Source organism: Falco punctatus, assembly GCF_963210335.1.
Source record: "Falco punctatus genome assembly, chromosome: 4".
Classification (NCBI taxonomy): Eukaryota; Metazoa; Chordata; class Aves; order Falconiformes; family Falconidae; genus Falco; species Falco punctatus.
The window spans coordinates 101538390-101782053 of NC_137583.1; the positions used below are offsets into that span (position 1 = coordinate 101538390).

The following is a 243664-nucleotide window of genomic DNA, read 5'->3' on the forward strand; positions in this document are numbered from 1 at the left end:
TAAAGGGTTTATTCCTGAACGTCTAGATATCTGATTAGCAGATTCTTCCATTTAAGCTGGTCTGGTTCTCAAATCCTGAGGTATCAACATTTTTGAGATTACTGATCGAGCTCTCTAGAACTACTGCCTTAGCAACAATCTGGACAACTGGAAGTGCTAATTAAAGTAGACTCACAGGCCCAAGGAGCAGAGCTGACTGGAATTTCCTGAACTGGTTTTCTGTTTTTGAAATACAGCTTCCCTTCTCCCCTCCCAAATCCTAGAATTTTCAAATGTCAAAGTTATTTGGACTTTTTTTTTTAAGTAAAAGAAGTAAACATATAAAAGGAAAGGTGATTGAGATTTTTCACTGGTCATCAGCAAGCTTTCAGTCAACAACAAAAACTTCCTGTTTTTAAACCACCTAGGAATGATCTAAGAAAGTTAAGGGGAAAGAAAGGAATTGTACTTCCTGTGGAACCCAGGTCATACATAAGGAACATGGATTCTTGTCGAATGTCCAGGACAAATATTCTCACCCTTGACATCCCACCGTGCTAACCTGAGGATGAGATATTTTTAGTTAGCATTAAATCAAAAAATGTTTGGAGTATTTCCTAATGGCTTTTTGGAATCAGCAAAGTGTAGGCTTTGAGCTACAAACATATTTAAGTAAATAATTAATAACATATATTACTCTTTGATGGCTTACAACTGTACAGAAAAGCTGATTTATACTAACCCAAACCAGAAATACTTGATTTGTACTTTGGTAGTGACATGAGCTATAGGCATGCCTAATGATCAAGTCAAGGCAAATGACTCTGTATGAACCGGTATTTTGCAAAGTAAAGATGGTTTTCATGATTGAGATACTTAGATCTCCCAATGTTGCTGCAACAAAGAGAAAACAGATGAGATGCCTATACTTTCAAAACTGCTATTCTGCAAATCTGTAGAGGATCTATGTTTGTACGTGGAGTTATTGAACACGAGGCTTGTTTGGTTTTGCAGCTTGGGCACCCCAAAACTAACAAACGTAATATCAATACCAATTGAAACTACAGTCCAAGTAATGACAGTGCATGGGATTTGATCATCAGGTATGTAAAGTACTACCCTAATGCTAGAAAATACAAAATTTAGCTGTTTATGTTCTGTACTCCTTTTCTCACAAGTACTTATTTCTTTACGTGAAGTTTACTTGAATTATATGGACAAAGGCCTGACTGTACACATGCAGACATTTTACCTGCCAAAAAGCTGTCTCAGAACACATGCACTGCCACACAGAGAACTGACTCCATGCTGTGAACAGTAATATACTGACTTTAAGGTTTTTTAAAAACTCCTTTTTCCCAGTTTTGAAACCCATTATCATGACAATAAGGAAACGGTTGCGATTCTGCTAAGAAATGAAATCACAAAGTACGTAAGCCATGTATTTTCCGTGGATTAGCCTTTCACCAGCTGTTTTATCTGCTCTGGGAATCTAAAAATCCTTCCCAGCCCTGAAACGCAACTGTGTCTTCGGTGTTGTGCTGAGGAAAAATTGCTTACTTCCTCCAGAGCCGATTTGTACTTAGAGCACTGTCCCTGCATGCTGTACACATATGCTTAACTTCAGGGCAGAATACACCTACTCAAATTAAGGGAGGAGTTCGTAGTGAGAAGTCTACGTACAAATCTCAGAACGGGGGTTGTGGTTTTCATGCTTTGGGGTCAAGGACCTAAAATCTGTAATGCACCTGCAAGACTATGCCCATATTGTATTTCACAGGCTGCTCCTCAGCTGCCTGTCTTTAGGGCAAGCCTGCAAGCACAGCTCCAAGCACAGCTGGTGGCCATGCCTTCTCACACATGCAAATCACCGGCCACCTGAATAGTCGAGAGTATCCGGTGTCATGCGACCCGAGGAAGGAGTTTATTCTGCCTCTGGGCATGTCCAGACGGGCCGTCCTAGAGGCACACTCATAAATACTTTAATTGGGGTCATCAATCCTCCATAGACCTTTAAATATTACTATGGTACACACACATCCTGGTTATCACAGTGCTTCAGAATACAGTCATTTCCACTGAAGACATGTAGGTTTTTACTCATTAAGGATGGTGCTTGCCTAAGTGTTTATGTAAATCACAGCAGGTAATGTTTATACAGCACTCAAGCCCAGTGCAAAACAGCTGGAGGAAAAGATCACCTTCAAAATTGTCAATGCTGTATTTGTTTTTAGATAGCTAATGAAAGACCGAACAATTTCATTGTGGTTTCATCACAGCATCATCCATGTTTAAGGAGAGAGTTTACAGCTACCTCATAATTTCTGCCATCAGCTTGCTTGCAGGCTTTATTAACAGACAGCTATCATGCTCTGCTGTGGTTGGGAGAAGAACCTGACACATGCCTGAGACCAGAAGTGCACCTTATATTATGATAAAATCTTAGGAAGTGACTTGAGCTTGCTCTGTATATATACACACAAATATACACAGAGAGAAGGCATCCAGTAGCTGGCAGGCAAAAACCTAACCAGATACCACAGCTGGAAGCTGAAGCTGAACCAATTCAGACTGAACATTAAAAAAACCCCACACCATTGCTGTTTGGGTTTTTTTAACTTATGTTTTTAATACAGCCTAATTGGATATTTGAATAATTTATTAAGTAAAGCTGTAGACTCTTCATCATTTTAAATCTATAATTCAAAGCTATGGATTTATTTAAAAGATACGCTTTACCAAGCTTACACTGACCAATTTTGTGGTCTGTATTACATAGAACATGACAAGAGATGACCCAGGTGATTTGAAAAACCATTGAAATGAATTCCAATTAATTCCATAAAGCATAATCTTGCTAATGCTCTGGTCACCCAGCTGTACAATATACATGCAGTACCAATGCCCAGCACATCACCTCCTTGTCCTGAAGCAGTAGCAGAATAAAGGTTTTCATGAATCTCACTGGCTGGGCTGTGCCTGGCCCATGGCAGGGCGATGAAAGTGCTGTACAGGGAGAATGAATCAGTTTTATTCAAGTGGGCTGCAAGGTTTAAGGGTGGAAATATTCATCCAGTGAAAGAAAAAAAGGCCAGGGGGCTGAGTGCAGGATCTGCTGAGAAAGGCCGGAGCTGGCTGGGGCGAGGTACAGGAGTGCGCACGCCCTGCTGTAGGGGGCTGAAGGGCAGGAGAGGGGAGCTGGGAGCCTGGCAGAGCACCGACCTGTGCCTTGGAGAACACAACAGTGGAAGGTATGGAAGCATTAGTACGGGATAAAGACATTCAGCATCTATCCGTTAACAGGAGGAGAGCAAAATGTTAACAGAGGAACACATTATACCATGTAATGGTCTGAAGTCTCCAAGTGACTGAGTGATATGCTATCGCTATTTTCAAATCAGCAATTTATCTTTGTAATTAGACCAGTGCCAAAAGACTTCTGTGAACACGAAAGAACAAAATGACCTCGATATTTTTATTCATAGAACAGTCTTAGTCCTGAAACAAAACAAAACTCCCTAGCACAAAACACACCCAAGTTCAACTCAAAGCAGGACACAGAGATGCAGGCACCAGTGTTTTAGAGTAGACAGAACACTTCTCATGACTATAAATAATTACTGGATGCTTTCGTAGCATTAGTGTTACAGATATGCACAAAACCAGCATGCAAAGCTGCTGATACCTGGTAAATCTTGCATCAGTGCATGAAAAAATAGCTGCAGTGATGCAAAGCACTTAGTGCATTCATCAGTTCCAGGTTCCTGAAAATAACTATTGCAAGAGAAATAGGAGCCTGGAGAAACAGGAAATAAAATAGAAGAGAGAATGATTTTTCTATTGTGGCTGCATGTATTTACAGGGAACAGAGTGTGTCGTCTGTTGCCAGTCTAGAAAAACCTGCTGGGATTTTAAAATGAATCAAAAAGCCAAATTTTATTAAATTGCTCAATTCACTTAGTCTGCCTTAAAAACTGCAGGCTTTGGGCTACATGAGAACAGTGCATGGTATCAAACTATAGAGCGGTCAAGGGGTAGATGATGGGCTGCCTTTTGAAGGGACCAGGATTTTTTCAGAACAAAGGCTTATCCTATTTATGACACATCTTGAGAAAGTTTATCCCATCAAGTCATTTACCACCCTACTAACTAGCTACTGAGCATGGATAATGCTTCTTTGCTATATTGTTGAAGGAAAAGAGAATTGCAGAAGAAAGGAAGATTTTCATTTGGGGATTTCAGGAGATTGGGGAGAAGAGCTGACAGGAGTTAGGCTGTCTAAGCTCTTTGAACCAGGAGAAAAACATACCAAGAAGGATTTTACTAAATGCTCATAGTGCAGCTTAAATACAGCCTTTTCTACTGAGAGCAACCTCATTATATAGGTATTTCAATTATGCGAATTGGCACAGCCCTGTGGTTTGCAGTATTAGATTTGGACTAAGCAGAAGATGCTTTGAGATGGATGCGGCTCTAATTACTAATATTGAGGTGAATGAAGTCCAACATATATTTGTGAATGTCTGGCTTAATGCTAACTATGAGACAATTCTGACATGAGGTTTGTTATAACACAGGTGCCCCCTTAAGACCCACAACTGTAAAGCCTTGTTTCCTATGAACTTTGAGGTTGGCTCACTTTAGTGTTCAAGAAAGTTCAGACTCCATTGGAAGTGCTCACTGCAGTGGGGGTGTTTGTAGGGTCAGTCTACTCCATGTAGCTTTTTTCTACTAAGAGAGTATTCTCAGTTAGCAATTTTCTTGGCATTTGCAAGAATTTGACATCTTTTGGTACTCTTCCACTTTGTCACATTCAGTTGAATTGACCAATAGGTTAAAAGGCGACGAAGGAAGATGAGGACAGGTAGTGTGACAGTTTAACCTTCATCTCCTCAGCACATCAGAAAACTGGTTTTATATATACATAAATATAGATATACACACACACACGAGGATACACAGACATATTTATACAATTAAAAGAATGTCTCCTAGATTCAGACTATTTTTTTTTTTAAAAAAAAGTAGTCACTAAATATATCAAATATATGATCTTACAAAAGCAGTGTGGTTCTCCAAATATGCCAATCAAGTAATTTCTTCCTTGCCTTCCTCACAAGGATTCAATCAGAGGCTCAGGAAACAAGCTGTATCAGTGTGTACAAATGAAGGTCATGCATCAAACTGCTGTGCTTTTTTAAAAAGTGATGTTACAATTACTATTTCAGTGAAGTACTAATCAAGGAGGCTGTATTTTAGTGATTCATTGTTCAAGCAGGCAGTACAAAGGAAGATCATCAAAGTTAGCAAGATATATTCAAACCAGGTGTTACTTCAATGAAATCTGAGATTATTTCTTGCATATAAGCATCCCTCTTGTGCTAGAAGCTTACATTTATGGGCTGTCTGAATTCACTAGTGAAGGATTTCTGGATGTAATTCACAAGTAAGAGAAACACAAGGTAAGGGGATTACTTAAGTTCATCAGTGCTGAAATGCAGGATTTAATAAATTATCTTCATAAACAGCAATGAACAATACTGGGATATTTTAAGGAGTATTTCAAGGTATTTTTCTAATGGGAAGATGAATTACAGGTGACATCTCCCAGCCTGCAAAAGTACTCCCATCTGCAAAGAAACTGTGTGTAAGGCAACCAGCAAGAAAAAAAAAAAAAAATCACACACAGAAAAGGAGAATAAAAACCAGAAGATGCTGGTGAAGGCACCTCTACTACAAAACCAAGTATTCAATCATGTCTTCCTATAAGAGCACAGAAAAGGAGCCCGAGGACACATGACAACTGCCTCTCCTAGGAGAGGGGAACAGAGAGGTTGCAGATCCAGTCTACCTCATCTGAGCATGAGTGATACAATTCAAGTTCACCTCTAAATCTGGGGAAGTGAAGAAAAGGCAGCACTTGGAGGACTACATCCCCTACATACTTGCTCTATATGCGTCCTTGCCTTGAAAAAGAAACCATTATTTTACACTATTTCATTGATGTGATTAAAAATAACTTTTAGCAAGCGTCAGCTGTGAGATGAGTGACAGAGAGGCATACTCTCTGCTAGCACTACACAGTGAACCCTGTGTGTGTGTGGCAGTGAATCCCCTGACATAACTTGTGCCAAAAAAAGCCACCAATGCATTATAATTAGTCAACAATACTGGACTAAAGCAGATTCAGAAAGCTCTGTTTGCTCAAAGGCAGTACAGAAAATAAAAAAAATTGCCAACCCGAATGACCACCAACCCCAAACACTCCAAATCTGTATTAAAATGCATATGAAGATCCGCTGTTTCTTGAGATCTGCCTACTGGATTTCAATATATTTTACTAATCATCTCAAGCCAAATAATGCTTTTGAAAGTGAAATAATCTTTCCAAAACTCTATCTAGCTACACAAAGACTTGTGACTAGGTAAGCCCGAGAAAACTGCATTGAATAGAGATAAATCTTACATTAACACTAATACTTCAGAACTGAAAGCAGACTTGAAAATCAGGCAGCTTTCCTGTTCAAGTGTTGTCTGTGTGCATGCATGCATTTTCTTTACAACACCGGAATTTAACACACAGAGGGGCAAGCAGACAGCAAGCAGTCCTGGGGTATGAAGTCACCAGTTCCTTAGGACATGTTCAGCACAGCCTGCAATCCCACAAACTTCCTTGTAACAGCCCAGTTGAAATGCTTTCATCCAGACTCAAGCAGGCTGCCTTGAATAGTTTAGGATTGCTGCTTACTTACCCTGTAACTTCTGCGACAACAAACCACACTGTCATTTTTAGTGATGCATTCAAGAGGGACTATCTGAGGCCTGATTGTCTGGTGTGGAGTTCCCAGTCATCATAACATAATGAGTTTTAAATCAGTCTAGTCCATCTCAGTAACTATAACAAGGTACCTGGAGCTGTGCTTCTCAAATTTTACAGTACCGGGCTTTCCAATCTGTTTTCTAAAATCCATCTTTCTATCCCGTCTGGGCATAACTACTGTCCCCACATCAGAATAACAGGGATGTTCAAGCCTCCCAATACCTGCTTACCACTCCTTAGATGCTCCTGTGACTCGGCCCACGTGCTGACATGACAGGTTCTATCTAAATGCAATCAGTTCACAGCAGCGCTTCTTGTGCCCCCACCACCATAATATTTGCTAATTTTCAAATCACGTAAACCAAGTCCTCTGTTTTTCATTTCAGGACTGATTACAGCAGCAATGAGAAAACCAGTGATGCTGGCTTTGTGCTAGGGGAGAGCTTGTACACAACACGCACAAGTTCTCAGGTGGAAGGAACCAGCAAGATTTCCTGCCCACTTGTGGGTCAGGACCTATTTTAGATGGATAAAGATGCATCAGCAGTCAGGAGTGTCCCTGGAGCGTTCTTGCTCAATTTCTCTCATTTAACCTCAACCTCTGGTAACATCAGGCCACAGCTGCCGGTAGCATTATAATTAATTGGGTTTTAAGATCACATAAAAACCTTAATAGCCAGGGTTATGGGTACCTTGCTATTACTAGGACTCCCATTTCCAGCTCTGAATCTGCAATTGCAGGAGGGAAGGAAGAACATCTTGAGGAGCTTTGCTTTGAGGGCTTATATCTGACTACTTAGTCAGACCTAATCCTGCTTGGTTTAGCTCTGAGAAAAATCATAAACTGATGAAGAGGTAGTCAACACTTCTGATTATTTCTTATTTGTTAAATGCAGCATGTCCAAGAAAATGGTGGTCTTCACCTCAAGGAGGTTGCAATTATTTCTTTTTCCAGCCTTTGTTACAACGATCAGTGCATTTTTCTGAACTCTCAAGATGCCGCTGCAGAGTAAAGTGCATATTTGCTCTGCATAAGCTGTCTAGAGTGCATAAACAGCATATTTTTCTCATCTCATAGTTCTCCATCTCTTGTTTGGAGAGTAATACATGCAAGAGAAGGGAAACTTCAATAGTAGTTGTTATATCTCAGTGCATTTTGATAATGTGAAATGTCTCTTCCATTTGAGCAATGGCTTAAGTTCTCTGAGAAGTCATTTCCAAAGTTTTGGTTTTGAACAGAACATAGCTGCACCAGGCTGTCACCGTGAAGCCGTGCCTGCTACAGAATGACAGGCCAAAAGGTGCTCAAAAGGAGCTTTGTCCTCACTCCTCCTGTGCATGTTTAATGAATGTGTTTTAGTGCATGTCCTTGCATTTCCAGCTCTTGCACTGGTTAGAGCGAGACTTGGTCACACTCCCTTTTTCCAACAAATGCAATACTTTGAATTCTGTTCCCTCTTTTTTTCCACACATAATATATACAAATTACACTTAAAACAATTTACCTGTAGGGTAGGCAGTCCAACCCCATTCCCCTCATTTCTAAAGTGAATGCTTTCAGAAAGCTAATTTTACCTGCTAGGCAACACCTCTGCTACTCTACAGTGCCCAGCACTGTCAAGCCAACCACATTGTATTTTGGAACAAAATTACTGGGTAGCTGTGCATTCCCCTGCCAAATAGTTACAAGCAGCTGAATTACAAGTTTTAGAATATATCATTGAATAACGTATAGTCACAGATAAGTTGGAGACAAAATTTCCAGGGGGTGCGGGGGTGGTGGTGGAAATATTACTTAAATTAGTATGGTAACTAAGTATTATTAAACATTAAGTTTAGGATACTATGGCTCTAGAATCAAGCAGCTTTTATTACAAAGTGTAAGTACTCTGGCTGGGTGAAGATTGTTCCTAGCTACCAAAATTTTGGTGTGATCACATATTCTAGAGACTTAAAGTAGCCTGAGCAACTGTACCAGGGAATACCACCAAGAAAAAATTTGAGCTTCTGCTGTTTTAAAACAGTGAATATAGGAATAAAGATGCAAGTGGCAGAAGTATATACAGAACAGTATGAAAGTTTGGAAGATCTTATTCCACACTTAACCTCTTTACTGGGCAACAAACATAAGACGAGGCTAAATGCATATAGCAGTATGCTTACCTTTTTTCACTGTGCTGGCTAAAGCTCTGGGAGTAATGAAAGGTATTCTTTCTCTGTAGTAGCCTACAGCCTGAAAAAAAAATGCAGATGAAGAAAACTGGGGGATAAGACTAAACGCAGACAAGGGAACGCTGAACATGACGAAGTGCTACTGCAATTAGCACCTGAGGCTTGAAAAAAAACCACACTATGCTGATGAAGTCTACGTTAAAAAAACAAAACCACCCCCACCCCCAGAACAAAGCATCTCTGTCACCTTCAAAGGCAAGTCTGCATAGTAAGTGGAAGTTCAAAATATCTGTAATCTGGGTTTAAATACACCACTAAAAACTCTTGTACAAAACTTGGGCTTTAATCCAAAACACAAGCATAGCCAAGGCTGGCTTTGCTCAGCTATCACAATACAGAGCAGCTTGCTTTGAGCTCACTTTGCTAAAAATGCATTCAAGTGAGTATTTAAAGCCATCAAAATCATGTATCACGACACATTTTGGTTTATCTCTTGATGCAACAATATAGGAAGAATAGCATATTAAAAAAACTACGAACTGCTTACAGTTACTGAGAAGCTGTGATGCAAGTACTTGTGTTAGAAGTTTGCATTTTAAATACTAGCTAATGCTTTATAAATGTCTCTATATTACTCTTTACATAGCTCAGGAATCCAGCCAGTGCTGGCTAACAGATTTGGCTTGCTTTCCAGTTCTCTCCAGCCTTCAACAAGCAAAAAAGCAAACTAAAAATCCCCAAGGCTCTAATTTCTGAGCCTATCACACACCTGTGCTCAGTAATCATCAAACAAAGATAATCACCGAGTCCTCAAAACACAAACTATTCAGAAAGAATCTATCACACTGAGACCTGAAGTATGTCCTATGACAAGAATGTGATGCAATTTTTTTAAATGAGAGTTCATAATGAACCTGGATTTGGAGAAAGAAAGGGCAAACTAGTTCAATTAATGTCATTATTATTTTCACCTGAACATGTGATATGCACTATTTTTTTTACAAACATGGCATTTCAGAGCTTCAATGACCAGTAGTGTAGATGTGACGCCCCTCCCCTAAAATAGTAGCAATGCCCCCAATTAACCCAAGCTGACTTACTGCCATCCCAGACACCGTAGGATGGTCTGGAAGGGATCTATACACTAGCTTCAGAGCCAAACAGCTTTAAATAAATGCATGGATATAGCTAGTGCAATGTCAGCTGAACATTGGTCCTCTTGGTGGCCTCGCCAGAAGCCTGTGCAAAATTCTCAGCCCCTTACACAGCTTACTTGTGCACACAAATGTTTAATACGAGGTAGGTAGGAGCTTACCTGTATAGATAAGCATATGCATGTGCATGTACGTACATCCACCTTTTGAGATGAAGAATGCTTCTTAAGGCTTGCTACAAAGTAGCACATAAAGGTGTGTCTACATAAAGATGAGAGGGAAGCTGGAAGAGATATGAAAAAAAGCTGTACGGTGAAAGACTCCCATCCAGTTGAGAAAGTGAAACGTGGTGTAGCAACAAGAAGGAGCGCTAACATCACAGAGGTATGGATCATACTGAGCAGACTTTGGCAGTTATCCCCACCTAACCAGTCAAGACTGTTCACAGGTCAGAGGGGTGCTTTATTTATTATTCACTAGTTCCTTAGTGTGAGTTACAAGGATATACATTCAAAACCAGCAATTCGTGCTGTTTCTAGTAACTTACTGAAATAATCAACATATGGTTCCAAATATTCCCTACAATTACCCTTCACAACATCTCTCTAAAACAGATCCTGTAGGTAATAGGTAAATATAACAAACAGGTAAATTCAATTTAGACAAGGGGAACTCCCAACAGATACACCGTTCTGCTGGGCGTCACCCTACTGTTCTCTTAAAATCCAGTTCTGCACTTGCTTTCAGTAAGAGCGAGACTAGACTGATAGATCAAGGGTATCTGAAAGTCCCTACCCAAAGCATATTGGCAGGAATCTGAAATCAAGTTAGACTGATAAGAGAACTAGGTTTCATTTAACCTGAATGCCAAACACCTCTCCTTTGCACATGCTGGGATTGAAGGCAGATACTGTCCTCATCCATTATTCAAAATAGAAGTGTTACCTTATAGTGCTCAGATTTATATCAGCTCAGGGCAAATCACAGAAGGAAATTCTGTGCCACCGAGAGACAGGCAGAAGAATAATAGTTATACATTTTCTAGTAACATGAAGTGCTACATGTTCTGTGACAACAATTCAGGTATCACAGGGACTGGTTACTTTATGTACTTCATTCATACAACTCCAGCCTTACAGTGAAGCTCAGGGTGGGAGCACTATGAAGAAGCGTCAGCACAGGCCACTGGAAACTGACTTCTTGTCTGCCCTTTCCTGTATCTCAGGGCCAGCCTGCGTGTTATTTAGCCTAAGACACCCAGCCTAGCGAGAAAGCACCGCCCCTTCAGAAGACAGTCCATATGAAAGAAACGTATCTGTCCTAATTCTCTTGTGATAGTTTTTACTTTCCTGTTGACTCAGTTACCAGAATTAAAGGCCCATTGGACGGTTATGTTTTAGATACCTACATATTTATTCTAGTAGGTGATTTCATACACTCTAAACAAAATACAATTTTGAGCTAAAAGTACAAGAAATGATCTAATGGCTGAAACTCTGACTTAGAATTAGGAATAACACGCATCCAGTCATGTTTGCTGTGCAACCACCTTTACCTGACTCAGCACCCCTACTTGTAAATAAGGAACTAGGACATCTCTCTCGTTTTATGAAATGCTTTGAGGCTTTCAGGTAGACACTGCATTACGCTATTCACCAAAAAACCCCATACTTTTTTTACAGTATGCTGCCCCACAACCAAGTACTAGACCTTCCTTTTCCTGGTTAAACACTTGTGATACCTCCCACCCTTTTTGCTGATGTAGAACCTGACAAAACTGAACATGATGTGCTCTCATAATTTTCCAGGCTCTTGCAACTTCAAGATGCAAAAGAAACAAGCATTGCTGGATGCATATTACCTAAGTGATGCTGAAAGATCTCACAGACCATATTGTCCAAGAGCTGAGGTAGTGCCTGTTGCCCTGTTCTGGGAGGTCTTCAGACAACAGGCAAGACAGGGCCTTGGGTGTTTTACAGCAAGTTCCTTCTCTCACTTCCAGTGGATCCATAACACATGCTTCTGGTGCTGAACTATAACCATGTCCAAATACAAGGAACACAGTGTAAGACAGCTGCAGTCTAGTGGAACCTAAAGAAATTCAGAAATAAATGGGAAGAAAAGGAACTGCGGAGCAGGTGGAATTGGTCACTTACCCACTAGTGCCCTCCAGTGGCTCACACAGCAACTCAAGGAATTTAAGAACGTATTTCAGAGGTCAAGACACCACAATTGTTTCACTAATGGACAGAAATGAAAATGCTGACATCTGGATGTCAAATAGCTCTTTTTACAATTTAAGTTCTTGCATGCCAACCTCATATCTGCTATCATTACATGCCACATCCATAAAAAACTACGCTCCATCAAGCGAATAAAATATTAATCACAAGCCATGTAAATGAGACAACAGAAACCAAAGAGATTCCCAAGACAAAAATGTTTATTTGTACTAACTCTTGAAGTGGGTAAACATTCACAACCTTTAAACAAAACCAGTACACATCTAGGGCAAGTTGAGTGTATATCATTAGAAGATAATGCCTTCCTTAGTAATTAATGTTCATAACTCAAGAATTAGTTACAGATTTACACCCCCTTACAACACCTTACACAGGGGTTATGTTCTCAGTAAGACCATTCCAGTACGAGGCAAAACAGTGTTTGTAGAACAGGATTCTAATTATTCAGTTCTACTGTCCTATCAGTCTTTTAATGAGCAGTATATATTAGTAGGGGAAAAATACCTAGTGCCAAGCTGAACGTTCGCAAGCACTGAAAAGCAAATACAAATGGTGAAGCAGCTATAGAAATTTAAATAAATTATTTCAGTTACTGAAACCTCATTTTTTGTCTGAAAAGAACAAGAATATGATTACAAACTGGAGGAAAGAATTCCCTAAAAACCTTTTCTCTGGATTTGCCTTAGAATAGGCTTTTGTACAAAACAATTAAGATTTGGGGGTTTCAGTGGTATAATAAAGTGGAATAATAAAGAAATAATTTTAAAATATATATTAATTTACCACATTTAGCTCATATAGCCCTTTATATATTTTACAAAATGCTACTGTTCTACATACTGCATGTAAAAAAAAAGTTTTTTATATATGTATATATACACATACAAAGGCAAAGCCAATCAGCTTGGTATTAAAAAAACAACACAAAGCATAAGCAGACACACTGAAAGTTATGCAGTAATGAGAAGTGTATGCTCCACCTGTGCATTAGTGTAACAGTGCTTCCAATCTTAAAGCATCCTTCTAATTGTCTAAGCAGAGTAGTTACTCTGAGTCAGCAATATCAGTTTATTTCCTCAACTGCCACAAACATTTGATGTTACTTAACTTCTGGCCATCTGTTATATTTAGCACTAAATTAGAAATAAGGCAAAGTAACTTTTCACATCCCTGAATATCTGAAGACATTCACAAGATCTTCCAAAAATTAATACAAAACATTACAGGAGCACAAGAAATGGTGCCCCTGAGCTGAAGCAGCTTCCTGTCTATACAAAGCTGCCCCAATGCTCGCCGATTTCCGAGTAATCCAGGCTACTTAAGGAAGTATGACAATTATTCCCAGGTGTCCCCTTTGTTTTAGCAAGTTTTGAATGACGACTTCAAGCTTCAGGATGGGTTTGTGCTTACAACTTCTGGCCTAAAAACATCACTGAGAGCAATAAACCACAGTTCTGATACTGCTCAGAGGTTTGGAGCAGGTATTCAGAGTGGATGGGCATCCTTGTTGAGCTCCATAAATCTCCATGCTAACCCCTGTCTCCCAGCTTCAAGAATGAGCTCTTTATGTGCCTAGCATATATTTTACAAAAAAATTTAGTTTAGTATACAAGAAAAGCAAAATAGTTTTATCTATCTTCTCTTGCATCAATTTCTTTAAAAAAAAACAAAACCAAAAAACCTAACCAAGCCAGACCCACTCTCAAATTCCATAAAATCACAAATTTTTCAATAAGAAATAAAATTAACCTGTCTGATTAAAGCAAAAGTGCCTTAAAAACCCCTCACTGAGATACCTGGGGAAAAAGAGACAGATGCCTTTGAGAAGCTTTCTAGGTGACTGGTCGTAAAGGACTTGATCCAGCACCCATTCAAGTTTTGTCCAGTGAAACAGTAACTTCAGAATTCAACATTTCTCTGGGGAGGCTGGTTCAGGACTACTGTCCAGCTGTCATGTCAGCAGGCACTGAAATGAATGCAGTCATTGTACTGGCACATAACACTTTTGACAACACAAATATGATCTACCAGGGAATTCCCCAAACATTCCTGGAGTTGTGTGGAGTGCAACACTTTGTAGCTGGATGGGTAAGCTAGAAACACTACACAATAATTCTGAACAGTGGATACTCAAAAGTATCCTTCCTCACCCACCAAACACCACCAGTGAAGAATGAACACAGGTACAACACTAAAATGAATCCCAGGCTCCAGGGTTCAGAAACCTCAGGTCAGTATCCCTCATCTGTTTGAGGAAACAGGTTTCTAGAAGAGTCTAACTCCTGGGAACAGTAAGGGAGAAACAGAGAAATACAAAAATGCCAGGATTAAAAAACAGAAGGGGAGGTAATGATCCCCCTCTAGCACATTCCCTTTAAAACAGTAATTAAAAACTTTAAATTCACTTCGAAATCGGTTTCAAAATAGTCTGACAGTTTAAAGACTTTCAAAAAATCAAAATATTCTTAACCAGAGTTCATTAAAATATCCCTGTAGCCCCCCTAAATAACCGCTACCACTTGTTTTGCATTAACATTGCTTAAACTGGTATAATCATAAGCATGCAAAATGTTAACATTTCACTATGTGCACAGAACAAAACCAAGTTCTAATAGAAAGACTCCTAAAATTTCAAGGTTAGAGGCTTGATTCAGTCTCCATCAAAACCAGTGGGATTCTTCCCACAATGTCCAGTGGATTTTGGACTACATCTTGATAAGAGACAACAAAACATTGTGTTTTATGGTGTAGGAACACACACAAAGTACACTTGTGTATATACACTAGATATTTAGTGCAACTCTTGCATTGTGTGTCTTAAAACAGTTCTATTTTAGCCAGTAGAATGACAATCATGAAGCCAACACTGCATCCTATGTCAAACTAGGCTGTATAACAAAACCCAATACCCATTCAGAGACATTCATGTTACTGTTGCCTAGTGAGCAGCTTTGAACACAGCTTAACGATACATCCACTTGAATCCAGATATAAATTCGAGAGGCAGAAAACTGCATTAGTGCGGCAGCCTGATTGATTTTATATGTGCTCCGGATGACTTTGAAGGCAGGATATCATCTCTTTGACAGGCTTCCCTTCATAGCAGATTTGATACACAGCAGTGAATAGCGGAAACCTGAGAAAACACAGTGGGGAAAGCAAAGGCAGAGTAACTTTATTCTGTAACATTTTCTTAAGTAGAAGAAAAAAAAATGGGGTGAGGAGAGGGAGGGAAAAGAGGCAGGCTGAAAAATCAATTTCTTTTAGCATTTGTCAAGTGCTAATGCTGGGCTGAAAAGCACTGGGCAAATACAGAACCTACATGCATCTCTAAATTGAGTCACTCACAGAAGCCTAGCTAGCTATAATGGAGCCTGCAACATTCATTAAGTATGGCACAACCATTAAGTGATCTAAAAAACTAAAAAATTAAAAACACTCAAATCCTTTCTTGATAATCTTACAGCAGTACTCATCTATGGTTAAAAAGGATGACTGGCACATCAGTCATGTATTATCTCTGAGCAATAATTCAATGATACAATTGCAGAATATGACATAAAGAGACATAAAGAAGAAATTGAAGGTCAAGTTTTTAATAAGAGTCCAAAATTAAACATGGATTTTGAAACGCTAAATTATATCTCTTCTTTTTTAAATTGGCCATGTTTCCAACAACCTCCAAATTATTCAGGCTTCTCTGATAACCTGAAGGCTCGTTACAACCAAGCTGCTTTACAGAAATTTATATTTGCTTTCTGCTCATCCTGGAGCGAGTGAGCCAGACAAGACCAGTTTTCACAGCCTGGTGAATTTCAGGGATTAATTATCTGTTCACCAAAATAAATATGCCGTTTCAGTGTAGCCTTTTATATTGATAAATTCTGACCATACTACATTATTTTGACTGAAATAAAAAATAAGGAGCATTAGAGATGGTGAAGTAGTTAATTTCTCAGTGGTTCAGAACAGATCTGGACTAGGACTTTCTCCTTAGGGAAGTGGTCCCATCAGTCACTCTAAAGCTTTATCCGTAATGCACAGATATGGTATTGAACAGAAACCCCAACCAGTGCTGAGCACCATACATGCTTGTCCATACACTCCGCTATCATGTGTTACACTAAGGTAACTCCTGCATTCTCAGGGGCAGATACAGGATTTGTACTTAGCTGAATGCAGTATTTTGCATTACTTGGGAAGCCGGGGGGTGGGGAAGTGGAGGAGTAGATGTGGTTGTGAATCTAGTCCATCATTTCTATAGCTTCTTTTACAAGTGTTCAATTACAAAAATGAAATTCTACATTTTTACCTGAAACATTTTAATGTCCTGCTATGAAACACATGTCCATTTATCTTCATTTATTTTTGTGGAAAACCAGACAAAAATAGCAGCAATAGCAAAAACTATTTCAGGTCAATCCATGCAGGAAAAAAAAAAAAAAGGTTTTACACAAAGATTTATTATCAAGCTTTAGTTATCACTCTGTGTAATATACTGGACTGACAGAGGGGCTGAACTTGTTTTTACCATAAAAACTGAAATGCAGGCACTACAAAAAAAATTGTTATTCTTATGTGAGAGGTGGCCACAAAACATGTGAACCTTCCGAAGCAAAAGCAAGTTTCACACAGCTTTAAATACAGTACTGGCAGTTACTTCTCAGTGAAGAGGTACCACTACCACAAACCACATCTTGATACATATGTCTTGCTGTTCATCACAGAGGACGTTACCCTGCTGTGCACGGGTCTGCCACACTTCTCATGGGGAAAACAGAACCAAGGCCGACTGCAGGCTCAGGGCCAGCAAACTCCAAATGCCTCTTATAGCTGAGCACATTAAGAGGGCTAGTTCTACAGCTGCTGAAACGAACAAACAGACTGCACTGTAAGTATCAATAGGCATCAACCCTGCTACGAAGGCTCTTCTGCTGAACTTTGACTTTTGCCTATTTTTGTGTAGCCTTGGGACTCTTTGTAGGATTGAGAGTATCAGATTTTACTCTTACTAGACTCTTACCTCTTCACTTTGAAACCATGGCTGTTTTACTGAGTTTTGTATTGTAAAGCAAGTTTTTGAAAAAACACTTTGAAAGTTGCTTGCAAAAATCTTGTTAAAGGGGACCTTTTATGAAAAACTGAGACATATATGTTGATATACAAAACAGAAATTAGCAACTCTTTGTTTTCATATCTTTCATTAAAAACACAACCTAGAGTCTTCTATAATGCACTCTATTTTTTGTAAGATAGAATGGGGAAAAAAAACACCAGCCAACAAAAAAACCAAACCCCAAAACACAGTATCCTCTCACATTTAGGGAATCACAAACAGCAAAGACTGAAGCCAACATTTTAATTGTTTTTTTCTGCAGTTAATTACTGTACACTGCAGAGAAAGACCTAGGTGTCTTACATCCAAAGATAATGTTAAAAAGTAAGTAATTTAATGCAGCTGATCCATGAAAACTAGACTTTAAAAACAGCTTGGGGAAAAAAAAAGTAACAAGGCTTGGCCTTCTGACTGGAAGTAATTTATTTTCTGATTTTACCTTCTCTACAGACAGGAACAGATAGACGCATCCCTTAATCTCACAAAGAGACAACGCTGTGTGGCTTTAGGAATCATACATTCTGACTCAAATACAAATGAATAAGCCAGGACAACCTGCTTAATTTCACACCACAAAAAAACCCTGACCTACACAAGCAGATAGCATGTTTTATCCTACTGCAAACCGGAAGCCACATTAGGAAGGGAACTGCAGTATCTAAGCTAGAATCCACATGGATAAAAGCAGCCACTGTATTCAGATGATCACCTATATACAGATACTCAATAACAAAGCTCCTCTCCTTGGAGTTAAGTAATGAATTTGCTAGTATGACATGAGCTGTAGAGCCTCTTCACAAGTCTCTTCAGGAAGCTCTGCTTCTGTTTTCATGTATTTTTGTTCTTTTCACATGTTAAAACACACTCACTGTGCTCTTCTGTGATAGCAGAAGGCAATAATACATTCGGCAAACAAGGGCATTCACAAATTTAACATCATACTATTTCTACAGCAATATTATTTAAGGTTCTATTCACTTCTGTGATTTTAACTGGGGATTAAGCTACTATTATTACAGTGATTTTCTTTTTGTCTATTACCTTCATGAAGATATCAATACAAAATATGAAGAAAGAATTATGGAGATAAAAAAGGGGTATGCGGAACTTGCTTTATCTGTTCTCACTTACTTTTCCAGCATTCCTTTCTGCTTGAGGATGCGATACACTTCTGCAGAAGTCTGCGGTCCTTGCAGTTTCTGACCATTCAGCATTTCTTGCTCCAATTCTTCAATAGACTAAACAAGAGGGAAACAAAAAAGGGAAGAAAATGAGAGTTATACTAGTTTTCATAAGCCTGATAACATCATCTGGATGGTAAAAAAAAAAGAATGTTACTGAGGGTTTTCCCTTTCTCAAAAGTTACCTTGAGTGAGCATATATAATATTCTCCTTCTTCAGTCTGCACTCTACACTTTTTATCTCTCCTGTGTTTGGGGTTTTTTTTAATCACCCCTCTAACACTTTTATGCTCATTCTAGCCTTGTAACTCACTCAAAAATGTGAGGAAAGAGAAGGCTGGTTAGTACAGCTAGCATGTCTCAGGTAACTGTACCATTATGCCAACAAACCAGGACTGCTAGTACTTGCAACAATGGATTTCTCCCAGTGAATAAAGGTACCTTTCCAGTTTTAACGAATGCTTCTGCTACACGTCGATTCCGACCACCATAACATGTTGTGATGAGGTCAGCAACTCCACAGCTTTCCAGGAAAGTAGCAGTAGACACTTGTCCTTTGCAAAAAAGTCTGGCAAAGGCAATCATCTCCATTAGGCCAAGGCGAATAACAGCAGCTTTGGTATTGTCACCACAGCACAGGCCATCACAGAACCCAGCTCCTACAGCTACTATATTCTAACGAGAAGAAAAAAAAACACAAATGGGAAATGAGTCAATTATTGCTTACAGAATCCTAGAAGACCCCAAAAGACAGAGTGCAGATTCATTAAGAACCGGAGTAAGACTAGTTTGTTGGTTTGGCTTTTTTGTTGGTTTTTTTGCTTTGGAGATTTTGATGTCTATGGGATAACCTTTAAAAAAAAGAAAGAAAGAAAAAAAAAAAAAGATGACAAGTCTTGCATTACTAAGTATTCCCAAGAATAAAAGCCTAGTTAAAGCTTTGGAACAAGCTGCCCCAGAGGCTGTGGAGCTGTTATTATTGACTATCTTTAAGAACAAACAGGTTACCCTATTACTCAAGCAAGGTTTTATCTAGATTGAGCTGTTCTTGTCCTGAAGTAGGAGTAGAGTTAGACTGACATCCCACAGCCCTTTTATCCATATTTTCTTTATGATTAAAGTAATACTGAAGCTAAGAAACAATGACTGACTTCTGTGCTGACATGCTAAGGGACCAAATTCAGCCAAGCTAATAGTATTAAGTATGCAGAGTCCCTATAACAATAATAATTAGTCAAGGATTCCCAGAAGGTTCATGACATGGAAAGACCTGTCCTACGCAAAAAAAGTTCTGGTGTTTTTTGTCCTTAGACCTGGTGACAGCCTTCTACAAAGAATGTGCTGTTTATTCATGAATAATCAGCTATACAGTCCCTTCTTTGGTTTATGAACATTGAAATAAGTTGAGAGGTGTTTCAGTGAAGTGACTATAAAAGCTGTTTTCCAGCCTGGGAGTCAGAGACTAGCCATGGTTAGTTTGCCCCTACCGAAAAAAAACCCCAAACAAAACCTACCAAAACCCAAAACACTCCTAAAAAGGCAGCATTCTGACTTACTAATAAAACAAATTAAGGAAGCAATTTTTGCATGCAACAGCAGCAGCAGTGACCTCAACAGAAACCACAGGAGAACCAACATTATGGCACCTAATGTAGCACCCAATGCAGGGAAAAAACCCAGCAAACGAAACACACCAACTTTAACTGTTGCTGAAGAAACAGCAACTGCTCGATGTTGCTAATGAAAGCAACAAGCTGACTAACAGCTCCGGTTTTGGGGGGTTTCTTGGACTGTAAGAACCAAAACCTGCAGGCAGCCACAGTGCTGTGTGGCCAGCCATAGCTAGGTGACTGAATCAAATAAGGTCGGAGGATGAGCCATTGCTTTTTGAGCAACTAGCCGAGGTCTAAAAGTGACCTTAAAAATTGCAGACATATATCTCAACATCAGATCTGAAGCAGCAAAAGACAATCAAGCTTTTAAAACTGGTAATTCAGATGAAGGTACCTTTTCATCAGATGCCTCTCCCAGAGCAGCCTCCAATATTTGTTCATTTGGTGGCAAAGCAAGAGGAAGTCAAACAGGTACTTAAGAAGTTTTCAGATGGGATAACCCATTTAAACTGAATTTACACATACATTAAGTCTGCAAATGTTTAGCACTCAGCTAAAAACAAAAACATTTTTGAACAACCTCTGGGCTTTTTCCATGTACTTGAGCACTCCAGTACTAAAGCTTCCCCTTCCCTCCAACTTTGCCTGCTTTGACTTTCCTTTCCACTTTGAAGCAGCCTACCTTGTCATAATTTACAGTATGATTTTGCCTGTAGTATTTTATTGTCTACTTCTACACTTTTTCAGTGTTTGTCTTTGGAGCAATAGAAATATTGTTTTAAGCAAGTCATACCAAGGCTAATTACTTCTGAGGAAATGGGGTGGGGAAGAAGGGAAGTTGTGAGTCTTAACTCTAAAACACTAAGCACCTTTTGTACAATGTTCCCAGTGTATGTTCTTATACACAGTTTGCAAATAATGAGGAAAGAATACAACTGATTATTCTCTACAACACATACCCATGCCTAGGAGACTGTTCTACATAATGCTTAAGCCACAACTAAGAATTTACAAGGTCTACAATCTGGTTTCATTGAAAACCTTGAAGAAGCTATGACAACTCTCTTATGTCTAACAAACTGTAGAGAACTGAGTTTTACCACATTGAAAGTTACACCTTACTGAAAAATGAGCCACTCCTAAAAAAACAACCAAACCAAAACAAAAAATCTCACAAAACTTGAGACTGAGTCATCTTTCAGTCCAAAACAAGGTGAAAACAGGCAGCTTGGTACTTGAAATCCCTGGGTGCAGGCACTAAGCCAAGTTTGTTTCAGGAAGATGCATAAGCAAAACACAGATTAACACACAAGACCCTAATGGCATTAGCACTACAGCAGTCTTCTGAGAAGCAGACTGGAGGGGGAGAATCACACATCTATCTGGTGAAGACATCCTTCTGTATCCGATATTGTCGATCCTGAACACTGCCATTGCCAAAGCTTACACCTGAAGTTACAAGAGTTTCTGCAAATGCAATGGGTATACACACCTGCGCAAGAGCAGAAAGCCCACATTTCTGTGAGCTCAAAGATGTTTGCACACACAACATGGGGGTCTGAGAGCCCAGTAAGGAAGGACAGTTTTAGCCTACAGACAAACCTGCGGTTTCAAAGGTTCAAAAATACTGTCACAACAACCCTGAAATGACTGCAACACAATGTTTCTCTTGGCCTGATGGATTCAGAGCTCTCAAAACCACTTCACGGTTGAGCAAACATTTCCCCCATTTCCACATTAGCAGCTTTTTATATTAAAGCATGCGTCCTGTAAGCAAGATGCACAGTGTGTTTTCATATTGCATATGGTCTTAAGCTACTATAATACTCTGCACTAACATGCAAGTCTTTAGCTGGTCTGGTACCCAGAAGCTGGCATTTCCCCCAGTCCTAGTTATTCTAGAACATGAGCAAGGACTGGATTCAGTTATTTTATTACCAGGATAGTGAAGCTATGCTCCAGAAAAGGTATGTTGACACCTGGGAGTGCTCACAGTAAGTGTCAGAACAAATAAGAAAAAGTGCCTTTTACTTGCATGTGACTTGCTGCAAACATGCCAAAGCTCACAAATGCAAGGCCAACAGATGACCCGGAAACCAAGGCTAACCAGTCTGCAGACTTGGCTGACAGATTGTTCTCTTACACAGTCAGTGCTCAGAAATATCCAATTTACAATCCCATTCTGTTTACACTAAGTTCACAGAGTGCTCATGAGGACAACTTCAGCTGCTCTTTCTGAGACAACCATCCCCTCTCCATAATCAAATGGATCATTAGAGAACTAAGCAGAAATGTTAATTCACCTGGGATACCCAGCCTTCCTTGAGGCAGTGTCACAGCTCAGCAGAGCCTGCTTTCCCTCTTGCTTACATGAAGTTGGAGAAGCTCCTTGCTTCATATCATGGGTGAGAGAGGTCAAATGAAGACTTAACAAATCAAAGACAGTATCAGCAGGACTGTCAGAGAGGTTAGGCATAAACTGTTTGCTTGCTCCTGGCAAACTTGGATGTAAATAATGGATTTCATTTCCACTTAATCTCAGGAAAGAGTAATTACCATCATCAGCTTCTACAATACCTAGACTGACTGTCCAACAGTGACTGCCATAAACACACTTTGCAAGAGCACCTCTGTAAGTAACAGTGCTAGGTTACATAACCTGGTAAACAACAGATCATCATTATACTTCCTACTTCTTTGCTTAAGGCTAAGCTGGAGCCATAGGATTTAGAGGTGGGCCTGAAGCAACCTGAAAGGTAAGCACAGCTTGCTCTTTCTTCCTACAGTAACTGTCACATCTGTCTTGGTTCTTCCCTGCTGCCACTTGAGGGCTTTTAACTCTCCAGATCCCAGAACATATACATCAGGCAGCTGGAACACGGCCATTTTGCCATATCCAGAGATCAGATTCTAATTTCTGCATCCCTCACACTAGCCCCAGCACTGCTGCCCTGGGTAAGTGATTCCAGTACAGTTTACACCCAAGAATGCAGCTAGCAATGTACACTGCCTCTCAGGCATGCTGCTCGGTTCACGTACCAGCTCAGTCTTGCTTCACATCTGTGCTGTTCGATTGCCAGATCACACACTGACACAGGCGCTAAGGACACCTCAGAGGTGATAACCTTGGGTCTGTCCCACTCTGCAGTATCACATCCATCAGCATCCAGAAGCACATCTATATGTATGCACAGCTGCACGTACTGCTCTTACAGAGGTGTCATAACCTTTAGGCACTTCCTAGGAAGTGCCCCTTCACCACCTGGCAAATGGCTGCTGGAACTTGTAGGTGGCTTGGGTCAGGCTGGCCGTAAAGCCAACCGGACACCTTGAAACTGAACCATCCAAATTTGAAGTTTGTTGATTTCTGACCTCAACCCTTCGAAAAGATCAACAAATAAATGTGAAATGTGCTTTAGTCCTCAAAATAACAAAATCCTGACAGAGAAGAACATGCCAAGGACTTTTTGTTCCTACAGCCAACAAGTTATTGTAGACAGCTGCTCTTTCTCAGTATCATCAGATTTTGTAAAGTGACTGCCATTGCCTATTCAGCCGGTCTCCAAGCTGACACAAGACAGCAGTTCACTGCACTGATTTCTATATTTCAGTACATCTCCATCAACCCACTGTCACAAAAATAAATACAGTAAATGAAGTGGATATTCAATTTATATATATATATAAATAGCAATCAAGCATGTTCTTTCACGATCACACAGCTGCAATACTTACTATTACAGTCTGAATTCAAATATGCTTCACAAAACAAATTTCAGACCTAAAATTATCAGACCACTCTACGATACCCTTCTGCATTTTTTCCCAGCCTTTAGGCAACTATCCAAATTAAAAACCTTCCCTGCTTAGAAAGGCTTGCAGAAATAAAAAGCAAGGTAAGTACAGCCTTTTAACAAGATCTAGTTTATTATGCTAGTATCCTTTTCCCAAGCTACTATTTATAGAAAAATGCAGAAGCTGTGAGAATATACTATTTCTCATAGCATACTATTTCTCATCCTTTAAATACCAATACAGAAGCTGGCTTTACTAGTTCCACATCCAAAAGTCTGGACTGGCATGTCTGCCTGCTTACTTCTGTCCTCCAAGCTGTAGTTTGCAGTAACACTGCTGACATTTTGAATTGGCACTCCTACAGAAAGTAGTAGAACCTTTCTTTTTATACCTGTCTGTTCACACAACACAGTACTGTCATCTTCTGAAACTGAAATCTCCTCCTTCCAGCAACTTAATGCTCATTTTTACTATTCTTTCATGAAGTAACTTTCCAAGTTCAATAAAGTAACTGTCCGCTGATGGAAGCTACACTTTAGATTTTTCCCTAAAAACAATCACATGAAAAGACGCTTATTTTTTACTTTTTTTTAGTTGCAAAGATTATCAGATTAATCATATAAAGGCACAGTGTTACCCTTGGCAAACAATTCTTCTAATAAGAATGTATGACTTCTAAGAAAAAAGCTCAAATTTCGCTATTTCACCATTCACACCGGAGCTTTGCATAGGCAATAAAAACATACCCATCAGTTTAATTTTAGCTTCTTAATTTTCTTTCAAAGGCATACATGCTCACAATGCATTAATAAAAATTTACAGTGTTTGAGTTAAAAACAGCTCAGGAAATAATTTACATACTGTCAGCACAAGATTTAGAATTAAACTAGAAAGGGTTTTAATTGAAAAATTACTTTTAAAAATACGATTTTAATGAAGTTTTATTTGAGATTAAGGAAGAGTTGCATGTTTCAAAAACATTACCAATACTAGCATGACAGATCTATGCCACTTTATAGCAGTTCGTGCCTTGTAAGCAGTCAAGAAATCCACAGTATTTCTAAACAAATTAATCTTTAATTTGCTTTTTGTTTAGAGCTCATACCATGCATTTCTTTGGAAGTCTCAACCTAGTTAACACAATAGACTGCAATCAAAACCAAATGACCAGAGCACACAGAATGTATACAGAAATGCAACTAGAGACTTCAGTCTGCAGAATGAACAATAAGTAAGGAAGCAGGAGGAAGGAACAAAACAAGGCTACAAAGAAAATACACAAGTTTCACCTCAGTATCTTTCCAGGTCAAGAACAACAATTTATTTACTTTCTTCTACACTTCCAAACAGATACTGGTATCTTGTCTGTCTTGGATCTTTACAGTGGAGTTTGAATACTAGCTGCTCAGTTTGATGGGCGCACTCATCTCTAGTGCCCTTTCATGAGATTTGTCTGGAACAAAAATTACCCTGGATAGAACACCTCTGTCAAGCAAGAATTTAAAGCTAGCCAGAAAACATCAGGCTGAGCAGATTTCAAAGAAAAATAAAACTGTAAAACTTTCTGAGTAATTTCATGGGTCTGTACACAGCAATTTATTTCCTGCTAACCTCTCACATAACCACAACGTTTTAAAGCAATGGCTGTGGAGCTCTGCAATCTTGAGAAATTGCTATAAAAACAGCAATTCCGAAGCATGTTACACCAAAGTGTATTCCATTAGCCCGGTGCACAGACCCATGACCTCCTTCTCAGGGCTTCCAGTATGACAGCTCTCAAAAGAAAATTATCAAGAAAAACAGTATGCCAAAAATTGTATTATAGTTATTAAGTTACTTCCCACTGAGCAGGAATCAGAACTCCTTAGCTTAAAGACATAACTCATTGGCGAGGTAGCTTTGCAAGTGAATGGTGTAGTTTACACATAATTTCAAAAGAGAAAACAAAGCAATACAAAATAATTATCCAGAACATAAAAATAAAAGAGCCAAGTTATCTACTAAACCACTACACCCATCAGAAATGCTTCTATGATAGATATCACATGTCAACTATGGTTCTGTTGGCCAGGGTGCCAAGCAACTAATGCCTTCCTTTCACAAATGGCCTGTAAATTAACTTGAAAAAAATTAGCAATAAGAACACATTTAAGCTAGGCTTTGCTTCCTGTCAGCATCAATTTTGTTACCAAAAAAAATTCCAGGTGAGTAACTGTCCCAAATAACTTTTTTCCTATCCAGGTAATTTCTCTATGTGGTTATCCACATGAACCTTATGCAGTGTATGTCCACAAAAGATGAAACTTAAAGAGTGCTCATGTTGTACAAATCAATGAAAAGGGGAATAGTTTTGTCAACAAACACAATCAACTTCCTTCTCCCTTTCTTTTTTGTGAACACACTGTTGCAAAAAGAAAAAGGGAACTAAAACAGATTTAGAAATATGTTGACCAGTTAAGATGAAATCAACACTTGTTTCATGACTATATGTAAGCCAAGTATAAGACGTAGAAAGAAGCTGGGAGATGGTGAGACAAGGGTCTAAAAGCCAACTCTCAGAACAAGCTGCTCCCTAATTTCCCATCTGTTTTTTCCGGAAACTTTATGTATCAGTTTTATGTATTATATAAAACACAATAAACTTAATTCTTCAAATGCAAATACCCTCTTTTTTCTTCAAGGATCACCATTCCAACTGTGTTCCAACTGCAGCCCCTGTTAATCTTACCTTCAGAGCACCACAAAGCTCAACTGTATCTGCATCGTCTACTACAGTTATTCGGAAGTTTGGAGTCTGCAGGAGTTCTTTGAAGAGAAGGCCATTTTCCAAGATTTTGCTGCCTGTTGAGAGAGAGAAAGAAAGGCTAAAAAAAAATGAATAATTGATGTGGGGTTTATTTAGCCTATCCTGTGCAAGTCAAAATACTTTAAAGCAGAGATAAGGCTGTTCTATCTTCATCCTAAACAGACTCCTGTCCTAAGTTAATAAGGACATGTCTACATCACACTTAAAAGCTCTGCACTGAGTTACTCTGGACTTCTTAATAATTCAGTGTCTGCTCAGCAACACATTCTAAATAACAATTCCATTAAATCTCTCTACTCTCTCTTTCCTTGATCATTCTCTTCAAAAAGAACAGTTAATAATAAAACAAATGTAAATTCAAACTGTAGCAGGTGGAATTCTACCAATTATTTTAAGGCCTGCATTCCAGAAAAATACCTACTAATAAAGGCAGGTCAAGGATGCTTCATTAATTGAGCATGCTGCCACTGATAAATGTTTCTAAGCACCAAAAGTAATTCAACCATTCAAAAAATGCTCAATGAAAAAGCTACCTATGACAGGTTACAAAGCTAAAAACGCACAAACCTGTAAAAATTAACACTGAAAAAAATAACATGAACTCTTGCTATTATGTATGACTATCTGTATATATACACACATATGCATATCTAGACACTGTGAAATCCAAGACTAGACACATCTTTGTGCTGCAAAGGTGTGCAGACATCAACACAGAACTAAAACCACGGCTAGCTTTTGAGGAAACTAATTAATTTAAGAAATTAAAATAAGATATCAGTAACTTATAAAAACCCCAAGCAGCCCTAACATGCATAAATACCATCTGTGACCGTAACATCTGAGCTGGAGTACAGGATATATAATCTTTTATCCATATAAAGCCATGAAGACTCAAGAAAAATCTTAGGCACAGTAATAAAATGAAGCAGTTTGTTATGTGGAGGGTGATAAAAAGCATGCTTAGTATTTCACCTGCTAAGGTCACAAGCCTAGCAAGACTAGGTAAAACCACACTCCTGCCTCTCCTTCTATTCCTGGTATTGTCCTAGTACTTCTGGAAGTGTAAACACTTTGGGAAATTCAACATTAAAAAAAGAAGAACCTAACAGTTTCTGATAACAACCAGCTAATGTTGAAAACAAAATTTGAGGTATTTGGTGTGCAACTGTGCAGACAGAAGCATGTTTTAAACAATGTTATTACTTGGAACAGTACCTATTGTGGTTTCACAGAACTTCTCTGCTGCCACCTCATTGGCAATGTTAGCTCCCATCAGCACACTGATGTCTATTCCCATCTTCTCTCGAATAATGTCAGAGATCAGTTTGAGTCCCTCTGGGCCTTCATCTATTCCCTGCAGCCAACATTAAACAGAATTACTAGAGAGTCGTTTGTTAGACACAGTAGAGAAGAAAGCACATGACAATTAGTCTTGTCCAAAGGTGAGCAGTGCAACAAAGCCTATTCAGATAAAGACTAAAGATGACACTACTGGTGAAACCTTTGCTGTTGTGACCTCTCCAAGCTGTCTTCTTTTCAGAGGAGGCAGCACCTTAAGAATTAGGACTAAAGTCTAGATGATGGAAACAGCTGCTATTCCATGTTCAGTCTAAGACCTGATTGTAAGAAGCGCTGAATATTCACCTTTGTTAGTTCAGAATCTCAGTTGCTTATCATCAGTGTATCCTTACTAAACCCACTGAAGCATCACAAATTCATCACTTGTGAATCAGACCTCCACTTGGATTTGAAGTTGCACCAAAACTCACAAAATGGCACCCTAAAAACTTGTTTTGTGAAGAGGTATCTAACTGAAATATCAGAGACTGATTCCTCTGCATATAACATAGACAACAGTTTACACATAGAAACAGTTTAATAATTTTGAATCCTACTATAAATAGAACAGCCGTTCACAGGTATGCAGAAAGAAAAAATTAACTTCTAAGGATATTTACAATGCATTCTTTACAAAGTGTGAAAGTAGGGGCAGAAACAGGACCTTAGAAATGATCGCCCCAGAGATTAATGCTGCAATGGAGAAGAGAGTCTGGTACCTTGGATTACCTGAACGAAGAACTCCAAATGACACCACCTTCTTCTCACAAAACCCTTTTCTCCTAGCCTGCTAAATGCAGACTACTTTTGAATTTTTCAGAACAGGGGCACGGCGGACAAGCTACTGAATCAGTCTTTCTCTCCCACAGTATACCACCTTTTATATAGTACTATTTGTTAATGTTGGGGATTTGGTACTTTTGTGGATTGCTAATTTTGAATTATGACTTAAAGGCAAAAAGGCAGTGTGCTCCTCTACTACTTCTAGATACACATATACACACTAATGCAGTAATTGGCATTTCCACTGATCAGAGGTGCCCTACCTTGAGCAACGTGGTGCAATCAAGAGACATGCAGAAATGCCTGTATAAAACCAGCAGATTAAACTAGCCCTTGCATTTCTGCATTATTTTTCAATCTGTACCACTTAATGCACAGGTCTGTTTTCTCATCTTTAATGAGCCATACAGAAAGAATCTGAAAGTAATCATGCGTATACACATTGCATTTTTCCCTCACAGCGTCAAAAATGTCCCCACAAAATAACTGGAAGGTCTTTCTCCCTAAGTAGGCAATTAATAAACAGCAAAGCATGCACACATTGGGAACAACTCCAAAAACGTGAATACGTACACAAAAATTATTCATCAAACTGAAAGATCAGAGAGGCTTAGGTGCAAAATTCAGCTCCAATATGAAACAAATGCAGCTTCTGACAAAGTCAAGGAGAGCTGCACCTGTTTCTCATAGAGCTAAATCCAATACTGAATGATAGATGACAAAAGAAAAAACAAACACCCTTCCCTCCCCCTAAAACCAAGACTCCAACATGGGAATTTCCACTGGGAAGCAATGATCCCCAGGCAATGCAAGTCCAATTCTATGTTTTTATCACTTGCATCCTAACGGGCCTGCCAGAGCAATCCCTGGGGCCCATATACAGGTAGATGAAAGTGAGGTTGATGTTGAGGCTGCCTGAAGAGTAATTTGAATGACCTCCACCTACTCTGCTTCGTGTGCTCGCTGCCATACCACAGTATAACCTGTATTATGATTCCTCTCCCCACATCCACACAATGGTTTCTTAGGCTTTCATAGACATCAGTGATCAGAACTTATGTAAAGCAACACAGCTGCAAATATTTCAATGGGAATGCAGATTAACCAGTAGAAAAACATAGACAAATGTCTTTATTTCCTGAAGACTCAGTTTTATTATCAGATTTTAGTTTCTGCTTGAAGATTAGACTATCAAAAAAAAAAAAGATAAAAGAAAAAAACTACAAGATGACACTGCTAACTTGCCAAGCAATTTAGAAAGCACAGAAACAAGACGTCCCACTGATGGTATTTTTCAGAGTAGAACTCCACTTTTAACTGCCAAAGTTAATACAAGCCACTTTAACATCATTACTGTTGAGCATGAGATCACTAAAATTATGGCTTTGATGAAAACAGCATGCATAAAGAAATTGCAAAAGTAGAGGAAAGAATGCATTCCTGCCTCTACTACTTTGTTTCATTGCTGTGTTCAATCTCTGCCCTTTCTTCTTAAATTATACTTTTAATGATGCACAGTTAGACCTTTTCATAAAAGCTAACATCTACTTTGCATTCTCCCATACAAAATTTAAGGGGCCCCACACCATTTCTTTTGAAAGACCACCTACTGATGCAGTGTCACAAGGTGACAGTGGGAAGGTGCCTAGGAATCAACTCTGCTTTGTGCGGCAGGTGCTACTATTTTACTTACACTACACTACATGTGGGCTTTTTGTTTTGTTGGGTTTTTTTGTTTGATTTGGGTTTGGATTATTTATTCTTATTAAGATAAGTATCCCCACCCACCCTTTTTTTTTTTTTTTTTTAAACATAGCCCTTAATCAACACTCCATTAAAGCACCAGTAATCAATACCCAGAGCAGTAATCCCAAGGGAATATCGGCCCATACTCTGACTTCAAATATGCTGAGATACATCCTCGTTTACTTCATCGATTTTGTTAGAGTTATTCCTGTCACTAAAGACATGAGAACATAAACCACATTTAGCAAATTAAAGGAGAATAAAGTTTATCTTGAGCTTACAGAAGTAAGAAGCGTAAATGTGCAACTTCAAAGCAATAAACTTAAGGGCACCTAGGACAGTTGCCTGGCTTTGATGCTATGCATTCGGCTCTTCTACATTGCCTTATTTTACCCTTCTACAATATGAGAATTTTTTTCTAAAAAACGGAGCAAGTGCACTTGGGAAGCATTACCTTTTAATACACATCAGCAATATATCAGGTCAGCACTGACAAAACAATACAGATTTGATGGGTTTAGATAGCCAAACTATACAGACAAGTTTGCAGTAAGTAGTGACAGGGTTTTTTTGTTCTTTCTGAGCACAGATCCATAAATACATCATTTTCCAGAAAGGACAGTAAACAAGTGAAATGCAAGCTGAGAAAATGGCCTACTTGCAACCAAGTACAATGCAACAATAAACCAGAGTGTTTCAGACCTTGCAGGAATAGCTTATTCTTTGCAGCTAAACACACAAACAGGGTGCGGGGGAAGCTCATCCACATTTAAAAATTCTCCTGCCACCAAAACTACAAACACTCGAGTGAAAACAATTCCTGCACCTCTGCGCTCTCTGATTTCCTATGCTCAAACTGTCTTTTTGGGCCATGCTGAACAAGTTCCTTTGTTGAAACATAATATTTGACATGAACAAGAGCACTATCCTCAGTCACATGAAATTCTCTCAGTTCTTAAAATGATCAACTCTGTGTGTGGGGTGTGGATTAACAATCAAAGCATTATGCTTGTGCTCTGTTCTTCATCTAATGATGTGTTTGGAAACAACAAATCAAAGATTGGAAAGCTTGGTGATGCAAAACATATTCACTCCCACATTCTTTTCAAAAGTCTTGTCAACAGCCTCATTCTCCTCTTCCTGCAAGCACTAGCCTAAAAAAAACCACCACATAACAATCCACTAATGACAGAGACAAATTCCAATCTTACATCTAGAAAGGTTTAATGGAACAATCAAGTGAATAATTCGAAGAGATTTTTCATACCAAAATATCAAGCCATCTTGTTCTAGAAGATCCCATGACACATTCTCAGTTATTAATGCACAGTGTTTATTATACCTTTATGAGTGTTATACCAAGAGCTTTCTTGGGTACTCGTCCTGTGATTTCATCGCAGACTTTATGAATGAACTGATGAGGAATGACAAAAACCAGCAAGTCTGCATCCTGTACAGCTTCGTTAAGGTTTGGAACAGCAACCTGTGTAGTTATGGGAGAGAAAGGCCACATAACTTCTTTAAAATAACACTACAAATAAATGGTATTTAATAAGCAAAAGCACATTTTGGTCTTATACTGAATGCTACAAACTACTGTGCTCAATCACTGAAAATAAGCAGTAACATAAACTTCCCAGAAAAGCAAAATAATTTAAGCTTTCAAACAAGTTATGTCTTGAAAGGGGCATCTTTGCAGCCCCCAGCATGGTTAGTGCAACAAAAATTCAAAATGTTCTGTAACATTCAAACAAGTATTTCTACTTGAGTAAGAAAATATGAAGTAAGAAGCTTCCTTCTCTTTGATAAAATAACACCATTATTTGATAAATTATTGCATGCACAAGTTTCTTTCCCTAGTTCCTTATACGTTCAAATTTCTTCTGCAGGCCACTTACACCTGTTCAGTTTACATTCTCTTTTTCTGTACTCACAGATTTTGTGTACCCTTTAAGAAGGTGACCTACTTTGAAGTCACTTGCCAGACTCCACTTTTCCTAACACTTGATGACCACCTTAAAATAACACTCAGACTTAAAATGCAGCAATAAGCTCAACCTATCGATAAAGAGAACAAATTTGAACATGCAGGTAGTGGACAGCAGAAACACTACACTTGCTGAAGGCTAGGGAAATGGGATTTCAGCATTGTCGTTAAAGAGAAAATTGCAATGCACAGCAATTCACATTTTTTCTGCCCAAAATATCTACTGAATTGTCAGCTGCTGTAGCCTCTTCCTATAATGTTTTTGGGGTAAGAGCCAGCACCTGCCCACCCACCATCATGATACACCAACACAAAATAGATGTGGAGTCCCACTGTTCTGCCCTCACAATGCTACATCTAACGTGCTGATCAGACTGCACATAGGTGAAATGCAACTGAGAACAACATAAATTGCACACGGCTTGCAGTCTGCTTGATAAATGCTCAATGTTCTAGTTCTCATCCTGTAATACTTTCTAAGAGTTTCAGAGAACTTGAAATCTCTTCAGTTCTCACTGACCAGCCAGCTCCCTTCCAAAGCTGAAGCCAAACTTTTGTTTAATGGGCAGGGCCAGAGCTGTAAATCTGCTCCTCGTTTTCATATTTTCTCATTGATACAGAACCTTAAGTAACATGAAGACAATGGGGGGGGGGGGGGGGGAGGGGGAAGAGTTAGGAGACTACAGTGTGTTGGACTTACCTACCTGCATAATTGCATAATTTCACTTGTTCAAATCTCTGATCTCATTGGTAAAACAGCATAGTCTGAATTCTTATAAACCCTAAAGATGTTAGGGTTTATAGATTTATAGGTTTCTATAGAAAACAAATTTCTACCTCTGTTCACAGCATGAACAATATATTCCCTTCACTCCATAACTAGAATTTAGATTCTGAGCCTTACCACGTTATCTGGCAGCTTGTATCCAGGGAGATATTTTACATTTTCATGTTCATTATTTATGATATCTGTCAGTTTTCTCCCATTAACGTTCTCCTCGAAGACCCACATCTTCACTGTGGAAGCAAACTTTTGCAATTTTTTTACATTACTGCCTATTATTTTGGCAACTGCAGAACCCCTGCAGGAAAGAAAAAAAAAACATTCTAGAAAAATTATGATTTTGTTCCAGAAGAAAGAGACTGTCTTTAAAAACCCCCAGAAATTCACAGGTTATCGAACCAGTTAGGTGTAGCATTTTTGATCTACTAAAACAAGTGGAAAAATATATCAGTCATTCACACCTGCTGATTTCTCTCAAATGTATCTAGAGTAGGTTTGACTGAAGCATTTACTGAAAATGTCCTTACTTATTTTGTCTGCTTATTGGCTATCCACTTAAGAGTTTGGGTTATTGTGTTTCCAAAATCAAATGGATTAAGAAATGGAATCCTTTCTTAAACAGTGGTAAAAGTGACATACTCAATTTTAAAAAATGGATAATTTTCACCTTTAAGAAATGGGAAGCTTTCTTTGCTAAGATGACTGACCTATCAATTGCTGTACAATACTGATATGCATTTAAAGCCAAGAAACATTTATATCTTGCATAAGTTATAAACTTCATGGTTATGCTGCCAACCTCATAGAACTTAACTGTCGCAACAGCATCCTCTGAGTTTGTAGGCAGACAATTCCATTACTGTTAGACTCATTTTCTCCCCAAGAGCACACAGTGAAACCTGTAGGATGGTGATCAATTTTACTACTAAAATCTCTAAGCAACAATGAAATTAATCAGAATTACTGAAGTTGCATACAAGAAGAGGAACAAATGCAACATTGCCTTCCATTCCTAGCCTGAATGCTACGTGGAAGAAAAAGCTGCAATTTTATAAAACCTGTTAAACCTAACTTTCTTTCCTGAGACAAAGAAATAATTACTGATAACCTATGAAGCAGGCAAAAAAAAAATTTAGAAAGATGCAATAAAAATACAAAGTCACTGGTCTGAAGGCATGTGCGTGTGTGGAAACTGCACACTCTACTAGGAGGTAAGAACACATCTAGTTATGCTTACTCCCCTAAATTTCTTATGGACATTGCTTGTAATAAAACTCATAGCTGGGAACTAAACCAAATAAGATTCATTCTGCTCCAAGAGCTTTTAATATGGCACAACTCATTGTGCTGCATTGAAGATGTGCTGTCACAGGCCTAAGGTCACTTTTCTAAGTAGTAGCAGGAAAAAACTGCAGTATCCTAAGCAGACCTCTTTCAGTTAAACCATGAAACTCTATGTCTTAAAAGACTGGAATTTATTTCTCTAACAGCATTTAACACACTACGAAGTCCCCTGGGTTCAGCAGGTGACACAAAAGCCAAAATTGTCAGCCATCTCTCATCAAGCTCATATTCTAGATCTGCATGCACACAGAGTGATTTTCACTACAATGGTAGACAACTCACCAGCTCAACCCCCAAATTTCTGATCCACACAAACAGTATGAATCACAGTCAACACAACACAGGTATGTGTTCCTCAGAAAGTGCTTTGAATTCCTTGAACAAAAGCACATTTACTACTGCAGATACAAGGTCTGGATCCCAGCAAATCACTGTCTTCAGTTCTGAACTTCACTACATATTCTGTGTACTTAGTGTTGAGAGAAAAAGAATAACTGATTCAGCAACTGTCCATCTGGGATTTTCAAACAGCTTGCCAGCATAAAGTTTGGCAGCATGTACTACTTGAGTGTGACATTAATTCCATTACTATTTAACACTTCAATGCCTTAGCTGTCTTTTTTTTTCAGTCTTTGAATGTAGTATTAAAAAAAAGTAAAGATCTGCCTATTCTTAGCTCCTGAATTCAAGAAGATTCTCTCAGCTGACCTCTCTGGTTCCTCATTCTCTGTCAGATTGCAACAACTGTTGTAGGACTGAATTAAGCAAGGTCAAACTGACACAGTTTAAGATTGCTCCATGCAAGGTGGAATACCAGATCCCACACCTGTTAATCCAACAAGCAAGCCTACATTCTTTTATGTGTCCTAATACAGCTCAGTGTGTACTCTCAAATAATTTAGTGGACTGTCTGGCTCATTTTGTATACTCCTGACACATCACAAGGCAAAGGAATGGGTGTTCTTGCCAATTTATTACCAGCAATAAATGTTCTAGTGTAAGCGAGATAGGTTGCAAGACTTGGTGTCTGCAGCAGCTCAGTTACACAAGAAAAACCACAGTGAAAGATTCCCTCATGAACCTTAACACTGACATGCTCTGAGGGATGGTTAATCCTATTCGAGTCAGACAAGGTAGCTGCATGCCAAGCAGCAGTTCTCTTCCTTGCAATGAGTGTCAAAGGTACGCCCAAATACAATCACACACACTTACTTAACACTTCTGCAGAACTGTACCTGACCCTCACTGAGCAAGAGCACCCACTTTGTCTCCTACCTTTTACTGTTACACTTATCACAGTGGGTCTGCTTTCCGCTCATCACTTGAAAGGTAAAGCACAAAACATAGAAACTCCTGAACTTGCCCTGGTAACAGCATCTGTGGAGGTCACAATATCCAAGGGCAAATAATAGTTAGCACTACCACTTGTCCCTGTAAAATCATCTCAGTTATGCCACAAGTTTTACCTCCTATTTTTCTACAGCAAGTTCCTAGCCTTATGTCCTGGTAACTTCCCATTTCTTTACAAACTCTACAGTTTCTGCCCAAGTTGAGCAATCAGATTAATTAACAACTGGTTCTAGCAAAAGAAACAGGGATAAATTCTGGCTGTGCACACCTTGTTAACCTGCCCTGGAAGCACTGTCAGAAAAGCAGTCTATAGTACATATCCAGGGCAATGTTTGCAGCTTTTAACTGAATCTGGGCACTGTCCTTGCAAGACACGTTCCTAAGGTGTACTCTCTTCACATTCAAGAAAGCTTATTTCATCCCCTATCTTAAAAGATCATAATACTATCACTTATCCCCCAGCTGAGCAACCCTTTAATGGGCAAGGCCAGCGAGCAGTACAGCTCCTGCTCTTTGCTGCCCAGCAATCTGTCCCAGCCCATGATCAGGTGTTGAGTGACCCCTGCCAAGTCAATTTCCATTATTAAGGTGACCTTCCTCATAGTAAACTGACAAAACAAGTCTGACTGGAAGTAGTTTATCATCCAAGGCGATTAGCTCAACCCCTCCAAACGGTCAGTGTCAACCTCCTTTAGTGGTGGTTTTTTTCATCCCAGATATAGGTTAAAGGGCTGTGAGAAGGCAAAGGTGTCTGTACAGTTACTGGCACTTGTGGGACAGAATCATCTCACATAGAACCCCAAAACCCCAGACTCCAAACTCCTAAAAATGCCAAACTCCACTCAATTCAACTACATCTATGCTTACAATTTAGGCGACACCAGTCACAGACTCTGGTAATTCAGGTTTCAAAAATACATAACCCCAATATATCAGTAAGATGTATATAAATGCTTCAATTTCTTTCTATTTACCTGCTTTTGAGCATTAAATGCTTCCACTTTAGGAACACAGGCCCCAGTTCAAAAAGGCACTTACATACACAGAGGCAGACAATCCAGATTAAGTCCTGTTTAGTTCAATGGCTGCATATATTGTTTAATCACAGTGCTCTTTGCAGTCAGGGTCTGATGTCTGTCACCAGACCATCACTGTTCTTGGACTTTGCGGAAGAACTCACCTACCTCTCCAGGAATTACTGTTTTCAGAAACATTCAGGGGGCTGGGGGGAGAAGACGAGAGCCGTTGCACATCAAATCATTCATAATTTAAGATTTTTTATTACTCTGGCTTCTGCTTTCCTGCCACAAAAAACCTGCCACCCTGCTATCACATATGAAATAAGCAATCAGTTATTTGAATGCTTTTACCCCCAAAAGAAAGAATAAAGCTGATGCCCAGTAATAGTATTATCTCTTTCTCTCAGCATCGCAGATATAGGTTATTTTGCCACCCAAATATCCATCGCATTAGGCAGAGGCTTTTCTTGTTATTAAACTGATCCAATGAGGCAAAACCAAAATATATATGCACGTGGTTATTGCTAGTAGGTAATACCTACAAAATCCTTTTGCTTCTGCAAGTACGTTTCACAGTGAACTAAATATAAATGCAGTCAAAACTTTTTGTAAAACTTTTTGCTAGATTTCATGTATGGAATAATAGCAACAATACTCCTAAAAGAGAGGCAGGTCTAACTGCATCATTTCCTTCTGACATATATTGCAATGCACAGTATCTCCCTGTTCATCGTACTAGCAAGCACAAGGAAAGCAAGAGATGCTGCACTGAAACGTCAGCCATTCCCTCAACAGGCCGTCACAAAGAAAAACATAACTTGGCAGTTGCTGATATTTTTAACTATGCAAAACAGCACCAATAGCCAATTGCACAGAGGCGGCAGGGGTTGAGCAACAAGTCCAAGATCATCTTGACAAAAGACTGGTAAGTTTTGTTTAAATAAAATGCAATGCCTTGCCCTACACCAAACTCCCCCGAGTTTAGATTCGATGTCTTAAAATGCATTGTTATCAGAAATAACGTATACTTAGCATTAGTAATTGAAGTGACAAACTGAAGATATATTTACATAACACATTGTAGTTAACTTATTGTAACTAGGGACTGGGGGTAAAAACAGTGATGAGGAACAGCAGAGAAATCAAAGAAGCGAGATGAAGTATTATTAACATGCTACTCCTCTTGGAGAATGATTAGTAAGTCTATTGCTTTCAGTGGACACAACAGTAAGTTTCTTTAAGTCTAACTATAAACTAGCGATAGATGCAGTGGTAAAACCTTGTCTCAAGCCTTCAGTGTGCCTCAGCATAACCAATTTGAAAAAAGAAAAGGTATCACAGATAACCTAGCGTTTTGCGACTCTTTAACTACTTTGGAAAACAGCTACACAAGAAACCCCGAACAACGCTTTTGGAGAGGAGCGGAGTCGTCAAGGAAGCCTACAGGCAGCGCTTAACTAGCAATGACCTGCTGAAAAAAAAATTTAAAAAATGTTCAGCATCTTTAATGTCTATGTCACCTGACATCGGACGAACCACATAACAAATACCAGGTTAAAAATATCTTAAAAACTTCTTCAGAGAACAGACGGATGCCTACAAGCACGCCAAAGCACGGTGCTCTATTCTGCCCCTTCCTCCTCCGTTTCCTTCAGGGCAGCGCCGCCGCCTCCGAGGGAGCCCGAGGGCCGGGGCAGCCCACCCGCACGGCACTGGAACGCCCCCAGGGTCCGCCACAGACCAAGCCCCGCTGGCCGCTGCTGGCGACACTGTGTTTCAACACCCGCACCGGGACCGTGGCCTCCGGGGCGCGGCTGCCCTCACCGCCGCCACCCCTGAGGGGGGAGCGCGGCCACGGCGCCAAACCCTCCGGCTGCGGGCCGGGGGCACGACGGCGCTGCGCGGGCAACCGACAGCAAGGCCCGGCCAGGCACCGCCTCAGGGAATATCAAGCCGGGGCCGCCGCTGAGGTGTTAACCCCCTCAGGGGCTGTCGCCGCACTCACCAGTTCCCCGAGCCCACGATGCAGACCTTGAGGGGCGCCGCGGAGAGCGCCATGGCAGCGCCACCCGCGCCCCGCCAATGGCCGCAGCGATGGGCTCCGTGAGGCTCCCGCCTCACGCTCCCCCGCCTCCGCCGTCAGGGGATCGCCCTCGTCTCCCTCCGCCCCTGCGGCTTGCCGGGAAGTGTAGTTCCGCCCTGAGCCGCTCACCGCTGCCCCTGGGCTGGCTCTGTGGAGGGGCCGAGGGCTCCCGCCACGGAGGGCAAGGCTAACGGCAACGGCCCGTGGGCCGTTGCCGTTAGCCTCGCCCTCCGTGGCGGGAGCCCTCGGCCAAAACTGGCAGTGCCTCAGACACTGGGCCGTGTTGTTAGTTACCGTTTTCTACCTTAACACTGTACATTTCAGTCATAAGTGGCACGACAAAACTGTTGTGCTGTCTCCTAGGGCCAGGGGAGCACCGAAGAGCCTCCCAATAAATCTGTGAAGTGCCCAGATGCGGAGGCACCAATGTATCAAGTAATAAAGCGGCTCAGGCCTCGGTGTGTGTGTGTGGGGGATCTTACTGAGAGAAATACGAGTGTTGTCAAATATTCTTTTCCCTCAGCCTTTAGCCAAAATCATGTTGTTCCCTCATCCCTCATGCTTCTCGAGAGGGGAAAAAAAATGCAGGTGAGCCGTTGGTTTGGTAAGATGGTTTTGAGTCATTTGTGATACACTTTTTTGCCAAAGGTGTATTTCTACTGACAGCTTTAGCTGTATTTAATAACACCCTGGAGGCATTCAAACACAGTGCTCGGGTCTCTGTAGAACAGGGGTGCCCCCGTCTATTAGAATAAGCCGTGTATGAGGACAGTAACACCCTTTGGAGCTTTTCCTTTCAGGGAGCTGTGGCAGACCTTTTCCAAGTGGCCTGGCTGTGTTAGCTGCTCCTGAAATGTTTCTTCAGTGAGAGGCTACATGAGAGGAAAAGTTGGACCAGCGCAGCTGCCTATTCAGTCATCGTCACCGTAGCAGTGTGATGGGTCACTTGGTGTTCTCCTTTCTGTTAAAAGTGGGGTTTTCATTTAGCACACTGGCAGTGTGCTGTCAAATTGAACTAAACCAGAACGGGGAGGGGGAAAAATCCAAAACATGCCCAAATCCAATCTGCTTGCACTAATATCTCAATTTCCACTGGTAGCATTTCCTAATGTGGAGAAAACCCACATCTCATTATTGTTTGAGTCCTGTGAGGGAGTGTTTGGCTCACACGAAGTGCCTTAAGTATCTGAAGACCAGGGCTGATAATATCCAGCCTAGCTTTTGAAGGATTAGTGACAGGGTAGTCCTATAAAATTGAATAACAAGTGAGTGGAGTTTAAATACTTAATGAAATAGAGAATTAAAATGATGCCAAAAGTGCATCCTTAATGTAAGCCTTCAAGATCATTTTGATGATCGGGACAGATAAGATAGAAGTCTATTCAGCAAAATAAGAAATATGAAAAATACAGCCATATTATGATTTCTGTAGATTTTCTCTTAAGTCTGACAGTTCTTCAACAGTCTAGAAGGCTATGGTCCATCAGTCTGCAGCATTTTATGAGGCTGTGTGTGTGTTTTTGTGTTTTACACAGAATTATCACTATCTTATGGGCAGCCTGCAACCTGAACTTTAACATACGTTTTCACCATGAACTAAACTGCTGTCTAGTTAAACAGTTCAAGTTTATACAAACTCTGTTAACAGCCAAAATATAATGTAAACATGTATTCATCTTGAAGAATCCTCAGACGCCTTGCAGAAGAATGTTGCAGAGGCCTACCCATACCATTTCAGAGACTTTAACCTATTAGAACAGAACAGACAATCGCAGTTGGAAGGGACCTGTGATGATCATCTAGTTGAACTGCCTCACCAGTTCAGAACTGACCAAGCTGAAGCATGTTGTTAAGGGCATTGTCCAAATGTTTCTTAAACACTGTCAGGCTTGGGGCATCAACCACCTCTCTAGGAAGCCTGTTCCAGTGTTTGACCACCCTCTCAGTAAAGAAACACTTCCTACTGTCCAGTCTTAAACCTCCCTTGGCACACTTTTGAGTCATTCCCATGTGTCCTATCACTGGGTATGAGGGAGAAGAGATCAACACCTCCCTTTTCACTTCTCTTCCTCAGGAAGCTGTAAAGAGCAATGAGGTTGCCCCTCAGCTTCCTTTTCTCCAAATTAGACGAGCTCAGAGTCCTTATCTGATCCTTATAGTACATTACTTCCAGCCCTTTACACCAGCATTGTTGCCCTCCTCTAGATGCACTCAAGGACCTTCACATCCTTCTTAAACTGCAGGGCCCAGAACTGCACACAGCGCTCCAGGTGAGGCAACACCAACACTGAATACAGTGGGGTAATCACCTCTTTTGACAATCTGGTTACACTGTGTTTAATGCACCCCAGGATGCAGTTTGCCCTTTTGGCTGCCAGGGCAATTAATAAGAGTATTGATTAATTTAAGCCACATCTGACGTAAGAAGTGGCCAATCCTTTAAATAAAAACATTGCAGACAGTGGAGATGAAAGAGCAACAGAGAACCTTTCTACTGTTAAAGTAAGTGCTACCAGATCATTACCATTAGCAAGAACAGAAAAAAATATTCCTCTATGCCTCATCTGCAGACTCAGACAGATGGGTTCAGGCAATCTAGCTGTACTGATTGAAGATACTGTCCTCCCATCCTAGCAGGCTATACCAACCTCAGCTGGAGATTTTAATCTTTTTCTCAAGGTTGGCAGAAGAAATTACTTTTCGTGTCTTAGTGGCTTGGGTTCAGAGTCTGGCATCTTACCTTAAATTTCTTATGATATGGGTTAGGAGCAAAGGGAATCTGAAAGGTAATCTCAGGGAAATCAGAACAGCAGCCTCTCAGAAACCAGCATATCCTCACTGTGAAGCCATGACAGTCCAGGTATAATCAATGAATTGAAGTCACAGATATGAGCGTATTCCATTCTTCTGAACTTTACACTACAATCAGCCAAAGGGAAGCGACAGACAGCTGTGGGTTCTAAAAGATCCAGGCAGACAACTGTTTGCCTGAATTATAGGTCTGAAGACCCTCAGATTCTGGGCTTTATGGAAGCAACCGAGGCAGGAGCACATTCCCTTATGCCAGCAGTATGAGCCCCTCTGACAGGTGAAGCAGGCATCTGGGTTTATTAAACCACCACTAAGACTTAACAGATTTGATCTGTCAACACCTCAAAAGACTAAGTCAATATCAAATTTATCTGCATGTCAGAAAGCAGATAGTTTGGTACCTATAATTCCATTACAGGAAAAAGAAAAAAAAAAAAAGAGGAAGATTAATAAAACAAAAATACATTCTGGGTGGGGGAGAAAGTAATACACAATGAGATCACTGCTCTTGTTTTCCAGTTTTCCTCTGTATTTAAGTGGTTTGTTGATCCAATGTCAATAGAGATAGATCCATTTTTTTCTTCAGTGCTTCATTTGACTTTATACATGCTGATGAAAAAGACACATGGATTAAGCATCCACTAAGAAGAATAAAAACAACTCATATAAGGGCAGTATAAGGCTCTGAGATTCTCTAGTTGCATGTTCTAGACTACTTCTATGCAGAGTCATTGCACTTAACAGCTTAATCTATTGATCTGTTTTAACTGTCCTGGATATTGCTAGGATGCCTGTTCCTCTTTTTCTAGGAAGTTCTCTATTTGTCTGATGTCCAAGCATTTATCAAAACTGGACAAGCTCCTTTCAAAACTCAGAACCCAGAGATAATAAAATATGTCAGTGCTAATCTACAACGCAAAGAGTCCTGTACAAAGCAGAAACATCTGACAACTAGAAAATACAGGACAGCCACAATAGTATAAAATATTTAGCTTTAACTGCAAATTTCTGAAAACAATTCTGACTACCTAGTTAGAAAATTTCCACTTAATATGCTTATTTGAATAGATTATTATAAAAAATAGTTTTCTTAGGATACATTTGAAAGCATTAGACAGCAGTTTCATTTTATTCTTAGTGTTCTGTACAAAAGATAGGAATCTAATTTGTATATAATTAGGTAATTACTGCACTGGAACATATTCAGTTCTTGAAACACATCTTGAGTCATTCTATATTCTGCTGATTTTGTAGGAATTTCTTTTACATACATGCTGTTGTGTGAGTGTGGGACTGGCAAAACCGTGTGACTTACTTTAGTAGTATAAGCTCTTTAGCCTGACTATGGATATGGATTAGTTAGCACAGCTCAGCCTCTCTGAGTAGATGACCTCAAAGGGAAGAAGGCTAAAATATAGTAATTAATATTTTCATAAGACAACTCAGTTTCTAAAGCGTCTTAATTAAAGACAGACATGAGGATGAGGTCCTGCCTAAATTAAACATAGATGTTACTGAATAACAGAATTAAGAAAGCACTCTTCATGTCCCAGAGTCTTTGACTTTTTTGAAGATGTACAGATTGGGAAGGAGTTAGGTTTGGCTTTTAGGTTTTGGGTTTTTATTCCCAGTGACTTGTGGGTAACTTTAAAGTCCCCAGAAAAGAAACACACATGAAGGCCAGGAAACGCTTAGAGGCACAAACATTTTACCTTCCCTCCCACTCAGATTTCCTTCCCTTCAACACCACCACCTATTCCTCCTCACTCTTTCTTCACATAACCTGTTTTCCCATCCCTTCTCTGTGCTTACTTTGTCAGCTCTCCACACTTTCATTCAAACGTTTCTCTTCTAGTCCCTTTCTTACCTCACACGTCCCGGTCCTGCTCTACTTTGGCTGACTGTTCTGCATTTTTGAGGATAAGATGTTAATGAGAAAAGGAAGGTATTTTGAGGGTTAAAAGCCATTTTACTCTTCCTTACATTGAGACTTACTTTATTTTTAGAGAACTACCCACTTCATGCAAGGTCATCAGGCACCTTCAAAATATGTCAGTCTTCCAAATATATCACCTCTCTGTTCTCAAAGAAAGAATGTTTGCAGCTTTGCTTGGAGATCATATTGCATTTTGGCAGGCCTTACAAGATAAATACAATTTTAATCTAACTGGGAACCTAGGTCAAGTACAAATTATAAAGCTTAATAGATAAGGAGAAATCTGAGGAAAAAAAGTCTCATTTTTCTTCATAAAGACTTTCTCTATCTTACAGATTCTGCTGATACTGTTTTTTTCCTCTGCATGCCCACCATGTTGTACTTCTTTCAGCTATTACTGATGGTAATTTGTTACAAATTATTCCATTAAGCTTTTATGTTACATCATTATTACTTAGGGTAATGCCAAACCTTTTGGGTCAGGAAAAAGGCCATACTCCCCTTTCTGCACTTTCTTCCTCCACCTTGTATTGACACACAAGTTGTTTGTGCAGTCTCTGCAGAAAATCAAATACAAGAATTAGCTGTGTTATCTGTTTTTTGTGGCTTAAAGTGTTTGTTGAACAACTGTCTCAGCCCATAGCATAAGAAGTTAAACATCTGACTAAGCAGTTTACTACTGCTAGATTTGTATTCTGGAATAGAGAGTCCAAATATAAAACAGAGACAGAATTATGTGGGCTGAGGGCAATACACAAAACTGATTTGGGGAAATATGTGTCTGTCAGGTAGGTGTTTCTTGCCTACAACCTTTAGGCAGTAGAGAACTATTTTTAGAAGATTTGCTTGTTATTGCTCTCTCCTCCATAAGAATAGTATTAAAAGATGTTCCCTACAGAAAAAAAATAAAAGCAAGCTTTGCTCTACATATGTGGATTTTTTTCCCTTTTTTTGAAGGGCAGGCGGCTTCAGATCATTCTTTTCTTTTCTATCTTCCATTCTTATTGAAACTGAACTCATCTTCATTTCACCTTACCGAATCATTCAGTTGGTATGCAGGGAATGCTTGCTTTCTAACCTTTCCTCTGCAAATCAAACAGTAACAAAGACCTTTGTCTTTGGAAGCTAGGAGAATGGTGGTGGTATAAGAACGTAGGCCTAGTTCCCTGCTGTTTAACAGTCGGCTTTGATAAAACACTCAATTTGTAAAGCATAGGTCAGTATCTCTGATGTGACCCTTACAAGCTGCTGAAGACTAACCAGTGCCTCCATTCTGGTGCTTATTGCAGCTATGTCCGCTCTGGTTGCTGAGTTCTGCTTTGCAGTAACTCTTGCTTGCACAGTTGCTCTGTCTTCCACACAGTGCAGTGACTGGGTCTCTTACAAAATTCTAGAAAGAGCCTCCTTCTGCTGTAAGCCCTAATCCATGGAACTGTCTTCCTACAGCTTACACAGGGCTACTATCAAGCACATATAGGGTATAACTGAGGTTTTGGAGGAGGGAATTGAAATTACTTACTCTTTATCTCTGTTTCAATGAAATTTTACACAAAAATTTGGCAAAAAGCCCACCTTTTCTTTTTTTGCCAAAACCCCTTTTTCCTACAGTCTATTGATTGCAAGGGGATTATTGGGGGTGAGTGTGGGGATGGCAGAAGCACAATGAAATTAAAATCTGTATCTTTATATAAACTGCACTGGCTAGTGTCCATCTGACATAACTGTTCTCAGCTAGGAACAAAAAGAATACCAGGTCTCTCCCTGCATGTACCATTACCCCAGGGAATGCTGTGAGGAGGAAAACTCTGCTTTAAACGGAGTGGAATAGTTTGTGCCTCTTTGTCTATAACTGTGACGCCACAGACAACTGCAGATCTGCTGTACATTCATTGGTATCATTGCCTCTACATATTAATGTAAGCGAGTTTTGAGTGGGCTTGCAAGCTCTTAACAAGCAATAGTCAGGATTTTCTTAGCATTGCTGTTTACTACTACTGGTTTCTTGTATAATTAGTGTCATGTACTAGCATCATGCTGACGCTGGGAAACTCTGGATGGACACCTGGCATCAATACATCATTGCAGTGAAGGATCTGATAGTGAAGAAGTGTCTGGATTTGGTACTATTTCTAGCTGATCAAGATGTGAAATGACTATCTGGTCAGCTGAATTACGGAATCAGAAGTTCATGGAGGTAACCAACAATCACGTGATGGGAAGCACAGCTAAGTAACTACATGGTTTTCTCATCCATAATGGAGTCTGATGCGCTGTCCAATGATCTGGAATCAGGATAGATCACTTACAGTCTCTCTCTACTGTGCCCCAGTGACTTTTACTACATCTAGAATGAATTTTAATCAGCACACAGCTACACATTCAGATTGAAAGTTTCTGGAAAGACAGTCCCAATGCTTTCACCATGCTTTTTTAGTAACACAAGTTATGAAGTTTGGGATTTCCAAAATAAGACTGAGACAGTGAAGGCAGTTGTATTTACATAGCGAATGTTGATCTGGATATGTATGCCTTAATTTCTCTCTGTATATTGGATGTTCAGTCTTATGCAGCCTGAAGAAAACACTCAGATAAAATTATTGTAGAAACATGCATTGACTGATTTTTAGAAATAATTGTGACCAGCAATTCCTGCTAGATTGATGATATGTTTAGCTGATGCTCTCAATAGTTGTGTCTGAAACTCAGCTTGTTACTGTTTGATAGCCTTTACTGACGTAGACCATGTGAAATTGTATGCAGTTCCGTAATTGATTATTTTTTTGTGGCATTCAAATGTCATTGTAATTTTTTGGAACAAATTAATGAACTGCCTTGTCTATCAAGAGAAACAGAGCTGAGAACCATGGAATATGTTTTTTTACAATGTACATGTTGAGAAACAATAAACAATATAAATTAACTGCAAAACAGTCAATGTTAAGTACTAAAATTGGAAAGTAACTATTGGTTAATTTTAAGCAAAATGAGAACCTTGGTGTGTATGGGCTCATGAACATTTGATGTAGTAAAGAGAGTAAGAAATATGAGAAGAGTACTCCATTTTTAAATGGAAATGAATAGCTGAAAAGTTTTTATAAAACATTTTAACTAAGCTACTATCTGGGCCCTCAGTGAGCCCACAGGCTCTAGTTGCCTTGACCCAGCCTGTATCCATCTTTTTCTGTAAGCCCCCTCTGATTTGGAGTAATTTCCCCATCTCCCAGGCTTTGGCTGCCTCTGTTCACAGGCAGCTATGGTGTAGCACAACTGTGTAATTTTGGATCAGACTGCTCTGTGAAGAGCTAGGTCATGAGAAAGCTGTGAGAAACCTCAGATGGGACCAGGATGCACATTTCCACCCATGCACACTCCACCCGTTAGCTCATGAGCTGCATTTCAGCTCAGGCCTTGCTGTCAGTTCCTGCCTGAACTATGTTCCATGTATGTGATGCCTGGCCTCGTACCTTGCCACCTCTGATCTTGCCTTGTCTCCCAGGGTTGACCTTAGACCTGCCAGGTGTCTGCAGAGTTGTCTGGCCATCAGTGGACTTTTGGTTGAACCTGGTTACTGTCACGAGACCTGCTTTGCTCTTCTTGCTCAGGTGTGTGTGGTTCTACACCCTTGTTAGAAAGGGCATTGCTCCCATCTGCTTGCCATCCTGGCCCATCCTTTTGACTCACCTTCCTTTGCAAAGCAGCTCATTCTTGCTGTTTCCTGACAGCTTAAACCTAGAAACATTTTTCTACATTAGCTTTAAAAGCTATAATGACACAGGTTTATATAAGATTAACTTTTAGCACAGCAAATGCATAACTGTTTTCTTAGTTACGTGCATGCACCTGTGCCTATCCTGCATTGCTGACAGCAATAAGACTAACAACAGGACAAAGATCAGCTGCACAGAAAGGTAATTTATTTGTGTTCCTCTCTGACTTCACTCATTTGAGCAGCTGCAGAACCAGTTTATTTGAGTAAAGTTACACAGAATTAGGGACTAGGGCCATAAGAAGTAACAAGGAACACATGACTCAGTCATACAAGGAAGGTATATACAAAGAGCAAATTATTCTAGATTAAGAAACTATTTAAGACTGGAAGTGAAAACATCTTATTCCCTTGGTTTAGATTTGGAGCAAATCACTCTATTATTATGGGAGATCATACTAAAAATAAAAAAATCATGTAGGATAAACAAAATCTATATCTACAACATGTTATATCTTAAAAATACACTCTACATGCCAAGCAAAACTAATATGGTATTTAGTAAAAAGTAGCTTAGTAACTCCTCATGCAAAATACAAAAACTTCAGCAACTATGCCAGCCAATTTTTCATTAATACATAATAGATGCAGAAACGCTGCCTTAACAGATTTTTTGCAGACTTAAGTGAATTACCTTATCCATGCCTCTGCCTGGGCAACCAGGCTGGTTACTTATTTAGATTTCATCCAACATTCTGGCAATGGGTGGTTCTTCATAGCAGGAAGGAAGGTTGGGAGCCTTTGAGCTGAGTACTAAGCCAGGCTGGTTGTTGATGAAAACAAGGTTGTGGGGTGTCAGTTGTGTAAAGCCATACAATCTGCAGGAGTTCTGTATGGGACTCACAGCGTGCCAGTGATGCCAGGGAAAAAAAAAAAAGTATAGCCTACAGGAGCAAGAAAGCTAAATTGTACGTGGTAGTTGCACTGGGATAGACATATAATTTCTTAGCCCACCCCTTCTATGTGCTCTGCAGAGACCCTAATTCTCTGTGTGCTGGCTTTATGCTATTTAGCTTGTGCACTGTACAGAACTCTGCCTCATTGCAACATACAGAGACATACCTTACTGCAGGATCTGCACAGGGCGTGTATGTTGCCCTGTGCTTGTCTGCTTTATAAATGGCCACCACATACGCTGCAAGAGGGGTCGGTTGTACCTCAGCTTCTGACCTTAAGGCAGCAGAGCAGCTGGTTGTTTCCTGTACTCATTCTTTTTCTAGACAGTAGGTCACAATAAGTGATCCTACAAAGGCTTTTAAAAGCACGTTTTTGGAAATCAGATCACTGTCTAAGTTTTAGAGCATTGTAACAGGAGTTTCTAGGGAGACCTTCTCCGTAAACCCCATTTCCTATTCATTTCCACCCCTGCTGTTTACTGTAGGTTCAGGATGGAGTGCGGGTGTGGCATTGCGGGCTAGCCACCTCTGTGTGATGGACAGCTTCCCTGCTGCCTCTGGTCGCCTCTAATGAGATGCAATTTTATTCCTCACCAGCAGTAGGCTGGGTTTTGCCTTTATCACTTACATTCATGCTGTTCCGTTGCTGTGCATCAGAAAACAATGCAAGCTGTACAGCTCTTGTGTGCAATACTTTGTCAAGTGTGACAATCTCAGTGATGTCTGTGTAGAGTATGTACCATCCAATAGTACCAGCTGCCTCCAAACCTTGTTATTGGCATATCAAGCCAGCATGGAATGTCCTCCATGGAACTGATCTGCTGCAGCGAGTTTGTAACTCAAGGGCATAGGACTTGCTTTATCTTACTGGCAGAGGATAAAAACTCCCATGAGGGTGTTCCAGCTTTCTGTTTTGAAATTCCATGGTAGTGTCTATGCATATTAACCTCCCAAGCATCAACACCTGGAAAAATTTAGCATCCAGAGTAACTGTGACTGATTTCAGTGTGTTTGTTTAGTTGGAAATCACACACACCATAAATTGTGAAAGGCCAGGGGGTTCTGAAACAGCTTTCAAAGATGGCATCTAGCCAGCTTTAGTGTCAGTCCGATAGGGTCTGAGTATGTAAACCAAAGCTTTTCAGTGTGCTTAACATCATCTGTTTCAAAGAAAAAACCGTCAATGCCTGGCAGTGTTCTAATTTGCAAGCACAGAAATTCTATTAAATTTTTGTGCCTGTTTATACTTGCATTAGCAGATACAACAAAGCCCAGCAACAGACTTCCAAATGCAACTTTATAACAAGAACACAATACCAATCAGCAAAGAATGACTTTCACTGGAGATTAATCGCACTGTACTGTGAATGAGGATGCTCCTTTGGCACTAGAGGGAGTTGCTGTTTCCCGACAATAAACCCTGTTCCACGCAGCTAAAGTTTAAACATATGGGGACTTTTTTTTGGTTTACAGAGTTTGTATGCAAACTGACTGAACAACAGACCAAGATGGGAGACAAAGAAGGCATTAGACTGAATGTTTCTGAACAAGATGTGACACAAAGCAAAGTTTACAGCCAGTTAACATCAATTTTTATTACAAATCTTAAATATATAGTAAATTATTTGAATTAATCTCCTTCTTTGGACCTCATTTGCTCCTCTACCCTTTAAGTTTAAGAAAGACTGGGATCTTCTTCATAGCAATACTAAAAATCTGTAGTTTATGGATAGCTCCATTGATTTTAGCAGCTAGCTTAAGTCCCTGCTCAACAGAGGCGTTTCCAAAAGAGCTTTGATTTCCAAATTCCTGAGTGATGCCTCAGTTGGTTACTTGGGTGTGGGAGGCAACGTAAAAAAAAATAATCCCTGCAAGTTTTTAGAAAAATAATTACGAACTATGGGGATGCTAACAATTTCATCACTAGTTTTGATTTTCTTTAATTTTGGATAGAAAAACTTCATTGTTTGTAGTGCTTATGTGTATTAATATGGTATTCAGACCTAAAATAATGTTCTAGAGCCTGAAGTACTCATCCCCTTCGTTGCTGTGGATAGAGTTGTGCAGGTATAAATGATGGGAATATAAGATGCAATCATGTTGATTAAGAAATCAGGTGAAGAAGAGTTGAGTTTTGGTCACTACTAACAGGAATTAAACCCAGTAAATGTCAGTAGATACCAATGGATATCACCAGATATCAGTAAATATCAACAGATATCTGTCAGTAGAAGAGTTTTAATTTTGAATGTGCACTAGGGATAAAACCACTTTTATTTACATAAATCCACTCTGAGAGTCAACAGCATGCTACAAACTACTGTCTCGAAAAAACCAGCTCTCTTTTTATGTAGAGAGGCTCTAGAATGTTTAATAGTGTAATTTGTATGCATTTGGTTTAAAGAGGAAAATTCTTTACAATTATTAGTGCAAAGAGAGTATGCTCCCTACGTTTATCCCCATCTCTGCGAACATGTCTCCTCTGCTCTGATGCTCTAGTATATACCTAATATGTAAGAACGGATACCAAGATGGTGTAAAAAACATTTGGATTGAAGAATAAATTAACACAGTAGATAATGAAGCCTCTTCTCATTTGTATTTATTTTCTCAATTGCTATAAAACTTGCTGCATCTTTTAGACGAAATATTATCAGTTGTCTTGGAGATTCAGATCTTCATATTTGCTGCTAGTAGAGATGATGCATTGTCTTTCTGTGCACCCATAAACTCCATTGCATGGCTAATTAATCTGCTGTAATAACAGTGAACTTAGTAATGTAGTTTATGGCTTAGCTTTCAAGTTTGCAATAGTATATATCTGAAAGTTTTTAATTGTTTAGTGTGTTGGCCTCGAAGGCACTAAAATTTGCACAACACATGCATGGTTTGACCATTCAAAATTAATCACAGTAATGCAATTAGAAGTCTTCTGAAGTGTGTGAGCTGTCCAAATTATAATGAAATGGAAATTTGTCTTTGTAGTCATTAATTACCACATTAACTGAGCACTTTCTTGCACCTTTAAACCTTGGAGATTTTATTAGAATATTGGATTAAATAAAAATATTATTTAGTCTTTTCTCAAAGGGAAAAGTGAAATACATAAACTTTTCAGGATAGGCTGTTGCAGATGTATTTGAAAGATTTTGAGAATGCATTCAGTGAAAGAAAAATCCTTGGCATCAGCCATGTTCCCTAAGTATTCCTTCCCTTTGAGGAAATGGAACACGTTCCCTTTTTAAATATTTGCTGACTTCTTTGGAATCCATGCCTGAGCAGAATATTTTTTCCATGATGTTTAAATGCGTTTCCTTTTTTGGTTCTTCTGTTTTCCCTCTGACTCCCAAAATAATGCATTCAGGGGTATGTTAGGCCAAGGGGAATTTTCGTGGAGGCATGAAATGTGAAGTGCTTCAACCACTCCAGCTCATTTCTATACTCTGTGAGAACTTCTGTATTGTCTAGGAAGATGTCTTCATAACAACCTGAATTATTTTGTTTTCCCTTTGCCTCTGAGTATGACCTCCTTAGTAAGACCAAGGATGTTAGTTACTTGTAATTAAAAAGTTGGGATTTTTTTTTCCTTTGACACTGTTATAATTTACCGAAATATAGCCTAATTAATGTATTATGTCTGTAGGAAAAGCTAACCACTGTGAGATCTAGGTCCTATTGCTTATCTTCTATTATTAGTGGTACTTTATCAGAAAGTGCAGTTCTGGCAATGCGTTAGTTTTAAGCTGGACACTGAGGCACAAAGCAATACATTTCCCATTTGCTTTCTAGCTGACAGTCCATTCATCTCCTGGTACAATTCCTGTGAGGAATTAATCAGACTTAATGATGGCCTCATGATGTCCTTTTTGATGTTGTGCACTCTGCTGGTGCACCCTTGAAAAATGACCTAACAGAATTTTTGCTTCTCTTTCCTAAGTATGCTTTGTGACATGTTTTCCTAGATTGTGTTGGCTATCACAGGCTTTTTGTGTTATTTGCTTGACTTTGATTTTGAGCTTTGTAAGCGTATTCCTTATTACCCTGAGGATGTGAGCTTCATACCTGTGTCGTCCTTTTTACTGGCATTTTCAATTTTTAGTCATTCTGATGAATTAGACTGCCATCCATCTGCTAGAAGCCTTGCTTTGGACTGAGTAGATCTTGAGCTAATTCTAAATAATGTGCCTAGATTTAATTCTAAATCTGCCAGTCTTTTCAGTGCTTTCTGAAGCTTTTCAGCTGTGTCCTAGATTTCAATATTCTTTTACTTCATGAGAAAACAAATTTGATTCTTCAGTATTTATTCAGCCACAGATACTTCTAATGTAACCTTGTACGCTAGATAAAACATTTCTGTGTTTCATTTTATGGCACAGCTATTGTACTTCTTACATTACTATGCTGCATTTTCACTGCCTCCTTTGACCTATATTAACAGGAGATGCCTAAACTTGCCATGTATTTCAGCACCAGTCACCATAAAAAGGCGACCTTCTCAACTTTTTTTCTTTTAATGGTGCCTATTGCTTTTGTATACATAGTGTAAGTGTTTGAACTTCCTTGCATTGTCTGCTGTATTTCTGGAGAGTTAGAGCTGTGATTGAGCCTTTAGGGTACGTGTTTTAATTTTATTTCTGATGTTATGTGACATTAAGTAGACTCTAGGGTGCAGGATGTATAGCAGAGATCAACTATATTAAGTGCTTTGATTCCTGTTGGGCTTGAATTTCTTGATCTTCTCTATTATGTAACACAAATTTCTCAGAGGTACAGCTCTTCATAATGGGTGCCACTGACGGTACAGACAATGTAGGGGAAGTTCAGAAGCCAGTGAAACAGGAAGGTATGTGCTTCCTGGTCAGTCCTTCCATGAGTGCATTCCTGGGTAGCTAAAAGCAGCATTAGTGAGAAGAAAATAACTATTCTCCAAGGAAGAAACATCAATTGCATTGTACTACAGATTGTAAATTAAAAATGCACCACCTTGGTTCTGTGCTATAAATGGATATTCATTCCTTTTTTTGTAAAACGATACTGCATATTGCTTGCTGTTTATTTCTACCTCCCCAGCCCAGGTTGAAGCAAACTGCTCTTGGCCAAAGAAAAATAAGTTGGTGACATTAGCTCTCTTGACTTAAATTAAAGTGGAAAATTTTCCTGAGAAAGAGGTTGATGCAAAAGTATTTTTCTACCTTTGCCTCACTTTTGTTTTTTTCCTTTTAGAGAGACATAAGCCTGAGGACCTGTACTGCATTTAAACAGCTTCATAGAATTAACATTTTTGAGAACTGTGCTAATTTTACACTAGGGAAATGTTAAGGAAAAAAAAAAGTGGAAAGAAATTGCTTTGTGTATTTCTTCCCATACTTATCAATTAATAAGGTCATTAGTACCTCTGAATACATAAACACAGTTCCTATTCTCTGTGAAGAAGATTACTTGAGTGCAAGGAATGTGTCAGAAGTGTTATACACAAAATTTTTGTAGATAGAAGTGTTATTTTCCCTCAAAACTTCTAAACTAAAGAAAAATAATCTTAAAACCTATGGCATCAGGGCATCATTTTACTTTCATGCAGAGAAAGCTTTATTGTTTCCCCTTAAATCCTTCTCTTTTCTTGTGCCATGGCTTGGGTTGGCTTGCTTAGATCTATTTTCCTTTGTAATATTTTCCTAAGATTCAAATTACCCTGAAACGCTTTGTTATCTCTGCCTATGGTTGATGACCTCTGACTTATTTCTGGTACACTGCATCATCAAACAACACCAGTTTTCCTTCTGAAGCTTTACGAGAGTAAGAAAATCCTGTGGTTATGTCAGGAGACTTGTCTCCTATTTCTCCCTGGGTTATAAACTTCCTGGCATTTAACTGCCAGGATTTTGACACGGGGTTTATGTGCAGCCTCTGAAGACTGCATCTAACCTAGCCTTTTTTGGCAAACTCCCCATTACGCTCTTAGGCTGACACTGGAGCAGCTCCACCTCCACTCCACTGGGAATTCTAAAGTAGACCAGCCGCCTGTGTTGCTATCAAAGTGTTGTCTAAACTTGGTTAGAACAGATCTCGCTGGCAAAATAAGGTGATAGCAACTGCCAAAGGCCACGCTGGTGCTCCGAATGTGGTGTGACAGTCCTCATTGTTGTTAGCAAAGAAAAACCCTAAAACTCTCTCAAACTGAATGATGCTTGTCTTTGTTTCTGCCTAGAAGTGCCATTTCCCCCCATTAGCAATAGAATTCCATGCCCTTCTCTACTGAAAGCAATATGAATTTGATTTCTGACATGAAAGAATCTGGGATCAGATTAAATTACTGTATGGGCTGTGTTTTCCCTGGATAAGACTCTATTCCAGTTTATGAAGCACATGCTGTATATGAGTTTATTTATAGCTTTTAGATGATGATTTTGTTCAAGCACTCTTCTAAACAAAAAGAAAGGAGGTGCGCAATCTTTTGAAGACCTGTCCTGTTCCATCTGATATTTATCTCAGATCCTTTTTATTTGTTTTGCATGAAGTGTTTTGAAAATTATGTGGAGGACCTATAGAATTTTTATATCTGACATCAGATTAAGTGAAGTCTAATTTGGATGGGGAAAGTTCTTACTGAGACCCTTCAAAGATTGGTTATATTGTTTGTTTAAATCATTCTTTCTGATGGCAGTTTCAAATATTTATGAGATGTTTTTTAGGGATCCAATGCCTGTCTTGTCAGTTAGGGGTTGACCTCTCCTGATCAGGATTTCAAGGTCACCCAAAACTGGTCCCTATTTTCCTCCAATAGGATAGTAAGATCAGACATTCCTTCTTCATTTCACACAAACAGGATGCCAGAAAAATTAGAACAAATTTCTCCATTGTCCTGTGTATCTTATAAAGAAGAAAGAAAATCGTCTGCAAACACATGGATTCTTCCTCTTACTGTCATTGCAGGTTGTTAGTGTCTACGATCTGTTTTAACAACTTTTGTAACTTTAATGCTACCTCATTTTCTGAAACCATAGCCCTATTTTTAGGCTGTAACACAGTATGACCATAGTAGGGGGAAGTTTATGATTGACTGAAGCTGGCAGAGCTCAGAGTTTAGAATGTCTGAATTTGTGAAACTGCAGCTAAGCAGTGCATCTGTGGAAAAGACCAAGGTCAGGAGAAGTTAAACTGAAAAATGACAGCTTCCTGAACTTGTGGTTTGACTATTCTAAAAAATTAGCACTTGCTTCTGCCTTTGGAATCACATCCAATACTCTCATATCAAGCCACGTAGGAATGCACATTCAGTTTTGCAGAACAGGCTCTCAAAAGTCAAAGATCAAAGCTGACAGCTGAGTTTTAGGAACCAGAGAGATGGAATCATAATTCAGCTCTATGCATATTTGAGGTTATCTCCACTGGATACTCCTGTCAAGGCTGACTGTGATATGAGAGAGCAAGCATTACAAGCAAATTCACTGGAGAAGAGGGAGAAAAAAATACGGCTGTCTTTTTCTGTCCAGCAACCAGAAGAGGATTAGATAAATGACCTTGTCAGGCTCTTATAAATCTCAGTTTCTGCTGGTTCTTCAGAATCAGTGAAGATAACAGTCAATTCTGTGCTGTGGGGTCCTGCTGAACATAATGTTGCTTATCTGTTATATCAACATTAAACCTGCAGACCACAAAATAATTAGCCCAGCATTTGCATGAATTAGGCAATATGCAGCGTACTCCTTTTATGGGGTTTATTTTTTTTTTTTGTTTTAACTAATCTTATTTATTGTAATATGTAAGAAATTTTTGGTTCGTGTGTTTTTCACAAGCTATTATAAATTGTCTGTTATCAGCCAAATTAAAATCACTCAGTGGCGAACCCTAGCAAACAAAATGTCATCCCTAGCTTGGGGGGAAAGTTGCACACATCACACATTCTAGAGTTAATCAAAGTATAACCCTCAAGCCTATAAACCCCCAAACTGTAAAAAACCCCAAAGTTTTACTGCCTTTTACTGCTTTTTACATATTTATTGACTGGTTTTATTGGTGAGAGCTAAAATTTAGAACTCAGTGGCAAAATATATTTCAGTAGTTTATTGAATTTACAAGAGATTTATTTTCATAGTAAAAAGCTGTTAGAATATAGGTATCATGATTTGCTGTAAGGTTCTTGCGTTCTGTGTTAACATTACTCATAGAAAGGTAGGAAGTCTCTATAATCTGCCCAGCTTGTAAAAAATTGTCATGAAAAAGGCAGTGAATATTAGGCTTGTTTTAATACAATGTTCCGCAGTTTCAGAAAGTGTTTCAAACATACTGTTTTTTGTCATGTCTAAATATTTCAGTCACACACACTGAAATATCTACGAGTATTTTTATGCAGATCTGTGAAGTAAAAAAGTCAATCATGTTGCATTAGAAAGTTCTATTTGTTTCAAGTATGTTTCTGTAGATGAAACTGCTTGCAGAATGGAGTCTGAAATTAGTAATCTGAAGTACTTTCTGCATAAGTAGTCATTAGAAAGTTTTAACTGAATTTTTGTCCCTTTCTCAGTGCCAAAATGTTAAATGTTTGTGGTTTGTTTGTAATTTCTAGTGCACAGCCCTTTCCTTTTTTTTTTTTTTAAACTGTTATCCTATTGTGTGGTGGATTCAAATGCTACCTAAATAGTATTTTTAAAGATGATGTGAGTTAGATACAGCTCTGCTGTGGATGAATAAGGGGATTAGAGATGGGTCCAATTTGAATGAGAGTGGTTCTTAAGCTGTAAGATACTGCAAGCTATTACCAAACAACTACACAAATTGCTGTTGCTGGCGTATGAGATCAGAGCCCAAGTGGCACAAGCTAGCATTATATTATCAATAAATATACACTCTGCAGTACAAGTGCTCTATAGCAATACTTTTAGGATGTGAAAATGTTTTTTCAAATTAGGCATAAGATTCCAGGTGTATAGATAATTCATCTAGAAAGTGGATGGATACTAAGCTGGGTGTTTTCACAGTGACATACAGCCTCATGTCTTATGAATAATAAATGTTGAAATCTGCCAGATTCCACTGGAACCACTCAGGTCTCCAAAAAGGGGGAACAAAAGAGAGCTTGAGCACTGGTTTGAGATATCACACAGCAGCACTGAATAAACTCAGCCTGATCTTGAATCTGAATTTGACCCTTAGCGAGCTCATGTACTTTTCAAATCTCTAAATGTTTAACTATAGAGCTAGAAAAACAGTGGGTAAAAATGCCTGCATGCCATTAAGATTTGGTATATCGACATTCATCTGAAATTCTACATCAAACCAAAAGGGTTTCTCTTATTCAGCAGGTTATGCTAGATAGTCTCAGTGTTTTCTTCTGGCCTCAGTGTTTGAATGAATCTATTTTAAAGAACTGTATTTGCAACTACCTATAACAACTGTTCATACATTAGCTGGTACAGAATAAGGCTGCTTCCACTATCTAAAATACACAATATATTGTGTCAGTGATATTTAGCTCACTTAGTTTCTTCATGCGCTGGCTTCCTATTTGTCTTCAGCTGCAGTTCAAAGGGTTGATTCTAGCTATGTAGAAAATACCTTCCATCCAGTTGTTGTACACATCACTTCCTCATGCACATTTAATGAAATCTAATGCAAATATATATAACATGCATAATATAAACAAGTATTCTCTCCTGCTAACCATCCCAAAGTTTGTATTCCAGAGGCTCAGACATTTTGATCAAGTTCTGTTTCAACTGGTCTAACCTGCAAATTACAGAGCACTGCAGCATAGCTGAGTAAACAAGCTATGAGAGTCTAGCTGTGCCAGCACAAACCTCAGTCCAAATGAATTTGCAACGCCTTGTGGTAGAGTAAGTTATCCTGCACACAAGGCTCTGTTTCCTGAGCTCAATTGTTTCTGGCAGCAAAGGTGGTTTGGGTACTTCTGCTGCATGCCATGCCTCTCTTGACTGTTTCCCTGCCACCAGCTTTAAGTTAAGAGAGGTTTAGGATGATGGTTATGCTGGTGGATGAGAAACCTGGATAAGAAGCTACTGACAACAGGATGAAGTGTGGGAAAGAAGCATGTTTAGCATACGTTGCAGGCTTAAAGGCACCAGGGAGAGAGGATAAGATGCATACTGATTCAGCAAAGCTAATGCTAAAGTTGGCAGATGGCAAAGTTAATGGCAGATTCTCTATGTTCTCAAAATCCTCAGGTCAGAGGTGTTTTACTCATGGACACCATGCTGGTTAAATCTAAGTGAAACCATTATGTAAGATATAACATGGTATTACAATTCATTGCAATACTGTGTTATGGAAAAGGCCAGTTAGAGGGGTCACTGCTTCTTCTAGACCTTAAAGTCCAGGAATCAATGGAACTGCATCTGAGGAAGGACTGGAGGACATACTGCTGCTGCTGTGCACTGTTCTATCTCTGCCACACTCACTCTCTGGCAGTTGCTGTAGACAACTGGGGAAGCATTAGTGAGAGAAGGCTTGGTGTGACTGTGGCATGAACTGAACTTCAGGGTTTGTGTCTGAGTCATTCCAGTGCTGACATCTATAGACAGTGGTGATAGAGGTGCACAGTGGTATGTTTTTGCTCAAAGTATTGCCTGCAGTTTAGTGGCAGATGGCTTTAGTCTCCGAAGCTCATGTGAAATGAAGCAGTGTCTCCAGCAGACTCTGTAGGGCAAGAAGGAGATGGTAAAACTGAACAAGCCCTGGGGCATTTCCATGGAACAGAGTCAATGCTTGAATGCAGACCGAGTGGGAGTAATTTCTGTACATCATATAGTTAAGTTCCTTCATATGACTATGATGGTAACAGGTTGTATGGAAATCTGGTGGTGGAAGAAGGTGAAAAAAAATAATTGGAAAGTAATTCAAGAAAGCAGTTTGCTAAGGGAGTGTTAAAAAGGTATAGAGACCCAAACCAAGATGACCAGGAAACAGAAACTGGCAAATGGAACATGAGCTGATCTTGTTCTAGAAGCTAAAACTGTGTAGCTTAGCAAAGGATGGAGAATCATCTCTGTTCCTGATAAGGGCAAACAGTATTGAATTTGTTATCTTGATGATGTTTTGCTTTCTAAAAGGTGGGATAAATAATGAGTTATTTTGATACTTTTGGGTACTTAATGAAAGAGGCAAAATTTTCATTTGGTCAGAGAGTGAAAGTAACATTCTAGAGGAGGACTGTAACAAAGCAGCTGTGTTACCTTGGAAACAGGGAGAACCTTCATTAGCCAGGTTGCTATTAATAATAATTTACAGCTAATTAAGAATACTTGTAACAAAGCATACACCATGCAGAATTGCATCAGACTAAGTCAGTGTGTATTGCCCTGAAGTCTAGCTCTACTGGGACAGACAGTTAGCTAGTAAAAAAACTAAATAGAAGCTCAATCATTTTGAAGAACATGAATAACTTAAAATAATTGACGATAGGGGCTCACTGATATCAAGATTGCTATGAAAGGTTGTCCAGCTCTGTTAGATTGCAACAGCATGTACATACTGGGAAGGGGAAAAGGGATGAGAAGAATAACATATTCTTTTGCTTAAATACAATCAAAAAGCTGCATAAAGTGCCAGTGTTTGACTCAAAAGGACCTTTGGTTAATGAAGAGGAAAGAGTCCTAAGTACATGAAAAGCTGCACTATAGGTTAAACCAAAGGTCTGTCTACTCCAGTACTTTATTCCTTCCACTAATGGGTGCTTAGAGAAAGGCTCAAGAACAGGGCAGGGATTATTTAATCAATAAACAGTCTTCAAGGAGTCAGAAGTGTAGGGCCTTTCTGAACTTTGAATATATCCAAAACACTTTGATGAACCTTGTTAAAAGGTTCTTAAAAAATAATTGCTTTTTAAATCTTTTGGCATCCCAAACCATCTTGTAATAATGAGTTTTACAAGTACACATCACGTGAAAAAGTGTTTTCTTGTGCTTGTTTTAAACCACCTGTCCCATAGCTCTTGTTTCATGAGAAACAGTGAAGAATCATTCCTATTCGCCTGAACACCATTTTGTACACTGGTTGTTTTTCCAGCTGAAACCCCTGTTCAGTTAGCTCTGTTCTCATAAAAAAACTGGGGTTTATACCTTTTCTCTTTTGACTCTGTCCTTTTTGAAGGAATATTATAAATGCTGAGTATACAGACACTAGCTGTACTATAGATTTATATACAGCACGCTGTTATTTCTGTTTTCCTAATGAGCTCATCATAGCTGTTTGCTTGATTACCCTTGAACACTGAGATGGGGTTTTCAGATGACTACTTAAAATTATTCCAAGATCTCTTTCCTGAAAGGCTATAGCTAAGTTATAGATCATCATTATGCACGCACAGAAAAAGCTGTTTTCTCCCCACGTGCTTTACTTTGTTTTTTAGCAACATTAAATTTCAGTCACCATTTTATCAGCTATTTAGTCACTACTATGAGATCCTTCTGCTATTTTTTGCACTTGATTCTAGTTTTAACTATAAGTGAATGAAGGGATTTTGATTTAAGAAGATACTGAGTAACATAGATTCCAACTCAGAGTAGTGGTTTCCCTCTATTTGAAAAGTGGCGAAATGTGTTTTTCCTGTTTTGTTTTCCCCTTATTAACTAGTTTATAACCTGTAGGAGGACTTCCTATTGTATCACATCACAGTAATCCTTCTACCAGCAGTGAATAATGGTGTGGGATTTTGTGAAATTCTCCTGGGGCTGTAATATACTTGCAGCCTGTTATCCCTTTCATTTCAGAAACTCCCTGACGAGCACACCATTGTTACTTGAGTTTTACTGTATAGAAAGGTATGGAGAGGCATCTCTATACCTGTGTAAGGCAGCTGCTTTTCCTGGCATAATTATCTTCCAGTAAATTCCATGGAAGGCAGAAAAAATTGCATTCATTATCTATAATGTAGAACATATACAGGTAATGTGTTGCAGCGGCTGACGTGATGATACTGTTATTTCATGAAAGCATTTTGTTCCACTGGTCTGGCCTGTCATTGTAACTGATTAGGAGGAGAAATGAAGGAGTCTCATTCTTATCTCCTGCGAGCAGGGCCCGAGCTTCCTAAAGGAGCATGCCTTGTTCATTCCAATGTCTTTTGAAAACTGGTCATCAGAAGGAGTGGAGCTGAGCCTAAGAATGAAGGTTTTCTGATTGTGGTCATGGAGTTTCTTTCCATAGTAAACGATTGGGGAGTTTTACATGAGCATCTTAAGCAATAGCTCTGTCTTGGAAAAGTAGTTACTCTAAAATATTTGGTTTTAAGAAATAACTGAGTTCATAATCTTTGTCTGGACTGCAAGAGATGTGCATTAAATGTTCCACCAATGAAACACTAAATTCAAATTCAAGTTTCCAGACTGCAGTGCCTCAGTATTTAGCTACAACATGAGAAGTTTAACCACCCATAATTCAGGATCAGGTTGCCCAACACTTCAGCTACCCAACCACAACACATATGGTAGGATTTTCCAGAGAGAAAACTGGGAGAAGCTGAGTTAGCAGCCCTCCCCTCTGTGCCGATTTATACGGGGACTGTAAACCTCTAACTGTATGTGGGTTCAGATGGTTTCAGTATCTTGTGAGGTGCAGAAGACAGGAGCCAGATGATATCCTGTGCACTCAAAAAGTCTCCAGTACACGGGACCGTAGAACTTTCCAGTGGGTTGAAGCACTGGAGCTAAGCTCAGTTCATGTTTTGCCGTAGACTCTCTGCACCCCTCTATGATTCAGGTCTCCAGCTGTAAAATGACAAGAACAATGATGACATCTCTGGTAACTGTGAAGATACGTATTACAGCCATGGCTAACGCAGTAAGGATGGCCACAACAGCGATCTGAGGGCGCCTACCACACAGCTTCGTACCCAGCTGGCTGTACAGGGACCTGCTTAGCTTTTTACGAGGGACCTGCTTAGCTTGTTGCAGTGATCTTGAGGTTACATCCTCTGCCCCCAAGAGATGCGACTTGACCCACAGTATCATTTTTCACAAAGTCCGGATGAACGCCATGGCTGTTCGCACGCTGACACTCGTTACGTGATGCTGCGCGTTGGGCAGGGCGGTTGTGTCCCCGACCGCCGGGCACAGGCCACCCGCCTCTCGATTCCTCCTCACGCGCGGGTGCTGCCGGCGGGCTGGCGCGGACCGGCTCCCCGGCGCCACGCTCCGCAGGGGCCCGGCCCCGCCACCGGCCCCGCCACCGGCCCGCGCGGAGCCCCACGCGTTACAGCCCGGGCACCGCCCGCGCCGGCCTTCGCGCGCGCACCCCGCGTGCGGCCGCGGCTCCCCGTGCCCCGCGCAGGTGCCGTGCCCTCCCCGCCCCCCGCGCTTGCCCCCCTCCGCCGCGTGCCTCCGCGCCAGCGTGCGGGGCACCCGCCCGCGCTCAGGGGCCCCCGCGGCTTCCGCGGCGTGGAGCGGCCCCCGGGCCGGGCCGGGCAGGCGGGGCGGCCCCGGCAGCCGAGCCGCCCCGCTCCCCTCCACAACTCGCGCGGGGGCGGCGCGGCCGTTCCCTCGCCCGGCGCGGCCCGGCCCCTTCTCCTTCGGGCGCCGCCCCTCTCCGCGCCGCCTGTGAGTCAGGGCTTTGCCGGGCACGGGCGGCAGCCGCGGCCGGAGCGGGCTGGCAGCCTCCGCCGCGGGGCTCCATGGAGAAGGCGGCGGCGGCGGCGAACGAGGGCGGCGGCAGCAACAGCAGCAGTCGCAGCAGTAGCCGCCCCACGTCGGCGGGCTCGTCCCCCTCGTCCTCCTCCGCCAGCCGCGGGTTGCCGGGCCGGGCGGCGGCCGCGGGGAGGCTGGATGGAGGCGGGGGAGGCGGCGGCAGCAGCCCCGGCTCGGCGGCGGCCAGCCCGGGGGGCACGCAGGCGCCCGGTGGCGGCGGCAGGCGGCGGGAGCCGGTGCTGGAAGGAACGCTCAGCAAATACACCAACCTCCTGCAGGGCTGGCAGAGCAGGTAAACCGCCGGGCCGGCCCCCGACGGCGCTGCGGGGCCGCGTCCTCCCCCAGCGGGCGCCGCTTCTCGCCCCCGTGCGCCCCCAAGATGGTGCCCGGGCCGCTGGCGCCGCCGCCGCGCCCCGACCCCTCCCCGGCCGCCGCGGGCAGGTAGGCCGGGCTGTGCCGCCGGCCCTGCCCCAGGCCACGCTCCTTGCCCTCCGCGCCCGCTTTCCTTCATTTGGCTTCACTCGTCTGTTTTCCCCACCGGAGGAGCGGCTGGGCGTCGGGGCGGCCCGGTGCGGGGGGCGGGCGGCGCGGCCGGAGCGGCGTCCCCGGGGCTGCCGCCGCAGGTGCGGGCGGGGGCGGGCTGGCGCTGCCCGTGCTGCTCTCCCGGCAGCGTGCCGTCCTTCGGCTGCTTCGCTGTCACGTTTATCTCGGATAACTAAAGAATGAAGACCCGGTGAAAGCCTCCCAAAATAAATGTGAAAAATGCCGGGTTCTATGGTTGTTACTATTAATTTTTTTCGCTGCGGGGTGGGACAGTGGAACCAGTTACCTGTGTGTTTAGTAAGATCTCTTCTTTTGCTGTGTCCTCCCTGTTTGACAGGTCCTAATTTATGTTGATACTGTGACAGGCCCTGGTCCTGCAATTTGCTGGGTGTGCACAGGCTGATGTGCATCTGTGGAAGTCCCAAGGAAAGTCTGGTTTTGCATCTGGTGTTTCAGTGCAAAATTTTTTAGAGTTGAAGCCAGATGGGAATTAACGATGCTGTATTTGGATCTGTTGAAATCTAGAGAGATTTTTGTTAGGGTTTTACTTCTTGTTATTAAACTTTATCCTCTTCGTGAACAGATGAAGATGAGTATCTTATACTTTTTAATGTAAGGTGGCACAGTGATGCTTTTGCAGAGATGCAAATGCTGTAGAGGGAACATTTAGAGGATTAGATGGAAACCTTAAAAAAAACAACACCCCTCCTCCTCACCCTGGACCTACTAAAAGCTGCTGGTGCTTCTATTAAGTGGTCCCAAGCAGGAAGAACGTGGGAATGGCTGTGACGTTGATGCTCTGACGCTAATGGTAAAGCATTTGTAAGTGACGGAGTTAAATATGATGCTATGATTCTGATTCCTGAGGGGCTAAATCAGTGGTAGGAGTGCTGTAGCAGTACTTCCTGAAAAGTTTCAGGAGCTGGTCTAATTCCATACACTGGAGGGCATGCAGAGGTGAGCTGGCTATGAGTGACAAGACCCTTGGGACAATTTGGATGCACACTCGTCGTCATAAAGCTAGACAGTTTCAGCGTAGACGTAGGGAAGGCCCTTTATTGTCATTTGGTTACTGCAGTTCGGTGCTAGATTCACATTAGACTTGTATGTTTGTTGATTTATGCAGTCCTCCTGTAATTTTGTTTAAAAACCAAATAGACACATTTTGATGACTAAAATGCACACTGAAAATGAAAAGCCAACCCTCCACCTTTTTTTTTTTTCCCCTTGACACCTCCATCTCTTTTTGTAGAAACAGTAACTCTTTTTACTGTGAGTTATTTTAAGGTTGCTTTCATGTAATCTGATGAAATTAAAAAATAGAGGTCGTTGCTTACAAATCTTTGTGTCTAGAAGTGCCTGTTTGTTGTATTTGGGAGCAGATTAAATCTTTGCTGACAGCTTGAAATAGCGTGTATAATCAGTGTATGTCCAAGAAACTTTTATCTGAATAACTCATGGAAAAAAGAGTTATGTCACTTAAACAATTCCACAATAGCACTTGGAAATGAATGTCTGTTTATTTTTAGCGGTCTTTTTTTAATGCTGCTTTATCATGCTTTATCAATTGCCAGTTTTCTGTAAATCTGGCTGTTTGAGTAAGTGGTGTATAATGACACAGAGCTCTTAGTCTAAATAGCTTTTTTAGTTCTGTTCACTTATTCCATTCTGTTGATGTATGCATCTGCTGTTTGGGATGGGGAATCTAACACAAGTTCTAAACAGGACTGTTGAAACTTGAGGCTTACAAAAGTTGGTCTTGTTATATAATATGCAATAAATGAGTAGTGATCCATGGATTTTAGGTAATTGCCTGTTTGGCCTTTTGAATGTTTGTTACAGAGTGTGTTTTCTGTGAATTGGTCCTCTATAAAAGCTGTAAGCACTGGTAGGGGACTTCATAGCTAGCACCTGCAAATTAGTTTAGTACGTATGCTACTGAATGATCATACAAGTTAACTTCGAATTTACTTCCACTGAAAAAACACAAGATTGTTTGACTGCATGATCAATACAGCCAGATGGCATGAATATAAATAAAATGGAAAAATAAAGCAAAACCTGACAGAGTTCAGTGATCATGGATTTGGAATATTCTTTAAAGCTCCTTATCCATTAGCCTGAATAATTTAAATGTACTTAATGTTAGCTTATGCCACGTGGTATTGAAGTTGAAAGGCTTTCCTAGGTTATCCAACACTTAATGTGCAGAGTAGCCTCTACAAGTCTAAAGAAATTGTTTTCATTTGAATGATGATAAAATAGTGTCACTTTTTTATCAATTATCCTTTGACATGTGTATATAAGAGAGTCTTATTTTGGATGAGGCAACTAAGCATGAATACTGAAGCGTAACACTGTGTTTATAATCATTAACTGAAGTAATTGAAGGTCTCAAGTTCAGTCAGTCTGGGGAGCTGCATTGCTTTTTATTTTAAGAGTTTCTGAAGGTTTGTTATTTGTTACTAAGAAAACCTATTTGTTCTGCTCTAGCAGGTCAGGAACAACCCAATCTGGAAATGAGTGAGGTTCTTCACCTTTGTGACAAGCAGAGGGAAACACTGTTTTGTTTTTTTTGTTGAGTTGTTCTGAGGCAGGTGTGTGATAAAGGTGTCAAGAGGCCTGGGCATCTAGAGTGTTCCACTGAAGTCTGTAACTTTCTGTGGATTTACACATGTATGAATGCAGAGAGCAGGCCTTAATCTAAAACACAGATACTTCAATGTAGGAACACTCTTTGGTCTGAGACATCAGGACAGCTGATGGTCTTTGCTACAAAATTACAAATAATTATGTTCTCAGAATTGAAGTACTGTTACAAAACATTTCTATTGGGATTTACTTATTCTATGTGTATGGGTGGTAGCTTGTATTCTAAATGGAAGTTTTGTGGGTTTGATGGACAAATATGTCTTTGTAGAATCATATGTCATGTGAAACCTATTTTGCACGAATTCATTTGATATTGATGAAATACTTATTGCCTGTGGCATTATTATCCTGTTTTTTAATAGATCAGTAAAATGGTGTAAAAAGTCTTAAAACTCCATTTACCCAAAGTAGTGTGAAATTCACTTGTGGACTGCCTCCCCCTCCCCACTTTTTCCTTTTAAAATGATTTTAGTACTTGTACTTGTAGGGTTTTGTCCTTTAAGTGTGCATAAGCCCCTGGATCCATCTGCATTTGAGCTGGGGCTTAAATTTGGATTTGTAACAACAACAAATGGAGCCCAAGATGATGGTTATTATTGCTTTTCTGAGCTGAACTGCTCTGTATAAATTGTTTTGTAGCCCAGGTGTTTTCTAAACCTTTAGGTGGTCCTATTCCTGTTTCCTCGCTCAGTTGAGAAACATCGTGTTACTGGCCTGCATGAATCATGCCCCATGTACTACTTGTGCTTGGGCACCACCAGATTATTTTGGGGATTAGCTATATTCCTTGTATGTCAACAAAAAATGTACTGTGGGGCAATTGGGGTATTTTTTTTGTGCTAAGTCTCTTTGCTGGGTTTCACAATGCTGTGGTGCGGTCTCTTTGCTTGCGTAGTTGCAGAGAACAGTTGCAATCAGACTGCTGTCACCAAAGAAAGACCTTTCCTTATTTCCAGTGTCCCAAACAGCAGCGGGGATGCTGCCAGGAGAACCAGCAGACTTTAGTGCTATTTCAGAGGCTGGCTTCTTTGGCTCCCAGAGGTTGTGCTGCTCTGACCATAGCTGTTGTGGGAGGGTTGTTTTCTAAGTATGTCAACACTATGTTGTGCTGTGCAACTACAAAAATCTGCTTGTAGGGTGTTTGGGGTTTTTTGTTTGGGGTTTTTTGTGTGTGTGTGTGTGTGTGTGTTTGTGGAGTTGCTTGTTTGTTTGGTTGGGTTTTTTTAATTTTGTGTATGTTCTAGAGAGAGTTTGTGACCTCTCAGAAGGGGAACTGATGAAGATACTTAATGCGCAGTAATAATCCCCCTCTCCCTCCTTGTGAATTAGCTAGTCCATCTTTTGTGGAATTTTGGGATTGACAAGTCTGCTTGTGGAGCTTTGGGGTAGTTAGCACCTCTAGTAGTTGCTAGTTCTTCAGTGGTACCAGTCAAGTTGTTCTGGCAATGAATTGTGGCCTTTTTCCAGTGTCCAAAGTGAGTAGATGGTTACTGAACAAGCTATATGACTATAGTTTTATAGGTATACTAATATAGCTGCTGGGAGGGAAGTCTGTCCTATAGGAATAAACTGTTTCTTTGATATAGAATAAACCATACTGTCAGGATTCCAACAGTAGACAGTATCTGAGAAGGAGAAAATAACTGTGTGCTTATTTAATGTTTGTGAAGTTTGCTGAAACAGGATTTTTTTGTATTCTTACTAGAATCATATTAACACCAACCCCTCTGTCTTTCTGGCATACCTATACAGGGCTTTGTGTAATATTGTAATACCTTCCAGGATTTTTTGGGAGAGTTTGGGAAGGTGGAGACTTTATTTTAAGGAGCTGGAGTTGCAACCTTCTCTCTTTCTTCTGTTGTTGGAAATCTGCTCCTTAAAATTTGAACCTTGATTATAATTTGTTCGGAATTGTGGAAACTTTAGAATGTCAAGGTATTTTTATAACACTAGGCTAACATTCTATTAAAATTCTTACTTGCAGAATAGATTTTAGTGGAAACTGAGGTGTCCCTTCACATTCTGTTTGTAGTAGGAGGCAATGTGGAAAGGAAAAAAACTACTTAAAGCTGACATATTTTAGTTCTGTTGAACAAATGAACAGGATATTTTCCATGCTGAACACTCAGGAGTTGCATATCTTACTATTGAAATTATGATGCGTGTCATTAGTTTCAAACAAACTTAGAATTTAAAATGTCAAAAGATCATTTGTTAGTAAAATCTGTTTTGGATTAATGTACTAATCTTTTTTTCTTAGTCCTGAAATCTATGGAGCAAAAATAATCACATTCAAATGTATGCTTTCTTTTTTTTCTCTTTTCCTTCCTTTACTTTTTGCTGTTGAAACTTTTTCCCTGTCATTCATGCTAACTTTAAAAAGAGAAAACAAACAAACAAAAGGTAAAAAAATATATATGAATCTCTTTAAATGTATATCCTTTATTTATTTGTAGGAAAATAAGAACTTCCACTTAAGATGCACTTTGTCTTTGTTTAGTCAGTGGTTGATTTAGTTTGAATAGCTTTTGCTGTTGCCTTTAGACCAGCTCTGTTGGAGGAATGGAGAAGGCTGTTCAAACAGTGAGTTCAGAGAGAGTTTTAACAAGGTAAGAGAGAGGCTGAGGAATGCATCATTCTCTGCCCTTCAGTAATGCTTACAAGAAACATTTGGAAGAAGACAACTTTGAACCTCAGGCTGAAATTGAAAAGGATGGTCTTGTGGTTAAGAAATTGGTTTGCACTGTAGGGACGTGGATTCTGGTTGGAGAACTGCCATGGACGTTTCTCTTGTCCCCAGGCAGGTAACCCAAGTTCTTTGTTCCTGAGCTGCTTGTGTCACATGGTGTCAGGGCTGCTGATGCCTATGCAGAGGAGAAATTCACATAATACATAATAATCTAATGCATAAGATGCTTGATGATAATGGAGGAAAAATCTGTTTAAAACAAATGAGACTTGGGCATTTTCACTCGGGCAGTATATTTGGGATTTGCAAGTGCGCTTCAGAGCTGAGCAGCACTCTTGTACCAGAGGGAATGAAGTAACAGGCAAAATAGAGCGTGGTCTTCTTTTTTCTCAGATGTCGCACTTAGCTTTCAGACAGTGAAAAGAAGTGGCAGTTGGCACTAACAGTGGAGCATGCACTTACCCTTATTTGGGTTTTGTTATTACTAGTTCATTTTGCTGCTAGCTTTTTGAATGGTGATTTCTGCTCTTAGCAATGTAATGATAAATGTGGTTAGGGGGAGCATACATGCACTTGCTGACTTGTTTAAAAAAACCCCACCAATTTATGAATATGGGTTTTGTTCATGTAGGAGAAGCGTCAGTAAGTTTTTAAACTAAGTAATGTACCTGGAGTCTTTTTATGAGCATATAAGAAAAGTATTAAAAAGATTTCCCTGATCATTTTATATTTAAAAATAATTGTTTAATAAGAATAATGTATTTGGGCTTTAGCTTCTTCTAATATTCTTTCTTTGTTCTTTGATGTATTTAAAAGACTGAACCTTCAAAGTGAAAAGGTTGCTAAAATTGTCATTAACTATTGGTTTTCAATGTAAAATTATATTTGTTAAATATGTATTATAATGAATGATGAAACAAATATTACTGAATTTGGTTCAACTAAAAATGCTGAGTTTGTTTCTTTGGTCCGAATATACTTCCCCAACTTTGTTTTTGAGTGTCTTGGCATTGTGCTTTAGATCTTGCAGGCTTTTGTGTGTAACTTACAGAGATCTTTGATTCCTTTTAGGAACCTAATCCAGGGAGACAAATTTTGCTTAGTATTTAACTGTTCCATATAAAAATGTTCCAGTAAACGCTATCTAAATGCTACCGTGCTTCTCTTTCCAAAACAGCATTTAATTAGTAGGTAATTTAATGTTGAAGGGCATAGGTCTCTAACTACCCAGTTTTGTAGCAAAAGTCATAAATTTGTCATGGTTTCTAGACTTATGTGGAGAACCTGAGGATTTTTCTTCCAGTGATAGAGGGTTCTTCACCATAGCTATGGGAACAATTTGCCCAGCTTTAATCACTACTTAAAAAATTATCTGGTATTCTTAACACCTCAGCCTTGGACTTCTCATTGAATCTCATTATGCTGGTTGTGTATGAGACTGAAGATACCTCTTATAAAATTTAATTTCTATGTGCAGTCATTTTGGGTGGGCTGGGTTATCTTTTGTCTATATTTGGAGTATCTAGACCAATGGAATTTTCTTAGTGCAGGTCAGATCTCTCAGCAATTTTAGTAATTTATGATAATTTTGATTATTATTTGGTATTTCTATGTTTTTCTTAACATGTGGACACCAGAACTGTGTACAGTTTCAGTTGTGGTTGCACTGGGAATTAAATACAGGGGTAATGCATCCAGTTTCCTCCAACTCAATATTCCGTGCTTAAAAAGTTCAGACTGTTAGCTTTTTAGGTTTCTGTCATTATTTTTTTAAAACTAGGTTGGTCATTTTGCTTTATAAATTTAACTGTTAGTTTAATATACACATGATACTGAGACCTCATGCTCCCTGGTGCTGCCTGAGTTCTCCAGACAGGTATCTTCATACCCACGCTCTTGTTATTTCCTACGTGCTTTACCTAAGCTTGTCAGTGGCATGACACACTGGTGGTTGTTATGCCGTTTTCTCCTTATATCCAGTATACTTCTTGATCCAGTAACATATGGCATAGTACTACCAAAACGAGTGCCAGAAGTGTCAAAATGAAGAGTAGCACTTAACTATCCTTTTTTGGATGGGAAGGTGATGACAAGGAGTGCAGTGGGAGCTGTCTCCCTGCAGTATGCTCTCTCCATGGTTAGCATGTGTTTGCATATCCTCAGTGATACTTCTTGGGCTTTCTCATGGTGTCTGCATGCCCAGTTTTTTGAGGTGGTAAAAATAGTAGGTAATAATTTGTTTACAGAAGATGATAATTTTAAAATATAGTTGAGGAAACTGATTACTAGTAGGAAGAGTTACTTGGTTACTAGTAGGAAGAGTTACTTGGACAAAATAATCAGTAGATTTTCCTTACGCTGAATTTTTATGAATCAATGCTTTTTCAGGTAAATCCTCTATCTTGTGTAATTATGACTCTTTTGTCACTAGATGTATGGTTTTGTTTTGTCAGTATTGGAATGCACGTTGTTTGCTGATGATATCTTATTTTCATGTCATCAGCAATCTTCATGGAAATTTTTCTCCCCATCTAGGTCATTGCTAAACACTCCAAAGCCAAGAACTGATTGCCAAGGAACCCTATTAGAAATACATTGACTCAAAGATCCTAATTTAGTTGTATTTTGAGGCTGGCTTCATCTTTTAAGTGTTTTTCAATGCATTTAATATGTCTTGTTAGTTTTCTAAAATCGTACTTAAAACTCAGTGCCGCATGCATTAGAACATCACTTCAATGCTGTTAATATTATGAACCAAACTTGTGGTATCAGAAACCTAGCAGGCTTTCTGGAGGAAATTTGGTTTTAGGAAATGCATACTGATTGGTGTTAATTACCTTGTTTTAAGTATCTTTTGTTCATTTAAAAATATACTTTATCAGCTGTTGCATTATTTTGTTGAGCATTGAATAGGCTGAGAGGCCTATGCAATTAAGTAGGCTGTTCCATGTTTACTTTTAAAAATATTTCCATAGTGTGGTTTCCATCAGTTTGGGAACTTTCCCGTTGTTTTTGGTGGAAAGGAGCTGGATGCACCAAGTAAAGATGAACCTTTTGCTATACGCTATATTAGTCATTCACTGTATGCTTGGTGAAACCTAAGAATTTTGTTTGTAGTATCTTTCTGACAAAATTGCAGTTTAATATCTGGATTACTGTTGTTCAAAATAAGACAGGGCTACACTGATAAGTAGTGTTAATTGCTGTATGCTTGGTGCTTGTTTCAGGACCCTTCTACAGGCTAAATGTGATGGCTATTGTGTACCTCTTAGTCCAATGCACCTACTGGAGGGTGTTGCACAGCATTTGCCTTAAGGTATTTGATTGAAAAGACTTTAGGCTGTCAGTTGGATGGTTGTAAGCTGAAATCCCTAGATTAATGTTTTTCTGTGGTTTTGAGTAAGTTACTGCTGCAAGTTCGTATGTCAAGTAGATATGTCTCAGTGACCTAGGAAACTGCTTTTCTTCAATTACAGTTTTTTAGAGATTACCTGTTGCAGTATTAAGAGTTGCGTCTTACATAGTGTGCCTTTCATCAGATTCCCAAGATTTTTTTTATACAATAAGTCAGTTGTGATTATTTAATTTGCTTGAGAATGTTAAAAATTGTGATGGGACAACTTGTCTAGGTTGTTCAACAGTGTATTTCCAAGTTGGAGAAAGTGCATACATCACAGCTGGGGCTCTGTGTTGATAAAGCTTCTGTGTTTACCTTATATACAGAATTGTGAACCACACTGTGATTTACAGCTATATTGGTTGTTAGGTCTTTCATTGAGGTAGGATGATGCTTTTATGTAAGGGACACAAATACACTGTGGGAAAACCTATGCACTGGAGTCAGAGTAGTATGTTTAACTTCACCAGGAGAGAGCGGTGTGTGGTTTTTCTAGCTTTGGAATATGGAGAAAAGCTTCCTAGTAAAAGGAGACTAGTTTAAGCTAGTGCATCCTGCTATTATTCTCCTTAAATCTATAAAATTAAAAAAGAAATGGGGGAAGAGAGGAAACTGCCAATTTCTTATCTGTTGCTGTTAATTCCTGAGCTGGGAATTGGAGAATAGTTGTGTCAGGTTTCTCTGTACTGCTTTTATCATGGTGATAGGAGAAAGATAAGAACTTCATGATGAAAAAGATACTGAAGTATAGGCAAGATGGGGAAGCAAAACGTGTTATTCATTGCTGCAAGCATTTGGGCGTTTTGCACTGGCACAAAAACCCCTCATGAAGGTGGTGGTTTTTGTTTTTTTTCCAGGTGCCTTATCACAGTAAGCTTTTTATAGAAGCTCCTGCTCTTGAAAACAGAATAAAGACATTTTGTGCTCCCTCTCTCTGGAAGGTTTGCCTTCTACACCATAAGGTGTGGTGTGGGTTTTCCCTTCTCCTTTTTCTCTAGGCTTTGATTTTGTGGCTGTTGGGTTAATGTGTCAAACTTCTATCTTATTTTTGTTACGCAAATGCAAGGCAGGGGTAGTTTTGTAATAGAACAAGGGAGAAAAGAAGAGACGTAAAATGGTGGAGAGGTTTAGAAAAGGAGTTAAAGCCTCTGACAGGAGGACTGATATAGAAGGAGGTTGATACTGAGCTGAAGACAGCACAAGGATACACCTTTACTACTTTTAATGGCAGTATTAAAATAAAAAAAAAAAAAGGCACACAAGAACTAGAGAGGAAAGTAGTATGTTCTAAATTGCAGAATGCGTAGTGCAGTGAGGATTTTTCTGGGTTTGCTTTCTTCCCTCCACTACCTTCTGTAACAGAGCTCAGTTCAGGCTAGTAGATGACTGATGTGAATAGCAGCCAGAGGAAGCTGCTAAGTGTCTGCCTGGATATATATTAAAGTGTCAGGCTTACCTTTGCCCTTTTAAAAACAATATTGTTTACCTGGGAATTCAAGCATATGTGATGATGAAACTGTTTTCCTTTTAAAGGTTGTAAATACTGGTTCTTTTTTTGGTTTCAACAAGGATCTGGATTTTTGTAGAACAGTATTTTTAGAAATGTACATATGAACAGCAACCTAATGCATAAAGGTCTTCGTAAGTAATTGTTGCTTGCAAATCTAAATATGCCGTCTTCAGAAAGGTCATGGCTAATACACTGCATATCTCACAACATATTGATGAAGCCACCCTCTCCTGGACTCTGTGGACTCCATACATATGTTCCTAAGAAACAGTGTTGACAAGATACTCTGCTGTGAAGATGGCTGCATATCAACTGTCAGAATAAAGACCAAAGATAGAAATTTAAACTACAACTCTGTCAATGAATTGATAGTCCTAAGCGTAAAGGCAAGGCAAACCCTGTTGGACATCAAAGTATTGGTACAGAAAGCTGAGAAGTTCTCGCTATCTTAAGATAATGCAGCATGTGGGAAAGGTCTGGTTTCTGCAAAGCTTTGTTAGAACTATCTGGGGTGGAGAAGAGGTGGAAATGAGCCAGCATGCTGATCTTGCAATCCAGATCCTTACTTTGTATATCGGAATTTCTCCCATGTGATGTGTGAAGAAAATACTGCATGGTCCTGGATATGTTAATTCTTTCCAACCAGGAACTTGTAGACTACGGATTGAATTTTTTTTTTGTTTTTAAGCTAGGAAGGACAAGCAGAAAGGAAAAACATGTAACTGAGAATTAACAAAAATTCCTAAGGCAAGACCTTAGCTTGCCTTTTACATTTTTTTCTTCTATGTAAATACATATTAAAAATATATGCACCTCACAAAAAATGACATTAGTGTAACATAGCTGAGTTCTTTGCCCTTTGTGTATGAGATTGGAATGAAATATTACTTGTTGAACAGGTTCTGTCAGTGAAATAATATTTAAAAAGAAATTTGCAGTTGGGAGAAATGCCAGTGTTCATGTGGTTCAATTTTGAGAACCTGGATGATAAATTATCTGTGTTTTGAAAGTGAAAAATAAGAGCTGCTATGAACACTATTGTAAAAAACAGAACAAATTTAAAACGAGGTGTTTTTTCCATCAACTTGCACAAAAATTACTGTCCAAACAGATGTGTTCAGAAAGCATTTGTCCACTAAACAGTATCTGGTAGTCCTTGTGTTCACTTAGAATATATCATAATAGTTTGTGTTTAGAACAGCTATAGATAATGTACGCTCATATAAGAAATACAGCGTGGAATGAAGGAGGAATAAAGAACTGGTTTGACGACTGCTGTCTCCTGGCATTATGTATGTCTCCTCTACTTGGAAATGATTGTTAAGATTTTTGTGCTGCTTTCACAGGTCAGAATCAGCTTTTATGTCTTTCTTCCGTATAATTTATATGAGTAATGTCCACAAGCCAGAAATAGCTAGATGAACGTGAGGCAGTTATCAGAAAAAATCAGGAAGCCAGATTCTTGAATATAGAAGCTTTGTATTAGCATTACAACTCTGATGACCTAGATTAATGAAGACAAGCACACTTGAGATGAAAAGATGTTTCAAACTGGTTTACTTCTCTGTCTTGTTAGAAATGTTACTAACACTTCAAATACACTATAAGATATTAAAGAAAAAAAGCCATCAGTGAGCTTGCATCCTTGTCGGTGTTGCAATACATTACTTGGTAAAAACAAAATAGTTACTAAAACTAAGTTTTAGCACAACTGTTATCTTTTTAAAAACTTTTACCTCCATATTTTATGGTGATCATGTTTTCTTTAGGAAATAAACAATTTATTTTTTATTTGAGAATACCATAGGTACTTCACAAAATTTGAACAGGCCTCAGGTACACTATGAGGTTAGAGAAAGAGGTGCTTGATCATTTCATCATCAAACCATTGCCAGGTGTAATATATGTTTTTCTTTTCTTGGTGTAAAACTGAGATCTGCAAGTGCCTTTCATTGATTACAAGGTGGTTTTCAACTAAACAGTAATGCTTCAGTTTACAGAAAGGTTATTATAGCTTGAGGTCTCGTACTCCTTGATGGTTTTAGTTGTGGACTAGAAAATAATACTGAAGAGTTGCTGGTTCCTGGTAATGAGTCTTGCTGAGGACAAGGCATTGCAAAGCAAGGATGAGCTATGAAGGTCTGGCAAAGAAGTCAGTGAACTGACAACCTCTAGAAAACTTTGCTGACTCAAGGCAGCTAATTGAAAATTTATGCTATAATAATGGATGTGGTTATGCTTTGAACCTCATTGGATTGCATTATTGTAACACAGTACAGTCAGTATCTTTCTCTGATATGTTTTTGTTTAAAAGTTGGCTTCAACAAAATAGCTTCTGAATATTGGAAAGATGTCAACTTGAAATATAGTTGATCTAAAAATAAACTAGGAGTAGGTTTGGATATACTTGAAACTTTCTGCCGTTTTTATAAGCATATGATAATATGAACTACTTGTACTTGCCAGTACTTAACATACTTAATACATTCTGAGGAAAAGAAGTAATTCATACATAGAATGGTAATCTTTACTAATACAGTTACTTCTTGTTGTAGAAGATCTCTCTGTAAATTTTCCATGGATTTATTTTAAATTGACTGTGCAGTTATGCTGTACTTCCCTTCCACCTCCACCCCTCCATTGCCAGAGCCTCTGTTCTCTTTCGTTTGTTCAAGGATTTTTGGACATCCTAAGGCATTTCTGTAATTCTGTATTGTTTGTAAAAACAACAGCTCTAATTGATCCATGACGTAGCCAGTTAAGTCTATGTATACAGTATGTCTGCAATTGTTCCACGCCCAGTAAGGAATGCAGTTTAGTGTGCCAAGTAAATTTCGTCATCAGGGAGATAGTGTAATGCAAGGGATCTGGAGGTTGCTCATCAAATGTGTGGTTCGTATTTTTCTTTTCCTTCTTTTCTCTTTCTGACTGGGAGGGCACCTTAAACGTACTTTTGAGGCTTATTTCAGAATATCTTCTTTTTGTCACGAGTCCCAAATTACACTAGTTATAGGAAGATGGTAATTTTCCCCAGAAGTGAAAGCTGGGGCACCTGACTAGGGGGTGGATCTGTCTAGCTGGCTCTCTTTGCTCCTGGATGAGAAAAACATGACCAGAGACTGGAATACCAGTAACTCCTAATTCCTTGTTTTCTCCTGTTGTTAAATAATTTGCTAACAGGACTGCTCGTTTTCCCCTCCAGTTGTTGTATTTTGATAGTAAGAACCCTAGTGAAAATGTAATTATGCTGGGAAAATGACTTAACTTGTACTCTTATCCTTTTTTAATTAAGATACTAATTCAGACTTGGGAGTCGTAAGGAGCTATGAGAACATCCAGTATCTTGATGCAGAGCTCTTAGGTATGAGTAGAAACATGAGAATCGGTTGCAGGCAGTAAGCAATTGATAACCTGTCAGTTATGACAGCCTTGTTCAGCTGCTCTGTCCTTCCCAGAGGGTCAGAGGTTCAAATTGCAGGTTTCATTCTGCAGCTTTGCAGTAATTCAGTGCTTTTGCAGCTTTTATGACCTTGCATGCCCTGTGCTGCTTGCAAGGGCATAGGCAGGTGATGCCTGCATTTTGGAACACTCTAGAGCGTTTGTTGTGGTGGTTTCTGACAGCTGGCATTGGCTGCCTGCAGCCCTGCTTTGGTCTGCTCAGTTCTACGGGGCCTGGAGTTCATCTGTGCCTGTGAGCTCAGGCTGGTGGTGTTGAGCTACACTGAATTAATTCCCAGCCCCTGGGCCCAATGGCAAAGGAGAGGCTGTAGGAATGGCATAGCTTACTCCATCCAGTCCAGTGGTTAAAATGTTGTTGGCTGAAAGAAATCCTGTAATATATTCTGTATTTTTGCTATACTGTGGACTAAAGGCAGGCTGATTGTTCAAACCTAGGCAGAGCTCAGGGCTCCCTGTAGCACGCTGTGCTCCTCAGCATGGGAAAAGCACTGGAAGTGTCTCCCTGTGCATGACCTTTTGTAGAGGGGTCGGATGGCTGTGAAAGCTGGGAGGAGGCTTAGGTGGATGCTCCTTGGGCACAGAGGTTCTGGTGGGAGTCCCTGAGTGCAGGGATGAGCTGTGGGAAGTAGCTGGACCTTCTAAGCAGACTGTAGCAGCTTAGAACTGTTAGTCCCATAACTTAGTGTCCTGGTTTCAGCTGGGATAAAGTTAATTTTCTTCTTGGTAGCTGGTGCAGTGATGTGGTTTGGATTTGGTGTGAGAACAACGTTGACAGTACACTGATGGGTTTGCTTGTTGCTGGGTAATGTTTATACTAAGTCAAGGACCTTTCAGTTTCTCGGGCCCTGCCAGTGAGAGGGCTGGAGGGGACACAGCCAGGATGGCTGACCTGAACCGGCCAAGGGGATTTTCCATGCCATATGATGTCATGCTGAGTATATATATAAGCTGGAGGAAGAAGGAGGAGGGGGGGACATTCAGCATTATAGTGTTTGTCTGCCTAAGTAACCGTTATGCATGATGGAGCCCGGCTTTCTTGGATATGGCCGAACACCTGCCTGCCGATGGGAAGTGGTGAATGAATTCCTTGTTTTGCTTTGCTTGCGTGTGCGGCTTTTGCTTTACCTATTAAACTGTCTTTATCTCAACCGACAAGTTTTCTCACTTTTACTCTTCTGATTCTCTCCCCCGTCCTACTGTGGTGGGAGTGAGTGAGCGGCTGTGTGGTGCTTAGTTGCCGGCTGGGGTTAAACCACAACACTTGGGTTCTTATCCTTTCTCTATGCTAGTTTTAAATGGCACAATGAAAGCCTTGAGGAAAATGGCTGAACTGATGCCAGATACAGTCTTGCTCCTTCTTGTGCTGAGCAAACAGGTTGGCGGTTGAACATGAAGCTGTGGGATCAAATAAATGGTATGAATCCACTTGTCCTCCTTCCCATGTTCTAAGGTTATCTCTCCTTTCCCATTTATTTGATCTTGCTTTTGATACTGTGACAGCAAGTGTAGGGGGAGTAGTGCTGTAGTAGATGGATAGAAGAAAAGATAGGAAAGTAAGGGGATCAGGTATGAAGATGTTGCATGGGGTAAAAATTAGAGATGGATGAGCTGGGACCTCAGGTTCCCGAGAGTGGGCTAATGACATGAAGCCTTTTTGGGTTTTCTTCCCCTTGAGCTTGAAAATTGATTTTTCAGAAGTGGCATTAGAACAGATTGAACACAAGAGGCATGGAATAGGTGTCTCAATTGAGGCAGGTGGAAAGCTTAATGGAACTGTCAGTAGTAATAGAGAAGGCAGCTGGTATAGGAAAAAATATAGTGCAGTTTCTCACAGATTGCTTATTTGAGATGGTGTCAGGACATCAGGAACAGATGTCTGAGATATTGAAAATACCTAGTCTACTCATATTGAGTTTTAACTTTCATTAAATAATTCCCTCAAGTGGATTTAAATATTGGAATGCTGAATTACATGCTTTTTTAAAGGAAAACATCAGAATTCTGAAATGGTAACTTGGTTCTCTGCTTTGGGAATTTATTTATTTATTATCTCTACTTGTTCTATGCCTATGCTTTTGGGTGTGGGTTTTTTTTGTTCCACTCCCCCCAGCATTGTCATCTATTAGGTACTTGGACAATTGTGATGGGTCTTTTCTGTTTTAAAGAATATGTTACATTTATGAGTCGGTTTATTCTACTCCCTTTCTGTATGCATTTGCTAACACTGAGTTCAGAGGTTCTGTTAAGTTGTGTTGCGTTTATACTGCTGCAGGAAAAAATGACCACTGTATTTCTTTCCCTTCAGGGGAAAGAAGTTCTGTTTTTTGAAACCCCTGCTACTGAATTTCTTCCTGAAATTATTTTTCTGCATCATTTCTTGCTCTCTTGTTGTTTCAGGGACTGCATAGTAGGCAAGCTGGCTATTGCAGTTCTAACAGCAAGCATGGGGTTTACTAGAGGAGTCTTAAGGAAACACTTGACATTATCACTGGTAGTTTAATCTATTAAGGACTTTGCTCCAAGTGTATTTAGGTTGTGGGTTTTTGACATGGTGTTTGGTTTTTGTTATGGTCCTTTTATCATAGTATCATTCTGAGCAGTGACAAGCAGAAAAGAAAAGCAGAGAGGGTGCCTTGTCAAATGGTGCAGTGCAGGACCAGTGTGAGTACTCACATCTGTGGTGAAGACAGGTAGCAGGGTACCAAAGAGCAGTGCAGAGCAGGAGTGACCTTCAAATGCCAAATCTGTTAGAAAACAGCACTTGTAGTTTGTGCTCCCTGAGGTGGGGGAGTAGTACTTCATTTCAATGTTTTCTTTTGAGCAATAGTTAAGTTTTTAGAAATGACTCTTATAAAAAATAACACATCTCTCTGTAGTTCCAGTTTTCAGTTGGAACTAAATTTCTTTTGGCATTTCCCCCTACCCCATTTTTTTAGCTTGAGCGTTTCTGATTATAATTTGGGTATCTTAGATACAGTGAGTGAGAGGAGTTATTTTGTTGGGGAAGATGGGGAATAATGTTGTACATTCTGAAGCCCTCAGATCCTATGTTGTCTGTTTGAGGTGCCAGATAAGAGAAACCAGCAGCTAAGGAGCAGCATCTATTAAGACTGTTGGCAAACAGTTGATAACATTTGGGAATAAACTAAAAAAACCCCTACAAACAAGTGGTTAAATAGAGAAGTACTTAACACAGAATTGATTTTTACCATAATTAGAGACAAGGAAAAAACCAGAAGGAAGAGCTTTTTGAACGGCACTTGCAGGAAAGACATAAAAATAAATTCTAAGTCATTACTGAAGAGAAGTTAGTGCAGTAGAGTAATTTTGCTTGCTTCTGATTTTTAAAGCTGAAGACTTCTGGTAACTGAAGGAAAACTTCGCCTATAACTGCTAGTTGGGGAAGTGGTTAAGCTGTAGCAACTTGATCTTTACTACTTCCAAATCTCCCTATAGCATTTTATTATTAGGACTATGGAGATTCATGAGGGTGTTTGTAATGTAGACTAAATGTTTAGTCACTGAAAAAATGATTTGGGCTGGTGCTAGAACCATTAAACTTCAAGTTTATTTGAAATCTTGCAACTTGATGTGATTTCCCATCATGTGGAAGAAAGTCTACTGTTTCAATGTAATAGTGTTAATGCTGGTTTTACCAAAAAGAGGAGAGCACAAACCTGACCTGAGACAATCTTAAAAAAATCTGAAATTGAACTAGAAGCAGACTCTAAAGGTTGTTTTATTTATCTCGCTCATTCATTGTTCCATGGTTTGATCTTCTACAGGCAGGTGATTCTGCTTTGTGCAGATGATAAACAGGGATGATGTCATCATGTTTAAAAGAAATTGGTTTTGCTATTATATTGTGATTATTGGTGTTATTTCTTTAATACCCATGTACTAGTTTATTGCAAAAGTGAAGAATTTAAACTTCTCTTCCAAAGCTGTTAGTTCAGATGTTCATAACTCAGATGTTCATAATTTCAGTTATGGCAAAGGAGCTCTTTTTCTTTGTGTGGGAGGATGGATTAGATCAGCAGTTTCTAAATTGCTTTTGTAAGTAACATGATTGTAACTATAGGAATGACAACAGAAATTATGTTAAGCTTTTAAAAGGTTACTAGTGAGTTTGTGCCTTTTTGTAGAGCAGACCGATTGCTTTTGTATTAAGAATGATGTCAAATTTTATTTAAAAGTACGTACTTGCCAGCTGATCAGCCAATATGACTCTTCTCTGTAATTCGCTAAGGTATAATAAGGGATTTGACAGAAATATACGTAATGTAGGAAGCTCCTGAAAAATACAATTTTTCATAATATTAAAATGGAAATTCATGTAGTACTGAGTACAGTTGAAACTAATTTGGCAGGACTGCTGGTGCTGGGTGACATGAATTGTTCTTAATATCTGTTTTCTTTGTCCATCCAAGTTTTGTATTAGTGAAGTAGTTGTTAGTGTGGGAGAGGTTGTGTTTTCAGCCTAGGAGAAAGTTGTTTCACATAGTTGCATAAAAATGTACTTTCTAGGAGTTTGGAGTAGTTGAAAGTTGATAATGGGGCAGCAAATGAATTTCTGTGTGTTGGACAAGATGTGAAGTCAGGACTGCTATGTGAGATGACTAATATGTGTGACCTTGTTGTGGATGACTGGAATGCATCTCACTCAAAAGAGAAAAGCAGCAATATGTTTTACTGAGGTAAAATAATAATTTGACAGAGTTCATTAAATTTGATGAATTTAACAAAGTTTTACAGTGGTTTAGCAAGGTTCAATAACTTTGATGGCAAGGTTCACCTTACACATTACTGAATGGAAGAAACGTACAAGGGAAAATTGGGTTAGATTGAGTTAGAATGATTCACACGGAGACTGGAGATGCAAAGACAAAGCAAGATCCTCCTGTTGAGTCACAAGGTTCAGAGTGGACCCTCTTGCTTTCTAAACTCCTTATGGAGCCCAGGTGTGGCTAGGTCCAATTGTAGTCTCAGGCCTGGACAACGTTTTATGTCTAATGGAGTTGTCTATACAATGTTTATAATAACATTGCATAGCTACATGGATTAGTAATGTTTACTAACTCAGCATACTGTCAATAACTTATTGAGGATCTGTCATGGGTGGGGGATCTCTCTGCCTTGGGTAAGGAAGGATCTCTCCTAATGTCCGGTAAGGAATCTCCGACCCTGAGGGGTGTCCCTGCCCGTGGGGGGGTCACCTGGCATGTTGTCCAGCCGCAGTGCGGGGGGAGCTCCAGCTGGGTCCACCTTGACGGTAGTATTTAGAGTGAAGTAGTTGGCTGCTGCTCAGTAATATAGACAGGATAGATGTCTTAATTTTATTTCTGGTTCTGTACTTTGGTTATCTCACGTTTCTGGATTTTGAAACCACCTTTCAAAATATTTTTTCTGAGTCATCTTTGCTCCCCTGTACGTGAGCCAGGAGCTTTCCAGCTCGCAGGTTCACCACAGGGTGTGAGGCCTGCTGCTCCTTAAACAGCCTGAACCAAAGTGTGGCTAGGGGTCAAGTGTGTCTGTCACAGGCAGCTGGAGATACTGGCCAGTGGTTTCCATGTAATGCTCGTACCTGCAGAGGAAACGGATCTCTTTCCTGCTTGATGGGTGATGCTGCAAAGTTCCTCATCTACCCAAAGACTGAGCTGGCTGCATTGTTCTTCAGCTAACCACAGCTCTTACTGTATAGGCTATTCTGGGATGCAGGGCCGAGTACTGCTACGGGCCAGTGATGCGAACAAAGAAATGAAGATGACAGAGCAGTAGGTCTGACATGACACCAAATAGGGGAAGGCTAGTTCAGCTGAACGAGGTTTTTAACATGTAAATCAGCAATTCTTTCTTAAGGAGGGAGAGTGAGAAATTACAACTGATTTTCACTTGTGTTTTCTAAGGGCAGCTTTTTTCACTTTGCCCAGTTACGTTGATGTAACAATTCATTGAGATTTTTGGGGAACAGTTACTGTTCATTTTGCACCATTGCTGTGGACTGTTGTGTAAACGTGTAAGATATTGTGTTTCTAAAAGTAAGTGATTTAGAGGTTAAAGGACTCTTATCTGATGTTTAAACTTTTTTTTATTTTTTAATTTACTGGATCATAAAGTAATTGTATGTGTTGAGAAGTACCAGAGCTAGTTTATGTATTTTCTTCCATAAAGTAGTTCTGGAATGGAGTTGTTCACACAGATATCCTCTTACAATTGTTTGCATTCTATACTGATTTCCAAATCTTCATCCATGGAAATGCATCAAATGTAGATCAGGTTAAATATAATTTTTGGAAAGGTTTTAATTTCCAGAGTCTCACATCAACAACTTGCACAGAATTAAGTATCTTTGACTTTCTTCCAAATAACAACGTTGGAAAAGCAGATTAGGAGAAGAAAATGTAGAAGTTATTGCATAGTTATGAGGAAAAAATGAGCATCACTTATGTATCTTTGTAGGCTTTTATAATGATTTAGTAGTTACAAATTATTTTGCATATTCCAGTTGTCTGCTGATATAATTAGCATGAATGTATCTTGTGGTTTGGGTCAAGCTGGTAGGTGGTGTCTTTTTTGTTTTTGTGGTAGCTTGTACCAGCTGCTTTCATGAGACTTGAAGATAAGCCACTGTTTCACCACCTTACTGCTGAATGGGGGAAGACCCTCTCCCAGCTGTCTGTTCCTTCTATATTTTTTCCCTTGGTCTAGCAAATTAAGTTAGTTCCCGCTGAGTTTGAGCACAAGTTTGAGTACTAGAGAGGACCCAAGGGATGGGTTGTGAGCGTGCAGCAGGGGAGGAAGGGGGGAAGAAGAGAGCAGTGGTGAACCTTAAGTCTGGATGAGGTTTTACAACCAGCCAAGCTGTAGACATGAGGTAAAGTTAACTGTGGTGTTTTGTGAAGGAAATCCAAGATATCCAAAATAATGTAAATGCAGCTCACACTTGGCAACAAGCCTGGCACACCAGTTTCTGAGGAAGAGGGAAGTGATCATTTGTTTCTGATCACTTCTTTACCACTCATTACCGCTCCTCCTCACTCATTTAACCATTGTAGTAGAGGTTGTGAGTCATTGACATCAGCTGCTGCTGTTCATAATGTGGCATAACTATACGCTATCATCTGCCTTCAGCCCATCAGTTTTAGTTTCACTGACCAGGACTTTGGTAGAGTTGGTTGGTTGCTGCTCTGCAGAGGTGATGGTCTCTAGCAATGGAGGGAAGCAGACAAGAGGAAGACGTAACAGATTCTCCTGCTGCTCCATGCGTTACTGGCGCTTACGATTTGGAGCCTGCAGGTATTCAGTAATAAATGTGACTTCTAATATTTTTAAATGTTACCTGTCAGAAGTTTTTCAAGATACAGGATGCAAAAATGTGTTTTGAGAAAGCACACACAGGAGATGGAATGCCTTTACAGACTCATTTAGATTTCTCTGTACTTTTGAATATTTCAAAATATTCTTGCTTGCTCTATGTGAATTAATTTTATTTATTATCTTGTGGTAGTGTTCTGGCATATACTCTTCCAGGAAGACTAGGGAAAGCTGGAACTAGTATCTTGAGGATAATACAACCAGAGGAGACCTTCCTACGTGTGTCTCATACATCGGGAAGGAACAAAGAGGGTGCTGCTTCTGCCTGCTGGTCACCTTTAAGCATAGCAGGAGTGATATGTTATCTATACACAGCATGCCTGAAGGTGTGTAATGTACAGTATATAGTAGATTTGCATTTTCACTTGTAAGTTTACTTTTTCCATATAAATAGGCTTTTATATTAGCAGGTGGTAAGACAGAAGTCAAGAATATGGTCTAAGAGAAATGAATGAGAAAAAATAGTATTATGGTTATTCCTCTGTAATCGAAAAATAAACCCTAAACCTTAGACCATACACAATCACTTACAATACTTAGTAGCGTTGGAAATAGAAAAGACTAATGAGAGTAACAGAAGCATCAGAATTATTCTCTGCAGTTTTATCCCTGCTGATAAATATAATGAAGCGCTATGTCATTAAAATAACTCTCAGAGGATATGGTTTAATAAGGTTTCTTTAACTAAATTAAGAGCATGTTGTCAACAAGAGAGACAACCTCCTTGCATGCTCCTCATTGCTTCTCACTCCCTCTTACTTTGCCATTACTCTGATGTCCTGTTGATCACATGGTAATGGAATTCAGCTCATTAAAATGGCAGAAAATTAACCTGGCCAAAAAGGATGAAAGAATCTTAAACTAAGTATATATTGGGTGTTGATGTCTTTCTTTTCAAGTAGTCCAGCTTTGAAGTACTCCAGCTACCTCTTTGTTGCTTCCAGTATGTGCTTGCTTAGTCTACTGAAACTATGCAACTAGCAGGAGGAAGTATAATGCTCTGTGTAGCTTAAGAGACGTGATATGAATGTACTGTCAAACTGTGGTCTAATGTTGGGTTTTCTGTTAGTCATCTAATAAACTTTGGAAGAAGTAACCAACTAATTTTTTTCTTTAAGGGTGTGTTCAAGATGTTGATGAACTAGTTTTGAAGTAGGGAAAAAACCAGTTTTCACTAACCTAGTAATTAGCTTATAGTACATAGAGTCCAGTGCAGGACAGTGCTCTGGATGGTGGTTGGAAGTCTAGCTAGGAGTGCGCTTTATTCTCGACTGTAATGTCAAATGATTCTTCAGATTTCTGTTTAGTTTTAGGTAAATTTACTGAAAAGCTTTTGGCACACCCTGTTGCTGAACTGTTTTGCTTGTCTACTCCTTCATCCTTCTATTTCCTCTGAAGATTGCCCCTCACTTGTTGGCAGCAGAGTGGTCATAATAAAACTGAAGTTCTGTCCCCATAAACCAGGACATGTGACTGTTCTAAATAATTTTCAGCAACATCTTTCTATTGAATACTTTTAGCTTGGTGACATTTTTTTATTAAGAAAGTTTATGAATCCTATCTAGCCTTTTATATTTCATGTGTTATAATTAAAAATGAGAGAAGAGCTAATTAACAGTGAAGATAGTTCAGTGATTTAGCTATTTTGTTCAATAATTACTATTTATAAAATAGTGCAGATTTTATAGCATAGAATTTACAATTCAGTTGCATGAATTAAGATACCACCCTTCTGACTTTGGAGTTTTTACAGTCTGTCTTAAAGCAACCTTGTTTTCCAGTAAGCAGTAAAAATGAATTGGAAATAACTCCAAGGGCCAATGTACTTGCATTGACATGTACCACTTTTTATTTATGTGCAGGTCAACTCCCTGAATTTCTCTGACTTAGCACTACATGCTGTTACTACTGTGCATGGGACCATGTCAACCTGTGAGGAACAGACTCATGAGGGTTCACCTATGTAGATAATTTCCCTGGCTTTTAGCTTGGAGACATGCAGCCCAAATACTTTGGGCAGAGATAACAGGCTCCTTTTGGCTGTGTAGCTGGTTCAAGATACCACTTGACTGATACTCCTAATTCCCATTCTCTTGTTGTTAATTGAGTGAAAAGCAGCACTTACAGTAGCTGAACTACTCTACAGCTACTCTAATTGAAGCTAGAGTAGTGTTGCAATTTGAGCTACTTCTATTTGCAGTCTGTTTTGTGGTCAGATTACTTGAACAGTTGGATATTCCCACCTGGAGGTGTTTGGGCCATCTCTTGGTTTGTCATCCAGCAATTGTCTCTTCCTCAGCCTCAGTGTTGTTCAGGGTCACCCTCTGTGCCTTTGTTATTTGTTTCATTAATATTTCAGTCCCTGAAAGTATTTTGTCTCTAGGTGAAATTCTAACTAACATCAGGTCTGGCATAAAAACTCAGGGTCATATTGGTTGTCTCACAGCTGAGTGCTTTTCTGTATACGGTCTGTAATTCTTGACAGCAAAAGAGAGCTCTAAAAATCTGCAGATGTGTGATGTATGAAGGTGCCTCCCCTAGCTGGAACATAATATGCAATAACAGTAGTGCTGGGTTGAGTTAGGGTTAATTCTTACCAATGAGGACTACAAATTGTTGGGGAAGAGGGAGGAAGAGTTGAGAGGCACAAGTCAGAGAAACATAAACCAACTTTACCTCTGCAAATAAGGGTTTGATTCATCATTGGTACACCATAAGAGGGAAGTGATATGAAACTTTAGGATGGGGCCAGTGCAAGATTTTGTGTAGTAGACATGGGTTGTGTGTGTGTAAGGGTTTACTGCTTCCTTCCTGCATTTTCTGTCTGTCTAGTAATAGTATCTGTCTGCCTCAATGTAGTTCAGAGGGCAGGCTCTGGTTGCTGAAGGTAAAGGAGAGGGATGTGGGGGTATTTCAACTGAATAGATGGTTTTTGCTCAGCAGTCTTTTTTGGGCATGTATGTGTTTGGGATTGCCATAACTTAGAAGCTGCAAATTGTAGAGAATTTGGATTATGTATAATAGGATTTTGAGATAAAATTGTGGTTCAGACCTGGCTGACTTGCACAAATTCAGTGGATGTGGTTTTCTTTAAAGTGTGTTGCGTGATAATGCTGATACAAAGCCAGCAATTCCAGGCTCCCTGTTGAGTGTACGTTGTGGGGGCATTCTATTAGGTGACTGAATTTGCTACTCTCTCATTATGTTGCGTGAGAACCAGGTTTCAAATGGGCATATTTTATTAATTTGTGGATGTTGTAATAGCAAGTATCAGAAGGACAAAGCTAAGGTCACATCTCTTTTCGGTCTGTGAAGTCTTCTGCAGGATATGGTAAGTAGTGGACAGAAATCTCTGTTAAATACTGCCTTCGGTCAAATCTCACTTCATTATTGATCTGTCTTCATATGTGACCTTCCTGGAAATGTGTTCTCTGTGTGTGTGTGTGTGTCCCTACGTAAAATCAAGACTGTTGAAAGAATTGATATATAATGGTGTCAGTCACTGTTGGACTCATTAATGCTCTGAGCAGCTGTGTTCACGGTGGCTTCATTCAGCGCTGCCTTCTTTTTGATTACTTTCCTTCAAATAGGTCTGTGAGATGCTTACATTTTCTTAGGGTGTTTAACGTACATGGTATATAGCCTTTGGTTCAGCATTTCAGACTTCCTGAATTTCTCATCCAGCTTGTTGGAGAGTTGTATTTTTGGTAATTTAGGCTATCTTCTAAAATGTTTATTTCATACTGTATTTTGCAAGAACTTTGTGGAAAATGAGTTGATGCTAGACACTAGGCAATTTTTGATGTGAAGCATCCTTGCCAAACCTGTCAAATTTTACAGAACTTGTTGCAGAAAGTGTCAAGCAAAGAAGTGACTTGTTTTTATGGAAGGGAAGGTCAGGTATTTCTGTACCGCTTACAATTCTGGTGTGGTTTTTTGTTACAGAAAAGAATAGGAAATAAGATTCCTGGCATGGCTGACATAGTTTTAGGAGATGTTTAAAACTGTGGTGATGCAGCTGTTTGCTCAGCAGCAGTTTTGACCACTGCTAATGTGACTAGAGAGAATTACAAATATTAATATGGAAAAGCTGATTTCACAAGCTAGACATAATTGAATGTCTCATTTTATTTTCTTTATTTTGGGGAAGAAACTCAAGATTATTTTTTTCCAATTTTTACTTATCCCCCCAGTCTTTAGTTACTTTTTTGTAGGTGATTTATTATGGTAATGAAAGCAAATGTGTCAGGTTTTCTCATTTACTTACTGCTTCTCACTTAGTTTGTTTATAAGTCCTTGTTACAGTTGGATAGACTTAAGGTAGTTTCCAACTACCTCTGGATAGACTTAAGGTAGTTTCCAACTAGACTAAGCAAAATTTATGCATCCTTTGCATCCTCTTGGGAAGACTAAGTGATATCTAAACATCTTAATGTAAACCCCACTTTGGCTAGGTGTTGGAAAAACAGAAGAAAATGAAGAGCTTGATTTCTGATAGCTGCCTTGTTTATTGGTGGGGTTTTTTTGTTTGGTTTTTTATTTTGCTAGTTGGGACAGACAAATACTGCGTGAAGACTTGGAGCACAGAAGCAGTTGTCCATACAGGTTCCGAAGCAGTTTTCTGTAATTTTATTTTCTCTGAGGAGCAACGTCTTGCTCCTGGATAAGGGTGGAAAGGTGTCGGGTGATTGAGAGAGGGTAAGCCAGCTAGCTTCCTTTATTTTGGTGCCCAAATGACTGCAAACGACTACACTGTGGACCTGGCTTCAGTGAGAACCAATTTAGCAGCAGTCTTGTGTCACACAGAGCACTGCCTTCCTCTCAGATGGGGAATGGAGTTGTTGTGTGTAATTAGTTGTCTCTGCTAGGTTTCCTGTATCTTGTTTTAGAATCACAGAAAGTGTGTCTTTCTAAAGCTCAATGTTCTTTCATTACATGCAAATTATTAGAAATTACATGGAATTACTCTGTTCTTGTTTTGGTTTAGATCATGGTTATTTTTTTTACAAAAGAAATTTATTTTCCTATCTGGAAGCTCTGTTTTTAATCTGTGACCTGAATCAAGGTGGATAATAACATTGCCGGAATTAAGATTGCACTGGCCTATTTATTCCCCCCCATTATGTCACTGCTAGCCTTTACTGTCTGATCTGCAATACAAAAAATGGAGTCTGCTTAATTATTAAGCAGTAGTGAATTTAGAGTGAACGAATAGGAAGGGTGGCAAGTACTACTAAATAACACGAAGTAGCATTGGATAGCTGGGTGGCTTGGTGGGCTGTGAGCAGTAAGTGCTCTTTTGGTATCAACCTTAACTGTGTACCTTTCTGTTCATGTGTTTGGCCCTAAATTGCAATAGTTACTCCTCAATGTGGCCATGTTGTGCTAAAGCATAGATTAGTTGGTGGATGTACTTTCCCACAAATCTGTATGAATTTTAAACCTCATGGGTAAAAATGGATAAGTTGTTTTAAAGCCTATTTTCTCTCCCTGGGTTCTCAAAAGTAACACCTAAGCAGCTCAATTTGAAATCAGAAAAGTAATATTAATACTTATCCTTATTGTAGTCTCTTTTTACTTAAATAAAATTTGGGCAGCATGTCTGTGGCTGACTATATGGAATTTCAGGCTGTTGAATGTAACTGACATGGCAAGCAGAAGTTGATAAAATGATGAGCTGGTTGGTAGCAATTGTAGCTTCTGCAGATGCTGAGGAAGAGGTGACATTTTGGTTTGCAAAGCAGGCTTGCTTGTGAACTTAAAAGACTGACTGGGGCTTGACAAAACAGGAAGGGAGATTTTTCAAGATTTTTTTGTGTGAGAGTTCTGTGGATGTTAAAATCATGGAGGGCATGATGATCAGAAACAAGCAGTCTGTCTATTAGCTGTGGATAACACTTCCTCTATTTCTTACCTCTGTTTTAGACGCGGAACACTAAAATGTCCAGCAAATTGTTGTTCAGCTTGACTGATAATGCAGAGAAATTACTGTGTGAAAAATACAGTTTTCATTCAGAGATACTCAAAGCTGGTAGAGCTTTTAATGAATACTGCAGTTCTTACGTTTTCTTATGTTAGAAAATGATAAATTGAGGAACCTCAATGCATAAAGGATGTTAAGCAGTTACTGAAATGTAAGCATGTTCTCCCAACCACCTGTCTTTAAAGATCATCTCTAAGGTTGTCATTTAATGATAAAATCTTTGACTGTCAAGTATGTATGCCATGCTTTCTTTACTGGCACAAATAATTCCATTAATCTTATGGCTCAAGGTAAAAGGGGAAAAAAAAGAATCAAGTAGTTGCATAAATGTCGTCTCCAAGATGGCCTAATAAGATACAGTTTCCTAAAACCGAAAGTTTCTGTGTGACGCTTCATTCCGTTACTGGAACCATAAACTTTGCCTTTCTTTGACACAGTAATTTACTTTCTATCCTATAATTCTTAACTGTTTTTTTAATTAAATAAAAAACCAGATAACTATAGAATAATTTGATTCTTTATTCTTGAAGATGTCCTCTTTCTGAGGATTATGGAATCACTAAAAAACATGTCCTGGCAGTGACTGGAGGAAAATTGGAATGGAGCAAAAGGAAAATGTGTTTGGAAACTCAGAAAATACCAAGGGGAAAAAAGCGATAGAAAGGAGAGGGTAGTGTCATTCTTCTGTTGGTGAGCTGCTTCTTGAGCTAATTTGATCCTGAAGTATGTAGTGGAGCACAGTATTTGTCACATTGTCTGGAATAATAAATTCAGCAGTCTGAGAAGGGGCAATATATGAGTTGTTACTTTTCTGACATGATAGGGAAGGTGATGTTGCCTATCAAGGTGAAGACTGCTGTTTCAAATGAATGTGTTTTTGTCTGAACAGCTTGCATATTTATGGTTAAAGCAAAAGAAAAAGTAGACCATAAAGTACATGTTGTGAGACTGGTTTGGGAGAAAAGGTGTCTGTGGAAGAGCTGAAGTGTTTAGAGAGAAAAGCTCCTCTGTCCGTCGATAAGAAAGTAACTGGGGGAAAAAAACCTCCAAAAAGCTGAAACCAGGGCTAGCCTGCTGTAGAAACCCCGAGTGCCTCTCCATCCAGAAGTAGTTGCTGTATTAGGTCATCAAATAATGAAAATCATTTTACTGTTTGGAGATTATGGAAAATTCTGTCTTCAGTCAAAGGATTTGTCTATGCTGCTGTGCAGTATTTGGGCATCCATACCGATTTTGAAAAGTTGAGCTCTGGGATAGACACAGTCCAACTATGAAGCGTGGATTCCAATGTAGGCTGGTTTCTGAACCCAAGGAAGTAATTAATACAATGCTACTTTCCAAAAGAGGTGAGTTCTTTAGCAGATTGAGTCCATAGTTAAAGATTTGACTGGGACTGTGGTTGCCCACTTGCAAAAGTCTTAATAGAAAAGATCTCTATCATATTATGAATTCAAAGTGGAAGTTATATAAAACCTGGTCCAGAAAACTGACGTAAGGTAGTGGGGAAGGAGGGTGTGGGGAGAGTTCAGATCACTGGGAATACGTTAAACAATGGGAAGATTTGGCAGCCCTACCTTGAAAACTTCCTGGGATTACAGAGTAGTGAAGACTTATTTTCAGATAGTTGGCTTCTGAAATGTGTTCAGAATAAGGGAGGAAAAGGAAGTTATTTTAAGACGTGTTTTTTCTGCTGGGAACATACTTCTGGGTACATTACAGACTTGCCATCTGAGTGACTGCTTTGATGAGCAGTGTGTCATGTTACGGATGTACAGTTGAATGCCAAAATGCCTAGAAAAGTTTTGGTTGGTTTGTTGTTTTTTTTTTTTTTTTTTTTTTTTTTTTTTTAAGTGTGCATTTCCACTGGACAATATGGACCTAATTTGACTGAAAGTGGGAAAATGATAATTCTTAAATCCAGTGAGGTGAGGAAAATACTTGGGAAATGTTTATACTGGGCACTTCTGATATTTTTGGGTGTGTTTTTTAAATTTTTTAGATTTTCCTTTTATTGTCTCAAACTGGAATAGTGTTGGAAATGTCAAATTTTCTCTTGAAAAGCCTGTATAGTTGCTGTTCTCTGTTGACGTGCTCTGATGGTAGACAATTTTCATCTCCTACTATACTACCAGCATTTTATCACTTTTTAAACCATAGTCGTCGTTTTTTCTTAAATTCTTCTTGAATGGAGAACTAATACTAAATTGTTGTAACATCATAAAATACTTTAATGTTATAATTATTGCTATAATAAATGCTCATGTCAGTGAATGCAAAATCCAGTTGAAATAACTTAGTGGTTCAGTGTTTGACTCTCCTCCAAGAATTCAGAATGCAACATAGTTATGCTTCCTAATATGTCATACTTGTTCTGCTTGACCTTTTTTTTTTTTTTTTTTTGTTTTTTTAATGGCTGTTGAGGTGAATGGATAAAGGGAATAGGAATGAAACATGATGAGTGTTTTAATTTAGATAGTTACAGAAATTATAAGACTTAGGGTACTGAGGTTAGCTTCTGAGAGAGTGCTGATTTTGAAATATAGGAAGTAAAATAGACAAACTCCTGAGTAACTTAAAAAAATTCTGGAGATGTCAGACTGTTGTGTTTTGATCTGTTTTTTTCTTTTTAAATTGACAGAACAGCAATAAAATTCTAGTTCACTGAGTGCAGTTGAATATTTAATCTTGTAATTGATACCGGTTGGTAAAGTATCTGCATTTGGTTGGAATGGCAGAGGAGAGTATCCTAGTGAATGTCCCGGGAGCTTGAGGGAAGCTGGACCAGAGGAGCAGGAAGCCTGTAGTCGCCAAACTAATCTGAGTTTAAAGTGAGAAATCATTGACTAAGGCTTTTCTTTTGTGGAATGGCCTGCTTTCTTACCTGTAATTTTAAAGTCCACTTTGAACAGTGCTTAAGCTGTTAAAAACACTTGAAATGTGTTAAAGCAGTAGTTTTCTAGCTTACCATTGATGAAATCTTTTAGTAAATATTAATGTAAAAAACCCCACGAAAACTATGCTTTTGTCCAGTTTTGGAATAATAGAAACATTTAGCTGTCTTTTGGAAGCGTCTGTCACTAAGTTATTTCATCATTTCTGCACAGCACTAACTGTTTTTATGTCTAGTACAACATGACTTGACTCTGCTACCTCCTGACTGTTCTCTAAAGAGTATGTTAGTTTTCATCAGTGTGAATCTGTAAATTAATTACAGAGATATGATATCATGGGTAAATGTGTGTTCTGTGAGCAAGGCCAGTAGAGAAATACAGGAGAAGGTGGCAAATTAATCTGTTCTAGAGAGGTTAGTGCTGTTGATTCCCTGGTGTGCAGAACAAATGGCTTTTGGAACCCGGGTTAAAAGATATCCCTGTCCTTTTGATACAGTTACATGGGGCTTGTAAAACGGGGCATGTGCCATTCTCTTACTTCTCTTCTGCTTTATATATATAATGCTTTTCCACCCTCAGTTAATGAAAGAATCTGGTCTCCATTTTTAATTCATTTTTGTCATGGTTTGAACTGAGTCTTCATCACTTGGTTTGTGATGCAAGAAAATGTTTTTGAAAGCTGCTTGTGTTTCCTCTGTCTCTTTCTGTTCCTCCTTCCCCTCCTTGTTTGTGTGAAGTGCTGCTTGAATTGACATTGAATTCCTTATTCCTTCTCAAGGCTTTTCCTACCCTTTTAACAGTTTTCAAAGTGCATTATCACCCTGCTTTTCTTGTGAGGCTGTAGTTGTCTGTGTCTTTTTCTGTGGCACCACTATGTGAAAGGTGAATGGGGGAGTTGTGCATCGAACCTTAACGCTTGAAAAACAAATACGTGGTTCTGTGTGATATGAGCAGTGTCATGGTCAGGATGCCTGTGAAAAGTTCCTGAACTTTCCAAAGTCGCAGGAAAGCTATTTTGTTGACACAGCTAGTTTTTGTTGGACAGTTGGGACTTAGGTTTCTGTAGGTAGTTCTCCTTTCTCTTGTGGCTTTTGAAGTTGGCAGACATGGAAAAAAACATGGAAATCTGGGACAAGAAAGAAGGCAGGATACTTGGAAGAAGGCAATGCAAAGGCTTGTAAGAACTGGTTACTTCTTTCTTTCTCAAGATTACTGCTTGAGTTGTACTGGAAACGTTGAATGCTTTTACAGGCAATTAAGACATCCTCACAAGTACTGAAAACTGAATACAAGGCCAATGATAATGTTCTGTTTTTCTGAGACTGTACATAATATAGGTTATGTTGGCTAGAAAGTCAAGTTAATGCTACTGCTGTAGTGTGTTAACAAGGATGGAAGGATGCTGTCTGATGAAGTATGTGGATTTGCAGAAGTCACTGTTCTTGGAGGTCACTATGCTGGTGGAGGTGTATTTGGTACTCAAACGGCTGCTTCCTTCCCTGGGGTAGCTTTATGGCAATGCAAAGCCCATCTTTGTGGATCTTAGTCATTCTGGGTGTGCTTTGCTGGCCTAGCATGCAAAGGTTTCTGAGTTGAAGGGCTTGTAGTGTTTATGTAACTCAGTAGATTCTGTTCTAATATATTCAGAGGAACTTTTTTTCCCAAATCGTTTGGTCTTGATAGGAGAAGGAAAGATGATTTTTCTTGCCCCCCCTTTGCCCCCCTGTTGTTCCTCCTTTCATTAATTGCAGAGCTGTACTGCAGTAGCCACAATGATGATTTCCGTGATAGTAACCCATAAAAGATGGCTTGATTGACAAAGGCTACAATAAGTTACTTGTACCTGAACAATAAAAGGACAATGAAGTTATGATGAGGATGGCACAGACTCAGAATTAACATCGCTGCATATAAAGCCTAGATCTGTTTCCTAAACCCAAAGAGGTTGCTGAAAACTTGCACTAGCTGTAGGGTCAAGGTGCCGTATCATTTTCTCAGGAGCATGGCATCACTTCTGTCTAGTGCTCTGCTTTTCCTCCTGTATATGTAACAAATATTCCTAAAATGGACAAGGAAAAGTGAGACTGAGTGAAAGTAAAATTTACTATGAAGTGTGCAAGTCTGACTTTTTTTATTGTATGTTTTCCAGTTTTGCTGTTTTCACCTGCAGTAAAGTGCATCATCTTTCCCTACTAAGGACTTTAAAGGGAAAAATGCTTTGTAAGTGGGAGAGCAGTATTGTAAAATCATTTACTTTCAGACAAAACAGGAGAGTTATTTACTGGTGTAATACAAGTCAATAAGGTAATCTTCTGAAATATTGGCAATTACCATTTGGGTCCTCCTTATTTTTAACTCTACTGTTGAAAACCTTGTGGTTGTTGATACTCAGCTTGCCATTTCTCTAGTCCTTTTCTTTGTAGTGACGAGCAAAATTGGGGTGTACAAAGCTATAGAAGTCTCAATATCACAGCTTCTGAAATATTGTACACAAATTTTTGTGACTTATGCTAATCATATCTAGAAGAACAGTAGCAAGTAGTACGCATTCCCAATGCCGGTGTCAGTGGTGTTAGCCAGATTGTTAGGGCTATATTTTTAGTAGAAACTGAGGGGGAGTAATTGCATTCGTGTGATCTTCACTTCTAGTCTATTGGAAGTCATAGCAAACTGTCCTTCATGTGAGCCAGGAGGTTGCTGTCTGTCCCCTCTTGACAAAGAGTTGAAGTGTTGAAATAGTTTTCTAGTTTAATAGCATAGATAATTTCCACAGGAGATCGGATTTAAAATCTGTGCTGCTGTGAAAGATAGGTTTATTGGGTGAAGGGAATTATGTTTCCTGCTCTTAAGACTGGCACACTAAGTGTGGAACATCTTTGTTTTCATGTAGTGCACTTGGACAATGCAATTAGTTTATTTTTGTTTCTATGATCTGGCAGTCCTAGCAGTTGGTTTATTGTGGAATAGCTTGTGTTCGTCTAAAGTTTTTTTTTAATCTTTGTGGCTACTAGATTTTCACTGACTATTTCCTGATCCTAAATATATGATCACCAGTAAAAATGTTACTTCCTTGCTAGAATTTGTTAGCAAAATTACTAAATAGAATTTAGACTTCACTTCTCTCTTATCCTAATTGTTTTCTTATACATTGGTGTCCATACTTCCTACCTACCTGGGAACAGACTGTTCAATTCCCTTGGCAAGTTTTCAGAATTATACTCAACATCTGTATGTGAAACATTATCACAAAAATGAAAATACCATGGCATCTTTAATTGTGCTCACCCCTCTGCAGAAAACAGTGTCCTCTTTTCAAAGACTAGTTTGGGGAATTACCGTGTCTTTCAGGGTTACAAATGGAGGAAAAAAAAAGGGAAGGGATCAAGACTCCCCAAAAGAAGCAGTCTTGTACTACTACAGCAGAACCTCTTCAATTTAAAACTCCTTTCCATAATTTTTTGTCTTGTATGTGAAACTTACCATTAATCGGAAAGAAACATGAGTAAAAGAATAGTTCAGACATGGCCTTGAAAAACCAAACCTAATGATCAAGAGTACCTTATAAAGTTGTGTTATTACAAAAATGTCTTCAACCTCATTGGTTTATTGTCTTGTTTTAAGATCAGTCTGTACTGCTCTTTAAATAAATGTGTGAAAGCTCTTAACAGAGATACTATACGCTTGCAATTTCTTTGAACAGGTACTTTGTGCTGGACTTTGAGACAGGGATTCTGCAGTATTTCGTGAATGAGCAAAGTAAAAACCAGAAGCCACGAGGAACCTTGTCTTTAGCTGGAGCTGTGATATTGCCTAGTGATGAAGTGCCACACATGTTGGTAGTCTACTCTGCTAATGGAGAAATGTATAAGCTGAGAGGTACAGTGCTTCCTAAAGAGCCAGCTGAGTCATTCTTCTCTCCCATTTCCACTTCTGCATCTCTTCTCCCATATCTCATTTCTCTTTTACTTCCCTATACTATCAGAAAGTAGTGGTTATACAGCTATATTGTTACATACTATATTATAAAACACTGTGGAAGAGTACTCTGGAGTTAAGTAAGTGTGAATTTAAAATATATAGACTTTCAGGGCTTCAAGATACCTCAAGATGCCTTCTGTAAACTGTTATTGTGGCATTTTGGTTGTATAGTATATCTTGTTTGCTTCCAAAGGCAGAAAAAACTGCTTTCATTGCTGTCCATGGCATAGCATTTAATTTCTAATATTGTTCTCCCCTGCCACCATCCTGCAGTAATGAATCTGCTGATGGGTCAGAGAAGGGAAAAATGCCAGTGGGAGGCTGTTCTTGTGGAAGATACTATGTTCTTGTCAGTCTTGGATTAATTGAATTCACCTTTCACATAAAATTTTACCTTCCCTTGCTCCCAAATGTAAGAAAGAATATAAGTTAGAAGGTGGTGAGGGTGCTGCAAAAAAAAGCAATGTTCTGATTCTAAGATATTTTCAATTGGTCAGTATAATTTCATATCAACCTAATTAATAAAACCCCCTGATATTAAGAAAAGGTGACATGTAACACAGTGTAACAAAAGTTTAAATTTATGTTAGTTTTATTCTGACCACAGTTTATCAGTTGTCTAGCAGGACAGAGCATGCAGGACTCCCCTGTGGTACAGTGTGTTGCTGTTTTATACATAGAACTGAAACACAAGAACAATCAGGGAGAGTTTCAGTAAAAATGTTTTGGAATTTGCACAGCTAGAAATCATTACTACTTGTTGTTTCATTATGCTTTTCCAGTTACTTGAGATCATTAAATACAGTATGCTGCTTTTAATTTCATGAGATCTATGAATTTGATTCAAATCAGTAAATACTTTTAATGCTGAGTCAGTAACCATTGAAATACTTAACAGCAGAGGAAGTAAGAGAAAATATTTACTAAAATTATCCACTCTGTATTGGTATTCTTAATTAGGATTACTGTACTGTAGTGGTTTGTTAAAACCAAAACCAAACCTCTCTCTTAAATAGACTTCTAACACTGCACAGGAGCCACCTAATATAGACTGCAGACAACCTTTTCAATAATTTTAAAGCTGTTTTTTAAAGATATATGGGGAAAATTGTGGGTTTTATTCTTGTGTCTTTAAGTTGCATGCCAATGACACAGGTTTAAAGAGAGGTTTAGTTGAACCGCGTTAAAACAGAAGTACTTGGGTATTTGGGGAACTGGTAGCTTGTCTAGTAGCTGATGGACAGCCTGAGTGTAGAGGTTTTACTAATTTAAATGCTATGCTGTGGTCCTTGTCCTCCACAAAGACAGATGAGTAAAACAAAAGTAGATTTAAAATTTAGCAAAAAAAAAATAATAAAAAAGTAATCTTGAGGTAATTCTGCCTTTAATAACTCTTGGCGGAGATAACTTATGAACATAAGCTTATATCTTCCAACTGGCCACAGCATCTTAAGCTGGGGTTTAGATGTGTTGTACTGAAAAACTTACAGATACTTAAATTAAGTGTCATAAATTAGAACTTATAGTGCATCCTAACCAATAAATAATCCCACCCCCCGCAAAAAAAAGAATGTCAATTTGTTTCTGATTCTCTCTATTTTCTTGTTTCTGTTCTAGCTGCTGATGCAAAGGAGAAACAATACTGGATAACTCAGCTTCGATTCTGTGCCATACATCACAGGGAAGGTAATTCTAAGGTAAATAATTAAGCGGGAGAAGTAACTGTTATGCTTTGAGCGGTGTGGGTGAAGAGCAGCATGATCTGGGTGATAGACTGGCTGCTGTAGTTAGTGGGTTGACGTTCAGAAGTTTATGAGTAAAAGCAGCAAGCTGTAACTTGTCACTAACTGGAGCAGGCTTAAGCCAATTGGGCAGTCTGAACAAATAACCCTTGTCCTATTTATGAGAAGTTAATTTTGGATGCTGTCAGTACATGGTTAAGTGAGTGGATGGATCAACAGTTTATTAATAAATATCTGTGTGATGTCCTGATTAGTATTTAAAAGTGTTAACTGATTCTAGTTTTATTTAATTTTATAAGATTTAATGGCTTTTATTAGAGAAGCTTCAGGTAGATAGACATTAGCAGTGGTCACTCTTTAGCTTCTTTACCAAATCTGAAAGAGGTCATAGTATGAAGATTTATATTGCTTATTTCTCTGTGAAAGTGATGTCAGAATTCTTGTCCTCAAGCAGATAATTATTTTGGACAGGTAAAAAAATGTTTGGACTTTTAAAAACAGCAGAACAATGGGTTGAGGGTGTCTCCTGCCTCTAAGTAGAAATGACATGAGTTTCTTTAAATGAGAATGCACTTTGGAAGTGGGAGATATTAAAAGCAAACAAACAAAAAACTCTATTAGGAAAAAATGAGTATTGTGTTTATTTAATGTATGCTTTTGGTGTTAATACTAACTCACTAAAAATAAAGCTCTTAAGTTCTTTAAGCACTTCTAATGATACCTTCACAAGAACGAAAAAAATTCCTTTCCTCATGACTAATTATTTGCTATATTAAAATAAAAAGTGCGTGTAACTGCAAGCAGAAAGGATTCCTCCCCTGCCCCAAGATGTTGAAAATATCAGTCTTATGTTAGCTGCAGTCGAAGTCATGATCCTGACTGTCTTTGAAAAGATGGAAGGTATTTCGAGGAGGCTGATATTCATTGAAGTGTGTGAAGTAAAATAAAACCAGTTTTTTGTTCTTTTTTTTTTTTTTTTTGAATGATGTGGACTTGTCAGGAAGAGAAAATCACACTCCTTTTGAAGGAGAATAAGTAACTTCAGTATTTTGGTACTTCTTCAGTTCTTCTGCATGGCGGTTAATTATGGTTTTTATATAGCTGTGGCCCACTACTATTCAGAAAGGTGCAACTCCACTTGTTCAGGATATGCTTACAGTTGCTGTTGATTTATAGCTCAGGGATTTCCTGCACTAGATAGAGATGGTAACTTTTTATACTCAGTTGCCATCAATGAATTATTCCTCAACAAGTTTTCTAGTCATTTCTTGAACACATGTAAATGTTTAGTACCTGCATAACGTGACAAGGTAGAACTGTTGTTCAGTATGTATAATGTCAGAGACTTGTGCAATGGCATACTGGTTCTTATACTTCTACACTCTACATTTGCTAATATTTCTTAGTAGTGGGTTTGTTTTTTCTCCTTTTGCCTGCTTCTGGTAAATAATTCTGTAGAGATTAATTCTGGAGTGGCAGTAATTGAGTTGAAGCTGATCTTTGTGTAAGTGAAATTTGGATCATTTTTCCTGCTTAGGTAAAAAACTGTTGCATTTAATAATAATTTATGTTCAGAATTTTTCATACTGCCTCTCCATGTTGAGCTCCTGCAGTAGTAGTAGTATCTACATATTTTGATAGGCTCTGAATTAATTAGTATGTCAAGAGAAAAATTGTAGCATTATAACAGTGAAAATGTCTGGCAATTAGTAGTGCTCTAAAAAAAAGCAAATAGAATTTTAGGAATTATTGGGAAAGAAGCAGAGAACAAAGGGGAAAATACCGTGACTGCTCTGTTGTATGCTTGTTTCAAATACTTTTATTAGTCCCCTTCCATTTCTGAAACAGAAACACTGGAGTGGGGGAAAGTACTTTTCATCACTTCTGTTATTCTTCTCTACAGGATGAACAGTGTGACAAAACTTGCCTACAGTGGAGTCTTTTTTTTATTCCTTTTTTTTTTCCTTCTTTTTTTTTCTGATGATGGGATGAGAAGGGGCAAATCAGGGAAGTAGCGTGTTAATGAGTGCTCTGGAGTGGCTGAATAGGAATTATTTGCTAGCTGTTAATATCAATATTAACACCTCAAAGAAAATGAGCAGAGAACAGATTCAAAATAAAAGGTGAGAATGAAAACTAGAGATTATTATGGGATGCTTTAGATGCCAAAAGTGTGTATAGATTTGAAAAGTATTTGAAAGGGAAAATGTCACTAGAAAGCCTTGACTAAGTGAGTGGGAGGCTATTAAATACAAAGACAGCATCTGTCACAGAAAATCTAACACGCAGCTCTTAAAAACAGGAAGGACTTAGAATGGGGAGCATCTCTCCAGACTTGTTCTTGTACCCTTGCATAGTGACCTACCACTTCTGTGCTTTCTTCTGGTTCCTAGACTTATCATGCAAGAAAATAAAAGGTTTTCCTTGACTGAGAGGGGGTGGATGGGCATACATAACTGAGGAACCAATCAACCTTTTGTTTCATGCAGCAGGAGTAGCATTACTGCGTTTTTCTTAGAAGACTGATGAGTTAAAGAAACTTGGCTTAGGAAGCTGGAGTATAGATGCATTTTGGTTGGTACAGCCAGTCGTACATTTTAGTTAGCTTGCATCCACTTAGAAAAATATTTTCATTTTCTTCAGCATTTCTATTTTATACTAAGTTCTATGTTACAAGTCTACATGTAAAATCAGACTAGGTCACTTTTCACTTGATATGTTTGTTAGTGAAGCACTCTTAATTCTCCACTTCTGTAAGCCACAGAGCAAATAGAGAATTTATATCTTCTGTATATTTAAGCTTAACAGTCCAGAAAGTAAAATGCTGGGAATTAATGTTCTTTAGATGAGACCACAGATGAGTCTGCTTCTTACTCCAGAAATGTACTGTACTTGAAGCAATGTCATCCTTACCTGTTCCTAGGGACCTTTCTTTTGACAACCTGTGTCTCTTGTTTTTCAATACACTTTTTTTTCCTTTTTCCCCTTCTGTCTTCTCAGGATTAGAGTATTATCTGAGAGGCAGATTTCCCCTGACTTTAGTGTTGCTTATAGCGCTAACTTGGATTTCATGTACAAGTTTTAAAGCTTCTCTCTGCTTTTCTCTATAAAAGTAGGTGATCAAAAGCTTTAATGCTACAATAATTAGACTTTGGAGATCAGATATTGGTTACAAGGGAGTGGTGTTTCACAGAGATTCCAGAAACTAGAAAAAAATCCATTTCTATAACCTCTTTTTTTCTTCAAAGTTTCTTACTTCAAAACCACTGCCTGGTAGGAGGTAGGAGAAGCAAGAACTGCTGCATTTCTTTTATGATTATTTTTTTTCCTTCTCTTGTAGATGAAGGTGCTTTAATAATTATTCACATGAGAGTGGAAATATTTAATTTAAAATATTTAAAATTTACATGAAATAGCATGCTGTTATCTTAGCAATTTTACTGTTTCTTTTGTGTTGGGGTTAGGGACTGGAATTACATAGAAAGATCTGTAATGACACAGGGAAGGGTACATGTTTGATTTGCTTTTGCATAATTGAGGACTTGAGAGAAATCTGTATTTTTGGCATTTTGTTAAAATAGCCATACTGTTTGTTGGTAGGACTGTCATGGTGTGATTGGTTACTCTACTGGCAGCAGGACTGGATCTCTCTCCTTCCCTTCTCCCCATACTTCAAGGGCTGTAGTAAGTGATAACTTCAAATGTCTGTGTCTCATACTGCTGTCAGGAACAGGCAGATAGATACTTGTGTGTTTTAAGCTTTTGGAGCTTGAAAAGAATCCAAGCTCTGTCTCTGCTGAGAACAGGCATGTTTCTGCATCTGGAAATTTGGAGCCTGAGTACTTGCTTCCAGCTTCTTCTACAGCTTAAACTCACCTTTTTTCATGGGAAGAACAGGAGGCAGAAATTTCTAGCTATTTTTTAGGAGTCATACACTTGACAAGGAGGTGGAATGGGAAGTGTGAAATATGCAGTGAGAGGTATGTTTTATCTTACGCAAGTTGGATACAGGTTAGCAGGGGAAAAATAATGGGATGACCAGGCGAGCAGTGGGAATGTTCCTAAGAATATCAGTGAAGCAACTCTTAGCTACAGGTCTTTCATACTGGGGAGCAAACGTGTTTTTCTCCTTGCACTGGATCCAGATCAGCACTGGCTTCCTTTCTTTTTCAGAGCTACTGCCTGCATCAAAATGTTACTGTATGACTTGCTGTTCTCGCTGTCTTTAAAGCTTCAGCTGGGGACTGGAGTGGTGGAGGAAACTGAGCAAAGCAGTGATTAAAGAAAAAAAAAAAAAAAAAAAAAAAGAAAAAAAGTTGTATATTAGTGACTAAACTTAGTTGCATCCTAATCAATGGTCCAAAGGTGAGCTGTACAGCTAACAAGTGGGTGTAACAGAAGCTGTCTGTCACTTTGTTTTAATTAAATTTTACATCATAATGATGAAGTACTAAAAGGATAATGTTCTCTGGCAAATAATTCCCATGCTGTAAGGTAGTCTTAATGTTCTTGGTATTCCCATGAAGTCTTGTTTTACTTAATTACAGATTGCTCAACCTCCAGAAGGGCCAAATCACACTGTATTGGAAGAAATCTTTTATGTCTGGGTAGGGTTGCTGTTTTTTTAGACCATTCTAAGTGAATATTATCATACAAGTTTTAATTAAAGCATTAGTCAAGTTTGATCTCTGTGGTGTAAAATGCTTCCAATAAGAAGTAGACTTATGCATAATTTTTCTGGTAACTTCCAAGAATAATTTTATATCCATAAATTGTCACAAGCTTGTTAGATCTTCTGTTTCATATCCCTTTTTTCTTGACTGTTTAATGATGGTGGCTGTAAAAGCACTGCTAGAAACAAACACATGGGTTCTTATACTAGCTCTTAATTCCAATGTGTGGATCAGTTGCTGGATTGGCATATAACCCTTTTGTTTCTCAGTGCATGTCAGGAATGTGGCAGGGAACAGAAACCACTACCTTTTGAACTAGCTTCTGTCTTAAATTGTATTCAGATGGTAGCTTTCAGCTTAGATCTGTGCTAGAATAAGGAGGTAGACTCCCCTTGTTCCAGGTTCTGGTTTGGATCTGCACAGTGAGCTGTTCAAAACTGGATGGTGTGGATTCATGTTTCAGCTGAACTCATTTGTGGGTTCCCTGAGCTGGAAATGGCCTTCCTTCTGCTGCCACCCTTTGTGCAGGCTCTGTTGTGTTTCTGGTTCTGTTACCTTGGGCATCAGAAATGGGAAAAAATGGCATCTTGCTGAAAAGGACTTGGCGCTCTGTCCAGCTCACTGAGGTGTCAGGTGAGCACTGAGGTGTCAGGTGAGCACTGATGTAGGGGAATCTGGCCTCTGCTTCCAGCAGCCCCTGGTGGTGTTAAGGCTCAGCTCTTGTCTTACTCCTGGATGGAGGATGACTGAAATGGATCTGCCCAAAACCTAACCTTTCTCTGTTTTAGCCTGAGGCTTTGTATTTAGAACTGAGCCATCCTGATGACTGCATGCCTCTGTGAGGGACTGTCCTGCTCCCTTTCCCCTCAGGCAGTGCTCCTGATGCCTCTTACAACTATCATCCAGCCCTTTAGAAGGAGTCTGGGGAGCTAAACCAGCAGAAAATTCTGTACGTGTGTCTGTCTTTGTTTCTCTTCTGGTTTAACTCCCTGGAGTGGCTTTCCATGAGGTCAAATGGGCCTCAGAGCCAGCATGGAGAGATGGTGGAGAAAAAAGTCCAAACATGTCCCTTTCAGTGGCAGCTGCAGTGGCAGTTTAGCTGCAGTGTGGAGCGGCACCTGTAGTAGTGCCTGAAAGTTCAAGGTCAACACTTCTATCAAATCACTATAAGGCAGATAGCATAATTTTCCCCACAGCTGAAAGAATGGCTGTCACAGATCTTTGGTTTTATCAGATTTCTTCTTGCCTTATTAATGAATGGCTGTGGAGGTACCTTTAAATTTCTAAATGGGTTCTTCACTGGGTATTTTTAACATCTGCATGGTAACTGTTTCCATAAAGCAAATTAGTGAAAGTTTCAAGTCTATGTGAGTGTTGTTTTGGTTATTTTTATGCATGTCAAACCTCTTTTCCTTTTGAGCAAGTTCTCTTCCCTCCTCTGGTATGCTTGTCTGCTTCCCGCTCTCATCACTGGCCTATAAAAGTCTACTAAAAGGATGGTGCTTCTAATTAAAATATGCTTTGCTGAGAAGGAAGCGGTGCTTGGCTGTAGATGTGTGTGTTTGATATCTTTTTTTCCTCCCTTTGGAAGCTACATGAAGATAAGAGCTGCTCACAGCTTTCTGCTTTCAAAATCCTGTGGAAATAGAAAAAAATTCCATTTAGGACTGAACATAAGCTCACTCCATTCTTGATGAAGAAAAGATTTTTATGATGGAATGATTATCGTAGTCTCTTGCTTAAAAGCAGATGATGAAGTACTATAATAGTCTGTCAGAAAAGTTAGTACCGTAGATGGTGCTTTTCACAAACGTGCAAAGCGTATCACAAGCTGGTCCCTTTGCAGTGCTGAAGTTTGGATGTTATGTAGATTCAGTCATTTGCATTTTAATATTTGTGAATTATTAGAATGTAAATTAAACAGATCTCTGTCCATATTTTTCTTCTAGCAGTGTTTACTTAGGGTGCATTGGAAAAGAAGTAGATGGGAATTAAAATACTGAACAGTGATGTCTCAAAATTGTAATTACTTTCTGATAGTGTGTGACTTCTTATTGCTCTAAAGCTGCATGCAGGGGTTGGTTCTGTGCTATATATACGCAGAGGAGTAAAGGAATGTCATTTCAGTATTTATTATTCTGTAGAAAACATCTGTGGCACAGTGCCTGTGAAAAGGATCCTTATCAGCCATAAACAGATATGACAATTCACTTCAGAAATTAGTTTATTGATCTCTGGAAGACATCATTTACTTTCCAAAATAGACAAAACTGTTTGCTTCTGATAAATGGTGAAAAACATTTCAGCTTCTTTGTGAGCAGGTAGGGCAATCCCTAGGCAGAATGAGTCATGAAAACATTAGTATAGTTGGAACTTATTGTTCTACAGTTACATTATATTAATTGTTTGGATTTTTGATATCCAAATGGAAGCATTCATTATAATTTTTTGGTTTGGTTTTTTTTTTTTTTATTATCTAGGAGATGGATAGTCTACTAAAATAAAGAGCTTAACCCAAATCTGTGTTAGCTAAGTATACTTTAGCTAGCTTTAGATCATAAAGCCAAGATGAACGCAAGTTACAAATTAATCTTTTATTAGAGCTGCTTTATTATTCTTTTACTAGTTTCATTTTATTAGCAGGCAAACTGTTGGAGCAATGGTAAAGTGTAGCCTCAGGAAAGAATATTTGTAATCCTTTTGGGATGCTTCAGCCTGTGGATTTCTTGACTCATTATTAGCACCATGTATTACTAATTGTTGAAAAGCTTATGTCTTCCTTTCATCAGACTTTTCACTATCTTTTATTTATTTGCAAACCAGAAAGTAGTAGGACCAAGAAAATGAGATATGATAATAGTTAGAGGGGCAGATAAGTTGTACCAGTAGCGCTAGGGGGAAGAGCAGGGCATTAGGAATGAAGAAAGATCCATCAGTTACTGTCACTGCTTTAATTTCCTGGGAGAGTGACTTTAATGACTGTTGTAGTATGATGTGTAATTAGAGGTTTTTTAGCTGCAGAAAATATCACATAGGTTTCAACATTTTAACAACAATGGAAATTTTTCAATTTTGCGCAGTTATGTGTCAGTGCAAAAGAGATGCTTGTCATTCCCAGTGTTTAAGCTGAAGAAGTTCTGCGAAAGAGGAGTCAAGTATTTGGCTGGGACATAGGTGCTGACAATGTGTTGTAAAATTGAGAAGTGCCTAAGGGGCTGAGTGTGTAGTTCCTGGAGAGGCCTCTCCTGGCTGTGGCAGGAAGAAGCTGTCAGAAGGAATAAGCTGTCGTCCCCGTCTCCTTGGGCGGCCAGGCATACTGCTCTGGTGCTGTTTTCCGTGGCACTGTGGAGCGCAGCCCCACTTCAAAAGGTTTTGAGTGGTTGTAGAAACTGCCCCTGCAGACATTCACCTGCACTTTGTGTGTGACTGCTTTTGCAAGTTGTAGGTTGGGATTTTTTACATTTATCATGGGGCCTTGCCTAGGGGTGGCTTCATGGATAGCCAGAGGTCCTGGTGCTGAGCTCGTTTAGGGTTTTTATGTTACAAACATTCTCTAAAGAATTATCCCAAGTTAGATGCAAAAGGATTTGTGTCATGGACTGGTGTAGTTTTCTGGCACACTGGTTGGAAACATTGGGTCACTAGATGGATAAATTGTATAAAGGGACAGAAAATGAAGACATGAGGAAAAGACATGCTTATAGACCTGTGGGAGCCTTTCAAACCGATGTATTTGGCTCTGATACTTGGCACAGACTGTGGCTGTATGTGCTAGTTCAAGATTGGCAATCTTCCTGACTCAGTGAGCTGCATAGGATTGGTAACTGTCTTGTACTGAGAGGGGAAGGAGAGGACTCTAGGAGAAGCTTACCAGCAGAGGTGAGCTCTTCCTAGAGATCACGTAGCACTACGGTAGGGCAAGGCACGCCGGCACACCAGGCGACACAATATGGTCAGACCTTGCCAGGCTGTGCACTTCCTATGTAGAGCTTTGAGTTTATCTAGTGTCCCTGTAGCAGGACAGCCTTCTTGAGGACCACCCGCTACTGAAACTATAGATGGCCTGTTCTTCTTGATTTTTCTCTCCGGCTCCACTGACTCCCAAACTCAATGCCCTAAATGGCTGTCCACCAACAATTGCTGTGAGCCGCTGTGTGCCTTTGTGAGACTTAATGAAAAGCCACCTTAAATGCACTGTGGTCCTGCAGCCTGTTTATTTTGCTTCGAGTCACAGTTTAGAGGTGTAGCTGGTGTGTCCCGGTGACTTGTGATATGAACTAGCCCAGGGATCCTCAAACTTTTTAACCAGGGGGCTGGCACGTGGCAGGCAGTCATCTGCGGCTGCTTGGTTTCCCCCCCACAACCGGGGGCGGGGGGGGTGGGGGGGTGGGGTGGGGAGGGGAGTTCTATAAATACTGGGGACCGGATTGAGGACAGGACCCTGGGGGGCCGTATCCAGCCCGTGGGATGTAGTTTGAGGACCCCTGAGCTAGAGCAAATCTTGCAGGGGAAAAAAAAAAACCCTGGTCTGGATTAAGAGACTCGTAAAACGATGGGCGTATTTGTTTCTTGGAAACTTGTTCATTAATTATTTGTGATACAGAACCAGTTAAAAAAAAAGTAGCTAGCTAGCAGCTTTTGTACTAATAGTTCACTATTAAATTTATAACTCCCAAGTGTAACTGGGGTTTGGTGAAAGGCGTATCATGTTAGGTGGCAGGATGAGAGAAAATGTGAGGTGTGAGCTGCAGTCAAGGTGTCTGTTGTGATCCATGGGTTGGCTGCAGATGGTTCATTGCAGTTTGAAACACTGTCTTGAAGAGAAACAGCATTAAGTTGCTAAATACTATCAAAGATATAGATATTAACTTAGAATGTACATGCATTTCGATTTATGAACGTATCTCTCAAAAGTGTGTAGGTTGAATGAGATAATTTTGGCAGCAGTTTTTTCTGAAAGCTAACTCTCTCCTAGAATTCCTTCCTGATTCTGTATTTGAAGAGAAACAGTGCATGGATTTTTTCCATATTTGTTTTACGTTACTTTTGTAATTTGCAGATCTGTACTTTCATGGTGCTGTCCTGTCCCATATGCCCCCCCCCCCCCCCCCCCCCAAAAAAAAAGAAAAAAACAAAACAAAAAAAACCCCAAAAACCAAACCCACAAAACCCAACAAACCACAAACACCCAAACCAAACCAAACAAACCCCAAAACAAAACTATAATCAAATTTCATTTATCACAGAATGATGTTTTCTTTCAAGCAAAACTAATGGCTAAACTCACTGTTTTACATGTGTGCTCTTTATCTTTATGATCAGTTCAGCTAGATGAAGGTAGCAGTGGTGTATTTTTAATATCATGATTGCACGATACTAGAATGTCAGTGATTCTCAGAAGATTTTATTCTAAAATCAAAATAACTTTTTTAAACTGGAAGTTGATCTTATGCTGAAAACAAAAGAAATTATCTTGTTCTTTGTCTGTACCCTAAATTTAGTTGATAAGTATTCTGATGTCAGTTTAAAAAAGAAACATCACTAAGTTATTCATCAGTAACATATTCTGTTGTTATATACTAAGGTTGTTTTTTTTCTCTGAAACTTGTATTTAGAAAAGGAAATTCAGTTGCCCCCAGTTTCCCTCATTCCCTTGTTTTTTCCAAAGACCTTTTCCTCTGGCTCTTATTTTAGCTATGTCTAAGCAATGCTCTTTCAAATGGAAGATGAATTAAAAACCTGGCAAAAGTTCTGTACTCTTCTGACAAGTTCCACCCCCAGTGCTTTTTTTTTACCTTAGAGTCAAAGCCAGTTTTAATGCAATTGTGAATTATCAGCCAGGATGGATAGTTTTTGAATGTCTGATTCTACAGATGCTTATTATTATAATTTTATTAGTCATGGTAGTAAAGAATATATTCATTGCAAAACCAGAGCTAGGCCATCGTTCCTGGAAGTGTTTGTAAACATAAATCCAGATCAACGGAATAATGCTTATTTCTATAACAGCTCTTTGCGCACTGGGAATGTGATAACCCATTTTTTTAAACCTTCAAATACCTCAAACAGTCTGAAGTCTAGTTTTGTGGGGGGGTGGCAGAGGGATCACGTAACTTACTTTACTCTTCCTTCTTCGGCAGATGCCAGATAATCTGCCTTGTCATTTACAGTCAGTGCAGCGGTAACCTGATGCCCGATTTAGGCTTTTAATGAAATTACCACAGAATTACAAAGTTTGACCTGTAAAGGATAAGAAGAGAGATTGTACCCAAGTAATATTTTTGTGCACTTGCTGGCAGACCCAACAGTAGTACCTCGTGTTGATGGTAACTCTTGGCAATGTTGAAGGCTGCCATCATTACTTGGGTAAAGGTATTTCACCCATAGGGCTGTATATTTAGTTCACTTTCTTACTGCTACTGTCACTTTCTGAAGTGTTTTGTGTTTCATGTGGTAAGAGTTACTCTGTTTCAGTTTTAACATTACAGATGCAATCAGCAGTTCCAATAGAAGGGAAAAAGCTCTTTTATATTGCACTTTTATTTATGATGTCCCATGGTGCTCTAGTGCACATCTGAGCCTGGTTGAGAATTGCTGCCCTAAAGACCTTCAGGAAAATGCTGGTTTGAGGGCTGCGGGAAACAAACCAAGATGGCAACACTAACAAATGGTTAGATCAGAACAAAGAAAGTTCTTGAATGTTCAGACTGATTTTGTAAGTTATATGTTAAGAATATTCCCACTGCAGATACTGTTGGAGATTTATTTCCGGCCTTTTCTGTATTTAGGGTTTATCCCAAGCTTACTCCAAAACATGTTGACTTTTAAAGCCATGTTTTGTATTAATTGTTAAAGTTTTATTGGTGTGTGAGTTGGCCTTACCAAAATTGCAGCTTCTCTAATGTTGTAAACAGCACTGCACTGTTTCAGAAATTTCATCAGGTGAAAGCATTAAGATTTTTTTTTTTCCTTCCTTGCTGTTCGCACCAGTTTGGTGACTTAGAGGTCAATGGCTTTATTAAAAAAAAAAAGAAATTGTGTTGGTATTGCTATTACTCTGTCTGCAAAATCTTCCTAATCTTCTCTAAAAAGCATGGTTGTAAGAATTTAGCAGCATCTTAATTTGCAAGAGTTTGTGAAGCTTTTTGCAAAGGCCAATTTCAGACAATCCAGGAAACAAAGGCAGTAGCCACAGTGTTTCCAAGAGGATCCCTGCTGAGCAATGCAGATGGTCCAGAAGGAATAAATCAGTCCTGAGTACAGTTACACCTCCAGATTTAGGTTTGTGAGGAAAGTAGAACCGCACAAACCTATAGCCTGAATTGTAAATTATTTCCTTGTGTAAAGGTTGCCAATATCAACATTCCATTGCTTGTTCTAGAGCATTTCATCCTCACGAAGCAGAAGCTCATCTCTGCTGCCGCCTGGGACAGTTAATTCTGCATCTCCTAGTGGCCAGAAACATATGAATCAAAGTGGGCCAACTGTTGTAACCATCACACATCACAAATCACCTGCGGCTGCTCGAAGAGCGAAGAGCCAGCGTTCTGGTCAACTCCATGAAGTCAGAGAGGTAAGAGAGAAAAAAATCTGCTGTTTTGCTATAACTTCTAAATGCTTATTTTGCTTTAGGATAAGCAATTAAGTCTGACAATTTAACAACTCTCTTTGTTTCCTACTTTACGTGTGACTGCTTTGTTTTGATCCCCTCGCTGAGCAAAAGGCAGTCTTGAGTTCTGGTTGAGCTTAAAGTCTGGTGTAACCAGGCCTTTTTATGTCAATGTTAAAGTTAGTGTGTGCACATGCTTAAAAGGGGAAGTATATGGGCCACAGCTCCCAGACTTTGCAGTGGTGCTGCAGTACAGGAGGAACATCTTTCTTAAGCTGCATGCAGCAAAACCTTTCAGATTGGAAAGAGGGCCCTGAAGCACTTAAATATAACTAGAAAAAAATGCCATGTAAGTCTGATGAATTAATGTGAAAGAAGGCACAGCTCCCCACACTCAGCGGTTTGTTTCTATATGGCTATAGTTTTAACTTTGTTGTCAAGTTTCTATTGCTGGACAAAGCATTATTCTACCACGGGGCCATATTAAACACATGAAAAGTATGTTTCTTTCAAAATGCCTTTACCAGGGTTTTGCAAGTATAACTTGTATACTGATTTAAGTCTGTCTTCCAGACAACAAAAATAATACAGAGTTTTAAGCTTAAGTAGTATTGGCGGACTTCCACAGAACTTACTTTTATCTTTCTTTCATCCCTTGGTATTTTTGCTTTGTCTGAATTTCTTGCTGTTCTCTAATATTACCTTTGTAGGTCCCCCTCCCACCCCTTCTACGAAAGAAACTGTTGACAGCCTAGCTGTTTTAAAGCATTTTTTTATTACATGGGTTTAAAATAGCTACCCCAGTCCCTTATGTTGCAATCTGAAGAGTCTGCTTTTAAGTTTATGCTCCCAAAATGCTTTATAAATAGAGACCTTTCATATTAAGAATGGAGTAAATTCTTAGTGTGTGCTCAGAATGAAACCTCAAATTGCACATCCCAGTGAAGAATGCTCGTTTTTATTCTAGTAACATTAAAAGTGAAAACTTCCCTTGTATCCTGTATTGTATTAACAACAATCATTCCTTGCTCTGAAGAGACACTGTCTGAATGTCACCCACGTTTTCTTTACATTATAGAAAACACACATCTGTTTGTTTCTCATGAGAATATGTTGTCTTTGCTTACCAATCATCTCCCCCAAGTTGTTTCTACCTTACTAAATGTGTTTGCTCTTATAGGTTGAATTCAGAGTGCGCATTAAACCCATTAGTAAAACAAACAGTAGGAGCTGTTGCGGCTTTGTTAGATGAAGCTGGGTAGGGCTGAAAGGAATGTAAAAGAGAATTAGTGTATGTGCTGATCGTAGTAAGTTGGGAAGGGAAGAAGTCAACAGATGCAAAGAACTGCACTTGGGAAGGAATAAATACTATCCTATACTATCCTATAGTAAAACAGAGAATAAGTGGCTAGGTATCATACCTGCAGAAAAGGCCTAGGGGTTGCCAGCTCATTTGTTTGCAGTGTATTGCAATGTGATGTCATTCCAAAAAGGTAAATATTATAATACTTTAATCTGCAATGGTGGAAGATAATTATTTTGCTATGTTTGATGTGAGTGATACCTCAGCTGCAGCACCAAATCCTGTGAGAACCACTTAGAGGGCTGTAATAAAAAAATCCTAGATATTGAACATATGGTAGTGATTGAAGGTTAAAAGAAATGAGTGTTTTTCAGGGAGGGAAAATGGTAATAAGATAAACAGTGCATAAAAAAAAATTTATAAGGAGGTGTGTGAACTTTACCTTTTTGTGTATTGAATTTTTTTGTGTGTGTGCGCTGCTGCTTAACAAAGAGCGTATCGATGGAAAAATCAGTCCTCCTGCCCTCCTTCCCAGTCTCATGTAAAAAGTGGCTGCTTCACTGATCTTGTTTCAATCTTATGAAAGGATAAGTCTGTTTTTTCAGGATAAGGAAGCAGGCAGATTTCATTTCAATGGCATGCTCTGTGCATTTTCTTTTCAGAGTGAATGCAGTGGACTTGGGTATACGCTGCCTGTTTTTTTCAGGGAATATTCTTGTTCCCTATGTGAGTCAATGTTGACTGTTAGATCTACCATCCCTTGTTAAACTTATGAATAAAGACTGGTCTAGAGGCCTTCAGAAAAGTGCACTTAAGTCTGTTCTTGTCCTTTTTTTTTAATCTGAAGCAAGGAGAAATAGGAACTAAAAGTGCAGTAAAAGAGAGTTAATCCTCTTCTCAACACTTAAATCTTTGCTTTTTGTTTGGGAGTTGTTTGGTATGATTTGGATGAAGGGAAGAGACTGCAAAAGGATTAAAGATCTGTTAGTGTTTCCTTTATAGAATGAAGTTACTGAAGCTTTGACATGCAAATAAGCTTTTTTTTTTTATCGTACTATAAATAGCGCTAAAATATCTTCTAAAATACAGTAGTAGAATCAATGGAAAGACTTTATATGCTTCTGGAAAATGAGAAGCAGGAAGTATTTTTTTTATTATTTTAAAACAATGTTATGGTAATACTACTCACATGTAATACGAGACCTGTGAAAAAAGGGAATGCTGCAAAAGGGGCATCCTTTGCTTGGGACGTACAGTCTTCACTAGCTTGGACAACATCCTTGGCAAGTGCTGAACTTGAAATGGCTACTTCAACCTGGACCATTTTTCTTGATTTGGCCATGTTATTTGAAAACAGTGAAGTGTATGTGTAACTCCTTGTTGCAAATAGGACAAAATGTAGTCCTATATTTGACATCAAGCAATGGTATTTGGTAATATTTGGTTGTTCTTTTTTCTCTTTTTTTCCTTTCATAGTAAGAATAAACAACACATTGTTTCCTCCTGTTGTTTGCTCTGGCTGGGGTTTTTTGTTGGTTTGTTTTTTGGGTTTTTTTTTGAGACAGCATAGAGAATTTTAGTGTAAAACAGATTATAGCAGAGAGGTTTATTTAGTACCAAGCTGACATGCAGAGTTCTATAAAGGTTGTAGAATCAACTGTGTAGGTCTCCAAAATGATGCATATACTAAGTGTTTGTTGTGAAATTAGAACTTCACATTTTAAAAAATGTGTAGGTTAAAATAGAGCATCAATATGGAGCTTTCGGCTGCTATAAAATCTTTTATATACTCAAGCTACTTGCTAATACTACTCAAGCTAATAGCATGGAATTTAAAAGATGCTCAGGAGCATTACTTCCCATCATAATGTAACATTTTTGTTTAAAATAACAATATTCTCTTAAATAGGGTTTTTGCTTATATTAATTTGATGTTAATAGTCCAGTCCATACTGATTTATGGAACGTTATATCAAAACTAAAATTCACCATACATTAATTTGGGAGAGCTGATCTGCTATGTGTTGCATTTTATGTGGTATTATTTGAGATCCTACATCTTTATTTGGGCTATAACTTACCATTAAAGGGGTGTTTCATCTGATTTTAATGTAACAGTAATTTTAATGTAACAGTAAGAGATTTTATGGTAACCTAAGTGTGTGTGGTCTTGAAATGAAATTCTGTTTTTTAAACTATGCATTTTATTATCATCTTAGCAATTTACGATAAGAATTATGTTTGCAGAATTCTTTACTGCAGGTGGTTAAAATTAACTGAATGTAAAGCCAAGTGGCCACACCATACTTCGTATTAAATTTTAGCTGTCACTGAACAAAATTATAGTGGCACACTTAATCTTAGAATGGTGTTTATTTTGGCTGAGGATGTTTGACTATTGTATGACCTCTACCACTGTTACCATTGTTCTTAAAGAACCAAGAATGGTGGTATGTGAACATTTTGTAGTAACTTACATTAATTATTTACAGAAGTTTAGAGAAATTAAATTGAGTTAATTGAAAGAAGTCTAGAGAAATAATTTTCCCCCACAAATTTAAAAAGTCGACAAGGGAATTTCTGATCCCTTTGAAATATGGTGTTTGGTACAGCTTTTGATACTCTACAGTGGACTAGTCATCAGCATGTGTTTCTGAACATCTGGTACAGTGAGATCCAGATTTCATGTGGCCTTTACCAGTGTGACATCTATATTATGTGCCCATGGGCAGTTCCAGAATTTGGAATGGACTGATTTTTGGTAAGATGACAGTCCTAGTCCTTCTTGCATGTCCTGTGCCATATGTAAACGTGGTTACCGTTTGATTCCTGCACGAATTATACAACTAGCTGATACTCCCTTACAATATAGGAAAATCTAGGACTTGCACCTAGGGCTTCATGGAGTGAGGTTTACCTGCAATTTTGTGGGGCTGCAATTGTCCAGTTTTATGTGGTTACTAGGAAGAATAGAGGATTCTAAAACACTTTGGGGATTTTCAAGTGAGAAGTGAATGTCTTCAGGTCGCTAATATTTGGATAGCAAAATTAGGAACTGTGGCTAGCTACTGTTAGCGAAAAAGGATACTGTTGTCCATGGAGAACTGTTTTTCTGTAACGGAATTGCAGCACTGCACAGGCAGCATTGTAGGTGAAAAAGCAGATACAGTACTTAAATGAGTTGGGGAAGCATTCAGACCTGTAGGACTTTCACATATGTGAACAAAGACATAAACTAAGCTGTGAGTATGTTGATGGTAAAAGTTTAAGCTGACAGTAGGGGAAAACCTGATGATTTTGCTTCAGTGTCAAATATTACTTTTCAGCTTTGAAAAAGTCAAGTTTTGCTTTTAATTTCATTTTTTTTCATTCTCCTTTTGTTTCTTTGGAAGTATGTACATAAAAAGAAAGGTTGGTGGATAAGATAATCTAATGCCAGTACTAGCAAAAAGAATGCTGTAGCACTTCATATTTTTGTATTTTTTGGCATATTATTGTTTGGCATATTATTGAGGTTGTGTGAGGCAGTATGATAAGCACGCATGTAAGAAAATTGATTTGGATCCTTTAACAGGATATATACAGGATCATGCATAAACAGTGTGAAGTATGCACAAAGAACATTGAAAAGAATACCACTAATCAAGTATTTATGTAAGTGTGTATAATTTTGTTTAGTTTGATAAATTTCTAAGTAGGGAGAAATGCTACATACTAGATCTGTCGCTTTCACTTAGAATTCTCATCTTGATTTTGGAGTGTAGGAAGATGAGAGCTAGCTTTGTGACAAAGATGACCTTCAGGACTGTATAGCTAATAAATTAAATATTTGCTTTTAGAAGATGAGGCTGGTCTCATCACGTTCATCTAAATAAAAGGTGTAGATGTAGGATGGGCTGCTAAACTATGCTAACTTCAGTCTTTCTGACCTAGTAAGTGTCAGTGCTTTATCAGGGAGAGGCCTGATAACCATGGACTGTAGCACTGCTGAAGTCTGTGCTGCTGTGCCTTTGCTAGGCAGATTTAAAAGTAGTTACCTAAAATCATGTCTGTTTTTTCCTTCTAGACATGTTTTAATATGAGAGGTAGCTTTGTGGTGTTTTCTTTGTGGCAGTTTGTGGTTGATACTTTTAACTAGAGTTTTCCTGTATTTCAAAACTAATATAGTAAATACACTTTATAAATTTCTCAGTTGGCTGATCAAGGAATTTCATCTTGGTAGTTTATAGATACTGCAGAAAGTGTTCATAGTATTTAACTTCTGAAATCTTAGTGTCCTGTGTTCTGTTCATGTGGAGAAATAATAATGGTGGTACAGTGAGTGGCAATTTTGGAAAAAGAAGGGAAAGAACACAGAGGCGGAACCTTTGCTAGTTACAGATCTCCAGTTTTGTCTGGGCTTGTATTTAAATTACCTCACACATGCCACCCCTCATAATAAATTAAAGGTAAAGGGTCATCCTTTTGATCATCTTTATTGAGGTGCATCGTATCATATACAAAGTAGGTAGTCTGTAACTATAGACTAATGCTGTTCAGAAAATGAGGTAAGTTACTTAATAGGTTACATCTTAATACCACTACATCTATACTATTTTTGTATTGTATGTATTACATTTTCATTTGTCCGCAAACTCATTGTCATAATTTTTTCATTTTAATTAGCAAGGTGTGCAAAACGGGGACTAACATCTCCACTCTAAATCAGATAATGAAAAAGTGCTTGCAGAAAACTCAAACAAAAACCATAGCTGTTTCTCAGAAAGCAACGATTTCTTCTTGGCTAGTGACAGCGAAGAAAAGACAGCAGAAAACCTTTGGGGCAGTTCTGTATCCACTGAAGTCAACAGAAAGTGAAAGACGCCTTAAGCCTTAATTCAGCTGTTGATATTTATTTGGCATAGAACATGTTTGTGGAAGTTATACTACAGCTACTACTATTTAACTGTGCTTAGAAACACTTTTTGAATTGAGAAGTATCATAATAAAAATTTGTGTTGCAGGTATGTCTGCCAGCTTAGTTGCAGCTGAGCTGGCTGATACTGCAAGGGCAGCTCCCAGCTGTGTGTTAACAGGAGCCATTATAATTTGTTTAGGGGCATTACATTACATCAGCCCTAAATGTAAACAGAGAGATTTGGCTGGAACTTGGGGGGAAGAAAGGAGAGTTTACCACCTTGGGAAGAAGGGGCAGGCAACTTCGGAGGACTATAAAGATGTTGCTAGGTTATGCAGGGGGCAGATTAGAGAGGCGAAAGCCCAGCTAGAACTCGGGCTGGCCACTGCTGTAAAAGGTAACAAAAAATACTTTTACAAATACATTGGAAACAAAAGGAGGGTCAAGGATAATCTTGCATCCTTTATTGTATGTGGCGGGAAACATTGCCACAAAGGATGAGGAAAAGGCTGAGGTGCTTAATGCTTTCTTTGCCTTGGTCTTTAACAGCAAGCTCTGGGTACTCAGCCCCCTGAGCCGTAAGACAGGGATGAGGAGGAGCAGAATGAAGTCCCCACAGTCCAGGAGGAAATGGTTAGTGACCTGCTGCTCCACTTAAATGTGCACAGATCTATGGGGCTGATGGGATCTCCCCAAAGGGTACTGAGGGAGCTGCCAGAGGAGCTTGACAAGCTGCTCGCCTTCATTTGTCAACAGTCCTGGCAAACTGGAGAGGTTCCAGAAGACTGCAAGTTAGTGTGACACCCATCTACAAGAGGGGCAGGAAGGAGGATCCAGGCAACTACAGGCCTGTCAGCCTGACCTTGGTGCTTGGGAAGGTTATGGAGCAGATCATCCTGAGTGCCATCAGGCGGCATGTGCAGGACAACCAGGATATCAGGCCCAGCCGGCATGTGTTTATGAAAGGCAGGTCTTGCTTGACAAACCCAGTCTCCTTCTATGACAAGATGACCTGCCTAGTGGATGAGGGAAAGGCTGTGGATGTTGTCTACCTGGACCTTAGTAAAGCCTTTGACACCATCTCCCACAGTGTTGTCCTGGAGAAACTGGCTATTCATGGCTGGGATGGGTCTACTCTATACTGGGTAAAAACTGGCTGGCTGAGCCCAAAGAGTGGTGGTGAGTGGAGTTAATCCAGCTGGCAGCCCGACACAAGTGGTGTTCCCCAGGGCTCAGTACCGAGGCCAGACCTGTTCAGTATCTTTATTGGTGATCTGGATGAGGGGATCGAGTGCACCCTCAGTAAGTTTGCAGACAACACCAAGTTGGGCAGGAGTGTTGATCTGCTGGAGGCCAGGAGGGCTCTGCAGAGGGATCTGGACAGGCTGGACTGATGGGCTGAGGTCAGTTGTATGAGGCTCCACAAGGAGAAGTGCCGGGCCCTGCACTTGGGTCACAACAACCCCAGGCAGTGCTACAGGCTTGGGGAAGGGTGGCTGGAAAGCTGCCCAGTGGAGAAGGACCTGGGGATCCTGGTCACAGCAGGCTGAACATGAGCCAGCAGTGTGCCCAGGTGGCCAAGAAGGCCAGCAGCATCCTGGCTTGTATCAGAAACAATGTGGCCAGCAGGACAGAAGCAGTGACTGTCTCCCTGTACTCGGCACTGGTGAGGCCGCACCTCAAATCCTGTGTGCAGTTTTGGGCCCTTCACTTCAAGAGGGACGTTGAGGTGCTGGAGCATGTCCAGAGATGGGCAACGGAGCTGGTGAAGGGTCTAGAGAACAGATCTTGGGAGAAGTGACTGCTGGAAATGGAGTTGTTTAGTCTGGAAAGGAGGCGGCTGAGGGGAGACCTTATCGCTCTACAACTACGTGACAGGAGGCTGTAGGCAGGTGAGGGTCGGTCTCTTCTCCCAGGTAACAAGCAACAGGACAAGAGGAAACAGCCTCAAGTTACACCAGAGGAGGTTTAGATTGGATGTTAGGAAAAATTTCTTCACAGAAAGGGTGGTCAAGCACTGGAACAGGCTGCCCAGGGAGGTGATGGAATCACCATCCCTGGAGGTCTTTAAAAAACACATAGATGCAGTGCTTAGGGACATGGTTTAGGGGTGGACTTGGCAGTCTTGGGTTCACAGATGGACTTGATGTCGTCAAAGGTTTGTTCCAACCTAAATGATTCTATTATTAAACCTGTAACAGTATAAACCAGTTTCAAACCTGAGGGCTAAAAGGGGCAGCTGCAGATCTTATCATTGCACTTTCTTCTGAATTGGTATTGGCCCCAGTTCTAGAAATATGTGTTCCTTGTACAGTATAAAAATACCAGCGCAAGCATGCAGTAATGTTCTTCTGGCTGTACAGCAATTTTTGGTGTGATTGGCTGCTCTCCATATCCTTATAGGCAAAAAATGAATTGAGAATATAAAGAACAGATGAAATTATTTGGTATTTTCTGTAGCAGTTCCTTTGGAGGTTCTTTGACTTGGCTATAGAAGCCTCATCTCCTACATCTGTTTATTCTGTCTCAAGTTAGTACTGCGAAGATCAGTAAAAACATGTCTCCTCAGGGGATCCTTGAATCTCTGGGAGTGTCAGTCTAATACATTCCGAAGTAGTAAATGTGTGTGTGCTTATAAAAATTACTCAGTAAGTAGCATTAACTGTCTCACTTTGGTGATGAGGAAATGTAAATTATTCTAATACTATAAACCAATAGTTACTAAATCACATAAACATGAGCTGAATACACTTGTGTTCTCTGAATTTTTACCTTGCCTTTGCAATATCTTTAAGGTCGCTAAGAGTGCACCTTGTTCTGTGCATTTGATTTTGTATTTATGCAAACGTTAAGTCATCCTGGATTCCTGATACACAGGCAGGGAGAATTAAGGTTGCTGTGGGAATTGTAGAGCAAATGTTCTACTAAAATTACACTGTCTCTGCAGGTTATGTCAAGAGTGAACTTGGCTCATTATTTCTGATGCCTCCATCTGAAAAATATAAATGATGCAAACATGGTTTCTTTTTATTAAATTGTTTTTCCAGGCTGTAGTTTAATAGTCATTGAGTATTTGCAAAGATGTTAATTTTCAGTCATTTAATAAATGGCAATTTTTAAATTAGGGATAACACAGTGCATATGACAGCTACATTCAGAGACCACTGTGGCATTCATTTTCTTAAGCAATTGCAGAGAAGCTAAGATTAGTCTTTACAGTTACTTAAAATTTAATGAAATATTTTAATAAATGGTAGGTTCCCAAAGGAGTTGGAGTGCAGTTGGATTTAAGGGAATTCACTCTCCAGCTTTTCTATACCTTCAAAACAGCCACTTAATTCTACGTGTAAAACAGAATTCAATTGTTCTATTTTATATGCATATATAAAGTTGTGATCTCTCCTTCCTTTTGCTTCTCTTATTTCTGGTTCTGGGTTGCTGGAAGCAACTTGGGGTGGGGGAGATAACCTTGGCAGCCACTGTCTGCTTTTTCTCTTCTCTGTGGTTTTACCTCAAGATCCCAACACCCCGCTCCCCTTGAGTCATCTTTGTTAGTAAATAGTAAGTCTCAGTAGGTGACTATTAATAGGATATGGTTAATATAGCAGGTAGATTAGCAAATGCTGAAGTAAAGAGCTCACGGTGGGGGGAACTTAGCACTTAGTAGCTGTGTTTTAGTACAGCCTTATACTGGTAGCAAATGTCATGGAACTCTTAACGCAACAGGTGAAAAAGAAAATGTCATGTCTCCTGCAATAGACCCTGATCCCCAGACGTCTCCCTCCAGTAGCAAAATGACCTGTGCTAGATTGGTACTGATCATTTTGCAGAAAGTGTATAGCCCGCTCCCTCTTTGTAGGGAGAAGTAGTGCTTATTGATAGAGTTTGTCTGAACCATGCTTTCATTTGAGTATTTATTATGGCAGCCAGCTCTCACTAAAAAGCTTGTGCAGTATCTCCGTGTAACACTCTTTAAGATAGCTGACACTATCAGAAGAATTTTATTTTCATCTAGTGTTTTAGTACTTTGGTTTGTTTGTATATCACTTCTACAGTGAGAAGAACCTGATGTTTATGTTGGTGTGGAAGGGAGAAGTGTTCTCTTCAGATCTTAAGCAGCAAGAAGGAATTCTCAGAGTAACTAGCGAATTTTTGATGATGACAGGAGAAGTAGTGTGGGGCTTTTTTGTTGTTGTTGAGGGGTTTGTTTGGTTTTGGTGTTTGGTTTTTTTTACAGACATAAAATACAAAACCATTCAAGGAAAGCTGAATATCTTAGAGTATTGATTAAGATTAAAAGCATTCTCTAGTTTAGAAAATGCAAAATTGTCCATCTGCTAGAACACTCTGACAGTATTTGAACTCTTCATCCTACTTCAACTCTGTGGACGCAAGGTCTTTTCTGTAATTTCTCTTAACACTGCTCTGCCCCACTCCTTGTTGCCTTTCTGTCATTCACTAACATTTCTCAGGTGGGGAGGACAGACTGAGTACAGAGAGCATGAATTTAACCTTAATTTAACCTTAAGTCTGGAATTGTGGTCATAAAGAAGTGTCATAAGGAGTCTGCCTGAGGTAGCAAAGAGAAGGATCTGATTTCTTTTGGCCTGAAGTAGGTGAGCTGTTTTGCTGAGTTTCTGGAGATATTCTCAGGGGTCCTGCCAGAACTGCTAGAACCTCACTACTAACATATGTGTTGCAACGACTGTGAACCCCTCTGATGTCTCTCTATTTGCCTGATGTAAGAAGCAGAATTCTGTAGAAACTCACAGTGGACAGTCATGTTGTCCTTGGGAGTGTTTTGCATCCAAATAAAATGTCTGTATAAAGTCCCAGAGAACATGGACAATTACAGATGTCATAGCTCTTCAGTATTTGAAGATAGATCTCTCTTTTGTTATTCTGAACAAAGAGATATTTTTGTAAAACAGGTAGTTAATTCAGCTTCTTTTCTTGCTGAGCTTCTGCGTGTTTTGAAGCACTGAAGGAAAGGAGGAGCTTCCTCCCGTATATTTGAGGTGCAACAGACTGAGAATTTCTTGGGAAGGTAGATTACTTTTCCTCCTTTGGTACTGGAAGGAAAATTTAAGACTTCTAAAACCCATCAACAAAAAAGACCCTTCTTCCCTTTTTCCTCCTTCCCCCAAATCCAACAACCTTATGGGCTAAAGCAATAGTTTGCAGACCTACAAAGTACTAAGTGTGATTATTATAGCTGTGCAACTAACTGCAAGGGAGTTTAGTGGTGAGACTAGTAAGCTACTGGACAGCAGACCAATGAGCAAGTCTGTAGTCCATCAAATGATGAATGAATGTTGTCTTCACAAAACAGAATGATAGTATGTTGTGAGTAATATGCAGCAAGTGTCGAACTTACAGAATTTAAAAATAAAAAATAGGAAATTAATGTGTAAAGAATGGAGCAAAGGATCATATGTATAATAAATTAACTAGCCAATTTAAAAATTGTATGACAGGAGTTGGTAAATAACAGCTTCTCCCTGGCATGTAAATCCTGTGCTGAGGTCCCTGCAGATCTCATAGCCACTGAAGGTGCTGATGGCGACCAATGGAACAGCATCATCATCAATGGAAACAGCAGATCGGAAAGAGTAGCTAAGAGTGGGAAACAATTGAGCTAGACTGCCTCCTCCACACCTGTTTTTCTCCTGGTTGTCTTAGACTTGGTATTTAGAATCAATCCTAATGACATTTGCTCTCTGTTCTGTAACGTTTTCCTCACAAGGAACCACCCTGTGGAGTGCCGATGAGAAGGCTGAGCAAAAAAAGCCAAAGCAAAACCCCGAAGGAAATAATGTTTTGTTAGCTGAGACAATGAAGATAAGGTAGCAACTTGCTTTTCAGTTGTTCCCTTAACAGACATTATGTGGATTCCTGGTTAGAGAAATGAGAACAAAATAGCAGATGGGGGTGGGGGGAGCTTATTCTCATTCTCCTCCGAGGGAAGAAATAGAATTGTGAAAGCAGAGGCAAGGACTGAAAAGAAAAGAAATGGTGATTAGCTGCCATCTTGATTGTCAGAGGTATAGTTCTGTTTGTTCCGTCACCTTTTGTGTTTCTGTCTGCAAATTAGATGCCAAGTGAAAATTAACTTGCTCCTTTGAAGCTTTATTGCTAGGATGTATGTGTCTAAGCCTTAATAACTATTATATAACAAGTAATTCCAATTTTACTGTTCATTGTTTGCTTCTTTAAAATAATTGAGGTCAAGCCAGCTGCTACCCTGAGGTGACAACAATGGAAAATTAAGTGCTTGTTCTCTGTAATGGGAAGGAAGCAGTAATCAAGAAGGGGCAATTGATATGGATGTCATTATCTGGTTCCATCTTTCCAAGATACTTTCAGAGTATCTCACGTGGTATGTTCTAGGATCCTTTCTTAAAATACTTTTTCTCATTAGCATAGTAATGTTCACAGAGGCTACTGTGGGTCTTGATCCAGACCGAAGATTTGTGGGTAGAATTTACTTCTGTTTGCAGCTCAGGGAGGTTCTTTTTTTGTCAAAAGACAAGGTTTTATAGTAAGCGAAGTGTACAGATATGTTTCTTGTGAACTTAAGCATGCTTGTGGTCATCTGGTCTTGTACGTGTTTCTACATTACACGCTTTTAAGGCTGAAATGCAGAATTCTCTTTATAAGAGATTTGTGTTACATATTGCAGTAACCTTGTGTATATCTCTTTCACTTTAGTTATATATTAAGCTGTAATTTTGCCTTCCTAGCTTGCATGCTGTTGATGGAATCCCATTAAAAGATTTATGGATGTGACTTTACTGAAGAAGAGGGAGAAGTCTATAAATCCTTATCAGAAAACTTATTTTGTCAAGTAGTAACATGCACGTAACAGGTGACCTTGAGTAGTTTGAGAAGACTTTTTGGAAGTTAAGCCAAGGCAAAAATTCTCTTGCTCTGCAGTGGTTAGGTATAAATGCTTAACTCAAAATAAAAATGCATTAAATTGGGGGAAAAAAGAAAAGATCACTTTTACTGCAGTTGTAGGATTTACCTTAATTTGTCAGACTTCTCAGTTGGAGAGGTGTACCTTTTGAGCTGGTGATTAACAGTATTTGCAGTAGTCTTTTTGCATGTATGTTTATGCTCTTTCCTTTTTCAGAACAAATAGTTGAAAGCAGCGAAGTTTCATGGTAATGCTACGTGAGAATTGTGAACTTGATCTGAATTGGTAGCTAGTGTGTCAAATTAATGACTAGTATGATTAGTGACAATGGAGTTCCAGGTATCTATATCTCACATTTTGATACATATTTGGTACATGTGTATTTATATATTTTACTTTTACATGTATCGGTTGTCTGGTTTAACTTTTAATTTTTACAATATGACAGTTTGTGGTGGTGTTGATGATATAAAGGTCAAGATTGCAATGGGAGTCCTTGCTCAAGGTCAGAATTGATGACTATATTATATTTAGATGGCAACTCAATGCATTGGGTTTACAATGTCTTCGAAGGTTTATATTTTTTGTGTGTGGACTTTCTTCTCTTCTGTCACTTATCTGCTTTTGCTTTTAAGAAAAGCTGTGTTTTATGTTACAAGAAAAGAACCAAATCCCTGTGGTATATGCTTGTTTAACAATGAGAACCAAGGTCCTGACTCATACCCCTTATGACTTATTCTAAGGTGGTTTGAAAAGCTGGTCTCGTGTCTTTCTCCAATATCCTTTTGTTTTAGTGCTTTTGTCTAAGACTAATAGTTCCAGAAACTGTATATGTGTATGTAATAGAAAGAGAGAGGGAGATACTGTGTTTTCATATAACAATTAATTTTTAAAAAAACACCAACAAACCAACCAACAAAACCCTCCGAAAGTGAAAAAGCAAACTGGCTATTTCCAAGCCTTTGAAGGCAGTAAACTTCTCACAAGGGCAAGCCAACTTAGTAAGAAAGTGATCCATATTGCATTTCTGTTACTATTTAAAAGTCTAAAGCTTTTCCCACACAACTGTTTATTTTTACAGATGCTCTGTTTTTCATATAAGCAGTGTTGTTTATTTTCCCATGTTTTTAATAATTGTGTTCAACTTGCATGCAGTCAGCGATGGAAAGGGTTTAAAAATAAAAATCACTGCATTCAATCTTTCAGAAGAATTGCCTAGAGAGAAGTAGGCAGACAATACGCTGCTAGTGGTGGTGCCCAGAGAATACTGCAGCAGAGAAAAAGTGTTATTAACTGATGGAGCCGAATGTCTCCTTGATGAATGATTTCCAGTATGTCACAGAGGCACTTGACAATACAGAATTTCTGTGGGTTCTCAGTGCTAAAAGAATATTTTTCTTTTCCTTTGGAGTGTTTTGGATTTTTTCATACAAATTGGTAGGCGTATCTTAATACTTAATATAAAAGGGTTTGAATAAGTGTCAAGATCAATACCAAAAAAGAAAAATGCCGTATGTTAAAATTTAAATTGCTCACGTGTGTATCAGGTTGTGGCTGGGGAGGCCTGAAGAATCTTCTACAGGTTTTATATTCCAGAAGAAGAGCAGGAAGGTGTGAAGCCATTGATATCATTATACAGAAAGACAGGATTGGTGACATTACTTGTTTTCTTGGCCAGCTCTACAAGGCCTGTATGACAAACGGAGAGTGTCTGCTTGCCCTTTGAGGTAATATGGCTAAAGTCATTCTTCCTGTGCTTCAGGGAGGTGGAAATCACTGTGTCATGGATGATGCCCCTGAAACAGCTGTGGATCAGGTAGTTCGGTATGTGGCTTAACTGTGTTGGTTCAGTGAAATCCTGTAGGATCAGTAATTCTACAGAGAAAGATGTTTTGATTATCATAATAGCTGTCTGGGCTGGACAGACAGACTTAGGCCTGTTAGTCCTGGAGTCTGGATAACAAGAGCATTTCCAGTGTAAATAAAATAATGTCAAAAGTAGTCATGCCCTTCCATTCAGGTGTGGCTATTCAGTTTTCTTCCTTTGAAGTTTCTATTTACCTTTGAGGACAGCAGGACAAATCTTTAACAGAGGGTTCATTATTATACTTAATGATTGGGAATCTCTCTCCCTCTTTCTCATTTCAGAAATAAATTGAAGCCTTAAATAAAAAATGACATTCAAGTTTTTTAAGATATTTTCTCTGATGGGAAAGGTTAATATATCATCTAGTATTTTAATAAAATATTGAATTACTGTAGTTTTTTTCTTTTAGCTCAGAAATCAGCACTTCAGTTTTTCATTATTATTTCTTAAATTAATTTCTAACAACTAATTTTTGCTTATTTACTGTATGAAAGAGTGTTGTTTCTTCTTAGTATGTCTGAAATACCCTAGGGTTGCAAAGGAATGTATCTCACAGCTTTTTCTGCCTAACTTTCACGTACTGTGGGGGTGAACCCAAGAATAGAGTCATTTCTTACACGCTTGTTTGGGATGCTGTCTCATAACCGTTTGGTACCATACATCATGATTGGCAGTGGGTTCACAACAGGAGGATCCAGAAGGTGCAATTCCAGCTGTGAAGGGGTATTTAGCAGTTGCTGTGGCAAGCAGGGAAAGCAATCATGCGGGATTTTAAGATCAGCCAGGGAGAGGAGGAAGCAGGCAGCCACAGAAGCCTTGAATTGGCTGTTTTGAAGCACATGGTAGGGAGTGGATGACCAGCTGAGGAAAACATCAGAGATTATTCCCGTTGCATTCTGTCTTCTGTGAGGGTGTCGTTGGGTGGCAGGTTTCTTTGAGGGTAGTGTTATTTGGGAGAATTGTATTGGGTTTGCATGGCAAGGTTTTGGTAGTGGGAGGGCTACAGGGGTGGCTTCTATGAGAAGCTGCTAGAAGCTTCCCCTATGTCCCATAGAGCCAATGCCAGCTGGCTCCAAGATGGACCTGCCGCTGGCCAAGGCTGAGCCCGTCAGCAATGGTGGTAGCACCTCTGGAGTTAGGGAGGGGTGGGGGGAAAGTGTTTTAAGGTTTGGTTTTATTTTCTTATTACCCTACTCAGATTTTGATGGGTAATAAAATAAATTAATTTCCCCAAGTCAGGTCTGTTTTGCCCATGATGGTAATTGGTGAGTGATCTCTCCCTGTCCTTGTTTTGATTCATGAGCCTTCCGTTGTATGTTTTCTCCCTCTGCCCAGTTGAGGAGGGGGAATGATAGAGCGGCTTGGTGGGCACCTGGCATCCAGCCAAGGTCATCCCACTACAAGAATATGGACAATACCTGAGAATTTCTGGCAGGTTAAAAGGACTGAATCTCCTTCTGGCTTCAGCAGCAGCTCTTAAATAGGGAACACATAACGTGGTCTGCTTGTTCTCTTGCTGAAGGTGGAGAAAGGAGCAAATCATGCATATGAGCTGGTCTCTTCCCAGCCTGAGGCTTCCTCATACTGAACTTTTTGCAGTTAGTTAAATGCAGGCCTACAAGTGCTAGTTATATGCGTGCATATAATTCCTTTTAATACATGTAGTCCTGATATTTCTTTCAGTTTTTCTATTTTATATCTAGCCCAGAGCCATGTGAAGTTTGAATGCATTTGTGGGTATTTCTTTTCCATATTATAAGGAGCTATTTGTAGGTGGAGAGGGGGTACCAAAGCTGAAACAAGAGTGGAAAGATAAGCAAGTTGAGATATTGTGAGGAAATGGAGACAAATATTCTTCGCTGTTGTAAAACAGACAATACTACTTTGAGCTGTCTGTATTTGCAAATAGGGAGGATGGAGAGCTGTAAGGTATTAAAATAACCGTGTGTAAAAGCAAAGTCATTCAAAATTAAGTAAGTTGTTTCTCTTTGAAAAATGAAAGTTAAATTGTAACTTTCGCAAAATCAAAGCTTTTCATTCTGATTTTGAAATGAGCTTAGAGTGCTGATAAATCAAGCACTCTGCCTCATCTCCCCCTGAGACAGCAAAAAGCAGGGTCGCAAGTAAGCTAGAGGGTGGTGCTGTAGCTGCAAGGCCTAGTGTCTGTCCTGTTAAGGGTTAATGTGTGTAATGAGTTTTGTCTAGCATGGTTTTCTTTTTTTATATTAGCTGCTCTTTGATTTACCTTTTTTGGGAGCAACCACACTTCAAACTCTTTTAAAATATTTTGTCAATTACTTTAAAAAAAATACATTGGCAAGCATGTTAAAAAAAGTTCCGTTATTTCAGTAATATATGTTATTTCCTTCCCCTTTTGCCACAGAGTTGTTCTGTGATGCTTTAGGATAAGGGGAGGTTCTTCCTTTCTGTTCTGTTCATTCAGCACCTTAAACAGAGTGGTGTTGGTCCGTGCTCAAGCAGTAACAAATCAGCAGTTCTAATACTTTGCATCCTACGCAGAAGTTGCTGTTCCTGGTGTCTTCTGCTTTGCCAGGTCTGTAGAATAGCTGCTGGTGTCACAGCTATAACATGAAGGAAGCTAGGTAGCACAGAAAGGATAAGTTTTAAACCAGCTTTTTTTGACTCAAGTCACCTAGAAAATAGCGAGACTCAAAGCAATACCTTATTTTGGATAAAGGAAGAATAAATCATTTATTTTATTTAAATTTCTCCTAATCTCAGAAGGATATAGTTGACGAAAGCCTGTAAAGCTTTGGTCTGGGTGATAGATGCAGGCATTCAGTTAATTTTCCAAATGTTTCTTAAGCTCTCTGGTCAGTTTATCTTAGGCTCCTGTCTTAGCTGCAGAAGAATACAGTTGCCCATTATTAAGGGGGAGGGACAAATGAAAATGTTTGAAGTTTGCAAAGTTTTATTTTGGATTTTATTTCCTATGGAGGCAAACATTTGGAAATGTAAACTGTTACTCAAAAAAAAAAAAAAAAAAAAAAAAAGGAGGGTAGGAAAGCTAGTCACTTAAATGAAAATAGGACATTTCTGTTACTGTGAAGCATGAGAATATCAAGTTTTTTGACTTCACACTCTTATTCAGGATGGGAAAAAGAAAGAAGCAGTTTTCCATGCAATTATAGTGTGCAACCTTCCAGGGAGAAGATGATTTTATTTTTTTTTCTCTTAGCCGTTCCTTCAATTTGCCTTCCTGAGCTCTTTTCCTGGCGGAGGTATATTTGCGTGAGTGTGTGTCTGTGATGCTCTTGTTTTTGTTTTAGCTTCGAAGCAACCCTCTGTCTGTGCTGTGGAGCTCAGTCACATGGTGTGTGACTTCTTAAAGCAGAGCACTGCCTGGGCTTCTAGCATGTCCCTAAAGCTGCGTATTATGGTGGTCTGTGTCACCTTCTGACTGATCTTGTTTTCTGTCAAAGGAAATTAAAATTGTCTGTGGCTTCTGCTGAAGCTTTGGCCTCCGTTTCAAATGTTGACTATGAAAATGTCATTATTGTAACCTTCAGCAAGACATTTAGCTACATTTCCTTATTAACCTTGCAACAACAGGTTTTCACCTAATTCTGCTTTAACTTGTGTGCAAGGATGGTTATTTGCATCTTTGAGTTCAGTTTCCTTTCTTGCTTTTCAGTGAACTCAATGTATACTTTTAAAATCAGTTTATTTACCACAGCATAGGGAGGATACAGGAAGCACACCATACTTTGAAAATAAAATCATGATAATAAAAAAGTCATGAGTTCATAATACATTTTTACAGTATAGTAGCTTGGGCAAATGGAGCTTGAAACTTTGTTGCTTACAAAGTCTTCAGGTATTTTTTCTGAAAGCTTTGAATACCTCAAAAATGAACCTTTAAGGTTTTGCAAGAAGTTTTTTGCAAGGTAAGTGTAAGAAAAGAGGCTTGTCATGTGCATGTATAATTTCCTACAGGTTGTAGAAACAGAGAGAGAAATTTTAAACATGTCCTTTTTCTTTTGGCTTTAGGAAGGATTTTGGAAGCTTGCCAATTTGTGTTAAAGAACAGCCTGCTCAAATAACGTTGTTGTCTGCTATACAAGCACGCATTTCATCTTCATCTGGATGGTCCAAATCTAGAAACAGATTAACTTTCTCCCTGCAGCTGGTATTCATATCTGATAGTAAATAAGTACTCTACGTTGCATCCTGTGCTAATGTTTGTAAACTTAAAAGTTACCTTATTCTGTAAAAGGAGTTCCTTACTGATGCTTGAGAAATGAAAAATGTCCGTTCTCAAACTGTGATATTTCATGTAGGAAAGGAGGAGGAGGGGAAGCGTTGCTTCCTTGGGTGTCTCAGGTCACATACAAAAAGAAAGAAAATCTAAGCCTAAATAAATAATGGAGAATGAAGTAGAATTTTCATACTTTTCTTTATGAAGACTTTGAGAAAGTATGAGTCACACTATTAAACCTACTATGAACCTACTATTTTAAGAGATGTTCTTCTCTAACATAGTCTTGACATTTTTACAGGCCATTGGTAGTCTCAAGCCCTTCGTTTTTGTAGGTAAGTATATGGTATGTTTGGATCAGAACATTAACATCCATTTGTGGTAGTTCTTCACATTTAGTCACTATATCAACCCATAAGAATTTAACAGCTACATAGTGATATTTCCTATGACAGCAGATGTTTTTGGACTTTTACAGATCATGAGCCAAGTTGAGGGACAACAGAAGAATCTTGTACAAGCCATTGAAGCTCTCCCAAGTTCTGGGCCTCTTTCTGCCTTGGATCAGGACTTGCTGCTTTTAAAAGCTACCTCTGCTGCCACCCTGAGCTGCCTTGGAGAATGCCTGACTCTGTTACAGCAAAGCATGCATCAAGTGGGCCAGCACCATAACAGGACAATCTCATCAGGTGAGCACAAGCTCTCTTTGGTATTATTTAATGTGCTTTAGGATTTTTTATGATGATATTGAAGCAGGCAAAATGAACCATCCTCAGAGAGACAAGTTGAAGTGAGGAGTTTTTAGGCTTCTACAGCCTGAAATATCATAATTTTTTTCTTGGTCTAAAAAAAGTTGCGAAATCTGTTGTCCTAGTTTGGCTGGGATAGAGTTAATTCTCTTTTCAGTAGCTGGTGCAGTGCTGTGTTTTGGATTTAGTATGAGAATAGTGTTGATAACACACTGATGTTTTTAGTTGTTCCTAGGTAGTTTGTACCAAGTCAAGGACTTTTCCGTTTCTTGGGTCCTGCCAGCAAGAGGGCTGGAGTGGCACAAGAAATTGGGAGGGGACACATCCAGGACAGCTAACCTGAACTAGCCAAAGGGATATTCCATACTATAGAACATCATGCAGAGTGTAAAAACTAGGGGAGTTGGCCAGGGCCTTGGAATTTGCTGCTCAGTGTCTGCCTGGGCATCAGTCAGTGGGCGGTGAGCAATTATATTCTGCATCACTGGGTGTTTTTTTTCCTTTTGGATTTTATTCCTCTCTCCTTCTCTTTCCTTTTCATTACAGTTGTTATTATTATATTTCTTTTTTTAAAATTATATTAATTAAATTGTCTGAACCCATGAGTTTTGCCTTTTTCCCAATTCTCTTCCCCATCGCACCAAGGGAGGTGGTGGGGAGTGAGTGGCTGTGTGGTGCTTAGTTGCAGGCTGGCATTAAACTGCGACATCTATTAAAATCAGAAGAGAGGAGGAAAAGAGGGGGTGTCCAAAATCTTGTCAGAGAAATCAGGTTTAGAAGACAGCAAGACAAAAAAAAGGGAGGCATGGAGAACAGGTAGATAAGCTTGTATTAATGATAGTGCAGAACTGCTTGGTGGTTTTATTCTGCCCACCCCTCCAAGACTGAAATCACAATACAAATTTGTTTGATAAAAATACATCTAACATTATACAATGCTACAGTGAAAATCGTATTTCTAGTTTTCTACATGGAAGTATGCTGCTGAGGCAGATTTATTCCAGTCTGGTTTTCTTTAAATCTGGAATGAGTTCTTCATGCTGCTATTTAAGAAAGAGAAAAGAAAAAAAAAAATGAAATCTGTGGCAAATTTTTATAAGCCTAAAATGTCAAACAGTGTGATTCTGCACTGAGCTGTGCAGGCATGAACCTCTCGGTCCCCACGTAGCTCAGCTGTTTCAGTTCACCTAGTTCTAGATCTCTGTCTTTATTGTCTGAAGTTGGACCTTTAGCCTTCTGAAAGGGTGGTCAGTTTTTTTCTGTACACAAACTGCACTGCCTAGTCTAGAGCAGGAGCAGGACTTGATACAAAAAGAGCGGCAGCAGCAGAATTCTGGATATGGGGTGGCTTTTTAAGTTTTCTTCAGGTGCTTCAACAGCATCCCCCCCACCTGTCCTTACAGTACGTGTACTCCAGGGCAGGATATGCCCTCAGGGTTGCTGAGACAGCTAGGTAGGAAGCCTTCTGAAGAATTCCCATTGTGGGGAGAATAGAAACATGAAAGGGTCAGCTGAGAAGTAGGTAAATGACAGTAAGAGGGTTCTTGGAAAAAATGAGTGTAAAAACTTTGACACCTATACTATGGTATATCATCATGCCTTTCCTGCTTCCTGATTCTGGTATATTTCTTAAAGGAACAGAAATGATTTTTTTTCTTATGTTCTGTATCCTGTTTTCTTGTAGAAAATAAAAAAAAACCACCAACCAACCAACTTGTGGATATCTGTAATGTATTGCATTTAATACATTGCATTTAATTTATTTCTTTGATATAATTTCATTTCAAAGGAGGGAATGGTTTGGAGGAAGGATGAAAAGCATCCTTTAAAGAAAAGTCACCTTCTAGTTTCAAAGTCCCTGAAGGTTGTTTTTCATGTCCATGTGATCCAAGTGAAGTGCCAGAGATAGATGAGTTGTACATATCCTTGAATCTGTGTCCAAATAATTTTGTTAAATCACTGTCTGTGTTTTGACTTGATAATGATTTCTGAGAATCTGCACAAGAACAGAGAAAAGCGAGCATAACATTAGTAATTGTGGAAAGGGAATCCCATATTTTTTGGAAAAGAGTGGAAAGCCACAACTATAATATTCTTAATAAAATTTAGTAAGTATTTTTGTTTGTTCCTCCTAAGACTTTAAACTTGTACAAGAATCTTTCAAGGAATCAAAATTCTGGTTCACACCAGCATCTTTGGTGTAACTGAGAGAACCTGAATGCAAACAGTTAACTCTTCAGTGTGCTTATTCTTCGGTATGTCATTTAAAAGAAAGAAAAAGAAAAAAGAAGGGAACTAAACGCTGCTAAAATACTTAGTCCCTTCTCCCTGACTGAAAGAGTCTGTGAAACGTTTTCCCCAGGCCTTGTTACACAACACAGTTGCCTGAAAGAACCTGGCCTACAAATCTTGATTACTGATTTTCCTACGCACTTAATCTTACGCAGGCGTACTTTGAAAGACTTAACATTTCTGCTGAGTCGGTAGAGTTTGAGTCATCAAAGCTGCATAAACTCATACCTAATCAGACCAATGCCTTTAAGTAATCCCCTAGAAAACTAATTCTGAGAGATGATAAATCTCATTTCGATTCTGTGTCCTCCAGGTGAATTTGTTTAATTTCATATCCAGAAGGTGCAACCAAAAGATGACCTTAATGAATGCCTGTTGATACTGTCAGGTGAAAATTACTCTTGTTAGCTTAAAAGCTGTATGTTCCTCTGTAGTAGATGTTTTAAACAGACTTACATACCTTTATTGTTTTAAACAGAAACAAAATGTCTCCCTTCCTTTGATGTAATATTTTTATTGCTTTGTTTTCCAGTAATGTGAGTAGGAAGAAAGCAGCGTGGCATTCAGTTTAGTGGAATCTTACCAGGAATCTAGGATTGTGTAGGGTCTTGACTTTAAATATTTTTATGGTACACTTTGTCATGGGAGTAGTTCAAGAATGACAGGATTTATTTTTTTTCATTTTCATGTTTCTCATGAGTTGTCAGTCTTAGACCTCAAGCCTACAAGCAGACATGAAGATTAAATTGAAGTCTTCAATCTTGTCTTGAAGAATAGTCAATACATGTTTTATTTCCACTCTGAAGATTCGAGAAAGGGCTCTTGTGATTTTTTTTTTTTTTTAGTGCTTGATTTTAGAAGCGTGTTAACAAGAACAGTCGGTAACACAAAATCCTGTCTGTGTTTCTACTTTTGAGTCAAAATAACGTCAAATTCATTTCCACCTGTCATTACTAAGGGTATGTGCATTGATCACTGGCTAAATTCTTCATACATTGAAAAATATGCTGGAGAAGGATGATATTAGCTGAAAGTGATGGTTACATACACTGTGAGTTGAGGATGAGGGACTGCATCTATACAGGCTTTCTTGGGTTTGGGAATTTTGCTCGTTTTGTAGGAGGGAGAAAGATGTCAAGGATTTTCTTGTTGGCCAAGAATGTCACCACTTAAGTACATGTAGAGTATTTGATAATCAGAGTTAAGTGCCTTGTGACAAGCTTGAGATCATTTAGCATGCAGACATGAAAAAAGGTGCCTTTTAAAATAAAAATTTGGAGAAGAAACTTTTGTCTTCACTTCAACCTTTTAAAACTTTTAGTGTTATTTTTTCTACCTGTGTAGTCTTTGGCACAAGAGTGTCTCTAGAACCTATTGACTGCTATGGTTAACATCCCTCCCTCTCAAACTGTGAACAGAGCAAACTTGAATGTTTGTTTTAAAGTAGCTTTACCAGCTTATGTTGTTTTAACTCTGTTTTTTTTTATTTTAGTGTTTTGGCAGACAGAATGCTGTCTTGTAGTAGCAGCCTGCACAGATGAATCCATTATTTTAGTCTGTGTTTCATATTAGCTGCTCATTTACTGAATAAAGCACTCCCTGACGGAGTTCTCTCCTATATTTTTCTGTTTCTCACTTGGCTACTTTTCCAAAGTGTAAAATAGAATGTTTCTCTTTTTTTTGATGACTTTTAAAAATAAAAAACCAAACCCCTCCTCACTGTGGATTTTGTGATGATCATTTGAATGTGTAAATGCTTCTCATTTTGTCTCCTGTAACAGCAAGTGGATTGAAGGTGATCTGGAGCTGGGGTGGGGGCGGGGAATGTACTTGAACTTGGTTTTAGAAGATTCTCTGTTTCCTTCTTTTTGGAGAAGATAAATGGACAAGAAAAAAATCTAAATGCTTTCAGTTTGGTGACAAATGGGATTCTCCTGCAGCTGAGATGGCAGGAGAGGAAAATGAGCAGAGGACTCCTCTTTCTTGCTTAGCACTCCTCCCACCCCCCAGTCCTTGTGGGCAGGGAAGGGTGAGGAAAGAAATGAGGAGAACAAATTCTTTGTTACTGGTGTAATTCATGAAATCTGGCATGGTCAGTCGTGTCTTTCTTAAATGCATCATTGCTAGACTTGCTTCTGTCAAGAATGACCAAAACAATTTGCTGTTCTATCTAAATGCTAATACATTATTCCTCGTATGTTCTTCTTTGGAAGGTAGCCTTATTTTCTAGTCCCTGCACAGCATTAGTAAATACAACATTGTCTTTCTAATCTGAAAAGCAGATACGCAGCTGCCGCTTGCTGTTGCTGGTTCAGGCTGCTGTAAGATTCAGCAGAGACACAAAACAGTCACATCCATCCCTGGCAGGGGAAAGAATCCAGGTCTAATCTTCATCTTTCCTCGAGGCCCACCGTTGCATTGAGGGGATATTTGCTAGAGTATAGTTACACTATACTGTAAGAGTTTTATCAATAGATGTTGGCTTATAGCTGTGCCAGGAAAAAGCGCAAGTGGGTTTTTTTTAGATTGCAAACCAAGACCAGAGGACTTAAAAATAGAAAGGTTTTTGTTATAGAATTGAGGTAGGTGTTTAGCATATTTCATGCATCAGTTACGTTTTTACTCTTTAAGGTGCCTTCCAACCCAAACCGTTCTATGATTTTGTGATAGGATTCTGTGATTATCATGCAAAAACATAGTTTGAAGTACATCAGGTACCTAGAAAATGGGAACCAACAAAATAAAATCACCAACACTGCTTAACTGAAGAAATCTCCTGTAAACCTTTTCTTTGGGGAGAATTTCCCTCCCTCCTGCTGTGTGAAAGGGAAACACATTTCTCCTGAGGGTATCTGTGTGGGGTACAGTGTACTGTGCCCTCTGAAATAGATGGGGTTTTGTGCACTAGAGCGTTGCTGTAGGGAAAGGAGAGTAGGTTGTGTCTGGATGCTGTACTTTCATGCAGAAGCATTCTCCTGTGCCTTGGTGTGTTTGTCTGCTGCGTGTTCATCGCAGGGGAAATCGCTGTTGCGAGGAAGCAGGGAAAACAGCTCATTTTTGGGTATTTTCTATAAGAACTCTCTTTTTTTGTGTGTACATGTGCACTGAACTTCAGAGGAATTGGGCTTGGGTTTTCACTCTTGGAACCACAGATCTAACACTGTGCAGGTAGAAGAGATCTGGCTGATTTTACTAGTTGTGTATTTGGTATGACTATTCTAATTTTTGCATAGTTTACTGCAGAAACAGGTGTTTTATTTTAATTAGTATAGTGCTTTGCATAGTATTAAAGCAAATAGTAAAGTAGCTGTGTAGCTGTGAATGCTTTTATATCATTTGTGACTGCCTTTCTGGAGAAATTCTTTAGAATTATGAAATGTATTAAAATAAGAATTGTATACCCTTCTGTCAGCTGCCTATGGCTGTGACTGAGAACAGAGCAAAAATCTGGCTTAAGAAAACAGTGACAGCAGTTTCTTCCTGTTATTATCCAACTCTGAGGATGAACTTTTCTTTTTCATAGTATGTTTAATTTGTACATATTTTTTTCCTTCTTCTTGAAGTCTTTAAAAGAACAGGAATTGAAATAGTGATAGAAAATTGAGTGCCATAAAGTGGCAAAGATGGTGACTCCATTAGAGTGGATCAGGCTATTTACAAATGGCAGCTTAGTCTGCAGAGAGTAAATTCCAATAAAATTATTTGATCTGATACAGGATAGAGAACGACTTCTGTACTATTTTGTGATGAGTAATTTCTTGCTACTGCAGATGAGAATGTTTTGGATGCACAGCTAGTAATGTGAGTGAAGCTCCTAGCTACGTTGTTGTGTCCTTTTACCTTCTATATAGAGATTGTATTCTGATCTTAAGTGATTTTAAGATTTCCTGATGAATTCTCTCTTCATACTTCGCTTTTGCCTGAAAAGTAGGCTGCTATATTAGGTATATGGCAACTCCCTTGGAATGATACGAAAATGCTGACATCTCAGAGTAAGATTTATAGATTAAAGATCATCAGAGGTTCCCTGATGGCACTTTGAAACTAGGCATGGAATTTTTGTAACTTGTTCAGAGAGCTGACTTTTTATTTATTTAGGTTTCTGTAGCGTATGACTAGTGTATGACTAGTGTCTTTTATTGCGTATGTCTCATCTGTAAAGTAGCCAAGTTCCAGGCAGACAGAATTTAACAAAACAATTTTTCTCATATGCAGAGGTGTTGGGGAAATAGATGTGGTTTATCCTTTCGACCTTAACTCTAGGCATCCTGTTGGTGTTGGCTAGGTCATAATGTGTTAAGATCTGTTTGGAAATCGATGAAGCTGACAAGTTTTGTAGTTTTGTGAGAGTAGCATTGCCCTTGGGATGGGTAGAAAAATGTGCTTGCCTAGTTCCAACAGTTTCTATTTCTGTAAGAGAGTCTCTAATATGTGTGGAGAAAGATGAAGTAAATAGTCTTTTTACAGTGTGTTTGTATTGAATGGGAAAACAGAATAGCGTTTTTAAAAATGTGTAAGTGATGGTGAAGTAAATGCTCATGCTTAAAAATTTCTCCTGAAGCGAGGTATTTATTCAGGTAGGAGTTTTTTCTTGTGCTTACTTACAGAACTTAGGTTTTTTAAAAATTAATTTAAAAAAAAGTGTTTACAATGATGGCCAAACAGATTGTGTGTGCAGAGAGAAAATGGATAACCCAAGGAAATGATTGGATGACTTATTTTCAAAGATTGGCATAAAGAGAAGTCAGTTCAAAATTTTACCTTTTTTTTTCAGGACCTATGTAACAGGAAAATAGCAGCAAAAATCCAGTATTCAGCTGTTTTGACAAGGAGATATAGAAAAATGGATTGTTACTACAAAGTAACAAAGAGCAAGAAGCACAGGCATGCTCCATAAAACGCAGTGTGACTATTCAAAAATGAAAACAAGTTCATTTTAACTTCTTGCTTCACACACCACCCCACCACCCCCTCCACCCCCCCAATTAACATCAAAAAGTAAAAAAAAAATAATGTTTTACAGACGTGTGAATTCTGTCAAACTAACATTTTTATTTGAAATTTTACAATTTAATTTTATTGTTCATGCTGATGGCATCCTTCCTTCCTCCCATGCAGCAAGAATCCATTTTGGATCTGCCAAAACAATCTTCAGGTTATCTTCTGAATCAGAGCTTGTTTTGAGGGATCTGGGATTATTCTTTTTTCCTAGCAGCAGATTGCTCAAGACCTGAAGAGCAAGCAAAGACATACTATGACTACAGTCACTGTGCTGTTTATTCCTTGCCATGTATACCAAGATCATGTGTTGATTTAACTCACATCTTTGGAATGGGGGCAGGTGTTAACTTCCTCATGTGTAGGTCTAATATGTAGAGCCCAATCCAAGAAAATGACCTTTGGTTTGATACTTGCATTTACTCTCGTATGATTCACATAACTCTACTGGGACTTGTAACATCTACAGGCATAGTCCTCAGAGTCGTTGAAACCCCAAAAGCTTTGCAATACGTGGTCTGACAGCAGAGCCACAGTGTTGTTCTTCCTTTGGCAATGGGAAATCTGAGGAGTTGTGTGCAGTAGACATTAAAAAAAAAAAAAAGCTGGATTTTTTTCACTGTTTGAAAAATTCAGATATTTGAAAATAATGTTATACTTAGCTACAAAATCACACTAAGCAAGTAGAATGAAGATTTGTCATGTCATCATAACTTCCATTTTATGGAAAAGAAAATGTTTCCATTTTATGGAAAATACAAAAAGTCTCGTTTTAGCTGAATGTTCTATAATTATTTTCTCTTCAGAATTTGGTAAGAGGTCAGCTATAGGATTTGTGGCCCATTTTTAAATATGTGTCAGTATAATAAATAGTACACAGCATGACTTCAGCAGATCAAACTGTTTGCTTTAATTAGGAGGCAACCTCTGGTAACTCCTGGTGGTATGGAGAGGAGAAATTGCATGTTCTTTAATGTACTTTGTGTTGATTTGGGTCATCTTAAAAGTTGTCAGTAATGAGAAAAGGTGATCCTCCCCGTGCCACTAATTGTATTTTCATATATAAATTATGGTAAAGACTGAAGAGCTGCAATTTTCTTATCTGTATCTCTGCATTTTATAGTAATGTGTAATTAATAGTTGAAATTTAAGTGCAATGCTTAGGGCTACTGATTTGATTGTTGATACTGTGATTTGGAGCAGTAAGGGAGGAACAACTGTGTGGTCGCCTTAGCTGATTGTTCTGTCTGTCTTGGCATTCTTAAATACTGGCCCATCCTGGAAATAGGTACCCCAGAAATAAGGTTTGTTCTGATGTCTAGTTCTGTTTGATTCATGTTTAATGTGTATCTTTCTAATGAGACCTCTTCTAAACTGTGGCCCTGGGACCAGTAAAGCATTTTAGCACTTAATCTAGAAAGAGCTTTTAATAGTACAGACAGAAATAAAATACAGCTGCTAAGCTTAAAACTCTGATTTCAGACAGAAGAAATGGAAGGTTTACTTGTATAACTTTGTAATTATGAAAACAGTGGACAGGGAATACTTGCTCAATTACCAAGATGTGCCAGATTATATAGTATTTATGTTTAATTCTGTCTGGTGGTAGGACTAACATTTAAAAAACTTCCTTCATTGACTTTCTTTTTTTAAAAATATTATCACAGATAAATTGACATAGAAGATGCTGAGTATTTTTGTTACTAGAGTAAGGCTGTGCATGGAAGCAGAGAAGAAATAGCAGTTCATTTATATTAGTAGAATGATGAGATGAACAGAAGAAATCTGTAATCTGTTTCTTGTAAGTTGACACCAATTTTCTGCTTCAGAAGGTATCCTGGGATGGCCTGGACCCAAGTCACACTCTGCAGAGCAACTGAAAAATGGTGCCCTCAGCTCCCTATCATCTGCTAGTGCCAACATTACATGGGCAATAGTACCATCTGCAGCCCAGGACGGACAGGCACTACAACCAAATACAGAGGTAAGCGTACTATGTCTCTATAGACCATTTCTGTTGTATCTGAGACTTGACATTGGCTAGATGAAAACCATGTACAGTGGTGGATCCTTTCATCAATTACTTTTTTCTTTATAGTATCCCCTTTGTTTGAAATCAGTTGTGAAAATGCTAAGTTTCATGCAAAAGTGCACGCTAAAAGCTAGAAAAATACATCGATGATATTGTTGTGTGCTTCTGCTTCTGTGAGGTACTTTGGACAGTGGACTACGGCAAGGGTACAGTCTCTTTTCTAGTCATAAGACTGTCAGTACATATTTCTGTCTTCTGGTGACAGAAAATGCTATTTGTTTTTTATACTGGTTTGAGACAGACAGGAGGCACTAGGACCACATTTGCTTGCTGCTTCCTCCGTCCATGTCGCTCTTTGCTCTTTGGGTGTCTCTTGAGTGTAGCTGATTATTCTTTGAGTTGAAAAACCATATTGTTTTCTGACCCCTTTTTCTGTTAAGTGATTATGGGCAGAACTTGTCCACATCTTCCTGCGCCAGCCTGTTGATTTGTGCTTTTGTGGCATTTACTTGGTAAAGGGCAGTTCTGAAGCATCGACTCTTTGAGGAGGCTCACAGCTGCGTGTCAGGCATCTCAGGCACTGAAAGTCTCTCACCATGCCAAACTTCTCCAGATTCTACCGTCTTCTTCGGTTACCTGTGCTGCCCATCAGGAAAACACTTCACTCTGAGACCCCACAGATTGTAGGGCACCGAGAGCACGTGAGACTTGGCGAACTGGGAAGAAGTTTATGAGAGCTGAAGAAACCCTTTTCTACTAGTGAATGCTTTTTGGCAACTGGAATGGCTTAAATTTAATCATACCGCCTTTAACAAAATGTGTAATGGCTGGGGATATCAATAAAGCTGTTTGTTTTTCCAGTTCTTTTGTAGTATCATGAATTGAATATAGTTAAAAAAAACCCAAGGTTAAACCAGATTTTTTTTTTAATATTATGTGTTATTTAGGTCCTCTTCAGATCTGTCCTTAGAAAGGAATTTTATATTCTGTTTTGAACAGTGTTATTGTAAGACACCTAATGTCTATTAATCACAATGTTAAAATTACCAGTAATTACTTTTTATTAGGAAGTTGTGTAATTTCTTTTGCAGATAAGCCAACTGCAGTTCTTAGTGTGTTTTTAAGATGAGGCTGTCTATGAATATTTTTTTGGAAGTTTCTACTTTATTCACTGATACACTGCAGTTTCATTAGTTTTTCTAGATGTTTTTATTCTTGACCACCTGGTAAAGCCAAATAGGATGTGGAAGGATGGGCTTTGAAGCAAAAACATAAAGAGCAGCAGCTGACACAACTCATCTCAGGGTATCATTTTGCAGTCCAGTTTAGCCATTTATGATTTTTTAAAAATGACAGTTATTTTTTTTTAAGTCTGGTCTCCTCCACTGCACTTGCTGAGAGATACAGAGTTGCGCATGTAGCTTCAGGTACTGCTTTGCCTGTGGAACTTAGGATTTATTGAGAAGGGAGTACCCTTATAGAGGTGGATATAAACAAGGGAGCACAGCACTGTTTGTAGTACAGAATCCCCAGTGCTTTGTGGGCAGTCTTGCAATCAGCAGTCTGCGTTTGAAGGCCCTGGGGCACTAGCCCTTAAAAAAGAAGAAAGATGTGTGTGTGGGGAAAAGAAGAAATAAGATTTTTAAGTTATAAAAAGCTCAGCTGAATATAGCATTTTTGGCAGAAACAATAAGTGGGAGTTTGTGGATTGGTGGAGCAACAAGAAGCTGCTGGAGTCATGTGTGTAATTTTTGTTATGGTAGTGCAGTTTATTAAGCAGAAATTTGGTTTTGCCCTGAGAAAGTGGCCTGAATCAGGGTTCATTCCTGGAAGCTCTTTCCAGACCTGTGTCTTCCTTTTCACCGAGTCCTTGTGTGCTTCATGTTGTCCCAGACTGATACTGTTGGTTCTCAGTTTGAAGTGCTCTTTTAGACTTAGCTGATCAGTTTTTCAGTTTTGATCATTTTGGGTGAGATACCAGTGCCCCATTGGAAGGCTGAAGCACAAAACAGGAACTGTGGAAGAGGTGAACATTTGCATGTAACATAAGTTGGAGCTTTGTGTTTTCATATTTACCTTCAGATCAAGCAGGTTGTCATTACCCCGTTAAGAGGCTACACCTCTCATCTGCTGTCGTCAGGCCCTTGTCTGGGAGAGGAGGAGGCAAAGTTTTCCTTGAGTGCTGCAGGTTCTGCCCAGCTGTCAAAGCTGAACGAAGTGTTGAACAGGAAGGTGGAGTTTCTTGCTGTTGTGACTAGAGAAAGGAAGGTGAGAAAACAGGTTTTGAAGAAGAGAAAAATCTTTTGAGTAACATGGCATCCTTAGCAGGGTAACCTGGTAAGGTAATCCGGCCCAGGTAGTCACCCACAAGGTGATGTCTGACACCCCCCTAAGTTATCAAAGGTGTTTGACTTAACACACTTTAACAATTCTGTGTGCAGGATTTAAGCATATTTTAAAATATATTCTGGCCTGTTGTGTGTCTAAGGCAGGAGCCTGCATTTGGCACTGAGTAGTCAGTTCATTTTCAAAGGTATAAAAGCACTGAGTGTGGTCATTACTTAATATGTGTAATTATATATAAAAGCAACTGCAAATCATCACACTCCACTTGTTTTGTAGTCCAGATACATTGTTGTTAATAACTGTGATGGCATCAGCAGAGAAAGAGAAAATGCATCTAGACGTCATTGTTTGATACTTTTTTGACATTGAAGACCCTGATTTATTTTATTTATCTGGTAGTTTCTTTTAGATGTAGAAGAAAGGAGAAATTCGCAAGTGTCATTCAGATGAAGCTTATTTTTCTTAATGATTTTCTTTTAAAAAAAAAACAACCAACAACAAACTAGGCACTGGATGATCCTCATTTCTGAAGAGGTTGGTACTGTATTAATGGGGCTCAGCTTTCAAAATATACCTGCTGGAAGAAGTGACTCTTGTTAGAGAAGTTATGAGAAGAGAGGGCTGGTTCCTCTATCAGGGCTATTAGAACAAATTCTGTTTTCTTCTTTGACTGGGCCTAGATTTTTATTTTAAAAAATATGTATTTTTTATGACCTCTATCTCTTAGAAGCTATTCCCCAATGGACTTGGAGAGAGCTTTCTGGCTAATGCTCAGCGTAATATAGTAGATGTACTGACAGAAGAAATTGTGAATTGACCTGTAGTCTGAAATAGAAAGAGCCATTAAATTACTACCCTTAAGGAACAACCGAGTCAGCTGCTTGTATCACAGAATGTTGTTTATAGGGAAAAGATCATTTTAGGCAGGGGGATCAGTAGTGATTTTACAAGGAAAACAAAGATGTTATATTGGGGGTGTGTGTGTGACTGCTGAGGAATCTTTGCCATATATCAGGCTGCCAGTGGCAGCAGTGCCCTGGCAACATGACCAAGTGGCTGAATGTTCCATGATAGTTGTGTTAATTCTCAGCACAGCATGTAGACACTTAGCAGCAGTGCATTTAGCAATTTCATTAACACACCAATGACTTGCTCTCTGCTGTGTTTTTTTCTGTGTTTACGAAGAAGCCTGGATCTTTATAATTCTCCTTTGGAATAACAAAGTTCATCTGATGCAGTTTTCTTTGAATACTTAAGCATTCTTGAGGGATATAGTAAATTCTGGAATTGAGTTTCAATGCTGCAGATAACTAAAATAAACCCTTTATTTTTGGTTTGTCACACTGTCAGGGTTTCAGAAATACACAGTTTCTCCCCTGGTGAAATAATATAGCAGCAAAAGATTCTTTTCTTTAGATAATGTGTTGGTGTTTATTTTCTTCTGTTATTTAGGGTGTTTCTAACTTCCAAATGCAGGGTTATCATTTGAGATATTTCTTAAACTAGTTCAGAAAATACAAGATTTCCTGGCAGAGATTATTTTCTTGCCTATTCCTTGCCTATTGTCCTTTCTTGATGTTGTTGTTTCATCTTCCCAGATGAGTTTTCTTTAGGGGTTATCATATAGGATAGTGTGATTCACTGAAAGAAGTAATGTCCATCAGTGAAATGCTGATCAAACACTTTTGTGGGGTTGTGGTTGCGTTGTGTTTCTTTTTGTATAAGCCTCCAAGTTTAAGTTAGTTTCCTTTTTTGGATTTTTTTTCTCTGTCCACCTGAAACATCAGGTGGAAGCACGGGTAAGGCCTGAACTGAACAGAACTATTGTCCATCCTGATGTGAGTTGATATAAAATACTTTTGTGCATCCCCTAGTGAACCCCTTTGGACTATGTTATAATTTCAAGGTACTGTTTAGGGTTTTCCCCTTAAAACAGAACAGGATAAATCTGGTATGGAATATGCCAGAGTACACTCTTCAGGGCTGTGATGTCGTGTCCAGTCTGCAGTAAAGGGGACTCTGCTTCCTTTATTTATGGGTTTATAATTTTGAAAGTCTTTTCAAGAAATGGTGGAATTGATCAGTTTTAAAATACTGAGTCTTATAGTAAGTTCAGTTGTAATAAACTTGGTGCCAAAGTGGAATAAAGGTGTGAATCACTTTCCATGTGTGAGATACCGTTTCAGTTCAACTAATTGTCATTTTGGGTGTCAGAATTCCCCTTCTGAGATGATAAAATGTAACTGCAGGCTAAATGCTCTCCCTGACAGCCAAATAGGAATGGGAAACAGGCTGTTCCTATGTGGGACCTGAGAGGGAAGGAATAATTTTCTTTTGATCTGACAGTTTAGGTAAGAATTATTTCAAAAATTATGCTGTAGCTACATCTGTGATTTAGCTCTTTTAATGTGGGTTTTATGCCTTAAAATGCCATGCCAGCTCATTTCCATCCTGTGAATCTGGTATCTATGTAGTCTCTCTGCTTTCCTGTCCCGAACTTTCCCTTGCTTGTGTGTATGAGAAGCTGTACACATGCTCCATTTGAAGTGTCTTTTTAATAGGATTGAAGTTTTAGCTCTGTAGGATTGGGGCTTTAGCTCTGATTATCTAACTGCTAAACCAGGTCTTAATTGTGATAGTGATTGCGAGGGCAGTCAGGTCCGGCTTGTTAAAGATATTTCGATCCCCTAGATGATCTGAACCTTGATGTTTTCAACTGTAAGAAGGAACTGTGCTATTTACAGGAGGTGTTGAATTGTTTAGTTCTTAATTTTAAAACGTTTTGTGGTTTTGTCCAATCTCTTCAGGTGATAGTTGCTTTCAAGCTGAAGTTGTTTTCTATCTGTAAGTTAGTATACATCCTAATATGATGATACTTCATCATTTACAGAGGATGTAATAGATGTTAAAGCTATTACAGAATGTGTTAGAGATGCTAAGAAATAATTTTAAAAGTGCTCCTGCAATTTTAGAATCTAAGGTAGGTAGAAGAAATTCTTTCTAATTCAATATTACCTTTTCCTTATATATCTGTCAGACTTGCCCAGAACTGTGGATTGTTCCCGAGTGTAAATTGTTCGTAGTGTTCCCTAGTTCCTTTTTGGACTTGACATACATCTTGTGTAATTGACGTTGGGAGATCAGCTAAGCCGTGAACAGACTTGTGCTAGCCACAAGTGCAGTAATGAAAAGAGAACAGATCAGGGTGGGAGAGTAACATTTGCAGTATTACAGAGTCACTTTTCACTGTTTAGTACAGACATTACAGGATTTCTGGATGTTCTCTGCTTTTTGCCTTCTGCATGATTAAGTACTTTTTGGGCTGAAGAGCGCAGTAAATAGCCTGTAATGACTTGGATAGATAAATTAATCTGTAGGCAAGGATGGTACCAGTTAATCCATTCACTACCAGGCCATCTAAAAAATGAAATCTGCGATAATCAATTGAAGGTATATTTAAGGATAATCAAGGGAAGGTATATTTAAGGATTAAATGTACAATTACACTAAAAGTAGAATTAAGTGACCCTAAGCCTGCTACAGCAGCACTGACAATGACTATGTTAATCTAGCTAATTTTGGGTGGGTTTTTTTTTCTAGCTTTCTGGAGTAGTTACTGTCAACAAGCAATCACTAGTAAAACTGTTTATGCAAATAATTAATAAAAAATTTAGATCCAGCCAAAGCCATTGCATTTTAAGTCACTCTCACCTACAAAATGCATGTGTTCCAGCTGCTATCTACAGAATGTATTTCAGTAATACTTTACTTCAAATAAAAATATGAAGCTTTTAATACAAAATTTGCATCTAATTTAAATAAACATGAGACTCTGAATCCTGTGGCATTCCAGAATTACTAGTGAAATCCAGTGAAGAATAATTGTTGGAATATAAAGAACTCAAGTTCTCTTGCAATAAGGCTCAAAAATTGAGTTAAAATGGATCTGTTGCTTACTCTGTTCATTATAAAACCTGTGCCCTCTGCAAAGCAAACTCTGAAGCCAATGTTAATTTTATTTCAGGATTGTGTGCTAATTGATCTGTTGCATGCCCGTTGTTTGCTTTTTGCTGTCAGTTCTGTTTCTTAGTGTGCTTATATATGTGGATTTGGCAATACCGCCCATTAGTAAGCTCACCTATCTCATTAAGACTGTAACTTAGCTAGACTTTAAGTTGGGCTGAACTCTTCTACAATTAGTACTTGTCTCAGATTGGAATTACTTTATCTTGCTTAGTGAAGCATCAGCCAAACTGGCTTCGGCTGTTCCATCTAGTCTTGCTAGAAAAAACACTAGCGTTTTTTGCTTGTGGTGATAAATTCTAGTGATTCTTTCTTTGAAAAGCCTTGAGTGTGAAAACAGCTGAAAGTGTTTAATTGTAAAACTTTATGTAAAACATTATGGCATAGAGAGACTGGACAGTCATCTTCACAGTCTGGACCAAGTGGTTCATCAAGCTGAGAAGAAATCGTAAGAGGCTGTTCAAGTAGAGCATGCTACTGGCCTCCAGAAGTTAGCTTTATAAAAGATTACAATCTTCTAGGCTTAATTTGTTTCACATATACCAGGAGAACATTCAATATATGATTTATAATGATTTATTTTTATTTTGAAAGACTTGAGCCTGTCTTCTTTTTTTAATTATTATTTTTATTATTATTTTGAGTGTGTGTGTGTGTGGTAGCAATGAGAATGTGTATAGTGGATGGGACAGGAAATTCCAGGAAGAGTCAAGATGGTTAAATTAAGCATGTTGCCTTGAGGAAAGATTGTTGATACTGCTTGTATTAAGATGCCTTTACCATTTTTCTCCTCTTATAAATATGCTGGCATGTGATACTGCATAGAAGAAATAGTACTGCAAGAACTGGATTTACATATAGAATAGTATTGCAAGACCAGATGATTGTAAGGGTTAAGTTTGTAGTTGTCCATCGTTTTGTACCCTCTTTGTGTATGTGAATGGTACATTATTGACTAACGTGGTAGAATTTTTCTGCCATAAATTTGCTTAGGTAACGTAAAAAGCAACGTAAAGGAGAAAAAAAGAGAGAATTATAGCTGGCTGAACGACTTCATTTCTGTTACTTCCTAACTTTTCAGTTAGTGGGTTTTGCAAGGAGAATCATTACGGAACCACAGAGCACTCTGTTGGAAAGGGACCTCCAGAGGTCTTGCAGCTCAACACTGCTCAAAGCAGAGCTGATCAGGTCAGTTTGCTCAGGGTCGTGTCCAGTCAAGTCTTGAACAACAAGTGGAGGTCCCACAACCTCACTGCATAAACTGTTGCAGTTTCTCTAGGGATTTTAACAAAGGGAGCAAAGGTTCGTTTGAGTGTGATGCCTTCCTTATCAGTGTGCTGTAGTGTCTGGTGGGTGACTAAAATTACCTGCTGGGTCCCTTACCGAAAGTGTTTGTCCCTTCTTTCTGGGAGTGTGAGGCAAGTTGCTTGTAGTTCTTCATGTTTCTCCCAAACGACCTCATTCTAGAGAGGATCCCTTATAATACAGGGGGATGTCTAGAGATTATAGCCTTCTGCCATACCTTCCTCCACGTTAGTTTCCCTCACCAGTCTGCAGCTCAGTGCACTCTTTAGCTCCTCAAAAGTTACAAGCGTGTGACTTTCAGACCCCTCACAATCTCTGAAGTTGTGCCTGGCCAGTGATCAGAAGCTGTCCTGCCAGACTGTGTGGTTTCTAAGCTTGTAAATTCTGAGCAACGTATTTTGTGTAGTGTCAGATGCTGTATTTATAGCCACCTTGTTTCTGAAAATTTTGATTCTCAAAACAGAACTGAGTATCTTTCAGGAAATTGTTCTTCACTGATATCTGTATTGAATTAGGAATAGGTTTTGTTAAAATTGTTTATGATGTGATACTGTATTTCGTGTGAGTTTAGGTTAGCATAAAATATACTGTTGTGATTTATGCTAGCCTTCAAGGTTTTTTGCTTTAATTTAGGACAAGTCCATGGGGCTTTTTTCTGTGTGCATTTTTTTTTTTTTTTGTAGTCTCATGCTGCTGTTCCTTTCTGGTGATACCAGTGATGAAAAATATTTATTCCCAGTTCTCACTGAATTTATGCAATACTACAAAGTCCTCTTGTGTTTTAGGATTCAGATTAAACAGTGCTATACTTCAGTAGCCCTCATTTCATGAAAGATGCTCGCAAGATGTGTGGACTGGTGCTGGTACTTAATCATTTTTTCCTGTGGAGCCTGTGCTTAGGAATTAACTACTTTTCAGCTGACTTTCAGAACTGACTCCCTTAGGTTTATTAAAATCAAAATTTGCAGGAGGAGTTGTCTTATGAAGAAGCGATGAACATGTAGGGGAAATGTTGTCCAACAGATATTATTTGGTGTGTAACAGGATTAAAATGCTTTAGGTAACCCAAATGAGGATCCCATCCATTAAAATGATGTTGTCACTGATTGATTCATTATTTTTAAACATAATCACTTTCATGGTTTGTTTCTAGTAATTTTTTCTGAAGGCTCACACAGGCTGTAATGCAACATAAACACAGATGCCCTTTGTTTCATGTTACGTGCACTTTTCCCAGTTCTTTAAACAACAAAACAACCCTTTTTCTTCTTAAATCTCTTATGTTATGTGGTCCTCATCACTGCTATATTGTGTTTACCCCTAAATAATGGTCACAGGTCAGAATTAAACACATCTGCAGTTTAGGAAAAGGAAGCTTTCTGAGCTTGTTCTTTAAGGATGAAAAGACTTCTGTTCCCAGAGATACTGCTGCAAAACACTAACAAAAAAGCATTAGTGAAGCTCTCAGAATAGTGACTATCTGGATAATGTGCTTGTCTCCAGATGCCTGGCAGATTGGTTTTGTTGGGAAGAAGGTTGCAGACCTATTTGTCACCTATGAGACTGATTTTGTGATTATTTTCTTTGCTTGCATCACCTATATGTCAACCTGTCTATTTTTATGAAGTATTAGTATCAAGATGTGTTTCTACTTTGCTCGCTTGCTTCGCAGTGAAGGAAGGTTCTCCTAAAGAGAGCTAGGTATTACTTGGTTCAGTGAATGACACTATTAAGTGTTGTATCCAATTAATCTTGTGTGATAGACAGATTGCTCACATTGCCACACTTAGATCCTTGCACTTTCCCTAAATAGAGAGATTTTCTGAATGTGTTTAGCATGCTCAGTTAAAAAAATAAACCAAACCACAAAATGCATATAAATTATCCTTACAGGAAAAAAAAAAAGGTGTTTTAATCACTGATAGTGCAATTCAGAAGAATTTTATTTTCTCTGGAGACCTGAATTACCAAACACAAATAACAGATTTGCTAAGAAATTAATTTCTGGGCACTTTGTAAACGTTCTTTCCTGATGCAAGCTTTTTCTACCAAATATTCTGTGGTTTGATCTATCAGTATGGGATGGTATATCCAGGATTACATAAAAGCTTTGAACCCTCCTCTCTCACCCCCCAAACCCAGGTGCAGCAGTTACTTACCTATCCAGACAGATATGCCTGGATTATTTTTCTTGCTATATATAGTTTAAGGTAAGTAGAAAATTTGCCTATTATGCCAATCTTCCTTCATCCACTTGTATGAAGGAAAAACTCTCTTGCCGATTGGATCTGTTTGTAGACAACAGTAGCAAAGTGAGAAGAAAGTGATGTTTTTGCTTGCCATAGAATTGTTGTATCTAAGTTACAACGTGCTCACTTTTTAATTGTAAAATCCTTCTCATTTGGTTGTCATCGTCTGTTACTTGCTTTGATATTTTCAAAGTTACTTTCACTTGTAACAATGATAAACCAAAATTCATCTAAGCTATAATGTCTGAATGCTAGGAAGGGGTGGGGAGTGGGGGGGCATGTGTTGGGGTTTTGGGTTCCCCCTTGAGGTGGTAGACTTTTTACATATTAATACTGTGGTAAATTTTTTCCCAGCAATCAAAGCAAAAGCAACTGACAATGGCAGCAGAGGAGACAGCTCCTATGAAATACTCTGAGTAAATTATGACAGTCAACTGAGCTGAGCCACCTACTTTGCTACCTTTAAGAGACCTTTTTCAGGCTGAATTGAGATGTATGGACTATAATAAGTTTTGCTTTCTAAATTCTCCCATTTAAGCTCTTCTTTGGTTTTGAGCTCATTAAGTCTCTTTAAAAATATATATATATAAAATCAAACCTTGAACACTGGAGAGCCTTAAGTCACTGGAACTTTGGTATCCAGGTGCCCACATTACAATAGGTATATGGGATGTCAATGTGTTTGCAGTTTTATCTTTGATCGACTTTATTGGCAGTGATCAGTCACAGGGCTACCAGGAGCAAAGCATAAATAGGACTACAGTGAGATGGAGGCCAGCGCTCAAGCAATGACCTGAGTTCACTCTACGATTGCTTTTCCAATCCTCTCTTTTCTGTTCCTCTGTTCACATTCTGTGATGGTGTGGTGGTAAATACAGAGAAGAGTATTTTCTATTCTATTTAAACTGTTCTTGAAGAGTAAAGGTTATATAGAGATACAGGAGCTTGTTTGATATTAAAAAGTGTCGCCACCTTATAGTTCAGTTTAAAGTTGCTAATCTGTAAATGACAATGCATTTGGAAGTTAGAGGAGAAGTGCATGGATGATAATGATTTCAGTCTTTGCAGGGACTGTGAAGTAAATGTATTTGAGTTTTTATTTGTTCTGTTTCAAGATTGAAGTTGAAATGAACAGAAATTTGCTATATCCATTTCAGTTTTCCATATGGGAATTACTCCTCCTTTGACAGCTATATTGGGTTTGTGTGGCAAGGTTTTGGTAGCTGAGGGGGCTACAGGGGTGGCTTCTATGAGAAGATGCCAGAAGCTTCCCTTATGCCTAACAGAGCCAATGCCAGCTGGCTCCAAGACAGACCTGCTGCTGGCCAAGGTCAAGCCCATCAGCGATGGTGGTAGCACCTCTGAGATAATGTATTTAAGAGGGGAGAAAAAACACCTACAAAAACAGTAGCTGGAGAGAGGAGTGAGAATATGTGAGAGAGCGCTCTGCAGACACCAAGGGTGGTGCAGGAGGGACAGGAGGCTCCACATGCTGGAACAGATTCCCCTGCAGCCCGTGGTGAAGACCGTGGTGAGGCAGGCTGTCCCCCCTGCAGCCTGTGGAGGTTAATGGTGGAGCAAGTCTCCACCTGCAGCCCATGGAGGACCTCACACTGGAGCAGGTGGATGTGCCTGAAGGAGGCTGGGACTCTGTGGAGAGCCTGTGCTGGAGCAGGCTCCTGGCAGGACCTGTGGTCCCGTGGAGCAGGTTTGCTGGCAGGACTTGTGACCCTGCGGGGGACCCACGCTGGAGCAGTTATGAAGAACCGCAGCAGCCCATGGGAAGGACTCATGTTAGAGAAGTTTGTGGGGAACTGTTTCCTGTGGGAGCGGCAGAGACAGTGTGTGATGAGCTGACCGCAGCCCCCATTCCCCTGAGCCGCTAGAGCGGAGGAGGTAAGAGGTAGAGAAAATCAGGAGTAAAGTTGAGACTGGGAATAAGGAGGGGATGGGGGGACAGTGTTTTTAAGATTTGGTTTTATTTCTCATCCTACTCTGATTTGATTGGTAATAAATTAAACTAATTTTCCCAAGTCAGGTCTGTTTTACCCATGATGGTAATTGGTGAGTGATCTCTCCCTGTCCTTGTCTTGACCCGTGAGCCTTTTTTTTTTCCTTTCCCAGTCCAGCTGAGGAGGGGGAGTGATAGAGTGGCTTTCGTGGGCATTTGTCATCCAGCCAGGGTCAACCCACCACAACAGCATGCTAATATGCTAAACTGTATATAAAATAGCTTGATAAGTACAACTTACTGGACAAGCTATGTTTGAGATTCAAATCACTGTTAATGAGGGATGGGTGCAATAAGCTTGCATGTTTTTCTATCAGGTGTATGCTGGTAGTAAATGCAGTTAAATATTTTGAAGGTGTACATGCTGGAAGAAGAAAAGGCAAGTAACTCATGCAAGTTAGTGCAGTTCTGTTGATTCTGGTACAGTGACAAGCCCTGCAAGAAGCTAACAGCTTGTATATATTACTACTTTGGGGGTTTTCTTACTGTATCTATTTAACAAAGAGAATTCTAACTTTGGTATTGAGACTGGTGACAATCTTATGGGGCCAATTTGTCACATTAGTGTAAATGTGCTAAAGCTCTCTGACCTTACAGAGTTATATTTAATTTTACTCCCACAGAAAACCTGTTTGCAAGCTCTGAAGTTGCATAAGTGCAAGCGTAAATTATGCTTGCAAACCCATATCATTAATGAAGAGAATCTTAAGAGAATCTGAGAATCAAAATGAGAACTTTGACTTACGTGCACTAGTGGAATTAATTGTAATTAGATGACTCTACAATAAATATGGTAATCCTTGCCTAGTCTGAAAATGCTAATTCTGTTTAATGTTGCTTCTGAATGAGCCCTGCAAGTAATTTATTCCATCTTTCAACACAGAGATGTTTCATGCAGTGTTATTTTATTTTTTTTAGTATCTTTTGCCATTTTTTTGAATATGGAAAGACATAAGGACTACTGCCCTTGGAATTCTGTGATTTCTTTTTATCTGGATGTTTTAAATTCCTAAGATTCATCTTCTTGCTCCTGACTACAGTTTTTTCTGTACTGCATAAAAACTTTTTCATGCCTTAATGAAAATTCTTAGAATATTTTGGTGTAATTACATGAAGATTTGCCTTTAGAGTTCTCTGTGTGTCCTTGTCAGGATACATGTGGTCTCTGCTTAGAAGAGGTTGAGTTACATAACTTTAGCCTCAGTCTTTACTGGTGACATCAGCCTTCAGACCTCTGAGATCAGAGGGAAAGTCTGGAGGAAGACTTAACCCTTGGTGGAGCAGGAACAGGTTAGGCAGCACTTAAACTGCACAGACATAATTCCTTGGGGCCTGATGGGGTACACCTATGAGCACAGAGAGAGTTGGACAGTGTCATTGCAAGGCCAACATCTATTGTCTTTAAAGGGTCGTGGTGTTTGGGAGAGGTTCATGAAGACTAAAAGAAAGCAGATGTCACCTCTGTCTTCAAGAAGGGCAAGAAGGAACATCTGGGGACGTTCTGGTAACATCTGGGGAGCTGCAGGTTGGTCAGCCTCTCCTTGATCCGTAGGAAGGTGGTGGAGCAACTAACCCTGGAAAGCATTTCCAAACACATGAAGGACAAGAAGGTGATCAGGAGTAGTGAGCATGGATTTACAAAGGAGAAGTCATGCTTGACCAACGTGAGAGCCCTCTACAATTAAGTGACTAGCTTGGTGCACGTGGAGAGAGCAGGGGATGTTTGCTTTGACCTGGGTAGGGTTTTTGACCCTGGTTTCTGTAACATCCTCGTAGACAAGCTGACAGAGTATGGATTAGATAAGTGTGCGGTGAGGTGAATTAAGAACTGTCTGAATGGCCAGGCCCAGAGCATTGTGATAGGTGGTACGAAGTCCAGTTGGAGGCCAGTCACTAGTGGTGTACCACAGGGGTCAATACTGGAGCTGGTACTGTTCAGCATCTTCATTAATGACATGGGTGATGGGGCAGAGTGCACCCTTCAGCAAGTTTGTAGGTGGTAAAAAGGCTGGGAGGAATAGCTGATGAGCCAGAGGGTTGTGCTGCCATGGAGAGGGACCTTGACAGGCTGGACAGAGAGGAATCTCATCCAGTGCAACAGAGGGAGATGCAAAGTCGTGCATCTAGGGATATCTGAGGGTAAGCCCCTGCACCACTACAGGCTGGGGGCCAACTGGATGGAAGGTAGTTTTGCAGAGAAGACCTTGGGACCTTGGTGGACAACAAGCTGACCATGAGCTGGCAATGCACTCCTGTGGTAAAGAAGGCCAACAGCATCCTGGGCTGCTTTAGGAAGGGTGTTGGCAGCGGTGAGGCCACATCTGCAGTGTTGTGTGCAGTTCTAGGCTCCCCCAATGCAAGAGAGACACAGACTTACTGGAGCAAATCCAGCACAGGTGCACAAAGACGGTGAAGGTTCTGGAGCATCCTTCACAAGTGGAGAGTCTGAGAAAGCTGTGACTGTTCAGCCTGGAGAAGAGAAGGCTCGGAGAAGTCCACAAATGTTTATAGATACCTGAGAGGAGTGAGTGAATAACAGGGAGCTGGGGTCTTCAGTGACAGGGCAAGAGGCAATGGGCACATGAACATCAATCTGGACATCAGAAGAGGCTTTTTTTTGCTGTGAAGGTAGTTGAATGCTGGCACAGGTTGCCTAGAGGGGTTGTGGAGTCCCCATCCTTGGAGATATTCAAAACCTACTTGGACTCGGACCTTGGCAACTAGGTGTCCTTACTTGAGTAGAGTTTGGGACAAGATGATCTCAAGAGGTTCACTCCAACCTAAATGATGCTGTGATTCTGTATATTCCTTTCTCTCCTCTCCAGCAAATTAACAAGATGAGATCCACGTCATGTTTGACAGTACTGTTGCGTGATGTGGTTTGTGAAGTATGTTGGAAAACCAAGCTCTGAGCCTTGTAACTGAACTAATTATCTAGAAATTAATTTCCAGCACAGCAGTTAATTTGAAAAAATAAACTTGTGGAAGAAGCTTTGGAAGCCTTGGAAAAACAGGGGCGGGTTTGCCCTTTGACAGAAATATGGCTTTTAACTCTATGATTCTATCCCAGGCTTGTTAAAATGTCTTTTTCCTGAAGGCATTTTTAAAAATGCAGAATGTTTTCTTCAGAAACAACTTATTTTCTTTACAGGTTTAATCTGTTAAAAAAAGTTGGCATGTTTTCTGATGAAGACTGCTGACTAGAACATCCGTTTTGTATCCCAGCAGATGACCTCTCTAAATTAATCAATCCCCATTCTAATGAAGTGACCTGTTTAAAATAGATCTCTGCCAGGGTGTGTTTTCGGGTCTTGCCCTTTAAAGTGAATCCCTTCATGGGATTTCTAGAAATGACCTGTTGTTTTCTATTCAGATTTCTCTGAAAAATCCTGGTGCTTCATCCCAGAGATGGAACTTACCAACTCATTTTAATTGAAATGATTTTAAATATAAGCCCCTTTTTGGTGCTTGTTTGTCACTGGCTCGGTATTTGATTCTGAGGGCTAGCGCCGAGCCTAGCCACGCTGTTCATTGGCAGGCTGAGCTGTGTACAGCTCAATAGCTTTTATGTTATGCTCCGACCACAGGAATGGAGCAAATCTCTGCTTTCCTAATTCAGCTTTGCAGGTTTTTTTTTTTCTGTTTGTTTTGTTTTGTTTTTTTTTTTTGGGGGGGGAGTATGTCTGTGTCTCATAATTCAGAAAAGCTGTCATTAAAGGATAATCACTCAACATAATATTTTGCATTCTATGGAATGCTTACATGTTGGTTACTACTGAACTGCATGCTATTTCTGTGGAAAGAAAAAGAATTAAAAACAGGATTGGACTTTTATGACTCTCTTTAAAGATACAGTAGCTTTGTATTTTGTGGCTGTATGTCTGCAACAAACCCTGTGTTGTGCTCTTAAAAAGCGATTTGTTAATTATCTAGAACAGCTAATGAAGAGAGAGAGAAATACAGAAAGGGTATTGCTTACTGAAGATGGCTGCTGTTCAGTTCCTGTGATGTAAATTGTATTTAAGTTCCTATTTTCTTGGAAAGCAAGAAAAGATGCAGAGAACTGATGTCGTTCTACATGCACTGAACATCACTAGTATGTTGATAACTCTAGTAGTACAGTTGTGGGATTTTTGGTGCCCTTACACATGTTCTTAAAATAGGCGATAGTTAAGATAATTAGAATTACAGCCCTTCTTGCAGAACGATCATTAAACATCCTTGATCTTAAAGATACATTGTGCTTATCCTCCCTGATGAGCAGAAAGTTTTTCATTTAAAACAGTGCAAATACTACTTTCCTGAGTACCTAAACTTTCTACGGTAACTTGCCCTCACCATGCATGTTTTATAGAGTAGCAATGAGAGGTGGTTGCTATTTTCTTAGTAAAGCTTTCAAAGGCGTGGAAAACCTAATACCTACTTTATCCAGAAAGAAGGAAGGATTTCTGGCGCTGCCTGAATGTGCGATCTTCAGGAGAAAAAGAAAATTCTTAATATATGATTTAGCCTGTGAACTTGTCGATGTGTAATTTGTTTGTTTTCTGATGCTGTTAAGAACTAAAGCCTATGTAGCTGTTATATGTTCACTTGGAAGTATGTTACCTGCTAGCATGTTCTGTCTCTCTCTCCCCCCGGCCCCTTCTCCCTCCCCCGCCCCCCACCTGGAGAACAGGATATCCTTTGGGAAGCAGCAGCACAATTTCCCAGTTGGAGCTGTGTGCAGTTAAGCTCACTGATTTCAGTGCCCTGTGACTAGAAACCCAAGGAGCAGATTGACATCTGGTGCACACTCTCCAACTCGTCTGATAGCCAAAAAAAAAAAAAAAAAAGGAAAAAGGAAAAAAGGAAGAGGGGGTGGGAGTGAGGAGGGGAGGTGCCCTTGCTTTTTTTCTAGTGCTGTTAATTCCTGCTGGAGCTCGTTTGCTACGAGCTTGGCTCATGGCAGTAGCAGACGCGGCAGTGCTTATACGGTAGCTCAGTGCTCTCAATGAGGTCAAGCTGGATCAAAGGGAAACCTCCTGTGGAAGCATCTACTGTAAGTTCTGATACTGCTTTTTCCACACTCCTTCCAGATGAATCGTAGCCTGTACAACTGTGCCAGGCTTTGGTGCTTTATGTCTCCCCGACTGATAATTTTGTATGAGGTTCTCAGGTTTTATGTTAATTAAACTTGTCAGTAAGGTGTCAGTTGGGTAATTATGTTATGCATTTTGGGAGGAACGGGCTTATTGTTATATCCTTTTATTTTCTGAGGGAGTGGGAAGAAGAAAGTGGTTTAGTCCTTTTGAAAAGCTCCAAACTGTTGAGGTTACAGATAATCAGATTCTGTTTTATGTAATCTATATATTCTACTTTCTAAATAAAGTAATTGTAAACTGTTTTTCAGATGTCCTTGGATTTCACCAAATAGTTATTCTTTTGGGAATAGCTACCTAAAAATTTATTTAATTTTTAAAAAAGAAAGAGAGGAAAACAGTGTATTAAAATTTTGGAAACATCTCTAGTAAGTAAATTTCAGAGACACTCTCCTTATACAAGCTGATGTTCACCCGAGGGGTCTCTACTGTCATCATTCAGAAATACTTCTTTGAAACCTAATTCTGAATAGCTGCTGGTTTTAATGAAACTTTTCAGTTGCAAAGACTTTCACAGTGAGATGAAATATTTCTCATTTTATGCAGTGAACTAGCTGTTTCTGCAGAAATGCTATTTAGCGTGAAAGAATGCTAACTCTTGCAGGTAGCGTTCTCTCATTTACAGCATGGAATCCTTGGGCAATAATGAAATGCTGGGCTGTAAATTTTCCAGCTACATAACCCAACTTTTTACTTTCTTTTTTTTTTTCTTCTTTTCAAAAGTACAAAAAGCTTACCTGAATACATATTTGGAAGGCTTGCAGAGTGGTTTCAATGGATTGAACAAAATAGCTACCACCTGTTTGGGTTATTGTTAGTAACATATTGTAAACCCTGTGGAGAAGTAAAATACCACAACCCATTATCCCTTTCAGCTGTGAAGTCCCCCTTGAAGGGGAATGGCAAGGTGCCTCTCTCTTAAGCCTCAGCTTGTATGCTGGATGCTGGGCAGTATTGGCATTGTTGTGCTGTGAAGCAGCGTGTTGTGGCACATGTCATAAAGACTCATGGCACTGCCTTACCACCCCAAAATCTCATGTCTTTGGGTTTTTTCCCCCAAAGGTGTGTACTTTAATTACAGTCTTTTTTAAAAAAAAAAAAAAAATATCTCCTTCAGTTAATAGTCTTGACTTTCTTAGATATCTGATTTGGAAGTTGGATGGAGGAAAGGGAAGAAGAAGGTGTGAAATCAGGTCATGCAACATCTTGGTATGAAGTATGAATATTTGCTGGAGACATTTATGAAACAAACTCTTGCAAGACTCATTTCCAACTGCGTACTTCGATTTAATAAATAGAAGACCTGATACTTTAATATGCTATGATTTTTGTCTGACATCACTGCAATATAAATATGAGAAGACAATCTGTAAATTAGCATCAGGTACTTACCAGTCTTGTTCAGAGGACAGGATCAAAATTCTCTGTGAACCCATCACTGGATTTTATTTATTTTTTTTTTGGATTTGTATCCTTTCTTGGTTTTAACAGAGGCTGTCTTTGGTTCCATTGAGACAGCTCCATTTTTAAACAGATACAGTGGAGAAAAACCAGACACACACATATTTTTGTCCAGATGGTGATGTTTCTTTTCATTTCAGCATTCAGCTTCTGACTTGATCCTAGTTGAAGATGAAATGACAGATACTGAAGATAATGAAGAGGAGGATTTAGGAGTAATGGATGATCAACGTAGTGTAATTCTGCATCTCATCTCTCAGCTCAAACTTGGCATGGACCTTACCAGGGTACGGACACTGTTATCTCTTTTATAATTGTTCATTATTTTTTCTTCTTTTCATCCTTCTCTGTGTGTGTGTGCATGCATCCACATGCATGTGATTCCTGTGAGCACGTTTTGCCCCTGTGTACAGGGAAGTTTGCCTCTTTGTAAAGGTGTGTTTCCAGACAGCTATGGAGTGCTGTCTCCTGCTAGGCAGGCTTTCACACAAAGTTACCACATCAGATGTTCTAGAGATGGGGTGGGGGGAAGGGAAAGAAAAAAGAAGGAAAAGCCCCAAAACTCTTCCTTATTTTTTTGTAGATCTTTCAAAGTGAGATGAAATAGTTCTCATTTTTTGCAGTGTACGTTGTGTACGTATCCCACATGTACGTTTATGTTGTGTACGTGTCCCACATGTATGTTAAGTCAGGGTGCACTGAGTGTTTGTGGAAGAATAATGGCAATTGTATGGATGAAAGAGGTATGTGCTCAAGTTACTGCTTTGTGAATTGGATTCCATTTAATTACTTGGCGGCTTCAAAAAAAACCATGACGGTAAAGAAATCAGTCTTCACTGTTCTTGTCTGTGCTAAGCAGTTCACCATTTTAAACTTCTGTGCAACCTTCTGGTCATGGAACCAGAACTGTTACGAGCTTATCCATACTGAGATGGTCAGAGAAGTTACGGTGTATGAGAAAACAAACCTCTGGAAATGAGGTAGATGTTCTGGAAGGAGGGAATGCCTCTTTTTGGATAGTTCTGCATTCCAGTGAAACCTTCTTATGGAGTTTAATAAAAAAGTGGGGTTTTGTAAAGACATGTAATACCCTTTCCTTCCACAAAGGTTTTCTGCTTTAAAAAAAACCAACCCCCCTATAACTCACTGCCTACAAGTAAGAAGAGTTCATTCTGGCACACCCTCCACAAATAAAAAAAAGTTTGGAATGACCAGATAATTTTCTTTTTGCATGGAGTAGCTTTGCAGGAGATTCTTCTCAGGGGCATTTTGATATTCTGAAGAGTTCATCTGCTTTCCTTTTGATCTTACATATTAGTCAAAATCTATTTTTACTATCACTTTCTCTGCAAAATAAGGCTTCCTCAGTACAGTCTTTTCTGCTTCCTCTGGAACAATTGAGAGTATTTAAAAATACATTTTTGAGACTGAACAATCCCGTGATGTGTTACTAAGTATAGCTGTTGAATAGCTGCACAGAAATTAATGTTTTGTTCTAAATATAACAAAATTTTCGTAATTTCATTTGTGAATAATTTATACCTGTCACTTAGTATGTCTGGGGTTATATACCATTAATTTTTGGTTTTGTTTTTCTTACATTCCTCAATTTTTCATAGTTCTTCCTCTTTTCTATGTTGGTTTGCTAACGCTGGCTGAGTCCATAATGTTTAAACTAGACTAAGATTCTTCATCTGTTGTTCTTGCATCTTCAAAACATTTTGTCTTTGGTATGAACAAGATTTTTCTTCCCTGATTTCCAATGTCATCTTTTTGTCACAGCAGAGGAGGCAAAACCCCAAAGACACATGGTTATGTAAATAAGAGAAATTACTGTAAATAAGTGTAGACACTTACAAGGAAAAGTTGGAAGGTAAATATATATGATAACCTATTTCTTACATACTGTTCTCAGAACACAGTCATTGAGGATAGTGATGCATATTATCAGATCTATAGTATGGCAAGATATTAGCATGCATGAGTGTGTGTGTGTAATACCCACAGACTGAACAGAGGAACAGGCATATGGCAGAGTTAGATCCATCTCTAGTCTGTGTGATGCACGAATACACATATGATGAGTATTAATGAGACGTGCCACATGTGCACATGACTTTTCTGATCATTTTGAGGATTAAAAATAAAAAAAAAATACAAGACAGCTGGCTGCTCTTTTTATTAACTTTGCTTACTGACATGAGGCCCTTAGGGCCACACATGTGCGATGATAAAGCCTGGTTTGTTGGCTGCACGTCTTCTCATTTTTCATGATTCATCTGAAAGTCAGATTTCAGATAGCCTTGATGCTAGTCAGCTTCTGCTGGAAGTGGTTGTGGCACGGTAGTTGCTAACATCAGAGGAGGTTTTATATGTTTCCATTTTCCTGTGCTGCCTTCCTACGGTTGTTTCCTTGGTTCATTTTGTGAGCTATGGATTGTAATGTGACGCACACATGGACAAACAGCTTTTTTGAGCCCTTGGTGACTTTGGGTTCTGGATGCATAGTCATTACCTTCATGTATCACATCAGAGGAAACAGCTTTTTTTCCTTTTCCTGCGGGTTGTGCTTCTGTTAGTCTTGGCCTTGCCTGCGCTGACATCAGTTTCCCACCGTGATGATGACCATGTTCAGTGCGGCAAAGGTGCTTCAATTCTGAAACTTTTGTGCTGCTGTGCCTTTTAATGAGGAGTTGAACAGTAGGAATCTACTGTGAAGGAAAACACCTGCAAGGAAGTATTAAATCTGCACAGGCATTTGCTAGAACAGGCTAGACTTGGTGGTGGCCAAACAGACTTCAATAGCTGCTAGAGAGAGTCAGGTGGGGGAGCAGATCACAGCAGCAGAATGTAGTACAAAACTGATGCCTTGGTCTGGGCCAAGACTTTAAAAATTCATTTAAAATTGGAATTGCTTGGGGGGGGGGAAGTTTTAAAATTGTTTGTTCTTTGGACTTTCAAAAAATGGAAAACAGCACCAAAAACCACTGACAGCCTGACAAATTTGTTGGCAAATGGCATCTAATGGGTTGCAATTAATGCTAACAGTTTGTACAGATGGGTGATCGCTCCCCTGCATTCCCTTATCTTGCCTACGCAGTTAATATGTGCTAAAAATAAAGGGCTGCCAGTAATTCTGCAGACTGTCAACCTGTTGTAAATTAATATTGTTGTATGGTCACAACGTTATAAGTTTTTAATTTGCTTGTCAATATACTTTTACCTCGGAACTTTAAAATATAAGTGGGGTGAAAATAGCTTGTTTTATTCCCGCAGTGACACAGATGACAGCAGAAAGCTTTTGTACCTCTAAGACAGGGGTCCTCAAAAAAAGGGGGTCCTTTTTAACCAGGGGGCCAGCGCACAGATGAAGTGGCAGGCAGTCATCTGTGGCTGCTTGGTTTCCCCCCCCCAGCCCCCGGCGGGGGGGTTCTGTAAATACCGGGGGCTGGATTGAGGACAGGGCCCTGGGGGGCCGTATCCAGCCCACGGGCTGTAGTTTGAGTACCCCTGCTCTAAGAGAAGGACATCTCAGCATGGGGTACCTTGGTCAGATTTCTGAAAAGGGTAGGGAATGATGCTGACACTCATGTTTTGCCTCACAGTAAATAGTAGCAGGGATAAATACCCCTGCTCTTAATTTTCTCAGTTGCATTCAGACCTAATTAAGCATGAGTGTATTCAAACCTGGGAAATTATGATCAAGCTTCAAATCAATATCCTGTCTTTAACCTCAGTGAAAATAGAGGAATGGCTGTTAAGCTGCTTCCTTTTCACCTGAGGTCTGAGAAAGAACAGAGATTATTCTAAAATTTTAGAATGCAACCAAGAGATTTTTAGCTTCAGACTTAAGCAACTTCATATTTATTCTGGAGAGATTCTTTTGTCTGTTTAGTTCTTGTGCCAGCTTTTTCTCCTTGGCAAAAAATCAGGCAGTTTTGAATTTTTATGCGATTATATAAAAAAAAAAATGTAGTCTGTTGCAGCGCCATCAAACTAGTAGACTGCAACCAGGCATTACCATTGGTCTGATTCTACTGTCTGTGCTGTATCTCCTTCCTCCAGAGGTCAGACCACACCACTCCTCCTCCAGCTGACCCCCTCTCCCACCATCCTCAGGGCTATTTAACCACTTAGCAGGAACGAGCTACAGCTGCACATCATCCATGTCCATCAACCCACTGCCTCTGAGGCCAGGCCACAGCTGCATGTTATCAGTGCTAATCAACCCCCTGCCTTTGTTCCTCTACAGTAGTCCAGTCCAAAACCAATATAAAAAACATAGGTCCTGACGTGTATTTTTCTGCACCGTGCATTCTGTTTGGCTGCAGAAGGTTTGAAAACCTCAGTCCTTTGGAAGGTAGCGCAAGTGCATGACAGTCCAACACTGGCAAGAGGGATGCCGTATGCTTCCAATTTTGTTTGTTTCTATTTTGCTTATTTCTGCAGAAACCAAGATAAGGCCAATTTAAAAAAAAACAAAAACAACCAAAACCTGTGGGGTTTTTTAACTATGTTAGTGTGTGGTGGTGTTGCATATTAAAACTTCACGTCTATGAGATTATTTGTTAAAAGGCAATGTTTTCTAGGCATATTTTGTAATACTGGAATTGTGTAAGCTGTAAACCGATGTATTTTTCATACACAGTTCTGCCTCCTTTTGTGCAGACAATTCAATTCTGCGTTTTGCAGTGGGTCCTTTCCTGCTGCAGTTCAGGATGTAGTTTCCATTTTGTTTGGGCTTTTAAAGCAAGATCATTTGAGGTGGGGTTCAAGCTTTATTCAGATTTTAAATTGATGCTTGAAATTTAATAATAAGAGTCCGGTGATTCTTAACATTGCATTAAGTGGCTATGTTGGTGGAGTTACGTGAAGTACATAGCTGCAAAGCACACAGCTAGTTCTTGAGACAGTAGATATGAGGACTATGCGATCAAGTCAACAGGATGAAACCACAGCAATCTTAATATTGTACAATAAAATTTGCATAATCTTAATTATGGTCTGTAATTTTCTTCTCCTCCATTTGTGCTAATAAAGCATGCTCTTTTTAGAGAGAGACGCACACTTGGATATAATGAGATGCAAGTGCTGTTTATTCAGATGAGTTTCTCTGCCCTTTCAGGTCTGTGCAGTGAACTCGTGATAGTTATTACTAGTATTTCTAGGCAGAAGTGATGGTTTATTTTTCTATGTTTTGCTGTCAGTTTCCCCTTTGATAACCTGATCTTTGAGTGTACGCTTTGTATTAAAATGAGATTCTGTATTGAGGGTCAGTAATGCTGAATTGCATTTTTTTAAGATTGTATAAGATAATAATTATTTGGTCAGAATGAGAATGCTGCAAGGAAGACAGAATTGTTTAAAGAGCTAAAAATACCCTAAGAAAATCTCCTGCCTTTCCACTTTGCCTTCCAGAGTTTTAGATTTAACTTTGAAAAAACAATCTCCTCAGCGCCTCACTATCATACCACCATGGGGACCGTTGGCTGTCTTTAGCATGCAGTTGTTTGCCAAGTGTACTGTAAAATTAAGGTCCTGCTGCATCTTTTGGGGCCTCATTAGGTTGGTAATAGAGACCACGCAGAGTCCTCAAGGCTTACGGAGTAGAGTCAGAGGAATATTGCAGATGGAACTCTGCTTGATTTATAGCTAAACTTGTAAAAATTACTAGCCTGTAAAAGGCTGTATGTGTGTAAATAATACACAGGAGAGAGCACATGGGCATGTATGTTAGCAGAGAGCAGTTATCTTTTTTTGCAGTTGTGGTATGTTGACTTACAATGTATCTGTTAAGACTGTGTTTGAACCCTTGTGCCTGGGATTTTTTTCCCCATGTTTACAAGTTTTCTTTGAAAAGAACTAAATGATGAATAAAAGTTTGACAGCTTCTATTTCGTTATCCATGGGATCCAAAAGGACTGAACTGAGCTCTGGTCCCACTTAGAATCGCAAGCTGGGGCTGCAGTGGGGGAAAGCGAGTGTGGTCATGATTGAAGGGTGGCTCCCTGCCTGCTGTAAATAGCCCTTGCTTTTGGGAAAGGGAAAAAGTAAACACAATGAAGAATTAGAGAGGAAAGCAGAATTCTTGCAATAGAGGACAGCTTGTTGGTCTGCATCTGGCATCATTTGAGCCACTTTGATTCTAGCCAGGTTGGTTTGTGCCAGAATTTCCTTGTTGGTTGCTCAGGAGCGACCTCTGAGCTCCCCTGGGATGGTCCTGCACAAGGTATGGAGCGTGGGAGAAGAAGGGTGAGAAATAAATTGGTTTAGTTCCTGTAGCCTTGTCTGTCTTGCGGTGTACTCCAGAGTGTTTCATGGAAAACTTTTAAACAAGTTTTGTTCCTGATTAAGAGGGGTGACTTAAGCGGCATCTGCGTTGCTAGCTGAGCCACACTGGTAACTGCGTCTGGATCAGTCAGGGCTGGCTCCCTCCAGTGCAGGCTGCCTGGTGTACATGCCCTGTGCCTGGGGATGACAGGAGAGCATAGGGGTGGCAGGCGGTTTGACTTGGGAGGTGGGAGGGGACATGACACACAAGATGGCAGTGTAAGGCAGAGGGGGTCAAACGGGGAGCGTTTTCTTGCCAGTAGCCTCTTCAAGAAGGGTCCTTGGCATGGTTTTACCCTTGGAAACACACCTGAGGTTTGGTTTTGGTTGGAGGTGTTTGGATAGCTTGGTTAGAGGCTGGAAGGGACCCAATACATATGCAGTGGGTGGTCAAGGGCCCAGAAGTGAAATCGGGAGCCCAGATGTCTGGCAGAATGGGTCATGTACCCCTTACGCTCTCCACCGCTTGCAGGCTGGTGATGTGTATGTTTATTTGAAATACTCATCTTCTAGCGTCTTGGGAGGGTGTACTACTCCCTTTTTGGAGGGTTATGGTAAGTTGGGTTTGTTGATGTTTGATGTGATTTAGTTTACACCAAAGTATGTTTTCGTGTCCTGTAAAAAGGAGAACAATTGTTGTTTGTTAACTGAGAGGAGAGGAAAAGGCAGATTCCCATATTGCTGTTGAGAATCATAACGAAATAGGAAGCAGCTGGCATGGCTGTCAAGGCCGCTGCTTTTTCCTTTGCTTTTTATTTACACTGCAAAGAAAATGAAATTGCAGTGGCAGGGGAGGAAAAAATACTGTCCTGAAACTTGGCAGGGCCAGAATTGCAGCTGTCTTAACTGTTCTCCACCGCATCCCACCCCCCACCCCCCTTACCCCCTGGTAGTATGATCATGGGGAAATCATATCTGCCTTTGTCTGCTTTGCATACAGGTAGTGCTTCCAACATTTATTTTGGAGAAAAGATCCCTGCTGGAGATGTATGCAAATTTCATGGCCCATCCAGACCTGTTTTTGTCAATTGCAGCTGGAGCCACTCCTGAGGAAAGAATTATCTGCTTTGTGGAGTATTATCTCACAGCTTTTCATGAAGGCCGAAAGGGAGCGGTTGCCAAGAAGCCCTATAACCCTATAATTGGTGAAACGTTTCATTGCTCGTGGGATGTGCCTAAAGATAAAGTGAAAGCGTTCAGAACTAACGGTGCCTCCATGGTTTCTAAGGACCCAGCCAAGGAGTTTGGTCAGGACCAGTCCACGTGCTACAAGCTGAGGTTTGTAGCTGAACAAGTATCTCATCATCCACCGGTATCTTGCTTTTACTGTGAGTGCAAAGAGAAGAAAATGTGTGTGAACGCTCATGTATGGACCAAAAGCAAGTTTATGGGCATGTCAATAGGTGTTTCTATGGTAGGTGAAGGTAAGAACTGTGCTTTTATATTGGGTTTTTTTGTTTGTTTAGCTAATGTTACGGGTGTCAACACAACAGAAATACAGATATTTTCCTGTTGCTTTCCCTCTGACCTTTCATTTGAACCTTGTGGCTATTTGCTTTTGTGAAGTTTGGAATTAAACCTGTAAGGTTCATACAACTTTTTCCTCTCCAGGCAGAATGAGACAGACATTACATGTATAAATATATGCTTATATTTATTTGAGTCTGTTAAAATGTAACTGTGCTTCAGATATGATTTAGTTGCAGTAGCAAAGGACTACTGACAGCATATTCTGTAAGAACGTTTTTATGTCTTGCTCACTTTTAAAATAATATGTGATTCAGTATGGGACAGTTTCACAATTGGAACAAAGCAGTAGGAAAAAACATGTTTTTACTTAAGCCTAACATTCTTTTTTCATAATTTCTGCAAAGAATCGTAGTTTCTGTAGTGTTTAGTCGGCATATTATCTCCAGCTTTATAGAAAGTGATGTAGTTGAGGTACAAATCATGATTTGCTGTATCATATATGTATACACACACACGGTCTGCTTTGTGGTAAGTCATTGCTCAACACGAATTCAGAAATACAGGGAGTCACAACAAGTTCTTAATGGATGATCTGAACTGAAAGACACACCTGTGCCAGTGTCATTACCAACTGCTCACATATTTAGTGTTTGTAAGTCCCTTAGTCAGTCCCTTTTGCCATTTGAGGGTAATTTCCTGTCTATGGTTTTTAGTGTTTTGTCTTAACTAGGTCTTAGACTGCAGTAGAAGGACCAGGACAACTTATAGTAACTGCTTCTTTTTGGCATTATGTTAAATACTGTGATATTAAAGGTAGTAAAAAAGTAGAGGGGGAAATGTAGTAGTTTGGTTTTGCTTATTAAAAACAACAAAAAATATGGTGAAAACTTACACATACATTTTGCTATTTCTACTAGTTGGAACTAAAGAACAAACTCAAATGGTGGAAAGGGCTACAATACCTTTGTCCCAATGGCAATATATTCCTTTTTTTGTAGCAGAGTCATGCAACTTCCTTACTATTGGATTTGATATTGTTGTGATAGTTTATAATAAATAGGCTGTTTCCTTCTTCCTATGACTTAGGTAGTTTGCTTTTAGTATGAAATTAAGGAAGTTGGGAAGGGAGTGTCAAAGGGGATTTGGTCTTTCTGTCTCTGTCCTGACTGTACTATTGCCAGCCTGAGTCACTGGTTTAACTTGTGTTTTTCTGGTACATATTCATTTCTAGTACACTCTTTCTCAGTGAAGGGAGCTATTTAATGGAAATAAACACAAAGTCATTTATGATTATGTAGGAGTAGGGAAATTCCTTTTTCTTGCTGCTAGCACACAGTTTCCTGGGATTGGGGGTGTCTACTGTGGGGATTATTGAAGACTTCAAAGTCCTGATGTGTCCCATTTTTGAGAGAAAAAGGGTCTAGGAATTAACCATTTCTCTGCCCCAAGGATTGTTTAATGTATTTTTGTGAGAATAAGTTCTCCCCTCCCCTCTCCCCTCCTTTTTTTTTTTTTTTTTTTTTTTGTGTGTGTGTGGTTTTTTTACGATATCCCAAGAGTGGGATCATCTCTAAGCATGTGGAGGAAAAGGTTATCAGGAGCAGTCAGTGTGGATTCACCAAGGGGAAATCATGTCTGACCAATCCAACAGCCTTTTATAATGGAATGACTGGCTGGGTAGATGAGGGGAGAGTGGTCAGTGTTGTCTCCTTTGACCCCCATAGGCAAGCTCAGGAGCGTGGGTTACACGAGCGGGCAGTGAGGTGGGCTGAGAGCGGGCTGATGGCGGAGCTCACAGGGCTGTGATCAGCATCACAGAGTCCAGCTGGGGGTGTCCCCCAGGGGTCTGTGCTGGCGCCAGTCTTGGTCAACTTACTCATCAGTGACATGGATGAAGGGCCAGAGTGTACTCTCGGCAGGTTTCCTGATGATACAGAACTGGGAGAACTGGCTGATACACCAGGAGGCTGCGCTGCCATTCAGTGAGACCTGGGCAGGCTGGAGAGCTGGGCGGGGAGGAACCTCATGGAGTTCAACAAAGGCCAGCGCGGGGTCCTGCCCCTGGGGAGGGACAACCCCACACACCAGCACAGGCTGGGGGTGGGCTGCAGGGGGGCAGCTCTGCGGGGAAGGGCCGGGCGGTGCTGGGGGACAGCCGGTTGCCCGCGGGCCAGCGGTGGCCCTGTGGCCGAGAAGGCGGATGGGACCCTGGGGCGCGTTAGGGGCAGCGTGGCCAGCGGGTGCGGGGAGCTGATCCTGCCCCTCTGCTCGGGCTGGTGAGGCCCATCGGGAGTGCTGGGCCCAGCGCTGGGCTCCCCAGTCACGGGAGACGGGGAGCTGCTGGGGAGGGCCCAGCGGGGGCTGCGGAGCTGGTGAGGGGCCTGGAGCACCTCCCTGGTGAGGAGAGGCTGGCAGAGCTGGGGCTGTGGAGCTGGAGAAGGCCGAGGGGGGTCTCACCCGTGCGTACCAACACCTTGAGGGTGGGTGGCAGGAGGACGGGGCCGGGCTCCTTCCAGTGGTGCCCAGCGACAGGACCGGGGGCAACGGGCACAAACTGCAGCAGGGGAAGTTCCAGCTGAATATGAGGAAAAAGCTCTTTACTTGGAGGGTGGCGGAGCCCTGGCACAGGCTGCCCAGGGAGGTGTTGGAGCCTCCTTCTCTGGAGTTATTCAAAATCCACCTGAATGTGACTTGGTGCAACCTGCTGTAGGTGAACCTGCTTCAGCAGGGGGTTGGACTAGATGATCTCCAGAGGTGCCTTCCAGCCCTGACCATTCTGCGAGTCTGTGGAGGCAGGCTTTGAGCAACATCTGCAATGGTGAACTCTGCAATTCGCTGCTGTCTTTAATAATGGGCATTTGGGAAAGAAGTTTGGGTTCACCAATTTATACATTTGCTTTTTTTTTTTTTTTTTTTTTTTTGGTGTAAGGAGTGCAGAAGCATGCAGCTTCATGGTGACAGCATTTCTGGGAAGTGATGGAGAAACTGCAGTGCAGCCAAGCATTTCTGTTGCAGTTGAGGGCTGGCAATAGGCAGCAAGAAGTTCTATCACTGAAACTTTTCTGTCATCTGAAAACAGCCAGCCTAAACCTGGAAGCCTTGGTTTAAAATGTTTACTTTGCAGTGCTGTTTCTTCACTTGAACCTACACTACACTTTCTTCAAATTTTTTTAGTCTTTTTTTTTAGTCCCAGGGAAGTCTTCCTAATTTAAAGTTGGTGTGTAGATTTGCCAAGCTGTGCAAAAATTAGAATGTACTACAGATGTTTTTGTCATGTGCTGCATACGTATAAATTCTGTGTTAGATTGAGGTCAGTGTGAGTACTGGGGAATAGATTGCTGAACCAAACAAAAGTACCCACTGACTTACATGTGGAAAAACTGTGTCTGGATTTACACGTCTGGTAATGCAGAGCCTAATAACTTTTTAGCGTGAAATATAATTTGGAGTACACCCTTTGTATTTAAGGCCATTTTATGCATTGCAGCATTTTAAATGGGATGAGTTGGTCTAGCAAAAAGTAGGTTGTAGAAAGGCATGCTGTTATTCAGAAGGTGTATGAATGTAGCTAAAATAGGTAGAAATTGAAGTTAGCTACTGGGAGAAGCTTTCTGACAACAAGGTTGGCCGGTAAGATTGTAGAATCTTACTTTAAACTGTTAAAACCAGATTAAGTGCATTTCCCAGGAATGGTTGAAGTATGATTTATCCTGCTTTTGATAAGAGGCAAAGTGACATCTCATGCATCATAGAAATCCCTGGGGTTTGTTTGGTTGTTTTTTTTGCTGCTGTGCATTGGATGATTAAGCTAATAATGTGTTACTGTTGGGTTTTTGTCTTGTCCCTTCCTCTTTTTTTCCCTCCCTCTATTATGAGGGAAAAATAAAAGCACTCAGCCCTTTTATTTGTCTGTTGCTGGAATTCACTTACCTGTGGGGGTGCCTTTGACTTTGTTAGATCAGTAAGGATTTTGGGTTCTGCCAGATGCTACTTGAAGTTTCCTGGATATCTCAAATACACCTGTGTCCGTTCGAGACTTCATTTAGATCATTCTGATGTTGGTATAGTAGTTTTGTTATACTGTGCATTCATTGATTACTATTTGATGTATGGGGGGGGGGGTGGGGTGCGGAAATTCCTTTCAAACAGAGCATTAGAGAGCTGCGTTTAATGTTCTGGAAAATTCAGTGGTATCTTGTTCTAGTTCTGTTTATCAGAATGCATTTGTTGGAAATGGCCACGGCACCAAGCCTGTCAGGGTTCAAGGAGCATCTGGAGGATGCTTAGTCGTACACTTTATTTTTAGGTAGTCTGTGATGGGCAGGGAGTTGAACTTGATGATCGTTATGGGTCCCTTCCAACTTGAGATATTCTGTGTGATTTTATGACCTGTAACTTCGTTGTGACCTTAGTGCTGAATACAAACAACTGTGATGTGTTTTGAAACTTTGCTCTCTGCTGAATAGTTTTGTGTATGTCCTTGAAACAATTCAGTGAAGCTTTTTCTCCTGCAGTTGGCTATTTACAGAAATAAAATGGTACTGAAGTTTTGGGCCTATATTGTATAAGGGATATGCTGGTAATGTTTCTGTGGTGTTTTTGAAGCTTATTTTTTAACTTGTCATAATGTCCTTTGATGTATAGAGCATGTTGCTTTTTATGCTTTGTTGTTAGAAACAGCAGTGGATACGCTAAAGTAGGATGTCATGGAAGTACAAAAGCTTCTGTAAGAGTTTAAATAGGGGATCTGAGGACAGTATGGTCCTCTCGTGCAAAGGTTTCAGCTCAGAATCTTAATTCTACAATTTTTAGTGTATGTTGCACCTCAAAGTCACTAAAATTTTAATATTTTTTTTTCCTAGCTGCAATTTTTGTTTCTTGATTTAAAGTAAGCATCAGTTACAGAGATGCAGAACGAGTAGGAAAGTACTGCTGAAAATCCATGTTTTATATGCTGTTTTATATGCTAGCCCTTCATCTGTGGTTATGAGGGGTATAAATCTGGCTTGCTAATGAAATGTCTCAGCTTTTTCTTCACTATACAACAAACCCCCCATTCTTCAGACTAGTCAGCATTGAGTTTCCTCATGAGAAAGCTACGCTGAATAGAAGAAGAGGGTATTTTGCATAAAAGAATTAATGTTAATTATGTACTAATGAGAGAGTGAGGGAGGAGAAGAGGGTGTAATGAATACGACCACATTAAGGTTTAAATTAGCAAGGGATGGGAGAGTCGATGTAAATATTTAATGTTTTTTTTTACGTGGTCCAAAGAATCTTCAAACAGATGGATACTGCTTGTAGAATAAGGATACTTCAGTGGAAAAGGCAGTGGTGAGCACACCTCAGTGTGGGCTGTGCATGTTCCTTTTCTGCTCTTGGGTTTTGCTCCAAAGCAGCAAAATCCAACAAAAAAAGTGTCACCTTTGATTCATGGGTTAATTTTGCAGAAGGCATAAAGTATGTTTAAGTGGATTGCTCTGTATTATCAAGTGGTTGGTTATGTCTTGTGTTTTCACTTCTGTTTTAAAAGTTTTAAAAAGTAGTGAGGTATAGGCTTCCGAAATTATTTTTTAAATATAATAAATATAATTTTTTTAAAATTACTTTTTAATTTGAAATGAACCTTGAAAAGAATTGATGGGTAGGGGAAAGGTTCAGTGCTTTTCTCAGGGTAAATCTAAATGAAAGCAATGAATGTTTTCACTTGTGTTTTTTCTGTTCAAATATGTGTGTATGTGTTTATAGATGTACAGGTCTATAATTTCTATTCCTGAGGCATTAGTGACTTTTTAATTTACTGACCCCAAAGATTGACTGCTCCATGCATCTAGAGCTGCCTAAACATTTCTATTTTTTATATTAATTTTTATATTAATATTTTTTTAGCCCAGTGGTTTCAGAACCGTTTCCATATGGCATGGCACTCATTACTTAATTTAGCAAATGGCTCCAGCCTTTGGAAAATGAGCAGTGCAGCGCAGCTCGCTGGAACGTTTGTGAGACGATGAGAGTCCGGTTTGGCATCTCATGTTTTCCCATGTGAATCTGCACAGCTAGTGGTGCACTACACCCTTGTGGGGTTCATCCTGTACGTAACATACTCCTGTTTGTGCAGTGTTAGAAATGATGCAGACAGAGTGAAGAACCTGTTAAATTAGGAAGTTGCCCTAGGCCGTTTGTGTCCCACGTACCATTTGTTGTTCAGATTGATCTCCATGCAGTCGGTGGGAAGCATTAAATTTACACATGCCTCTTCTGCAGCTTATTGATCCAGAGCCTCCTCTGGGTGTTTTGTCAATATGTGTTACTGGAAAATCAATTCACAAAGCTGCAGCACTAGTGAGGGACACGTAATAGTCAAACAGGGAAAATTATATGCCGTGGGCATCGCTTCCTTTAGCGCAGGCTGAGGAGCTGTGAAAGGAGCATGACTGCGAATACGCTGCCTTAGTCAAAAGCAGGAGTGAATGGTGTTGAGGACGTTTCAAGGGGGAATTTCAGAATTCCACACTTGTTTACAAAATGTTCACCCTTCTCCGAGGGATTTTTTTCTAATACTCTAGATTGCTAAATTCACTGTTCCTCCCAGAGTACTTACCTGATGCATTCTTCTGTGCATAATAGCTGCCTATAAATACTTAAGATCCTTTTCAAAGGAACTTGCAGGTTTTGAAATAATTCATTGATGTGAGAGGAGGAAACATTACTGAAAATGTAGAATCTTCTACAACTTTTCATGTAAATTTATTTAGCCATTTTTAAATGAAAATGAAAAATGAATGATCCCTTATACTGGGGAAGCAAGGCAAGAAAAATAGCATGTGTATTTTCCAGCAGATACTTTTAAAGATCAGTCACAATGGAATGATACTTACAAGCAGATGTTAAAAGTACACGATGCTTTTAAAAATTACTGTTAGGTTTTAGGTTTTCTGCCTTTAATTTCTCAAGATTTAAACTCAGCAAGGTAGGGCATGAATTCAGATTGTGGTAGCAGTGACAAATGTTGACTCTCGGTGTCATTTTGGTTTCCTTTTCGCTGAGAGAGGACAGCTCTCAGTTCAGGCATGGTGGTACAGCTACAGTCTTCATGGTGCTTCAGTTAAACGAGGTTTTTCACGTGGACTCCGCAGATGATGGAATGCAAAGCTAAGAGTCATGTTACCATTACAAGTAGTATCAAGTTGTGGGTATTTGAGATTTTCCCTTAATTCTATTTCAGATCATAATTATTGAGCTGGAGTCATGTTTCAAGTGACATAGCACTTGATTAAAAATGTATTTATTCAGGTGTTTAAGGAATTGAAAAAATGTGCCACCAGGTGCTAAAAATACTACCGTGAGATCTGGGTTCAGTTTTTAATATCTAACCTGCTGTGGTGGTTAAATATTAACACTGAAGGTCACTGCTGTTACTTGCTGTTTGCTTTTCAGTGTGCTTGGCAGTGTTCACTAGAGCCCTGTGTCCCTCCCACTTGAATACGGAGGAACAAAGCTATCGATCCCATCAGAGAGACAAAAGCAAACCTGCAGTAACTCAGGAGGAAATTTGTGTTTATCATAACGGTTTCCTGTCATGTGAGGACATGCAGTGATGGTCAGAGAAGGACGGCTGGGCCTGGGGAAGCAGGAGGCTCTGGAGAAGCTCATGTGAAGGTGTGGTTCATGCATATGGTGAGGTTCTCCCCCAGCAGCGAGCACCACACCTGCTCACTGTACTGCTAGTACACCCTTTATCTTTAAAAACAAAACAAACCCAAAGAAACACAAAAACCTCACAACAACAAAAGCCCCAGAACTGGCCCGTTGGAAGCGGGTGCTGTTAGGGTGCTGTGCTTTCTGACAGCGTGAGGCAGTGTCTGTGCTTAGACCATGAAGACTGGGGAAACGTGACCTCGTGGGTAGCACCGCAGGCTGTGTCCCACAGCTGGTTGCTGCTACATGTCTGTTGCCCACAATTCTAATGAAGAAGGTGGAGAATAAGTGGGAAGAGGAGAAGAAAGGAAAGCTGACAGACTTGAGTGTAAAACCTGTTGTAATTCTCCATGTGGAAAATGCCCAGCTGCAGACTGTCAGGTTTCCTTTCGGCGTTTGATCAGTACCCATTAGCTTTCTTTGATCCTTTCTGAATTACCATCATCTAGTTAAAAGGCTTCTTGATTGTTCTTTATTAATTTAATGTTATTACAGCATCCATTTAATGAGTTTGATAAGTAGAGTTGTCTCTGTGAGTAGAAGTTTCTCCTGGTTGCGTGTCCCGCGTGAGTCTGGTAGTTCAGCCTTCCTGCAGCGTGTTCAGCTCGGTGGTACCTGCAGGTGTGGAGCCAAGGAAGCCTGAGGCAGAACGTGTGTGTGTGTGTGATCCAGCTGTGTCCTGGCTGTGAGGGTTTGGCACGTGACATGAGGAACTTGTGACTTGCCAAGGCAAAATGATTAAAAGTCCTTTCCAGACACTGCTTTTCTGTGTTTGTGCTTTTGTACTCTCCAGCGCATTTGTGTGAAATTTGCTGGAGTAGAAGCACTGGCTGTGTGGTTGCTAGCAGGCTGCAGCTTCAGAAGTCCTGAGAACAACTGCATAAAACTATTCCAGTCTGCAAAAGATGTTTTCCTGTGGAACAGTCTCAAAAGGCAGAAGTGTGGCAAGTTGCAGAGCTTCCTGTACCTGCCTTTAGTTCCATTAATTGAAGCTGATATTTAAGACAATGTTTCTGTTACAGCTCTGCACTTTTAAATTTTGGATCTTTTTTAGGTTTGTGTCTTCATGCAGTGTTAAGGGCATATTTTTATGTTGGCAGTATAGTGCTTTCTTCCTGTTTAGTGCTTTTTCGTCATTATATATCTCAGATAACTTTGCATAAGTAGTGTCGTTATTCCCTTGGACAGGTAGACAAACTAATCAATACCACTACCGATGTGTTCTTCCCCTATCTGCCCCAGGGTAAAGGCAAATGGGCTTAAGCTCATCTTGTTTCTAAACAGATGCTATTACTATGTCAAAATAATTTTCCTGATTTTAAAAAAATATTTCTGGGTTCTAAGTGCTTGCTGTGATGGGTTATTTTCAATCCCTTTTGTGAAAAATTACTTTCAAAGCTTTAATTTTTGCCTTTAGGCAGTTATTAAATGGGACACAGATGAGTGTAAAGCTCTGATGAAAAATATACTCCAGATATTTTGCATGATCTAATTCTGTGTGCAAGGTTTATGGTACTCTTTACCCAGTCTTATGTCCTGTTTGTCGTGAAGACCAAACTACAGCTATGGTGGGTACAAAGCTGTATCCTTAACCCCAGGGGAAGCTAAGACCTGATCAGACATGCAGCTTTCTTCATAGTTCCAAATAACCTTGAAAAACTGCTGCTGCTGCATGTTGTTGTTTTTAGTTACAACCCCGTAATGCTGGGGGGTGGAGGAACCTTCACCAGAATGAAATAGAATTGCCAGCAATTTTCTCTGCCTGGTGGAGACTTTGGTGTTGGGCTAATAGAGCAGTGGCCCCTCTTTGACTATGCAAGACTTTTGCAAAGGCTGTGTGGGAGACCAGGCATTTGGAAATGAAGGAGCAAACTTGTCGGAAATTTCTAGATGGCTTCCTTGAACATGTTTCCTTGTTGCACCCAGGCAGACCTAGAGAGAGCCTTTCGTTCCTACCAACAAATGCATCAATAAGAAATTAGTGGAGAGGACCTGAACATACCTGATTGAAGAGGCCTTTGGCTGTGCTTGTATATTTTTTTCTGGTGAGAGATGATGATATGACACTAAGTGAGCATCTGAGCCATTCAGTATGGCTTTTTGCAAGTAAACATTTTTTTCAGCCTTAACAGTTAATTGTTTGTCAGTAATACAAAATCAGTAATCCAGTCAGATTTTCTGATAGGCCGTTTGGTGCCGTGAAGGACCCCAGGGTACACATTCAAATTGCGTGGTTTTGAAAATGTCTCTTTGAAGAAGTTTGTTCCAAAGGGAAGACTTTTTTTTCTTAGCAGACAGTACCTCCTTCAAGCAAGCTGCATGTTGTGCTCTCTGTATGTTTTGATGACGGTAATTGGTCCGTGACTGTCAGGTCTTATCAGTGAACTTTTATCATTTCACTTTCAACCTTTTTCCTACATAGGTGTTCTTTACTTGATGGAACATGAAGAAGAGTATGTTTTCACCCTGCCTAGTGCCTATGCTCGCTCAATACTTACCATTCCATGGGTGGAGCTTGGAGGGAAAGTCAACATCAATTGTGCCAGAACAGGCTATTCTGCTACGGTCACGTTCCACACCAAGCCATTCTATGGAGGGAAGGTCCACAGGTACGGGAATGACTATCTTGTTCTCGTTTGCCTGCTACTGGATTTCAATGGAAAAACTCTTGGGCATCTGTTTGGTTCTTCTGTTGGAGTATTTTATAGACAGATATCTGAATTTCTTTTCCTATTACTGTCTGAGGTGACTTACAGCTTTAGAGCACAGTTTATTGTAGTTATACATTTTTATATAGTTTAACTGAGCTGGATATATTTCTGTCATTAAACTAAAGTGAATGTATTCTTCCACGCTTTGTTGCTTGTAAAAATCACTGTAAGTGCAGGATCAGGAAAAAGTACAGAGAGAAGGCAGTATTTCTGCTGCACCAGCTGCTGCTTCTGTGCAAGTCTTGTCGATGAACTGGTAGTGGAACTCAAGTAAGGAGGAGAGAAGTGGAGGTTTTGCTGCCCATAGCAGTAGCTCCCTATTGAGGATTCCCATCTCTGCACTGAAATTCCAGATGATAAAGATATTGGTTATGTTATTGTGGTGTAACTCCAGCCAGCAACTGAGCCCCAAGAGTAAATGTGAGAAAACTCATGGGCTGAGATAAAGTCACTTTTGTAGGTGAAGCAAAAGCCGCACACGCAAGCAAAGCAAAACGAGGAATTCATTCACCACTCCCCATGGGCAGGCAGGTGTTCGGCCATAGCCAGGAAGGCAGGGCTCCGTCATGCATAACGGTTACTTGGGAAGACAAGTGCCATCACTCTGAATATCTCCCCCCTCCTTCTCCCCCCAGCTTTATACACCGAGCATGACATCCTGTGGTCTGGAATATCCCTGGGGTCAGTTGGGGTCAGCTGTTGAGCTGCGTTCTCTCCCAACTTCTTGTGCCCCCCCCAGCCTACTCGCTGGTGGGGTGGGGTGAGAGGCAGAAGAGGCCTTGGCTGTGTAAGCACTGCCTAGCAGTCACAGAAACAGCTCTGTATTATCAGCGCTGCTCCCAGCACAAATGCAAAACGTAGCCCATACTAGCTACTGTGAAGAGTGACTCTTATCCCAGCCAAAACCAGGACAGTGTCTTTGGTTCCCCTTCGTTAAGGGTGTGAAGAGGAACTGTGCAAGACAGCTTCCTGCCTTACTTCCATGCTCAAGTTGATGACCCAGTCATTAATGTACACAGACCCCTTTCTTGTTCTGCCGCGGGCTGTCGCGGTGTCCGTGAGAAGGCTGTGCTTTTGCGTGGTTACCTCCGGTTTATTTCAGTTGGTCTAATTGTTCTGTATGTGTATCAACCATTTCCATGTTGTGTTCAGGCAGATATCAACATTAGGCTGTTTTGACAGGGTTTTTTTCTCGAAGGTATATATTGATGATTGGTGCCATCAGGGTGGGTGAAAATTGGGGACGGTTGTGCTGTATTAATTTTATAATTTAAAACCAGTTGAGTTTACAGATTACTTACGTGGCTTGCTGAAGCACGTGTGTGCATGTTCATAGACACACACACAAAACTTCTCTCTGCATTTTGGATTTCCAGTCCTGCCTATCTGTTTTGCTCGCTCTCAGAGCAGTTCTTGGACCACCAAGGTAGCTTTACTCATTACCTCTCAGCAGCTAAGACATAAACTTGCAGAGCTAAAAAAAGAAAATAAAGGTACCTGAAGTCTTTGACATGAGTATCTGACAGCATAACGTTCAGGTGTGAAAATAACACGTGTACTGAAAATGTCACCCGAATGTCAGGAGCTGTTTTTCAGGCTGATGAGGTAAACAGTTCTGGGTTCAAGCTGAGCATCAGAGTTTTAAGTTGAATTAGTGCTGTACTTTGGGAGAATGTCATCCAAAAGGTATTGCTGCATTAGCAGAACTTCCTTGGGTTGAGTCTGTCTTTTTGGAGACAGTGTCACTACTTGGCTTGAAAAATGACTTTGTAGACGTAGGAAGCTCCTTGTAGCTTAGCTGCGGTAGTGCTTTCATTTGCTGATAATAAATGGGGCCAGTTATTTCAGTGGGTTTTTTTTTCTTCCTTCTTGAATTAGGGTTACAGCCGAAGTGAAACACAATCCCACTAACACCATTGTATGCAAGGCGCAGGGAGAATGGAACGGAACGCTGGAATTTACTTACAGCAACGGAGAAACCAAAGTGGTTGACACTAGCAAACTGCCAGTTATCAGGAAAAAGATCCGGCCGATAGCAAAGCAAGGCCCACTGGAATCAAGGTAAGGGCGGAGGTGTGCAGTGTTCTGCTTCTGAACCGCCGATGGGAGCGGAACGGGGAAGCAAACTGCAGTCATGGATGGTGTGGCTCAAAACCGCCTCGCTTCCTACGGCACGTTAATCTGGGCACAAATAGGTGAAGCTGTGTATTGGTTCTTTGGAACATAAATTACATTACAGTGGTGTGTACATCAATTTTGTAGATGGGCAGAATGCTTGCATGTGTTTTAATGAGCATTTGGAAAATTGTAATGCAGTGTTTTCACCTGCTTTTTTGAGTGATTCTAACATGGTAGTCAAATCAGTCAATTTGTTGCAGATAATGTTGCATCTTAGGATTTACACTGGAATTTCTTGTTCTATATATTTTAGAATATATATATATGTATGCAAATGTGTAATATGTGAGATACAATGACACACACTCTTTAGGGCTCTCAGCTCCCACATCACATGCTTAACTGACTGGGTACCTTAGAAAAAAAACTTGTTCTGTTATTCACTGTCAATAATTGTTGACGCTTATCTTCAGAAACATCAATATTTTTATTGAATTTAGGAACATTTTATTAGAGGATTTAAAAACATGAGTTAAGCTTCATTGTATTATATCTAAATATGTTCTTTTTATTGTACAAAGGTGTGTCTTGGGTTATTGTGCAGGGTCAGATGTCATTTTCCTACTTTCTAGACACGCTGGCTTATCACAAACTCATTTTTCCCCTGTAGTTTTGGAACAGAATGGTTGGAGTAAATAAGGAAACCAGTAGCTCTTCAGTGTCTTTATTGTATTTTTTGATACTAGTAAGCGAATTGCAACTATCCAGTGTTTCGGCAGGATATGCAGTTTTATCAGATTGTAAACAGAACTCATTTAAACATCCTAGGGAATATGTGAAAGCTGCAGTCAGCTACTTCTCAGTGTTTTTTCTGAGTAGAGTTTCTGCTAAGCTTATATAGCGTGAGAAGGCATCGTGCCTGAATCCAGTCCGTTGTGTGAAAACCAAATTTGGTTATATTCTGATAATTATTGTTAAGTGGGAATACAAAGCACAGACCTAGAAGAGCTCCCTAGAATCAGTGCATCAATGCCTCTGTTAGTAACCTGGTGGGAAGAGTCAGTGTCCCAGTTTAATGTCCTCTTGGCTTTTGGCTAACATTCCCTTATAATTCAAATATTTAACTGCAAATAAACACATGCCATTTGGGAGTGGATCATCATTAAAGCACGTGATCAGGAAATGATAAAAATAAATCCATTTGCTTTGAGAAAAAAGCTCAGGTTGTAAAGAGTCAGGAACATGAACAAAAGCTGTTCAGGTTAACTTGCACGGCAAAATACTGGGAGTTGAGCAAAGCTGAAAATCTGATCCACAAATGCAATGAATATCCTGGGGGAGCGAGTTCACAAGCTATGTGACTTGCAAAAATGGCATGGAGAACATGGCAGCAGCCTGCTTCTCCTCGTACTGTGGTCCAGCTGCGGCAGAAGCATTCTCACCCTGTCACTTGTGCTCTTTCTCCGTCACGCAGGCACCTCTGGCAACATGTCACCAATTCTCTGAAAGAAGGTAATATTGATGCAGCAACAGAACACAAGCACCGCCTTGAAGAGAGACAGCGGGCAGAGGAGAGGCAACGCGTGGCTCTTACAACGCCGTGGAAACCGAAATATTTTGTCAAAGAGGTACTTTGTCTTATTTTAAAGACCCTATCGCACGTTTCTGCATACAGGCGGATGCTAGTACAAATCTGTCAGTGGTTTTTACCACAGGCTAGTGTTGCTATATACCGATTGTTTTAAATTCTGCTTTTGCCAGAGTCTGGCAGCAATGGATTTTTCCTCATCCATATTGTAAACACGTTCACTTTCCTTGAATTAGGTTTATTTTAGCCTGAATCTTTGGTACCTAGTGCTAGGTACTTAAAGCAATGTTTCTTTTACCTTAAAATCCACAGTTTAATTTGTAAATGCTGTGTACTCGCATCCCCTGCTAATCCTGACCTCAGCGTATTAAAATGAGCGCAATCTAGGGATATTTGTCCAATGTAAGCAAGCACAGACATCTCAAACACATCTGCTTGCGATGAAATAGATCTTACTAAGTTCATCTTTGCCCTTTCTTAGTGGGAAGGGGGAAGCGAGACTCAGGGAATTACGACGTGCCTGTTACGTTAGCCTGTGTGTGCAGCTATTTACACCAGCAGTTCATCTGTTCCATCTTCCCATTGCTTCTCTTCCTCGTGATTTCTTTCCCCTCCTGCCCAGATTCCCTGTAAATTCATTAAGCACAGAGTTTTCAGATGACAGGGATGGTTTCTTGTGTTGATTCGTATTTAGCTTTTATGTGGACATACACAGATGAAGTATGTATAAATCTTGTTTGTAAACTCTCCCTTATTCTCTTGCAGGGTGATGGTTGGCTATACTTGAATCCTCTCTGGAAGACCCATTGACGGGATAGAGCAGTTGCCTCATAACTTTACCTTAAAGGCATTAAAATGATACAGTATATAACTTCAAGATGTCATTGAATAGGTCCCGTTATCAGAAGATACAAACGAGAAGCTATATACTGTGAACGATGCATCTCAAAATAACCACAAGCTCAAGTTTATTCAGGAGCCATTTTGTGTGTATGGATACACAAACACACGCGCACATGTCCCTGTATACACATATATACACACAGTGTGTATGTGCTTGTGTGCGTATTATTTACACTACATGTAAACACGTATAAACACTAACAGTGATTTAAAGACCTTTTCCTCTTAAGTTTTAGGGCATAGAACTCTGGCTGGACTCAGCCGGGGTTCCCCGAGTTGTGTGCTTGCAGGATCAGGCCCTATGCTAGTATTTAAGAAAATACTTTTTTATTAGTACTGGTTAAGGTTTTTCTATTTTTCACTTTTGCCAAAAATGTTTTGCACTTAAAATGTGATGTGTCACTTAATGGTAGTCATTCTGTCTAAACAGTCATGGAGTCACCTTGGCGTGAGAACGATGCACTGACAGTGCGCTTGCTCTGCGAGATGCTGGCTTCAGAGCACGTTGCCTGTCACTTAACGAGCGGGGGGGTTCTGCCGTCTTGTAAGAAGCAGCAATACCTTCTCGAGACCATTGTTCGCGCTAACCCATTGTGTCCTCGCTTTTTTGTCGGTTCATACCGCCAGCTGTTCGATAGGTCTCTGGTCAGCGGTGAGCCAGCTGCTCTGGTAATTGTGATCTTGCTGTGCGACGTTCCCCGACCACTGTCACGCCGATGCTTTTGGGTTACATGTTCCGCCAAGTCCCTTCTGGCAGGTGTAGGTGTGGTGTTCCGGCTACATGCCGCTCTTGCCTCAGCCTTCCAGCCCCATGTAAGAGAGGCAGCACGCCGGCTGAGCTGCGCCCGAGGCCACCCCGTGCCCAGCCTTGCCTTCCACGTGAAACCGCTGCTGCTGTGGGCACGCTGAAATGCCAGGCTGTGCGTTGAGGTGAGCGAGGCTGGGTCGGAGTCCTCTGTCCGGGTGTGCTGCTGTGACGGGCATGAGCCTTCCCCACCAGCCGAGAGGTGGGTTCACTGCGAGGTTAGACAGAGGTCCTCTGGTCAGAGCCCTTCATGCCGTGTTCAGGCTCCAAGCAGACCTGTATTTTAATTTCTTCTGCTTTTGACACAGTCGATTGCTTCTGGATGGAATCTCTGGATGAATAGAGGATATAACTAGCCTTCTCAGATGAATGATCTTCTGATGGAAAAGTAACAATTTAGCGAATTATTACACCGAGACGGTAACTTTATTGATGAAACAAATGAAATGTGATAGAATTTGTTTTGTAAATTAAGAAAAACAATCCTGTAGCTTGATTTTCCTTTGTAAGGTAACCACTGTGCCACTAAAAGTGGATTCTAGGAGTGTGTTAAGACTTTGTTGCTTTTTAGTTTGCATTTGTTCAAAGTGAAGATGTTTTTGAGAGAAGTGGCAACAAAAGGCACACACAAAATGTGCCAACTTCTGCTCAGTGCTTCGTTCTACAGTGCCCCATAACGAAACCACTGTATTTCTAACATACAGTAGCATGGATGCCTACCTGTCTGTAGTACTGATTAATTTTGTGCCTTTTGTCTGCTTTCTTAATACAGTAACTTATGCTTTATAGTTACTACACAAATATATTTAGGTCAAAGCACTGCTCATGTCTGTTCTTGTGCATCCTGCATTTTATAATTATTTTTTTGGTAGACGTTAAAATCTCTTGAGCAACTCAAAAGGCTAAACAGGGTTGGGGGTACACAAGGAAACATGCCATTAGTTGTTCTTTTGGGCATACTTAATAGATCTTTACATTTAAACTTCAGATCCCTATTTAATGAAGGTGTGGCTCCTTTTTCCTCCTAAATGCTACTTTGTCTGCTTTTATGTCCTTTTTTTGCACATTAGAAAGATTCATGGTAAAAATTATTTAAATACTATTTTTAGAAAAATGGACTGTATGGGCTTGGTTTTGTAACTGAAGCTTTTTTTTTAAAGGGAAAAAAAGCAACCTTATTTTTAGAAATAGTTGATGTTTTTCTGTAACAAGACCAAAATGATGCTGTCGTAGTAATCACTGAAGTGCTACCAAGTATCATCAGGAAAACACATACTTTATCACTCGCAAGAACTACCTTTATAATGGATCCACCCTTGTTCTAGAGGTTAGTCTGATAAGTACCTAGCAGCATTCACACAGTTTGTAATATCAACACAAAGAACAATCAAAAGTACTGAATTAAACATGGAACATGCTCCCAGAACTTCAATTTTCATACACCAAAGAACAAGCCACACACCCCCCCAAAAACAGCCATTGCAAACCTCTCTGTCAGGCGTGCAGGCCTGCGCTCTGGAAAGAGTAGACCTCTTTCAGCTTGGATGGTGTGACTGTTGAGGCTACGGAGATGCTGTAGCCGTTCTTTTAAGGAGAAATTTGACGGATTTTATGCTTGTAGTTTATTGAAGATCTTTTCTGTCTGCATGGTTGTCTGTTTCTGCATGCTGAGGACATTCCACTTGTGCTCTGATAAATGTTTTGGTTTGTTCCGATGCTGTGAAGAAGCCCCCTGATGCCATTTACCACTGTTTCTTTTCCAAAGTAACTTGGGAGGGACAAACGTAAAAACAGTCCTTTCTGAAAAGATCCCATCAGTGACAGATTCTAGAACAAGACTCACAAGTGTCATTTTATTTTCTGATAGTTATGTGTTCAGTATATTTTACGGGACTGAAAAGTAAATATTCATAAGCCTTATTCTGTAGGTTGTTCCAATAGCTGTCTTGGACTTGCAAGTAAATATTTTCCTTTTCAAGTAGCCAATGTACGCTCTGCATTGTAATGTAAAAACCTCCATGTACTTTAGGGTTTTTTGTGTGCACACTGGTAGAAAGCCTATGCAACCTTTTTCTTTCTTAAATTAGAAATGTAAAGAAAGGAAATTTATACCTTTATCATTTAAAAGATGCTCTGGCAGTCTCTTCTGATTTGCCATCCTTTCATAATCTGTGACTTTAAAATGACAACGCTCATGAATAAAAGATTTGTTTCATTTAGTAGTGGGATGCCCTTTCTCTTTCCCTGGAAGCATTAGTTAACCGCTGTCAGATACGTGGATGCCAGGAGTGGTGTACAACACTCGGTGTACCTGTGAGCTGTTTGCATGGTTGACAGAAGTGACTGGTCAACTGAACCGTTGTTTGTTGTGGGTTTTTTCTGCCCCGTTCATGCTGCCAGACACTGCATAGGTAAGTTTCTGTTTAAACTGGACAGCGCTCCGCAGGGAAAAGGGGGCTGGGCAACATCACGGCTTTAGGAAAGGCCGGGCAGCTTAGGCCTTATTTTGACTAATAAAAAGTTAACAGGTTGAGGTATTTCCTTGTTTCTGAATATCATATTGCATCTAACTGTTTTTAAGATTAGATACCTCTTAAAATACAACTCTTACATTATTGCAGCATTGGACACTTGCAGGGGGAGCAAAAATACACTTAGAGGCATCGTGGATCCTGGTCGACATTTTTCAAGTGTTAAGATAATGCAGTTCTGGTTTATTTTAAACATTCATCCGCAGTGTTGGAAACAATCGTGCCAGAACACTTTGTTTTTATCCAAAACAGAAAAAACCCTGGCTGTAAATAGGGCAGGAAGCGCGACCTAGTTGTGTTCCTTGTCTTTTGTCACCTTGCTTGAAGGCCATGTCTTGCAGCAGGTTATACCTTTGGTTTAAAGACATTGTTGAATTTGTCATAGCCAATTATTTTCAGGTTTTACTCATAGTGGGACTGATATGTACACAAGGCTGAGTCAAAGCATTTAACTGGCTTTTCAAGACTAAATATATTAAGATATATAACTAATGACTTTCCTGCCCCTCTGTTACGGAATTACTTTTACAGGTGAAAGTATTTCTTCTGGAATTACCAATAGTACTGCCTGCCCTCACTGCTTTAAACCGTAATGATTAAGTGATACAGAACTTACACACTGGACACTTGCAGTTTTAGTTCCTTAGCAATTGAAGACTACAGAGTGGCTTAAGCATTTTTTTTATTTATTTTTTTTTTTTACTTCAGCTTCCATTGTTTGTGGCAGCTATGCTTCAAAATCTACAAAATTTGACCTAGTAGATAACAAAAGGATGGCTAAGCAAATCAGCTAGTACGGAAGGTATGTTTGATAACGATGCAAGATGGTAGTATTCTTTGTTGGTACCAGTGTAGCTCGGTTCTCAGAGGGAAGAGGCAGACGTTAGTTTAGCCAGGTAATGTGAGGGTACGGTTGGAGAACCAGGTAACCTACGTGCTCTGCAGGAACCAAGGAAGGAGTAACTTTGTAACTTCTTTTTTTTTCTAAGTGGCTGCCTTAGTGACTCCAAGTTTTCATTTCATTTTAAACAAAGAACATTGGCAGAAGCCTTGAAGTCAAGACAGAGTTAAGAACGCTCAGGTAAGTGGTAGGCAGCTTTAGCCCCAGGCTGGCTAAGATTCCTGTAGTTAGCTTATTTTGTTCTCCCATACCTTTAAAAATGCTATAAACATTGACAGGATCACTTGGAGAACACCGTCAGCTAGGACAGAAAACAATCTGACAACTGTAAAGCTGCCTCAAGATGGGAGGGCAATCCTTTTTTTTCCTTTCTAAAAACAAGGCTGAGTTACGGCCAAACCCCAGCCTGACCAGCAGCATCTGTTCTGCTGCCTCTCAAATGTTACATTGCTTATTTCTTGCCAACAGTGAGGGGGCAGGATGCAGATTTGCTTCAGAGCAGCAAGGTACTCCGAATCACACATTGCATAATCGCCCCTTCTGCTTCTGGGTAAGCAACTGCCACAGCTGGAGCTCTTCCAGCTGCTGGAAGCATTCACTGCAACATGTGTGTATTTGGGAAAGATGGCCACTACAGCCACCTTAATTTCATTGCAGCAGAGGCCCTACATTTAGCTTAATAAATTTAAGCTGGAAGGACGTTGAGTACCTGCTGTGGATTCTTTACAGCAGCCTTGTGAAGTCAGCAGATTTACATTACTGAGTTCAAATGACTTAATTTGTCCCTGGGACAATAATGTGTTGCTTATAAAGTTAAACACAACAAAACCGACGCAACACCCTTAACACAAAACTTGAATTAACTTTATTTTCCCCTACAGTCAACAACTGGTCTGCATTGAGCTTTAAAGCAACAAAATAAAATGAAATCTCTGAACGACAGGGGCCAGCAATCCAGATTTAATTATCTTTGTGAAAATGTTGCAGCTGTATATTGGTCTGTATAAACCATCGGAGTCAAATATGAGTTCATAAATCAAAAAAATATTCTACACCTTGGGAAAGAAGTCAGCAGTAACATTCTCACAGAACACTGTAAATTTACATTTTCTTCATGAAAGGTACATACTATTCTGCATTTTACATCAAATCATTGATGCAAGTTTTGTTTCTATAAAAAGTTACAACTGTGGCAGGAAAACAAACTGCAAAACCCTTTCATTTTAATTAAAGAAAATTTTCAAGTCTGTATAAAGTCTTCCCATAGCTGGAAAGTGAACATGTTCAGTCTCCATTTATATTTTAGTGCATTTAATCTGATGGTTTTCACCACTTAAAAAAAAACAAACCAAACTGAACAAAATAACCAGTATAAAAGACAGACAAAGCAAATAACGCTATAGCAGGAATTTCTTCAATTGATTTAAGCACTCTAAATAAAAACGCAGAGAAACAATTTCCAGAAAAAACTACCCTCACAAGAAAGGCAGTGAGGGGGGGTGGGGGGAAGAGGTTTGCAAATCCTCTACCTCCGACAGCCACAGAAAAGGGGGTTTGTATACCTGTCAACCTTTTTTTTTTTTCCCCATTAAACAGGCTATACTTACTTTACCAAATGTAAACATTTACCTAAAATAGTTTAATTTCTGTTCTGAAGCACCAGCGGCCATGTGGTGCTCAGCTATGTGTTACTATAGCATTCATTACTGTCGTCTCAGATTTTTCAGGAGGATACAGATTTAGCCCTTGTATCTCTGGTGTGCAAGATTTGCCTTGTCTACCTTAGGAGATGACAGTGGAAGGCAGCAATACTGCAATCCCATGTTAAACCAAAGCAGCTTGTCCAGTCTAAACTAGCATCCAATTGATCTGTCCTGTCATCTCTTGTGACAACTGCAGCTTTGCTTCTCTCCCTCCAGATCAAAACCAGCCTGCAGCAAGAGTAAAGAGGACACTGAAAGAAACCATTGAACAATAATCATGGGAGTATCTTATTTTGCAAGTTTAATTTCAGAGCGCTCTGCTTCCTCTTAATCGTTGAAAACAAGTCATTTTTAGATTTCACCGTTCCCGTTTATGTGCTGCTGCTGTTCAGCTGAACAGCGTTTTCCAAAAAAGATTGACAAGTATGCATGTGCCGAGGACCAAATTACAGGGTTCTTTGGTAAAGTCAGTCCAAATTCTCAACAGATTTGAAGGATAATATGTACCAATAAAAAAAATGCTGCTAGACTTGGATAGCAGCTCTGTCTTGCTTCACATTACAAATCTAAAACAGCTGTTCTCAATAAGCCAATATTTTTAATCAGACATTGCCTGAAAATTTTGTACAATATTCTGGACCAATGATGGTTCTGTACCCTCATGTTGCTGTGAAACATGACTTGAGCTAAAGGCAAAGACTGGTTATCTCAAGGACAACTGCTTCATATTAGCAATCAGAACAGTGTATTTAAACTGTCTTCCTGTTGGGTCTCTTGCCTTTCTTTAAATTTAGTTTATTCTTAATGTAGCCACGCTTCCTTTTGGAGGTCTAAAAAGAAAAACAGAATAAAATGTGTTAGTTAATGATCTAGTCTTGACCGCGGTTTAATGATGTGCATCATTTTTAGAGAGCTTAAATGATAAACCCTCAATTAGGTATTATCCAGCTGTTATTTTTTTAAAGTTGGGATTGTTAATCGATGCCCAACATGTGCTTTTGCACATGATGTACTTTTTGTGAGCCCCATCTACCAGATCTGTAGAACTGTCTAAGCTTGTGCTGAGGCAGAATTAATAATTAACCAACATGATAAAGCTCCAAAATGCCCAAAGAGCAGAAGCGGTGTAGAGCGTTAGTTTTGTTTGGAAATACAATCTTGCATCTTTTGCACTATTTGATTCTTTTAGAAGTTAGCAAGATGACAGAAATATTTGCTCAGAGCAGCATTTTCCAAAGAGAAAAACTGAATAATCACATTTTAGTCTTTAGTCCTCTGCTCTTGGTCTGTAGGCTAGTTAGTTCTTTCTGCTCATGCGTCTTTATCAGCATATTTTAGATCTATTTTTTTAAGGTAGTAATGGGGAGGGGGGGGAAAGCATTAATGTTAATATTACCTAAGACTGACTTCAAAGTTGTATAAATAGAGTTAGTTTGTGGCAGGTAGAACTGTACATTTAACATGCCTGCCACGACAAATCAAGACAGCAGGCAGCTCCCACACTGGCTGCACTTAGAGCCTGCTGGTAAGCACAGCAATCATGTCAATTAAATACAGCTTTTTAATAACAACAACAACAATTTTTTTATTATTATAAAGTGAGACAGACACAAAGTAATGCGTAATACTCGGACGTGACATCTCTGAGCTTGAGCAATGTCATTCCTAACATGAGAGGGCGATAGGAGATGGACTGAATTCCCAGTAAGGAAGCAACTGCTGAAAACCTGTGGCTACTAAGCAGCCCTCAGAATCCATTTCAGAAATCCTAGTTTGGACATTCGCCCCATGCTCGTTCTCCCATTTCTTAACGGCAAGTAGAGCCTGTTCGTTGTACTGCAAGTGTTGGTGATGGATCAGAATTTGCATCAATTTTTAACCTGTCTCAAGACAAAGAACCGACACAGCCACAGCTTAAGTGGGGTCAGCGCACCTGTTATGAATTAGTACAGCCTTACTTGTCATTTAAGATGAGAAGTTACACTGTAACTGTATGATGGGTACAGTAAAGTTTATAAACTTCCTTTCAAGATACATCTAGCTTCAGTGGCAACTCCCAAATACCTTATTTTACGAACTTCCATCAAAACACCAAAAAAAAAGCATCTCTACCCTCTAACATTCTTTACTTGTATTTCCAAGACACAGTGCAAGTTCACTGCCTCTACTGATTTAGTTTGTTACACGTTTGTTTCTGGCAGGCTTCTGGAATTGCTTTTGCAACATATATTTGAATATATAGAAAACAGATGTTGTGAAGGAGATGGCTGCTAAGAGTCTCCCCAGCTCCCCTGGTAACACGCCTTTCTAAATAGGCTGAAGTAGCACACCACAGCTAACGCTTTTAAAACCGTGAAGATGACTTCAAACAGTAAGCAGCCAGACACTACAGTTCCGTCAACAAAAGTTTCATATTTAATTTATTTCATACAAAATTGCCATTTTTTTTAACTTCTAGGCATCACTACTTTCAAACAAAGTCAGAAAGCAACTTCCACATGATTTACTTAGTGAGCCATAGTTACTGAAACATGAATGGATGTACTTTAGATTATACTTCCAGTTACATGAAGACTTGAAGAGTTGTAACAGCCAGTGACACACTATCTCCAGTTAGCATTCTGCCTAAAAAAAATCTAGCCTTGTGTCTTCACATGCTTTTAAGTTAAGCAGACAGTAAATTAACAATTATTACCAGCAGGCAGGTCTGATATTGGACACTAACATGAACAGTATCCGTAACATTCTGGCTAGTGGAAATACATAATTCACCAGCTATGTGATTCACTGTTAAAAATAAACTGCCATCTCATCTCCTGACCCCTTTCAGTTACTTCACTGGGAACCCACCTTCTTTGACAAATACTTCTGTTTCGGTACAATGTTGGTTACTCTAGGTTTATGATCCAATGTCTCTCTGTTGTCTAGTTGTTTCACCTTGTATATTCTAACAAGCCAGTGCTCTGAGGTAAAGGCCTCCTCCAGATGTTTAAATTTAATGTCTTTGTTGCCTATCTCAGCATTGCGTGTACGATCGAATCCTGGGGGTGTCCGAAAATCCAGCTATAAAGATTGAAAGTTGCATGTTAGTTTGAGGCAAAACCCAAAACACTCATCAATGCAAACTGCGGTACTTCGTACCACAAGGCAACGCTTTCAGCTGGTCTAGTCAAAGGACAACACTTCTCTTGCACTGGTTGAAGAAAAACAGAAAAACCTCTCAGTTCCTTTTTACAATTGAGAAAGAGACATTCATTCTTACCCCTACAGATGTCGTAGGAGACGGCACTTAATGTCTCAACAGAAATATCACGTCTACATTCAGAGATTAAACTACTCAAGTGAAAGTCTGAGGTGCGGAGCCTGCGGTGGCTTTTTAGCATAGCTGCTCCCTTGTGCTGTCTCTTCCATGGTGCAATAATTTGCACTTTCTGTGCAAGTCAGAAATAGTTGATGTTTATCAGTTAAATTTGACACCCCCCCACGTTACAAATAAGACTCGCTGGCCTCAATTTTAGCTGAATAAAGGATTCTTGTGCTAATACATCAAGGCTGAAGGGGAGAAAACAGAAAAGAAAAAAGCAAACAAGGCAGACTAGCTACATACGTATGTTTGATGATCCCAAAAGGGGAGTGACAACTCTGAGAATTACACCCTAAGTGCAGCGTTGTTTAAAACACTGATGTGACTTGGACAGAAATCAGGTGGTTTCTGACAGATACTAAGTAGTCAACTAACAAGTCCACTTCTGTGTTGCTATTATAAAGAAACAGATCTAAAGCGCTCTGCCACGTAACAGTTAATGCTTTAGCAAGTGCACTGCATCATGGATTTGAGACACACATCTGAAGCAACATGAAGGACAGCAAAAAGCTTAAGTACAAGCGTAGGTTAGCAGCAGAAATGCTTTTTTTCTAAAGGTTATGTACGCTAGGCTGTGCCTAGATGTGCTTTAATTTGTAAAACTGACTCTTACCTCTGATTCTGCTACTACAAGCAATATTCAATCTACAAGATGGAAAACAGACCAAAATAACACGTTTTCTCACATTTCAATAAGATTCAGTAGATGTAGCACTAACCTGCATCTCTCCAAATCTGTAATAGGACATTTTATACATGAGGCAGTTCAGCAAAGTCGGAGAACCTGCCTTGTCTACCCGGAATTCTCCCTGAGGGGTAAAGTAATCACTTTCCTTTAAAACGAAAGGAAGATACAAAGAGTCAATATAAACTAAACTCCTATTTAGGGTCATTTCTCATTCCCTTCTCCGCAAAAAAGCTTTATGATAAAGAATCTAAACTGACTTTTACAGTTTAAAAGCTCATTTAAGCTAGTCTTAAAACAGAGAATGATGGTGCTCACTAAAGGTAAAATAGTTACAAACTGTTTGTAACCCAGACCCCAGTGGACCAATCTTCTTAAATCTGTATTATTGTGTTGGTACAAGTTTTGTCACTTCACAGTAAGCAGTTACTGGAAAAACTGATCTCAAAACATAAAAGTTAGTTAGGCATCTATCAAAATTATTCTTCAGAAAGGTGAAAAACACTGTATTGTTAATATACGAGGTCTGCAACGTTACCGTAAGCTTCGTATGTGCACGGTGTTTAAACAAAACAAATCTCTTATTTTCATCTCCGGTACAAGATGAAACCATGCACATGGGCTACTCCCTTAAGCCTGTGCTCAATATCTGTAAGTTTTTGTTAGGCTTAAGAAAATATTACTACAGGCTTCTGCAATCTCTGTAATGTTAGAGTAACTTAAACTCCACATAGGTCAATATTAACACTTGAACTTGTCTCCTACTTTTACAGAGTTGGAAGAAATGTGTAATGCCAACTATTTAAACAGTCTGAACACTCCTACTTTTTCCAAGTGTGGTGGTGCAGTGAGACACACACACAAGAATTACAAAAGATATCCTGTACTTTTAGTGTCATGCAAAAAAAATGTGAAAAGCTTTTGAGATTACTGACCTTTCACAACCATAAATATTGATAGAAACTGGGCTACAGGCCTCTGCACTCCTACTGTTCTAGGAAAACAACCCATAACACATTTTTCAAATAAAATTGCAGTAAGTAGTAGAGATTTACCTCCACTGTAATGAACGCTACCAGAAAAGCAACAACATAAATAAAGGTTAAAAAAAGAAAAAAAAAATAGAGATGAACATACAGAAATGCAGTATTCAGCTGCTTCAATTTTCCTGTGTATGGTTCTACTTACCCGAATATCCTTGGGATGTTCCCCCTCTGCTATTCTCACCATCCACAGGAACTTATTAATATCATCGCCAGAGTAGCCAATCACACCACCAAAAATAATCAAAACATAATCCACATCCAGGCTTCTCATGATCTCGTATGCTGCTGACTCATTTGATGACATGGCCTTTCCCACCTGTATCATAGGAAAAATATCTTAAGTATATCTGCATAGCTGCCTATCAAACAGATCCTGAGATCACTAACACCTGACAGACCAAAGCCTGAGAATACATACACGCCAACTGAAGCTGACATTTTCATTCTAGATAAAACCCATTGTGAATTTTTAGAACCTGTTGAAATTACTGGTTTGAGTACAAAACATAGCAATAAGCGTTTTCCTTTTGCAGCACCTACAGATTGTTCGAGTCATGGCTCTACTGCCAAAAACTTAGTGTTGCAGAGAATACCTAATCACAAATTATTTTCAAAGCTTTAGACACAGCCCAAAATGAATAAATTATTCAAATGTTAGTAGTTTCTTGTTGGGTTTTTTTTTTTCCCCTCGAGCTCTGTCCTTCACTAATGAAGCAGCCATGCAGCGTTGTACTCCGTAGCATACAGGCACACTCTGTACTGAATTCAAGGTAAATTATGCAGAGAAAATGTCATAACAGAGATATCCTTGAGTTAAAACCATAATGTAGTTTTGGCCTTGAAAAACTTTTTACAACTGCATCCCCAACCCCTTCCATATACTGGTCACTTCCCACACTTTGGAATTTAGGTCAGTAACTGGCATTCAGTTCATAGTTTGGTTTGCTATTGAAGCTCCTGTACTTAAGGCATCACATCGTATTGCTGTAGTGGAAGGGAGTAACTACAATATAAATAGTATTGCATCAAAACTGGTAACATTCACTTAAGAACATAATTAGAAAACACTAGGCTTAGGCTGCAATCTGTCAAAAAGACTGACACCCTCAGTTTCTTGGCCATTACCCTAATCAATGTGAAGTTATTTGCAGATGTCAATTTCTATGCAGGAGGAAGTCATCTGCACACGACTCCAGGGCACGCCTCGCTTACAGCACAGGTTCAGGTATTGGCCACCACACACATTTATCACTTGCGTTGTCCTTTATGGAGTATTCATTCCCAAATGGAACCTGACAGCGCCAGCAGTCATACTGGAGAGAATTCTTTATTACAAGCCATCATTGCTAATTGCTGTAATGCATACGGTTACTGGGCTTATGCAAAACAGATTACTGCCACGGTCTCACTACTCACGTGATGCACCTTGTTCTGCAGGGATCTGTTGGTTTAGATACACTAGCTGCACTTCTACCTCTTGTAGAAGAGGTGGGGGTACACAGGGCTATCAGAGTTGAATGTCCATCAAAACACACTAACACTGTCAGGTCAACAACCAAAGTAAGAGAAAAATGCCTTAGAGCGCACGGGAAGGCTTGTTCACCCGTATTAGCATCAACAGTGCAATCTCTCCAGCTTGATTTTGGCTGATGTGAGTTCCCTGCCCCTTCAAGAGAATGTACACGTGATCACCCCTGCTCCAATACATTTTTCCAGGACTTCACATGCTCAAAGCACAGCCTGATTAATTTGTTGATTTTGAACACTGTTTGTCTGCAGATCTGGTCCAACTGCTGTACTAGCTACTGACACAAGACAAAAACTATCTTAATAGTTCCTCGAGCCCTTCCCCCATTCTGCCCATGTAGCATGACACGGGTCTTCTGGGAAGAAAAGGCCACTGAGTGATAACTGGTTACCTAGTAAGACTGTGACCCACCTGCAATATAGAGATTTTTTTTGTTTCTGAAAAAAGTTTAAGTTGCCCACGGTGATGCCCCTGTAACCACAGGCAATGCTAACAAAGCACAAAGCTTAAACACACTCCTCAGAAGCAGAAGAAATTACAGATATTTTGCCTGACTGCAAACTTGAGAAGACAGAACTGCATAAATCTGCGAGTTCTGTTACTATTCATAAACCTCTAATTTCCAAGATGCCTGAAAATTTGCTGTTTCATGTGGTCAGCTTTCACGTGCCATTCGAAAATGCAGTCAGCAAAGACTGCTGAACTGAAACAAGCTGTTTGGCCAGGGCCAGTGAAGCAGTGGTACCAGGTAAGCTGTCACAGCACTAATCACATGGGGAATGGCGACATTAGATTTTGTCTATCCTCCCATGAAAAGGAGAAACTGACGTGGAAGCAAAGTTTTGGGAACTCCAAGTAAACAAAACTCCAGAGCAAAAGCAATCCCTTCCAGCCCCAAAACTCTTTATACTTGAGTTCTAATAAATGCAAAAAAAAAATATGTTTCTTCCACCTTTGTGTTTCTCACTCTATGGAATTTTTCACACATACGAATTAATATCATACTATCTATCAACAGACATTTGCAACTTCATACTCAACTGCAACATAAACATTTTGGTGTTTCTACTCCACAGAAAATTGCCACCCTTACCAGGGCTATGTGGCTGTTGTTCCAAGTATTGTTATCCACCAAGGTTGTCCGGTTAGCCATTCCTGCTATCTGATAACCATAATCCCACCATGACATCACTCTGGCATGCTCGTCTGTGTTCTGTCTCAGCCAGTAGTAGGCTTCTCTGAAGTCATCTAGGATATTCCGAGTGCTGGAAAACAAAGAGTTCATTTTATTAACGTTGGTACACATGCTAGCCACAAATTAACTGCACCATGATACATCTGGGCTCTCAAATAAGGGTTTTCTTATGCGTTCAGCTCCCTTTTGGGGATTCAGTCACCAGCAGCCATAAGTCTGGAGCCACTGACAGCTGAACAGCCAGAAGCTTTTGAAGATGTGACTAAATGCATTTCCAGTCCAATATATATTCATAAACAAGCCTTCCCAATTGACTCAAAAGCTTCCTTTTCTTTAACCGTCATCTTTATTGGCTTTGGATAGGATTATTTTTATGTATTTACATTAAATATTTCAGATTTTTTTTTATTCAGGTGACAATTCTGCCTTAATATAAAAAGAAGGTAAAGCAAATTGCTAATGCAAACGAAGTAGAAAGGCCTTTGCCCTTTAATTATTTTCAGACCTGTAGACCTTACTTACCCATCATGGTTATAGGAAGCGAGAACAACGCTGGGGCTGGAGTATGCATTGCTAGTTACCCAGGTACAGTGAACAGCAAACATCATCAACAACATCAGCATCAGCATTGTTACAATGTTTTTGATATTGGGACCCAGTCCTTCTTCTGTTTTTTCCTGTTCAGATACATGTTTTCTCACTTTGCCTGCCTAAACAAACACAAATGTATCTGTTACGGCAACTTTTATCACCCTCGGCAATGTAACCCATGCCTTTTTCTTCACCAAATGCACCCCATAAATGATAAGGGATACTGCAAAGCTAGACCAAGTTGTACTGTAAATTAACAAATTATGCAAAACAATATTTTAACAATCCAGCAACTTGTGGAAATGTGTGAGTCCTTGAAAGTCTCTTTCAGAAGAAAAAAACGCTATTATGTGAAAGTCAATGCATGACTTCTTCCATTTGGCTCAGTATGATTATGCCCTTTTTATGAGGCAGGGTGGAAAAGAGAAAGGCACAGGTATTTACTGTGAGGAAAAGGGGGAAACCCAAAGCTCACACACTGTCGGGGTCAGTATAACAAAGCCTAAGAGATTAACAACATTAGTACCTAATTCACGATGAAGAGAGTATGCAAGTTTATGAATAGAAATACTTTTTCATAAAATATATTATTCTTTAATTTCACCACATCTTAAGAAGGAACACAAGAGGGAAAGATTCAGCGACACAGAACTGCTATAACTGGTTAAGGAGAGCAAGCAACTGCCATCGCTTCAATGGAAAGGTGGGTCACCACTGTACACATCATTCAGGTTGAAGGTTATCACCGATGAAGATAGAAGGAACCACTTCTACACCGACACAGATTATTTATTTTTTAGGACATCAATTACACTTTATTGCAGAACATCAATTCTTGTTCTAAATTTAAATGCTTGTGATTCAGACCTCTAGTGGCATTTAAAATATTCAGTGTGTGTGTGGGGAAACCATAGTAAAAATAAGCTGTTTCCCGTCTTCTAACTTTTGCTCCCTACACTCACCTTATCGTACAGGTTGCCAGGGTTCCTTTTATCATCCTCATCACTGCTGTCCTCTATTGGTGGATTTTCTCTCTTCATATCATCACCCAAATAACGCTCAAAAACATTGGAGAAAGCAATTGCAGACAGCATACAGACCACTGGAGTCAAAGTGAGCATCAGCCGAACCATCACACCAGCAAAGTAAACAGCACTGATTGCATACAGAGCAACTGCAAAGAAACAAATCTACTGATGACATTTAGAAAATAACACGCTCTCTGACTGCACACATAAAAGCTCTCTATAAAACTACTTCTGAAACTGAGCTGAGCATCCGTGTGTATAGACTTGAGTATGTATCTTGCATTGCATTGCTTTTTAATTTACAGAAATACAGTTCAATTAACATTTATCCCTTCTAAACCTCAAACCCTTCCTGAAATTCACCTTGACAGCTCTTAACAATAACACAACCCCATTTTCATATTCATTAATGATGTGTCAAAAGGTGAATTATTAGTGAAATTTAATATCACACCCCAAAAATATTACTGGAATAACAGGGAGCTTAATTTGATTAAGAAGGTCAACAGCCCTAGACCAAACAAGTTACTGGAACTGAAAAAGCAAAAGGAAGTGTTAGAATTTCATGTAAATACCAGATTTTAATTTAAGTTAGAGATATCTGTGGACAAAAATTGGGGGCTTGTCTACATTATAATTCCATACAGACAAATAATACAATATTGTGAACACTATTCTGAAGGAAGTCTTCCTGATATTATCTCCACTCTGCCCGCCCAAAAAAAGCAAACAAGATTTTCAAAGCAGTGAGGAATATTCAGAACAGTTTTCTTAGAGGGGAAAAAACCCCACAAAACCAACCTGTAGACACTGATTAGGAACATCTATTGTGCAAGTGGTTATTCCTAGTCTGCTACAGTTTAACAATACACCCTTGTGCAAGATTTGCCCCAGGAATCATCAAGGGTCACTTATTATCAGATTATATTATATAAATCTTTCCTACTGTACAAAGTAGCATGGGTCTCCATTCACACTCATAGGTCCCTTTTATGATGATTTAAATGTATGATGCAGAAGCAGGAGGCTGAAAGCAAGCTGCCCAGCACCGGTAAGCCACAGAGCACAGAATACCCCTGAGTCACTGGATTTAACACAGTAAATGTTCCCACTGCCCACACACCTCTCAGGTAATCTTACGAGGCAGCTACATTAGTTTGGAGCCTCTTGTCCATGTAAAGCCCAAGACCCGAGTGATCTTTACTCCTCCATATGGGCTACAACTCCAAACCACATGCTTACAAGCCTCATTCACAATCTTAAAAGCTTGCTTTCACAGTACAGCTTTGTACAAATAAACTATTTTTGTCACTGACATAGGGAGACCCCACACCTCCGCTTAGGGCTTGTGCCTTATTTAGCATGTTTTCTGCAGCAAGTGATTCCATTCACTAAAATAGCAGAAAATCTGGAAAGAAAAGGCATTCTGAATCATCATCTGTGATGGGATAAGTGCCAGACGCCCAAGGAAGGGTCAGTTGCCTTGCAGCCTGTACAGGGTAGGGACCTTCCCTTTGCCCTGAGCTGTTCATTTGAGGATGAACGCCTGAACTGTACTGTGAAACTGTACCCTGACACGTGGCTTGCAAGATCGGCATGTGGAAAAGCATGCAACTCCAGCTGCAGAACACAACCATACCGAGAAACGATCTCGATCCCACCTCTTGGGATGACACTCCATCACCATTTCACCAATCTCTGCATTTTCATTAACGGTTCTAAATACTGCTGGGTGCAGGCAACTTTTAATAATCTTTAAACACATCACTTTTAAACCTTTTTTAGAACGAGCCATATACCAGCTTAGAGCAAACAAAACCAAAACAGTATCAAGTTGAAGGCAAGATTTTTCAAAACAATTTTGAAATATTTTCTCTTACCAAAGACTCTTTCATCATTGATGTTTTTGATACAGAACCACAGCCCTGCTGGGAAAGTACACACGAGAATATGCAGATCAAAAAAGAAGGAAACCCATGTTGTAGGCTGATGCTCAGACACAGAGGCAATGATCGGGATGTGAATTTTCGCATACCTTTTTTAAAAAAAATTCAGTTCAAATTATTTTGAAAAGATAAAATTATTAAAACTTGTAAACATTAGGAATTCTGAAATTAATTTCAAAGGAAGCATTTTAATTTAAAATGGCAAGTGGTTTATTCAGCAGAAATCCGATTAAACTTATAACAAAAAAGTCCCCAGTTCTTACTGTATTTAGGAATTATTTGGTGTATGGAATTGTTTAAAACACCAATATAAAGGATTATTTCCATAGTAATTGAAAGAATGAAAATTATGGATGTTTTGTTTTATTATGGTTAAACATGAAGCCAAATGTACCAAAATGAAAACACATAGCTATGTAAGCCCCATCATTACATTTTGAAGAGATAATCATCCATGCCAGTATGTCTCCCTGATTTTCAACACTATTTTGAAAACTCTCCTCTACACAGAATCCCTTCATTTTCTTAGTACAGAAAGTTACAGTATTAAATCCCAGACCAGTTACTGATGCCCCCACATTGTTTAGATGCTGGGGGAAAAAAGAAAAAAAAAAAAATAATCAGGCCTTGTCTACACATGGAAACACATGTCAACTAAACAACGTGCCAAACACTCAGTGCAGACAAGGACAAAACTGTACTCTATATTAAAGACAGCTACATATATATATGGACCTAATCTGCAGTGCTACGTGATTGAATGATACATGAGGTACCAAATATATGTCCTTTTCTTCACTGAGATCTACTTCTCATTCAAAACTGCATTGTGTGTTTTAACACAATAAGATTTTCTAATGTAGACAAGCCCTCAAAAGTTTAAAGCTTTGTATGTGTGCGTGTATATATATATATGTAGACCACTTCATTTATAGGCAAAGAATTACATCTGTATGTTCTTCAAATAAATCTGAGGCTTCTTTACTGAGATGTATTCAACTACATTTATTATAGAGTTGGTACAGAACCCTGTATGAGCTGGACTTTGGAGCCTGAAAAAACCTGAACTGCAGAAGTTTAAAGTTCTCCTATCCTTGCTTTTAATCTTACTAAAAAAAATAAAATATCTACCAACTGAAATTCACCCTAAAATATTTCACTGAGAAAAGTATTTTCAGTTTTATTCCTATTCTCCTTGCTGGCAAAAGAATTTAACATTGGATTTTTAAAGGCTAACTAAAACAAAAGATTAACACCATTGTTTTTTACCCGTGAAAACACACATGAACAAACCAGAATTGTTCAGAGTAGACATCTGTATACACAAAACAGATGTATGAACATCATAAACAGGCAACATGCAGGATCATACGTGCAACATCTTTGTGATGTTGTGTAATGAAAATAGTCTGAAGCTTAAGGCTCCTAGTAATTTTGAAATGTGTCCTCAAGTGTTGCTACAGCTTTTGGTTATTTTATGCTCAGAAACAGTACAATTTCATATAGGAAAACATACAATTACATATTCAAAGACTTCCAAAGAAGCAAGACATTTAACAGACAAATTAGTGAAATGGTTGCAAAGATCATGAAACAGTTACTACAAATGCTCTCTTTAGATAACTGATTAAAGCCCACTATATTCTCCTTGACTGAAATTCTAAATGGATTTGAGGATGAGGAAAGCAAAAGATTATTAGTTTTCAGTAGAACACTATTGATATCCAAATCCTTATATCCTTTATCCTTACTTACCCAGTGTCCCACAATGAATAAAATCTGCCACTCCAAGGAGCGATATAACCTGAAAAAGGGAAGAAAAAACCCCTTTTGCTGCCTAGGTATTTAAATGAAATAATTTTTATACTCCCCCAAATTATAGCACAAAACCAAAGAAATTTCATTGAACTTGTAATGTATGTGAACCAGACCTACTGCATTATTCAGGCTATAAAATCTACCAACCATGAAGCTAGTTTTAGAAGAACATACTTTTACAGGATCACATTGTAGTCACTGAGTATCAAGACACTTACACATCCAAAAGTCAAAGCAATGCAATAACAAATAAAATATTTCTCAAAGAATATGACAGATAGCAACATATACTCTGTAAAGTAGTTTAAGAAAAAGAAAACATAATTGATAAAAAAAGTATTTTTCTGAAATGCCTGAGCAGGAAACTGGGAACTATCTATAGCCAAAACATTAATACTCAATGAAACACCAGTTTCCTATTGTTTCTCTGCTTATGGATCTACATGTGGCATAAAATAGAAAAGCTGCTACTAGACATGCTCATAAGCTTTACATATTCATTTTTTTTTTGAAAAAAGCCTTCAGGTATTTGAATACCATAAGATTAAATGAAACAATATCTTAATCAGATGAAATGCAGAAGTTATTATTGAAAGTTATTAGTAAGACTCTTCTTAAATTTTATTTCCACTTCCCTTACAACTGTTTCAGCTCCCTCTGAAGATAGATACAGAGAAGCTGAAACAAGAGAAAGGTAAATCCTTTTATTTTTTACCCAAGTATTTGTGCCATGACACATGGCCCACTTCCCTCTATCTGATATTTAAAATTAGCACAATCTCACTGAAGGTTTTAGTTTAGTATCTAGTTTGGACATTTAAATACTGTGGTTAATGTTCTACAGCAAGACATATTTTGCCCTTCAGTCTTCAGCTTGCTCCCAAACCACTGCATGCACAATAAGGAGCTACCAGCAGATGGGGGACTACCAGTTATGGTCTTCTCTGGATGTATCCAGACCACCAGATTAGATGGCATTCACCTGAGGGGGCTGAAAGAGTTGGCCAAAATGATAACCACCCATCACCTTCATCAGGGTGATAAGGGAGACTCCTGGTGCCTGGAAAATGGCCAATGCTATAGGAAGGGCAAGAAGGAATGAATATGCAGGAAACTACAGGTGAGTAACCCGAGTCCCTGAAAAGATCCTGGATCGCAAAGTCCTGAAATACATTATTAAATACTTTTTGAACCATATTCCTCATTTGTCATATTTATAAGCTGAAGAAGAATGGGCTGGACAAGCAGACCATTCGGTGGCTTGAAAATGGGCTGTCCTGACAAGCTCAAAGTAGTAGTCAGTGGTCTGGGGTCCAGCTGGTGGCTAATAAAAAGTAAAAATAACCCAGAGGCCAAAATAGTGAACTATGCTAACTGAAGAGTGGCCGACATGCCTTACAGCACAGGCAGGATTTCAATCCAGAACCTCAAACCCCTTTCTTCCAAGTGCTGCACCTGGGATACAGGGTTCAGATGTGGGCACCCTTCTGCAAGAGGATTATTAAGAAAATAGGGAGGGATCAGAGTGGCGTGAGATGGTCAGGAGCTCCGATCACACAGCATAGCAGAAGCTGAGGGATGGAGATTTGTTCCATCCAGTGAAGCGGTGATACTGATCAGTGAATTGCAGAAGCTGAAATCAGCACTTCCTACGAACTGCAACAGAAGACATGTTTTGCTGCACACTAAGTTTAGAAGCTGAATTTTGTTTTGATAGGCCAGTCTGAACATTTTTGCTAAGTATTAGTAGGATTTGCTCATACGTACTGAAAAGCAAGTAATAAACCAGTAAGTTTAAGACTTTCAAACAAATAGAGATGGTAAGTATTATTTTGGAATAATGGTATCATAATTTAAAAAAAAAAAACAAACAAAAACCACAAACAACTGCTATTAAACAGTTCAAAATGTTAAACAACTGATAAAAAAAAATTACGCTAGAAACATTGCTAAAGAGCAAGTACAAGAAAGAAGTCAGTTAAAACAGACAAGTTATGTCTCACAAAAGTGGCTTTTATTCCAAAACAAAACTATGACAAAACAGAACTGTATTTAGGCATAACATTAAGATCATGCAATTTAACCCATGCAGAAGTAAATGTTTTCATGGGCAACTTATATTTAGCTAGGAAAGTAAGATTGCTTTTTCTTCATCAAGGGAACAAAACAAAGTATGGTATTAGAACACCAAGGAAGTATAGCACGGAATCGGAAGATGGCAGTGAGGCATCTGGGGATGGCAACCAAGCAAAAGACAAGCTTGTTCCTAAGACACTGAGTAGAACTGCCTTGAAGGCTGGAGGCTGAACCACTGAAATAAAGTAAAACTTGGAGAGTAATTCCAGTCATGCAGAAATCAGATTCAAGTTATTTCAGAAAGTGAGCAATCTGACCATGACCTATCAACACTATTCAGAATAGATTAGCTATACATATCTTCATAATACGCTTTGGCTATAGTTATGTTCCTCATCTACCCCAACCTCTTATATCATTATCTGGATCATGGATAAACCTGAAAGGATGCTACAAAGTTGGGGGTTTTTTGCAGCCCAGAAAACACAGTGAATTCCAAGACACAGAAATACAGCCTAACATGGGCACTGGTAAGCTGTGGTATTGCCAGCAACTCCTTTAGACTAAACCAAATGCTGATCACCTGGTTTACCTGCCCCAACAGTAAACTAGTTTCACATTTATTTACCTGTGTACGTCAAATAGATGACACTCAGGAATACAATACCAGCAGCTAGTGAGACACCCAAGAAGAACAAAGTCTGAAATTCTTGCTTTGTTAATCTGTCTCTCAGATACTGCAAAAATGCATATGCCTGCAGCAGTGCAAACACACCTAAAGAAAAAGGAAAGCTTTTGTTTAAGTGCTCAAAAGCAGTAACAGCTGTTAAAGTTGGTATTCTTTGGCTACATTTGAATTAGAAAAATAAATGTAAGCTACACCATTACATCTCAAAACTAGTATAAAATCAGTTTCTGACAAATAACCTTTAAAACTTATTAGGGATGATACTGTCTTGCAATGACAGAAACTTGCAATGAGAGAAAATATTCTCCAAAACATTCCTGTCTTATTACATCAAGAGCCTCAATACTCACCACCTCTTTGCTCCCAAATTACATTGGGGTAAGGGAGAGAATAACCTGAAAACTAGATTGCATTGATTATGACAAAATCACAAGTTAATATACCTAGACCTGGTGAAAAGTTAAGACATAGACCCCAGGCAACACACAGACAAGGCTAATTTAGAAATACATGGAAATTAAGCTACTGAACAAAACAGGAGGATTTAATGAAAGAAAAAAACAAAACAAACAAGTTTGCGGTGTTTGTCTGTGATATCAACAACTGAATTACATAAAGCTAGTGTCGAAACACCAGAATTCACACCACACCCTCAAAAAGGCTCTTCAGAGTTTAATGTTAAACCAGAACTCTGACACAATTTTTCTGTTGTTAATCGTTTCAATATATATATAATAAGATCATTCAATCCAATGATTAGTCCATTCTAAACTGAAAATTCACTGGTAGCTGGCAGAAGCAGAAAACAGAACTCAAGTGTATGGTCTTTCTTCAATTTAACAATAAATTTGAGGTGCAGTGTTCAAATTCACTAGTTCTGAACTCCCAGAGAAAGACACAAACTCTATTCACTAAATAAATGTAAAATTCTTCAGACACAAAGTATGGTTTGATAATCTTTACTCTTTTCATTCTATTCAGATCGCTGGGGGGGGGGGGGGGGGAATCTCCATTTAAAAAAAAAAAAAAAAGGTTTTTTTCTGGTAAATTTTAATGATATTCCAATTGCTGTCCCAAATACATTTTGATAAGTGACTACACATCATAAAAAACCTGAGGAATGTAACAAACTAAACTATATCACACAAACAGTGTGCATAGTTAAACATAAACCTATCTGTCTTAGTAGAGTTTATTGCTATCAAAAAATCAGGATGTCTGACTGTTAACAACTATTGAAGAAAATCAACTTACTTTAAAGACATAAAAAGAATCAAACAAGACTGAAATCAGTTACTTAAGAATCAGCCTCCTAATCAGTAATTTAAGTCATTTGTATTTAACCTACTCTGAAAAATTACAGAAGACCATCAACTCCAAAACCAAATGGCTCAGTAAAAACTGCATTTACCAATAAGGAATGTTTCAACATTACAATGCTTGAAGGCAAAATTATATTGCAGAACAGTAGAGTATCAATGTGCAAAATAAGTGCTTGTCAGAACGTGTAACTGATCCAGTGTTACGGAGGCATTTTACCTCCATTAGCTCACACAAAGAAAGATAACGTATCAATTGGAAAGAAAACTTCCCTAGAGACACTAAATTGTACCTCTTTTTCTTTAACCATTTGGTTTGTTAGTATGTGCTGTTTCTAATACAAGGAAACAAAGCTGCAAGCCTGAGGTTTTCTCCTGCTAAGCAGGCTGTTTGGAAGCAGACAATTTTCTTACCTGCAGCTGCCATGTGTTCACTTGTTCTAATTGGCTGAAATCCCACAAAAGGTATTTGCATCGATAATATTAACCCCACAATGTAGAAAGTGCTATATGCTAGGAAAACAAGAGTGAGGAGAGGGGAGAAGAGAAAAGCAGGAAGAAAATTAATATACACATTTCAAAAAGCACTGGTTCCATAGTAGAGCCCATCCTCCCCAAAACTTTAGTAAATATTTCAGTGATCCTAATTACTTTTCCCTCCTTCGACTAGGAGAAACCTGCCTACTGCATCCAATTTTCAAGGAAGTAGCAAATACTGTTGTTCCTAATTGCACTGTTTTTTCTCCTCCTAGGGAAACAAGCCATCTTACTCAAGATGTTCTTTCTTGGAAACAGTTTTCTCTTTCCATCTTATTTTTATGGGTCACGGATGGGGTAAGAGCTCTCAGATAACAAGTGAGAAAATGAGGAGACTGTATTTCTTTCCATATGAGGAGAAATTAAAGGGACCAGACCTCCAAGAAGCAAAACATTTAAGAGTCCACTACTTATGTAGAAAAGGGAAAGAAGTACGCTTGTTCTTTTAACACAAAAGGCATACCAAGAAACTGAAAAGCAATAGAATTAAAAAATAATATTAAGCATATGTATTAATGGATCTATATCAACCATGAGGACTCACAACCCTCCAGAAAGTAGAGGCCAAGAATGTAATTAATATTAGTAACATGCATTATTATGATGTATGCCCTAAGATTGACATACTTTACTTTGACGGGGTTTTGGTCCTCAGCGTTCTAGGGTAAAGAAGAGAGGGGAGGAGAAGACAGAAATGCCAACTCTGAACAGCCATGAGTCTAAATACATTTGAAGTAACCGGCCAACTTAAAGTCCAAATAAAGCTTTGTTCCTTCAGTGGCAAGCAGCAATAATCCACCTCCCAGGTTTTTTAACACTCCTACAAGTCATAAACCACTGTCTTTCTTATGGCCTCAATCTTATGAAGAGATCCCTCAAACAATCCTTTGTTAACCTCCACGGGGATGGGTTTGGGGAGCGCATAATTTACCAGCGGTATTGTTTCCATAGCACCTGTGTGATCTCACTGGGGGGTTATGCTCCCAGGGTACTGTATGCTTTCCAAAATTCACCAAAGTGACTACGATGATACTTCCAACCACTTGCTGTCTTCTCTGGTGTATTCTTTCATGCATCTGTATTGCACTAGTTAGCTTAGCTACTGATCTATGCCCTCCTGTGTCACTGAAATACACGTTGCTATAGGAAGCTCAATTTTTACAGAAGTCACTACAACATAAATCATTCACTGTACCATGAAAGTGTTACAACACTGCCATCCTGTGGAAATGCAATGATTGGCATAAATCACTACCTTTCACATTTGTTAAGAACATTGCAAATCACCAATCTGAAGCCCAGCCCTGCAACTGTTAATACTTCCTATCCCTACTTCCCCCCCCATCCCTTACTCCCACTTCTTTCCAACAGCTATCACATACGTCTGTCTGTTATTGAAAAAAAACTGGCAATTTACACAGCAACACAATTTTTCTAGGAGCTTAGATACATCAAGGTGATGTATCATCACAAACTTTCCATGTTCCTTTACAATCTACCGTTTTCACAGTCTTTGCAAAAACAATAAATTAATTTTGATTCCTGCAAACTTTGACTAAGTCAAGAACAAAAATATTCTGCCCTACTGTGGATAAATAAACAATGTTAGTTGCTGTAAACTGCACAAACACAGGAAGAACCTACTGAAAAACTTCTCCAGAGAGTATGAGCAAATAGTTGACCACATACTTTTAACTAATGGATTACAATCACCAGACATAAACACCCAGCATCTGAATTGCAGAATACTGAAGTACTTGATATAAATATATGCATGCTCACTATTTAATTGACAAAATCCAAGACACAGAACAAGGATTAAGTTTTAAATTCTGGAAGATCCTTAAGTGTCTTGTTATTAACAATTCTGAAAAACACACAGAAATTTAAAAAATTGTACAGGAAAAAAAAATCAAAATGAAGTGCAAATTACCAAGCCTCTTAAGTGTGCAAACATAATTTAAATCTATATTGGTACCTTTCCAAATGTAAACCCATTTATTTTTTAAACATTTTATAAACCATAAGAGAATCTACAAGTACAAAAATAGAAAATATAATCAATTGTTCCTATATCTGAATAAAGAGATTATTTACCTATACAAGTGCTGCTAATACACTGGAATTGTAAGCACTTGCTCTTAATTATTAAGCTAGTCAGATCTGAATGGAAGATACTGATCACTGTCAAGCCTCTCCCCCCCTCCCCAAAAAAAAAGGGGGGGGGGGGGGGAAGAATAAAAGGAAAAAAAAAAAATACAGCTTAAGTTTTCAAATGTTGGTAGAATGATCACCATTGATGCCAAGTGGGTCAGAAGCTATCTGGCTGACCAATTCATCTGCCTGCAAGTCATAAAATATTTAAAAATTGGCAAAAAAGTTCACATTCTGGGAAATTTGTACTCATTAAATTATTCTGAATTACACTGCCAGGCATATCAGATCATGTCCCATTAACCTCTTTGGTGTATGAACACCCATATGAAATATATACCAGGAAATCATCACTATTTTTAAGAACCTGGTGCTGCCAAATATTGTTCTCTATATTTTTGTTATTATGTTAGACTAAACATTCATCTGTTACAACAGTTAGGCTCATGCTAGTTTAAAATAAAATTAAGCAACTGATCTAGAAATTAAACCCCACCAAATTCTCAGTAATAGTAAAACGGATGCAGATTATACTAGCTACTGTCAGCTGACAAAAATTTTAGCTGCACATTGGTAGTTTTTTGAGAATTATGAGACTGCTGCAGACACACTAGCAATTGCGTATCATAGACGCTCCCGAAGTATCTTTATTCTCCCTATTTCAATGAGCTTTTGTAAACTCTTTTCCCTGTCTGAACAGTTTGGACTTGAAGCACACTTGAATTTCCTCTCGGAAGTGCTTGAACATTCTTACCTGTTTCACAAAACCATCCTGTTAAACAAACCTAGAAATCACATACTAATGTGAGACATACAGACTTCTCTGCGTGTAAGGCTTCCCACGAAAGCTTAAATTAAGCCAGCGGTTGCAATGAAACAGCAGAGCAGCAATCACATTTTCATTCTGACAGCTCTGCTGAAGTACATCTCCCTCAGAGCTGAAGGGCAGTAACACCTCAAAACACTGTAGCCATTTGCAAAACAAATGTCTGCCAAAACCTTTAATTCATATGAACCTGCAGTACTATTTTCCCCAGATGAGTTCAAAGACTAGTTCACTGAAAGCTGAAAAAGCAAGAGTACTTTTTATTGTTTCTGGTTACCACATTGCTTCAGGATTTTATAATTAGTAGAATTAATTTTATCTTGCCTAACTCATAGAAATTGAAAAATGAAAATATTCAATAAAAGTTTTAAAAGCAAACCAAGATAAATTACTTTTCCCTTAAATTATGCAGTTACTGAAGAAGTTAAGTAATACTACCATTAAAAATTAAAGATGAGTTGGAGGGTTTTTTTTAAAAAAATATATTTCCATTTCTGATTTACATAACCAGAATAACAAAGAAGCATGGCACCAATATTTATAGTTTTGGTAACAAAAATACAAAACCGAACTTGATTAAAATTGAGCAATTACTGTAGTATATAAAGGTTCAAATATATATGTAAATATAGTAATCTCTCTAGCAAGCACTAAAACAAAAAGCATTAATTAAAACCACAAAGATAAAACAATATTAAAATGGGTAATGAAAATGTATTTACAAATATGAAATATCCTGTGATATTACACTTCAAATCATACCATGTTCTCAAACCACTGTAAAGATTTCACATTAGCTAGAACATTTTTGACTCCCTAATGTATAAACCACTGAATACCCAGACTGCTTACTATGTATTTCATTCACACACCCACACCATGGCCGACTGATTTAACTGGTAAAGTCTCTGTAAGAGTGGTTTACAGGGTATTTATATGTCAGGCAAATCAATTAAAAAGTAAGTCTCCTAAGATCACTATTCACAGATTTCTGAAACTGGAAGGAAGGCTGACCCATTAACCCAATAAAATCTGAAGGATTCACGTGGAGTGGACAGACTCTTACGCTACTTTTTAGTCTAGGTTACGTAAAACATACAAAGCTGCTTAAAATTCCCTATGTCTTTTCTCACATCCATCATGATCTACTATATGCTTGCATAATTTCTGCTGCATAACATTCTCAAGAGCAATTATTTAACATACTAGGAAAAGACAAAAATATGAAACATTACTACAGACACACTATATATATATAAGTATGTTAAAAGGATTCTACAAATATCAAGCCATGTAATTATTTTTTTTCAGGCCACTTGAAAGGATAAAATTAATTAGCAGCTACGTATATGAAATGTTGGAAGCAAGTGTGTTTTAACACCTTTTTTCCATGTTATAGAGAATAACTGACTATAATCAGTAATCAAATTAATAAAATGCAGCCTGATGTGCAATTACATAATTCCCACTTGATACAATACACATTGGTATAATTAATTTCAAATCTCATGATTAAACATTTGAGAATGACTGTTCAATGAACAAAACTTACCAATGTAGACCCTCCTGCTGTATCTCTGCATCAGCAACAGGACAAACACATGCAGTGGAATAAGGTTGATGATGAAAACATAACCACCCCATGCAGAGACCTATGAGAAATGGAATAGGAAAATAGATCTGAAAATATCTGCAAAATCTTAGGAAAGCCAATGCTGGCTTTATACATCCTGATGGTCTAACAAGAAAACACAAACCCCATCTAGACAAGGAGTCAGAACTACCAGTAATACCACCAGGATCTTTCTCAGTATTTATTATTTAAAAAAAAAAAACAAAACCAAACCAAAACCACCCACCCACCCACGTATCAAAGACTTTTGAAATGGGCTGGTGGATTTTCAAGGCTATCCTTCCCGTATCTCCTCCTCCTACTGAACCGGTCTGGTCACATTGGCAAACAAGAATGTGATGCTGAGGGCTCTTCCCCACGGTGAAGGCTGTAGCATGAGTCCCATGTAGGATCCAAAAATTCTCCTTTGACATACAAATTTGGCACCACACTGCACATTTTGCTGGGGACAGGAAACAGTCTCTCTCACCAGAGAGGAGGAAGGGAGTAAGATACACCTCTGGGAGCAGAACTCCTGGAGCAAAGCAGCCAATGCAGGCTGCAGCGTAAGGAAAGAAACAGAGGTAAGGGGTTGGATGCGCAGGGAAGCGGGGCTGAGCACTTGGAATAGCACACAACAATATCATGGATGCTGTGAGCCTGTAGTAACAGCAGCACTTGAGAAGCACTGGTATGATGTACTTAGAATTGAAACGCTACAATGTTATCAATCTATCACTGATTGCTGGTTTAGATAAAGATTTAATGAGCTATCATTACAATGTGTTATCTAAATTTCCAACATATTCAGAAGGACTAATGTTGACCAGACAATCTGTATTTTAACACATGTCCTCCTGTCAAATTAAAGTCTAGACTTCTTCCATACGTACCATGCCTACCCTAGATCTTCATTTTTAGAATGCAGTAGCTAATGTGGTTTTCACTTTAATTGCACTTTAGGGCTTAGATTCACATAGATATTTTTAAGCCCTAGAATCCAAAAAGAAATCCGAATGACTATGTTCTATAGAACAGATTCTAAAATAAGGACAAGGCCAAGTACCACTGTTTTTTGATACTAATGCTAGAAAACCCAGCGTTTCAAAATTTGAGGTAACCAATTCAGACAATGTAAACAAGCAGAACTGAAATGTAAATTTTCTAGACATTCATTTCAGATTATCATGATCCTCTTGCCGAATTACTAGCATGAAGTATCATGGTTTACACAGACAAGTTTATTTAATGGGAGAAAATTATATGAAGGCAGAATAGAGTGAGAACAAATGTGCAATTAAGATACTGTCATATTTAGGGAAAGGTTTGAATGAAGCAGGTATCAGACAGTTTGTATGAACCAGAGACCTGCATGTATAATTACCAAATACTAAACCAAAACTAAGCACTGAAGATTGTACTAAACTGAAGATGCACTTGCAGAAGTTGAAGTCAAATAAATGCTAAAAATACAAATGCAAGGAAAAAACCCTTCTCCTTATGCAATGCAATGAGTCTAATTATCACAGTAAGTTAGGTATATATTTTAAGAGATATGGTTATCAAGAAAGATTTCTGCCAGTCCATGCCATATCCATTCCTCTTTCAAGGAGCTGTTCCTCCAAACTGCCCATGAAAGGGCTGACTCCTACTACCTCAAAATTTATTTAATTTTAAATATTTTGATTATTATTGAAAATTACATGATTTAATTTTCAACTCACACTGAAAAACAACTAATTGCATCAGAGAAGGACAAATGAGTACTATCTAATAAACACTACAATTATACTTTCTCCTAAAAATTTACCTAAACAAAACATCTAGAAGGGCATCTTAACAAAACTCTTTCCTAAAAGGAAATGCAACATATGGAAAACCAACACCAGGGATGAAGTAGGTACACACTCTGCAAGCAATAAAATTCTATCATTTGATCAGTGAGGCTATGCTATGGACAAATCTTAACTTTTCACTACCTAACAGCACTTGAAAGGAAAATAAAAGAAAAAAACCATTGCTTTACATACAAGGACTGACTGTCACGATGATGACATTGATTCTATAGGTTCGGTCACCATGCACACTCTAGATCACATCCCCTCACCCTCATACAATCCCACAGACCAAGACACTAATCAGACTAAGATGGGAAGAACTTATTGGGTGATTTTTCAGCAGTAAAATTCTAAGTATTGTATTTGTTATCTACACATTTATGAAAAGCACTTTTAGAGGATCTTGCCAATAAATTAGCACAATATAAAAAAAGACCGTGCTATATAAATACAACAATTCGAAAACTTACTTGCCTAATTTTGTACTGCACATAAGTCTACCAAACCTACAGGGTCTCTTCACTGTAATGCTATATAAACAGCAATGCTGCGTATAAAGAAGTGGCTGTTTATTTAATGACTTGGTAAAAAGAAGGAGAAATAGGGGAGGAAATAAATGTACTCTTAACAGAAGATAGCTACCCTATTTGGCAACATATACAGGGCTGTTATTTGCTGTATTGACAGCAAAAATCTCCGAGAAAACCCAATGAACATTAAAGCTAGCAGAAATCTAGGCAACATCCAGATAATCTTTGAATTAACCTTGTACTTTAAATTAAGACATGCAAAACAGTAAATAAGTTCCTTTTTCTTGCAAGCCTAGTTACCTGACTCTAGAAAAGAATTGAGACCTCAATCTCAACCGACACCAAGCAATTAGCCTAACTGTCCCACCACTGGCTATTTTGAGGCTAATTTATTTTTCGTATAGCCACACACACACACAAGTTTATGCGTTAGGGAAAAAGACTGATTTATACAGGAAAATTCTTCAAGTCTAAGGTTTCAGAAGACAGAGTAAGGGGGAAACCAATTCCCTCCATTTTGCTACTGGTTTTATCACCTCAATTTTACCACTGTTTTCCCTCTGTTAGCCCTTAGGAACATCTCTGCAATAGCCTCCATTTTCATAGATCAAGAATGAAAAGCGACTTTATGATCCTTTAATCTGACATTGAATTAATTCAGCATTTCTGGTGGTAAGCTTTACTTTATGGCATAATTGCACAAAAAGAAATAGCTTTCAAAGTTACATTAGTGTAACTTTGTCCATAAATTTTAAATATTATTATTACATTTTAGTAATAATGCTGCACAGGCACATGAATATTCAAATTCCACCTTAATTCACCTGCACCAAAAGAAAAATTCCACTGAATCAGAGTACCTATTCACAGCATGGGAAAAATTTGTACATACAAGTTATTATACTTCAGAGTTTTTCCAAAATCATTTTCATTATGTTTATTAAATAGTTTACATTTTTAAATATTTATTATGTCTTTTTACTCATATATTTAAGTTTTAATAACAATATGAAGCAACAATTTTACATTACAACTCCAACAAAGATTAAAATCTCCTTCTGTTCTTCATCAACATATGGATTGTATAAGCCCTGCTCAAATAGTTTAGCTATTATATAGATAAAAGGCTTACCATGTAGAAGTAGGATAGACAGCAGCAGATTGTCCAAAAGACCGACCCAGTTTTCACAGACTTCACCTTTAAAAATAGTCAAGTACTTATGAATGACAAACACTGGACAGTATTCCAAAATTTCATTCCAAAACAACTGTCAAGAGAACTCTTCAGCGCATACCAAGTTATATTTGCATGCTTCTGAACTGATGTCCATAAAACAAAACCATAGGTGCAATTCATTTACACACAAAATAGCTTATACACCTATCTGTAGTTAAAGCAAAGGCAGGATGCAATACAACTCTCTGCTTCGTGATCCAGGGTAGAAAAGTAGTTGCAACACCTGTGTGCTACCTTCTCTGAGACATTAGACAACTTCATAATTCTAAGTGTAGACTATCCATGACTTACTTTGGTTGGCATCAGACCCAACTCTGCAATTACAGATAAAAGAGCTATTCTGTAATTTGAAAAACTCACTTAAGTTTAATGAGAACATCCAGATACTACTAAAGGTTTAGCAGGACCCATAAACTGGCCCCAGGGTATGATTTTGTCCAAAACTGATAGTGATGATTGTGGTGTGATAAAATAGGAATGAAAACCCAACACTAAATAAAGCTAGACAGTTCTCTAAAATCTATATCTGATTCACACATAATTCTAGAAGAGTTCACGCAAACATCACCGCACTATATGCGGTTTAGTTAAGCATGAGTTCCGTAAGAACACGTAACAGCTATTGTTTCTCAGTTGTTACAAAGTAAGAGTGTAGGTTAGTTCTATTATTGTTCTTAAACACAATACACCTTTAAAGCTGCCGTTTAATCCAAGTCCAGATTTAAAAAACCTGCATTTAAGTAACAACAGTCACTCAGTCATGGAAAACTTGAATTCCCTTCCATTACACTCCTACCAACAACATCCCAAGTTTGAAATAGTCTAAAGCTAAAAAACTTGTAAGTATGCATCTGCTTATGAAAAGCAGAACTCTTGACAAAATCATGTGAAAAGCTGTAATGACCATGTACATACATGGGAGACACTCCAAATTAAAAGTACATGCATTCAAGGAACACACAAGTACCATCCAGTGTCTATCCTGAATTAACAATATAGTTATGCTGTTTGTGGTATTTCCAAAACAGATGCAACAGAACAGAAAAACGCCAGCTTGCCTAACCTCCTTCATGCAAAACTGCATTACAGATGCAATTCTATATACGGATTAAAGAGTGACAGACAAGCTGCACTAGCAAGCAGGCTAACTAAAAGACATCAGACTTTTTTCTTTTTTTTTTTTTTAAGCATGCAAGTAATATTAATATATCTTGCTCTGAACAGCTTTGGGTATTTAAATTGGATGTGTAAGTCAAAGCCTAGACCCTTCATAGTCAAAAGCTTCTCCATAAGACAATTCAAAGCATCTTATGTTCAGAAACGACTGCTTTCCACCAGCTAAATAAGGAGGCTAAAGTATGATGCTCGCATAATACTACTACCTCCGAACTGAAAACAGAAACAGCCCTTCTGTTTGCTTTGTAGACTTATCATCATTATTATTACTACTACTACTACAGGACACACGTACTTCAGTTGAACAGTACTTTTACACAGCAAACTAAAGAGCATGATTATGGAGTGGTTCATATCATGTGACTTCTCAGTACTTGCCTGATCAAGAGCCAAGGGGAAGAGGGATGAGAGGGAGGAAAATAAGAATTCAATGGATTCTAAGAAAAATCAGTCATTTGGTTGGAGGAGGAACCAAAAAACCTTTCCAAAGCAAAAGACTTAGCAATTACTTACCCATAAATAGTATGTGAACTGCAGTGCAAAAATAGCTATGCCTTCATTGTCAAATGATCCTGCTACTGATCGGGATATGTAACCTGGAACTATGGCAATAAAACAAGCAGCTAAAAGCCCTGCTCCTTGGTTCCACAGTTCTCTGGTGAGCAGGAAAGTAGAAATAGCTGTAAGGCCGCTAAAAACTGGTGCTAGGAACACACATACGTCTCTTATATGGACTGTCACATTAAGCATATTTAAAATCCAATGTATAAGGCCTGCTGTCACCATCAGTCCTGGGTATACCTAAAAGAAGACAAAAAAAAAAAAAAAAAATCAACACACCAAACCATTAGGTTATTGCAGAAAATTACCACGGTAGGTTTATTTGCATGTAATTTGCAATGAAACAGTCATTTCTTAAGCTGATGTAAGGAGTGAGCAAGTAAAGCTAATGAAATTATTTTAATACTACTTTAAGCATGTTTTGACAACACCGCTCAATACCAGAGGTTCCTTAAATTCTATCCAAATGCTAACAATTATATAGAATACATTTTGTAAATGAATAAGCAGTATATAGATAATACACTATCTTGCCTGACATTTATCATACAATGAGAAGCAGAAGCTAAAGTCTGCATGAAAATTTCAAGCCAGTTACCAGCTTTAAGAATAAAAAAAAAAACCCCAAAACCAAAACCCTTAAGACAACAAGAAGAAACCCAACATCATTTCCCAGCCCTATCCATTTTCCTCCAAAATATATCATGCCACTCTTCACTTCTTGTTACCCACTGAGAAAGAAAATGTGCATCAACAAGATGTTTTATTTTTAAGCTGAAAAGCTGACAGTCAGTCAGCTGAGTGTTATATATTTTCAAGATACCTGTAGGCATCTTTGGATATGAAGGATCAAAATGAAGTCCTATACAACTGAATTAAGATGTCCTCCAGGAAAGGTAACATAGACTTACACTGATCTATTGAACCCATTATAGAATACTGGAGAACTTAATAATATTCTTAATAGGAATTCTACCCTCCCACATTTGTCAACATTAGAAAAATCAATATGTACTAGAAAAGTTAATATGCACTTCACCTGCCTTAGTTTCTTTCAAAAGCTAAGAAAGGTGTTGTACTAAATTAAATTAACAGATGACAGAATCCTCCCCTGCATATATCCTTGAGAGCTGGTTTTCAAGATGAACTATTAAAGCATACCATAGCATGTGACTTGCAAAATGACATATGCAATCAACATTTTGATTCTATCTCCTAAGGGGTTTTACTTCATATAAAACCAGGTCTGAAAATAATACATATATATGATACAAAAAAAGTCTCAGGTATCTCTAAGATATTAAAAAAATTGTATTGTAATTGTTACAAAAAACATCATTAATTTAAATGGTATGTAATCTTTAATGCACTTTCACACATTAAGTACACTCATGGCTGCGTTACTTGTTACTAAAGCTATTCTACTAGTGAATGTTATTTGTGTTCTGATTTAATAGTGTTGTTTCATACCTTTCCCGTCTTGTAATGTGCATCAATACCACTTTTACCTACTCCTGATGCTTCATACAGCTACCCCACTGATTTAATTCCATAAGGTCTTTTCCAGTGAAATCCCAATATTTTCCTTACACACATGATGTCCACTCAACATATACCACTGGATTAAAACTTTTACCTTTAGAAATTTAAGTAACTGGGTTGTTTTTTTTAAAAAAATCATTTCACATACCAGAATTACAGGAGTCATAACACCCTTATTTATTACTATTAGAATATTATTTATTATTTATTTATTTATTACCATTACATGTAAGTAAAACTCAGTTCTGTATTTCTTGTTCAGAGTATGCTGTTGGATAAAGACTAAAACATGCTGACTTAGTTCCTGCAGCTAAAAATTTTAAAATTTTCTCATTCCCTCTGCAGCAATTTGACAATTAAAAGTATGTTTTATTAAGATTCTTCTTTTATCAATGTCAAATTTGTATTGAAAGTTCAAAAAAAAAAACCTTACTGCAAAGTCATCTTTAAGTTATTATTACAATACTTACAGTTCCACCTACTATTCTTCCCAGTGGATACCATGCTCTTTCATCAAACCAATTTAAAAATTCATAAAACCCATGGGATGCAAGATGATGTGTTGATCTATAGTTAAACCTAGAAAGAAATAAAGGAAAAGAAGGGGAAGGGGGGTGGGGACATAAAAATTAAGCAACTTAAGTTTTAGGCATAACTTAAGTCATCTGTTTTCTAAGACCTAGAAAGTAATTAAACTTCAGCATCTCATTTTGTATGTACAATGGTCCACCCTAAATCTATAGTTTTAAAGTAAATTACTAAGCTCTCAGTTACTAACCACTATATTTTCTTCATTTATACAGCCAGTGCATACACACAGATGAAATGTTACAGTTTCAGGGTTGGGTTTTTCTTTTGTTCGTAAACATTAAAAAGTTTCCTATCACTCTGATGAACATTTCCTGTTATTTCCTGCATTCCTTTTTCAAGTCAGTTTTCAAATATAGTTTATCAACCAATTATTCACCATATCTTGAATATCACTTACGCAGAATTAAGATCACAGAAGAATCAATGCAAGACTCCCATTCTGAGAGGATAACTACACAATACATCTGCTGCTGCTCCATTTCATGTAACATTGAGCGGTGATGTAATGTAATAACATGCAATAAAGGGAATCAGCGTAATTGTTCACACTATCAAACCAATGGCCTTGACTTATTCCCTTCTTTGAATCAATAGGAATCTACACAACATAGAATCTATGTAGATGCAGTTTCACCTTCAAAGTTTGTACACTCTCTGCTGCAGAAAATTCCTTGTAGAACAAAAGCCCTGCCATGCATACCTTCAGTTCAGTCTGGAATTGCCATCAAGGCATTAATCTTACACTTTCTTGGCACATATTTTTTCCAACTTCTCAAACTTCAGATAGAAAAACCTTTCAACTATTACAAAGTCCATTAATTCTTCAAACTGGGTATCAGACTGCTGCGAGAAAAACTGCGGCACGTTACCTCAAACTGCAACTTTTTCATGATCATTCAGAAGAAACTAACAAGGCTACAGGTACTGATGCTGTAAAGTTCTGTAAAGAAAGTTTAGGCTTAGAAAAGCCAGGTTGAACACCACTTCTGAAACAAGCAACATCCACAAACTCCAACCTTCCTAATAGATACTCTAATTGGAATTTAGATAACCACATGAAATTCATCAGTTAAAGATTATATTCATTAGTTAAGTAGAAGTTCAGATGACTAAATGAATACCATAAATACAACAGGTTAGATGAGCAAATCGCCACGAAAGACTTCCAAAGACAGTTAGTATTCAACACTGGAAAAGCTTATGTGTATTTTTCATTTTGTCTGTTTTATGAAAGCATCCACTTGTATCAGTAACATGCCCCACTTCTAATACAAATCTTAAAACTACATCAAATTCTTTCATATACCTAGGATTCCCAAAATATCATGGGTCCACTTTGAACTAATTCATTTCAACAGAACGAAGCTAATGTCATTCAAGACTGCAAGACCCATCAGGTTCCTACTTGTTTAATCAGTACAACTCTAATATCTGCAGTACAACCACACAGAGGTCATGAGCAGGTTTTTTTCATCTACACAGTGAAAGAATAAACCAATTTAAATTCAAGTCCAGATGTCAGAAAATTTGCATGCTTCCACTGACTGAATTATCACAGCATCAGTCAAGTAACATTAAAAATAAGTAAATAAAAAAATTGAGAGCAGTATTTCCAGGAACAGTCTCTTACATGTTAAATAAGCAGTTATATAGGCTACATTAACTGATAAAAGTGCGGACTTTCAAAAGCAGTTAGTCATGTTTATGTAAGAAAATTCACACAAACATCAGTCATTCTGACCTAGAAATCCTTATATCAAACAGCAATGTGACATTTGTTTCTAATAAGCTTGCAACTATTCCCATTTGACTAGATTTCTAAATATTAATTAATTCTCCAGTTCTGAACTGTCAACTGTAATGTGATTTATGAAATGCTGTACCTGTAAAATTAGACTCTTATCTTAGTATAGCAAGGTCTATTGTTAATTTGTTTAGTGCCAAGTGTCTGCAGTATGGTACGAGACAAAGCAGGAGTTCCATGTTGCACAGGACACATACAATCCAGCCAGCTATGGACCAAACTTAAAACACACTGAAAACTCACTCGATGTTGTTATCCTAGAACTTTAAAAAGGAAACAAGAAAGATATTTACCAACATGGATTACTTTCAGGTGTTTAAATCATGACTCAAACTCACAGAGGCTACAAAAGTACGACTAATATTTACTTTCAGAGCATTAAAAGATTAGTTAAACAAATGAAATAAGCAAGAACACATATTGACATTCTCCTCGTGTTTCAAACTAGTAAAGCTTCATAACTGACTTCAGAAGGATGCAAACAACTGTGTTGTGCTTCGGCAGCATCCCATTAAGCCTTTAACAAGAATGAATTACCACCCCAAACTGAAATGCAACATAACAGCATTCTGCTTCTACCACTTAAGAGGTATGATTTTAATCTTCCCTCCCAATATACTTTCAGATAGATACAAAAGTAGGAAACCCTTCTTTCAAACAGTGATTGATTCTTTTGCCACAAATGAAAGCATGCAGAGACAGCTGGACATGTATTTACAGCAGAAATAATTAGCAATATTATAGGTACATGAATTTTTCACTGTGAGAAGACCTATAGGTGAGAACGAGAAATAACCTTCTGAACACAGAAACGTGATAAAAAAATTTAGGTGCTTAACTACAGCACCTACTTTGACTTTAAAAAAAAAAAAAAAAAAAAAAAGTGCTCACTTCACCTCCCACTAGGTAACCTGCAAACAAAAATAAATTAAAATGCAAATATAAACATATGCATACATAAGGAGAAGTTTGATGGGTAATGCTGCATATCAAAGCCAGCGTCAGGCACTGACAAAGTGGCAGCAATGGGCAGTGCACCAGACAACACAGTATGGTCTAGCAATCATATGATGTCAGTATTATGCTCTTATGCCCCTTACCCACTTCATAGCACTTTACTCCTTTAGGGAAAAGCCTGAGTCTTCTAAATTGTTTCCCTTTTGGCTAGAATGGACATAGTGCTAATGAACGGTGAGTATTGTAAACCACAGTCACACAACCTTCTTATGGTCTTGGTACTTTGCAAACCGTGTCTGAAACCCATCACAGTGGGTATTGTCTTTCTACAGTAGTACTGTCACAGTATCTAGAACTATCAATAAGTATAATATCAATAGGGGTATAAAACAGCCCTGGGAAATATGAGAAAAACTGCCACCTTTGCCGGCATCCTGGAGATTTAGGGATTGCAGCTGAGGGAGGCATCAGACCAGAACACAGATGGTGCTGAGAAGCAGTTGCATTTCAGGCTTGGGTATCACTGTCTTCCCCAGTTCTTCACTCTCCAGCAGCAGCAAGAACAGGTAACATTTAGGATTTTTATCCCACCCTCTTTCTTACTGGCTAGATATTAGCCAAGGAGACACAGGAACTGGAGTACGCTGTTGGTTAGTGACTAAATAGGATGCAGAACTATGTGACAGGACCAGACTGAAGGAAAGGCCCTCTTCTCCCACCCTCAACCCTCACACTGATCTGATCTTGAGGTATGGGAACTATTCACCCTTCTCCCAATATTGTTGCTCATCCTCCCTCACTGCTTTGAAGCAAGTCAATTTGAGACAGACCTGAGAAGAATAAAGCACAAAATCACATGAAACACATGCCTAATTAAGAACTTAGCTTGAAAGACTGAGATGAATATTCAGGTTTGCAGTCAATGTTGTGAGGAAGATAACATGCTTGATACATTCAGTAGAGATGAGCTCTTAAGGACCTGACTGTCTAACACCAGTAAGCGTTGACTTTTCTTATTTTAGCTGACATTCTACAAAGAAAACTGATGCTCTGCTGTTCTCCTTGCCTCTTTCTGTCAGGTTTGTAGTTTGAACTGTCTCCACCTCTGAACTAAACTTTGAAGGAACCATGAAACAATCCTAAGTCTTTGCATGTTTCAGAATTCAAATTCACAACCACCAAAAACTAGGCTGGTATTGTAGTTTGAACCTTTTGGGGGATGCTCTACTGATCACGGAAGTGCTCTATGCATGGTACCATTAATTTTGTGGCACTATTGGAGATACTTTCAATTTCAGCACAGAAAACAGCACAAGCAGCAATAGCAAAATAACTGAGCAGAGGCATAATTTTTTTTAGTAGCAACATTACTTTGGAAAGCTTAACTAGACAACTTGAAAAATAAAGCCTGAAATGTTTTCAGTTATATTTTACGTACTGTTAATACATAATCTTAACTACACTCATGCTTGGGTTTGATTTTTATGCCACCCTATGAACGGCTTTTCTGATGACACAAGGTAATGCTGTCAGATGACTAGCTCATGCTAGTCACACCAATAACTTGCTCTATCCAGGAGCTATAGAAGCCTCCAGCACTTCACAGCAACAATTGTTGCTACACTTGTAAGGAGACATCTCTGGCTTTGACATTAGTAAGTTTACTAAATTTGGTATTTCCTTGACAAAAGTACTATTCAAGATGAACATTCAAATAAAGTTCAGCCTATGAAGAAAGTAGGAACATACAAGAAAAGAGCACATGTACAGTAATGCAGTTACTCCATCCACATCTTAAGATTTACGGCAAATTACACTGACGGCAACAGAATTAATTTGACCCTCCCATTATAACAGAGTGCAAGATTGGTGTTGCTTCTTGCGGGAATGCTGACTGTCTAAACCCTATCAATTTCATGCTACTACTGCCCCATCATCTAGACTTTTTATCTGGCATTTTACAGCCATCTGAGACTATGTCATCTCCTTACTAGCATAATCTGTTGAAAGATTTCTAAGCCTGCAATTATAAAGTCTTCTGTGCTCTAAAATCTTCAGCTGCAGATGCACAAAATTTTCACATCTGCAAACTCGGAAAAATGACATGATACAAACCAACTATGAACATTTCAAGCTACCCGAGCAATTCTAGGAGTCAGTTTTTAATGCAAATGTAGATTACAGAATCAATTCTGCTATAGAGCATCTAATTAGAGATGGCAAGTCTAGATTCTTGAACAAGATAGTTGCAGATTGACTCCATATCCGACATATTCTTTGCCTCCAAAGGAATAATTTATTCAGTGCAACACTACTATGGAAAATCTAATGAGAAAGTTCAGTAACTTCCACTCAAATGAAGAAACATATATATATATACAGTATTCCATATTAAATTTTAAAAACACCTGCTTGTCAACATTTTATACTCAATCACAATATCCTGGAAGCCTTATTCTGCAGTCTGTATCCACGAATAAGCAATTACCACTATGAGTTTTGCATATGGTTTTTAAAATGGAAGTACACTACCCCATCAATCACATAATGAATTCAATGCACTATGACAGTATTTCTCATCATGAAAATGCTTGGTTGTGTTGAGTTTATAACCTTGGGAAGCATGTACGGACATTTAAGTCAGTTTCAAGTACCCAAGGTAAGAATTTTGTACCAGCAATACCTGTAGGCAAAAGCACTTACAACAGGTAAAGAGCCTTTCCTACTGGCCACAACTCAAACCCAAGGTGTTACAGACTCACAGTAAGAATGGAGAAAATACACACCGAGGTCTACATGTGTAAGAACCAGTGAAACAGAGGGCGGTCCTGTGTTTACCTGAGCCAAAACTGACATAGCTCTGCAAACTGAAGAGCAACCAGGCAATTTTATCACAGAACAATCTCACATTCCTTTCTTTTTAACTTAGGCTGATGTCAGCAGAATGGTTTTATTAGATATTAAATCTAACACAAAGATACACTGCATGAATTGTCCCCAGTTAGAACATTTATATATAATCAAGTACTTATGCGTCCACAAATCTTTTTTCTGGTATTCTCTAGATGCGTACCTACCACAGTTTTATGTGGAAGATGTTATCACTTTGCACACTCAGCTGGAGCTTCTGCACCTCACTAGACAACACACACCCAAGAGTCAAGAACATATTAACTCTTTCTTTCACAAGGGACATGGAACATGCTTGCACAGATCTTTTAAAGCTGACTGAAAGACAATTACTATGTCAAGTCTGCCAGAAAGAAAAAATAACAAGCTTTCGCTGGTGTAGAGTTTAATATTGTCCTAATGCTGACAATTTTAAGGCATCAAATATAGAACTTTTGTTTAGACTTTATGAATTTATCTCAAAATATATGGATATGTAATTACTTTTTGTATTGTGAGACAAACCTCAACTACTATTAAGTATTTGGTGAAAGGTCCCAAGAGCACACTACGTTTACAGAGGTCCAACTGATCTTTAGGGGTTTTCTTGCAAGTAAGGCCGTTTGAAAAGAGACATACACATCCTGGAAGTTGACTGTCAACCAGAAGTCTAGTGTTTGATACGAAAACTGGCAGCAGGACTACCATTCTGAGTTTCCTCGGGTTCAAAATTGGTCACGGTCCTGCTTTTGATTTCAGACTTCCTAACTCTGAACAAACCCACTCACACAGAAAAATGGGGCGAAGCGTCCTTTGTTATACAAAGGATAGTTAGTATGCTGATGCAGTAAAATGTCAGGGAGTTCTGTGGTGATGTGGCCACCTAACTTCAGAAGATGGAAATTCTGAGTCAAAGGAGGATGAAGTTTCTGTTCCTGGAATCCAGCCAAGCAATGAAACTGTTTGTAATACCATTAGAATAGTTCCCGATGGGGAAGAACAGCCCAGGCAGAAAAAAAAAGCTGCATAGCACAACCAGAAAGGAACCTATTTTTTCAGGTCTAACATTCAACTAATGTTCAGTGGAAAGCCTGAAAAATACCAGAATAGTTATAGAATAACCATTAAGAATATCAGAATGTCCCCAATGTGTTTAAGGAGGATTACAGCATTCCTACTGCCACTACTTGGCATGGTATTTTCACTGTCTGCAGTAAGATGTCACGCTTAGCAAGTGCTAAAATCAGGAACTGCACGCTGCCAGTGGCTTAATGATATGAAATTCTAAAGGGAGCATACAGTTGCTCTGACTTCTTCAGAGAGCCCAGGGCATCTTCAACATTTTTGCTCAAGAGCTGCAAGCTTTTTAAAGAATTCCATGACCACAGCTTATACTTTTCATACAATACACCACATCTGAAGCCATGATATGCTTCCCATCATCACTGCAGTGGGCATGTATCTGCCTACAGTTTCAGAAACTTTGTCTAATGCCTATTAGGCTTTTTCATCACTTTTTTCTGTCTTGCTTTTGAACTATTCCATGCCTCAAGGCAAATTATTAAGAAAAGTGCCTGTTTTATCAATACTAAAAGACATACTTTGCCAGTGAAGTCTGCCATTCATAACATTTAACAGTATTTTACACCTAAGAAGAAAGCGATGATTTATTTTTTTTCCTTTGGACAGACAAAATTCCCAAGAGGTTTCATTGATAAGATACAAAAAGAATAATTTGAAATTCCTACAGGGAAAAATTGAATGCCGACTTTCCTCTCTACTGGACATGCACTTCACTGCAGATACTACACTATAACTGGCGTCAATACTGACGGCAATACTGGTTCCATATATTTTGACAGCATCAGCTTCTTGAGAGGCATCACTTCTCTGCTCAATACAATATTAACTACCACAAACTCAAAAGGCCCTAAAAGCATTAGGTCTGTTTCTTTCTGAGTGCTATTGGGCTACTTTGTGGAGCATTAGCCTCCAATCTTGCAACTCTGAGGGCTTTGCAACAAATTAATGTTCAAAAAGAATGTTTCTTCCAGATGAAACAGATTCATACTGTACTTGTTTTTAACATGATGGAGGCAGCTTAACTTCAGGACCTTCTAAGTTAAAGGCTGGTACATGAGAACCTGGTTGGCAAAAAGCAACTCAAAGGCTATTAGCTGAATAATATATTTTAAGAAGAAAAATACTCTTTGTGTAAAAAAAATGTGATACTAGAAATCAATGGGCTGAACGTGACTGCTTCACAAGAAGTGACTGGGAATAGAGGATGGCTAGCTCCCAAGCCACTTTTTTCCTGGTTATCTACTACAGAACAAAGTAACCTGTAACACCCAGACAATTATTCTGGACTCTTATTAAACTGATCTCAAACACACTACCTGCTATTCTGTAACAAGATCTAATACATATCCAGAAAAGCATACTAATTTTTGTAATAGTCTGAAATACAGAGTAAAGGAAATTTCTTATTCATTGTGGATACTTTTATTCTATTTTAACTATTTGGGAGTACGTGGCACAGTCATAATCTCTGCTGCATAATAAAATCATATATATGCTACAATGCAATGACAACTGTGGAAGTACTAACTACACCAAAATGCAGTTGAACCAACTTCACAATTACTTCTCATTAAGTGAAATTAAGGAATCAGTCTGGACATAAGATTTCTACCCTGTAAAATGGAAGACATAGTAAGAAGTAAACAGGGCCATTAGAAAGGCTCTAGATACCCACCATCCCATGTAATATTTAAGCAAGGACAATCTTATTTCTGGCAGGACATTTAAACAGTTACAACAACACAGAATAGCTTTAGCAGAAACTATTGCATCTACCCCTCAATAACCTATAACCTGCTGTTTGAACTCCCATGTAATATGAGAAAGAGTAGGTCCAGCCAGAACTGGACATTAGGTATCAAACCACTGTATATATTATGTCAACATAGTTTTTTGTTAGCACACAGAAATTAAAAGAATCAGCAGCTTTGTGGTTGCATGTCAGCGGTCTAAGTCAGTTTAGCGAGTTAAAATAAGGTAGTTTCATCCAGTATTCCTGTTCCTTAAATATTTGCTCTTTAGTATACCTCTCAATGCACCTCCTGTTCTTCCTCTTGCAACTAGCTCTTAGTTACCTGAATTCTATGACTACACTTTTTTCCAATTGTCCTTTCTGTATGTAAATTATGTTTAGTCGGAGAAGCTGGGCACCTGTTTGACTCCATCTGTTGCAATGTTGACTTCCTGACTTTTTACTACAACGATTGCTGAAAACATAAAAATTAATGTTTCAGAGTGGATTATACAAAGAAAGCATCATTAGAGCAGAACCAGCCAGTCTATCTAACTTGAATAATTTCTGTCCAGTGATGGAGGCTGGGATAAAGACCTAATTTTAGCTAACAAATACATCTGCTGAAATTCTGCTTAACCCTCCAGTAACCTAGCATAAATAGACATAAATATTGCATTCACCAGGCATGTAGCAGGGATCAGGCAATTTTCTGCTGTGAGTATGTATGTATGTAGATATACATATAAAGCTACATGCAGAACAAACCAAACTGTATGCCCAGGGTTTGCAGAAACCTAGAGATGGATCTAATTAAGTCCTAATCCAATAAAGCAGAAAAGAAAAAGGCATGAATATAGTCCAAAGTACAAAAGCATAAGGCAGGGGGGGATTCAAAACTCCAGGCTGCCTTGTACTAAATTGCACACCCACCCAAATTTAACTGTGGCAGTTATCCTTCAACTGACCTTTGCTAGTTAAAAGGAATGCAGAAGCACTCCTAATTCGCTTCTGTACCCAAATCAAACAAGTTAGCTTAAATCACAGCTAAAAAGCAAACCAATCTAAGGATGGCCTGAACTATTTCACCTGATTTATTTCACATGATCTATTACTACAGTCCAACAGAAGGGATGGTGGCTGCCAGCTGAGGGCAGAAACACTTCCAGCTGTTTGCAAAGTGACTGCATATTCTTACACTAGAGGAAATTCGTGCGGCAATAGGATGTCCCCAATAAAATAAAGACCAGGAAAGTAGATGACAGGAGGAAGTAGTCTTCATCCTTCCCTTCAATACACAGATTGGAGTTTATCTTTCTAACCATATTTTGCATTCTTGACCCACTTTCAGTGTCTGATTTATTCTGAAATAAGTATGGCAAGCAGAATTTAAAATCAGTTATCTACTACATTTTATTTATATTTTTCATGTTTCAAGTATGTCTAAATAAATAAAGAATTAAAAAGGCAAGTTTTCACTGAATTAATGCAACCTGCTCAGAATTGTACTTAAAGGTTACCAACATTTCTTTAAAAGACTACACACAAGAAACACAGAAGTTTAATAATAAAACATTATTTGTTTTTTATTATGTATCCTCACAGAAACACTACAGATTAAGTGCACTGCAGCGACTATAATGCTCAGTGTTTAAGACAGTATTCTTAATTAATATTAAACTCCTGCCTTGTACAATTAAAGTTGCATGTTTGTTTTCTCATTACATGATGGAATTTGTAGCATTGCTTAGTCTTAGTATGCTGTACCTATCAAACTATTTCACTGTGCTCCTCTGTCACACTTTAGTAAAATCCAATTCATGTTCAGAAGTGACCTTAAAGGGATTTTAAAAAAAATACAATACAATACAAATGTGGAGGAGGGGGAACACTATTAGGATGAGCGAGGCTTAATATTACACACATATGCTTATAAGCTGTGATGCTTTCTGTCACAAACGCTATTATAGAAATATTAATAGACTACACCCACCATTGTCTCTTCTATCCTATGTCCAGGAGCATGTCCTTTCCAAAACACACCACCTCCTTGACCAGCTGGCTACATTACTACACAGTTTGACAGTTATAACCCTTCTGTCTTACACTAATGAACAGTAAAAGGGATGAGTTTAATTCCTAATGCCACGTCATCAAATAACAAGTACTGACTTGAGGTACCATGCCTTACTCTTCTCCTCCACTGCCACATGAAATGGGGTAAGGTAAAATGAATGTCTGGTTGTTGATGAAAAGGAACGGGTAAAGAAAGATAGTAAAGCAGTAGGATCAGTGGCAGTTCAGGCAGCGCTGAAAAGAGGTATATTGCCAGGGATACATGAGAGCTGTTGGGAAGGACCTAGCAGAAGTTCTCAAGGGATAGTTCTTAGGTCATACAATCCTAAATCTTCTCTCCCCCTTGCCCTCCAGACATGAATTAAATTGGGCTGTTCCAGGACCTTTCACACTCCGATCCCCACTGGACTGTATGACCTCTCAACTCCCTCTTCACAAATGCAGATTTAAATTAGAAAACTAGAGTTAACCTTCCTGATTCAAAACCAGGATTCAGCTCTAGATCGCCAACATCCCATATAACCATTTAAGCAATGACAATCTTACTCCTGGCAGAACTTTTAAACAGTTACAGCACAGCAGAGGAGCTTTAACAGAAACTATTGATACATTCACCCCTCAATAACCCCATGACCTGTTGGTCAGGGAACTCCTGGATATCTGAGATGGGATCAGGGTACAAGATGTGCCAATACAGTAGCTCAGCACCACTGGAAGAGGGGAGTTTCTCGCTCCCTGCATCCAGCTGCAGATCCTGACACCTACACTTACAAGATTTCTGCACATTGCCTTTAACTTGTTAACACAGCAGAGAACTATCTGAGGAAGTATACAAGAGATGATGGAAAATTCAGGAAAACTGCTCCACTTGATTAGATGCAAATAAGGCCAATTTATACCAGTGAAGACAAGCTTAGAGCACCTTGTCATATTGTAGATATTCAGAGTCAGGCTCTACTCAAAGCACTGTGAACAGCTGTCTTATCAGCCACAGTCATTTCCTGGACATTCTCGAAGGAACCTTTGGAATCATCTACCATGTGTTTTCCAACATGGAAATAATATCCACAGGTACTCTACCACAGCATATTGGATTCTGAGATAGAAGACAACACTGCTTAACTTCCCAGGTAAAAGCACCATTCAACTGATACTTAAAAGCTGTTCTGTGGGTTTTTCCTCTTGAAGACAGCCCTGAAAGAAGACAGCAGATTGTGATAGTATATTTCATACAGTACAAAGCAAACCCATGATGCACATAGGTAAGAATGTGTTGAAACTACAGTATGATGGAAGCATAAGGAAAAAGGGATCCTGAAGTTGACTTACCAAAGCAAAAGTCAGAAAATACAATTCAGTGATGAAACTATAAGCATGACATACTGTACACAAACCATATCATCCAGTATTCTCCCAAGCAAAAACTGGTCTTTACTGTGGGAGGGTGGGGCAAGCATTGGTGAACTAGTGAAGGATTACAAAATTAAAGCACTAGAAATTCTTTGGCTCCTGAACATATTAAGCCATAGGAGAAAAATTACATTTGTCTTCAGTAGCTGACCTGAGCCATCACAAATTAGGATAATGTTGCAAATGTTTAAGGTAGCCTCTCCAGTGTCAAAATCCATTTTCTATTTGGCAAATGAAAGATTAAAACTGTTACAGAGTAAAATGAATTGTGAGACATATGCAACAGTTTTTCAAATACTACTTCAGACATCTGACATTGGATAAATCATTCTAGTCACCTCTATAAGAGAAACCAGTCAAAACACAGCAGCAATACCCAGATTCCTGGAAAACTCACACTGCATTGGCTTTCATGTTTCTTGTTCTACAGTAAAGCAAGCCAAAGAGATGCCCACTTACTTCCACTGTTAACATCAATATAATAACGCCAAAGCTCCAATCTTGTTTTGCTGACTTTCTAAATTAGAAGAATTGCAACTTTAAGGCATTTTATCTATTGCCAGAGAAAGAAATAAAGGCATTTTAAAGGCCTTTAATACCCAAACTATAAACCTGAACTGCCTTTTTCAAGATATACATTCCAAACAATATTTATGAAATTCTGAGTTACTCAACAGAACTTCCAAATGTCACTTGGGATAAGTTTAGAATAGGAAGGAAGGAAGCACATTCAACATATGCAATAGACTACAGAAATAAAAAAAGCTGGATAAACAAAGAAAAGTATTCAGGACAGGTAGGGCTGGTTTTATTATGTTTTGCTTCTGCAACAAGAAAATTAATTGCTGTATTTTCAAATCCTCTGGTTATAGCACACAAGTATTCTGTTCAACACACTGTCCTCCCAGTCAGCTGCATCCTCAAACAGGTACTTTACACCCCTAGCGTTCCTTAAAATGTCCATCTATTGCAAAGATGATGGGAATAAAAGTAAATAAAATCACACTCCTTGTTGCTGGATTTAGCTACCATTTATAATATAACAATCACAAAAAAAAAAAAACATGCAGAGACTGAAAAAAATAAAGCAAAGAACTCACAAAAGCTGCCCAGCCATGTGTTCTAGAACAGTTTAAAATTACAATTACATGCAATTTTTCCTTTCTGCAAAATCCCTTCGCTATTCGCTATTCAGCAAACAGGATAGATGGTGCCTATGAATACAGTGAGTCACTCTTTTCAAATAAATGTAAATAATACTGTGTAAAATGGTCTAGAAGATAATAGCAATCTCATTAAGAACACCACCAAAACTCAGTAATCAAGCCAAACTTGCATCCTCAGTTGTAATGTAGTTTCCCAAGGGTTTTTTGTTTGTTTGTTTGTTTGAAGTGAGGAAAGTTTTGAACAGGTATTTTGCAACTCTATCTTCATAGATTACCAGCTGAACAGAATTCCAGCATGCTCTTTACCTACCATAACCCATATAAATCAACTGCCATAGAAAATTATATGATAATCATTGTAACACCTGGAAGTAATTATCATTACAGCCCACATACCCCAGTCATTCATATTAGACAGGCTCTTTAAAAAGTAGCATATGATACTGGACTTGGGTCTCCCATAGCAGACAGACATCTTAAATACCGTTTCCCACTCCGAGAAGCGCTCATGTACAAACACTCAATTATCCTTGTTTAAAAAAGACAATTTCTTTTTCTAAAGCACAGGGATATTGTCTCACTTAATAGCAAGAACTTTTGAAGTATGAGAAGCATTTAATTCTCCATATGCCAAAGGAGCTTTTAGCCTGGGAAAGAGTAGCAGTAAGTTGGGAAATACAGAAGCTGATCTATTTTCTTTGTATCTATATCCTTAAATTCATTCCTCAGGCTGCTTCAACTTATCTGAGGTGTGGTGCAACATTAGGGTCAATTTCACAGTACCTCTCAAGCCCAGACCTACCATCCATCTACATTAAAAATACCTCAGCTTGATCGTCAACAAGAGCTCAGGTCACAAGCTCTGCTCAGCTACAGGGCCAGAAATGAAGTCTATCCATAGGACAAACTATAAATTTTACTGCAGACGTGAAGCACAGAAAGACTATAGCAATACTTGTCCTAAGTTCACTTTGTTCTGTAAGCAAGTGGTAAGGCTGATGGTTAGAAGAAGTTTTGCTAAAGGTGTTAATAAAAACATCTGCATATGCCTTGCTACAGGGTACAAAAGCAGCAGCTTTAATGGCTCTGCCGAGTAGAAAGAAGCCCTTAAGATTAGCCCTAAAAGTCAGTACAAAGGTACCTCAAAGGGCTTGCAGAATGGAATTTTCAAAAATTAAGGAGGAAAATCTGCAGCACATGCACAGACTGACATTAAATGGGAAATAACCTGACTGAATCAGAAGAGATACGCCTCCCTAAACCCAGACTAGCCCCATCCCATTACCTATAGGATTTTGCATTTTCCCCACTAGCTTTACTGTCCAAAATTTTTACTCACTTTCCCCCCACCAGTTCAACATGAGAAATTTAAAAGCATGAGTATTAGGATTACAGGCTGCCAAAACCAGAGACTATTAAAGAGAATTATGATAGGAAGCAAAAGGTAACCTTTATAACCCACCCTAACCATATGTAATCAAATCAAACTTCTGTTTAAAAACCAGAACATATTAAGCCGCTCAAATAATAGGGTATCTGCCAAGAAAAGTCCATTCAAGGATTTTCAACATAGCATTTGGTGTAGCTAGTCAAGTGTTTGTGAGTATTCACTGAAGGCCCTCTAAAAAAGTCCCATGGCATTAAAAGCTAAACTTGCCCGTTCGGTTTGACCCAGCCTCCATAAAACATTCCAATACATTTTCCTTTTCAAGTTTCATTCTGCTATCCACAAATCAATAAAAGGGGCAACACTTTGCAAGCATTCTGTCTTACTCCTGTGTTTTCCAAAAGAAGACTATAGGGATAGTCTCTGTACTCAACCATACTCCGCATGTGTTTTATGAACACTGCCCTGCTTACCTTCTCATTCACAATCCCACTACTGTACCCACGTGAAGCCTGATGAGTTTTTCACCCTAATTACAAATTGTGCAAGTGAAAAAAGAAACACCACCTGCTAAGTAAAGATGGTAGAAAACAATAGCAGAGATGGAGCAGAAGGTTCATTCTTATATTAATGTTATTTTATGAGGCCACACAGTGAACCACTTTCTGGCTGCAGACTAACTGATCAAATCTAGCCCAAGGTCTCCCCACTCACAAAGCACAGTCTTTGTTATGCCTCCAACTCTGTCCAACGTTCTTTTTCTAGATTGCCCTTCTTCCATTAATTTTTTTTAAAAAATATTTACCTATTTTTGCAATTTCCTAAGCAGTGGAGTTCAGTGCAGCCACATCTTGACTGTTAACACAGTATCGACCTTCTAGAAAGTTTACTTGGCTTCAAAACAGCACCCTCCAAGTACATAAACAAGGAAAGGCTGTTCAAGCCCCTGGACATACAGGACTTGTAATCTAGAAAGCCCCAAAACCCAGGGACTGACCTGTGCTAACAAGTTTCTCAAGCCACTTTATACTGCAATAGCTGGGATCAAAAAAGATGCCTGATCTGGATCTTCCCTACTAAAGAGGAGGGAAGGGGAAGATACCTGACAGGCTACTCTCCAAGAACATAAAAATCTCTGAACTCGCCTTTCATGAACAGAAAGGCCTCATTAAATCAATTTGGAGACTATACTAGAATATTTTTCCTACTATAATAAAATGGGTGAAATGAGTTTGAGCTACCTGGCTATCTGAAATCCTGCTAAAATTATTAGTATTACTAGGGTATGAAAAACTTCCATCATTCAAATGTAGTATGTCGGTATGTTACGTTTAGGAAAAAAGTCACAGAATACTTAATCCAACTGTTCATTAAAAGTATACAATCTTTTAAAATATATTCCTATAAAATAGAAATAGATTGATTACTTCTTATTTCAAAGAATGAAAAAGCTTGTGAATTAAGACGCTGTAGTTAGGTTTTTAATATGAATCTCATGACATTTGCAACATCTCAAAATCAATCCAAAGTGACTATATTAAAACTGGACTGGAATCAAATGCTTTCCCAAGGTCTGGAGGTTGTTGGAGATTATAAACAAAAGGGAGTGTTTGGGAAAAGAACCCTAAAGTGAAATGTTTCCTAAACAGATCCACATCCATGTACTCACCTTTGACAAGATTATGTGATGGGTTGAAAGCCTCCAGAAGGATAGCAGTTTGGAAATGACAGTGGCTGCCACCCCTCAAGAACACATTTACCACGCAATCTGCTGTCTATTTGCCCAGCAAGAAGTCTCTAGCAGCTAAGCAATGGCCAGATGTATTATCTGGGTGGACCACATCTGACCAGAGCCTACACACTGCGCATTGTTGATTGAGATTATGAACACTAGCATCCTCTTTACATTTTTTCCCCCCTTACAAACATCAGTTTAAAGTACTCTCATTCACTGCTACATATCCCTTCTTTTGTCACTCCTGTTGCTCCAGTATCTTAACAAGCTGTTCTTATATGTATACATGTCTCCTCCCTATCACTCAATTCCAGTTTACCCTCTAAAACCAGTTGCTATTTACATTCCCTCTCAAAATTCATACTTTTCCTCAAAAAGAAGAAAATAAACTGCAACATAAAAACTGGTGGTGGGCAGGCTCTGGGAACTCAAATGTTACAGTATTTTGACAATTCATCTCATTGAATCAACCCACCGTGACTGCTTTAGAGGAAGCACAAAGAAAAAAGCAGGACTGCACTGTGGGTGATAGAGGAGAACTCCTACTCCAGAAGGCAACCATTGAATCAGCTAACTACAACACAAACCCACAACCTTACTCTCTCCCAATGAAATCAATGCATTTACACAACCTCCGGTGTTTGATCAGTTCTATACACCACTTCTAATATTCACTTGAGTCACACTTTATATTTTAATGAAGCTTTCATATCATATTTATAGGTGTTAAATTAAATTTTCATTTTAAAAAGTTCCTAACACCTCAAGAATCCATCTAGCAAACATGATTTGAGCCTAGCAAAACCTGTCTTTTTGGCTGCGTGCAAGATAAAATCCTAACTTCCTTTAACTTGCCTGCCTCTGAAGTGCAAGCAATGACACCAACCTCGTATTTATTTTCACCAGTTCATCCCCATCCACCAAAGCCTGCTAACAGTCAATGGTGGTATTAGTGATAAGAAGGTGGATTGCTATCATATATATAAACCATACTTCCCACTAGCACAATTAAGTTACCTCAGTGAGGTTTGATAAACAACGGTCACCCTGATGACAGTTAAAAAGCTGGTGGTTTGAGCAATCGGTGATGTTGGTTTGGAAGAGGCAAAGACGTATATGAGATTGTGGTAGTGCTATTCAGTACCAGGACAATAGGAAACAAGATTCCTGGCAGTAGTAGGTAGGCAAATGTAACAAAGGTCACACTAACGCTCCATCCTGAACATGCGAACTGGTGTGGAGAGGGTCTCATGCACAGACACAGGAGCTTCTTCATTCCAGCTTAAACCAGCTTTCACTCCTAAGACAACTGGCATTAATCTGGTGTTTAGCAAGCTGTTAAAATTCTCAGGGAAGGACGAAAGTTTGATTTAACGTCATGAGATATGATTAATGATTCAGTTACAGTTCTTACACGTGCGACAACGCTAAGAACTGTGCAAACTGAATGAATGTTACTATTTTAATATCACTCTCTGAAGACTACTGATGTATCAAAGGTTGTTACCATTTTAGTAGTAGTATCAGGATGCAATGATCTTGCTAGATATATCCAACCTTATATGTATACACATATATATACACACACAGACATATAGATTATTATGTGCGTATATATATGATATGAGCAGCCAAATGAAACAGCACATGGACATGCTGGAGCTTTACTTTTGACAAACCAGTGCATAGGAAGTAGTCCTGGTTCAAGTACTCCATAATTTTTATTGCCTTGGTTCAGCACCCATGCTGGCATTTAAGGCAACATCTGACAGAAAGAATGACCTCGCTTGCCAACCGAGCTAAACACGGTGTTCTACTTTCATGAGAAGTTTTTGCTGTACACTTGTATACATGTAGCACAGAAATTACGCTCTTGGTCTACACAGCTGCCAAACCAACCAACAGATGAACCAAATTTCAGGCATGAAACCTGTCCATCCCAATGTACCATTGCTGTCCATTTTTCACGTTCCTGGCCTGATAATGAAATCCTGAAGTTAAATGCCGGATGCCTGTCAATAGCTCAGCTTAAACTCAGTGCTGACTGACTTCACATATCAGCTCATCTGACCTGACTTGCCAAAAAGCACACACATTTTTCAAAGTCTTTGGACCAGCTGATGTACAGAAGTTAAACAAGACATGAGAAATAAATCAAAATAAAGGGGCAATACTATACAAAAGGGGTGTTCAGTGGCGGGGGGGGGGAAGTGATCCTAGTAATGGCAAACAGGTTACAAGTTTGTAAATTACAGTATGGTGACCTCAAAATACAAGTTTGTATTTTCCTCATGCAGGCACTGTATTATAGCAGAGATCAACAGCAAAAGTTGTCCTCTCTGTTGTCTTGGCCTACTGTATTACATTGTGGTCATTTCTGGAAGAAATGCCAACTGAAGTCTCAGAGGCTAATTTTACAAAACGAGCAAACACACACGCCCTGGAATCAAAACCTGACTTTATTGTCAGAAACGCAGCTTGAAAGGGATGCTAGAAAAAAAAGTGGTATTTGATTCAATTAATGTGCAGAAAACCCAAGGCAAATCTCCCTTTCCTCCCACGCCAGATCTCTTATGTTTCTTATGTCCATACAGAAAACTGGACTCCTAAGTAAAGGGGAAAGCTTTCTACACCTTAGAGGCAACAATATTTTTCCATTCAAAAGAATAAAATGAGGAGCATTAGGCAAACCAGTTATCAAATATTCCTCAGCTTCCTCTCGGTCACAAAACAAAATACTAGAGAACAGGTGATTTAACACACTGCAAGCTATCCTATTTAAGCCTGACAGAAAAATCAAAGGAATGGAGAAAACTACGGAACTCTTCCACCAGCAAAGACTATGGCCACTGTCATGAAAAAAAAAAAAAGAAAATCCAGTTTACCTGAACAAGCTGCTAAAGAATTGGTTAAAAACATAAAAATAGAGCACTGCTTCTCATCTCTTCTCACAGGCTCCTTTCCCACATTAGATTCAGACTTGTAAGACCCTTACAACTGTAAAAAGCCATTCCTACCTAGTTACTCAACAGTTTAGGAGCAACATCATTTTTTATTCTTTGCACCAATACTGCTGTTGCAATAAAGCCCTTTGTTTTTCCTCCGTTTGTACCATTTTAGGTTCTCTTTCCTACTAATTAACTTAAGTGCATTTGCCTCTACCATTTCTGGCATGCAGCAACATGACACTGGCATGATTCTTGACATTTCAACTGCCTCTCAGAAACCTGCAGTAAAATCAAAGAGTTTTGTCAACTTCATCTATTCTCTAATTAACAGGCAGCAACGCCTTCTGTTTGTACACTCAGGAAGATAACTTTGCATCAACTTATACACTGCTTAAACCAGAAGTTTATCTTTACAACCATGCAATGATTATAAACGTAACCCCTACAGAACCTATTTTGATTTCCTTCAAGGCTTAATAACAAAAGTTCTGCAACTAAATGCTGTAAAATTCCTGTAAAATTCCGATACAGTTGTACAAAAATGTAAGCTGTGTGCTAAAAAGTTTCCTCCATGATAAAGGAAAGCCTTTTTGCTTAAAGTTAGATTAAAAGAGACTGAAAACTACTTCACAGGCATGTTCATACTCTCATTGCAGATGTGTTTAACTGTGCTCCCTCCCCGCGCTGTTAACTTTATTAATTGAAAGTTTGCATTCCTTCCATTCATTTGTGTTAGCAGAAAAAAACCCACTTAAATTATGGGCAATTATTTTATGTTTTGAAGATATTTTGAGATATTTGGCTTTCACATCACAAAGCATGTATTACTTCAGACAGCATTTAGAAACAAAGCAATTCCTTGTTCTCTAGCCACTACTCTGAGCCATGATTTGTGAATGGATTACAAGGGGGGGGTGGGGGCGGGGGGAGCAGGGGGGGGTGGACCCAGCCAGAAAAGAGGAAGTTGTGCTTTTGAAACTATCAAAGTGGAGCCCATGCTTTGTGGATAATTTCAGTGACAATTTCAGATCAGTTTAACGCAGAGTATCTACCGTGCATTTTAAAATGAAGCATCTCGTCTCTTTATTCAATTAACAGTAAGACTCAAGAAATAAAATTTTAAATTAAAACCAGACAATTCGTTATTCCAAAGTCATCTGCTGTTTACCCTACGTCAAGTTCTAAAAAACCAGGGATTCCTAGGATGAAGTAGCCACTAATAAAAAAATCCACTGTCGCGTTTTCACATTAAAAAACCTGCCCCACCAGTCCCGTCATCTCTCACTTTGCCTTGCTGGAAGGAGCGAGTGCAGCATTTCTTGATCTTACACATAAAATGGTTTCAGTCCCCTCCAACGGGGAAAAGAACAGACAGCTTCTACAGGAGGGGAAGCAATCTTTCGAAAAATCAAGATGCGTGGGAAACAGCACAAGTCCTTGGGCTCAGAAACACAGCTCTGAAACACCTGGCAGTAAATCCATGTCACCCATTTCACCGTAATCCCTCAAGTCACTTTTATGAAGATTACTTCCTGCAGCGCATTCCTCACCCTCCTCCCTCCACGGCCGACAAGGGCTCCAGGATCGGCCACTCCGAGAAGCCGCCCCGCACATCTGGGGACCAACGCGGCGACCGAAGGACCCAGACGGGGTCACGCCTGCTACAGCTGCTCCATTCTCGCGGCGGCGGCCGGAGCCCCGCTCCCCGCCCGGCCCCCACCCGCGCCACAACTTTCCCCGCGCCCCTCGGCAGCGCGGCGCGGAGTCCTGCCGCAGCTCCGCTGGGCCCGGGGCACCCCCGCCGCCCCGGCCCCAGGTCGCCGCCATCGCGCTCCCCCCCGCCCCGCGGGGACACCCGAGCGCCCGGCACAGCCGCTCGTTCCCCGCGCTGCCCGCCCGCCGGACCCTGCCCCGCGACGACTCCTCACGCCTGTCGCCGCGCACCGCGACCCCTCGGGCTCCCCCCGGCCGGCCGCAGCGTGTCCCGCCCGCACCGCCTCCCCCCCTTCCCTCCTCCCAGCGCGGCCGCGGCTCTCGGCTCCCTCCGCCCGGCGGCCGGGGGAACAGCCGGGGCGCAAGTTCGCGAAGTGGCGGAGCGGCGGGCAGGCGGAGCGGGCCGCCCGCCGTCCCCGCGGCCGCGGCGGGCGAAGCCTGAGGACGCCCCCCCCCCCCCCCCCCGGCCCACCGCTGCCGCCGGGGCTGACGGCGCGGCGCCCGCCCCGGGCGCGCCCCGTGAGGGGGCGGCTTTCCCGCCTCCCCGTCCCGTCCGGCAGCGGCGGGGACTTACCAGGGGTCGAACTCGTGGATGATGCTCTCGAAGCGGATGACGGCGAAGAGCCGGGAGCTGAAGCCGGCCAGCCAGGCCAGGAAGAGGATGGTGAAGGAGAGGAGCGACTGCCAGCCCGCCGGCTGCGACAGGCCCCCCGACAGGCCGCCTCCGCCCGCCGGGGGGCCACCGGCAGCCGCCGCCGCCGCGCCGCCACCGCTCGCCCCGGCGCGGCTGTTGAGCAGCGCCACGGAGTTGGCGGCGGGTTTGTGCTTGTTGTCGGGGGCCGAGTGCTCCGCCATGTTGTACCCTGGGCTCCCTCGCAGCCTCTCCGCCTGGCGCGTGCGGGAAGGAGGCGGAGGGTGGGTGGGGGACGGAGCGGGAGGAAGGGCGGGGGCAAGGAAGGAGGCTCGGCAGGGGAGGGGCGGAGCCCGCCCGGTCCCTCAGCGCTCCTCACCGACTCCCCGCCGCCGCCGCCGAGCTCAGCCGAGCTCTGCCTCCCGCCGCCGCCGTCACCATCCCAGTGCGGCGCGGGGCGGGCGGGCGGGGGGCGCGGCGGAGGGGGCCAGCGCGGCGCGCGAGCCCGGGGGCGGGGCCCGTGACGGCAGGGGGCGGGGACGAGGGGCGGGCGCGGGGCGGGGGGAGGGGCCGGCGGCCGTGCGCGCAGGCGGAGGGCAGAGCCGGGGAGCCGCGGGCGCGCAGACGGCGCCAGGGGGTCGCGTTCGCCCCGCGGGCGCAGGCGGGAGGGCCCGGTCGGGCGCGGGGGGCGGAGGGCCGGGTCCCCCCTTCCCAGCGGTTTGACATTGCCGCCCTCCAGCGCGGGAGGAGCTACGGGGAGGGGCGGGGCCGCGAGCAGAAGTGGGGGGGGGCAGGGTAGAGGGACCAATCCCCGCAGTAGCCCTGCTAACAGGAAGTGCATGACGGCCTGTCACAGAGCGACAGGTATTTAAAAGGGGCGGGGCAAGACCAGATAGCCAATCGGAGCGGCGGGATTGAAGGCGTGGCGGCGCGCGGAGGGGAGGTGGCGCTCACTGCCAGCCATTAGGGGTGGGAATAAAAGAAAAAAGAAAGGGGGCAACGGTGACTGGCGGCGTTTTGTTCCAATCGGAGTGAGGCCAGCGAGTCACGTGGGTGCCCTCAGGAGCGGCTATCACCGCTGGCGGCCCCTGGTGCTCTGTCCAGGCGCTGCAGTGCGTGTGGGCCGGCGGGGCGGCACCGCTCCCGGCATGCTTTGCGCGGGGGCGCTCGGCGCGCGCGAGGCGGAGCGGAGCCTGCTGGGAGTCGTAGTCTGTGCGGCGGGGGCGTGCCCGCGCCCCTGAGCGCGCGGGGCTGCCCTAACGGTTGTAACGGCGCCAACGGCCCCTGTCTCTCAGGGGAGCCTTGTGGCGCCGCCCGCGGCGGGGCGTGTGTGGCACCGGCGGCACCAGCCGTCCTCGGGGAGCCCCGGCGGCTCACCTTCCTCCGCTGAGGGGGCCCTGGGCTGGCGTTAAGCGCTGCTTGCTCGCCCCTCAGCTCTGGAGCCCGTTTGTCTCTCATGCTGTGAGTCTGCTCTTCGATACTGCGCCTCTTTGGGGCTCGCTTCCCTCTGATGGTGTTTGTTTCAAACGTGTCATTACCCCGTTGGAAACGGTGTTGGCTGCAGCACGCGTTGTGCCAGAACCTGCCCCTCAGGCAGCTGGGAAGGGTAGCTGGGGGCAAAGCCTGGCCAAGGCCGGGGGCAGCTCGCTGCCCTCACCCCGGGGCAGCCACCTGAAGGGCGCCCGGGCCCACCTGCCCCTGCTGGGAGCGCTTCCAGGCTGGTGCAGAGGCCAGCAAATGGAAACCGGTGTTTTGTTTTGGGTTTGGTTTTTTTTTTTTTTGGTAAGTGACTTCTCTTTTAGTCATTTTCATAATGAAATGCTATTTGGGAGTCCTGTAACTTCCTCAAATATTTTGTGAAACCAGTGGTTACAAAGAGAATGAAGAAAATGAAAAGTTACTGATGTTTTGCAGTCATGGTTTTTGAATGGTTATGCTGACCTTCATTCTACTCTGAGATGGCAGAAGACTGCCTGCTTTTAGAAGCATGGTACTAAGCACAGGCAAAATTTAAAAAATCAACATGATTTACAGCATTTACACCAACAACTTTTGTGACTTTTATGTAGGGTGGTGTTTTTCAAATTAAATAGCTTGGATTTTGTTGTCTCAGCTTTAGGCATTTCCTTTGATACACAAACATGGCTCTTCAGAGGTCCTGAAGATTTGCAGTTCAATTTCACTGATATCATTGGGGAGTGTGCTGGGCCTTAGCTAACTAATACCATTCTAATTAGTCCTTGCTATTGCCTCTGGTTTTATTTTATTTGCCAGAGGAAGAAAACAGTGTACTTCTTTATAAACAAAGTAGAAGTCTTTCTATTAAAGTTGTTCTTTTAGTGGAAAACTCTGTTTAACAATTTGTAGAGCATGTAATTATTTTTCCTCAATCCTTGCATTAGTCAACAGCTGTGACTCGGTCACCAGGTTTGAAAGAGTTATTGTAAGGTGTGTGTGTGTTTTAAGATGAGCACTTCGATACACTGTTGCTCTTAAAGGACTCCATTTTACATACTTTTTTTAGAATAAGGCTTAGGAAAGCATCCAGAAAAGTTTGAGGTTCAGTTTTGCCAAACCTGGCTTTTAAAAGACTATGGGTTTTGTTTGGTAGGATTTTTTAAATTTATTTGGAGGTTTTTTAATACATGTTCTTTCTTACTCTTGTTTAAATAGGCCAACAATATGTTTGACTTAAGTTAAACATTTGACCCTTTTCTAGTGGTGTTAGGCTTTTTTAATGAGCTGACCAACTGGCATTTTAAGTGAAGGATTATTTATTATTTTTAGTTGGCTCATGAACAAAGAGTAAACATGACCAGAAATTTGCAACTATCAAGTCTTTGTCTAAAAGACATTGAATGATTTTACAACATGCTCAGTCCTGGTGTACTTTTCTGAAATGACAATGCAGTATTTCCATTCTCACAGTTGGGATTCTGTCTCTTCATAACAGCAGTTCAAGCTTAACAATGCAGTAGAGGAGCTGCTTTAAATGGTGGTGTTGTAGATAGAATACCTGTGTCTTTTCTTCCTCCCCGACCATTTCTCTTGATATTAAAGGGCCAAAAAGGACTGATGATTCATGTCAGCTGGAAAAAAAATGTGTATATCAGAACTTATTTTTATGTAAAATTCAGTATCAATGTTAATTTCACTTGATTTGAAATCTGGTTTACTTAAAAATTATTGCAGATTGTGGTGTGGATAAGGTTATATCGTGTTTACTTTAAATTTCACTGCTATAACTTTTACATCCAACAGGGAGGTTATATCATTCTGACTATGCAGACAGAGTTAAATCAGACAATTTTCAGAGCATAGACAAGCCCAGACAATGTGATTTATTTGAATGCTGACTAATGGTAAAGTGCTGCTTTGTTGTTGCTAACAAATGATATTGTTGCCTATTCATTTTCAAACTGTTCAAAAATCTGTACTGTTGAATACCTCAGAGCTTGGGCAATGAAATCTAGCAGCAGAAAAAGCACAGTTCTAGTGAAAGCTTTTGTTAGTGTTTCAGTAAATATATTTGAATTTTTATATGAAATGAGTTTTAGTAGTTTTACAATAAGATTGAGCGAAGAAATGTAAATAGATGGAAATTCATGAACTCCTATAGTTAGATGCAAGGATTCAGTGATTTTGATACTATACCGCCATGACAGCAATGGAAAGTTCATTTCTGTAGAGGAGGTGCAAAACATGTTTACTGAAAACTGCATTCAACCCATATTAATAGCTTGATGGGGAAAGAGGTTTTTCATCTCCTTTTTTTTTACTTCCCCCCCACCCCCATCCTCCTGTGCTCTCCCATTTATTT

The 243664-nt window shown here is 39.5% G+C and overlaps 3 protein-coding genes across 3 annotated transcripts; 1 reads left to right on the forward strand and 2 right to left on the reverse strand.

The window, feature by feature from the left end:
• Positions 1–12550: 12550 nt before the first annotated feature.
• GPD1L (glycerol-3-phosphate dehydrogenase 1 like) lies at positions 12551–39384 on the reverse strand. Its single transcript, XM_080387333.1, has 8 exons — positions 39239–39384; positions 33641–33818; positions 32092–32232; positions 28098–28236; positions 26802–26914; positions 19107–19340; positions 18616–18722; positions 12551–15504 (listed from the first exon to the last, which is right to left on the reverse strand). Exons 1-8 carry the CDS (start codon positions 39289–39291, stop codon positions 15408–15410), a joined length of 1062 nt encoding a protein of 353 aa, XP_080243459.1. The 5' UTR covers positions 39292–39384; the 3' UTR covers positions 12551–15407.
• A 169-nt stretch (positions 39385–39553) lies between these two features.
• Positions 39554–185509, forward strand: OSBPL10 (oxysterol binding protein like 10). Its single transcript, XM_080387327.1, has 12 exons — positions 39554–63650; positions 97557–97732; positions 99452–99531; positions 111631–111822; positions 131542–131752; positions 140932–141086; positions 159808–159954; positions 166938–167421; positions 177588–177774; positions 179755–179937; positions 181469–181622; positions 182348–185509. Exons 1-12 carry the CDS (start codon positions 63346–63348, stop codon positions 182390–182392), a joined length of 2319 nt encoding a protein of 772 aa, XP_080243453.1. The 5' UTR covers positions 39554–63345; the 3' UTR covers positions 182393–185509.
• Positions 185510–187667: 2158 nt separating this feature from the next.
• STT3B (STT3 oligosaccharyltransferase complex catalytic subunit B) lies at positions 187668–240328 on the reverse strand. Its single transcript, XM_080387326.1, has 16 exons — positions 239788–240328; positions 218193–218301; positions 216133–216420; positions 214339–214404; positions 210779–210878; positions 206124–206222; positions 204331–204477; positions 201564–201612; positions 199743–199897; positions 197797–198008; positions 196766–196953; positions 196142–196313; positions 193663–193836; positions 192509–192622; positions 191276–191488; positions 187668–189255 (listed from the first exon to the last, which is right to left on the reverse strand). The coding sequence occupies exons 1-16, from the start codon at positions 240066–240068 to the stop codon at positions 189175–189177; spliced, it is 2448 nt and encodes an 815-aa protein (XP_080243452.1). The 5' UTR covers positions 240069–240328; the 3' UTR covers positions 187668–189174.
• Positions 240329–243664: the final 3336 nt, after the last annotated feature.

Coding starts and splice junctions, on each gene's coding strand:
- STT3B (XM_080387326.1), bottom strand. CDS start 240,068: ATGGCGGAGCACTCGGCCCCCGACAACAAGCACAAACCCGCCGCCAAC. Junction 210,879..214,338: donor GTCTATCCTACTTCTACATG/GTAAGCCTTTTA, acceptor CATTTCTCATAG/GTCTCTGCATGGGGTGGTTA. Junction 191,489..192,508: donor ACAGATTTGGAGAGATGCAG/GTTAGTGCTACA, acceptor CAATCTTTATAG/CTGGATTTTCGGACACCCCC.
- GPD1L (XM_080387333.1), bottom strand. CDS start 39,291: ATGGCGCTCTCCGCGGCGCCCCTCAAGGTCTGCATCGTGGGCTCGGGG. Junction 33,819..39,238: donor ATCGTGGGCTCGGGGAACTG/GTGAGTGCGGCG, acceptor TCTTTCCTGCAG/GGGTTCTGCAGTTGCCAAAA. Junction 19,341..26,801: donor AGCTTTGTGGTGCTCTGAAG/GTAAGATTAACA, acceptor TCTTCTCGTTAG/AATATAGTAGCTGTAGGAGC.
- OSBPL10 (XM_080387327.1), top strand. CDS start 63,346: ATGGAGAAGGCGGCGGCGGCGGCGAACGAGGGCGGCGGCAGCAACAGC. Junction 159,955..166,937: donor TTGGCATGGACCTTACCAGG/GTACGGACACTG, acceptor CTTTGCATACAG/GTAGTGCTTCCAACATTTAT. Junction 179,938..181,468: donor CAAGGCCCACTGGAATCAAG/GTAAGGGCGGAG, acceptor TCCGTCACGCAG/GCACCTCTGGCAACATGTCA.